Genomic DNA, 222,355 nt, shown 5'->3' with positions numbered 1-222,355 from the left:
AAGATTCTATTATGTTGCGGTTATAAATTACGTACGTCTACGAGATAACGCGTAAATTTCACAAGTGACAGACGGACAGACGTGCGCTGATAACAGTAATTAATGCAAGTTGTTATTGCATTTATTATCTATGGGGATTCACTGATCTTTTACTCTTAGTCACTAAGAGTTAAGTTTAATTTTGAATTCTTTTTTTTTCTCTTATGAGATATAATATTAAAATCGAAATATCTGGACCCAGCTAATTTCGTTTAGTATTTTTTTTTGCGCCGCGTTAGCGCAGCGGTTACAGTCATGGATTGTACCTGTTGCACTGGCGGTTGCGGGTTCGATCCCCGCACATGACAAACATTTGTATGGGCCATACAGGTGTTTGCCGTGGTCTGGGTGTTTGTGCAGTCCTAGTGGGTCTCCCCACCGTGCCTCGGAGAGCACGTTAAGCCGTCGGTCCCGGTTGTCATCATGTACACCTGATAGCGATCGTTACTCATAGTAGGGAATATATCCGCCAACCCGCATTGGAGCAGCTTGGTGGATTAAGCTCTGATCCTTCTCCTACATGCGGAAAGAGGCCTATGCCCAGTAGTGGGATATTACTGGCTGAAGCGATTTTTTTTTGATGTCATCGTATTTTTTTTTATAAACCTCATCTTGAAAATAAAAAATACAAAGGAAGAATTATTCAATTCGTTGGAAATCCGATTCGTTCGAAAATTATTTTTGTACAAGAAAGAAAAGCTTAAATGAAATCTCTCTATCGGTAAAAAAAAATAAGCTCAACTTACACACATCTGTTCCTAATGTAGGCAACGGACCAGTGATAAAACAATTTACAAATTTTTTGTTACTAGATACACAAAATATTAATAAATCCAGATGCAAGGCAGAAATTAAACCCCGAAGCGGAAAGCAGGATCACTATCAACTGCGCTCACCTATCATATACGAGTATGTATGTATATCTAGTTTCTTAATATAATAAAAATGCATTATAATATAACTTCCATTATATATGACAGGTAAACAATTAACTTATCTTGTATGCGAACTCTATTTTTGATCCCGCATTTGACACAGGCAACAACTACATAAGCGAACTGTAAGTTGGGTTAACAACAATAACACAAAGACACATACATGTACGTGGCTCTATAAATTTCATAAGTCATGCAATTAAACCTTAAAGCTTGACTCTACTCAGGATGAAATTTTGATTGACCTACGTTCCTTTTGACCGTAAAATTATGATCTTGATATGATCCGTAAAACATTAATACAAGTAACAGGTACGGATGCTAAAATGTAAAATATATACTAAAGGTACATTAATATTTGAAAAAGTATCATTACAGCCAGTACCTATACAGTCCACTGCTGGACATAGGCCTCCACAAGTTCGCGCCAAAAATGGCGTAAAAATTATGTGTGTTGCCCATAGTCACCACGCTGGGCAGGCGGGTTGGTGACCGCAGGGCTGGCTATGTTGCGTCGAAGATGCTGCTGCCAATCTTCGGCCTGTATATTTCAAAGCCAGCAGTTTGTGGTTATCCCGCCATCGGTCGGCTTTAACCTCTAATTTATTGATATTAAGGACAGATAATGTTACAAAAGTGTTTTATTCGCATATTTACAGCGAATTATAATCGAAATTATTGCCTATATTTTATCGACTATTGTTGTAGGTACAGAATTTTTTGTAAAATTGAATAAACGACATTACATCTAGAAATATTGTAATCGTGTGATTTTATCAAATCAATAAGTACGCTAAACGTCCATATTCGAAAACCCCAGTAGAATATTTTTCCTAAGCCAAGGGTCCAAAACATACCAAAGAAACTCAAACGCTCAGCGGTGCTGTAACCACTGAGTGGGTGTCGTAAGAGGCGACTAAGGGATAACAAGGTTCCACAACCACCTTGGAACTTAAGAAGCCGACCGATGGCGGGATAACTATCCAACTGCTGGTTTTGAAATACACAGGCTGAAGACGGGCAGCAGCGTCTTCGGTGCGACAAAGCCAGTACTGCGGTCACCAACCCGCCTGCCCAGCGTGGTGACTATGGGCAAAACACGTCAGTTCACGTTATTTTTGGCGTCAACTTGTGGAGGCCTATGTCCAGCAGTAGACTGTATAGGCTGTAATGATGATGATGATGAACCACTGAGCTAATTATTGTCAAATTGTTTTTACGGTAAGTATTTTTATTGATGGGTTTTCATCAATTTCTACGCTAAAAACAAACGGATAATAAGTTACTAGGATTAAAAAACACATATCAACGAATCAAACAAAAAGAGAACGTGACCAGTGATGAAATTACTAAAGTATACTTGTATTTCACATATTTTTCAAAAAGATGTACAACTTGTCATTGAGCTGTCAAAGAATTTCGTAATAATAGTGATTTACAAATTTTATTTCTAAAAATTACATTAGTAGATTATTAATTATTATTAAAAACATCACATATACCAAAAAAACTCAATAATTTATTACGGCCATTCTCCGATTAGCAAATTTTTCGTGTCCGGGCTTGTTTAAACCGTAATATCATCATATTCAATCATGCACTTTTTTATATATTTTAGATAGCATCCGTACCTAGCTGTAAAAAAAATATTGGCTTCTGTTTTAAGTAATTAAGACTAAATTAATTTAACTTATGTTCAAAAAATCTCTGTTCTCTAATTACCGTGGCGTGTCCGCACACCAACTTAATCTTAAAACTTGCTTGTAATTTTTATAGCGTATAGATTTACTTTGATCCATTCAACGTTTTAAACGATATTAAGCAGCGTCTATCGCATAACAAAATATCAACTTAATAGAACCAGTCTACAAATAATTATTATGAAGTAATCGTATGTCCAATGGAAACTTCTAATTACCGTAACATCTCCTGTTCTCGAGTGCACATCCCTAAATAAAAGTATTTGGCACATCACTACCGTACGCATCGCGTCTCCTCAGTGTGTACCGAGGTCCATCAGCAGTTGTATGACTCTCATGATAATGTACCGCCAATGAAGCACGTGACTATATAATTACCGTAGCCTTGGTTAAAAACTTTTCTAATTACCGTTGTTCTTATTTTAATATTAGATTTTTAAGATAGACCCAAGTTGATCATGTAAATGGAGACAGTACTTTGGCCTCGGTACGTTGTAATAAGCTAGAATTTGTATACATATAAAATTTATCGTTTTCAAATTACCGTATACTAATTGCCATATCCAACTGCTGGCTTTGAAATACACAGGCCAAAGACGGGCAGCAGCGTCTTCGGTGCGACAAAGCCAGTACTGCGGTCACCAACCCGCCTGCCCAGCGTGGTGACTATGGGCAAAACACATGAGTTCACGTTATTTTTGGCGTAAACTTGTGGAGGCCTATGTCCAGCAGTGGACTGTATAGGCTGTAATGATGATGATGAATTGCCATATGTTTATAATTACCGTTGTATGAAAAAGTAATACTTGTTTACCGCGGTTTTCGTAGATTATTATTATTATTGTCCATAAATGTCTATATTAAATGCTGACCATTCATCAAATTATTTAATTTATAGGATAGGAAAACCTAAAAAGACCAAAGAGGAAGTTAAAGAAAATAGAAGGCTTGCCGCGTGACAATGCCGAGAACGAATTAAAAATGCCCCTTTTTGTATTAGCAATAAAAAAAAAATAAAGGAGAAAGAAGGGTAGAATAAAAAAAAATTAAAAAATACTGCCTATCTGCGAAATGTCACCAAAAGCCGGAAGAAAACTCAAAAAAGAAGTAGAGAAAATTTCAGAGCTTACTATAAAAGACAAAAGGAAAAGGGAAAATTGAAAACAATCGAGGAAGAAGTGACCTTAGATATAGAGGTGCTTGATAACAATATAACAGATCCTCTTAAAACTTTGTCACACCACATCTCAATGATTTATCATACTCGCTGCGCTAAAAAGTATACTAAAAGAGTACAAAATTGTCCCGAAAATCCCAAATCAAAAAAAGAAGATAATCAGCAAGACGAAATTTTTCTGCAGTCGACTTCTTTTGAAAAAGAATTAGTTCCCTTGAAAAAGACACCAAATTTTAAACCTTCTTTAACCACATCAACGCCGCGTCCATCTAGTGCTCTGTCATCTTCTACTGAAAGTATGTTATTTTATTATTAATCAATAATGAGCATTTGACCGAAAATAAAGATATAAGTGTGAATATTACGGAACGAGCGTCTTCCTTGTGTTCAACACCAACTTCACCATCTTCACCATCTTCAAAGATTACTGTCGAGAAACCGATACGTAAAAAAAATCTCACTCTTATTGTTATTTAGAAGGCATGTATAGAAAACAAATAAAGAAATATCATATTTGAGACAAAACAATAGAGCTAAGAAGAGCAAAAGAAAAGTACAGGAAGCAAGCATTAAGACTGAAATATAAAACACGCTACATCCAAAACCAAAACAAAGTCATGATAAAGAAATAGACAAAACCAAACAAGACGTCCAAATTTTTGTAGAATAAGATGAGATCAGTCGCATTTGTCCTGGCAAGAGAGAATATATTTCAAGAAAAACGTGGCGTGAACTCATGTGTCTTGTCTTGTCTTGCCCATAGTCACTACGCTGGGCAGGCGGGTTGGAGACCGCAGGGCTGGCTTTGTTGCACCTAAGACGCTGCTGCCCGTCTTCGGCCTGTGTATTTCAAAACCAGTAGTTGGATGATTATCCCGCCATCGGTCGATACTTTCAAGTTCCAGGGTGGTAGTGGAACTGTGTAATCCCTTAGTCGCCTCTTACGATACTCACGGGAAGAGAGGGAGTGGCTATATTCTTACTGCCGTAACCACACAGCATATTTTCTAATTACCGTTACATTAAATATAAAAATTTTCTAATTACCATACCCATAATTTTTTTAACTCTCATTATCTAGAAAACCACAATTAACTGTTACATGCCAAAATAATTATTGAATTCGTATTTTTGATTTGTTTCATATTTTAATGTGTTTAAGTCAAATCAGTGAAAAATAAAAAACGTCACGGTAATTAGGCAAAGAACGCCGAATTGGAGAATGACCGATTAAAACAATAAATAAAAAAAAGTGCGTCACAGCAGAAGTGAAACTTCTAAAAAGTCGTCGAAAAGTAGGCAGCGTAGGTAAGCGCCATGCAAAACGCGTCGCTTTCGCGTTTTGAGCAGCGATGTATGAGATAGACATCTCATTCTCTCATAAACATTTACGTGATTCTTTTTTATCGTGACGCATGTTGCATTTTATTCAGTTTCAAATCACAATGATAGAAGAAGACTAAAGAAGTTTCACTTCTAAAATCGTAAACTAACTTGTGATAAAATATATTTGCAAACAAAACCGAATGTAGACCGCTAGTCGACAGAAGAAGGCGGTTAATGTCTGAAGATAAAATAAAAAGAAGAAATACAAGAGAAATGGTCGTAAAAGTCAGCGACAGCTGACAGAATGGAGCTAAAAATAAATTCTAAGCCTGAGGGCACACGTCCGTATACTTATTTCATTTTTAAATTATTTTAAGAGTATTATATAATTATTATAAGTACTGGTAAGCTATCCGCCAACCCGCATTGGAGCAGCTTGCTCTGACCCTATTTTTATTATTAATTGTATAATTGGCACCAAACAAATCTTCTTTAGGTATTATTATTCTAGAAGAATGCAATTCTATGAGTATAGTGCTATTTTATAAACCCATTATTTTTTAAAAGAAACTTGTACATATTTATTTGTTTTGCAATTTATAGCAGTAGTATGTACTTCAAACTTCAATTCTCTTTACCATTATTTTTGAAGAACAAATTCGTTTATTACGAATAAACAGAATAAATACTATCTTATAAGCATTTTGTCTTTTAATGTTATAAATATTTAATTAATATTGCAGATTACAATGGTCCGTAGACTTTTAAAATGTTAATCTAGACGTGTCACCTAGACAACACTAGTAGTATTTCTACCTCGTTATAAGTGAAAATAGTAGATTTACCATTATTATTATTAGCCAGCATATATATTATATTATTCCAGCTACACAAAAAAAAATTGTAACCTGTACTATAAACAAAAAATATTTCAACTATAAAATTCTAGCAATTTAATCCAAATTTTATTTTTTATTTATAATTTTGAGCTTTTAATTTTAATAATAACTTCAATCCGATTTTATATTATTCATGTGTTCACTCCCTTTTACACCGAAAGCGGTACGAATATCGTTTATGTATTCGCCGTAACCTGACTAAAGTCTGATCCGAAAATATACATAAAGGTTGCGATGGTGCATACGCTTCTTGCATATATACATGGATATATATTTACAAAAATATTCAAGGTTTTGAACTGTATGTGTTGATTTTTTTTATATTTAGAACTAGATCTCCCTCATGGCTTTACTCGCCATGATATTTTTGGCTACTGTTCCGTTACTTATAGTGATAATGCTAAGAGTTAAAGCCTATATAACTTTTGTCTACCTTATTATAAGTAAACTAAGACCACTTAAAGAAACTTATACAAAACAATTAAATTTATTTCGAATATTTTCTTTGTGTCTTATTTCCACGAGAGGTGACAAAAATTATATTAAATGATTGCTGACAATAATCATAATATTTAAACTGAGAACTATATTCTTATAGAATGTGTTATATTGATTTATAACTACATATTATAGTTTAATTTTATTAAAATTCTCATACGTAAAAAAATCACAATGTACAACAGAAATGAAATGTCAAAAAGTCTAGAAATATATTTTAGATTTATTTTTCATCAAAAAGTTGCATAATATTAATTAACATAAAAACTATTATTTAAATCTGTAATATGATAAATATGATGAAAATTTCGTTAAAGCTATCGCTAATAACTTTAATACAGATTTAATTTATTTACAAAAATACAAAAAATAAAAATGTTTCATTTAACTATATTACACGTAATAGTAGTAGTACCTACATAGAGTATTCATAATTGTTTTTGTACACCAAAGGAAAAAAAAACGACTTAAATTTACAAAAAAGGAGTCAAAAAAATAGTCAATTTATACGCTTTATTAAGCATAACCAAAAAATACTCGTACCAACTCGCTCAAATTTAAATGGGAACACATGACAAGCGTCAGCTTTCGATTAAAAAAATAATGATTAAAATAAATACACACATCAAAGGTTATGAGGTAACACACATATAAAAAAGTACATTCGAATTTAGACCCTTCTTCTTTTTTGAAGTTAAAATCAGGTCGTTAAAGTTACAACCCTGTTTAGTTCTAGTTGGTCAAAAATAAAGGAAGCAGCAATGCGTGCGGTCGCCCGCATTATGGTAACATAGGTTTGTGTAGGGGTGAGTTAGACCCCACACGATCAAATGTGGGATTCACAGCTTATCTATATACAGACTACAGATTAAACTAATGTAAATTTTCAATACATCTGGAATGAACAAGTGACATTGAAATAGTGAAGTAAAATAAAAAAAGGCAGATTAGGCATGAAGGATAAAATACATAAGTAGTTGTAAAAATATCTAGTAATTATATGATTTAAAAAATATTGTTTTATTTAAATTGTAAATTAATCTAATTTTTGTGACTTTTTTTATTATACGGGTTAAGTTAGGACATTGGTATTAAGAAATATAATTTCAACAAAAAAGATCAGCGCGTGATAGATATGATATTTTAATGTCATAATTAGGAAGACAAATCATACGGTATAGCGTTCAATGTGTTTGTTGATAGATATGTCAAAATATATGTCAAATATTAAAGCCATTTATATCAAGTTGTTTGTTAGGCTTTTATTTGTACCAATAACTGCCCGAGATTATTCTGCAAATGTCACATAGGGTGCATTTTAGAAGACATGAAGGTGAAAATAGTTAGTTTATAAATCTTCGTAGATTTTTTTATTACTATTACACAAGATTAGCAAATAATTTAAGGTCCGCTTGATGGTACGTGGATACCGTAATCTATGGACGCCTCTAACACCTGGAGCAGTGCAATCGCGTTTCCACCCACATGCCCACTCCAGGAGCTCTGACTTACTCCAGGAACACAATACAACTTGTGAGTAGTATTATTTAACTGATAAATGAAAAATTGTAAATCTACTGCATCGATTTAAATCATTTCAAAGAAGAAAAAAATTAATTTTTTTTTCAATGAAATTAAATATTCAGGCAATTCAATCTTCAAACCCGCTATTTGTAATTTCCGAGAAAAAAGCTCTATCACCACCGATCGGTTTGACACGTGCCAGATATATTTAACATGTTTTTATATTTTTAAACATATTTACAAAAAACAGATAAAATATAAAAAGTAGTTCCTCTACGGTGTCAGGTTGAGACTAAGGCCACCTGGATCCAGAACAATCTATAATTTAAAAAATAAATAGGTCGGCAAAAAAACGTATAGCTCACCTGATGGTAAGCGGTTATCATAGCGTATAAAATCCAGCAACACTAGAAGATTTTAGAAGCATCGCAACACTGCAGCATTTTTATTATTTTTTTGACCTTTTCAGAACATTATTCTATTATTGCCAGATATTTTTTTGTTGTGAAAAAGCTAATATTAAATTAAAAAATATAAAATAAATTTAATATAATTAATATAAAGACTGTCCCTACGTATAATATCGAAATTGAAAAAAGGCACTTTACATTTTTTACGCTGAATGATTTGTTAAGTATTGATATTGAGTATAAGCTCATGAAAAATGTGACTTTATGTGTATTTTATAGCATTTTCTTCTTTTTTTTTTTTCTTTGAAAATATACATAAAAAGTAGTTTTTTCATGCAATAAAAAAATAGAAAATTTTCAGTTTCAATACTGTACGTAGGGACAGTCGATAATATAATACAAAAAAATATGTTTATTTACGACCATTACATTAGAAACCTCTAAAACTATCAGTGTTCCTATCTCTATAATATTATGCATATACCTATTATAGATAGGGTAAAAGCCGGATAGTTGCCTCGATGGGATATACGCGTCAGTTTCGAATGTACTATGTTAAGATTGTTGATTGTGTTAGCTTTTCATCATAATTGGAAGTGCACCCCGAGTAGGACTTAATGCCACATAAGCCATTTGAATTGTCACTCAGGTTTTGTCCGTGTAAGCAAAAATCTTCCGCGTTGTAACTTTGACGAGCGTTCAAATTATATTGGTAAGTAAACTCTGTTGAATATTTTTATTACTGATTAAGATTTCAATAAATTTTGTGTTTGTTGGCATACATTCGGGCTTAAATTATATTGTTTGTAACATTTTGTTTTAAATAATTTTTATTTATTTCGCAAAAAGAAAAAGCAAGTATCCGTATCAAAAAGGATAGTTGCCCAATTGAATTCTTCGGATAGTTGCCCCTAGAACAACTCTTGGGGCAACTGTACGCATCTATAAGACTATAAGTTTTTATACGAGCAAAGACAGTTTTTTTTCTTGTTTTTTTTTTTTTGTTTTTTTTAACGCTAATTTATCTTAAGTAAAGCGAAATACAAATGCGATAAATGCTTAATATTTGAAATATTCCGAATTTATAGCGTATCCCTAACAAGAAGAACCTTAAGAAAATTGAACTCTAAAATGAAATCCTAGCAATCATCGATTCAAAGCTATAATATGATTAGCTGTATATATAAAAAAATATTAACGACTTATCTAATAGTATTTTTGAAAATTCGAGAAAAATACTTTTCCTCTATCCTCTCCTATCCTTGGAACTGAAAATTAAATAAGATTGGTAAAAAATATATAAGAGACATAAGAGAGGTATCTATTCTTTTATGTGGCAAGTATTCCCTGATTTATTTTTTACGTTATGCTACTATCCGCCACAGTAGGCAAGTATCCCTTTTTTAGAGGTCAAATAAAACAGAATTTACTCAAAACCAATATTATTAATAATAAAAAAACATGCTTTTATAGAAGATTAATGACCTACGGTTTGATATTATACACTTTGAACAATAAATAAATAAATAAATATCTTTAATAATAGAGCGTTTTCAAAAAGTGGGGCAACTATCCGGCTTTTACCCTATAAACCTTGCTCTGGAATCACTCTATTTACTAAAGAAAACCGCATCAAAATCTGTTGCGCAGTTTTAAAGATCTAAAGCTTACATACAGCGGGAAGCGACTTTGTTTTGTACTGTGTAGTGATATTCATTAATTCTAGTAGAAACTGCCTTAATCTTAAATATGGCAATTAATCTTTTTACACTATTTGTTAGTTGGCACTTGACAATCTCGTCTTCTAATTCAACCTAATATTAATTAATAAATAAAAATGTCTGATATATAGTAATCATTTAGTAATATTGTATTATAATACTATTATGTATATTTTTTCTTCCCTTGTCTGATTCTTTCAAACTTACTTGAATTATTTTACTTGAACATACTCGTTCACCAGAACCAACAGCCGAGTAGCAGCAGAATCTTTTCGTCCACACCAAAGATGTTTATTTATTATTTATTTATATGTTTATGACTTATCTTTCGAGGCGAAGAACCTCGTACTTTTTTTAATGTTTACATAAGAAACCTTTTTGGATCACTCTTTTCGTAAAACTCTAATCACGCATTCACCTGCTCACTTACCAACTCCAATTTAAGTGTGCGTAAAGAAGTTTGGTTAAAGAAAATGAAATTTTAGGAAATTATTTAATAAAATTAGCAAAAAAAAAAACAAAATTATTTATTACTTCTACAGCGTCTTTATTTACCTCCTTCCCACACTAAAGTAGGCTAATGTTATAAATGGTCCATATCCTCCGAGCATGCGTTTCCATTCAGTCAATTCCATTAACCCGTGATTAATCTTCTTTCTCTCTCGCCGTGGCATTGGCAATGCACGGCAATTACGTTGTGACTCGTGACTCCATGATGTAGATGATTCGCGGAACATTTAGTTGAAATAGTAGTTGTATATTATTTAAAGTAGCTACTATACATCTTTGCAAACGGAGTGAGATGTTCTCCGCCCCGCTGGACCGACGATCTACGTAAGATTGCCTGTGTAGGCTGGATGAGGATTGCGGAAAACCGAGATGTCCGGCGCAAACTTGGGGAGCCCTATGTCCAGCAGTGAAATGTAATAGGCTGGACTGAACTAAACTAAATCGTATTAAATTTTATGCAACATTTTACTGTGTATTTCATTTTAAACAAAAATATGTTCTACTTTTAATTAAAAGAAAAAATAAAATAAAACGTTATTAGTAATTAAATAATATGTAAAAATAACACGTATAATTATAGATCAGCGAAAAAACCACACTGCTTCTTCTAATTATGTGTATATAATATATTAAAATTTTAAAATTCGATTAGATACACAGTGTTTTGTTAGTTATTAAATTAATAATTAAATGTGATGATAAGAATCTTCTGAAAGAAAAAAAATTGTTATTTGAAATAAGTCACTATCCACAACTGTTTACGTTCTTAAAAACGCTTTAATTATTTAATATATGATAGAAACAGATATATTTATATATATGTATATATATATCTGTTTTTAATATCAAAGTTAAAGCTTTTTCACTTTCAATTAAAAATAGTTGACCTCCTTTTTAATATAAAACTTATCTTGGAAACCGGTAAACATATTCTAACTATATTTGCAGGATACTTGTATTGAAGATGTGTTTTTATATATATACATATATATTATTATAAAATTCAAATAATAAATGTATAGGACTTTTCCGGGGAAAGCGGTGATCTGCTCGCCCCACTCCTGCGCACCGGATGTGAACATTGTCCTTCGCTAGCCTTGGCTCGTTTATAGCAACAATTGTGCCAATCAGGGCTGACATACGGGCATCTTGTATTTACACCAGTACTATTATCTGTGTTTATTGAAATTAATATTTATATCACGGCCAACATAACATTACACTCTTACGTGTAACGTAATTTTAGTTTATATTTTTTTCAATATCAAATTATATATTTTTCAATATATAATATATATTTTTTTCAATATATTTATATTATGTCATTGGTTACTGCAATTTTATTAATTTAAAATAAAAGAATGAAATTACATACCAAAGAAAAAAACTAGCAATTCCTAAAGATAATAAGATATGGTATAAATAGAATCTATGCAATTCTTTTAGGTTAGTAACAGCGATAAACTTAAAAAAAAAAGTTATTTAAATTCAAATTTAACTTTAGGAGGGTTTTGCTTACATAAAAATAAAAGTAAACATGATAAGCTAACAACGAATGCTAATAAAGTGTCTCGTTACGTAAATCAGTGAATCAACGTCGAACATTACATGACCCAAATTTAAAAATTGACGTCAAGCGATAAAAAAAATCTCTTCTGACCTATTTCTGAAAATCGTTTGCATCCTCTCGTGAAAAATGAGAAATAAGGTCGAAGACCCGCTTTGACCAACCACTCGCGGAGTAATGAAAGGATTGAAGTATACACACACAATTAAAAATGATTTATTGCTGAGGGCGAATGACCCTATTTCTGATAGTGATGGCGTTTTATATCGAAAAATATATAATTTTAATTTTTATGATTTATATTTATATTTTTGTTAGTAAATATGTTATAAGCGTTAAGTAAACAAATTGTGATTAAAGTTAAATGTTCAAATATTTTTTTATGACATTAAAAGTTTTATATAATATTGCAATCGTCATATCCTCATAAATAATTTATACTGTTTCTCCAGACAGTCTGGCGTCGATAAGGCTAACTAACCTTAGGAGTAATGGCTAAATGATAACCAAATGATTACAAAATTAAGTCACTTACGACAAATGCGATATGTAAATTTAAGAGTTTCCTGTTTAAAAGTATTCACTATTTCTAGTTCCTATTCATAGTTACTCTTTCCTTTATTATAGTTATATATATATTTATTATAGTTATATTTCCTTTATTATATATCCTTTATTATATTCCTATATTATATATATTTCCTATATTATTTATAAGACTTCGTAAAAATTATTGGCATGAGTTATTAAGAACAAGATACTATAAATATATATGTTGCAGTCAGAACTCTTAACCAGTCAAAAGTACTATTGACTAGCGAAATCAGTCAAAAGTACTTTTGACTGGACAAGTTGGTCAAAAGTGGTTTTGACTGAAAATTATTGGTTATTAGTACTTTTGACTGCAAATTCGCGGTTAAAAATACTTTTGACTGACGCTCTCCGTCAAAAGTAGTTTTAACTGCAAAAAAGCGTCAGTCAAAAGCACTATTAACTCGTTAGATGTGAATAAATTTAGTCAAATGCTCCTGATAAACCATAATAAATTTATGCCCGCGATCTTCTTGCGACTGCATGTCAATCAGATCGACTTGGCAGCGGCTGTTCATTTCAGTGAGCAGGATCGGTTTCTAAACCTGACCCATCCTTTTCTTGCTTTTCTTCCTTTGGCATACTTCGCACATTGATAAATATATATTAATCATTTCTTTTGTAACATTAGCGTACTTTTTTGCCGTTTCATTCTTAAGTCTATCGCGACAACCATGCCCTATAGAAACATGAGCAGCATCAATAATGTCGTAGATTTCCTCAGCCGGCAAAAATATTTGACAGGTTCTGTGTTTATTACTAATTTTTTTATACCACAAACTTCAATGTGTTAAAGCATTGTAGTCTACTGTACTGTAATGGTGTTTCCTTTTCATTAAATTTCGCGTCTTCCACATCCATTGCAAAGTTTTCAAATTTTTCTTTTGTCATCACATTGAAATGACTATCTTTCATATCTTCCATCGCTAAAATTCTTTGCAAAAAGCCTTCTTTCTTTTCGTAGTCACTCATTTTTGTTCTAATATCAGCACGTTCTCCACTAATAATGAGTAATATAAAAGTTTATATTACCGTTTGTCGTTATTTTTATCGACCACCTTATATTTTTAAGAGTTTTGACTGATAGAACCAGTCAAAACCACTTTTGACGGAATCATTTAGTCAAAAGTACTTTTAACCAGCTCCATTGGGCAAAAGTACTTTTAACTGTTATTTTAGTCAAAAGTATTATTGACTAAAGCAAACGGTCAAAAGTACTTCTGACTGATTTTGCTAGTCAATAGTGCTTTTGACTGGTTAAGAGTTTTGACTGCAACATATACATTTAGTATTCAGGAGTGGAAAGTATAAAAAAAACAAAAACTTAACAATTATTTATTTAAAATCAAATTAAAGATAGCTAACAAAAATACCCTCACTTAGAATCTAATTATTTACAAAATAAATCACCAGATCGTTATACAAGATTGTACTTACAAATAATACGCCGATTTAGATCAAATTATCACTATTACACTACACAAGTCGCGTCGAACACCACCGGAGCCGAGAAGCAGAAAAACCCATTCCTAGAACGGCTATCGCTTTATACAGTGTGATGGTGGGAGGTCGGTAACACCCAACTATAGAGTCTTAATGGTGGGGGGTCGGTAACACCCAACTATAGAGTCTTGATGGTGGGGGGTCGGTAACACCTAACTCGGCCTCTCCTGACTATTCGTCGTCCTCGACGCGCCATCTTCGTCCCAGGTGAACGTCCGGAGCTGTAGATGGACCAGCCGCGTTGGCTTCGCTTGGCACCGACGGACCTTCCATGTCGACACCATCAGTGTCAGTCCCTTCGACACTGAGTGGAACCCTCTCAGAAACCAATGAAGGTTGCCGGTCTATTTCTAAAACGTTTTCTTCCTCCTCTGAAAACAACATTACACATTAATTAAGTTGCCCTTACTTAAGCAACAAGAGTTTGCATTCGATGTATTTACGAGGAAAAATTACAACTAGATACTTTGAGAGCTCTCATAAAACCCCAATACGTTACCACCAGCGTTTTCGTTTTTGTTCAAAGCTCGACATATTCGTATCAGCTGAATCTCACTTCCTGTGAACAAACTAAGTAGACGGAAGGCGTCCCTACCGTCTATTATGATTTTATAATCGACAGAGGCGTCTCACAGTAGGCATGTCCGAATAGCACAAAAACATGGACAGAGGCGTCTCACAGTAGGCATGTCCGAATAACACAAATACATGGACAGAGGCGTCTCACAGTAGGCATGTCCAGTCAGTACCAGAGAACAGAGGCGTCACACAGTAGGCATGTTCTAAAAACTACAATCTATCAGGACGGAGGCGTCTCACAGTAGGCGTATCCCGTAGATTCTACTAGCTAGCAAAAAAAAACTCACCTTCAAATAAGGCGGCGCACGACTCTGGACACCACTCTCCGTGCCAAGGCACCATATATTCGGCGGCTGCCTGTGTGGTCTTCCCGTAAGACCCACTTAACAACTTCAGCTGATATCGCCCACTAGGCAATGCCTTTATTACTCGATATGGGCCTCTCATTCCGGGATCCAATTTCCCAGAACTCTGTGAATACTTTATCACAAAGACTAAGTCATTTTCGTTGAAGCTACGTGGTGGCTGGCGGTTTCGGTTTACTTGTAGATCCTGATTTGTTTGGTTTTGCTGTAGGTGTTCACTAGCCCTGGCTCGACAGAGTTCTCTCCAACCATCTCGATTTTGCGACATCTCAACACATATGTCACGGATCAAGGAATTAATGACGGGTGTAGTAGCGTCGGTCCCAACTAGCAACATTAGTGGCGATGTCCTCGTAGTCTTTTGTCGGGTTATGTTGAGAATAAGTTGAAGCTTCCATAATTGCTCCGACCAACTTGCGTGTTTATGGTTAACTTCTATTCGGATCATATTTAAGACAGTCCTCACGTATCTCTCGACTTGCCCGTTGGCGTTATGCATTTCGGGCGTGATGTAATGAATTTCGCAACCGAATTGAGAAAGAAGACTGACAAAATCGGTAGATTCGAACATCCTCCCGCGATCGGTTACAAGGAGTTTTGGAACACCAAATAGAGAAACGGCATTAGTGAACGTACGGGTGAGTTCGACAGCATCTTGTCTATAAATAGCGTACAACAGGCAGTATTTGGTAAAAGAGTCAATCATTAATAAAATGAATTTAAACCCGTTTGACTCTGGTAAAGGACCCAAGACGTCAAGGTGTATTGTATGAAACGGGATGTCAGGTTTCTCAGGTCTCATGATGTTATAGGTTGGTGAGGGGCTCTCGGGATTCGTTTCATGGATACACACACCAAACAATGTTTTATATATTTGGCAATAAACTGGCGCATTGAAGGGAACCAAAAATGCTTTAATATCAAATCTAAGGTCTTTTCGGGGGAAATATGTTCGTGTTCGTCATGGAAGATCCTCAATAAACTCAATCGAAAACCCTTAGGGACAAAGCAAAGGAGTCGAGGTTTTTCGCCCGTGGGAGTGTAGCGATAGAACAGTAGGTCATTTTTGTGGATGTATCTCTGTGAGTCTAATTCACCATCTTGTAATTTTTGAATTAAGGTCTGGGTCTCATGATCCGCCGACTGGGCAATTTGTGCCCAATTACGGGGTTTAGAGATTTGGTGCACATTGGCAGAGATGGGGTTTCGGCTTAGATAGTCGGCATGCGCCATACGATTTCCTTTTCTATACTCGATAGTGAAAGTAAAATCTTGTAAATAGACCCACCATCTAGCGACTCGTGGAAGCAGGTCTTTTTTCTTCTCAGTGGCCCTAAGAGCATTGCAATCCGTAACAACTTTAAATTGCAAACCAACTAAATAATGGCGAAAATGTGCCAATGCTCTCACGACTGCTAATGTCTCCAACTGATAAGAATTATACTTGGCTTCCGCGCCCTGAGTTGTCTTACTAAAGTAACCCACTACATGTTTCTTACCGTCGGTATCTTTTTGTATCATTACAGCGCCGTAACCAATGCTACTTGCATCCGTGTGCACTTCAGTAGCCAAATTAGGGTCAAAAATTGACAAGACAGGAGAACTTGTTAAAATAGAAATAATTTCTTGTCGAACTCTTTCTTGGTCAGACCCCCAATGAAAAAGAACATCTTTTTTAAGTAAATTTGATATAAGAGAAACCCTTGTCGAGTAATTGGGGATATATCTCCTAAAATATCCGGCCAGACCCAGAAATTGCCTAACCTGTCTAACGTTAGAGGGAATTGGAGAATGAACAAGTGCTTTTATTTTAGAGGGACTCGGCTTAACTTGTCCCTGACTTATAATTCGCCCCAGATATTCAATTTCGGTAAACAAAAAAGAACATTTTCCCAAATTTATAGAAAACCCAGCTTCAGTCAGTGTCTTCAGGACATCTTTAAGTAACTTTAAGCCATCATTAATAGAATTACTCATCAATAAAACGTCATCGACATAGACAAGCACATTGCCAGCCTCAATGTGTTTTGAAAGAGTTTTATTGATGATTCGTTGGTATACTATCGGCGAATTTGTAAGGCCAAATGGCATACGAGTGTATTCGAAGTGGCCTTCCGGCGTCACAAAAGCGGTCTTATGTATTGACTCTTCATCGACCGGTATCTGATGGAAACCGGTGGCCATGTCTAAACTTGTAAAGTACTTAAAGTTACCCAGCCTGTCGATTTGATCGTCAATACGTGGTAAAGGGTATCGATCTCTAACCGTGAGTCTATTTAAGGCCCGATAATCGACACACATCCTGTCGCTTCCGTCTTTCTTTTTAACTAATATAATAGGGCTAGCATACTGTGATTTTGAATCGCGAATGATACCTTTACTCTTTAGATCTTTAACTATTTCTCTAACTTTTAGTTTTTCGGAATATGACAATCGGTAAGGACGGTAAGCAACAGGTGTGCTGTCGGTTAGTTCGATATGCATAGTTCCAGTAGTGACAATACTTGACGCGGTACCCGAAATCAAATAGTCAGAAAAGTCAGTGATTATCCCTAAAAGTAACTCGCGATCAACGCCCAGGAGGGGCGTTTTAATTTCTTCTGATTTTTGAGATGTTGTCGAGTGTATACAGTGCTCTAATGTTCGTGTTAAGTACTGTCTGTCCTTTGTCCTCACGTAAGTTATACCATCGCGATTAAGGATATCAGTACCTATTACGATGGGGGAGCTCATACAAGAACCCGGAACCACAACAAGGTCAGCCTCAATTGTAATCTCGTCAAACTCAATAGTCAGCGTTACATAACTATCAGATATGACTACCTTGTCGCTTATGCCTTTCAGAGTGCAACGAGTAGTCTTTCTTTCACACGAAAAATGTTTTAATACATCACTAGAAATTAGTGAGATGTTTAAAGCACCGCTATCAATAAGGATATCGATAGGAATACCCTGTACAACTGCAGTGGTCAAGTCAGAGTCTCTAGGTTGCCGAATTAACGACGGTTTCTCGCATAGATTTACGTTCCGAGTGTTACGAGAATTGGATCTTTCCTTTGTGAAACAAGCTGATTCTAAATGGCCCGGTTTTTTACAGAAGTTGCATACTACACTTGCGCCGTTAGTAATTGAATTATGTGCTGACGTTTGGGCCCGATTAGGCGCGAAACTCCCACTAGTAGACCTACACTCTTGAATTTTATGCCCTGTCCGCCCACACTTAAAGCATTTCACCTTATTATAATTATTAGGAGGTTTTCTGGGATGATGACGTTGATCATGCTTAATGTGAGCGGGCTTGACATAAATTGATAGAAAGTTAACCAGGTTATCACAATTTAACCCAGCGTTCGTTGCTGCGGCCCTCACCTGGACGTCTGTAATACCTCGTATGACAATCAGTACTCGTAATTCGTCACTAAGCCCCTTAACTATCTTAAGGCGTAATAAGGTTCTCCTAGCATACTCGGCATATGAACTATACTTATCAGAGTTTGTTTGCATAGTTTGATATAAAATGTTTGCGTAGTCTAACCTACGCGGACACAAGGACTTAAATTCCCGAAAAAAGTTAGTCCAGGTCCTGTCATGAGTCACCCATTCGTTCAGCCACGTGCGTGCATCACCCTTAAGACATACTGAAACCCGAGACAAACACTCTGCATCTCCCCAGTTGTTCGTTAGCATCGCCCTATCGACTTCTTCACACCATACCTCTATATCGTTTACCATAGGGTCAAAATTCGAGACAAAGTAGTTTTGGTTCCTAACGGTGCCTAGTGATTTAATTGCTTCCGTAAGAGCACGCGTCGAATCAGTTACGGCTGATTCGCATGGTAATGATAAGTGGTTGTTATCGTTCGTAGTACTGTTATTTGCTATGCTATCAGGCAGGTGGAAACTGGAAACTGCATTTGGATTTGAGGGTAGTAACGGATCATTTAAATCAATCGACTTTTCATGGGACGCTAAATCAGTTAGATTATTCTGCACTGGCGTTAACGTTTGCGTACCATCCCTAACTCCTGCCGTTCTATTTGTATCATGATCGCTTTCGAGCGTAGTTATTCGAGAAAGAATCGAATTCAAAGTGTGTTGCAGTTTGTCGCTTTCTCTATAGTACCTATGCGATGAATTGCCTCTAGAATAACGACGTGACCGAGATCTATCACGCGAGTGACGCCTGGGTGGCGAACGAGAAGGGGATCTATCTACATTGTATCGAGGCGCACGAATACGGGACCTACCGCGTCGATAAGAATGTGACTTAGGGTCGTCAGACTTATTTTTTGAATGTAAACGAGAACGCGGCCTATTTTCATCATGAGGCGAACAAGCAGGAGACCTATTTGATCGATAACAAGGCGTTCCAGGCTCGCCCGAACTGTCTATTGGATGCGAACGAGAGTGAGATGTGCGTCTATCTCGTCTACTATTGGCTTTGTGTCGACGCGACTTGTCACGCGAACTTGCTCCGATATCAGACATATCGAAAACGATTATAAAATCACAAATACGAAAAATAGCAACAAATAAATCTGTAAGATATGAAAGAGAAATGAACTGGTGTTTTATTTGTATAAGTGTGGGTACTTTTCAAAATTTACTTTATGATGTGGGCAAAATAAAGGTATAAATCCCACTTCTGAATTTAGTATTCAGGAGTGGAAAGTATAAAAAAAACAAAAACTTAACAATTATTTATTTAAAATCAAATTAAAGATAGCTAACAAAAATACCCTCACTTAGAATCTAATTATTTACAAAATAAATCACCAGATCGTTATACAAGATTGTACTTACAAATAATACGCCGATTTAGATCAAATTATCACTATTACACTACACAAGTCGCGTCGAACACCACCGGAGCCGAGAAGCAGAAAAACCCATTCCTAGAACGGCTATCGCTTTATACAGTGTGATGGTGGGGGGTCGGTAACACCCAACTATAGAGTCTTAATGGTGGGGGGTCGGTAACACCCAACTATAGAGTCTTGATGGTGGGGGGTCGGTAACACCTAACTATACATTTACTATTTTAATTTAAAATTTAAGTTACTACAGAATTGTAATTTGATAAATATCTTCTGAAACAGTTTCCTCGATTTTAATGACCGAAAACATTTTGTCAAAAATTTATGTCGATAGAGTTACATCGATTTATAGAACATCACTACTCAGCATCTCTGGTACTGACCGCGGGCATCCGCTCCTTCGTCGTGGGAATGAAATCGCATCCCTTGATCCACATTAACATATAAAGAAAATTGTTTGCGATTTTAGTACAATGATAAATTCCGAAAAACATTTTTATAATATCCAAAACATAATAAAAACTATTTAATAATATTATTAAACTTTCTAAAGTTCAAGAATGTACAAGGAGATACATGATAACTTCTTAAATTTACGATAAATTTAGTTTATACTTACGTCAAACTATTTCTTGGAAGAACGAATTATCTCTGCTCAATACTATGTTATCCTTAGCGGTGACTTTGAATTTTAGGCACACGATACCCAACTGCGACATGTATGAAATAATGTTCCCAAATTTTATATTAAGGACACAAGGTTCAAAATATCGTGTAAGACTTTTCGGCAAGTGCAAAGTAAAATAGCTGTATATGTATGTGCTTCACAATATTGTCCGTAATTGTTTAATCTAATCGACATTTCGGTGCGTTCGGTGACAGGTCATCGGTGGGCATCTTTATGATTGACTGTTTGAGGATCATTAATGTTTGACTTGGGTTAATTTAATACCAAGGAGTGTTTGCGAATATAGAAGATTTAATGGCACAGTAAACGCATCTGTAAACAGTTACCTCGGTCTCCTTGGTCATTTTCAAGTTTAAATTTAATCAGATATTTGATTATTTACGTAGTACTCATACCAACAACTTGCTTCTGTTGTTAGGCGAATAGTAAATTAGATAGTAATTATTCCTTTTTTAACCGACTTCAAAAGTTACCTACTCAATTCGACCGTGTATATATTTTTTATGTATGTTCAGGGATAACTCCGTCGTGTATGAACCGATTTTGATAATTCTTTTTTTGTTAGAAAGGAGATATCCTTAGTTTGGTACCATGATAAGAAAACCAGGATCTGATAGTGGGATCTCAAGGAAATCGAGGGAAACTTTCGAAAATCCGCATAACTTTTTACTGGGTGTACCGATTTTAATGATTTTGGTCACATTTAAATTTCGTCGAGATCTGATTACGACTTTTGGAGTAATCTTTGATAATGTATGTGTGTGTATTTACTTGACTATTTTTTTCGTCTACCTTTACTTTACTACTTGTCGATATAATTGAAGTCGGTTTTTCTTCGTTTGCTTGCAAACGCAATTATTGGTTTTTTAGAACATTAATCAATTCAGCATATTTCCTTGGAAATATATTTGATATAAGTTCGTTACTGTAGTACTGCGGTCACCAACCCGCCTGCCCAGCGTGGTGACTATGGGCAAAACACATGAGTTCACGTTATTTTTGGCGTAAACTTGTGGAGGCCTATGTCCAGCAGTGGACTGTATAGGCTGTAATGATGAAGTTCGTTATCACATATAACTTGTGATTCAACTATTCTTGATTGCCTTTTAATGTTCAATTTTCAAAAACTTGCATTTCATAAACACAATAATGTTAATTGGAAGTTAATCAATCATTGAACATTTTTTGGCAAAATGTCATCAAAAATCATAGTCATCTAAAGGATACCTTGTAAACAAATCAGAGTTCATATTGTCACAATGAAGTGTCGTTGTCGAGTTAGGGGGACAACGTTCTTGTGGTCATTCGAGGTCCGTGACCTTTGCCAAAATCTAGCGCTCCTACCGGCCTCCATTTATAAAGGATCGGCAGGACATCGTGATCGCTTCAATTATATATCCGATCTGTATGAGTTATTGTTGTGAGTTAGCGTTAGTAACAAAAAAGTTTATTCATATCGATATCGAAATTTTAAACATCTTTAATGTTCAGTCACTGACTAAATTTTAGTCTTTTTTTTGTTTGTAACTTTACAGAAGTATCGAGTCACTAAAAATTAGAATTTTTAATCAAATAAAGCTTAACTAACTTCACTCTGCTTCTTAAAAAAAAATACTCCATATAAATAAAGTTGTTTTAGTTAGTTATTCCAGGAATTGTTTGAATTCCAGGAAATTATATTTATTCTTAAGATACTTAAAGGATAAACATCACATGCAAATAAAAAAATATGCCCGCTTCAGCCTGCAAGGTTCCACTACTGGGCATAGGCTTCTTTCCCCATGTAGGAGAAGGATCAGAGCTTAATCCACCACGCTGCTCCAATGCGGGTTGGCGGATACATTCCCTACTATGAGTAACGATCGCTATCAGGTGTACATGATAACAAACGGGACCGACGGCTTAACGTGCTCTCCGAGGCACGGTGGGGAAACTCACAACTGCACAAATACCCAGACTACAGCAAACACCTGTATAGCCAATACATTTGTTTGTCATGTGCGGGGATCGAACCCACAACCGCCAGCGCAACAGGTACAATCCATGGCTGTTACCGTTGCGCCAACGCGGCGTCCGTAAAAAATATAGGTATATTCAAATAACGCTTCATTAAATTAAAGCCCTGTTTGCATTTTGTTTTCTATATCTTCGAGAACTGCTCTGCATTAAAAAAAAAAAAACTGATTGCACAGTAATTGACCGTTTCTGATGCTAAGCTCTGTTTTATAAAACTATACAGTATTCCAGTCCTACGTTTTTATTTATATAACTAAAAAAGGTCGAAGGATTGATTCAGGTAGAATTTTCTCACTCTCTTCTTAAATAGCGATAGTATTTTACAATCGCGAATTTAATATGGTGGGGAATGCCAAAGTCTAACGGAATGTACAGTAAAGGAGTAAGAATAAAAATCGGCACGGTGGGTGGGCATCTGAAGAAGAGAACGTTTAAGAGATCTGCATGGAGAATCATCACTGTGAGAGAAAGAAAAGCGGTCCCGTAGATACGAAGGAGAACAAGGATTAAAAAGAGTCTTAAAAAGGAAACAAAGCATTCTAAAATTTCAACGATGGCGTATAGGTAGCCATTGAAGCTGCTTACGAAAGTGACGTGGCAGTAATGTGGCAGGTTAAAACAAAGCTCTAATTTGTTAATAAATGTTTACCTACGTTACGGGTAAAAATTCAACCACAATACCAAACATTCACTGCTTAGAGAAATTCCTAAATGATTTGATTCTTCATTTCATTGCTTGCACCTGATTTATTTTTGTCTAAAATTGATAGCTGATAGGCTGCTGGATTTCTTACCACTATCCTGTGGATATAAGTTGTGCAATTTAGTGCAAAAAGTAATTTTTTTTACAAAATTAATGTCTTGAAATTTTGATTATCATACATATTTTATTGGCAAGCGCTTTGTACTACAAATAGTATCTACATATATAATACATAAATAAGGAAAGAGAGCTTATAATGTATCACGCTGATCTTCGAGGTCTTCTAGGTACGATACATCCTCTGATAACGATATTCTTATCCGTGTCAACAGACATTGAAGAAGATTGAAATGCTCATTACTAAATCACATCATAACATCACCATATTGTAATCGTATCGTTATATCGTAGAAGAGATATATAAAAATTTAAAAAAAAATCGTATTAATTAGACTAACTGCACAATTTCAAAATATCACACTACATATATTGCAATTACAAATTTTCTAAAATAGCAAAAAACGAGAACAACTGACCGAGGCACGGTGGAAAAATCCACAAGGACAACCAGACCGGGTATAAATATTTGTATAAGCACAAATATCCACTCCGAGCGGGCATCGAACCCGCGGCCGTCGGTTTTTAGGCGCCGTCAACTCGGCACACGCACAACTACACCAAAGCGGTCTTCAGCATTAGCCAGGCTGAAGCGAGCGAGAACAATTGTAAACATAAAAACACCCAGCTTAATATTAAACAATCTGCAATGATTAGGCTACCGATTGCTGATTGTCATATTTGCGATATATTTTTGTAATGGAAAATTCCGATATGTTTTGCTGAGTAATAAAAATTATTAATAAATAGAAACATTGTGTGTGATCGAAACAAATATGAAAATTCCATGTATCTATAATAAATATACTTTTTATCACTTGAAACGTACATTAAAAAAACTTTGTATGTATTTTTAAAATAATAACAAATCATTACCAGTATATCGCGAACAAACACCTGATAATAAATAATCTAGAACTTACATTTAATTTATGTACTACTACTGTGTAAAAGTAAAACTAGACAAGTTTGAATCAATATAGGGCGAGTACTTGTACTCGTTGCGTACACTTTTTTAAAAACTGTAGCAATTTTTATCATGTATCATATGCCATGCAAAACAATAATAAATGTCTTCATTTGAAATTATAAAAGTTTTAAATAAATTCAGAAACCTTAGCAAAAGCATAAAAACACTTTTTGTCTGAGTTCAGTGTGTAGATGGTCAGACGAAACAATTGTGGGTGAATCAAAAGATTAAAACAAATATAAAAAATGCAATGCATGACCTACCTTAAAAAGAATAAATGGAAGATCGAAAGTTGATGATTACTTCTTTCGAAGGAACTTTGATTTTGACTTTGACTCTCTCTTTCGCTTAACGTGTGTACCGCAGTATTTGTTTACAGCACGTCTGTTTTATACGTTGTAGCTGTACCAGTCAAACTCCCTTGGTAAAAAAAAACTATCGTCAAGATTGGTTTAAATATGGATTTCTATCCGCTTACCTTCGTCTTCTGGTGGCAAAATATTTGTCGAAACATATAATGGCGAATTTTTTGTCCATGATTACCTTAGCACATCCTTATTACATGATTATTATTACCTTATTATTTTTTGTCCTGATATACCTGAGTACGTAACCCTAATGCAGATAATTAATTGTAATATCCGTTAAATATGTTATTGTTTACACAGAATTAATTGTTATGTTCGAAAGATAAGTCTGTTTGTTGTGTTATATGCCTGTGTACGATGCGTTTATTGATTGCAACGTTTTTTCTATCTGCTTGTAAAAAAAAGTGTTGGAGCGATTAAAAATGGTTGATAAGTAAAGAAAAACACATCAAACGTTTTAAAAATTCTTACTGTACTATTTTAGACAAATGTGTATTCGACAACATTGAGAGGTAAATAATGTACATTCTAACAAATTAAGAGTCATATAATATTATGTAAAAATCTGGCACAGTATTTGATACCGAATTCCTTCTAAACAATTGACCGATTTTTTTTTGTATATTTTGGTGGGTCCGAGAATAGGTCTTGAGCTATTTTTATACCATTAGATGGTAAGAGCTGCCCAGCGTGGTGACTATGGGCAACACACATAAGTTCACGCCATTTTTGGCGCGAACTTGCGGAGACCAATGTCCACCAGTGGACTGCAATAGGCTGAAGTGAAGATGATGACGATGAGTCATGAGGTGATAAGGGTGTCCATATCCTATATCTATCAGTTATATTTGTTATAAAATAAGGAAACGTACAAAACCGGATCACATGATAAATCGTGTGCTTTAATCTATTATACAATAGGACAGAAGTATTCGTTTGTTTGACTATGATTGTCGCTCGAGTTACTAAGGGACCATTTATATACTAATTATATTTTATAACAAAGGTAGATTTATCACTAGCCAGTTGGCGCAGTTTGTAGTGACCCTGCTTTCTGTTCCGCGGGTTGTGGGTTCGATTCTTGCCTGAGTCTAGGTATTTATATATACTAGCTGCTATTTATGTATTACTAGCTGCTGCCCGCGACGTCGTCTGCGTGAACGCTATACAGCACCAAAAATACCTAAGATTATACCTTTTAAAATAACATTCATTTACCCGTTTCTTCTTTACATTTCATATCTACAGAAAAATCTCATAGATTGCGCTGCTTTGAAATTGTCTTGTCTACTTATATTCATTTAATTATGTTTATCGGCTTAGTTACTTATATTGCGTGATTTTTATTACACGTTGTTACAGAATGCGTTGAGGAAATAAAGGTTCACTGCTCGTTCCTGGTAAGTGATATATGCTAGTAGCATGATAATATGTAGCCTATATGTTGACCCGACTTCTTAATAATATTCGTGCCAATTTTGAAGTAAATCCATGCGGTACTTTTTGCGTTTATCCCGGACATACAAACAGACAAACAGACAAAAATTCTAAAAACTATATTTTTGGCTTCGGTATCGATTGCAGATCACACCCCTAGTATTCTTTTAAAAAAATATTCAATGTACAGATTTGACTTTCCCACCATTTTATTATATGTATTGATTCCCAAGTATATTTACAGAAAAAATATTTAGCTACATCAGCATGCTGTTACCTATAACACAAGCATTAACTTGCTTACTTTAGGAATAGACGACTGTATGTGAATGTTATAATGTAAAAAAAAAGATATTTATAATTAAACACCTTTAAGTTTTTGTATAAAATGGACATCTAAATAGGATAGCAAATGTCTATTATTTATTAAATTATAAAAATATGAGTAATAAACTGCTCCTTAACTTTATTACCCACAAATATTATTGGTATTGTATTCATAGCAGAATACGGGACTATTGTCTGTAATAAATAGTTTAGGATATGGGTTATAAAAGGATTTGTAACAAGTACCTAACCATATCCTAAACTATGGGTGATTTTAATACATTATAATTTATCGATAAATTAATTCGCCATTTCACACCCCTAAAAGTTTCAAGGTTGTCAAACAAAACAATTTAAAATTTTCTATAGGATGTACTCTTTTTATGATTTTGATGTGGGTCTTATCAGAAAAAATAACGATTTTTTTTGCCTAATTCACGTTCTTCTTTCTGCTAGATTCCTTCGTCCATAAACTACGTATTCGGGGGGGGGGGGGATAAGTTTGCATGCTACGCTGAGCTACGTAACGGGGGGAGGAGGTTAGCCTAAGGGGGCAGCCTAAGCGCCAGGCAGACTCTGGGATTCGTCAACGAAACAACAACATGAACACGAACAACAACACGAACAGTCGAAAGGGGAAACGCCGCTGGGGTTGGTAGAATAATTCGGATTCCTGCAACTCCGGCAATGGCGAGGGGAGTAAGCAAAGATGACGATTTTGGTGGATAGTCTGGCATTAGGCTGGGAGTTCCACACTCCCGTCGCTCCCCCGGGCAGCGGGGCTAGTGCGTAAATAGGATTTCTCCATCTTAAAAATAAAGATCATTATTCTAGAGTTTTCACAAGGACAAGGTATCATTATCATCATTTCAGCATATTACAGTCCACTACTGGACACTACAGGCCTACACAAGTTTGCGCCAAAAATGGAGTGAACTCATGTGTTTTGCACATAGTCATCACACTGGGCAGGCGGGTTGGTAACCACAGCTCTTTTTTTGCTATTTTATTTTATTTTATTAAAAACAAAAAGTGTTTGATTACAAAAAAAATATATATATCCAAATTAAAACTATATACCAATTACATGTTTTCCCAATTAAATTACAAAAGCTTGTTCACTTGATACACTTGTATTAAAATAATAAATGCCACCTAATTAGTTCAAGAGCCGTCAAACCAAGTTTCGTTAAAGTAGTTTTGAAAAGAAGTGTTGAAGAAGTAAAGAGATCAAGCTGAGTGGATGCCACTACACTGTTTAAACTTTTAGCGGCACGAATAAAGAAAGAGTTTTGTCTATAATTTGATGCGTACTGCCGAATGTCCAAACATAAAGGTTGCCTAGATGTTTTATAAGGCACCCTCAAATTAATCTTCGAGAGTAAATGTGGAGAATCTACACGGTTTTGAGCAATTTTGACTAGGAAGACAACGTCGGCAATTTGTCTCCGTTTCCGTAAGGGTAGTAAATGGTGTCTACCGCACCTTGCCTCATAATTGCAATCGTTGATACCCAGCCTGTACTGTAGATATTTCAAAAATCTACGCTGTATGGACGCAATCCTATCAATGTAGATATTATATCGTGGATTCCATACCTGTGAACAATACCCGAGAATACTACGCACCAAGGAACAATAAAGGACCTTAATTACCCTTATACTATTAAATTGGGAACTTGACCGAAAAACAAATCCCATAGTTTTATTACTCTTTTTACAGATCACGTCTATATGCCTATCGTATGTTAATTTAGGATCATGCATAATACCCAGATCACGGATCTCATTTACGCTGTGTCCCCTGATCTGTAAATTTATATAGAGTTTTCACGAATTTAAATTTGTGAGTGAAAGTCATACAGACACGTATACTTTGTAAGCACGCAATTTTTTTTCGTAAACTACCTTCAGTAATTAAATATTTATCAAAAAAAATTAAATGTAGATTGGAAGAGAGTGTTTTACTCTCCGAACGAACAGGCTCAAATTGAACCTTCATGAAAAATATTTTTTGATACTTTTGGTTTTCTCTCCTGTAAAATGATGATTTTCGACTTGTATCACTTGTCACAAGAGGCACAGAAATGTATTCCTGTTGCCGTATGGCGTCTCTAAACAATTATTCTATTAATCTAGTATACGTATAACTAGTTTTTAAAACGTAAATAATGTTTTTGGTCTATGTTTTATTAAAATATATTAACCTTTTTGCAATTCAAATTCGCTTCTTTAATATGTTAATTAATACATAACAGATTAATCAAAAATTCTGTATTACATTTTGTTATCTATATTATAAAGGTAATATTTAGTTCTACAAAAATACACTATAACTTTTTATAATTTTTTTATGTATTTAGACAATTAGCAATCTTGTTTTTTGTATGAATTTATTATCTCTCTAGTAATCAGGCTTAATAAATATGTTTATATATTTTTTTTATTCAGCGGCTAATAGTCAATTAGTTGACAAACTAAAAGCTCCAAGTTAGAAAAACAGAGTTGATAGAATATGTTTTTAGTGACAATTAGTTTTGATTGTTAAGACTAGTAAAGATTTTGAAAACGATCTCTCCCAGGTGTTAGGGTAGAAGAAATGGTCTACTGACGGCATAGGTGTTACAAGTTACAATAAAATGATAAATATTCAAGTAATGAAACATATACATACGTATATAAATATATATATATATATATATATTTATATAATAATATAATTATATAATATATAATATATATATATTATATATATATATATATATATATATATATATATATATATATATAATATATAATATATAATATATTATATAATAATATAATTTATAAGTATATATATATATATATACTTATAAATTATATTTAGAAATATTATTTGTTTATTGTTGAGTTTCAAGAGAATGCTTCCTTATTTTATTTTTTTTAAAGTTGCAAGTTTTTGTACACGTTTTATATTCAAGTGCAAGGTATTGGTATTGACAAAGGCGAGAGGCTTGAATTGTTAAAGATTTTTCATAAAATAAAGAGGAGTGGGAAGTAATTTGAAGAAGTGAATTATTGTGTGAAAGAAGACAGCGTGCATGGGAATCACTAAGTAATTCATTCCTTTAAATAGGACGGGGTAACAGGATTAAATCAAATAGAGTAAAGTAGGTTAAAAATATGAGTATTCCTGCGAAAGATAATTGGGAGCCACTTGAGTTTTTTGCGAAATTCGGAAATATGATCATATTTGCGTAGTCCAAATCTAAATGTTATAGATAAATTCTGAATGCGCTCAGGCTTATTAAGCTGCTCCTCTGTAATATCAAGATAGCAAGTGTCACCATAATCAAGAATTGGTAATAGGAGACTAGGTGCGAGAGCAATTTTAATAGAAATGGGTAGTAGGCCCGACAAAAGCGAACACCTTGCGACTAATTCCATATACCTGCGGACCACAAGAGAAATGTTGGTCGAAGATGACATCTAAATTTTTCATGTTATCGATATATGGAATGGTAAATTTATTAAGTGTAACAGAAGATACTTCAGATTTATCAATACTGCTGAACAGTTTGGAGCTTCCTATAATAACGACTTTCGTTTTGTTTAGGTATATAATTAAAAAAAGGTCGATTTAATGCGCAATACACACTGAGATAAGTTATGAACAGTGGAGTGAGAGTCAATCTTTCTTGCAACACTTTTTTTGTCTTCTGATTTGTTTATTTTTTCTACACAACTTAAAGAGAAGAGTTTTTACGCAATTATTTTGACAAATACTAAAATGAAAAGGGTTGCCTGGAAGATATGGTTAAGCTTAAAGACCCACTACCACAATTCGTAATTTTCATAAATATTTCTCGTTTATATTAACTTTGTGACGTAGAAAATTGCTATAAATGAATATAATTCTAATATAATTCTTGAACTTCTATTAATCACACTGCAACTTTTTTTATAAATTACTTGACAACTATTGTCCGCAACTTCTTACGTGTAAATTAAGAATTAGGTTTCTGTAGAGATTACAAAATTGATATCTTGATTACATCAATGTAAAACTTATAATATGTCTTAAATTAATGTAGGACTAATAAAAGAACTAATTTCGTATAACCGATAAAACAAAAGTAAATATTCAGTCCTTTTAAAAGTATCAAACTTTTTCTCCACTCTTAACAAGATGTAGCAATAAATAATATGATATAGATTTAAAAACGCATTGAAATTCGCATATCTTTTATTCAGCAAGTTCTTAACAAAAACCACATGACATACATACAATTATAATACAAAAACCGTACGGGGTATTTGTGTGGAATTCCTTAAAGATATAGTCTTTACGACCATCATAATAAGAGCCACAGGTACACAATAAACACTGAATGGGGGAGATTCAAAAAAATCCCACTCGCTTCTTAGGTCATTGGCGTTCGTCCTGTTAGGGTTCCTGGGGTATGAATGACCTTAGAACGCACTAACACAGAGATAGTGCGCGAGTGTTCTTTCGATCTTAGTGCGTGTGTACTTATGATTGACGTGTGTGTTAATTTCTATGTATGTGTTTGTTGTTGGCGTCACTGTGTCTAAAGATGAGTCCGTGACGACAAAAATAATTATTGAAATTAAAAAAGTTATTATTAATTAATATTGACGGTTAAATTACTATGAAATTTTGTGTGATTTTGGAGAGTGATTTTTTTGTGTTTCTGAGTATCGTGAAAGTGTTTTTTATGTAAAACTTATCAAAAATGTATACCGAGTATTTTTAAAAGTAATAAATGAAGTTAAAAGAATTCAATGATAGCTTATTTAGAATATTTTACCGTTAGAATTACCCAATTAAAAATATATGTATGTACTGTTACGTACAACGTAATCAATTTTATATAAACAAATTATAATTTTTTTTTAATTTATCACAAAGTTTAACATGGTTACACAGATAATAAAGCCACAAATTAAATACACGGTGGATTCTCGATAAAAACGTGATGTAAAAATAATTAAATCGCCTTATCAAGTATAAATACCTAATTACTGCACTTTTATTATCAAAAATACTTACGTTTAAATTTAAATAAAGCAACTCGATTTTAAAACATACATTAAAAATGTATGTAAAATGATTGAATCTTCTTGTGAGCTAACGTATGGGCTTGTTTCCGTTGTATGCATATCATGATTTAAAAAATCTTCATACATTACTGATATGTAATTTATATATTTAATAAGTAAAATGTAATTTTTATAGAATATATTTTCACAATTATTATAATCTGTGAAAAAAATCCCGTTTTTTTTAATTTTTAAACAGGAAAACAATTAACGACATACAGTCGCGTATATTGTATGTCTTAGTTTCTTTTTCTGTTATATTATTTACTTATGTGTTATACATACAATTACAGTTAAAAATAATTAATATTATTGTCAAATACTTATGTATGAATAGAACTAAAATATACTTTTATAGTTCTTAATTTAATTTTCTATAGTACAAATAAATATATAATAAATATATAGATGAATGTTTGTCTGTATGTCCTTTATAGAATCGTAAATAAAATCGTTGTGCATGAGCCCACAAAGGTTTCTGAGTTGGTGCAACAAAAAAAAGCGTAGCAACGCGCGCAGGGTACAACTAATATTTCAATATTAAAAAAAATGCTTGACATTATGTAAAGTAACCAATAGTAGTTAATTATTAAAATTAAAAAATAAATTTGTATGTACATATAGAGTAAATGTATGTATATTGCATAGTATATCTTAATATATATAAATCTCGTGTCACAATGTTTGTCCTAAACTACTTAACCGATTTTAGTCAAATTTGCACACCGTGTGCAGTTTGATCCAACTTAAAAGATAGGCTATATTTTATTTTGATATATTATGTTATTATTATATTTCAGAAAAAAATAAGGTGATACGAAGTTCGCCAGGTCAGCTAGTAATATATATAATAAGATGTAAAATTTAAAGTAAAATTCGGACTTAAGTTAACGAAATATAGCCGGTCGGTTACAATGTAAACGTGCACCTAACCCACGCCTTTTAGTTTTGAACAGAGTCAGTCCATCTCCCGAACGCAGTTGATCACTGGCGGTTATCAGGCGCGCGCGTTTCAAACCAATATGGAATCCGGGAAAGCCGATAGATATTTCGGCGCGAAAAAATATTCAAAATTTATATATCGAAGATACATATTATAATAATCTCTTTGAATTTTTTTGGTTTTAAAAAGAAAAAAAAAATCGTTTTCGGAATGAAAATTCAGTGAAACTATGTGTTTTTTTTTAAGTTTTCTTTGTTTTGTGGCTTAGGGTAGGTAATGTATACTAATGTAATATACTAGTTCATATTAAATTTTTTATTTTTTTTAGTTTGATAAATAACAATGTAATTTGGTAATAAAAGGACTTGGGATAAGCATAAATGCAATTCTCTCTTTAGTACATACCAAAACAGTTTATAATTCGGAATTAACAAGCTACTATATGTAACAAAAGTACGAACTTAGTATAATCGCATTCTTTCTTTGTTATTATTCGCGATAGTGACAAAGGAACCTAAAAACTTTTTATCTCAAGAAGAGTTCAATCTCGAAAATCCAAACATTTACATCGTATTTTTATTAATTTATTATTAAGAAAAACTAGCTTAAAACAATAAATTAGCAAAGAAAAATTAACCATATAATTATACTGTTTTTACGAAATATTTTTTTCATTTATTATTAAGAAAAACCAGTTAAAACAATAAATTAGCAAAAGAAGAATTAACTTATATTTACTGTTTTTACGATTTTTTTAAATAGTACTCATAACAAAATATATCTAAAACTTCTTTGGCTGCTACTACGTTAGTGTCTGTGCAAATGTATATTTCTCTGTGAATCATACAGCTCTTTAAGTAACAATCCAACAAGATATTAAGTCTCCTGAAAAATTTACTTAAAAATTGTATACCAAAATCTTAAATTAACCAACACAGTATCGTAATAGTTTAAAATGTTATCAGTCCCAAACGATATCTTCCACGTGAAATTTAATTAATATTACTTAGTATAGCCTATCTACATCCTGAGTACTAAAATTATAGTCATAGAACATTTTTAAAATGGCCTATGGGGTTGTAAATGTATAACAGGTAGGGTGTTGAAGAGAAAGGGTTTATATTTAAAATGAGTCTATATATAAAATATAAAAAATTATTGACATAAGTATTGTAAAAATATATGTTTAATAATTTAATACGATTATTAAATCGATAAAAGTGCATTGTAAAGTATTAAGTACATTTTTTTAAATTAAAACGAGAGCATGCAGTCTAAAAATAGACGCCAGTATTATCATGTTCGTTTCTAAAAATAATTTCTTTTAAGTACTTATCTTACAAACGGAAATGTTGTATTTTATATTTATACCTTTTTTGTAATTATATAAAATGTATGTATACATTAATATTACTTTTTTTCGGTAACAATAATAATTATAATTACATATTGCTAAATACAAAGATATTTTTTTATACTTGGAATATGTAAATGCATTATTTATTAATCATTTATATGTAATTGAATAATTATCGCCAACCCGCATTGGAGCGGCATGGCGAATTAAGTTCTGACCCTTCTCCTTCACGGGAAAAGAGGCCTATGCCCAGCCGTGGGATAATATAGGCTGAAATTTTTTTTAAAATATCATATTCGTTATAATGTAATAATAAATAGTATTTAAAATTTATTTCTAGTCATACAATTCCGTGTATGATTCTTTTACGCTACTAATTATTCAGGTCCGGTTTTACCAGTTATGGATACATTTTATCCTGCATATAAGTTACGAATAGACTTTAAAAACAAGAGGTAGTATAGGCCATCGAAAACCTCTATATAATAATAATAATAATTATAATATACTTTATTGCACATTACAAGCAATTATAGTAACAAATTATACAACCAGGCGAAATTGCTAAAAAGCAATCTCTTCCAGACAACCTGATATACTGGTGGCATTCCATGGTACAAAGAATAATATATTATAAACTTACATCTGTTGGCTATCATCATCCGTTAAATAGTGTTACATGCCCTCACTATGATATGATATTTCTCTAAACTTATGATAAAACTTGAGATTTTTTAAATATGTATTTTATATATTCTTTGGTTAGTATTTGAACCTAATAATAAAGTTTTCGTTACATGGTGATAAAATGTTTGTTAAACTATTTCTCGGCATATCTAAACCTTTTTAAAACCTTGTGTTGAAACTTTAAAAATTATACGATTTCGTGTCCCGAAGAGCTAGCTGAGCACAAGACAATATTTGACCGAGTCGAGAATTTTTATGTGATGCGTTGAGCGTTTTAATAGATTAATTGTTGAGTTTTCTGTCGATACTTTTCAGCTAAATACACCAAATTGATTTTATCTTTACATTTACTACAATTTATTAAAGAACATTTTATGTCATTTTACAATGACGATTTGAGTGCTTTTTAAGCTCACTTAAACAAAAAGATATTTTAACTTGTTTTCTTTTACTCTTACAATAACGTATGGAAAAGTAACTAATTTGTTATATACAGTTTTTTTTCTGTCTATATCGTAGTACAATAAAGGCTATATAATTTTTAACAAAAACAAACGACTTCAAAGTGGAAACTAAAAAGTAAACAAACGAAAAAAAAATCGACTTCAATTACATCGACAAGTAATACAACGTAGATCGACGAAAAAATAGTCAAGCAACTACGCGTTAGCAAAGATTACTTAAAAAGTAGTTATCAGATCTCGATAAAATTTATATGTGACCACATGATAAACATCAGCTTTCGATTAAATTAAAAATTATCAAAATCGGTACACCCAGTAAAAAGTTATTACGGATTTTCGAGAGTTTCCCTCGATTTCTCTGGGATCCCATCATCAGATCCTGGTTTCCTTATCATGGTACCAAATTTCCCTTTCCAACCCTTTCCAACAAAAAAAGAATTATCAAAATCGGTATATCCAGTAGAAAGTTATGCGGTATAATACAACATAGGTCGACGAAAAAAGCGTCAAGTAAAAACGCATTATTAGATATAACTCGAAAAGTAGTTGTTAGATCTCAAATAAATTTAAATGGGACCAATTGGCACACACCACCTTTCGATTAAAATAAAATTTGTCGAAATCGGTCTACCCGGTCAAAAGTTCTGATGTAACATACATAAAAAAAAAAAATACAGTCGAATTGAGAACCTCCTCCTTTTTTGGAAGTCGGTTAAAAATATGAAAAAATTAACAAACGCACTAGTCGCTAATACGGTTTTTGAAGGTTCTCCTCGATTTATCTGGGATGCCATCATCAGATCCTAGTTTCCTTATCACGGTACCACTGTTGGGTTATCTCCTTTCCAACAAAAAAGAATCATCAAAATCGGTTCATAAATGACGAAGTTACCCGCGAACACACATTAATATATATAATTATATACGGTCGAATTAAGAATCCTCCACCTTTTTCGAAGTCGGTAAAAATAAAAACGAATTTACGCAGTACATAAAGAAGCTAAAGACAAAAATTGAGAACATGTCAGGATTAGGCATACGAATTCAACTTATTATATATAATAACGTATCTAGGACATAAAACAAAAAATAAGTTATAAATATTAATATTTTGTTATAAACGATTCAGTCTGTAACATCCTACTGCTGGGCCTAGGACTTTAGGACTTTCTTTTCATGTAGGAGATAGATTGGAGCCGAATCCATCACGCTGTTCCGCTGCAGATATCCGGGCATATTTCCTTCTATGAGTAACGATCGCTATCAGGTAATGATAATAACCGGGACCGACAGCCTAACGTGCTCTCCGAAGCATGGTGGGGAGATCCACAAGGACATATATTATACATACATCCAAACCCAAAGAAAATTTGTACAAATACCTACAAATATCCATTACGAGCGGGTATACCCAACCGTCAGTGTTTGAGGCGCCTACACACATTACTACACCAGAGCGGTTGTTACATATTACTTACAAAAAATACTGTTACAATATTAATTCGTAATCACAAAATTGACAAGAAATAGTTTGTGATATTTCGTTTATTCGTGATATTACAAATAGCAAATATTTTCTCTTTTATCTATGTATTAATACGTAAGGCAAAAACGTTGTACCCCTTTTTACGAAAATTGCGCAGATCAAGTAGTATGAAATTTCGCACACTTATAGTTTATATAGAGTCCTATTCATGCTAGAGGTTGTCTGGAAGAGATCGCTCTTTGAGCGATAAGACCGCCTTTTGTACATGTCTATATTTTCTTTTTTGGTGTAAAATTTTTCCTCTGCTAGTGTATGATAAAGAGTATTTGTATTTTATTGTATTGTATTTGTATTCGTAATGCTAATTTTTTTTTAATTATGCATAAAAATACATTAAATCATTAAAAAAATATTACACACACATATATTTTATTGTACTGTTTTGTTTATCGTTATAGAAGCATAGTCTATGACAACAGAAGCTTAATCATGTTCAAACTATAATTTAAATTAATTATGTTCGAATTTCGACCACTGGCGACCATTAGTATTATTAATTTGGCTAAAACCCGAGCTTACTTACTATAAAAAATTGTTTACGTATATTATTACCTTAATTAAATATTCCATTTTCTATTATATCTTAATATAACATACGTTTAGGTTATTCATTTTTATTTATATAGATAAAATATACCAGGTACACTTGTTGATAAATAAGCTTAGCGGCAAACACTAATTTTTTTTGTAACATGTGTATGTTAAATATATTTATTTTTTGTTGTCGACTATCTCAAACTAATGACAGTACTTAGCAGATTAATAAAAAAAATCGTTTTCAATTTTTGGTTCTTTAATTTATATTGAGCGATAGCTTCATCAAACTGTGGATGAATTTTTATTATCCTTCTTCTAATGTACACCTTTTTTTTGTCACTACTGTTTGTTTATATTTTGGTGTACAATAAAGAATATATTATTATTATTATTATTATTATTATTATGTGACTGGATGTCACTCTACCCGCTTAATATATAATAGATACATATATATTATAATAAATACTTATATAAATAATAATAATAATTATTATTATTATAATCACTCATCATCACTTCAGCCTAATACAGTCCACTGCTGGACATAGGCCTCCACAAGTTCGCTGACGAAGAAGACTGCCCGTCTTCGGGCTGTGTATTTCAAAGCCAGCAGTTGGTTATCCCGCCATCGGTCGGCTTTTTAAGTTCCACGATGTTAGTGGAACTGTTTTATCCATTAGTCGCCTCTTACGGCACCCACGGGAAGAGAGGGGGTGGCTATATATTAACTGCCGTAACCACACAGTATATAGCTTGTAATAATATAATAATATATACTCTTTATTGTACACAACAACAATCAAAACAAGAACATATTACAAATAAAAAACAGTGTAAAAAGAGAAGTGACGAATAGTGTAGGACGATATCAATTATCGCGTAAAAAGACACATACGTATATAAAATAATTCATATTTATATAAATAAGTAAACAAGAGTGCTTCATGTAAATTATAGGAAATAATTCGATTCTCGAGGATAATTTAAATTTATTAACTCGTTTTAAGTTAGGCCAATTTCTTGCTAACAAATAGGAGTGGAATCTAGGAAAGTACAAAAACAAGCATACAAGCTATTACGCACCATACAAAAGATCACAGAAAAAAGGCACCTACTGCTCTCAACTCGTATCGTGTTCCTGTCGTGAGTGAGGTAGTCAGAGATCTTGGGAAAGGTCGGGGGTAGAGTCGGCAACGCGCTTGCAATGCTTCTGGTGTCGCAAGCGTCAAAGTTTACGAAGTTTGCTTTGCAGATGACTTTTTTGTTTTTTATTAGATTCTTCAAGCCGTTTCACCTGCATTGGTTTTTGATAATAATTCATAACTAACATTGATAATAGCCTGATATGGAAATAGTAAAACGGTTATGAATCTCGGAGTAACCATGGAAAAAAAAAGTCAACCTTGACTAATTATTTTTATAAATCTGTATTATGGTTCTGGAAATTTCCGTTAAACTCGCAATATTCTCACACGCAATCTCTACTTCCGCTCTTTATTGTAGTAATATAAGTATTTTTTTAAAGAATATACCATATTCCATCCATACGTAAATATCAGCAAATGAGTTTTTGGTACGAACAGCACCTTGGCAACGGCTTGGCCACTAAACGCAAATTGAAAAATAATCTTTACTTTAAGACTTTTTACAGCAAGCATAGGAACCTTTTTAGTTATCCTACTGAAGTATATTACAGTCAAGTGGTTATTTTCTTTTTGGGCTACGTTTTCAAATTCCGTACTTTTATTACCGAGTGGCAGTTTCTGTTGTTCACTCGTTTTCTACTGGGCATAAATCTTCTCTATAGATCTCTAATATATCTGTATTTCATAGCTTACAACGTAGCATTTCTACTCTACTCCCATAATAGGTTAAGCGGCCGATGGAGGAACTTGACTAATTCCTTGCCGATTGTCATACTGTTATAACAAAAAATTGACTTATGCTGGTCTTCGTTTATAATAGAACATTCAAGTTTTAAAATAATATATATTGACAAAGTTTAAGACAGAAAGAGAGACTGAATTAAGAGAAAGATGAAATATCTTTTCAATAAAGTTTTCTCAAATAAATTTGGTATATTTTGATTAGATTAAATAAGATGTTTCGGTATTCGACGATAAATATCTTGCAAAACGCAATGATATCAATTAAATTCTAGTACGAAATGAAAATATCCACAAAGGAATGTATGTAACATCGCGTAGAAGCGGAATGGCGTTTAGTATAGTCAATAGTGTTGTGAATAAATAATGTGTTTTAAACATCTGCTTGTGTAAAAAAATATATGTTATTTCGAGCAATAAGTGTGCGAAATTTATTACGCTATAATATTTGGCAAGGACGTTCCACTGAAAAAAAAAATGTACGTGTCACTACCGCATGACGACGCGTTGTGATGATTCTTTTTTTAATTGAAAAAAAAAAACTTACATGGATTGGGTCCAAAGAGGTCAGATATGAATTTACGAATTTTATCAACTTACGTTCTTGAATTAGGACGGCGTTTTTTTTTTAATAATAATATTTACCTTTTTTAGATTTGTCAACTTTTAAGTTAGTGCGTTTAAGAATTTAATTACTTTATAGTTACTAATAACAGCATTTGATTGTCAAAAAGAGATAATTAAATCACTATATATAATGCCGTTTTGTTATAAAAATCAATCGATGATTGATAACTATTCCTAAAATAAAATTAAAAAATATTGGTACAGTGACTAATACATTTAATTTTTCTCAGCTATTTAGGAATTTAATTAAAACACTTACTATACATATAAGAAAACGTGTATCTAGCATTTTGGTAAACACTGATTTTTGTTGATTTAAATTTTCAAGTTTTTTTACGTGGATTCAAATGTCCGGATTACCTTCGGAAACTTTTCCAGTCAATCATGTTTCCACTGTCGTATAAATAGGAAAATATTTAGGTACATATAGTATAGTTTTTGTTTGTTTATGTTTTTTTTTTTTTTTGTGTGCTGTGTGGCTACGGCACTAAAGAATTTAGCCAACCCTTCTCTTCCCGTGGGTGTCGTAAGAGGCGACTAAGGGATAACAAGGTTCCACAACCACCTTGGAACTTAAGAAGCCGACCGATGGCGGGATAACCATCCAACTGCTGGCTTTGAAATACACAGGCCGAAGACGGGCAGCAGCGTCTTCGGTGCGACAAAGCCAGTACTGCGGTCACCAACCCGCCTGCCCAGCGTGGTGACTATGGGCAAAACACATGAGTTCACGTTATTTTTGGCGTAAACTTGTGGAGGCCTATGTCCAGCAGTGGACTGTATAGGCTGTAATGATGATGATGAGTATAGTTTTTGTGAATACCGTTACCAATCTAAATCTAAAAGCAAGAACGTTGCTTTAATTACATTTCAAACTAATATAAGAAACATAATTGTGTTTGCTCGCAAACGAAAAAAAAAACCGACTTCAATTACATCGACAAGTAATACAACGTAGATCGACGAAAAAATAGTCAAGCAACTACGCGTTATCAAAGATTACTCAAAAAGTAGTTATCAGATCTCGATAAAATTTATATGTGACCACATGATAAACATCAGCTTTCGATTAAATTAAAAATTATCAAAATCGATACACCCAGTAAAAAGTTATTACGGATTTTCGAGAGTTTCCCTCGACTTCTCTGGGATCCCATCATCAGATCCTGGTTTTCTTATCACGGTACCAAACTAGGGATATCCCATTTCCAACAAAAAAAGAATTATCAAAATCGGTACATCCAGTAGAAAGTTATGCGGTATAATACAACGTAGGTCGACGAAAAAAGCGTCAAGTAAAAACGCATTATTAGATATAACTCGAAAAGTAGTTTTTAGATCTTAAATAAATTTAAATGGGACCAATTGGCACACACCACCTTTTGATTAAAACAAAATTTGTCGAAATCGGTCTACTCGGTCAAAAGTTCTGATGTAACATACATAAAAAAATACAGTCGAATTGAGAACCTCCTCCTTTTTTGGAAGTCGATTAAAAAGGAATATAGTATAATCCATGGGATTTGAACATTATTGGTTTAGTATCATTAAAGCTGACAATCAGCAAAAGAAGCACAGGGCTAAAGAAAACAGCGACCAAATGGAGTGGACTTAAAAGAGCTGGTGGATGGATGGATGGATGGAAGCTGACAATAAGAAATACCTTACATTCAGAAAGAATTATGATTGAAAGGTTTTATACAAGTTATAAAATGTATCACTTCGACTTACAACAGTCAGACCACGATATATTTGGTAACTAATCTGTAGAAAATGCCCAGGTAGGAATGATGATACTAAAACCTACATATAGTTAATCAATCCGGGAAAATAAACCACGATAACTATGTCGAAGATAAAACTTTTATATTTTCTATTACTATTCTTTCCCTTATTTTAATTCAAGATTTACTTAAATATATTACTGTTAAAATGATAAATTTTTCAGAAGAAGCAATAGGAAGTAAAGAAATTAACTTCTATTTTTCCTAAATTAATATCTTAAAATGTACCTGTATCTTACATTATTTTTTTAAAGACAGTCTTATTAAATTTTACGTAAAATTAAAGCTTCCTAACACGTAGAATGAAAGAAAGAAAAATAAAAAGAAAGATACTAAATACTGAATACAACTATATATCTTTTATCCAGACCCTAAATTAAACTGTTTGTATACATAATCTGACCAACTCTAAATACGCCGTGATGTCTAAAAAAATTGGATCTTATCAGTTATCATGTATTAAAAAGCTTCAATACTGTTGAATGATTTTCTTTTCTGTTATTTTTCTAGTGTTCCATTTTAGAGGGCAGAGAATATCATAAATAAACAAATGTGCTACTTATGTTTAAGGTATTTTTTTTAGATGTTTAAAATTAAATGGTATAATCGATTTTACTTCACACATTTATAATTATGTTTAGATCACTTGTTTTAATCAACTAAAATATCGCTTCAGCTAATTGCACCCCACGATGGACATATACCTAAGTTCGCGCCAAACATCTCGGTTCTCAGCAAACCACAATCAACTAAAATATAAATATAAAAAATTACATACACGAAGCTAAGCTAGCGAAGCTAAGCTAGCGAAGCTATACAAGCTTTTCTTATTTGCAACTGACTTGCAAAAATTACTAACATTTACATCTAAACAAAATCTCAAAACTTGACAATAGCTTAATCATTTTGTCTCGCCACGCTGACTCGCCAGCCAATCTTTTTTAAAACGTAACTGTGAAAAGATTACTGCATAAAATCGTATCTTACAGTGCTGTCGTTGTGTATCATTTCGCGATCCCTTATTAAAATCCACGAAAAAAAAATTGTCGAAACTATAAAGTAAAGATATCACAAAGAATTGAAATGACAAACGTAATGTAACCAACGTAAGTTGGTAAGTGTGACCAAAAACGAGATTTAAGAAAATCTTGCAACTTTCTTGAAACAATTCCCATTTTTAAAATGTTGCACTTATCGTGAAAAAAAAACTGTACAATGAAAACATGTCATTGACAATTTCAAACGTGTTAATGAGCTATGCTACTTAAGTTTGACCTGTCAATAGCATTTTAAAAGCGCTGCAAATCATACGCTTACTTAAATTTTATAAACTCTATAAACTTATAAATTAGTGAGTTTATAAGACTAAAAATAAAAACAAATTTTATTAAATGTCTACTGAAACTCTTAAAAAACAATTTCGCTACACATATAATGTATTAATATTAAATTGAATAGGGAGATGAAGAGGTACATAAATGTATTATCACATCTTAATTTACAGACACACATTTTCACATCTTTTTTAATCGTAAACTTTAATTTTGGTTAATCCAAGCGAATAACCGCTCATGTGTAGTGGTGGGAGAAGTCGCCTAAAAAATCGAAGGTTTGGGGGTAGGATTCCCTCTCGGGATGGATTATTTGTACAAATATTTCTTTCCGGTTAAGATGTCTGCACTAATGAGTCTCCCCACCGTGCCTCGGAGAGCACGTTAAGTCGTTGGTCCCGGTTGTTATCATAAATACTGATAGCGATAGTTACTCATAGTAGGAAACATATCTACCAATCTGCAGTGGTACAGCGTGGTGGATTAAACTCTGATCCTTCTCCTAAATGGGGAAAGAGGCCCAGCAGAGGGATGTTACGGGCTGAATGTTGGTTTTTTAAGCGATGGATGTCATATCCGTATGTAATGTAAAGAAACAGAAGATTTCTTCATAATATATAATTTGTAGTTAAATGCTATCATTTAAATATAAACATAGTATATCTGTAACTCAAAATGTGAGTTCAGATACAAAGCAAGCGACAGTACTCGTGATAATTTTTGTAGACAATAAAAACTCTTTAATCTGCAAAGTCAATGACCTTGCATTTATTAAAATACTAATAAATTATGTACTCTATCAAAGAATAACTTATAAAATACGTTATCAGTACTTAAAGGCGCAATATGCTAATGTTTAAACCAGACGCGCGTCATGATGTCACCCGATTACTCACAATAACGATAATTTTGCCCAATCCACGCATCCACACGTAGGTCATGTCCACCCGTAAATATTATGAGCTACTTAAAGAAAAATATGTATGAATTCATACAGTATATACATCATTACAATATTCATTATAAAAAAGACTTAAGGGCTACAGTAATCCGAACGATAAATTCGCAAATTGAGTGAAATATGCACCTAGCCTTTTAGTGGTTAGTAACCAAATAGTGCATGGCCTAAAAACGACGTCCCATTTCTGATATATGACACAAAGAGCTCGGTTAGTGAATGTAAATCACAATTATAGTATAGTTGAAATTAAGATTAATTCGTGAAACATTTATCATATAAGGATACAGTTGGCAACGTGTTATAATAATAATTTGTACAATTAAGATTATGTTCTCGAAATATATCTACTCTTCCCCTACTTGTGTCGGCTCTGAGTTATAAGCTAATGCTAATACTAATACTTGTTACTAATCAGGCAGCTTATTCTTACATTAACCGCACATCCGCATGATTATCAATAAATTAAATAGACATTGATATATAACACGGGCGGATTTTTTTAAAATTTCTCAAAAATAAATTTCGGATCATCTTCGATTCCAACGTAAACCAGACCGAATATTTTTCCAAACGCCTTCAGCAATTATAACAATAAACAAATTCAAACTTAATCCTAAACAGTCGACGATGGATTTGTAAACATGATGTCAAAATAGGATAAATATCTGTTAGTGAGCGTTTTTAAATAGTTTGCAAAAAAATTGCGCGATTACACCAAGGTGGGTGGTTCTGGCCTTCTGAATTAGATGAACGAACTCGGTATTTTTAAACATCTCTTCACACCTGCTCAGTTCGCGAACTCTTGTGATGGAACTTGATCGGATACAGCTGATTGTATAATACGGGATTACAAGGAATTGACATGCTAAACTCGGATTCACATCTCTCTCTTTGTCTTTATACTTCTTTTGTTTCTTTTTTGTTACATTTGTTTATTTGATGCTTATTTATTATTATTTTTTTAATCATTTACTTATTTAGTTTTGCCTTTAGACCCTAGAAATGAATAATACACATATACTTTAATAAACATATACTTTATTAAAAGTAATATTAAATTTGGTTTTAATTGTCACTACAATTCTGTTATTTGTTTCAGATTCATGGAGCCTGGCAGGACCGACATTGTGTTTTACATGACATTCACACATTTTTTTCTTATTTTATATAAAAAAAATTGCATGTTATAAAACCTCTTTGGTTGGTTGTAGTTTAATTATTTTATAGCATTCGCAAAATGCATGAAAGGCGATGAAAAACAGAACGTCGTTATAGTTTTTAGAGTGGCGGCTCTAATTATTATAGCTTCATGAATGTGCGATGTGTGTACAGTGCTTGCAATGTTATTAAATAAGGAAACTACTTCTGCAAATTATCGAGGTTAAACTTCGCATATTTAACAAAAGTTAGTTTTAAGAAAATACGTCTTCTTTTCATGTGATAGAAGTTACAATGATATGTTTATAGCTTATAAAATAGTAGGATAAACGTTGGGCATTTACGAACTTGACTATTAAACCAATTTCTACTGTAACGTGTTTAAAGTTTAGAATAAATATTTACTTATTATTATAATATTCTTTGAAATTACAGATACGAGGCGTCATAACCATTTCAAGGGTCTAAAAGTGATCAACTTTCGGTTCACCAGCAAAGTACTTCAAAACGAAGTAGACGAAGCAATCTTGAATCTCTACATTCAGGAATTGGAACCTAGACATAATGTTACCATAACTGACGATCATTTTACTATAAATCTTCAAGTGAATAGAGTAACTCGTAATAGTCAAGGAAACAAAGCGTCAGTACCTTACGCAGAGAGTTCGATAAAGTTGACGAAGAAAGACTTGAAGGTTGGCAAGTGGTTGAAGGTGAACGTGACCACGATGGTCGCGGAATTCTTCAGGTTGCCGAGGGAGAACCTAGCAATAGTAGTGAGAGTACAAGACTCGAAGAATAGGATGAGCTTGGTTGTGCCACATCCGAGTTCTGAAACAAATAATGCAGTGGTGAGTATGAAAAATCTCTTGAATTATGATTTGATACTTTTTTCATGCCATGAGGATGAAAAACATCACATGAAACAGTTAAAAAAGATAAGAGTGGAAAAACTGTAGTATCAAGATGAGCAAACGTTCTAAATTCTTTTCGAAGGTACCTACGAAGTGTTTAATCTCGTACTTGATGTTTTAAATAAGTTAAAAATGTTACCTTCAAACATCAGTCAGCAATTTTATTATAAAAGCAGTAACTAATTAGTCGTTGGAGCTTTCTGAGTCGTCGTAATATTTAATTATTTTTAATAATTACGGATGGTGTAATCTTCTCAAAGACACTATTTTTAGTGTGTTATTATGTCATGTGTTTATTAATTTCACTGTTTTTTAAAACGTCAACAAATATTATATGTACATTATGACTAATTATAAGAGCTGAGATAACCCAGAGTATATAGTATGTTTATCTTAAATGAAAGGCTACAAGTTCGTATCGCTTTTATTTATTTTAAAATTGTACATGGTATTTATATTTAGTAATTGAACAATTCATATAAATTTGGTTTTTTAGAGATCCATATTCACTACTCACTAGTGACATTTAGAGAATTATTATTACGATACAAAACCTTTTTATTGAAGAAAGTCTATAAAATGCCACATCACAGTTTACATATACTGTAACAAATCTTAATGTCAAATAATAAATATCAAAACTGAACGCGTTTAAGTATACGATCGAAAATGAAACGTCAATGTAATTTTTTTTGGACCTTGGAGTAGCAGTGCTAAAAATTTTTTAAATGAGATAACACCTCGCCTTATTGCCTCCACTGGTGACAAGAGGACTGGTGCATTTTTTGGCCAGAGAATCGGCATAGCGATTCAACGGGGAAATGCTGCCAGCATTCTTGGCACAATTCCACGCGGATATGATTTATACCAAAACTATCTGTAAATATTTAGTTCTTAAGTTGTGAATTGTAAATATGTATAATATTTTGTATAATTGGAGCTTTAGATAGATATTGTTCGTGAGCTTTAATTTTCCATGCATCTGTAATAAATTTCAATTTCAACCTAATGACATTGAAGAACACATAATATATTCACTTTTTGATGTTCGAATAATTTTTAATATCTCCCTCTTTATATCGAATTGACCTGTTAACAGGTCAATAACTGGGTCAATCGACGTGATCCAAAGATGATTGTTGTATTTATGTACCGTCAAGGAGAAAAGGCTAAAAATGAACATATTATACATGTTACGCAGTCAGTTTTGTTCGTTTTTATTTTTTATTATATTAATATTTCTACTATAGTAATAAAATAAAAAAACGAGCGTGCTTTAGACCACACGACTGAAGTTAAACTTTTTTAGCAATAGGCCTGCACTGTGTCTTAGATATACGAAACGATATTGTCTATGACAGAAAGAGAAATTGATAAAATGCAAGAAATTTGCATTTGATAAGAATTAACAACGTAGAGTTCTCAAGGGATTTTTTTACCAAGCAAGGATTCTCTCAAACAGTTCTTGGACCTAATGATCTTGCTGAAAAAGGAGAAAAATAAGAAAGTACAATAAGTAGTAGTATAAATATATAATTAAAATAGTAACTTAGAAATGAATAAACAACAAATTCCTATTTTTTATTGTTGGTGTATGTCTATGTCTCAGAGAGTACGTAAAACCATTGATCCAGTTTACTATAACAAATAACTACTAAAGATTGTTACTGTTGTTAAAGATTATCTGCAACCCCCCAGTGAAGCGAGATGAAATATAAAGCTCCAAACATTATCGTATCTAAAAGAAAAGACGTTTGCTCAGCAATAACTGAGGTAGGGCACAGCAGGTAATTTCCTGCTTAAAATAGGACCAGCTCCACTGGTACAGAAGATCACTGCTAAATAATACTGTTTTCAAGTAGTATTGTGTTCCTGTTGGCTAAGTAAGGTGATCAGATCTCTTGAAGGGGTGGGGGGGTGGCGATAGGGTCGGCAACGCACTTGCGACGCTTCTGGTGTTGTAGGCATCTATAAGCTATGATAATCGCTTACCATCAGGTGCGCCGTATGCTTGTTTGCCGACCTAGTTGTATACAAAAAAAGTAAGAATTATTACAGACTGTATCAGGTCAGTACAATTCTTGTAGTGCTAGACAGGCTGGATAAACAGCGGGGTTTTGATAACAGTTTATTGACTACACCTAAAATTGCGTAGGAATAAACACTAAAAGTTACTTTCAACATTATGTCATCACTTCATCATCATCATCATCATCACTTCAGCCTATCGCTGTCCACTGCTGGACATAGGCCTCCAAAAGTTCGTGCCAAAAATGGCGTGGACTCATGTGTTTTGCCCATAGTCACCACGCTGGGCAGGCGAGTTGGTGACCGCAGGGCCAGCATTGTCGCACCGAAGACGCTGCTGCCTGTCTTCGGCTTGTGTATTTCAAAGCCAGCAGTTGAATGGCTATCGCGCCATCGTAAGAGAGGGGGTGACTATATTCTTTAATGCCGTAACCACACAGCATACATTATGTCATACACATTTTAAATTTTTTTGTCATTGCACTTGGATAAAAATAAGATAGAATATCATACATTTTTTGGCTTGTATCATATTATTATTATGTATTGTTTATTGTTTTTTAATTTTTATGTACTTAATTGTTAAATTAGACCAAAATCGCTGTAACATTTAATAGTAATTTTAAGGCAATGTTTAAATAAAAAAATTAAAACAAGGAAGTTTGTATAAAAAATGAGACGTAAATGATTTGATAATAAATTTTAAGCAAAGACAATCAACGCAAAATGTTCTGCGATAACCTATTTAAGTATTATTATTGCTAATTGCATATGAATTAATGATAAATTCTGTTAAATTTCATTATTAGTAAAACTTTTCGTTACATGTGTAATGAATATTGAAATTGTTACAATATTCTGTTAAGAAATTTATTTGATTTATGTTTAAGTAGGTAATAAATTAAATATAACATAAATAATCTTATAATGTAAAATAATATATAAGCTGATATCTGCTGTGTAGTTACGACAGTAAAGAATATAGCCACCCCACCTCTTCCCGTGGGTGTCGTAATAGGTGACTAAGGGATAACACAGTTCCACTACCACCTTGGAACTTAAAAAGCCGACCGATGGCGGGATAGCCATTCAACTGCTGGCTTTGAAATACACAGGCCGTAGGCGGGCAGCAGCGTCTTCGGTGCGACAAAGCCAGCCCTGCGTTCACCAACGCGTCTGCCCAGCGTGGTGACTATGGGCAACACACATGAGTTAACGCCATTTTTGGCGCGAACTTGTAGAGACCTATGTCCAGCAGTGGACTGCGATAGGCTGAAGTGATGTTAGCTGATAGAAATGCTTATAATAAGAAAAATTAAAACATTTAATTAATCAAGCTATACATTCCTGTTTAACAACGTGAAAATGAAAACTCCAAGACTCCTTTTGCGTTTAGAGACTCCTATAAACGTCCTTGAAACTTAAAAAGCTAATCAAAATATTACATTATTGTACTTTTGTACAATCCTTTACTGGTTTTACACTTTAGTTTAATTGGGGTATCCTCAGGATATAATTGGGCCAATTAAAAAAGGGTTGTAGAATATCTATGTAGCGGCCTTGAAGTAATTATAGATGAATATGTAAACTTCTGCGTAGTCAAATTAAAAGTAAAATCAAAATAATCCATAATGTAATTCTCAAATTAATTTTAATGATTGTACATTGATTTCAGATGCCATATATAGAAGTAAGCCTAAGAGATAATTCGCACAAAAGAACTCGAAGGACAATAGGAATGGACTGCACGGAAAACACTAAGGAGGTTAGGTGTTGTCGGTATCCGCTCTCCGTTAATTTCGAGGAGTTTGGCTGGGACTGGATCATAGCTCCGAAGCAGTACGATGCCAACTACTGCAGCGGGGAATGCCCCTACAGTTTCCTGCAGAAGTATCCCCACACGCATTTAGTCCATTTAGCCGCTCCACAAGGAAGTGGAGGTCCGTGCTGTGCCCCTAGGAAGATGAGCAGCATATCAATGCTCTACTTTGACCACGATTTCAACATCATCTATGGAACAATACCGGGCATGGTCGTCGAGAGTTGCGGATGTTCGTAGCGACTGTCGACAGAAATGATACCTTGGACACTCAAAAATTCTAATCGTTTAGATGTTTCTTCCTTCGTATACTTGGGGCTAAGTTTAGTGTTCGTCTCTATTGTGATACATTCGGTTGAAGACTGTGGACTCTTGTGCTGCGTGCCGTGAGTGACTGTACGTTACCGTTGTAACGCCTAGTTTAAATTTCATTTTCACCTTTCAAATTTTTTAGGTAAAATTTCTTTTATTTTTAAAATTAATAATCTACTTATATAATGTCTTGAGTGTTTATGTATTCGTCTTGTTGATTGATTATTATTTATATTTTTTCTCTTACATCTATATTTAAGGATAAATTTAAAACGTACGCATTATATTTCACACACATCTCTGTATGTTTAACATTCTCTTTAAAATGAAATACATTTTGATCAATGTAATTTTCCGTTTTCACGTTATCTTCTAAAATGGCATTTATTTTCGAAATTAGATCTTAATGTTTAGAGCGTAAGATATTTTTTCATTTGTAAGTAGCAAAAAAATGTAACACAGGCACATTATTTGTTTTAATTCGAATTCAATGTGTTATTTATTTTAATTACATAAAAACCATCATTGATTGATAGTGCATTGAACTACGGAGCAACAATAGAAAATGTAAATCAGAACCGCACAATGGTTCTTTAGTAATCATTAAAGGAATCGCGGAAAGGTTTTTGAACTAACACAATAATCATTGTTTCATTTGCAATAAAAATTACTTTTTATTTTAATATACTTTCGACTGATTTACAGTTAGACTGTACAACTCTTGTTTTTACCTCTGTGCACAATTCACGATGTTTACCATCTTTTAAAACTGCCACCTTTTTAGTCAGGCGTAGTTAAAATAAGTGCCTAACAAATTTTAATGAAATCAAAATCTAATTATAAGTAGATAGTTTATATAATTCGATGTATTTCTAAATATACGTAGAAAATAACGTACTTGTGAAATTAAAATTCTCTCGACATCGTTTGGATCTCGTTCAAAATTATATTTTTATATAAAAGTGGTTTTCACTAGGTTTAGCGGGTGGTGCTTAAATGTATGTTTTATTTTTATTTTTCCAGTACCTACCCAATTAGATGTTTTAACGTATTATGTTGAAGGAATGAGAGATAGATGTTTTTAGGATTCGTTCGTAAGTTTTAGAAAAGGTCATTTTAATTTTTTTTTTCAAAATTAGATCTCATTTTGAGGCAGTCGTTCGTTTAGGTGCCTTGTAAAAGATCTCCGACTACTTTTGAGGATTTTGTGGATTGCGTTTATTGAATGTTTCTTTACAAACATTGTAGAGTTAAGTTTATCGTTCTGTATTTACCGTATCTTGATGGTTATTGTCAAAATTTAACTAACAAAACCTTGTCATAAGATTTATGGAATAAATTTTCAACTCATATACTGTATTTTTTTTTCTATTTATTCTTACAAACCTTTTATTACCTAACTTAAAATCCTTATTTGTAATAAACTTCGTTATTTTATTTCATGTAGTATCTATATAACATTTTCATTTTAATGAAGAAAGATTTATCATTCTAAATTAATTGTACACATTACATTAACATATTAAATCTGTTAAAAATCAAAATCAAAATTAACTTTATTCAAATAGACTTTAAAAGCACTTTCGAATCGTCATTTTACAAATAGAAGTTTTAAGGTAATTATTATTTTTAAATTGAAATCAAAGTAGGACTACAGATTCTCATTCAAATATTAGTTGAACGAGCAATGAAAAACAACAATCCGTTTACAGTCGTTCTCACAGAACAGCTGCTCTTTATTTATTTTTATAAACTTTAAATTATTTACACATTCTGTTTTTTTTCCTACTTTACATACTCAACGTTATTAAAATACAATCAAAACAAAAATATATAACAGAAATAGACAAAGACTCATGTACAATTACATTTAGTTAAGAAAGTGGGATTGATTGTTGGACTAGTATACCCAAATAGAAAAAATAAATGTCCCCACGTATTTTTTTTTTTATCATATTTCCTCTAAAAGTATTTCATAAATGTTGGCGAAGATAAGATATATAAATTATTGTTATAAGAAATATGCCAACAGTTTATTAAATACTTCAGTCTAAAATATATTGCTTAGTCGATCCAAAATATACACGAAATTAATGTTCACTTTTTTTCTTTCTATTATTGTACCTGTATCAATTCTAATTAAAACAATTCCTTATTTTATCGTTAATATAAAACAAGTTCATGGCATTACAACGAAATATTTCTAAACGAAACGGTACGATTATTTTAAGTAGTAACACTATGCTAATTTACAGAAAGTGCATAACATTAGGTGGTGTCAGTCTATAATAGGTTGGATGGATTTTGGAGTTCCATTTAAAAGAGGTAATGATGCTGCACGATTCAAGGAAAAAAAGCTTTATAAAATCAGCACTCAATATGGCAGTGTTATACATTTGTCGAACGCGTAAAAAACTTAAACTTAAAATTGAAACATCACAGATTTTTAAACCTAAATTAAAAATGCGATATTGAAAGAATGCCATGATCTCAAACGAATCTCCGATAGAAGTAGTAAGGTCACACAGGAAGTTATACAAATCTATTTCTAAACGCTAAGTATATACAAAATCGCTACGTATAGCGATACAAATGAAACATGGTCATAACACTGAAACTTGAGCCGTTATATTTAAAAAGGATCACAGTGGAAAAAGTGATAAACTTACGTTAAAATCTAACCATCTATAAATATAATATATATGTTATGTAAAGTCCACGTTATGGCAAGTTTCTACATAAACGCTATCACTCGATCGTGACACTAAAATTTCTATGTCTACGTTCTTAGAAAAATTCATTCGCTATGTCTGTACAATATCTGCAAGTCTTAAAAGTCATCGTAAACACTATCACTCAAACTTGAACGACACCGACCGGATTTAAACATCGACATTTAGAAACTGGGTTGCGATACAGTCCTAGGGTTTCCAGCCTGGGGCTGGTACACATCATAGGAATTGTGGGGCTCCAAGTGGCACACGACGTTATTCTCGCCATTGAGAACTGCTGCCAATGCCCTCATGTTATTTTCCTGAGGCTGATGATATGGATGCATTAATCTGCCGCTTTCGTACGCGTGCCTCGGGTCATAAGGCCTTTCCAAGGTTTCCCATTTTCCATATTTCCCATAATGCTCTTGTTCGTGGTGATGTCTATCTCCCGGGCTGTAAGAGATCAGAGGTCGATGATCTCCGAAAAATTTGGAGCTAGTCGATCCGTGGTGACCGGGATTTTGTCTGCAGTTGTCTGGACCTGAATTGTCGTCGGACATATCTGACATCAGCGTCTCGTTCCGTTCAATTTCTTCATAAACAGGATCGTCCTGGATCACTCTAAATTCTTCGGACCCCCGCCTGTATATCCTTCCTTGTTGGGAAGCGATTTCTGAGTACGTGTGATTCACATTCTGGCTGCCGTGGTGGTGGTGGTGTTTGCGTCGATTCTCTTCCTTGTAGTGCTTGCGAAAGATCATTTCCTGGCTGCCAGGGGACTGTTGAGACATAAAGACGTGTGGGTTCCTGAAGTCGTGGTTGTAGCTTCTAGTAGTCTGGTATCCCTGCGAGTGATGTAGGGGACTTTCCTCGTCCTTTATCACTTGCCTTGGAGAACCGGGAGCAAGTTGACCATCACATTCAGGGAAGGGATTGTGAATGTGACTTTGTTGAGCCATCTGTCGCGATAGAGTGTCGTGATGGGGTAGCGTCGAAGCGTTGACTGGATGATGTTTAGAAGAAGTGTTCTGTGGAATAAAACATATATAAACTATGTGCATCAATTGGTTTTAATGACACATTGAACATTTAATTCAGTAATATGTCCAAGAATGAAACAAGCCACAACTAGTTAAACATCAAAAAAAAGGCTAAAGACAGCTCAAATTTTTGTAACTAACAAAAACAGAGACTTGGGGGTTTCATTTTTACTACTCTGTAACTACGAGTACGATCTAAGTTAAGTGTTTATCAAATAGTTTTTTATTTTTTATTTTCCGATACTTACACGTATCTGTCGTTATTGAGTGATAGGATAAATTATAGCAACATTTTAAGTTCCGTCAGATCGACCTCGTTTTGAATTGGAATTGATTTATTTTATAAGCAGAGTGTGCTCTGATACTATTAACTTAAATTAGCTATCACGAGTGAATAACTAATATATTAGGTTAAGTTACTAATTTAAGGATTAACAAATGAAGCGAAAGATTTTCAGACGTCAATTGTTTGAGTATTTATTTTGTCGATTTGACGGATGCATAGAGAGTGTAGTTTTATGATGGTTATTAGAAGGAGGTGGGATGGGCTACTGAATTTGTGCGTGTCAAGGTGAATCATGCAATGCACGCTATGTTAGGTTCCATGCAGTTAGGTTACACTTAAGTAAGATCTCTTCAATCCATAAACCATCACCTGGAAGATTATCATACATAAATAAAAATATAATCAATACAATATTCATAAAAAATAAAATAAAATAAATTTAATGTACTGTCTAAAATAACCTTAGAATATTAAATGTTTAAATAACCTTAGAATAGTAAATGTTTATCTTTTGGTTAACAAATAAAGAAACAAGTACAAGAAATGTACCACAAGTACTAATAACGTTTCTTAAAACATTAGCTACAAGTTTTTCCGACCTTATAAGAAATCAACTATCACAAAATTAAAAATCAGGAATAACAACTTCGAACTCAGATAGACTACGATTGTAGTCGTAATAAAGATAACCAACATTTTTGGATACTCCGAGATCTTACCAAAGCTATGAAACTAATCGAACATCACTCTAGCAGTGTCGCCCTCCCCTCACCTTCCAAACATTGCCCGTGTTCGGCATGAGCGTCCACTCGTTCGCGCCAATCGAAGCCGCCATTTTGTTCGAGTAACAAGATGGCGACCGCGACCGAACATTCTGGTAATCGTTCGGTACTTCGATATTGTTTCTGTAGCTATGCATCGAGGCGATGCTATGCGAATGAGATGAGCTATGAGGTATGTTTTGAGGTGTGGGCGCCCGAGCGATCCTCGAGTCTTCGTTCGGTACGTATATAGGCGCGGTCGGACGCAGGTTCCACCGCGACGCCTCAGGTTGTAAGTTGTAACTCTGTTTGTATAGTTGGAAAGATAGCATATATTCATCTACATATATTACACATAATACATAATAATACCATAACATATATCGATCATTCGAGGCCTTATTGGATAGTAATGGAAGATCTGAAAGAGAAGTTTAACTAAGAGTAAATACAGATTATATGTTTTATAGATAGCTTCCGAATTCAAGGTCATACGCATTGCGGTCTAGAGATAGGATTTTTGTAACTAAAATTTCGACTGAATGGATAGAGTATTTTAATTTTAATAAATTTTGAATATTAAAATACTTGAAACCCATTTAGCGGATGCACTATGTATCTAAAACCACCACACCACTAATTGTTAATCGTCATAGATGTTAGTGTTAGACATCTGAAAGCGTTAGTTGCGGTTAAGAATTTTTAAAAATAAAGTAAAACATTTCGACTTACCGTGGACACGTCGAGCGAATTCTTTTATCGAATATTTTATCGCTCGGAAAAAAATAGTTTGTTAGTGACACAATAAATACAAAATAGAAAACGTTAAATAAAAAAAAAATAAAACAAAAAAAAATATTGAGCTGTCTTTGATTTTAGTCACAATTGAAAGCCAATGTGGTGTATTTGGTGGTTTATTTTTTTTAACTTAAATTTTCATTTTGATAATCCTATCTCTATTACGGAATACGTACGAACCTTGCTGAACATTTTGTCGGTATCCTTGAGGGTATCTGCCGCTGCCTGCGTTTAATGGGTTCCGTAGATGCGACATGGGGGCCGGAGGCTCTCTTTCAGGAATATTGTGAGCGAAATTAGCCCCTGTTGCGTTGAGAGTGGGACCAAAGTTGGTAGAAGGGCCAAAGTTTTGGTTATCCTGAGAATTCCTACGATTTCTATGAGAATGATAGCTGTGAGCAGCGGCAGCGGCGGCGAGAGTTGCAACAGAGGCATTGTTGATAACATTATTATTGTTGTGATTGTTGTTGTTGACAACAACATTGAGATTGTTAATAACAAGATTGTTTGTTGTCGACGCAGACATTGACGTGCTCGCTGAGTTCTGTTGTGAGAATATTATAATATAGATTTTATTTAATTTAAATTTATATATCAGTTAAGTTAAATATATACTTAAATAAAGCTATTGACTGTTACGACTTCCACCGCGTTAATCATGTTGCTATATTATGTATACAAGAAGCTTGTGTTGTGTGTATGTAATCTATTACATGTGTAACACAATAAACTAAATGTTTAATAGTGAAAGTATAGAAATTTAGTTCCACATAATCAAAATATTTTTGATAGTTATCAAAATTAAAAAAAAAAAAAAAAAAACTCTAAAAGTTGATTACAGTTATAAGACATTTAAAACCTACTTTTTTTTTAAATAAATATTATAGTAAATAATAATCTTGTTAAAATATACTATGGAAGGATTTTTTTACGCAGGTAGAGGGTATTAATATTAATTCTTTATCCAAGTAATTTAAATTTACAACCAAACATTTAGAATTTATAGCTTTGGTTGTAGATTGAGGTTTTAAACCTGAATTTTAGCACCCTTTTCAACATTTACAACTATGATAAATACCAACATAAAACTGAACATTCTTATAATAAAAATTACACTATAATTAAGTCCCTCTAATTATTGTGATATCGCGTAACGGCAGATCACGTGACAAGAGTGGCTGTAGCTTTGAGAAAAGGAAAGGAGAGGAGAAGACCTCTCTTCTCTTACTCTCCTCAGAGGGGAGAGGAGGAGAGAAGAGAAGAGATGAGAGGAGAGGGCAAGAGTAGAATAGAAGAGAGGAGGAAAGGAGAGAAGAGGGGAGGTGAGTAGAGGAGTGCGTGCTGCGTACCGTGACGTCTCTCGGGTCGACGACGTCGTCGGGCTCGTGCTGGTAGCGGCGGCTCTTGACGGAGCCCTGGCGCGTGTCGGCGGGCGCGGCGGGCGCGCAGCACGCCAGCCAGGGGTGGCGCGCGCACAGGCGCCGCGCCTCCTTCTGGAACTGACCGCACTCGCTTACTACGTGGCACGCGTGTACCACTTGTGCTTCGCCACGACACACGGACCGGTTTGATACTTTCTAGAATCTCATACGCTAATTGTCACGTGTCTACGAGCCAGTCAGGTACCATATTCCTTACAGGAAAAAACCAAAAAATTGATTTTTCAATGACAAAAAGCTTGTCTTTTGGACCATAGTGAGTGTTGTTTAAATCAGACTATACCCTATAAAACAGAACCCTGAATCATTAATAAAGTAATTTAAGTCAACAATCTTATATTTAAAAATACTTACGATTTCATTTCGCAAACAGTGAAATATGAATATGAAGAGTCCTTGCAGCGAGTTTAAAATGGTGAACGCATAGGCCACGCCCACCGACTGCTCGTTCAAGTACAAAAGACCGAAAGTCCACGTAAGCCCCAGTAAAACGGCTAGCACGACAGAACTGTTGAGCCATACTCTGGGAATATACAAAAAATAACGTTAACGAATGGAAATTCTCGAATGGTCGCGATTAACAAACAACTATATTGTATGATCTGTTTTTTTTACCTATCTAGAAAGTAAGAACGAATTAATCTTTAACAGGAATAAAGTAGAACAAATGTATATGTTTTATAATGTAATATCCCTTTTTTAGATCTCTTTTTTTTTATTAAAAAACTAGCTGACCCATCAAACGTTGTTTTGCCATTTATATTATTAACCCCTTAATCCCCCCCACACTCCCTTGTAACTTAGGGGTATGAAAAAGAGATGTTGTTCGATTCTCAGACCTACCCAATATGCACACAAAAAATTCATGAGAATCGGTCAAGCCGTTTCGGAGGAGTTTAATTACAAACACCGCGACAAGAATTTTATATATTAGAAGATATGACCAACTTAATCGAATATTATTTATTATTAATTCGCCGTTCAGACCGTTGGTATTACTTTGAGTGAAAAAAAATGATTGTGTTAGTGAAGATACCTTATTTTGTACAGTTTATTATTTTCCTTCGCCTTGATAGAAACAGTTGAGTGGCGGCACATCATGTAGATCACCATACTCAAAAATACCCAATTGAACTGAAAATAGAAAAGCTCACATAAAATAGTTGTCGTGTGAAAATAGAACAAGAGGTACAAAATTTACAAATTTAATTTAAAAATTTAATTTTGAAACATATATAGGTAAATAATAAAATTATGCTGCTCGAAATATATTTTTTTATATACAACTAGGTCGGCGTACGGGTGATGATAAGCGATATACCTGATGGTAAGCGATTACTGTAGACGCCTGCAATGCCTGCGCCTGCTGATCCTACCCCCAAATCCCTCCCAGGAGCTTTGGTCACCCTACTGACCTCAGGAACACAACACTGCTCCACCACGAAAGTGAGCACGAACAGGTCGGTGGTGAGCCAGCAGTGGCGTCAAGCACACACTCACCCCCAGCACGACGGCGGCGGGCACCACGAAGGTGAGCACGAACAGGTGGTCGGTGGTGAGCCAGCAGTGGCGCGCGGTGCCGTAGCCGGCGGGGAAGGCGGCGGCGGACGCCAGCACCAGCAGCGCGGGCGCCGCGTACGCGCCGGCGCAGTACCAGCGCGCGCGCGGCCGCTCCGGCTCGAACACCTCCTTCAGCATCGCGTACAGCTGGAACCCTGCGGGCGGCGGAGGCGGCACTCGCTTCAGATTCGACGTATCGATATTACTCATTCACACTGACTATATTCTTATATTTGACGTCTGTACTGATGCAATGTGTGTGCCGCGTCGACGGCACCTAAACACCGGCATCGATTCCCACTCGGAGTTGATATTTGTATATTGTGTCTACAAATATTTATTACCGGTCTGGTTGTCTGTCATTGTGGGTCTTCCCACCGTCCCTTAGAGCACATTAAGCTGTCAGTCCGGGTTGTTATCATATACACCTGGTAACGATCCATACTCACCATTAGGGATTTCTCAGTAGGGAATAACATCTGTTAAGTGGAGTAGCGTGGTGGATTAAGCTCTGATCCTTCTCCTACACGGATAAAGAGACCTATGCCCAGTTGTTACAGGCTTAATCGTATATTACACGACATTACTTATGAAGATTCAGAATATTCTAATGATTACGATATTATTTATATACACTGGGAGTAAGATACTTATGTACACTGGGTGTTTTGTATGAATGTTGCCATTAATTATTATTCTAACTAGAGACTACCACTGTTTTAAATAGGGTACGTTCAATTTTAATGTCTTATTTGGTTTTGCACATTAGAAACCATTCTCACCTTAATTGAATATAATAAAATAATATGTTGATAGTACTGAAAAGAACAATGTACCTTCTAAAAACATCCAAGCGAAGGCAGCCAAGAAGAAGTAGTGCAACAGACCAGCGACGACACCGCACATGATTTGGTTCTGGGTTTTATCGATTCCAGCCATGAATATGATTTCTGCGATTAACAAGCACACGCACAAGTTCTTGTGTATGAGAACGCGATCCGACTGAAATTGAAAATATAAAATCGATTAAAAATTAAGTAGTAATAATATTTTTTGTTGGCATTATAAATAGCACTTTGCGTTGTCTTTAAATTTACTCAAATTGTACCAAAACAACTTCAAAGAAAAATCAACAACTAAATATACCTTCATATTCCTAAAGCACTGGAAAACAAGAATGGATGCCAGTAGCGCAACCGCGGATATCGCACAGCCAATCATAGTCAGCCAACGTAACGCCATCTCGTGGGTTGCGCCGATAGACACGCCGTGTACGTCCATTAGTATGGCGAAGTTAGTGAGGTGGGAACACGCGCAACCCGTGTGAGTTAGATTTGACCACTCAACTTGGCAACCTTCTGGTGACCAGCCACTGAAAAATTGGTATTAGTGTGTAAGATTTCATTATATATTTTCAGGTTCTTAATTAATCAAATATTCAGATTATATATATTATTAAAATGTTTGCAAGGTTTTTATGTTTATTGTACAGAATATCGATCATTTTTAATTGGTAGAACTAAGAAAGATACTAGAAGAAAATATTAAATACTCGTAAGGAGGCTAAGCAATGTATGGACACTACTTAAAAAATAAATAAAAATTAGTAAAAACGTTACGTCCGAAAACTTACTGCAATGTATAATCCCAGAAAACACACGCTGGGTTGGTAACATTTTCAGTCTTTAAATGTTTCATAGTAAGATGCACCATTTGAGATAATTGTATGTGTCTGCCATTTCCAAGACTTGCTGAAATAACCTGAAAGAGAAAAATACTAGTTTATTAATTAAATAAAACAAGAGTTGCAACTACCGTGTTTTTCTGTTCTGGAAACAAATTTAGGGGATTTTTAATGCCCCAAAAGATATCCGTAAACTGTTAAAAATTGATTTATTATCAACACTCCCTAATTAAAAAAATAATTGTTAAGTTCTATTTAAGCAGAATTAAAAAGAATGTATGGATATGTGTAAAGCGAACACATAATGTGAAATGTTTGCTAAGGGAAATAATATAGAGAGACAAATTCTTAACAAAATTCTTCAGAAAATTTGTAACAAGGAATTCGGTTGAAAAAATTCCTGAATTTTTGCGCTTTACTGTCAATAACTTACTCAAAATTATTCTTAAAATATTTAATTTTGTCGCTTACCTTGGAATTTAGAACTCGTGTGACGTTTTTCTTTTCTTTTTCAGAGTTGATACTAGTTGATGTTCCAGAATCGGTGGTATAGGCAGCAAACTCAGGGTTCTTTCCAAATGTCGGCGGAAGTATTTCTTCCAAACGATCAAAAGCGAAGAAGACTATCCGCACGAGATCAACTGAATGATTTTCTGAAAAGAAGAAAGAAACATATTTTATATTTCAGAAAAAATAAGCGATATTTAGACTGCTTATATCAATAGAATTAATAATATTATCTTCTATAAGAATGTTAGTTTTGAATATATAAAGCATTAGAAGTTTTTTTCATATAATTTAAACTAATTTTGCTGTGTTGCTATGACAGTATAGACTATAGCCACCCCCTCTCTTCCGTGGGTGTCGTAAGAGGCGTCTAAGTTATAACACAGTTCCACTAGCACTATGGAACTGTTAAAGCCGACCGATGGCGAGTTAACCACCTAACTGCTGGCTTTCAAATACACAGGCCGAAGACAGATAGTCGCGTCTTCGGTGCAACAAAGCCAACCCTCCAGTCACTAACCCGCCTGCCCAGCGTGGTAACTATGGGCGAAACACATGAGTAAGCGCCAAAAATTTTGGCCCTTAGTTCTCCGTATCCCCACTATTCTCGGTTACGGCAGCGGTTGCGGTAATAGTGGGGCGGGAGGTACTGAAAACTCTGTATTACGGGAGGCTGCCAACTAACACTACACCTGACGACGTTTGATGGACACAATCTACGCCTTGATCATCACGTTAGCGAACTTAAACTAAGAGACATTAAGTGAAACAAACTATCTGAAGTCCGAAGAGAGGGCGAGGACACGATGATCCTGACACCGGGCACTTGTCTACTTCCGTGAAGGTGATAGATGGGCTTTTCTAAGGTGGCGTCGGTTTTCTGGTCTATAAGAGTCTCACTAGCAATGTTGTGGAAGTCAGTATTGTATCGACCCAGGTACCGTACCGTGTACTTAAACTAACTAACAGGTACTCCCGAAAAGTGATACAGGTATATCCACCGTGGTCTTAAGCACACTCGTTTTTTTATTCAAAATTAAATATAATTATTTAAAGAAAACTTACCTAGTAACGCTGCTTTTGGTATAGTGATGGTATCCTCAGAGGCTTTCCACTGTTCCTGCGCTATCACTGACGGAAAAGTTTCATCTTCGACGTTCTTTATATCAAGAACTCGCACAGAAAGACCTAAAATTAATTTTTCAACTTATATAGACTATTCTCTATCTATATATAACTAAATGCCTATACGAATATATAATAACAACATAGAATATTATGTAAGTTACGAATATCGAGAAAATATAATGTTACTGAAATGTAATGATGAGAATAGCGAGGCAATAATCCAAACTATTGAAATACTGTTAACGATGAACAAATATTAGGTGATTCTTTTCTCCAAAATACTTAATAGTTTTGGAGTACAATTTATAAGGCTTAAATGTCCACTTACAGATGTTTTTGACGATCTGCAAAAACGTCTTTTCCTTAGTAACAGCGTCGGCTAATAAAAAGGCATTTTCTTCTAATTGAGTTAAAAGGGCGCTCGCGACTCGGTTTTGAGCATCTGCGCTTAAATCGGACCAAGACGCACGTTGACTTTCTTCAAGTAGATTAGAGCCTATAAATATAAGTGTAATATTAGTATCGTTAAAACAAAAATAATAAGGTAAAACTCCATTTTCCTGCTATTGCTGAAGGTAAATTTAATTTTTTTTAAGTGACTTGCTACTAATATATTTACATTATTTTAGTAATTAAGGACAAATATATATTATACATATTTACAATTCACAACTTAAGAAATAAATATTCAGATATAGTCATGGTACAAATCATGTCCGCGTGGAATGATTCCAAAAAATGTATTAAAATTAAAATTATATTTTATTAAATAAGGGTTTTAGTATTTTTGGGTCAAAAACAAAAATATATAATTGTGTATGCTAGCAAACGAACGCGAACTTGGGGAGGCCTATGTCCAGCAGTGGACTGCATTGGGCTGAACTGAGTAACTAATTGAGCAAACAAAAATAGTCGACTTCAATTATATCGACAAGTTAACGTAAGTAGACGAACAAAATTAACAAACGCACTAGTCACCACTACGGTTTTCGAAGGTTAACCTCGATTTCTCTGAGAGGTAATTATCAGACTCAGTTTTACTTATCATGGTACCATGCTTGGAATATCTCCTTTCCAACACAAAAATAGTCATCAAAATTGGCTCACGAATGACGAAGTTATCCGCGAACACACATTAAATAAAATATATAATCATATATGGTGGAATTAAGAAACCTACTCCTTTTTTGAAGTCGGTTAAAAATATAAATATATGTAAGTTAGTGTTTAAAGTAAATAATATAGATTTTACAAAATAAAAAAATCCTTTTGGATTATTAAACATTTAGCGGACCGATCTCTAAGCCCTTTTCTTAATAGTAATAAGGTATTTTTCTCCAACATTAGAACATTGACAGATATTACAATACCGCAGAGATATCTCTTCAAAAAGTTGGATTATAGATGGACGAACGTGATATTTTATTCTACAATCATACCAGTCTTAATAACACCAAGTAGCATATCAGTGACGATTGCTTCCTTCTGCCTCGGGTCTAGATTCGGGTCGGTTGTTTGAATATTTTGTGACATCCTCTGCGCTAGTTTCTTCATAATGCTAGTAGTTGTCATCATATCACCACCGTACAGGGTCTTTGATGATGTAACCTTGAATAAAATTTGGATAATTTGTAATATACATATTTTATTTTCTAGCTTCTGCCCGCGACTTCGTCCGCGTGGAACTGTTAAAAGAGAACAATTCTGTGATACATGATTTTGGCGAAATTGTTACAGTTTACGCAGCGCACGCAGCCGAAGCGCCCAAAAGGAAAAACACCCCGATTTTGAAACATTCTTTATTGGTGCTCCGCCCCTAACGGTCTCAGCGTAATGTGATATAGCTTATAGCCTTCCTCGTTATCTAACACTGAAAGATTTATTTAAATCAGACCGGTAGTTCCTGAGATTAGCGCGTTCAAACAAACAAACAAAAAACAAATTCTATAAGCTTTATAATATTAGTTAAGATTTATTATCTTATTACGACTTAAAATTCGATATAATACTAATGATGACTTATACGATAGACTTTGTCCTAAAAAGTCCAAAAAATTCTTAGAAGCAATAAAAAATGAGATTTCTGACTTTCTTGGTGACTTTTAATTTCTTAATAGCTAAACATGCAAAAAAAAACAAACTAAACCTTTAATAAGAGAATCAATGACAACGAAAAGACATCTCATTTCGTTTTTACGTAGGCGTATATTGAAATAATCAAACCAAAATACCTGTGCTAAATCGTTGCTGATACTGAGCAAGGATTCCCCTTCTCGGACCCTCGCTTCTAAACTATTAAGCCACACTGATCTACATTCACTAAGGTCTGGAGTAGCACCATGCCATTCAGGAGTCGAATCCGCTGTGACAATATTAGTATGTTAGTAAACAATTTTTAAACAAAAAAAAAAAATCAACACAGCTCCACTACCCCCTTGGAACTTAAAAAGCCGACCGATGGCGGGATAACCATCGAACATCTAACTGTTGGCTTTGAAATACAGAAACCGAAGACGGGCAGCAGCGTCTTCAGTGCGACAAAGCCAGCCCTGAGGTCACCAGCCCACCTACCCAGCGTGGTGACAATGGGCAATACACATGAGTTCACGCCATTTTTGGCGCGAACTTGAGGCCTAAGTCCAGCAGTGGACTGCGATAGGCTGATGTGTGTGTGTGTAAACAATTTTTAATTCAGGCTAATTTGGTAATAAGGAATTAGGACTCCCGAAATATTTACAACTGTAAGAAAACCAAATGAAATATTTATTGCTATTTGAATCTCATACACAATTTTATACTTACAGTATATCATGTCTGCATTGGTAATGAGATTGTTTACTTGTGTATCTGCCATACTCGCGGTACCACGGTAGTCAATGACATGTTCAGGAGAATCCCCATCACGACCTAATTTATTACAATAATCATAAGATTAGTTTTAGTTTAATTCCTTGACAAATTCTTTATCACCAATAAATACCTGTTTTTGTTTTCTACATCGTAAGAACAATAAATACCTTTTAGTAAAGCTTCTGATCCTATCCTTCTAATTAGTTGCATTTGTCTGTCATTGGGTTGATCCAAACCAAGATCGTAAAAGTTTTCACCAGACTGTAGACCTGAACTTCGACGTCTAGGACGTTCTTCTTCCGCATGTTGATGGTTTGTTAGAGTACATCTGAAAACAGAAGGTACGTTTAAGATATTGTAATTCAAAGACTCATCAAAAAATCTATACATAAAAGTTTAATTACTGGAGTAATTACTAAGCAACCTTTAATTTTGTAGAACCATAAAGCTACTTCGAAATTCGACAAAAGAATATGGATGGAAAATAAAAAAAGCTTTTTATACCAAACAATTTGGGTAATATAAAAACTTCAGGTACTTACTTCCATCTGGCCAAACCAGTAGCACCACCTGGGCAAGGTTGGACAGCGTAAGTTCCTGCCAAAGTCCAGTTCCAGTGGAGACCCCGAGCATTGATTTGAGGACAGTAGGCTCTTCTGCCTAATGAAGGTGTCGCACTTGTTGCTGAAAATAATGTATAGCTTGAGTATCTTACAAATTACAGCGATCAGTATCTTAGAAAAAGGATAAGCTACTTACAAAATGACTTATCGAAATCATCTGTAACATCAGGATCTGGCCTGTTTTCTTTAGGAAGCATATGGACCGGTGACGTTGGATCTGAATCTTCATCTTTAGGAACCCAGTGAAGTAGAGTTTCATCAGTAACAGCAGCTGTAAATATCAAAATCAAAAATATATTTATTTAAATAGACTTCAAAACCTTCGAATCGTCATTTTACAAATTAAAATTTTAATAATTTTTAAAAGTGAAGCAATCAGCGGTTCGTAATGCAGAATCTGCAGAGAAGAACTGGCAGGAAACTCCACAGTTACTCTTTAAATATATATATATATATGAAATGCAGCGCAGCGTGACTAAGTCTATACATCTTTGTGTGGATGGATGTACCAATTGCTGTTGTATATACATTTTAATTGCTGTGTAGTTACAGAATTAAAGAATATAGCCACCCCCTCTCATCCTGTGGGTGTCGTAAGAGGCGACTAAGGGATAACACAGTTCGACTACCACCTTGGAACTTAACAAGCCGACCGATGGCGGGATAACCATCCGTCTACTGGCTTTGAAATACACAGGCCGAAGACGGAGAGCAGCGTCTTTGGTGCGACAAAGCCAGCCCTGCGGTTACCAACCCACCTGTCCAGCGTGGTGACTATAGGCAAAACACATGAGTTCACGCCATGTTTGGGTCGAACTTGTGGAAGACTATATCCAGTAGTGGACTGCGATAGGCTGATGTGATAATACATTTTAATATTAATGTATTTTTCTCGATGTAATATTCATTGACATTAAACTTTGTTTGCCTTTGCCTAAAAAAACATAAGAGTCGCTATTCTTAGATTTGTTATTTTTATGTTCTTGGTGTGTAAGTATGTCCTGTTTTATTATAATACACTCACATGCTTCTTCTTCTTTTTCTTTGGGTTTGTCCATCTTAGGAGGTTCTGGCTCAGCGGCTTTTGGTGTTTCATCTTTGATTTCTGGTACTTTATCTAAAGTGCTTTGTGGTGGTTCCTTTTCGGATGATGAATCTGGTTGTCGAGTTGTTGTTTTCTATGTAACAAAAAAATAAAAACAAAATTTTAGCCATCAATAATTTTTGGGTTTAATTACACACCAACTAAACAAATACTTAACTGATGGATTTTTAATATCTACGAATAATTAATTGGCTAGAGCGCCGACACGATCAGTCGGAGACGCGGGTTCGAACCCCGCTGGAGCGGTCAATTTTTGATATGATATTAAAAAATGATGGATTTTTATTCCATTTTGTTTTTACAAATACGGTTTATTTATAATCATGAATATTTAAAAACTCTACAGGTCAGTTTTTTAAAATTCTTAAATGTATATTTTACCTTAGTGCCAATATTTCCTAGCTGTACTTCGGGTGGCAAAGTGATATGAGGTCGGAATGTAGGAGGCGTGATCACAGTTGGCTTTTTCTTCTCCTGTTGCGTCAGCACTGGACTTTTCGGTATCGGCGGTGCGGTGGATCTCCAGACAGTCGGCTGGGAGGTTATTAGCCAGGGCGGTGAAGGCCTTGTTGTTGTACTAGTTGTTGAAGCTATAAACAGATTTTTTTATGTGATAATTGTATCGAATTTTAAGGGCTTCGTAATTCTCATAACAATGCCTTATATATATGATTGGTAATGAAAAATGAGGAAATATAAAAAGTTTTCTTACTTTAATGTAATTGATTTTAGTCAAGTTACAAACAAAAAATACTATCTTAAATATTTAGTCTTGTCAAGCAATGAATAATTCACAATATCTCACCTGGTACACACTGGTAGTGCGCTTCTAAATATTTAAGCGTGTTCGGACAAGGGTCACCGAACATGTTTGTACTGGCTAATATACTGCAGTTTTGGTGCATGCTACATCTGTAAACAAACATATTGAGTTTAGTTATAGTTTACTAATATAGTAAAGACAAACAATATGTCTGCCTGTTTGTTCAAATTTACTTAATACTAAGATCTCCGTACCGATACAAATAGAAACTCTTTTTATTTTACAATGCTATAAATAATCACACTACGGACATACAAGAACTGTATAAGCAAACATAATTAAAGAAAAGCTTAAGTACATAATGTCCAAAAATTTGGTACAATATTTCTAGTGTACATAATTTAGCGGTCGGTAAAGCTGTAAATAAAACAGAAGCTAGACATAATCTGAATTACAAATAACAGTATTACGTACCGAACGATTTATTTTCACGAGCAAATAATTTTGTAATTTGGAAATAAACTATCAACGGCATAATTACAGGGCGCGTCATTTATCAACAATCAATTTAGGCGTCGTTTACACGAGTGAGGGGTATTTTATTGGCAATCTGTCGGGTAACGTGATAAAGTCGGGAGAATATTTAATTTTCGCCGTCACCGACGCTGGGATAATCATTGACTTGCCGTTATACGATTTGTTCTTTATCGACTTTATAAAAATGGGTTACACTGACACGTGTCGGGTATTATGGGAGTTTTATTTCTTTAAAAGTATGATAGAGAACCAATCAAGTTTCAGGTTTATCGAACCTTCTCCTTACCTTCACCCGAATTGAGTCAACACACAATTGGAAAATATGAAAGCACAGTACAAGTAAACTACATAGTATGTACTCAGAGAATGAAAACTTAGTCAACAAATGAAATCAAGATTTGAATAGAACTTTTAGTAACAACGCTTGATTGTTATATTTATAATTATAAACTTTTTAAAACATCGCCCTTCATGCCCATTTATTAAATTTACTCCATAATATTAAGCAAGGTTTTCAAATATATTACAAATATACATCATTTTCTATGACAGCTGAGGACATCATAAGGTTAAGTTAGTTTAGAATTAGTTTGTAGCTGAATTATAAATTTTAGGCCTTCTTCTTTTTTAGACCTTGTTCATATAAAATGAATATAAGTTTGCACTAATATGATGATAAATGAAAATAAAATAAATAAGTAAACGCTTCACACTCAACGGCCCCCAGTAGGATTTTCTTCTGTGTCGGAGGTCCGGAAATACAAACAATACACAAACACAAACGCCCAGACCACGATAAACATCTATATGGCAAATACAAATGTCTGTCGTGAGCGGGGATCGAACCCGTGACCGCCAGGGCAACAGACAATGCTGTGATCGCCAACGCGTCGTCAAACAATATAAACAGTTTCTACGCTTGCTTTTCAGTGCTTACATCAAAATCAACTCATTCAACTTTTGCAAATTATTGAAATGGTATGTTTTAATTTTGGATAGCGTTTGTTATCCCCCATGTAACAATTATACAATTTTCCGTTAAATTTAAACATTTTAGACTTTACAATGACTATTTTTATAATGAAAAAAAAAAAAAAAGTTTTTTGTGTACTGTTGTGTAATATGTATTTTGTATTATAAAATTTGCTAAACACAATTTTTTGTTTTGTTTACTTAGTTAAATACAACTTATTTGATTTTTTATGTTCGTCACATAAATTGATATTTTACGAGAGGCAGACATTCGGTTAATACGAATAAGTGATAATTTCCGATAGCAAAGTATTTCAATATTCTATTACTTTTCTCATAGTTTTCCTCAAAATTTTATCTATATTATTTTTCATTCTTAATTTTTTTTTTCACGTAAGCTATCTACAGGTAACACCAAAATAATAATACAATCCATAAAAATAGAATATTTAAAAAATAAAATAAAAATGTTTATTAAGTTTTTATTACAAAAATCACAGAATCAATCGTTCTATGTACCTTATTATTTGTCTGTGGTCATAATAAAGCCACATCTACACAATGTAGCCAACAATTCCATTACCGCAATAATACCAACGTTACAAATTAAACCGCGATATAGACATTTAATCCCAATATAGTTACAAGCGTTATTTTAGCTAAAATTGCAATTTGAATAAGGTTGCGTTCACAGTTAATTTCGGTATTAAATTTGTATTTCGTAACTGATTAGTTCGCGTTTTCAATTATGCTACATATTATTACAAATTATTCATTTGCATTAAGGTAATTTAGAAAATCATAATTTTTAAGATAAACAAACCTGACGTATGGTTAATAATTGATTTTAATTCTTTTTTGTTTCATGAGGTGTATATTATTTTCTTTTTTTTAGTTTATAATTGTATGTTTCTAAAGTTATAATTATTTTAGAAGGTGTAACAATTATTTTCGCTTCATTCTCTTCATATCCTTTGCCCAAAGATAATCTGGAAGAACTACCTTTTTAGCGATAAGAGCACGAGCGATCTTTTGATTTTAAATTTTTCAGTAAAGAATATTTGTAGTAAATTTGGTATGTGTTGTTTTATATAATTTCGAAATAGCGAGATAAACATCGCCCATTAGTTGCGTAGGAATCATTTTACTTGCTTCAATAATTACTCGCTATGCAAGCTTGTTTGAGCTTGTTTGAGTGTCCCAGCTGTCAGTATCAATTATGACCGCTAGAGCGAGAAAGCTGGAGAAACTAGCAACCCACTTTCAAATGCTATTAATATTGAGAAGTAGCTCCTGCTATGTATAGTGCTGTGGTAGCGATAGCTAGATTTTAATGAAACATAAATTCAACAAATTGTATGTCAGTGTGAACGTAGGTTTAGTTGTGAATGTTCTATGCTGATCGTTTTCAGTACAAGACATACAAATATGTAGTTATATTTATTGATGAATTGATCCAATTCACTTTCTCCATGCAAAACGGCTTCATCCATCACGCTTTTCTTATGTGGCAGTCTAGTCATAGAACAATGGAAATATTCACAAGTGTAAAATTATTAGACGAGAGAGACAAAATCTACTAAATGGACTTCGCTTCGCTTCAGCCTGTAATATCCCACTACTGGGCATTGGCCTCTTTCGCGACGTAGAAGAAGGTTCAGAGCTTAGTCCACCACTCTTCTCCAATACTGGTTGGCGGATATATTTCCTACTATGAGTAACGATCGTTATCGGGTATCTATGATATCAATGATCGACAGCTTTACGTGCTCTCTGAGGCAAGATGAGGAAACCAACAAGGACAGACCGAAACCAGACCAGAAAGAAATGTTTGTAGCAATAAAAATATCCACCTCCAAGCGGTAATCGAACCCGAAACTACCGTTGTTAAGATGCCTACATGTACCACTACAGCAAAGCGGTCAGTCAAATGTTATAATCAATGAATAATAACAAATAAATATGAAAAGAATCGATACAAAGGCATCGATAAAAGAACAATACGCGAAACAGACCAAAGGACTATCGGATTTTTGATTAACTACGTGAGATTTATATTAGATCGGAATAGATGATATCTATCTATTGTTCCAGTATTACATTCTTATATGAAATGCAGGAATGGTATTTTTTGTGTGTGTTTTCCTATGCTTTGTTTCGATGCTTGTTAGACTGGTGAATATTAACAGCTACTGCTTGTAATTTTTTTTTATAGAACTAGGTCGGCGTACGTCTCACCTGATGGTGAGCGATTACCGTAGCTTTTAGACGACTGCCTGTAACAGAAGAAGCATCGCAAACCCCATTCCCACCGAACCCCCGATCACTTCAGGAACTCTGGTCACCTCACGCGCCACAGAAAAGCGACTCTTCTTGAAGGCAGTATTATGTAGCTGTGATCGCGTGTTTGATGTGTTAAGTCGCGGTACTTCCCCAGTCGGGCTGGTCGAGATTTTGAGCAGGTTTCCTGCTGTGCCCAACTTCAGTTCGATTTTTAAACATTATCCCATCATATTTTCTACATATCTTGGATTAACTTTTAATTGAATTAAATATTAAAACAAATATATAAATTGATAAATATAATAAAAACCTTTTTAATATTAAGTCGGTAACAAAGAAACTCTTTAGCGTAAGTGCTATAGATAAACACATATTATATAGTGAAAGAGGTGGCCTTGTACGAACGCATTGCCTCATTTTCACTATATCTATATACGAGTATAGATAGTCTCGTTTTAACAACTCTTTTTTTTTTCAAAAAAATATTTATCGGAAAGGTATAAAACATTCTATCACAATGTAAGCGAACATTACGGATGTAATAATCGCATACGAATTTTTAAAAGTCAAATTGTTCGATCTTACCTGCTGTGTAAAACCCGTAAACTCCTCGTGCTCATGCAGTTGACACTCCAGTCTGTGTTGCCGTGGTCGTTGCAGATCGTTATGGAGAACCTGCCGTAGTTCGCCCTGATGAGGTGAATGACTGAACCCTCACTGCAGCCGATCTTGAGGGTCTTCCCTTCGCAAGCATACGCTGTTTCGTATCTTGGTTCTGAAAAAGTTATTTAATTAATTAGATTTTTTTCGTCTTAAGTTTTATTGAGGGGAAGTAATATAATTATACAGTGGAATCATTTGTGGTGACAAACGATTGATAAATATTCGATTTTATGCTTTATATTCCTAATGTGTCATTGTTGATAATTTTAAAAGGCTTTACCTAAGCAATATTAACGCTTTGCGTTCAGTAAATTAGTTATAAGACAGACATATAGATATTAAAAATTTTGGTTAGCATAAAAAGTACAATAATAAACTGATGTGAAATATATGAAAAGATTTTGTTTTTTATAATGCAGTAATATATAAAGAATTTGAAAATTTCTCGCTTATCTTCAATTGTTTCCAATTGTTATTTTTAACCATTACAATAATGTAAAAATGTTTTGGTAGCGTTTGTAAGTATAGGTATATCATCAATCAATTTATCTTGGAACCGGCGGAAAAATTCTTTTTGCGGTCAGCGAATTCAACAGCACAAATAGCCTAGTACCTAGCTACGTTTTCCGAAAACAAGCTGCCGCGGCATAGCCATTCATTCCTGCGAACGTTCGCTCCAGAAAAATAGCGCATTGAAAACATCGCACCAAAAATAAATCCAATTAAACGGATCCGGCATTGTTCATCGGATCGTTACGTCCAGAAACCATTTACCAATTCAAAGGCAAACACCCAATGAAAGACAAAACGAAAAAAAAAATGTCGACTCAACGTTTCATAATCAATTTCTCGACGATTCATCAGCACGAACAAACAAGGACGTCGAACAATATTTTCAAAACTAGAACGCTATACATCGACGTCACTTCTCTTGAATTAGTTTTTAAACGGGAAATTTAAGATGCAATGGATGAGTTCCTAAGAAGATTTATCGTTTTAACTTCATAGCGGGTTAGGTGTGCATATTCTGGATAGGATATAATAAATCTGGGCAAATTAATGACGGCTCCGACAGATCGTTTAAGCCATTTTTGCTACGTCATACGGCAAAATGAGGGACCCGAACAATACATAATATACTGCAGTGAATCTTATAATAGGGTTGCTTCTGATCTAAATTAGAAAAGTGTCGATAAACTTAAGAGTGTAAGTTCCGTTCGAAGTATAATTTCCTTTTATATACGACGTATAGCGGCGTAAAAATGTAGTTATTAGTCTCAAGCTTATAAGTAAATTAACGTTGCGATGAAATAGCGATAAGGCGAACAATAAATTACGTTAAGTTTAAAACATTAGTATAACACGGGTGTAATCAAAGTTCCCCTAGACGTAAGCTATTTTTTCAACTACTCAAGTAAATGTAAGCACTAATAGTGATGAACATTATCGAGTATCGATTAATAGGTATTTAAATATTATTTACGATTTTATCGTTCTACGGATCAATGTTATTTTATATAACATTAATAGCTTCAATTATGAGAAACATTCTCAACATAGATTTCGTGAAAATGGAAATGGATAAATAATATTCTACGTCTATTGCGTTGTCACGAAAATTAGATACAATTAAATGGCTTCCGTTGTGGACGGAGACAAATATAATTATAGTGTAGGTGACGAATTGAATTATTAACAAAACGATTGTTTGAACTAATAATAGCATGCTTCTATTTCCACGACATTTACATTTGTAGTACTTATTTATTGACGATTTACTCTGTGTGTCTTACTGACTTTCTATTTGTATTTTGTTTTTAGTATTCTTCGAGTTTTATTTAAAATATTTACTTATTGGTTATTTGTAAGAAACGTGCACTAATAATTTATATTGTTGTTTGGCCTTCTTTAAGATAAGCCTATATAACACTCTCTAATTCTGTACGTTGAATATATTCTTAATAAATAGAAATATATTTAACACACGCACAGTCATCTGTTCCTTAAATTTAATGCTTGTGTTATATGTAACAGCTGACTGTTCGAATTCCCACATATATAAATACAAATATTACACCTAGACTCAGGCGGAAATCGAACCCGTACCCGCGGAACAGACAGCAGTCAAATATTAACATAAATGTTGTATTAGAAAAAAAAGAGTGTGTGCTTTATACCACACGTGTATGAGGCCTTCATGCACAAAGGTCTGTACTGTGTCTTCGACATACGAAACGTGACTGGCTATGAGAGAAAGAGAGAAAGAAAATGTGTGCTCGCACCTCTATCTCTTACTCCGTTTGCCTCACACGTTTCGTAACGCTCTCGTCGCGCATTCACCAGCTTACTACCTAAGTCAAGCGTGGGTAAAAAAGTTTTACTTAAAAAAAAAAAAAGAGTGTGCTTTAGACCACACGACTGAAGTGAAACCTACGAAACGTAACCCTCTCTCTTTCTATCTTCACTAACTTATATCTTCCTCTCAACTACCGTTCGCCTCGCCCGATCACACTTTTATTTGTATTACAAATTTATCGAACATCGATAAAATATTAACATTTAAATCGACAATGGATTCACAAGCCTAACACTAACATCGTACACGCGAAACTGCAGTTTGTATCGATATAAATGATAAGATCGATACGCGAAACTATTTTAAACCTTACGAAAATAACAAAACAGTATCTGGGCGAAATCTCAAGTCACCCACCCACGAACACACAAGACCCCCACGAAATAGGGGTGAAATAAATATGATTTATAGCAAATGTCCAGTACTTCGTTGTTACCTGTTATGAAGGGTCGAAAACAATTTATGAGATTCACAAAAGGGGATAATTATTTTGGTGTTTATGGTAAGTGGTCGGGAATTTTTCTATTTAAAATTTCATAAAGGATGGAAATTTAGAATTTAGTTAAAAGTTGAATATATGATGTACAAAGGTGTTGGAACATAATACTGTTTTAATAGTTATTTATTCTTTATGATTTCGACATATAAAACTCATTTTAACTTAAGTTTTTAAATCTTTTAAAATACAAAGGTTGACAACTTAATGCTTGTCTTTTATACAGCACTAGCGGTGCCTGATACTTCGTTCACGTGGAATTTAACAAAAACGTTATTGTTCAGCTCGCAGTTATAAAATAAATAAATTTCTAAAATAAAAGTAGCCTAAGTTACTCCTTATTACATCAGATAACTGCCAATGAAAGTCACAGGACTTTCACAATAGGTCCAGCCGTTTCAGAGATTAGCCGGAACAATCAGACAGATAGACGTACGATAGATAGTACGTGTACATACATCTTTATGCATTTGGTAAAAAGCGGTTATTCTGATATTACAAACAGACACTTCAATTTTATTTATTTGTATAGATTAACTTATGTACTAATACACATATTCCATACTATTTCTTTTCAAATATCTCTCAAAGAGACAATCGTAAACAAAACTCTAGAACAGCAAGTAGGGGTTACAGCCAACAGTGTGTGTGTGTTTGTGTGCTTATTTTTTATGTTAAAACGGACTTATTTTGACATTAGGTTCACACGCAAATAGGTGATTTGTGGTGTGTACCTATCATACATCTAGGTGTACTGAACTATTTTATTATTGTTATATCAAAATATTCCTAAAAAATACAGAACTATAATGTTGGAAAAAAAGAAATAAATGGAATTAGCAATGGGTCGAAGTAAGTACATATATGACTATTATGTCTGAATTTTGACAGACAATATTTTTGTTTATTTAATTTTTTAGTATGATGAAGTATGTTCAATATGATTAGAGCTTATAATTAGAGCAGCCAATAATCTTAAATAATATCATAATAATAAAACTTATTACGGAAAAGAAGTACATAAAAATCTACAATATTTATCAGTAAGAATAGAAAAAGAAAACGCAAATAAAATACTTAAACATTAGATTAAAATAATAGAAGAAAGCAAACAAAAAATAATCAACTAGGGTCATTGCGCCTGTTCGCGTCCACTTAGTGCAGTTGGCAAGTTTAAAGAAGAAAATAAAAATGTTCCCGCACTAATTTCTATGAAAAATTTATTTACTGTGTTCATTATATAGTCTATTTAAAGATTAATTTTCAGTTTTGTTCGAAACGTCTTGTTATTATTTTATTTAAATACAAACTTCAGAATTAGGCGATTTACCCAGTTTGCGTCCATAAAATCCAATTTGCGTCCACCCGCTGGACCACTTCGCGTCCACCAGCTTAGAAAAGGAATAAAGAGGTGATATTTTTATGATAATGTAAAGAGAGATTGGATTTTAATAATTTATTTATTGAAGAATTATAGTTATTTAAAAATCAACATATTAACATTAATAAATCACTATAAAGTAAACAAAACACCTATTTATTCTTCTAAAAATTGATAGAACTTAAAATTAAAAAACAAATTAGGTACTCATGTATTTAGTAAGTAAATAGTAATTCCACCTATAAAATTCAACAATTATCTGTTCTGTGAATTTTAAAGGAATGTAAGCAATCTAAAGGATCAGCCTGCAATTACAATCACAGCAGCCTTTCGCAGTCGACTACTGGACATAGGCCTCGACAAGTTCACTCCTGTGTTTTGCCCATAGTCACAACGCTGGGCAGACGGGTTGGTGACCGCAGGGCTGGCATTGTCGTACTGAAGATGCTGCTGCCCGTCTTCGGCCTGTGTATTTCAAAGCCAGCAGTTGGATGGTTATCCCGCCATCGGTCGGCTTTATGAGTTCCAAGGTGGTAGTGGAACTATGTTATCCCTTAGTCGCCTCTTACGACACCCACGGGAAGAGAGGGGGTGGCTATAATCTTTGATGCCGTAAGCAGACAGCACCACAAAGATCAGCCTTGATTAATAATTATGGAAAAAAAATACGAGGTGGACACATATCTACATTCGCATTAAATATTAATAATACCGTTATGTTTTCTTCTTCGTTACTTGGTTTTATTTGATACTAGCTAGCTCGGTTCTGCCGTGGGGTACTGCAAATAAGCTCGGTCGCCGCTTTCGTTGTAGATACCTATCGGGTACGCTCAAATCTATCCACTGCAGTAACCCTGGATTATTGATAACATCGCGGAATAATTTTAAAATATAAGTTACCAGAGCCAGCTCTCTCCTAGTCTCCAACTTGTTGTATCCAACCATGCCCAATACAAACAATGTTGGATACATCAAGGGATACAAGGGATACACGCCATTAAGCCTAAGGTAAAGAAACCTGGTAAATTTATTTTGAATACGTTCCAGCATGAGACTGTATTTGACTTCATGTGGAGACCATACTACCGCATTATACTCAAGCTGACTTCTTATTAGGGCATCATACAGTAAAGAGATTGCTTATTTTGGTATATGTACCGTGTATAAATCAATATGCATTTAGTAAAAAGCTGTTACTTTAATATTATAAACAGACACTCCAATTTTATTTATTTGTGTAGATAAGTTTTGTACCCTCTTGGTCTGCACCCACTGATTTTGTCCAATATCGGAATAGCATATTTTTTGCATAGGTGCTTGTCTTACCGATTTCCTCTTCTCTTGAATGTCATGCAAAACTTCCCTTAAATCTTCCTCTGTGTATGTTCTTTTTTTCTTCTTCTTATCTGCAAAGAACTCATTTTAAACAGAAAAAAAATAAGAAAGAAATTACTAATTTCATTCAAAGTAGAATAGGTATTAAACTTGTAGTTATTAGTTTTATGTATTAAACTTATAGAATTAATTTAAGAAATGGACGCGATTTAGTTTTATTATTCATCCCTTTAGGTATAGTTTGCGTCCATTGCGGACGCAAAGTGGAAGTTTTATAAATTCGGTGTAGTAGTTCGCGTCCACCTTATTTTAACTGTTAACTATAAAAAAAATAAGCAAAATCATAATTATTATAATTCCTTTTATCATAACCAACGCCTAGAAACAGCTATGTATTCAAAACAGACATAAAATAATAAAAGACTTACCTTCAAACGAACCGCTGCCCAATATTTTTTTCTCATTATTTCGTGCCTTCGCGCTGTCTTGTTGAACAGCCCTCACTAACTATTTTTTTTAACCAGGATTGCTTGGACGCACAGAACTTTTGTCTATGCGTGCATGCCTCTTATACATTGAGGTATTGCCGGTAATTACTTTTCGACTTATTGGTGTCTTAGTATACTTAATTTCGAGACTTTTGAAAGTGAGATCCGTAAAATGGACGCGAATTGGGCGGTGGACGCGAACAGGCGCAATGACCCTATTAAAAAATTAAATGATATTTTAAGCATGGAAAGTTTACTCACAACAAAAAATTTTTTTTTAGTTAAAAAAAAGAGTGTGCTTTAGACACGACTAGAGTACAACTTCTTTAGCTCCATCTAACTTATATCTCTCTCTCAACATCCGTTCGCTTCGCCTGTTCACACTTTTCGTAACGAAGTTTTACTTCAAAAAGTCAAAATAAATTTCAATTAGAAAATTAATCCACACAACTTATCATCTTTTTTTAATATTTCGGGGTTCAACCCAGTCTTTACTACTAATCGGTACAGCGTTCGAGATATGTTTTATTAATCCACCGAGAGCACTTTCGCACACGTAAAATTGTAATTACATTCGCTTTTAAACAATTCCTTCAAACGACATAGCCACCCCACGTCTAAAACACATCTCTTAACTAATATAGACTTCATGTCATTATAATAAAGTGCAAAATCGCATGTACGAAATGCAATAAGATAATAAGCCCCTATCATGAAAACTCGTTAGCGAATACACGGTATTGTCATTTGATATTCGACCGTGTTACGGTGCGGACGTATATGAGTGCGGTTGTTCGAAAATAAATGCTATGCTGTTGTTATATGGTTTATATTTTACTATTTCGTTATGTAATAGACTTAAATGTACCAAATGTGAAATGCTGAATTTAAAATATGAATGTCTATCCAATTAGATATATGATATTAAGTAATGGGGTATAGAATTTTTTTAAACAGCCGTCGGTTTTAAGCTTTACATATCTAAATAGGTATATGTAAGATTCAAAATAACGAAATACTGAATAAAATAATTGAATCTAATCATTTATCTATTTGGCAAACCGTCTTTTACGCAAACTACATAAATACACAAATATTAATAATCTGTGGTATACAGAATACAAATTATTATCATTGTGGCAAATACCACAAAGATTTTAATGGTCGTGTGATATGGACAGCTAAACTTTTTGATGTAAAAATATTTTAACACAATATATCCACCTTTTTTATTTATTATTACCATACAAGTATATACAAAAAATATATTACAAATTCACAAAATACCAATTAACAAATAAATATGACGACACCTATCCTAAGAATAGATTTAAATTAGTCAAAGACCTATAATTACAAGTAAATCAATAAGTATTGAAAAAAAAAAATGTTAAGACAATCATAACAAATGAATAACAAAAACACCATATTTTCGTAAATTCAACAAAAACAGCTAAGCAAGATCTTGGCTCTAGAAAAATTTATTTTACGTCATCAATATTTAATCCCATAAAGTAACGTTTTCTTATAAAAAAAGGCAAATTGCTTATAAACTATCTATAATGCCCCATCGATCTACGTCACAGCCATAAATTATAACGCTAAGCCCTATCTCCGTAAAGTGGCAAATTGAAAAAGAGTTTTTATAGTGTATTTATGGCTTTCCCTCAGGATCCGTGTCACTTGATGTCAGGGAAAGATTTTTCTATACAATTTTCTTCAGGTGTAGAATTCGTCTTACGTATATTGGTCCTTTCCGATATGGGATGTGTTCGTATTATGGAATTGATTTTTATAGGCCAAGTAGAAAATTGTTTTTTTAATTTATAAAATTTGGATGGTAAAAGTTGATATATGGTATGTTGCTGTTAGCGGTTACACTAAGTATATATATCACAAGCACGATGCTTACTTCCTTCTTACTGTCAACACAGCGCTATCTCAGGAGCTCTGACTACTGACTTATAAAAAATAATAGTAGGTACCCTCCAGTATTACAAAATAGGGTTGTCACTAAGTCGCATTCAGTAACAAGTCTAATTTAGTAAGTTTTCGGGTATGACAAATTTAATTTTATTCGTAACTTCATTAGCATAAATTCTACACGTTTAACAGAACAGCAGTAGAATTTGTATTTAAATAATTGACCATTTTCAACATCAAACATGTCCTTAAACAATTTAGTTTACATAGGGTTTACAAATTTGTATCTTTTTGTCTAATTTTGTGACCTCTTGTCCCTTGTAATAAATTTGTTAAAATAAAAATGTTATGTATATATTTTTAAATAGTTGAAAAGTTAGTTAGACGCGCTAGTCTCGGATTCTACTAGTCTGAGTTAAAAGGAGCGAAAAATCATTTTTGCAGACACATATGTAACCATCAATTAGTGATAAACTAATAAGAACGGAAACAACGTAAGCTGTGGATAACGCCATTGGTTGTGCAATTACATACATTACACAGTTAAAGTACTGTTTTGAAAATTTTATTGTGGAATTGTTTGTTGTAAATAAATAAAAACATGCAGAAAAACACGACTATGTTTTGATGTCTAATTAATTTATTTTTAATTATGATAATCTTATATACGTGATTTTTTTATAACTTTTATTAAAAGATTTTAATCAAAATTTTACTAACGGTTTTAATACATATAACTTTATAGCCTATCAAATTCTCAGTTACTTAGAATTTACAATAGTATGCTACAATGTCGTTTTAAACCATTAGAAGTTATTACGTTTCCCACTTACATTACCCGCTATAAAGACAACCATTAACAAAACGCACATATACATACAAACACATACATATACTTGTACATAAACAATATAGCTAGAAAGCATACAAAGACAACCTATTAAAATAATCAAATTTTCGTTATTTTTTCAAAATTCTGTGGTCATAATTTTATACAAAGACACAAGAGACCATTAACGAAACGCAAATACACATTTAATCATAATTATATAAACACGTAATACACACAACGACGAGTATATGCATATTATAACAAGTAAACACACATACAAACGTTCACTAAAACTTCAAATAAAATTCGAAATTTCCGTTACTTTTCAAAATCGATACGTCTTCAGAATGTAGCTTTAAGCTCCAAGGAGTTACACATTATCTGTGAAGAATCGGCACAACTATCCAGACGTCAGGGGAACCTCAGTCGAAATTCAAACGATTCGGACCGGCAGTAAATCGGGTCCGGTTCGATACGTTGAGCCGAACTGACGTTTCACCGCAGCCGGTCGATATAGAATCTGATTTTACATACGTAATTATCTGTAAAGCCAAGTTCGTAACATTCACGTTTCTTTTAAGTGAGGCATTCGTTTTTTACAAGTACCCACATTCTTTTATACAATCAGAATTCAGCCTGTAACATCCCACTGTTGGGCATAGACTTCTTTCTCCATGAAGGAGAAGTATCGGAGCTTAATCCACCACGCTGCCCTACTGCGGTCTGGTTAGTATATTCCGTAATAATATATATATATAAACATATATGTGTGTGTGTGTATGTGTGTGTGGGTGTGTATTATAGGTCACTATCAGGTGTATATGATAACAACCGGGACCGACAGCTTAATCTGCTCCCCGAGGCAAGGTGGAGAGACTCACAAGGATAGATATCCAAACCGGAAAGGGATATTTGTACAAATAGGCCGGTTTTCACACACGTTTTGTGGTTTCACACGCGTATATCGCACATGCACCACTTCACCAGAGCAGTTCACTTTGTATAAGTGATAGATAAATAATTTTAAGGTTATTATCAAAAAGTTTTAAATTGTTAAACTCTATTAGAGTTATTATTCTAAAATTGTATAAACGATAAAAGTCTATAGGTCGTAACGTTTACTTTAACGTCAATTTAAAATTTATATAGGGTGTTCGAATTCTAACTGCGTTTCTTCAAATGGGGGTTTTTGTAGGTGTAATAGATCAAGTTCCGCCTAAAAAACATCCTAGCCCACTTTTTAATTTCACTTTGTTTAAATAGACGAGCTACATTTATAGACTTCACATGATACCTTTCGCAATTTTTTTATTTATATTCTGCCCAAGCACGGCTATAAATATGTAAAAAAAATATATGCGAAAAAGAAATGGTTTCCATGTGCGGTTTTTTAGTTGTATGAGGCACTTTGTATTATTATTTGACTTAATAGACGTTTATTAGGGCCAAGATAAATAGTATAGGACGTTTATGCAGAAGTACGTTGCCAGATTATCTGGTATACCTATTAATAGACAATTTAAAAAAGGGCTAGGATTTTTTTTCACACAGAACGTGATCTATAATACCTACAGAAGAATACCTTTAATGGAACGCAATTCGGAATCATACATCTTATATAGCAATAATAAAAAAAGAAAATTATGTGGTGTCATGGGACCAGGTAGGAACGAAGTTCCTTCGGATAGTATAGATGCAACACAATTCGAAAAAAAATGTTGAATTTTATATATATTTTCTAGTTCTTGATTTTTTTAAATTTTTTTGATTGGTTTTTAATTAAGTACATAAAAGTATTTAGAAATATTAGTATTTTAGAAAATAATAAATACCGTAAAATAAAATAAATCAAAGAAAATAATAAGAATTCAAACTATTAAGTGAAATAAAAAAAACATATGTCTATATTTATTTTTGTCGACAGTATAAAATTATAAATAATTTTTAAAAAGTTTACTTGTAATATTTTAGTTTTACAAACGTCACATTATACAGTCGTGTGACTGATATTACGTCACTTCCGTTATATATTTTTCTTACGGTTTTAGTATCACATTATTTCAGTTCGGTCGCCTAGCCAAATGTCAAGCCTGCCGTAAGGAACTTCGTTCCAAAAAACTAATAACTTATTTGTAATTTTTTAGCAGAAGGCACATTCCGAGCTGTACAACTCTTTAATATCAAAATTTCTGTAAAATATTGTGAAATAACGAATTCAAAATTTTTGAAAAACTACTCATAAGAAAAACGTAATGTTTGAATTTTAATTGTTATAAGATTATTCACACATACTCAAATGTATTTCTATGTGATATGTGTGATAGTGTGCGAGTGAAGCACTAGTGTTCATTGTATAATCCTGTTAAGTGCGAAATGTGCTAAGCTTTATTACAAACTTGACCTGCGTTGTTTCATCCACATCTGCCTCTCTTCTACGGATCATAATGTGATATTTTATAGCCTTCCTTTGTAAAAATGCCATACTTTTTTTTAATTTGTCTAATATTTTTTTTTATTACAGAATAAAATGCAACATTTCCTATTTTTATAAAACGTTAGCACTTTAGTTCCAGCAAACGGCTATCGTGCTACTGATTAACGATACAATCCCCAACCATAAATATAATTTTACATGGACTGCTAGATATTCTGACTTGATGCGTATGTACTTGAACCTAAATTTGACATATGAACTAAGTACACTAATTCTAAACTTTATAATTCCTTGTTCTAAAATCCACCAAACCGTCCCAGAATAGGAAATTCAAACAAAAGGAAAAAATCCAATTAAACTTACAATATTTACTCTGTGACACTGTAGAAGTTTTAAAAGAATTTCCTTCAGAACTGGTTTATTATCAAGGGAGTGAAAACACGCGATTCAGTCATTAATTGAAAAGACAAAGCGTTAGGATGCAGTGCGGTTTTAATAAAACTAGGTCATTGGTATTTGAAATAAAGAAAAGCGTTGTTTAAACATGTCAAATCTATTAAATAGCCTCTATATATTTTATTAAAAATGTATAACTTCGTAGCTGTTACAAGTCTTAATCCATTACCTTAATCATTCATTGTTAATGACATCCATCAATAAGGGTAGTTAAAACAATTAATCATTTATAATGTTTAACGATCTACTTTGCTTAAGGTCTTAATAGAAGTAAAATACAATTGGATATACGTACCAAATTATAAATTTATTTTCTGCCGATAAATATAACTACGAGTATGCTAATGTCTAGGCTATTGCCATAGTTGCCTGACAAGCCTTACTTTTATTACACGAGTAATGTAAAAAATTACAGTTCTAACCGTATTTGGATAGTTCCGGAATTATATTACCTTATTGCTGACCTTTGCCAGTAGGAAAAAAAGTTTGCTATTGTTGTATATTATGAGAGAGGATTTGCTAACGCAAGAATCTGTTACTGTAAGCTTTATTTACCCCGCATCACTCTTGCTGAGCTTGATCGGCCCCTTCCCGGTCTTTATCATCTAGCTCTATGTAGAACGCGACAGTATCACGTTAGAAGACTACAGCCTCCTATGTCAGTATATCATTTCACAAATTATTGTTGCAATGGAACAGATATCCCGATGACCAGATTATGGTGCAAGGTTTGCCATCCAACGTTCCACATTGGACGTAATTCTAGCACGTGCTGGACAGTATCTTGTTTTGTCCCAAAATGATAACAAATCGTAGTTGCTTTCTGTTTTATTTGACACAGGTAGAAACTGCGCCATTACATCATTACTTAAAGCCTCAACTTCCCATACTAGATATATCTCTAGCGGTGCAGTATCCAATTCTACCCTAAAATGGTGACAATTTGTCACGATTTTAGACATAATTCAACACAGGTGTTGTGGCCTCTACACAACCTTTCATTTCAGTAATCCATGATCAAAATACAAAAGCCGTTCCTTTAAAAACTATTCACTCAAAAATATTCAAGATATTATTTATGTATTCTTATAAACAAATAGACGATTTTACGCATGCTTGAACATATTCAGATATCTGACGTGCGGAGGAGGGTTTACCTTTGATTGTCCAATGAGATTATAACGGTCCAGTGATTTTGTATCGCTAAATGAGACATACAGTACATAGCTGTCATTTATCTATAATAATATTGTGAAGAGGGATAATTTGTTACTCGATGGTGAACTCAAAAACTACTAAATCGGTTTTAAAATACTTATAAGTTTATAACATAGGCTATAAAAGATATCACTATCTCTGTGGTTGAGTTTTAAGTAACTCTAAAGGTTAGCCTACATGCGTTTGAGGTCATAGTATTTTTTTTTTTTTGGCAAGTACGAAATCTTATAGGTAGGTACTAGGATAATAAATCTAGAGTTTAAATGAAATTAGTTTTAAGTATTTTATTTATTTATTTTATTTATTTATTTATTTACAGAAGAAAAAAAGATACAATTTATGTGATAAACAGTGCAGCAAAAACAATGAATAGGTAGTTTAACAGTGCACTGTGTTTCTAAAGTAATAATACTAAAGTACATACTATATTATTTACTAACATAAAAATATGATATAGAGCTATATAAATATAGATTATTATACATGTGAATATAATTGGAAAGAAAAAAAATAACATTAAGTGGTTAAAAAAAAAAAAAAAAGTAATAATCATAATAAAAAAAAAAATGCGGTCATGTCAATCTGTCTCTTTAAGTTGTTCTAAAAAGAATTTTTTAAATATGTTTTTATAGTTATTTTTTTGAATTTTTTTTTTAAATTCGATGGCAGATTATTTATTAGGAAAGGAATAATATATTCAAGCGTACGTTTTCCATAAAAATTACTATGCCTAGGTATTTTTAATGTGTGATTTGTAATATTTCTTGTTAGTTTATAGTGACTCATTTTTATTTGAATGTTTGAATTAAAATATTGTTCTATTAATAATGTATATTTTATTTTAGTGTGTATTGGCATTACTTTGCAGTAGTTAAATAATTTCAATGCGTTGTTTTTGTATTTATTTCTTATGTATATGGGTACGATTGTTTTTAAGATTCGTAATTGGAGATGATAGATTCTATCGAGATGTGATTTAAATGTAAGACCGTAGGTGCTTAGTCCATAAGATATAATAGATTCACCTAAAGATTTATAAAACATTAATAGTATTGAGAATGGAATTTTGGGTTTAATTATGGTTAATTTGGCTAAAAGGGCACGTAATTTGTCACAGACATTGTTTATATGTTCTTTCCAATTGAGGTTAGTATCTATAGTAATACCAAGGTAACGCTGAGTTTTAACAAAGTCAATGTGGTTACAGTTGCAGATACCAGTATATGAATTATGAAAACATTGATGGCTATGTGCAGTGATTTGTATGTCCCCAGAGAATCTATTTTGCGTTGAGCTTATATAGATGGCTTTTGTTTTTTCTCTATTTATTACTAGGCCAACATCATGGGACCATTTTGAAAGTTGGTCAAAATCATATTGAATTTTTTTAATTGCTTGTTTTATATCATGATGGGCCGACAGAAGACATGTATCATCCGCATATTGATACATTTCACAGGTTTTTACAACATTTTTAAGATCGTTAACATATGTTAAGTAATGAAGGGGTCCTAAAACTGAACCCTGTGCAGTTCCTTCTGTTATTGCTATTTCGTCACTGAGGGTATCAGTAATTTTAACGCGATATGTTCTATTTGAAAGATAATTATAACACCAATTTAGAAGTGGGCCCCTGATTCCGTTATTTTCTAATTTTTCAAGAAGAATGTTATGTTGTAGAGTATCAAATGCTTTGCTATAATCTATAAATATTACTAAAATGTGCTTTTTATCGTTCAAGTGTTTATTTACAGAATTTGAAAATATTGATAAAAGTTGTGTAGTACTTTTTTTTGGCTGAAAACCGAATTGATTACTATATAATATGTTATTTTTATTATAGAAATTTTGAATTTGTTGATGAATGTATTTTTCCGTTATTTTATCAATTATTGGTAAAATAGTTACAAGTCTATAATTATCATATGAGTCAAAGTTTCCTTTTTTTATTATAGGTCTTACAGTACCTGTTTTTAAATCTTTAGGGTACATTCCTGACATGACACTACCGTTTATAAATTTCACAAGAATTGGAGTTAATTTTTCACATAGTTCTACGATATCAACTCCGCGAATATTATCTATCCCGGGTGCTTTTTTAGTATTGAGTGATTTTATTATTTTAGATATATTACAATTGTCGGCTTTAATGAATCTACATGTAACATCAATTGAATTTTTATAAATATTTTTGTCAAGTAACGGTACTTGACATTTATTTAATATATTTTTAACGTTATTATTAAAAGATTTTGCGAAATTATTACAAATATCTTTGATCGAGGCATGTTTTTTATCGAAGGCGTGCAGTATAAATTCATCTAAAGATTTTTTTATCCTACCGGTAAGTGTATTTAACAATTGCCATAGTTTTCTGGGGTCATTTTTATTTTTAATAATTTCATTTTTATAGTATTTATTTTTAAAGTGATTTATTTTATAATTAGCATAATTTCTTGCTTTTTTATACTCAATTCTTAATATCATATTATTAACATCTTTTTTCCATTTTCTATATAATTTATCTCTAAATTTACATGCTTTGATTACACTTTCATTTATCCAATTATTATGAGTACGCTTCGGATTGGTGTTTAATTTTATTTCGACTTTTGATATATCATAACAATCATTAATTCTTTTATTAAGTTGTGTGTAGATTTCTAACTGGCATTTTATATTTTCAATCGCTTTCCAATTAATATTTTTTAAAAGGCTTTTTAGGCGGTCGTTTTTAATAATAATTTTATTTTTTATTCTATTGTCGTGTATGGGTATTGTACTAAGGCACGTCATTGCAATTATTCTATGGTCGGAAAGTACAGTGTCAAGTGCTGTTGTTAAAATGTCTAGTGTGCGTGATTTAACATATATGTGGTCAATGCAAGATTTACTAATTTTATTACGAGATATTTCTATCCGTGTGTAATCTGAGATCCCACACACTAGGCCTAAGTTAGACATCATATTATTATAACTATGTTTAATAGGACTGTCTAATTTTAAATCAATATTGACATCACCTATTAAAAACAGTTCGTGTTTACAGTCTATATTCTTAACAAGTTTTTCTAGTTCATTAATAAATAAACATTTACTATTGTTCGGTGGACGGTAGATTGCACACAGTTTTGCAGAATAATTATTTGGTTTTTTTATAGACGCTAAAATACATTCAAAACTATTAGTTATTGGCTTATTGACAGTCGCTTTAAGATTTTTATTAATATATATAATAATTCCACCTCCTTTACGCGCTTTACGCAATGCTGTGTGCATTGTATAACCGTCTAAGTTAAACATATTACTTATGGAGTCCGAAATATTTGCTTCAGTTATAACTATAATATCTAAAACTATATTACATTGTTTTACTATTTGTTCTAAGGCTGAAAAATTTTTGATCATTGATCTTATATTGACATGAATACATGACAAAGTTATATTATTTTTAGTTGATAAACAATCTAGAAAGTCATTCAAATTTGAACAATTAAATATTTCAGTTACTTCATTATTAATTTCATCCATTATTATGTAAATTTATAATAATTAGTACAGTTATATTAAAATTATAATAATTATAATAAATAATAATAATAATTAAAAAAAAAATAATAATTTTAAATTATCAAATAAGCTTATTTATATCTTCTAATGTCCTCAAAATTATTGGTTGGCTGTCGTTGTTTTTTCTAACACGGATAACTCCTTTTTTGCACCATATGAATTTGTATGTCTCCTTTAATTTATCTTTAGCATTCCATAAAAGATTTTTATTATAGGGTGTAAGGGACTCTTTCATAAATACTGTTTTATTAGAGGATATTTTATGTTCATTGGCTACAAGCTCTTTTAATAGTATTTTGGTAGATTTTGATGCACTTATCCATTTCTGTGTTGTTTCCGCATTTCTCATTTTAAGTTGTACTGTTCCAGGGAAATCGTTTTGTTTTGTTTTTCTTTTTAGATTTATGTGAATAATATCATTGCAAGGCATTTTTAGTTTTGTTGCTATATTTTCAACAATAACCTTTGTTTCCTCTATCTCACTATTTGGTATATTAAAAATTTCTAACTGATCATTTAGTTTATTTTGTTCTGTTTCTTGTTGAATCTGCTCTAAGGCTCTAATTCTATTTTCTAAATTAGAGTTTTTATTTAATAATTCTATATTTTTTTTTTTAATTCTTGAATTGTTTGTTTACAGAAATCGATATTTTCCACTATTTCGTCCATTTTGTCACTTTGATATTGTAACGTTTTAATAAAATCTTTCATTTCTCTTTGTATAGATTTTTCTATTTCTTTTGTTAATTCTTTTACTATGTATTTCATATTCATTGCTAGGCTTGGTGAATCACGAGGTAATTCATCGTTGTTCATATCATCATCATAATTGGGTGTAAAGAATGAACTTCGTCTTAGTGAGGAATTATGGCAATCTTGACATGTCCATTCCAGATTCTCTGTTGTGCGTAGTGCGGTAATCTGCTTATTCGTTAAATCTGAACATGTAGTGTTACTGTGTACCATTTTGCCACATTTGTTACATTCTAGTTTTGGACTTCGTTTGGTAATATTTTTAGCGCATTTATCACACTTATTCATGTTATTTAGTCACCGAATTTATACTCTCACAAGTCAAATAAATATAATATTATTATAATATACAAGAATTAATAATATTTAAATTAAAATATAAAATCAATAAAAATAAATTGACATTTACTTGACAACTTTCTTTTTCTTGATTGTTGAAGTCTGTTTGTTATGTTTCGAAAATAAAAAAGGAATACCTCATACTTTGTTTGAAATAAATAACAAAATTACAGTGTGATAAAACGGAGGTTTCAACCTTGGCTGTGTACATGTGATTTTTTTATTACTAAAATAAGTTGTCAAAAAAACTAGCTCCCATAAGGAAATACGACGTATACCTAACAATGAGGGGTCGTAGCGGAAGAGAACCCTTAGGGGTTTTTTAACAGTTTTCGGGTGATATATGCACCCCCGGTCACGTCTCATATGAAGTAGCTTCCTAAGCGTTTTCATTTTTCTTTTTTTATAGCCGAGATGGACTCTTGACCGTCGCCCTTTTTTTGTTTAATTAAGAAAAATTATAACATGGTAATGTTTTGTAAAATTATTCGTTATGTAAAAAAGAAAATTATATTTCCATAAACGCGTCATAGACGCGTCGTTTGCTTTTTGTTTGAATATAAACGTTGGAAGGGTTTCCTAAAAGTTTCGTATTTTTTAAATTTATACAATTTACCTGTTTCAAACAATAGGCCGCATTAAAAGTTTTTATTGTACAATGCTTTCTTAAAATAATAAGAGGAAGCAGTTATTTTTATTATAATTACGTATATAAATAAACATTTCTGTCTTCCCTTCCTTATTTTACGCCGACATCTTCTGGTATAATTTTATTTCAAATTTGTATATTCAAAGTATAAATGTTTAAACTGTCGTTCAAGCTTTCAGTTGTTTTGGCTTTCCTAATTAAATTTTAATCACCTTTATCAATCAATATATTAGTAATAGGCATCAATCATTGTGATCTTCAAGTTTACAGTTTTATGAATCTAGAAACTAAGATTTTAAAATAACTACACTATCCCATTTAACTATAACACGATTGCCGAAAAAACATAAACATAGAATTGAAAAAATCATCAATATATTAGTATATGATTAATGTTGATGTGTCTTCCATTCTACCACTTTTTAACCCTAATGACGATAATTTTATTTTAATTAACCTAACAAAAGAATATATTTGGCCATTTCTATCCTATTTGACTATACCTACTAATATATCAAAACAAAATTTCAATCGTGAAATTTTTGTGATATGCATTTATGGATGCCTCTCATCCCAAACTACGAACAGGAATCTAATCTCTAGAGCTTTCTCCACACTAATATAACGTTACAAATGATTTACTCAGTGCACGCGTGAAGGGGAGGTGAGAATTGCAAGGGCCTGCCAAATAAGATTTTTTTCCTCAATCCGGGGAGCTCGGGGCGACTTGCATCCGGTTGTACAATTTAGGGGTGTTCACTATTTAGTGGTATCTTGAAAAGGTCTATTGATGTGTTTCTGATAGCAACGGTATATCGTATGTTTATTCATAACATTGGAACTATTTTTCTTTACATTAATTCTCCTATATTTTGATAATAAAATCATTTATTACTTATCTAAAAAGACAGCAACAATAAAATTTTCAAATTTATTCAGTGATTAGTGAAAACAGTTCATTCTTTAAAAAATGTTAAAAAAATTTAAGATTTAAAATATGTAGTTAGTATTATTAATCTATAAATTTCAGGTATATATTACCTAGGCATAATTCGTTACTGTTTATTTACTATAGATGTATATTTCCTGTGATACATAATTAATTGTCCCCTTAACATCCTGATATTAGCAAATAGCGTATGCCCAAGCAAGAAGTCGGCATTATATACTTATCACACTCAACTAATGTATTTATATTTAATAAATAAATGAACTTATCTATACCTAAACACCATAACTGATACAGTATACAGCATAATTCTATTTTTTCGCTCTTATTTCAGTAACGCGAGATACCCACTTCACGCCCCACACTAGAGGAGTTGAATTATTTTTTAAGTGTTAAAGGTTTGTGGGGTTCTGCAGCTATAAATACATCCGGTTTGTGTGTGTGTGTGTGTGTGTGTGTGTCTGTATTTAGTTTTCGAGTAGTTTTTCCTTTAGTATATTCGTTCTGTTGGGGGATTTTCATGAGTATGGGAAAGTTATGTCTTATTTTATATCGATTAGTTTCTGTAGTAAAATTGTTCTGTAACTTTAGTATGTTTTTTTTAACTTATAAATTTATTAAAAAAATACTGAGAAATAAATACGGTCTTTAGATAACTGTATACAATTTTAAATGGATTTATAAATATAAAACAAAACGAAACATTATTGACTTTTCCTAATAATATGTTTTATTTAATTAAAGAGTAGGAATGACAGAATTAGTAAAAGCAACTTCAAAACGTAACAACTGTACCATTCAACATATTAATAAAACAAATGATTCCCTATTAGTGCATACTTTTTCAATGCCTCACACTCTTCTATGATTTATTTATTTATATGTCACTAGGTCGGCAAACAAGCGTACGGCTCACCTGATGGTAAGCGATTACCGTAGCTTATAGACACCTGCAACACCAGAAGCATCGCAAGCGAGTTGCCGACCCAATCCCCAATCCCCCCAGGAGCTCTGGTCACCTTACTCACCAACAGGAACACAATACTGCTTGAAAACAGTATTATTTTGCTGTGATCTACATAATTATGCACTCTTTGCAGATTAATTGTCTGCACGTTTAATTATTTTCTCGCAAACGATGAAAAATCCGACTTCAACTACATCGATAAGTAACATAAAGTAGGTAGACGAAAAATTAATCAAGTAAATGCGCATTATAACAGATTACTCAAAAGCAGTTAAAGGATCTCGATCAAATTTAAATGGAACCACATGACAAGCACCACCATTCGAATAAAAAAGAATAATCGAAATTGGTCCACCCAGTATAAAGTTTTAAGGTAACATACATTAAAAGAAATATAATCGTATTGAGAACGTCCTTCTTTTTTGGAAGTCGGCTAAAATGTATGTGTCCTCGTAAAAGATCTGTGGTCACCAGTTTGCATGTCATTTTGAACTAGTTGACATTAGTATATCTATAGTTCTAGTCTCTTTAACACTGGACTTACTGAGCTTAGTTGAGTATTTTTGGGAAATCAGTTCAGAAATTTAACTCTCAATTATAATATAATAATAAAAGAGTTACTTTAAGTTTGCGGAAATAGTATATTTAATGTCTTGGGAATATCTTTACTCTTTAAATAAGTATTGACATTTTTTATTCCATTTTATTTACTTCTATACTCTATTACAAAAATGGTCAAATTTAAAAAATAACAGTATTGAGAACTCATATAATTACAAATTATTCTTGATGATTTCTCTTAAATTGTCTCTACAAAATAACAAATTCCAAATTGAGATTCTTAAGCTATAAATATAAATCTTACTTTGTAAAAAAGTCTTTAAGCAAAAAAAAAAACAATATTTTTTTATCAAAAAAATCAAAGGCTTCACTCACATACTACTTACAAACCACAAGATACCTGAACACGAAATCAGCTCAAAACTCGAACCCTAAATCAGGATTTATTAAAAAATAAACATGTTTTGTCACTCGTTCGCAGCTGTATCGGATATCGTGCGGTTGTAACAGGAGACCGTGAATTGAACCGGATTCGTGCGGTTAGTACCGGTGCTGTCTCGTGTAAAACGAGACAGTTTAAAATACAAATAGATACATGGGTACGCTAATTTGATTATAGTGATGGCGTAAGATGACCACTACTAATCTTACTATTATTACAAATATGATAATTTTTAAAGATATTTGTTGCACAATCATGATTGAATAGTTTAAATAGATCTAGATGAACTTTGGTGATGTTTGGTTGTTTGGAATATCCTTATACACAATAGCACTTTGGAAGTCTAATACTATCATTTTCTTTAGAATCAAATTTAGACGTTCTTTTTGAACTGCTACTCTTAAGTCTTAATGCCTATAGCTAAATATTATTACTCAAAGTATACCACTTAAACACACGTTTTTACACACACTAAAGGTCAACTACTATATTATATAACTTATTGATTTATTTTTAATATTTCGGAAAATAAAAGACTAAAACCAATATTGCTAATTAAGTATTAGTTACTTAAACAATATAAATATTTTTTTAATTAAAATATTTTAACCTTTTTAATAAGATCTGCTTAGTTTAAAAACTACGAAACATTTAAAAAATTGATTGAACTTTGTAGAAAATAAATCTAACATTTATCATTACGAGAAACATATTTAAAATAATGGTCGCATTCTTAAAACAACTAGACTGCATAAACGATTGTCATGGCAGAAGGCTTTGTGCCATCAAACGACAGATCCGAGTGTCTAAACGATCATTACTATACCCGGGATTCACCGGGATTGCGGCGGAACAAACATTGAAACGGTCATTATCCACCTTCTTCTAAGATAGTGAACTTAAATTACGGGATAACATTATCCTGATAGTTTTATTTTTGCTAAGCCATTAAGCCAATAATATTTTATGGACAGCTACAACTTTCTGATACGCCACGATTCACGAATTTTCATAGTAGGCAATATTACACAAATCGTTCATAGTGAAAACTTATGAAAAAAAAAAAACTAAAAAAGGTTCTTTCACTGATCACACCCAACGCGTAATATAGTGGTAACCATTAAAACGTAAACGAGTTCCTTCCACTATAAACAACCCACCGCCATTATAATTATAGCGAACGAAATTTCTCTTATCACGCTAATATTTCACTAGAGGCTGGCATTACGTATAACCTCGTGAAAAATATTAAAAAAAAACACCTAAACAAATTACCTTACTCTACCTCGATTAAGTGATCATTACAAGAGCAAATACCGTTTATAATGGTTCGGGGACACGGCGACGCCGAAAAATATAAAGAGCGCAGGAAATTACGTGTGCGGTTAAAAAAATAACGTCGAAAATTGCAGGAAGATTTGACGTGACATGTTGCCATCTTGGTAAGCGTTACAGAATTGAAACGAAATGTCAATGGGGTCACGTATTTCTATTTTCTTAAACAAATCCTGATTTGAATCGTTTATATTTCCTTTTTTTCTGCTAAGTTTTCTTTATTTTCTCACTATAGACTACGTGGGACTAAACCAAAATTTCAGTTAGGTAAAGTTTCCCTTAACACGGATTTTAATTACATTACTACAAAGGAATTTACCATACGAACTCTATACATACTTAATCTTCAATTTCTAAAAACTAGTGGCCCAATGGTAGAAATTCGACTATGATTTAAGCACATACTTTATTAACAATAAAGTTTTTAAAAGATTAGGTTTAAATTTAAAAAAAAATATTAGTATTCCGCACACCTTCTCTATATAAACTATAAGTGTGCGAAATTTCATACTCCCCCGTCCAAGCAATTTTCGTAAAAAGGGGGACAAAATTTTTATTTCACGTATTAATATATAGATAAATCAATTTTATTTCTACTAATGTTTAATCAAAATACAACTAAACTTTTTTTATAATTTTTTATACATCCAACCTCTTTGATTGTCACCTGACAAAATAAGACACCAAAAAAGTATTTTATGTGTAAAAAAAAAAGAATAGCTTTCGTTGTCACTCATCACGTAATGTGTGAAATAATATTTCGTAGGGCGCCCGAGGCTGAGAGGTAGGGTACAACAATCCAGCGATCGGGTAATTCAATTCAAGGTACCCTCGGGACAAGAAAGTATAGGTAGGACTGCTTTTATGTATGACTCGTAAACTTTTACAAAAAAAAAGATTTTTTTATTATATTGTTTTATTGACTTGTGAGTAAACAAAATAATGTCAATCAAAACCAAATCAGTAGCTAATACGTGAGAGTACGTAAGTTTACTTGCGTCTTAATAGGCAAAATTATTTCTAAATGTTGTTTTTTATGATTTATTACGAAGAAACACTTTGCGAAGTCGTATTAGTTAAATACTATTATACACAAAGTTTTAATTTTTTTTTTTGTTGGAACCGCGAACAGACAATTCCATATTATACTGTTTTTTAACGAGGGAGAATTATGCCCACTATTGGGCAAAGATTTCTTTTACTCTAAATTAGAGTTTAATCTGCCATGTTTTTTTAATGTAGATTGGTTGCAGATTTAAATCAAATTTTGTTTCAAAACATAGGGATTTCCTAGGAATTATTAAAGTTTTTCTAAGAAAAAGTTCTTAACACTTATACTTTAGCGATGTCAACCGTATTTGATCTCACAACCTGTTACTGTCTGACACTTTAATACTAAAAATTAAAATAAAAAAGCTAAGTCTAAAACAAAGAAGATCATTGTGTCAAATGTCAATAAAATGCGATGTTCCATTAGCGACCAGAGACTAAAGACTAGACTCGTCAACAGTCAGATAAGGCGTTCATTTTGAACAAATGCGAAAAATTCCCCTCTAGTACAAAAATTTAAAGTACAATTCCTCGGAATGATTGCGAGATTAGCTTGTCCTTTCGAATCGGATCGGAATACGGACTGGGAGATATATCCGAGCTGGCACAAAAGAATTGGCGCGATATCGCGCGCTGTCATGTGTCGGCCATCTTGGTTCACACCGAACGTTTGAAAATCGAACACTCTCGGGACGTAAGCTTGATTCGACGTTCTATATTCGATTAAGAATTAAACAATACTTTTATCCAGATATGATTAAGGCGGTTTTTTTAATCTTTATGTGCCAGTAATGATTGTGTGAAGATTATTAAAGGGAAGACTCGATGAAGCCTGTCAAATTCTCCTATCGGCTTTTTTCGCGACGTATGTGCGGCCTAGTTGCATGGTATGACCTATGCAGACATAATCCTGAGCAACTTCTAGAAGGGTACCATTAACCGATATACCGGTCTCGGTATGACTCGGTTGTAAGACATAATATAGTAAAAATATATTATACTACTATAACTATTTACATTATTTTAATGATTAAAAAATAATTGTATATATTCTAAGCTACTATAATTAGCTGAAAAACTATTATTAACAAATATCTAAGTAAAAAAGCACTCAAAGAAACACATTTCAGATGTTAAGTGGAAATATCAATTAAAATAGAATTAGGGAACGCTTTTGTTTACAATATTGTAATAACATACTTGAAGTGAATTAATTAATTTCTATTTATTATTTGATTTTAAGTTTTATTATTATTATTTTATATTTTGATAAATACAGATGATTAATAATGAAATAAATATTGCCAAAAGAAAAAAATACGCTAATAAAAATATATAGTTGGGTATACCATGTTCAACTGAATAGGAAAACATACTCGACTACATAATCGACTTCATGAATCCACTATCATAAATATATATTTTTTTGTGGAAAAAAAAAACGACTTCAATTACATCGACAAGTAACACCTACTACATAAGTAGACGTAAAAAATTGACAAACGTACTAGTCACCACTACGATTTTTAAAGGTTCACCTCGATTTCTCTGAGATGTCATCATGATCATCAAATCCTGGTTTCCTTATCATGGTACCACCCTTGAGATATCTCTTTTCTAACAAAAAAAGAATCATCAAAATCGGTTCATAAGCGACGAAGTTATCCGCGAACAGACATAAAAAAATATACGGTCGAATTGAGAAACCAACTCCTTATTGAAGTTGGTTAGAAAAAGGATAGGCTAAATTACATAATACTCTATATAGTTTAACAGTTAACGCATCTAATTTAAGGCCTACATACAGTTAAACACTAAAAACAAAATCACCAATAGAAATCTACACGACTCAAAATAGGCTATATTACATCACGCTAACTATTTATAGTTACAATAATAGAGATATTAATTAAAAATTACAATAGCAAAGTAAAATAAAAAAAACCTAATCAGTGTCAAAACAACATTCCCGCGTCGTGTTCTCTATCGCGTGACAACAGATAATAAAAACACGTATTTGATATAGAGTGTATCCAGTACGTCTCTATCTGAACATGAAACACGCTGTATATGACCCTTTTATAGAGCCAGCTATATGTTTTAAGTTCGAAAGATAAATTATACTATTTTAGACATATGTAGCGATTTTTTTTTTAAATATATCAAACATCGACCGTTCCAGTGGGAATCGAACCCACGCTACCACACCACGGTCGCTTAGAACCGAATATAAAATCATATCAATAATTTTGATCGAACGGGTACATCGTTCCATAGCTTAATTGGCTAGAGCACCGACACGGTCAGTCGGAGATGCAGGTTCGATCCCGCTGGAACGGTCGATTTTTGCTATGATATTAAAAAATGTTTAGAATTCCCTAATGTGTGGGGAGTAACACAAAAATAAAGTCATATGTAGAGATTTTTACAATGAATTTTGATTTTGGATTGTTAGGATTAGGTTAGGTTAGAACCTTTAGTTACCTTGATGAAATAAAGTATATTAGCTCTTTAATTTGGTTTTACCCATTAAATCTTGACAATACATATAAGATATAATTTTGTTCTTATCTATCATCCTTTCTGCCGCAAAAATTCCCTAAAACAAGCATAATTAAATTTCTACAATTAAAACTAAAGAGCACAAAAATTAATCAAAAAAAAGTATGTAACAACTTAAAACTAATAACTAATATTACAAATGTGTAAGTCAGGATGTTTGTTTGTTAAACTTCAATGCAAAGACGACTGAATGGGTTGTAATGAAACTTGATGTTAAAAATCAAGAATAAAGGCTTAGTTTGATTCTAGTATTTATAAAGTTTCTTAATACAACTGCAAGGCAAAAGTAATACTTGTAAACATTTTTTTTACATTCGGTAAATTTAGCTAAGAGACACAACAGAGAAGATCTCTGTAAGTTTGCTTCATTTTCGGCCGAAAACTAAACTTCAATTTATATATAAAAAAATGTGAAAGCCATAAGTCATAACACCTCCGTCAAAGTCATACACACACACACACTACATTCCTATAAGCCAAAAGCAAAACAAAATCATAAATAAAAAAGTTAAAATCTAAATTAATTACACGAACGATATAATCTGTGTTAAAAATATTTCACAGATTATATATAATAATATACTTCGTGACCGTTCCCATTTATTTCGACTTATAAAACGTATATTTTCTGTTAGTAAAATTCAAAATCCACCGACTCCGACTGATGACTACTGTTATTGGATTTTTACGTAAATTTCTCTTTTGTTGAGCTCATTTGCCGGATTATGGATGCTAATGTCCGAGGGGCCCGATCTGCGATAAGCGTTTAGAGATTTCTGGACGTTAAAATCGTGTCAAAATATATTTTTGGTGGCAATTGCTGCAGTTTATTACCGGATTCTATTACGTAACAATTTTATTAAGTCCAATCATTACACGCCAGTTGGATATAAATATGACAGCCAAAATGGTCGTTAAAAAAAGTATACATATTGATTCGAAATTCAAAATTTTTGTTTACAGTTATAATAACTTATTATTATCTGTGCAAAAAACAGTTTCCCGCCAAATGATGAATCCACGCGCGTTGTAGTCACGATCGCCATTACCGTGAGTCCTGCACACGTTCTTTAGTGTGAAAATGGGATATAATTTTGGAGAAATAATCAAAAACCGGCTCGCGTGCCCGATGGGCATTAGCGAAGCCCTACCCACAGCGAGCATGTTAATGTTGCAAGCTACATAACGCAGTACGTAATGAGCCGAGGAAAATTGTGTTGCCATAAAAATAATTGTATTTCAGCCCTTGTACGTCACTCGATTAGCTTGAGACTACATTAAGGTTTTTGTTTGGGTTTTCTATGGACTCAACCCCTGGTGTACCTGAGGTTGGAAATATATTCGGCTTTTGAAAATATTCGGCGTTATTCTGTACATTAAATCGGAGAATGGTACTGGAGTCCATTACTTTTATTTATTTACATAAAATTAATCAGTACGGATTTACCATTTACATTAATTAACATTTCAAAAAACATTAATTAATCATAATAATAAGCATAAAAACAAACCAAGGAAAAAAATAAAAAAAAATAGTAATAATATTAAATTTAAATTCAGTCAAAACTAAACAAAAATATAAACAGAAAAAAAAAACAAAAAAAAAAAAAAATTGATTTCAAAGTTTGGTTAATTTGTATATTCACTAAAAGAAATAATAAGATAAACTATTACAATTTTATTTTATTACCCAACTCAATTTTTTTTTTATATTATTTCACAAAATTAGAACATTTATGGAGTTACATTTCTAAACTGAAAAAAAAGAACAAACGTCAAACAATCGTGTGAATCGAATTACTTACCGCAACATTTACTTTTTTTTTATTTAACGAAAAAAAAAAAACTTAAGGTATCGTTACTTTCAGATTTCATATTAAGAACAGTTCGGAAATCGTAAATATCGGTAACTCGTACGAATTTCCGAACGTTCGACATTCGATTTATGTGTTTGATATAACTGACTTTTATGTTCTACGGTACTGAACGTTCTGAAACTTTGTTTACTTAAGGCGGGTCCTCACTGGCATGTTGTTGCGTAAAAGTTTTTTTTTGCGAATCAAGGAGTACCGATAAGCCAGTAATTTAGAAATTATTAAGATGAACCTTTATAAGTAATTAAAGAGTAATGAGGAGGTTAAATATGCCAGTCTTAGTAAGGAAATTACTAGTTACACTGATGAGGATCAATACGAATGTATTAGGAAATTAATGGTTATAGTAATTGCATATTTATATGGGGTAAGGAGTATTGGTATATGGTTTTTAAATCTAATGAGAAACCGAATTTGGAGTTTTGTCATAAATTATTGTTGTGGAGGCTCATTGCGAACATAACTTACATAAATTGTGCTAAGCCTACAATACCTTGCTATTGACGTTTCACGATAACCTAATCTGATTTAAAAAAAATCTATTCTATTCTAACCCTAGACCTAAAACTTCGTGAACACACTAAAACATCTTCATCTAAATCATCAAGTCTGTACCCAGCTTAAGGTTATTTACGTAATCTTTCATCGTTGTACTTGATCTCGTTTACGGCCTTGTAATTTCGTCTTAAATCCTAACTTCATTGTATCTGTGATACTAAATGTATGGAGTCTGTTTTTAGTTTGATTTTAAACAGGTAGTGTATTGACCTTTTAGTTGATATTGTTTTTCTTTGAATAAATATTGTAAGGGAAAAAACTATTTGCAATACTTCTATGCTATTGTTATAAAGAGGATATATTTGTATTTTTAAATGTTTGTAATGGATAAATTCACTTCAGCCTATCGCAGTCCACTGATAGACATAGGCCTCTACAAGTTAGCCTCAAAAATGGCGTGCACTTATGTGTGTTGCTCATAGTCACCACGCTGGGCAGGCTGGTTGGTGACCGCAGGGCTGGCTTTGTCGCACCGAAGACGCTGCTGCCCATCTTCGGTCTGTGTATTTCAAAGCCAGTAGTTGAATGACTATCCCGCCACCGGTCGGCTTTATAAGTTCCAAGGTGGTAGTGGAACTGTGTTATCCCTTAGTCGCCTCTTACGACAACCACGGGAAGAGAGGGGCGGGGGCTATATTCTTTGCTGCCGTAGGACAGCTTATAGGATAAACTAAAAAACTACTAAGCCGATTTTAAAAATTGCTTCACCGAGAGAATGCTACATTATCACATAGGCTATATTTTAAGGGGGAAAATCAGAATAGCAAAAATTGTGTTATCAATGCGAGCAACGCTGCGAGGTGAAAGTCTGTCACAAAACTTCGTAATTTGTTTAGTTGACTAGTAAGCAAAACAATTTCAAAATATATTTATTATCAGACAGACACCAAAAATTATTATGACTACTGCCAGTTAGCGCAGTTTGCTTTCTACTGCTACTTTCTACTCTATGGGTTCGATTCCCGCGACTAAACTATAACTGGGAGTATTGTATGTATTTGTTCTATAAGTGTTATTTATTTTTATTTATAAAAACTTTGTAGCTAAATCAGTCAGCTGTCACCTATAACACTAACTTTAAGTTAAAAACGTGTGTACTGTATGTTATAGACATAAAAAAATTTGGTCAGTTACTATGTTTTTAAGTGGTCACATTTATATAAAACCTGAAATACATATCGCACTCTTTCATTGATAAATTGATATTAATGAAAACTGTATTACAGAAGAACTTCAATTAGATTTTTTTTGGAAATTTTAATTTGTCCGACAATAAATTAACTTGAACATCTTAAAAATAACTCAAAATGTATTGGTGTTAGAGAAATTTGTAATAAGTGCTTTATATTACAATCTTACGAAAGATATTATTTAATGAAACGTTTTTTATGTGTAACCACATTAGAAAAATTTTCATACCGTTACTATAATAAAGATGTAAATATTAATACTACTTATTACTACTACTTTTAACTACAATAACCTTTATTCCTAGTTGTAAAATATTGTGTTGTGATTAGTAATTTTATTCGAAGAAATTTATTTATATACTAGATGTGCTCGCGACTTCGTCCGCGTGATATTTAACAAAATAGTTATTGTTCAGTTCGCAGAGTTATAAAATGAAATAAAAATATTAAATAAAAGTAGCTTAAGTTACTCCTTATTACATCAGCTATCTGCCAGTCAAAGTCCCGTGAAAATCGGTCCAGCAAGAACAAACAAACAAACAGAAAGAAAGACAGACAGACAGACAGACAGATGGATAGACAGACAGACAAAAATTATAAAAAGTGTTATTTTGGTATATGTACCGTGTTATACATACAAATAAATTTACTAAAGCGCGGTTATTTTAATACTACAAACAGACAGTTCCATTTTATTTATTTGTATAGATTAAGTACATTTTAAAAATAGGGACAGTAAAAAAATAATTTTTATTTGTACCAGACACACATACACTCTATCAAAAATACAAAACAATACTATGTAAATTTCAATATTATTATTTTTATATTATGTATCGATACAACATAAAACATAGTCAATATCAATATTATATAATTAACAAACTCAGCTACAATTTCAACCCTGCATGTAACTTATGCGAGGCCTCAACAACCCCGCCAGAATTTGCAATAACCGTAATAAATTACTATCCAATCCAACTTGGTCTAATAAGACGCCGGATTTCACTGTTCCGTTTCGACCAGGATTTCATAGAATGTAAGATAGTCATTAATTTAATTGAGTTTGGTCACAGTTTAAGGAATTAATTGAAATAATGTCTTTCGTACGAAGGTCGACGGTAAATCTAAGAAATCAAACTAGATTTGATTGTAGTGGATGAATTTCGAAGTTTACTATATTTTACGGCTTGTTAAATTTGGGATTGCTTAATACTTCGGTTAACATATTTTAAGGAATATTGAGCAGTATTTGATTTAGTAATGAGGTAATGAAATTATCATTATCATAATTACTGAGACGAGAAACTTTTATTTACAAATATGTTAGGTATTCCTTTTTATTATTACCTACGAAAACAAATCAACGCGTATTTTTTAGAAACTTCCATTTAAATGTAAAAATTTTCTTTTCAAAAATTATTTTAGCTGTATTTGAAACTACTCGCTTAAATTGAGAATGCGTTTTAAGGATAAATTATTGTTGTGCATGATAATAAATATTAAAGTCAATGAGAACACTCCGTAGTGCATAATTTTGCTTCCACGATAAAAACCCTGGCACCTGTCAACCATCTGTGCTCACAAAACAAAGAAAGAGAAACACCCGAAGTACAATTACGCAGAAATTATTCACGAAAAATTCTATCAGACGAAAAAAATTATAACCCTAAAAACCATTACCACACATACTGCGGTGCATTGAAGCAAAGTGAAGTGGGGGGACTCGAGTGCGGGGACGGGGACTCAGACAGAGGGGGCATAATCCCGTAATTATCGGCTTAACGGTACACGACATTAGCAGGTGGGAACTGCTAGCGTTCAGGGCTCAGGTGTACCCCGAGTAGGTATTTTAGTGTTACACGACTGATAATTGATTTATGAAGGATTTGCTATAATAGGGTTAGGTAAAAAAAATAAAGGGTGTTAAGAGTTAAAAGCCGAGTATTTACAAGAGCAACGCTTTCTGATTAGGGAAGTACGGTTTGTTGATTTCTTTTGTTATTTTTCAAAGCGTTTCCTTAATGAATTTAGCTTTAATTTGCAAACCTTTATTTTAAGAGTATTTTCCTTAGGCTAACGCAGTTTTAGAGCGATTTCAACATTGTTAATTACTTCTTCAAAAAGGGATATTATAGCCAACAAAAACAGTCTAACCAAACATTCTGCAACTACCCTCGGTGGCTACTGTTTGTGTTTCATAATCGGGACCTGTGATTTATCCGACGGCTTCGAGCCGGCTTTTCAAACTTTGCCTTAACCCGCTTTGTAACCTGCCCCGCTTTGTCTATTGTTTTGATATTGTTAACGGACTCCTGAGCGAATAGATGGCGATTAAAAACAAACTGAAATGTTGAATTGCGTCTTCTAACGCGAAACTGAAACAGTAATTTCGTCTGGGAACCAACGGTTCGTAAATTATTTTACCTTAGAATTTCGGATAACTATCACAGTCCCCTGACTGTATTTTATAGTAAAGTGAGTCTTTGGAAGTATATAGGGGCTCGCTTCAAAACTATTATTGAGCACTATCTGCGTAGTATCTATACGTAACTTTATTGCAACATCAATATCTAAATATAACAAATCAAACGACGATTTGGTGTAATAGTTACTGATTGTTGAACTAGCAGTCTCCGGTTTAATTTTCATTTATAATAAAAGTGTTCAATTACGTTAGACAAAAAAAAAACCGACTTCAATTACGTTAGACGAAAAAATAGTCAAGTACGCGTAAAATACGCGTTAAAAAAGATTACTCAAAAAGTCGTAATCGGATCTCAAAGAAATTTAAAATTGACCACATGATAAACACTAGCTTTCGAATAAATTAAAAATCATCAATATCGATATAACCAGTACAAAGTTATGCGGTATAATAGAACTCAGGTCGACGACAGAAAAGGCAAGTAAAAACGCATTATTAGATATAACTCGAAAAGTAGTAGTTAGATATCAAATTAATTTAAATGGGACCAAATAACACGAATCACCTTTCGATTCAAATTTTTTTATCGAAATCGGTCCACCCAGTCAAAAGTTCTGACGTAACATACATTAAAAAATACAATCGAATTGACAACCTCCTCTTTTTTTGGAAGTCGGTTAAAAATATTTCTAAAGATCATACAGATGTTAAAGGGTCTAGTATGGTGTGTTCTATGTATTTGTATTTCGTAAATAAATAAATGATATGTTTAATATTTGAATAACATTAAAATTATATTGATTATTTTATTATTTACTAGCTTCTGCCCGCGATTTCGTCCGCGTGGAATAGTTGATTTGGGCTAACTGGGGAAACTCTCAAAAAGAAAAGAAAAACCGATTTTAAAACATTCTTCATTGGTGCTCCGCTCCTATAGGTCTTAGCGTGTAGATATATAGCCTATATCCTTCCTCGATAAATGAATTATCTAACACTGTAAGAATATTTTTAAATCGGAACAGTAGTTCCTGAGATTAGTGCGTTCAAGCAAACAAACAAACAAACTCTTCAGCTTTATAATATTAGTATAGATATACATTAAATATATTTTCACATTCTTATATAATACTATTACATTATTTTAATGAATTTTCCGAATAATATCAGGAGAAAACCGTAACTTTAATAGTAATATTGAATTATTAAAGTCAAAAAAATGTGATATAAGAATTTCATATACATTAGGACTGAAACAATATCGTCTGACTGCTAAAAATATATTAATCCTAGCTTATCAATACCAATTCAACCGAATCATTACTGAACGCATAGCTTAAAACGTTTCTCGTGTACGTATTGGATAACATAAGGTCTATCGAATTTTAATACCGGATTTGCCTACTCTATGGTAATATTAATCTATACATTATGCACGCGATTCTGTGCCTTAAAACATTTTTATTAAGGACGTTATTGCCGCGAGAACGTTGATTGGTTTATGTGGGTAGTAGCTGTCTTTTAGTTGGTATATAAAAGGATCTGAATTTTATATTGCGTTTTCCGTTTCATCAATTAGCGTGCAAGAAATTGGTTGTCTTATTATTGATTTTATAATGAAGGTATTTTTACGACTTGCTGTCGTATTCTTCTATTTCTATCGTATTACATTTATTATGCGAGTTTTGTTTGGAAAACTTTTAAGTAATATGTAATTGGAAAATTACACTTAGAGTCTTATGATTACCCACTAATATTAGTAGAATACCCAACTTATCAAAACAAATATCACGAAGTTATGGATTGATTACATTTCTATTATTGTAAAATGATTTAAATAATAGAATCGCTCTCTGACTATATATATATTAAAAAAAAAAAAAAAAAAAAAACGTAAAATACGAACAAACGTCTAATACTCAAGGGTTTCTAGTAGAGCGAAGAACCTGTGTCAAGTTTCAGAAACAAAACAAACATAAACGCCTAACCCACCAATATCTGTATGCCCCATACAAACATTTGTCATGTGGTGGCCGACATCGCGCCCGATAGTACAAGCCTTTGACTACGATGCTAAACCTTCATCAAATATTATTTTAATTTCAACATTAGTATAGTTTTACAAATTAGATCACAAATTTCAGAACTATAAGTAATACAAAATGCTAGACATATATACAAATGTAATACAACTTAACTTGAATTTTATAATAAAAGTCGAAACAGAAATTGGTGGTGTTTGTCTACATGTTACACGATATTTTCGGTAATTCTAAACCGATTTTAATATATATTTTTTAGTGAAGGAAATAGATGTCACGGATGACAACTTATATATATATTCCATATGCTTCGTAATTATTTAATTTTAGTCAAACTAATTTTAGATGAATGATTTTAAAAGAAGAAAGTTTGCGACACTGATTTGATTATTAAACTACGTCCACGTGAAATTTAACAAAAAAGTTATTGTTCAGTTCGCAAAGTTAAAAAATAAATAAATTTCTAAAATAAAAGTCGCCTAAGCCTCCTCATTACATCAGCTATCTGCTAGTGAAAGGCCCGTCAAAATCGTTTCAGAGATTAGCCGGAACAAACAGACAGACTGGCAGGCAGGCAGGCAGACAGACAGACAGACAGTCAGTCAGACAGAGACACAAAAATTGTAAAAAATGTTATTTTCGTATATATACCGTGTATACATCCATATGCATTTAGTAAAGAGCGGTTATTTTAATATTACAAACAGACACTTCAATTTTATTTATTTGAATAGATATTTCTTTAAATTATTTTTTAAATATAATTAATAATTTTTTGAATTAAATTTATTTCATTCATCACAATTTCAAGTTTAATTAGTATACAAAAATAGCTAATATCGTGCTTATTATAATATAATTATATAATTAAAAAGAAGTGGAAATGTATTCGCAATCGTGTAATTAATACTTTACCAGCAAACTTTTCCATAGAGTCTACTAATTATAAACTTTTAATTACAGCAATCGAGGCATACCTGTAACAAAAAAAAAAAAATATAGTATTCAATTATTAAAATAGCCTTAAAACAATTATTAAAGGGTACTTAATGACCCATATTACAGAATAATATTACAACAACAACAAAATATGATAGCAAATAATACAAATAAAAATAAACAATATGAAAATTAATCAAATTACTTACATTTCAAGTTAAATCTGACAAAAAAATTATCTCATTGAAGTAGCATTTATCATTTGATTAGTCTGTGTAATAATGTAAATGTACACAGCTAGCTAGCATCGAATTGAAATGTCGATTCTGATTTTGAAAGGCCGCAAGAAACTTATTAGATAGGTAAAAAAAAACATACAATGAGGTATATAACTTCATATTTTTAAATTTAAAACATAAAATCTAACTAGTGTGTTACGTGAACTTATATTTTTAAATACTAATTAAAAATTCTTGTCCGTCCGCACGTATGCGGTTTTCGCAAAACGGATGCAATTAAATTATTTATTCCTTTATGCTTTTAGCACAAAATTCATGAGACTTCGGATAAATGAATTTCAAAATGAAACTGAAAAATAATAAAAATGTTATTCGTACCACTTTCACTTCATTTATCATTGTAATTAACAAATAACATTTCTATGTCCATAATTCAAAAGCTCTTAGTAACATCATTTGTCATAAACTAAACACGCCCTGAATTCTTCTTAAAACATTAATTCTATAAATATACTAATAATTTCAAATTGCCTATTTTTTTCATGATAAATGAAAGTCCATTTAAATGTTACTCCACAATATTATCAAGTTTTCACAAATTTTTATAAGCCGTAGTTTTAAATAATTTGTTGATTATTTTAATATTAAATCAAAATCAAAAAATGCCTTATTCAAATGGGCCTATTTGAGAGAGCACTTTCGAACCGTCATTTTACAAATTAAAACTTTAAAAATAAATTATTATTTTTATAAAAGTAAAGCTGATTCTTTGCTCCGCGTGATGTTATTTTATATAGCCTATCGTCTTCCTCAACAACTGGACTACCCACAACTATAACAGTTTTTAAATTCGAAACTGAATTTTCTGTGGTTAACACGTTCATCCAAAAAAAAAAAAAATTTCAGTTCATATTTGTATAGACTAATATAAGTTATAGATGAGTTTTAATATTTTTTTTTATTTTGCTGTTAAAAAGCATCTTAAGATAATCGTTATTTATTATTTTCCGGTTAGAAAACCTTTTTTAATTCACTGTAAAGTATAACAAAGTTACAGAACGCTCTTTGTACGAGTTTTCCTAGAAAGAATGGCGTGAAAATATTTTCCCTTCTTACTTTAGTGTTAGTTTTGGTTTAAAATGCAAATGGATTAAACACTTAGCCATTTATTCTAAATTACGACACCGAATTAAATATGTATTTACCATATTATAAAACTTTTTAATATTTTTTGAAGTAAAACTAATATAATATCAATAATTTGAGTTGTTTATATGAGACTAAGTGATTCTTACAGTTTTACTTGCAATGTGTTGATACTTTCGAGTATCAAACGATACGGCTTTGTTCCCAGTAGTTATAAAGTGACATTTTATAGCCTGTAAAGCTTAAGAATCTCAAGGATGGACATTGAAAAACCTTCTGTGGGATTTTAGAGAGATGTATGTATGGGGAGTCCAGCAACACACAATACACATAGGCACACAAACGCCCAGACCGTAGCAAATCTGTATGACCTATGCAATCATACACTGTAGTCACGGTTCGAATCAACAACCGCCAGAGTAACATCCAGTGCTGTTCCAAGGCGTCGTCAAAATATTACGAAAAATATATATCAGGTTTTTTTTTATATGCAACTCCCAAAAACTTTTAAAACTATGAAAGCATAGGTACGCTTACACTTAAAAATATAAACTACGCTTCAATTACGATATGTTTAAAATGTCCTAATGGATTTCAGGCCCTTTTTTGATGGATGGTGTAATGAAAAAAATGCTTAGAACAGTTCTGATAGCTTTTAACGAAATTGGTGTGTTCGATCCGCTTACTCGGCTTGTGTTCACGCCTAAACTGGGTTCGCCGACTATCGAAATGAATTTCAGCTGTTTTTGTTCGTTAAGCGATTTAAGGGCTTTTATTTTGTATCTGTAAGATTACTCTGTTTAAAAAATTACATCTTGATTTGATGTTTGAAATGTTGTTTTACGAGTAATACTTACTCGGTTATTTTATTTTCAGTGTTAATTATATTGTATTTTTTGTTGTTATTGTTAATATTTATAATTTATAATATACCCGAAAATAATCAAAAGGTTTTTTAATAATTTATTTCAAAAATTTACAACATTAATATTAATATTTATTTACAGATAATTTTGGTATACTCAAACTAATATTGATGTAAGTATATTTACGTCAAAAATAACACAGTTTATGTTTAAAATATATACATTTTTATTTACGTACAAGCGTAAAAATAAAGACCCTCTTTTCAAGCGATTTGACCTAAATTTCACGACAAGCTTACAAGGATAGCTAGGTTACAATATTTCACAGGCCACCTGACGCCCCAGGTTTGATGCCCGGGTGAAACAGAGCGGCTAATCATTCCGTCCTGTTCATCCGTAAACAACTGTATTACGTCACGCGTGATATAGGTGATTTTGATTAGGGTAGCTACAGACTTGAGACTTTAATATATTTTGGTACTTTAAAAATATTGTTACTGAAAGATATACGGAAAAGAATTTACTAAAACGTCCCTTATTTTATAGAATTTTAAGTTTAAATCCTTACTGTTTTGGTACTAACTTTTGTTGGATCTTCATAAACATTTCATGACAAATAAAACATTATATTTAGTTACCTTTTTACAAAAATTATTAAATTCGTAATTCAAACCTGTTATTTCTCTTTTCCTTTAGTGTTTATTTTGCGAAAGAAGCCACATGTTCAATCTAGTAGTAGTCATTGTGGTAAATTAGTCTTATTACATTTTCAAAATTATTTCTGAGGATGATATTTATTCTGTGTGGTTACGGCATCAAAGAATATAGCCACCCCCTCTCTTCCCGTGGGTGTCGTAAAAGGCGACTAAGGTGGGTAAGGCTTAGGTAACACACTTCTACTTTAGAACTTAAAAAGCAACCGATGGCAGAACAACCATTCAACAGCTGGCTTTGAAACAGGCCGAAGACGGGCAGCAGCGTCTTCGGTGCGACAAAGCCAGCCCAGCGGTCACCAGCCCGCCTGCCCAGCGTGGTGACTATAGGCAAAACACATGAGTTCACGCCATTTTTGGCGTGAACTTGTGGAGGCCTACGTCCAGTAGTGGACTGCGAAAGGCTGATGTGATGATGATGATGATGATGATGATATTTAAAAAATGCATTAAGTTATTTTATAATTTAAATTTAGAAGAATACATAATGAAATGTATCTTTGTACATTATAAACTTCGTAAGTCGTCTGTTCAATTTAACTAGTCTAGTATAAAAACACTTTTTCTACATAATTACGATATTTCGTGAAAGCTTGTAACTTTTTATAATATTTCTCGGAAAGGTATTAACAATTTTTCATCTATTTCCAACACGTTATCAACATATTAGGAATATCATTATAAGTGTGAAGAAAAGCGGCGGTATCAATGAGATAAATGACTCCCATACTTATACGTATTTTGTTACATATTTTATACACAAAGTTCGTATTTTAACGTGTCTGCTCCGGCAGGTGTGAGTTCGATACCCGCCCCCAGGTCTAGTTGTTCTATTTGTAATACTCACATATTTATTTATATCGACAAAAACATGTACACAGGAATTAAGTCGCCTATCTTTGGAACATATCTAGTTATATTTAGTGTTAAGAATATCTATTTACTTACTTACGTCTTTCTTTTCTGACGTAGTCTTGTCTAACGACAAACTTGTCTGACGTCTGTATATCCCTTAAAAGGCTTATAAGCTTATGCGTTTTGGTGCATAATTCAAGTGATACGTAAACGGATTCGTAATTGATACGAATGTAACGTGACATCAGACGGAATTCGAATGAAATTGCTTTTATTAATTAGGTGACATAAACTGTTTCATAATTTTCCTTGTAAATTTTTAGGTCAATGATTATAATATAAATAACTACGTTTAAGATACAGTTACATCTATATTTAAGACAGATAAGTTAGCCACTTGATATAATTATGTAGTTAATGTAACAAATATATTAAAGTAAATAAATACATTATTATATAAAATTTACGCCCACACTCCAGAATCGAATTGCCAATTGCACCTATTTTTTTTTTTTAATTTTATAAAATATAATTTTTGACTACTTGTACATAATATAAAACTAAGAAATCGAATTTAATGCAATTGAAGAAATTCAATGAAGAATGTCAATTATTCAATGAATTAAAAATAATAATACTCGCTTCCGTCTTATCATATTAAGAGCTCACATAATAAATTTCTGACTACCTACGCCAATATTCAAATAAAAACGGTACTTCACAATAAAAGTGTATTATTATATTTATGTATGTAATATGTATGTATATAGAGTTGGTATACGAGAAAATTTAAACGCTGTTATTTTTTCTTCAGCTGTCACGCTCAGAGTCGATGGGCGTCAAAAACGATAAAGATCGGGAGATAAAATCTAACAGTCACTGATTCATATTAGCATAAAAATAGCTTCAAGTATCAAGACGGTAGCGTCGATTTACATATAACAGATATTTGAATGTTGACTGGAAGTGACGTGTGTCTTGACATATCGGGCGATCTATTTTTTGGTCAGTGAAGTAGGTTCAAATTTTTAACTGTTAAATTGTTATTATATATGCAAATGATATCTTATGATATATATATATTTTTTTATCCAAAGAGATATTTTTTTTATGTAACATCAATGAAATGGAAAGTTATTTAAACAAATATGTTGTTTTATTAGCTTAGTTAGCTGTCTTAAAAAAATTAAACACATGAAATCTTTTTATAACAATTTTTTTGACATCCCAATAGTGCGTAATTTTTTTACCGAGTCGGTTAAGAATTTTTAATACCATTTCCAATTTCTAATCTATGTTCTTCAAAAACGTCAAGACAGTAGCGGTGATTTCCATAAACATGTAGTTTCGGTTCATACATCATTGTAGGGTCCAGATGACTGATGATAATGTAGCCAATGATATACTGGAGTTGACTGTAGTTTCGTATGACATATGGCTGTGTAGGTAGAACTAAATTTCTTTTTTGTTTCTAATTTCTAATGAATGATTGAAAATGTTACGTTCAGATGTTTTATCATAATAAAATTGTAATAACTAATAAAAATGGATAAATTTTGATAGCATAAAGAAAATAGTATGTCATTGTTAAAAATTGATTAAAAAATATGCACTTTAATATTACAAAAAAAGTTGGTTTTTTTTTTCAAATAAATTAAATAAATAGTAAGTATTTAAAATAATTCTCATCTACGAGAAAACCCTTGGAAACAGTTATATCCGTCGTAAAATCTTCACGTTCTAGAATAGAATAGAATAGTTACAATAAGCAGTTGTGGGTTATAAAGTTTTTATTATCCGGATGAAAGATACTACACTACCGTCGTCTCGTTTATGACCGTCTGTATAATATTCGAGTTTAATTTGTGACGTAATTCTTGTGATTGGAATACATAATATACATATATACTCTGTACAAAGTAGAATTTCCCTAATAGGGAGCTGGTTAATTTCTTGCCCAGAGAATTTTAGTGGCCGGCTGGCTCTTAACTCGATTAATTAAATGACAAAAAAAAAACAAATGAAAATATAACTCCGAGATAGATAGCTCGCTGAATATAGCGTACTTCTTATACATATTCGTCATAGATATTTGACAACTGTTTACTCTGCTCCAACATACTTAATTCGAGATTTAATAAGCAATTAACCAAATGCTTAAGAAAATTCTATCATTAAAGCTATAAGCATTTGCTAATGACACTAATAGTCAAAATTAATTATACAACAATAGCGCGATGAATTACCTGAACCTATTACTCGAGAAGAAATAGACCAAAGTTAGCACAATACTGATTGAGGGAATGCGAATGGCGTAGAAATTTATGGCCCCCGAACAAAAGCTCGGGAACGCCTCCGTCTCACTGAAAGCCTTAATTTCCTGAAGGCAAAGATTTCGCACTCGCTCAATGTTATTGAAACACTGAGATGGGAATTTAGGGAGATAGTCGAGACCTTGATACAACGAATTTCGACTCCTAATTTCGGACGATCTAATTTTTCAATTGTGCGTAAAATATGCCTTCCTTTCAAAGATTATCTTAATGAAAGTATTGTTTTATTCCTTTATTTTTCGTATTTGATATTTTGGCATTCAGTATAACGAAATATACATATTTTATAGTTCATACTAGCTGTGCCCGCGACTTCGTCTGCGTGGAATTTAACAAAATAGTTTTTATTCAGTTCGCAGAGTTATAAAATTAATACATTTCTAAAATAAAACTAGTCTAAGTTACTCCTTATTACATCAGCTATCTGTCAGTGAAAGTCCCGTCAAAATCACTGCAGCCGTTTCAGAGATTAGCCGGAACAAACAGACAGACAAACATTATGAACAATTCTATTTTAGTATATGTACCATGTATACGCATTTATCTATATGCATTTAGTAAAAAGCGGTTATTTTAATATTACAAATACACATTCTTATTTTACTAATTTGTATAGATTAAATAAATCAATAACAAATATCGCCATTGCCAACTTCCATTTTAACAAAATGTTGTAAAAGTGCAATAAAGATTATATCTAAATATATGTAACACAAATAAATTAGGCTTAGTTATGTACAATTGGCAGATTTATCGCGAATAAGTAAGAATTCAAACAAGTTATAGATGTCGACTCACCATCCACATAATATGTGCGATTGTCACCAATAAATCCAACAATTGGATAAATGTAAATACTGCAAAGTTTTCTACAAGACTAACCGTCTTAATGCTGAGCGAAGACCACTTCTTCCTATATAACAGATCTATTGGAACGTAATCGACCACGCTGTTCCACTAGGAACTGGTAATAACATATACCCACACATATACCCATGTATGTATATACATGGGTATATATGAATAGTATGTGTAAATTAAAGAACAGTCAATTTTTGAAATATATATTTTTTAAACGTTTCCTTTTAAGAGTTTCGGTGTAGTATCTGAGGTTAGCCTTAACAGTAACGGTTGAAGGTTAATTTTATCATCCCCGAGTAGATATTTTCATTTATCACAAGAAGCTATGAATCCTGATTGTAACCATAGACATCTAATAGTGCTCGTACTGAAAGAAAAAAGGTTATCGCCCTGCAGTGGATAGTTGGTGTTTCATGTCACGTTAAATTAGAGATATTAATGGTTATTTCAATATACACCATAAAGTATTTCTTGCTTACCGACAGTAATCAATCACCTCTTCCAGTCGTTTCATTAGCTTTAACGAACAAATTGCATCTCCAGTCAATTAATCCTAAATTGACTGAACCCGAACGACGGTCAACGACCTTAATAAGGACAAAAAATTAAGGAATTTTCATCATGCGACTTAAGAACCCATTTTGAGTTCGATCTTTTTAAAATTTAACAATGTGGTTATATTTCTATCACTTCCAGCTATTTTTCTTTCTAGTTTTTTCTTAACGTCAAAAAAAAGTACGTGGTATGGAAATTATTTATCAAACATCAGATCCATTTCTAAACAAAAAATGCCTCAAAAACAAATAAAATTAAATATTTTTTGCTACTTTTGATACATCTATTGTCATAATCACGTCCTAAAATTTTATACGATATGACTGCTAAATATGTAATACAATATATAACAGGAAATGTCTAAAACATATTAGTTTTTCCTGAGAATCCTATTCATAATTGCAATATTTCCATCCCGATTCTTAATCAATTTATTTATTTATTTATTTAATTTATTTATTTTTTACAAAAATCCACAGCTACATTTTATGTTTCTTAAACCAATACAGAGTATCCAAACAAAAGCCATTTTCGGATTTTACATTATTTAAATTACACAGTTAAGGTAGACAAAGTTGAGTTGAGGTAGTAAAACACAGTTACAATAAAAATGAGAAATATATAAAATGTAAAATATCCATGGTCAATAAAGTGAGTGATCAAGATGTGTATTTGTAATTTTGTGAGTGTGTATACCTGTGTATTTGTGTGTAAGTGGATGTGGGTATGGATAAGTGACTGTGTAGATTATTCATACGTGCTAGCAAGTTTCTCTATTACAGCCCTTTTAAAGGAACTTCTAGATGTGGAGAAAAGGTCAATCTCAGAAAACAACTTGTTATACTGTCGTAGCAGTCGACATCTTATTGTATTCCTGCTATAGTTTGAGCCACAAAGGGGAACATGAAAGAGATTCGTGTGCCTGGTACGTCTGCTAGGAGTATAAAACTGTAACATATCTGATGTTAACTGAATGCAATTAATAGAATTAGAAATAATAAAAACTTGTCAAGCACCATTGGTGCCGTTACATAACATTTTCTATGTTCAAATATATTTTCCGAATTAAAAAATATCCTCTTTTATATCCGCAATATATCCTTTTAACTTAGACTGCGTTCGAGTCGAATTTCACGGCAATCTACCAAACGGCTAAGGCGTAAAAACAAAACAAACAAACAGATGCTTTCGCAATTATAACATAACAAAAACGTACACTTTTCATTATTGGAATTTAATAATTTAATAAAAGAAAACACGGGTTTAGTTATATAATACTATAGATGAAGGTTATATAAGCTTTTTACGCTAAACTGTGCTAATCTTTCTAAGCTTTTTAAAGTTATGTAGTGCTTCGATCATTAGCTAAAGTTTTCAGGTAGACGTTCTAATCTAAAGTTTTAAATACCCTCTTTATCTATAGGACCATCTGCAGCAGTGATTTATTGGAGCGAGGAAAGGACGGGGACACTTCAGGAGCTTAAGATTTACTGCAACTAAAGTTGTACGGTCCTAGTGCTAGCGTGTTTAAGAGATATCTAAGCAAATAGTATAGATAGGAAAAATATTCTTTATGAAAGATTCTGAAATTGCTGAATTAATTATAATATTTTTTACTAAACCCATAGGTACATGTTACAAAATTAAGAAGTAATAACTCCATTGAACATCGTGTTATAACTTACAGTAGCAGAACAGTAGCTGTCAAAGTCAATACTGGAGAAATATTATTAAAAGCTTTTTATTTCAACCTTAAACTACATATATATGGCTTAATAACTGAGGTCACAGCAGGAAATTTCCTGTTCAAAATATGGAGCAGCCCGACTGGGGTAGTACTGGGGTAGACCTTTTTTTTTTTTTTTTTTTTTCTTTATTTAAGGAGTTTTAGTCCATAAGGACTACGCCACTCCATAGGAACATCACAAATTTGCATGCATTAAATTAATGAGGTCGTCGTCGCATACCAATATTTACAATTTTGTACAACAGTTTAGCCGGTTTTGAGAGAGGATACGCCAAAATTGAATTACAACCTCCAAGTTCTTTAAAATTTTGAGTTATTTGCAGAATATCATTTCTAATATCCTCATTTCGGACACATTCCACCATAATGTGAACTGCATCTTCAATGATGCCGCATTCGGTACACAGCGGAGATGGTACCTTTTTCATCAAATAAGCAAACTTATTAAGTGGAATGTGACCGGAACGGAGTCTAAATGCTGTGGTTAACGTTTTCCTACTGAGCTTACATTCATCAAACCATGGTATTCTCCACGGATCAATCTGCATAGTCCTATACCATATGCCCTTCTCCACTGATCGCTCATCAAAATAAACTTTCCACATGTCATAACAGTATATTTTAATTAGATGTAAACAGTCAGTGAAGAAAGGCATATCGTTTACACTATCACCATCAGTACCTGCTTGTTTTGCCAGTATGTCTACTTCCTCATTTCCAGATAATCCAATATGAGAAGGAATCCATTGTAGAATTATCTCCTTTGAGTGAGAGGTTAAATCTTCAATGGATTTTATGATATCGTAAGCTATCGATGTACCTCTTAAATAAGAGAAACACCGAGCCACGTGTTGAAGAGCACTTTTGGAATCAGTTAAAATGACAAATTTTGTACAATTTATTAATTTAATATAAGATAGTGCCCTAGAAATAGCTATAAGCTCTAGATGAGTAACAGACATACTGTGACAAATTTTAAATTTAAAGCCTTTATTGATTTGTGGATCAAAGAATGCGGCACCACTATTTGACATTATATCTTTTGACCCGTCTGTGAAAACTTTATAATAATTACAATAGTTACTTTCCAAAAATGCAGAACAATTACGTTGCAGAGACGAAATTTCGTATGTTCTTTTGGGTTGAGATATGCTATCTATTTCACATCTAAACAGACTTTTGAAGTTATACCTACTAATCCAATAATCTAAAGAATACATTCCCAAGCATTTCCTTTGATCCATAGCTAAATTTTTAAATTTTGAGTGTATATCTACGATAACTGGGGCTTTTTTACGTCTCCAATAACTATGTGAACTAAGAGAATATAGATCATTGATAACATTAATTGTGTTATTATTATATAGGGAAATAGATTTTAACCAAAATTTACCGGCAAGGAAAACTCTTCGAATATGTAGGGGCTGTATACAAAGTTCACTCTCCATCACGTGGATGGGAGTACTTTTAATAAAGCCACCGATTACACGTAAGGATTCATTTTGAATCTTATCTAAACTAAACAATTTTGATTTACAGGCATTACCGTATAGAAAACAACCATAGTCTAATCTGCTTCTTAAAATTGAAATATATAATCGTCTTAAATGTTTAGGGTGAACGCCCCAACCTGAACCGGACAGTACTTTAAGTAAATTCAAAATCTTATGCGCCTTTTGATATAAATCATTTATATGTTTGGTCCATTTCAAAGACTGATCTAACCACATACCTAAGTACTTTACGTTAGATACTTCCTGTAATGGACTATTATCTATCCTCAAACTAACATGATTTCTATTGACACCCCTTTTAAATATACACATTTGACTTTTAGAAGAAGAAACACTTAATCCTAAATTGTGTAATGAATTTATCAAGTAGTCTAAAGAACTTTGAAGAGAACTACAGGCATCTTCTATATTTTTTCCCGAAACATACAAAGCAAAGTCATCAGCGTACTGAGAAACAAAAACATTTTTAATTGATTTACAAATATTGAATGTAGCAACATTAAATAACAGTGGTGATAATGGATCTCCTTGAGCTAAGCCCTGTCCTGTGCGTCGACTTATTAATCCTTCTACGTGTCTAATTTTTAAGTTTCTAAAAGTAAGAAAGTTCCAAAGATAACTGCATAATTTTGATCCACAACCAATTTTATCAAGTATTGTAAGTAGTACGTTAATATTTACGTTATTGTACGCGTTATCGATATCCACAAAGCAAGCCAGAGTTGATAAGCCCTTTGTGAAACCAGACTGAACTCTCGAAACTAAACGAGTTAAACTATCTACACTTGATTTAGATTTTCTAAAACCAACATTATCTACTGAAAATAAGTCATTTTTTTCAAAAAACCAATCTAGCCGCCTGTTTAAGATTAAGTGGAATATTTTACAGATACAAGAAATTAAACTAATGGGGCGTAAAGATGAAGTGAGCGTTATATCTCGACCAGGTTTGGGAATCGTTACAACACATATATCTTGCCACTGAGATGGGCAGAAACCTGTCGATAAACAGTTGTTGAATAAAGAAAGTAAGATGTTTTTTCCTATAGGCGGTAAATTTTTAATCATTGAAAAAGATATCTCATCACATCCTGGAGCCGAATCTCGAGATTTAATGCAAGCATCTAATTCGTGAAGTAGAATGGGAGATTCTAATTTAACATTAGAAGAAGTAAAAGTAGGTTTAGGTGGAACTACAAATGCAGGGCATAAATTTACTAAAAAAGATTCGCTTTTCTCTTTATCTAGATAAGAAGTTTGCGCTCTGTTTCCTTTCATCCATTTCATCTTCTTCCATATTTCACTTGCGGCTGAGGCGTGATCCAAGGAATCGCAAAATCTATGCCAACTATCCCTTGATGCTTTTTTAATCATTTTTCGAGAAATTTGGACGCATTCATTTAATTTAGCTAAATTAGAAGGAGTTGGGTTTTTTCTGAAAATTGATAGGGCTAATCTTCGTTTGGCGACAGAATGAGACAGATTGAGTGACCAATATGGTTTTGGTGTAAATTTAGAAACAGGATTTAGATTAATTTTTTTAAAAGGGATAAACTCATTTGCAGCCTTATTAATATTATCAAGAAAACTATCGTATACTAACTGAGGTTCTCGATGTGTATTAAAATTAGAAAAGGATTGTTCTAAATATGCTGTGAATGATTTCCAGTCGGCTAATTTAAAATTACGTTTCCGCATAAAACTAGGAGTATAAGGGGAAGCAGTAGAAATAATAATTATTAAGTGGTCGCTTCCAAGTGTTTCATTGGTTATCTTCCAGTTAAAAAAACATGCTATATCCGATGTTACCACTGAAATATCTGGCGAGCTTTGTTGAACAGTACCACCCACCAGCTTTACTCGTGTGTGACTGCCATCGTTTAATGATAATAAATTATATTCACTGATGGAATCATAGATTTGAGAGCCTCTGGCATTAGTTGTGTGAGACCAAGTAAAGTGATGCGCATTATAGTCTCCTAAAATTAAAGTTTTAGAATTAAATTTTGAAAATAATAAGTCCCAGTCCTGACGGCAAGTACGCACCCACTGAGGACAGTACACAGCGATTAAATTCTGAATATTTTTACAATTAAATATCTTGACATATAAAATCTGAATATCTGTATTTGGATGATTAAAGTGACATAACTGAGCTTGTACAGATTTATGCATAACAATACAAACCCCGCCATAGCCATCAACTCGATCAGCCCTAAAAATCCTATAATTGTTGATTTTAAAAGGAATATCTGAATTCAACCAGGTCTCACTGATCACAGATATATGAATTTTATATTGAATTAACAATTGTTCTAACTCTAACCGTTTAGGTTCGATGCTCTGCGCATTCCATTGCATAATATTAATTGTAATATTTTCCTTAACATTATTATAACTAGACATTATTGGGATTTAAAAATGATTCAAATAATTTATTAAACAAAGACATATCCGAAAATCTATGCATTATTGTTGACACTCCCCATTCTACAAACATACAAATAATTGTTTTAACTTTCTCGATACAACTACACCTTTTAGAAAATATAATATTTTTTATTTTGTTAATTAATTCTTGAAACGACTCACTCCTTGAATTCGACGTTGACTGAGGCTCAGAGTCCGATTGTTTATTAATTTCCTCTTCAACTGTGTTGTACCTATCTCGCGTGTTTATGTATAACTCCGCACCACTAGGTTTAGCTCGGTGACGCCGCGGACGCAGTGACGGCCAGACCTCAGTACGGGGTCGTGCGCCGTTGAGCGTAGACGTTTCGTTCTCCGCCAAGGTACATGCGTCAGGTTTCGATGAAATTGAAAAATCACTGTCCGATGAAATCTGCTCTGATGAACTACGTTTCTTCCTTTTATTATTGGTCTCGTTATCTTTATTAGCTCTGTTATTATTTTCTAAAATGTTCGTGTAAATATTATGATTAGTTTCTTTATTTCCGTTATATGACAAAGATACACGATTTGAACTAGGTGAAAATGGAGCTACGTACATAGTTAATGCTCGACGATATGTACAGTTGAATTCCGACATTAAGGCTCTAATCTTCTTTTCTTTTACGTATACCGGACAGAATTTGGCTAAAGATATATGATTTTCCCGACAGTTCACACATTTAAAAGTAGTTGTTTCACAATTAGCATGATTTTTTCCACACTTAGGGCAGATAACTTTAATTGATGGGCAGAACTTTACTACATGACCGAACCGCCAGCACCGCGAGCATTGAGTAACAGGGAAGACAAAGGGTTCAACTCTTACTCTTAAATTATGTATGGTGATATATTCCGGTCTTGAACTCCCCAAAAAACACAAACGTACTGTTTCGCTCGGTAACCACCCAGATTCTGACGTATTTCTTCTTGATAATCTTTTTACAGAGAGTATTTTACAACCATTACTGCTTTTTATGGATTCTATAAGCTCTTCATCTGACAGCTCAGGTTCTATATCCCGTATAACTCCATACGATGACTGTACCTCCCATGTCTTGTATACTTTCCAGCCATTCTCTTTAACACTATGACAATTTATTAATTTTTCTGCATCTCTTAAATTTACAAATCGAACCAATACCTTAAAGGCATTAATATACTTTACATAGTTTATACCAATAATTTTTTCTTTATCAAAAAATTTTGCTAGTGAAAATTGTTTAGGCAACTTCTCAGAACTGGTGATACAAATATCAAATTTCTCAATTTTTCTTCTTTTTTCTGATCTCGATAAAGTCCAATCGCCGTCTATATTACCATCACCCTCATCCGTATTGTGTAAGTTCTTGTCATTATTAATTAAGTGGGTTTCACCCTGTGTGTAGTCTTCTTCCTCCATATCTTGCATAATTATATTAATATCTTCAAGTTCATTATCTTGAATCGCACCTTCACTCATACTCCATAAGGTTCTATTTTCGACACTAGCCGAGTGCGCTCAAGGGCGCCTTTGTTTACTTAAAGAAATATATAATACAATGATCTAATGCGTGCACGTGTTATTGACTCGAGACTGAATCGACAACCTGGGGTAGACCTTAGAAAAGATCACAGCTAAATAACACCGTTTTCAAGCAGTGTTATGTTCCTGTGGTTAGTAAGGTGACAAAGATCCAAGGGTAACTGGGGATGGGATCGGCAACGCGCTCTCGATGCATCTGGTGTTGCAGACATCTAGAGGTTACGGTGACCGCTTATCATCAGGTGAGCCGTACGCTCGTTTGCCGATCTATAGTAATAACTAGATGACACATATATTAACACATATTTTAAAAATGGGAACACTCGAATTAAAAACAAAAGTTTTTTTTTTAATATTTGAAACAATTTTCTGCAAATGTTTTAAGCCTGACTGAATATCAAAGCAGCCTTTTAAATATATACACGCTGTCACTACTCCGTACCTTTATCTCAATCTGGAATTAAACAATTAGTTTGCTAGAGTTAAATAGCCGTAGCACTAAAAATCTTTAAAGTCAGAGAAAAATGTCTCATTCAGTGTAGTGACACACTAATTAGAGGAAGCACTTTTATTACTATGTCTCATTTTATACTGATTAATCCACCACGCTGCTCCTAGAATGCTGGTTGGCGTAACCTACCCTACTATGAGTAACGATCGCTATCAGGTGTACATGATAAAACCAAGGCCGACGGCTTAACGTGCTTTCCGAAGCACGGTGGGGAAACCCACAAGGATTGCACAAACACCCAGACTACGGCAAACATCTGTATGCCGTGTAACCGATTCACATTTAAAGAAAAAATATTTTATTTTTTAGTCTATAGAAATTTATTATTTTTGTTCTATGAGATTAAGATTACACCTATATACGTGTATATATTTATTAAGGATAAGTTTAATAAATAAATGTAGGTCTCAGTAAAATGTTTATGTAAAGATCTGCGCTTTAATGTAACTGTTTTCGGTCATATTCATTTACAATCGCTATTAACATATTAAGACTATTAAAAAAAAGTAAAACAGGAAGTAAACGATTTTTTTTTTGTTTTTTTTTTTATAATTTATAAATAAAGTTTTCCTCATTTGTTTATAATATATTCAAGACTTACCGGATAGTAGAAAATATTATTGTTTTATTATAGGTATATAGGCTATATTTTGAGAAATTTTATATAAAATGGAGCCTCACTAAACCTGTTCTATAAGAATAGTAAGCTCAACGCAGCTGAGGCAACGGGATTTGTAAAAGTACGTATTGATTACATTAAAATGGAACATTTATCCCTCCTACATAAAATAAAGAAGCAATAGCCAGCATATAACATCCAACACTTATGTAAACCCCATATGAGTTATAACTACGCGTCCCGGTGGGCAATTATGACGAGTGTCCATTGACCTGTACGGACTATGCCTCGTTTGCTTTGTCCCAGTACTGGGGCAAGTGATTATTACTCACCAGCTAAAAATAATCTTCAAAGAGCGATACTTCAAAGGCCCTTTAAGTAATAGGTGTATCATGTTGTCTAAATGCTTTTAATTTATGCAAATATATTAAAATCTATACTTTTTCACGAATATTTTTGAATTCTTGTGTAAGGTAAAATTGTTGTTATGTATTTAAAGCGCTTTCTTAAAACAGCGATGCGGCGCATAAGTGCTATGCGATATAATGCGACCAACACTTGAAAAAAGGTTATATAACGTAAATGTTATTTGCAAAAGCCTAGAACAACTCATAAAGTATGTATTTATAATGACTATTATGGGTTTTACACTCACGTACGTAATATCTAAAACTTAATAGCTATAATACATAAATACATACCAATTAAAAACAACAAAAAAATAAACACCCTAATCAGACACACACACATTAAAAACAAAAACCATAAAATATTCCTAAAATCGGAGACAGTCAGATTTTTCACACTAATTTAACTCGAGTTCATTAAGCAACTAACTAAATCAAGTTGAAGCGCTCAAAATCTGAGCCAGATAACTGTTTTAAACGGTCTAAAATTTATACCTCTTATTTGTGTTTGTCGTGTGTGATATATAGCAGTTCGTGGGAGCTGTAATAGGTCCCCATATATTACCGGCACCCTGTCGTAGCTTCAAGACGTGAACACAGCTAGATCATACGCTTCTTGTGATGTTTACTTTCGGTAAAAACTGTACTATATATTATAGTATGTTATTAATAGCTGTTCCGTTTTGTTTAAATATTTAATGATATAACAAAAAATGGAATTTCAGTCTTCGTTAAAATCATTGAAGATATAATAAACTAGCGACCTCTGTCCATCCGTATTTTTTACACGATAAGTGATCACCAACATATAATATTCTAAATGACTTTTCCGAAACAAGCTACATCTTGTAGTATAAGTATTATTCCGATCGGTTTAGTAGTTTTCGCAGTATCACCGAACAAAAAAAAAACCGGTTCTCCATTTATTAGTATATGTCTATCTATCTAGATTATAATATATGGTAAGGAAAATTTCGAAATCATTGATAGCGACAAACGAAGACATCCGAACTATTAGGAACTGAATACGGAGTATTATACGAACAAATGAAACTATATGTATGTAATAAGTTTTAAAACGATGTCACTGTAAACATGTAGTAACAAATAATCGATTAATATAAGTTTATTTATAAAAGCCATTTTGGATTGTCACTTAATTTACAAAATTATATAGTAGTCTATGATATAAGGTATCTTTTCTCGGAATATATAAAAATATATTATACTAAGAAGTAAAAAAGGAAACTTTGTTAGCATATTTAAAAATAAGGATTTTGTATGTAATATTATATTATTAATAGATAAGCCTACACTTATCTCGTACATATCTTCAATATATATGTATACATAGATCTCAAATACATACTATTTAAATAAATAGATTAAATCTACATAAAAGTGTACAAATAACAACAACGAATGTAAAATACACTTTTATATGGAAAGGCTAGGCTATATTTAACTCGTAACATTGTTTTAGAAAACTGGCAGGTTAGACCAATTTTTGAAATGAACCTTATCACTAGTATATAAAGTATATTGTTATTTGTAATAAGTATTCTATCATAATACAGGTTGATTATGATCCGATAACGAATTTAATGCTTCACTACCAAGAATAGCTACCACTTTAATAGTCTAGATTTCTAGACTTAATCTGTTTTCCTAGAAATTGTTTCTTGATTTTTTTATAGTTTTAGTTTTATGACATTGCAGTAGTAGTTCAGACCGGGTTATTGTCTTGAGTTTAAATTTGTTTTAATTTTGTAGACATGTTTCTATATCTTCAACAAAAGTGATTTTAAAAGATTCGGCGAAATCTGAAGTTTTGTTAAAACCGTCTAAGTTTAAATTATCAATTACATACATTTAATAAGAAATAATAACAAAATTTTAAGCTTACTGTATTTCAAATTATTGATAACATATCATATTTTTTTTTATGAAATACATAAATAATAATAATAATATTCTTTATTGCACACCATTAAAAGATACAAACAAAAGTAGTACAATTAGAGGAAGATGTTATCGCTTAAAGAGCCATTTCTTCCAGACAACCTTTGGGTATAGGACAGGGCATAGAAAAGCGATTAGGAAGTGTACAAATAAGTATTATAGAAATTCGAATAATACAATGTAGTACTTCAATGACCAGAATAAGTATCTAAAAGTTACATAGAACAAAGCTCATTGCAGAGTCAGATATCGAATATTTTTCATTATACCTCAAAAACATACAAGATCTTAACATCAATGTAAAATATACTGAAATTGTATTTTGTTTTTCGCGTTTATAAAAATTACGTTTGAAGTATTCCTCAACAAACGTTATTTAATACACATTTTAAAAACAGAGTCGATTTCCAATAAATAGTAAAACATTTGTAAGAACTAAACGTAATAACGGTCTCAGAAACCTTTTATATTTCACTCACTCATTGATTTTTCTAGAAACTTCGAAGCAGTAACGGTTTTAGTAGTAATAAAATAGATATATTCCGTGAAATAGTTAAAAGTAGTTGAATGTTGTTTTACTTTGTATATGTAACATTGCATTGACATACTTTTTTATAAATGACTGTGTTCTGTGATTTAAAATGATTTCGCTAAGAAATATGAGAAATTTTGTAAGCATTAATGACAAAATTAAAAACAATGTTAAAAATAAAGAGAAAAATGTAATGAAAAGGAGAATGAATGGGAAATGATGATAAAACGAACGAAAAAAAAAAATTAGCTCCATACTTTCAAATGATTTTAAATCATAAAAAACTATACATAGCAATAACCTACATTCAACGATCCTCATTATTTTATTCGCATGATATTTTCTTTTGTTCTATGAAAACACAGCCTTTTCACTTTCATAATTTTATACTGATTTAAAATAACACACAAATTTCAAATATATTTTAGTGTAACATATCTGTGCAAAATTTCATTAAAATCGGTCAAGTAGATTCCCTTGTCACGATGTTTATCTGGGCTATTCTCCGAACATATTTATATAAGTATAATTCATTGAGAAATTTACTAGAAAGGCACGTGTTCCCCCCTGCGGGAGCCTTCAGCCGCTTTAATTGGAGGGTCCCGGATCTGCAGGCAACAGGATCCCTCCAGCGACAGGCTGGCCTCGGCGAAAAGACCAGACTTCTCCTCCATGGGACTGTCCGGCTCACCTCTGAACAATCCCGACGACGCCATGTCTAGCAGGACCGGGTTCCCATCCCGGCCCGACATGGGTTACGTTTTAAAATATCTATCCTTTTTTAATTAAAAGGTTTACCCATGAAAAAAAAAAAAAGAAAAAAGAAACAAACGACTTAATATATATTTAAATCATGATAAGGAATCAGTAGTCTCAACAATGTTATAAATTATAATTTTATTGGGGTGACACGGAAAATACATTCAACTAAATAATTATTTCGAACATATAGTGTACCTACAGCAAATACAGCAAAGCCAACTTTTCTTCATAAGACACTTAATTTATATGCAAGTTAATTTTATGTATTAAATAATAACTAGTGGTCACCCAGTGGTCGAAATTCGACCATAATTTAAACTATAAGTTTGAACATTGTTAAGGTTTTATTGTCAAAGACTATATACTTCTATAATATTAAACAATAGAGTATATATGCGTGTGTGTGTACACGGTAGTGTGTATAATTTTTTTAAAATTGATTTAATGTATTTTTTATGCATAATTATAAAAAAAAAAATAGAATTCTGGACTCCTCTATATAATCTATAAGTGTACGAATTTTCATACTACTCCGTCCTCACAATTTTCGTAAAAAGGGGTACAAAGTTTTTGCTTCAAGTATATTATAGAAGATTATTAAAGATCTAAAAAATAAAGGTACAAATCTAAGTACAGAGAAGTTAAGTTTTTGTTGCGGTAAAAAGAGGTTTAGTGTAAAACTGTCCCATTTTAAAGTTCTGTCACAGAAGCAATAAATTAGGAACTTAAATTAAAGCCTTATCTACTTGAAACAACTTGAGCTTAACTGGTATGATTATTTTACACCAAGTAATGTAACAAAAATGTAGTCACAATAATTATTGATATTAAAAATTTAAAATACTATTTATTATATTTTTCTATCAATTTAATCTCACGGTCTGAAAAGCATTTAAATTTTTTTCTTTCTTTTTAGACGAACCACGTATTTTTCTATTAACATCAAGATATAAATCTTGAAACTCTTTACCGAAAAGTTAGTCAAAACAATTGAACCTTGGAGTAACAATGTAGGCAAATTCATAAGAGACAGCAAGCAATACATCTTTTAGCTTCAACTGGTGATAGAGCTTTACTTTACATGTTAGCATTCTTACTACCATATTATGTCTCTAAGTCAAACACGTTCATAATTGGTTATGCGAAGGACGAGCCGTGTCGGAAAAATAAAACAAAAGGTAACCAAATGGCAATGACATGTTCTAACACTAAGACATTGCAAATCCATTTAAAACTACTTAGAAATACATAACATTAAATTAAAAAAAAAAAAAAAAAAAAAAAAAAAACCAAACAACACTTCAAACTTAAAATGCCGGTACATTCAGTACATTTGCAAGCGAATCGAAGTATTCATTTCTTTGCATCCTTATAATCATTCAAGCAAATTACTGCATCTAATTAAAAGCCTTCTCGCTTGTACCACAGATGTATCCCTCTAACAGATGACGGGACGGAAATATAGTTGTCCAAGGAGACAAGAACCCTGACAACACATTCGTCTTGCCTCTTCTCCCAGTGATATGGGCGTTGAAAGGGACGGGGAAGCTCAAGATACTCTGATCGCGGTGTCTTTGATTATCAGCGCGGATCCGTATCGAGTCGGGTCGATATTTTGTATCAATTAAATATAGCCGCCTAAGTGGTTTTTGAACATATGTATTTGATAATTACATTAAAATGTTTTTAATTAATTTATTGGAAATGTTTATCGTTGTTTTAGTTCTCCTGGACTGTAAACGAAAGTAAATATTATACCACATAGAACGATTAGGATTTAATAAAGCTTACAGAGTGACGGATGTACAAATAGGAATTCTTCAGGTCACATTATATTTACTGTTTTCCTTCGTTTGCTGTCAAATTTGACCTTTTAGAGAAGATATGTTAAACTTATGAACTTCATCACAAAAAATAATACCTACCTAATTATTAGCAAAATGAAAAAAAAATAAATAAAAAATTTAAGCAATAATAAGCTCGTTATATTTCCCAGTATAAAAAATGAGTAGAAAAATTCGATCAAGAGTATAAAGAAAGTTAAATTATTATTATTGGAAATAGTATTAGGTAAAATTGGATTTTATTTAGAACCCGCCATTTTGTTATAAAATATTGGAAACCTTCGCGAAATGTCGGACGCACACATGGTTTAAATGTCGTGATATTTCTAGTAAGGTCCCCAGGCGAATAACCTAAATTAAATCCCATTTGAGCTCTGGTGAGCAAATACTTACAACATATGCGTAATTTTGACTATTTCTTATTTAAAAATAATATAATATATAAATATTTTTAAAAATATGTAATTAAGTTACTTTTATTGTGTAAGTCAATAATAAGTAGTAGTCGTGAGTAGTCATTTTGTTATAATAATGACCATGATTTCGGCCATAACAATAAACTTTCTTCATGTGTTCTCCAAGTTACGTGACATTAATGCAGACATTTAATATTCTCTCTCATAATATGCTCTTTTCGTACCTTTGAGAACCGTTAAATATGTTGAAGATAGAATAACATAAGTTTCGTTTGATTTCATTAAATATATTTTATATTTTTACATTCATACACACAAACACATGACATACTTACACATAAACGGCACACACTTTTAACAATAAGCAGACGACGCGAAAGAAACTCAAGTAAGTATATATTAGAAATTCTGTTTTTTGAACGTAGCACTCGCGTCACAAGCCTGCCGAAAATATAATGAGTAAACTTTTCCAATTATTATAGTTGTTGATAGCAGGAAAGAGGAGTAACAAAGTTGGCCTCATCGAAGTCCGTTTTGACTTTTTCAACTTGTACTTATCGCGAAAACATCGAAGAAAATATCAAGATTACGTTGGAACGATATATCTTTGTTCGATTACAGATAAGTTACAATTGCTAAAAATAACGTTTCTATTTTAAGTTAAAAAAAGATTTTATATTATAACGACAGTTTCTCTAGACAAAAAAAAAAAAAAAAAAAATGGAGTTTTGATGGTTTTTTTATACTTAGTAAATGTAAAGGTAGCATTCTCGAGGGATTAGCATTCCTTATTCCTTTATTTTATTTCTTTATTCATCCCTATAATTACATTACGAACTGTTACTTACTAAATTCAAATCGGTACGGATATTATCCCACAACAATTTAAAAGTTATCGCGTTTCACAACCAAAAATTAGAGTTAATTTGCATTTGCACTACATTAACTGTACAAGATGGCTCCCCAAAACCTTTCCCCGCGCTAGTTTGACAACTGAAATTAGTACAAATTTCCTAAGCGGCTGGATTCCCGTCACAATTTATATTTCGAATATTTTCAATTTAATTTAAAAGTGTCGAAAGGGACAAAAGATACTAAATGAATTTAATTTCCTTCGCGAGCACAGATAAAATAGGCATTCGGTGAATGGAACAGAGTAAAAATTGGAATGGAGTCTATTTTGCGGATGCCACAGACTATGTACAAATGGTTGATTGTTAAGAAAAACACACGGGGCGCAGTGGTCGGGGCTTGTAATACAATTAATATCAATTTGCGAGTTCAAGGGGGCTCACATTTTGTTGTCGAAGCGTCAGCTTAATTTAATAGAATTTATTTGTGTGAACGTTCATTTTTAAAAGGTTTATTTTTTAACTGAATATATTCAATGAATTTGTCATTGGGACGAAAACGCCATTTAAGTCGTGTTTATTTGTTTTTATATCATTTGATAGTGTACGTTAAGTATAGGAAAAGATATTAAAATAAAATTACATCTATTAAAAAAATAAGCAATGGAAATATAAACACCAACAACCTGACAGTAATTTCATATTAAACGACAAACAAAAATTCACACCTTTGCAATATGAAAACAGAAAAATGAAAATACCGAGGCCCATCATGAAGAAATAATTAACAAAACATACAGAAATGAACCGAGAAGAAGTGCGCCGACGAAATCTAATTATTTTTGCCGCCATGACAGCGAGCTTCCCGCGCTTTGGCGCGTCCAAAATGGCGGCCGAATATGGCCGCTGAATCGAGCGAGCGGTGTCAACAGGGCGATATTATGAAGCGAGGACACAACCGCCGACAGACGCTAAGCCTTCGAGCCTTCTCTTATTTATATTTAGACAAGAAATGTAGCGTCAGGAAATTAATTTTCATTTTTTTTTGCGGGAATATTGTTTAGTGACGATGCTTTCTGGTTTGACGGTATTTTTTACATAAAATGTTTTAATATTAAGCGTTTTATGAAATCGTGAAAAATGTTTAATAAGAGTCGGTATTTGTAATATGAATTGTCAAATTTATTTCTGACAACAGAGTACAAAGTTTGAACATTAATATTTAATTCCATAAGTTATAAAAAAAAACGAGATATAAAATTGAGATATTTATTTGACACCAACAATCACCTCAGGACCCTATCGAGCAGCTAAATATACAGGTAGCTGAGAGTCATTGAATGCGTCACCGAGTCAGCCATATAAATATGTATGAGCGTCAGAACCGATCGCTGTAAATGTGCCAACTTTACACGGGTGACTTTATAATATATTGCGTTGAATAAATAATTAATTTTAAATTAATAAATATAGTCTAGACTATAAAACAAAACCTTTATCTAATCTATAAAAATATTTGAATAAATGATTTAACTTTAACGTTTAATAGTCACTTATAACTGCAATAAGAATATTGCTTTGAATAAATTCGTTATAATAAAGTAAAAGAAACATTTTTCATCAAACTCGAAAGCGATTCCTACTTCGGATCTGAACCAAATAAATGTTAAATGGACAGAATACTAATGTTATGGCATTAACCTGTAAAGAAACAAATACCCTGTTTTGGATCTCAGTTTTCCTGAACGTTAACAAATATTTAGTTCGTGTTCAGTTTACAAACGAGTACCATTTGAAGTCTAGGTTTGAAACATCTCACTTTTGACGGTTTGAATTTTTTTCTTTTTGTTTTTTCGGTACGATTCAATTTGCAAATTTTTGTGTGAGTCCATTTCTTTTTTAAATTTTTAGAATAAAATGAGGTGATGTAGATATATATTTTATAGGTTATAAATATTTTCCTACGCTATTATATATAAACGAATATTTTTTTTCTAGGAAAAAACTAAGACTTTTTGTGTAAACACGACCGTCAATATTATTGTCAAATAATTGACAAATAAATCAACTAATCATCGCGACGTGATTAAAGTTATTGTAAATAGCTAGCTTGTAATAACTTAAACTTAAGTGGTAAGTAAAACAGATATATTAACTTAATTTCAAAAGCACTATTAGTTCCTTTAATTTCAAAAGTACTATTAGTTTTATTAAGTATAGTAGTAGTAAATAATCGAAAACGCAAACACACTTAAAAAAATATGAATTAAATGAAACCGACATGATAAATGATTTTAATCCCAAAGAGGTATAGGGCAAACAAAATTAATAATGCTTCCGATACCACCACTTAAACCAAGGTGTAAACGCTGGGTAATGCACTAATGAAAGGACGGGGTCACTCGATAGTCGAGAGGGGTGGAATAAAACGTCCATTAGTAGAATGCATTTTATACCAAAGACTAATTATAGAGGGCGATGGCGTAGATTTAAGGGAACCGTTGTGAATTACTTTTACGTGTGTCAAATGTTGGGCGTGATCACAAGTGTTACAGGAAATTTTGCTTTTGGAAATAGTAAATAATGGTGCAGTAGAAATAAAGTTCCATCTAATTCATTTACTAGATATTTAGGTTATTCGTTTAGTAAGTCGAATATGTTTGAAATTCTGGTGCATAAATTAATAAAAAATTTGACGAATTCCCATCGCAGGTAAATCTACGAATAATAGATCATTTTTGGAAATTTTATAACTATAATTATATGTAGACATTCACATTTTTTTTACATTTTAACCTAGACATTTTTTAGTTATTGCTTACGAGAATTTGCCACAAGTGTTTGAAAAAATAGATGATAAGATTACAGCTGATTTATACGATAAAATAAATTTTTTTCGCACGATTATAGATAAAGAATGCCAATGATCTTATAATTCTGTAATAAATTAGAAAAAATTTACCTAAGCTTGTAAGAAATTAGCCATTTCATATTAAAATAACTACTACTGTTCGTGTTTAAAGGAAAATTCTTGGGTCGTAGATCAACCAAGCGGTTAAAAAGATTTTTCTTTCAGTTTATGAAGTTAAACTAACAATTTAATATAAACTCGGTCACAAACACTGTCTAAAATGTTTACCACACGTTTAAGTTTTAATCAGGACAGGGTCCATATCCAAACTTATTTAATAATACCGTCCTAACTCGAATAGTGTTCATTTCGAGCAATCAAATTAACGTCAACTCCCTCTTGACTTATGACCCTAAGGTCTTATAGACGTGTGAAACTTGTATCCCTCAGCAAGTAAAGCCTAAGTTAACTTAAAGTAGTTTTATATTTACACCGTGAATGACAATGTACGTTATGACTATCTAAAATTTTTCAAATCTAGAAACTAATAACATATAAATAAAAAGAAATAATATTCTGCGTTCCGATGTTGCGATCTTGTAAGATAATTCTAGTAAACAGAGTTATGTAAGTACTTACATATTAAATAGCAAAATTATTAGTAAAAATATGATGAGTTAAATTTCTTCGTAATGAAAAATGGTAATAAGCTAGTAGTAGATCACATGTAAGATTAAATTATAAAAACATTATTCACAAAGATGACTAAAGATATACTAATAAAATTATTATCTCTCCGTCTAAACATCCTTTGACTGCCAATACATAAGTTCACGTAAATTGAACATAAAACGACAAATTATATTGTACCTATTTATATTTTAGTGCCTTGTTATTTCGTCTCTTATTGATATCGATAAATTCTGAAACTATTGAATTGTGAACTGAACTTTAACGGTCTATAAATATTCCATTGTTGAGAAAGTCACTTCTTAATGTTGAAGAAGAATTAGAGATTAATACGACGTAAACGTGTTAAGATAGAAGGAAGTTATTTAAAAACGTCAGCTTGCCTTGGTAATGCGAAAACACAAGGCCATCGATAATTTCTGTATAGAAATTTTACAACGGCCTACACAAATCCCGAGAGACGTGAAAATAATTACACGGGAATTCTATTAGCAGATCCAAATATGCCTATCAAAGTAAAGGTCACTTACCAATGGGCCTAAATACACAGAAGCTTATTCAATTACACTTGTGAACAATCGAGGTTTACCTTATAGGGAATAGTTTTGATGTTGCTTTTATTGTAAATGGGATAAGTGTTGGAAAATTAGATGCTTTAAATTTCTATGGCTCTGTTGATAAACAGACAGATTTTTATTAGAACATTTGAGCTTTTCTATTAGTATGTGATCTTCAATTTCTAGTAAAAACAACTCGTAAAATTATATCAGTCTGTAATGAAATGACTATTTGAGGTGTAAAAACTTTAACAAGCTCAAGAATATCTCAATCACTTTTTACGCCTTAAACACATAAGAAAGTGTATCAAATTAATATTAACATTGCTTAAACCATTGTTGTAACTTTTTAAAAGTCAATAAAATCTAAAATGAAATTACAATGTTGTTCCAATCTTATGCATATATAAACTGATAAAACTTTTACTTTCTGATTCTCTAACAAGAAAATACATCAAATATATCAAAACCATAATAAAACTTAGGTACATAAGGAGTACTTTATCTTAAAAACAATCTGATCAGCGAACTAGTAATGAGGCTTCTATAGAGGGCATGAGATCTGTCCCGGGCTTGATTAATGAATATCCACCCTATCAGATTGTTACAAACGGGGTTCGAACTCCCACTCAACGTCGGTTTTCAAATTTCCTTAATTATAAGGCATCGTTTTGACACCCTAGTTTCGGATTGGGTTCGTTAACGACAAGTGTGATTTTGATTTGAGTTAAATAAACCAATGGTATTTGTGTGTTACTATATATATCTTATTCAGGTATATTAAATGACAATAAAATAAGAAAAGAGAAGTAAATTTCACTAGACTTCGTTTGCTGTTTCATCTGCGTTTGGGTTTGGTTCATGTTAAACTATTTTAAGTGGTTTCTAACTATTTTAATTATTATTAATTGTAAACTATTTTAAGTTGTACTGTGTACTGTGTGGCTACGGTACTAAAGAATATAGCCACCCCCTCTCTTCCCGTGGGTGTCGTAAGAGGCGACTAAGGGATAACACAGTTCCGCTACCACCTTGGAACTTAAAAAGCCGACCGGTGGCGGGATAACCATCTAACTGCTGGCTTTGAAATACACAGGCCGAAGACGGGCAGCAGCGTCTTCGGTGCGACAAAGCCAGTACTCTGCGGTCACCAACCCGCCTGCCCAGCGTAGTGACTATGGGTAAAACAAATGAGTTCACGTTATTTTTGGCGTAAACTAGTGGACTGTATAGGCTGTAATGATGAAGTGGTTTCTGTCCAAATTTTTGAGTCAACTTAAACTTTGTTACAAATTAGTGAGAGAAACAGTTTAATTACAAATAAAATATTACGACAGAACATATCCCAAAAGTTTCAAAATCATGGGACTATCCGCAAAAACTATTGCAATCACAGTTACAATCGCCGAAATCCGTCTGATTTATGTGTCTACGCAGTTTTACAAAGCTCGCTAATGTGATCATAACCTGTAATCAAAGTTTTGCGACTTGTATATTTGCGCACTAGAATGCATTTTATACTAAAGACTAACTATAGAGGGCGATGGCGAAGATTAAAGGGTAACGAATTATTTTTACGTGTATTAAATGTTGAGCGTGATCACAAGTGTTACAGGTAATTTTACTTATATGAGTAGTAAATAATGGTGCAACAGCAATAAAGTTCCATCTAATTCATTTACTAGATATTTAGGTATTAGTCGGATTTGATTGAAATTCTGATGCATAAATACAATAATACTACTTTCAAGCAGGAATTCCCAATTTCCCACAGTCATCCCTCTGTTCACCTTACTCACCAACAGGAACACAACACTGCTTGAAAACAGTATTATTTAGCTGTTATCTTCTGTAAGGTCGAGGTACTATCGAAGTATATTTTAATCACGCAATTTCTTGCTGTATTCTACCTCAGCTAAATAAATTTAAAAAAAAAATGTGTGTCTTGTACATGTAAGCGCCATCAATGCATTTTGTATTTATGTGAGCCTTGTTCACGTGTGCGTTTAGAACACAGTGTGTACACAGTTTTTTAGTGAGTCCTAAAATTCGAATTTCGAAATAATTGTTTCTAATGATGCCAATGTCGTTAGCTACTCTCAATTATGCCCCTAATATTTAATTATTATTTAATATAAGTTTTAATTTACATTTAATATTACTTACTATATTATATTTAATTATAATTAATTGTAAAACATTATATATTTTTCATAATTTGAAATTTAGAAGGTGAAATATCATAAGTATTAATTCAAAGATAGGTATATATTAAATAAATGAACTAATTTTACCAGATACTTCTTCTAAGAATTGTAACCAATTTAATTAGATTCGAAGGTATGCTTGCTCATTAATGTAGTGTAAATTATAAAAAAAAAAAAAAATAAGTTTGTTCCTAATTATTACACACGATTTAACTTTCAAATGGCGTAGTCCAGTTGCTAGTTTTGAAAATTATCTTTCAATTTAGTTTAAATGTACTTAATTTTATTAAAATATTTTATTCTTAGATCATACCTTACTCGTGACCCAAATGTGTAATGTAGTAAATGATAACGTACCTGGAAAAGAGAATTTTTTTTTAGTAAAATATAAAAACAAGAAGTTTTTAAGAAAATATACGTGTGTAAAAAAATAAATGTAATTATGTTAAGTGCAAGAGATCTTTGGAGAATAAATTTTAAAAAATAAACTACAATGTTTTGAAAAACAATACATTAAAATTACTTAAGATAAATTTTAATATAAACATCTTTTTAGTATGAATTTTAACTGTAAATTTTAAGTTAATATGTGAAAAATATTATTTAAAGTAAATTTAAATAAAATTATTCTTCTTCTTAAAATGGCTTTCAATAGTGCCAAATGAGCACAGATGATTTCGCCAATGTCACGTAGAATGGAGAATACACGAAGGACATTGATCAGTGCGTTCGAGATTACAGCCTTCGTTAATATATTTAAAAAGTATATAGGAAATAGTAGTAATTAGTATGAAAAAATAAATAAAATATAATAAAATTATTACTAAAATGACAAATCTTGAATTGTATTGATAAATATTTTAAAGTTTACTCTCAAAGACCATCGGACCAGGTAAAAACTTTAAAAACACATACATACATGACAACACTACAGCCAATCTGAACGACAAAAAAAACACCCTGGCTATACAAAGAAACAACTAAAATCAAATCAAAATGGCTGCGTTTTCCCGCGCACGGACGGTAGTGTCGAATATTTTATATACACCTAAATACCCCTTGAAAATCTGTGTTTGTATCCGGTGATACTCGTATGTACTCAGGATTTTCTGGGTTATTTTCTTCAAAATTCGTTAGACTTTAGCCACGCCTCTTGAATAATTAAATTGTAGTAAATTAGTACTTTGTGTTTCTATTGAAAAGTTGAATAAAGCTTTTCAGACACGTCTATGGCGTTCTTAATATGTATACTAAAATTATAAAGCTGAAAAGTTTATTTATTTGTTTGTTTACGTTTAATAGTCCATTTACCTATAGGCTATAGGCTATATAAAATCATTCTACGACCAACTGGAGCTGAGATTTCATAAATGTTCCGAAAACGGGATGAAAATATTCTTTTTTGAGAGTTTCCGTTGCGTAGGCTGCGCAAACGGTTAAAGCTACTTAAAAACTACGTAATACAATTGATTGCAATTAAAAGTTCTAAACAGAGACAAAAAAGTCTTCGACAGCATATGTCTATCTCTTTATGGTGATCAAGTTTGTTCTAAAATAATTAGTCAGTCTTCAAGAAGTCAGGAAAACACAGCGTGTGTTGTACAGATGCTTGTACACTGACTCTGATAGCCGATAAGCTGTGTGACTACGGCAATAAAGAATATAGCCAACCCTTCTCTTCCCGTGGATGTCGTTTGAGGCGACTAGGGATAACACAGTTTCACTACTACCTTGGAACTTATAAAGCCGACCGATGGCGGGATAACCACCCAACTGCTGGCTTTGAAATACACAGACCGAAGACGGGCAACAGTGTCTTTGGTGCGACAAAGCCAGCCCTGCCGTCACCAACATGTCTGCCCAGCGTGGTGACTATGGGCAACACACATGAGTTCACGCCATTTTTTGGCGCAAACTTGTGGAGGCCTATATGTCCAACATTGGACTGCGATAGGCTGTAGTGATGATGTGAGTGAGTGACTCCGATAGATGGCGTTTAAGATTGAATATTAAAATTCAGAATCTTAAATATAGACAATAGATGACGATAGGTATACTCAGCAGATATCCTTGTGGGTCTCCACCTCCTCCTCCTCACCTAGGAAAGCAAGTTAAGCTGTCTATACCGATTGTTATCATAGAAAACCAATAGCTATCGTTACGGAGCTGCGTGCTGGGAGCTCTGATCATTCTCCTACATGGAAAAAAGGCCTAAAGGCCCAGCAATGGGATTTTACAGGCTGATAAAACAAATATAACTGTATATATAGTACATGTATATTGTCATATATTAATTCAAGATATACCACTCGTATACCACCCACATCGTGCCCGCATTCTACCACCGGTGTTAACCACAATATAAGTTTTACTCTTAGCGGTCTCGGGTTACGATACTTGTTGCAGTTTTTTGCAACCGTAACGGCTAAATAACGTTTTTAAACGAAAGTCTCAATCAAGGTTTTTTGTATCGTACTTTTGATTCTTTGACCGATTGTAAAAAATAGTTATATATTTTTAACTTTAATAAAATTCCTGTATTTTGTTTTGGGACTTTAAAAGAGTAATTTCTTTTAGGAGCGATAATGTTAATAATGAGAATTGATGGAATGTGATAATGGATTACTTTGTACTTACAAACAATGTAAGTTTTAGCAAAATCTGTACTCAAGTTATCTATGTACAAACTATAAATTTAGTACCAAATTATTCTTCACGTTTGTATACCCTTTGAATTTACCACCATTCCCTCGCTTTTAAACGTGTAAATAAATATCTTATAACATACAGACACGTTCGTCTGTTCCTACGGTAAGCAACTTAATGCTTATGTTAAATAATAAATATATATAAAAACATCATACATATATAAATAAATAGATAGAATAATTACACCGAGACTCAGGCGCGAATCGAACCCGCAACCCGCGAAGCAAAAAGCACACACCAACACAGACTAGTCACACACGCTACATACGCTTTTATAACTTACGTGTAATACAAATATTTGTTGTACTAATGTTTTACAGCCTATGCTATTACTGGTTAAGGTTAAATGAACCACTCTGATAGTATATGAATTATTAAAGCCGACTTAGAAATTTGATAATTATTGAATTTTGGGCATGTAACAAAAATAAATCATCCCTTATAAAAATAAATAACATGATACAGAAAATTGATCATACTGCGAAAACTAGCTTTCGAGGAATCAGCGAAAACAAAAAAAAAAGAGAAATTAATTCGTTGAAAAGCAAATAAAACTCGTTTTAAAAGAAAAATCTTTTAAAGTGAACTCAATCGCGAGAGCAAAACAAAAACTCCGTTAGATTAATATCAGGAAAAGTCGTGGAAAATGGGATTGCATTTTTATATCTTCATTACACATATTGAATTTCCAGTAACTGTTGACTTGAAGGGCTTTCCGAGTCGGTTTGCATGTGTTTAATTTGATGTAAAACAATGATTTTTACAACTTCGTTTTTCGTACCGTCTTCTTATCAAAATTTCTTCATTATTTTTTATACATTTACGAGATATAGCCAACTTAACGTATATTTGATTTAACTTGCCTAGTTATACGAAATATTTTATAAGTAGTATACATTACACAATGTATAAGTAGGTACTAGTATCCGAACTAGACCGAGACTCGGTTTTGTGGGTACTAGTTCCTACTGACTTAAGTAACGTGGTTAAATACAATTAATTATTATTAATAAATATTGACACTTTTAACAGATTTTTAAATTTGCGTTACAAAAATTTTATTTTTTATTTTTTATATATATTCATCATTTTAAATCTACACAGCGAATTAAAATGATAAATAATCAATATTTTTTGTTCCTCAGTATAATATTATGTGTGTATAAAATGTATTTAAATCCAAAATACAATTATAAACAGGTCTGTATGAATCGATCTTCAATAACGTTAATACGTTATTTACGATTTCGTGATGAAATATACGATAAGGGGATAAGAATTAATCCAGTTTTAATATTCTTTCTACAACCCTCAATTATTCAACAATAAAACTTAGGACTCAAAATTTTTATTACAAATTATTTACAACAAGAATAAAGATTAAATTTAAATCGATTCTTTAATTAAAAAAAAAAATGTAATATACATTTTAAATAGCTTTTAAAAAGGTATTATTGAAAATTAGTAAAAAATTAGTTATGGCCAATTACACAGAAGAAAGAAACAATAAAACAGACCCTTTTATTTGTAAAGTCACACAACATTATTAATGACTGAAAGAGACATCTTTATATAAAATAAACATTACGGTATGCTTCGCCGCGTAATAAATATGATTTCGCGTAAGAGAGATGTGTCGAAGTCAGAGATCCGTTTTCTGTTCACCGGAAATGGTTCGATGTATCGTGTGCCATAAATCCTTTATATCTTTAAATGGTTCCACGTAAACGCAATGAAAATTATGAAATATGTATATGAATTTACACCAGCATTTAGTCTGCAGACTCATGTAAGGATACAGCTTTTATATGAAGGATAGGTAGAAGGGATCACCCTATAAAAATAAGATATTTTGATTCATGAAGTATTTAGGTTTTACTTAATTAAACCAATAAAACTACTTCTCAAAAGTTGTAATGTAATGTACAAAAAATATTAAATAATATATGTATCTGCTGGTTGGTTTGTAAATTCTATACTTCAGTTAACTTCTTCAGAACTACAGTTTCGATCGAAAAAACAAAAACAAATATAATTATATTGCCTTTTAATTTTAATATATTGCCTTTTATATTGTTTGTTACATTTTTACACGTCAATACCATACCATATAATAAGATTTACTAGACGAAAATTATAAATAAAACAGTTACTAATGGCTTATATATGTATAAATAATATATATAATAATACACTAACAATAATCTACCATTTATAACGAACACATTGTTCCCATAACCTAAAGCACATTAGGTGCGTTTAATATCTAATTATTCCATGACAATTTCGCCTTTTAGCGACAATTTATTTTGAACTTTATTTCTAAAGGAATAAGAATCATTTCATCCGCTGGTATTATTCCAGATTTTCGCTTAACGTAGCAATTTGAAACGCATATGGCCTGAAGATTAGTGTCACATGTGTTCATATCGCATTTACTAAACATTCGAATCGTATTGCAGGGTCATTTGAGGTATATTGTTAAGGAAATTCTTACAAATGACTATTTATAAATTAATAAAGGCTAAGGTTTATAACGCAGAACTATTACGTATTTATTTGAGATATACTAGCTATTAAGTACTTCATATGTACTTAAAGGTTTGCACATTATTGTAAAATAATCAAAATAACTAATCGAAACAAGAATTTATTCAATTCAACGTCATTTTAATGTCTTCTTCCTTAAAATGTTCGTAACTATACAATAGACAAATTTCACGGATATAATAGCTAAAAAGATAACTGAATTATATTCCTTATTCTTACTAAGAAAGGTAGGAAAACATTGTGAAAATGGCGACTAATTTCATGAAGTTAGTTTTTTAATTGTAATTGTTCTTTATTTTTTTATTTGATATCAAAACTCTTTCTCCACGTAGGAGAAGGATTGGAACTTAATCAACCACGCTGCTCTACTGCGGGTTGGCGGTACTATGAGTACTTGACGATCGCTATCGGGTATTTATGATAACAACCGGGACCGACCGCTTAGCGTGCTCTCCGAGGCACGGTGGGGCGACCCACAAAGACAGACATCCAAACCAGAAAGGAATATTTATACAAATACAACTATCCATCCCGTTCAGGAGTCGAACCCACAAACCGTCGGTGTTTTAGGCGACTACTCGCACCCCTACACCAGAGCGGTTGTGTCGAATTAGTTGATAGTCAATATTAAGCGCTCTCGCTGAACATGTGACATCTTCAACCTATTTACCATTTGTTGGTATGTCGATTTTAGGTACTTAGCACTATATATGTGACGAGTGACAGATGTCTGGCCTAGTTGCATAATTATTAAACATACTTACAACATACTAGTACATTCTGTAAAATCTGTACTTACAGACGAAGAGCAGATTAATTTGTGATGTCATAAGGGTTTGCCTTTTATATTGTTGGGTACAAAAACCCAAAGAAGCTAGTTGTTTAGATAATAATTTAAAGACAAATTAAATAGCAATGGTAGGGAATTTAGTCTTACAAATCCAAAGATAAATATATTATACATAGATGATAGGGATTAAGGAATATACATAACTAGAAACTAATATATTACACAAACAGTCAGGTCTGTAACAGCGTTGTGGTTTATTAGTGAGCGTGGCTGTAATTTACTGCAAATGTGTAGATGTGTGGGTTGGATTAATTATGTTATAATACTAGTCGACCTGTCCGGATTTAACTGTATATGATAACAAAAACTTAAATAGATTATGATTTTCTTTTATATTCTGCTGTCGGCCATGCATCTTCAAAAACTTTTCGAAAAACATTTATTCGAAACTCCAGTGAAGTATAAGCATGACGAGCAACCACGTTCAATAAAATATTAGAAAAAATAGTTAATACTCGATTTTAAATATATATTACTAGCTGTGCCCGCGGCTTCGCCCGCGTTGAAATCAATGTGTCACAAAGTTTTCCCGGCAAACTTTGAGTGAAACTCTCATCAAAATTGGCTTAGCCGTTCCGTAAACTTTCCTCTTGAACCGCATGAAAACCCGTTCAGTAGGTTTTGAGGGATTTGATTTTAGTTGATCATATACACTTTTGGAGACTTTGTTTTATAATACACTAACTGTTGACCGCGACTACGTACGCGTGGTTAGGAAGATATTCATTACTATTAAGATTTTTAACGCAAATTATTTTTTTATTTAAGTCACTTGAAATGCTTATCACACTGAGTAACTTTTTAAAAGGCACAATTTAGTATAATTTCATAGTTGTATTTATAAAACCTCTCTATACACCATATTCTTAGTTTTATTTTCAGACTGCAATATAAATGATCTATTAGGCGAACTTATAGCTGCTGTATATGTTTCATACAAACTATCAACCCCAATTAAGCCCCCTTAGCCGTGAAATATCGCAACATTCGTTCTTAGCGGACGTCTACTAACTATAATCTACCTCCCTGCCAAATTTCATCTTTGTCCATCCTGAATAGATGGACACTCCAGCGGTTTTTGAGTTCTCTTGATGAGTGAGTCAGTGACCTTTCTTCTTTTTTTTCATCCGGTCTTAGTGGATGTTTAAAACCTATAAGGAACCTACCTGCCAAATTTCAAGTTTGTAACTGTTATAGTTCGGAGATTTAGCGATGAGTGAGTCAACCTACCATCCCCCGTTTTAACCCAAAAAGGGAGTTGATTTTTAAAGATACATTATTTGGACACCTGCTCACCATTTATAGAGCAAACATTTTAAATTTCAAGTCTCTTACTTCTTAAACATAGGACTTTCATACAAACTTCCAACCCCCGTTTTACCCCCTTGGGGTCGAGTTTCGTAAAATTCATTCTCAGCGGATGTTTACGCCCTATAAGGAGCCTACCTGCTAAATTTCAAGTTTTTGGGTGTTATAGTTTCGGAGGTTTCGTGTTCAGTGAGTCAACCTACGATCCCCCACTTTAACCCCAAAAGGGAGTTGATTTTTAAAGATACATTATTTGGACACCTTTTCATCATCTATAGAGCATACATTTTAAATTTCAAGTCTCTTACTTCAAAAACTTTCAGACAAACTTCCAACCCCCGTTTTATCCCCTCAGGGGTCGAAATGTCTACGCTCTATAAGAAACCTACCTGCCAAAATTCAATTTTGTAGCTGTTATAGTTTCGGAGATTTCGTGATGAGTGAGTCAACCTACCATCCCCCGTTTTAACACCAAAAAGGAGTTGATTTCTAAATATACATTATTTGGACACCTTTTCATCATCTATAGAGCATACATTTTAAATTTCAAGTCTCTTACTTCTAAAACAGGACATTCATACAAACTTCTAACCCCCGTTTTATCCTTTTAGGCGTCGAGTTTCGTAAAATCCATTCTTAGCGGTAGTTTAGGCCCTATAAAGAGCCTAACTGCTAAATTTCAAGTTTGTAGGTGTTATAGTTTCGAAGGTTTCGTGATCAGTGAGTCAACCTACCATCCCCCGTTTTAACCCAAAAAGGGAGTTGATTTTTAAGGATACATTATTTGGACACCTTCTCCCCATTTATAGAGCATACATTTTAAATTTAAAGTCTCATACTTCTAAAACATAGGACTTTCATACAAATTTCCAACCCCCGTTTTACCCCCTTAGGGTTCGAGTTTCGTAAAATTCGTTCTTAACAAATGTCTAAGCTCTATAAAGAGCTTATCTGCCAAATTTCAAGTTTGTAGGTGTTATAGTTTCGGAGATTTCGTGATGAGTGAGTAAACCTACCATCCCCCGTTTTAACACCAAAAGGGCGTTGATTTCTAAAGATACATTATTTGGACACCTTCTCATCATCTATAAGGCATAGGTACATTTTAAATTTCAAGTCTCTTACTTCAAAAACATAGGACTTTCATACAAACTTCCAGCCCCCGTTTTACCCCCTTAGGGGTCGAGTTTCGTAAAATCCGTTCTTAACGGATGCCTACGTCTTATAAGGAGCCTACCTGCCAAATTTCAAGTTTGTAGGTGTTATAGTTTCGGAGATTTCGTGATGAGTGACCTTTCGCGTTTATATATATTATAGATATATATTTATCAACAAATGAATGCTAAAAACAAAAGCTATTCAAAATGTAATTAAAGTCACAAAGATGTTCGAATCATTTCAAAAATAATGTCAATTAAAAGACGATATTTAAATCGTTATTTTATAAAGTTACATTAGGATTTTTGTACACAGAATAACACACACAACAGAACACAGAATATACTCGTAGGTCATATAAAAACAAAACTAAAAACGAAAAAAATTCAATAGTCACTTGAAATGCCTCGGAGGTAGACTGTGATAACCCGGAAATTACATCAAATAAAGAATGTCACTTACGAAATATAAAAAAAAAATGTGAATGTGTGACACTAATGTACTTCTGTATCTGATGTGTATGACTTTGTAAGGAAATTAAATAGCATATGTAAACATACGTAGACTTGTGAACGTTTTTAGTGAGAGATGTCAAATATTACGAAGAGATGTCGAAAAATAAACATTTCTTTTGTTATAAGTTCTAAGTCTAGAACTGCTGACATTGGCAAAATCATTTGTGCTATTTTGGAATGCATTTATACTTTATGATTTTATAAGCTTTGCCTTCTACTTTGTCCGTATGGAATTTAACAAAATAATTCTGGTTCAGTTAGCAGAGTTTTAAAAAATAAATCCAAAATAAATGTAGCCTAAGTTACTTCTTATTAAATCAGCTATTTGACAGTGTAAGTCCCGTCAAAATCGGTTCAGACGATTCAGAGATTAGCCGGAACAAACAGATAGACAAAAACTATAAAAAAAAATATTTTGGTATATGAAGCACATGAATTTAGTTTAAAGCGGTTATTTTAATATCACAAACACACACTCCAATTTTATTTCTTTGTATAGATGTATAGATATAGATTTAGACGAAAGCATTCAGGATAGCGTAAAAATTGCAGTCTTACCTGGTCGATAACAATTGGTTGAGGAACTAATCCCTTATTATTTCTAGGGTTCCGCCCTGAATTAAGTATGTAAAAAGTATTTTGAACTAAACTTTTAAGTATGAAGCTATTGATAGATAGATATCGTTAAACGACTATAATCAGCTAACAAACGTATGATGTAAAGTATGATAACAACACATCTCACCAGAAGTTCCAGTTATCACATTCACTACAGGAACATAACATTCACATAGATTTGTTAAAATCTCAAATCTCACCTGTATATTTTGCGATCGACCGTCTATTATCGACATAAAAATTATTTAAGATTCATTATAGTCACACATAAAATTCAGAACAATAGAAATGAGAGCTAAACTAATTAATAAAAATAATCAACCATTTTTTGTCAATCGGCACAATCAATTAATCGTATTTTTTTCGTTAACAATTATTTTCCGCTTGCTTTGTTTGATTAATAACGGAATGAATGCTTGTCGTAGTCGTCGTTTCTATGACATCTATTGTTTTTAAAAATTTATAACGGTTTTTCTATTTGACAAATATCGTTAAAATTTAAAAGCAGTAAAAATTAAATAAAGAATTGAATAACAAAACAATGAAAGCAGTATGAAAGAAGACGCCAGAAAATTCATCAATAATAGTATGGAATAGCATACACCAGTTTTATTAAGAAGATATCAGTTACTTAATAGGTACATCTAAATCAAGACGTTATTTAAAGCAGATAACAAAAGGAACTCCCTTCGTTAAATTAGCCGATACGTACTTTAATCGTAAATGCAAATTTAGAAAGAAAAAAGAAAAGAATCAGAATGAGGGATAAAAATCTTTAGATGTACTTATTTATACAATTACTAAGACTAGGGGAAAGATAAAAGGTTTGTGACACAGCATTGATTCGATTTGGTATTCACATTCGAATTTACATTTTATAATATATTTTTCAATTGCACAGAATCTAGTCAACCTGAAATTTCATTGAAACTCGCAGAAAGTCTAAATTCAAAAATGTTGTAACGATAATTGAAAAAATAAAAGTAAGCAACATTTTCACTTATACAAAAATGGATTTCGAACTTGAAATTGTTTTTGTTTGAAAGCTGAATTTAAAGGTATCTTATTTACATATAAAGTACACTTTACAACATTTAAGCTAAAAATTTCTAAACAAACGATCACGTACACAATAAACAAGCTAGAAATATTAATAGTAATTTCTACATGAACTAATTTGGCCAAAGTGAAGTATTGATCGATGTATGGTTAATAAGCCGATTGAAATAAGTCCTAGGTCTGTTACCGATACCAGTGGTCGAATTTGAACGTGCATGCTATCAATCATACCCAATGTCTCCCACGATTTATCTTCCAACCCGTATATTAAAAGGAAAACGAATTTACAACCTTCCACTCACGCAAGCTTTCGAAGAATTTCAGACGAAAATACATCGTACAATGTTTTCTCAAATACCAAAATAGCTTGAGCATTTAGAAGGGTTTTATATTGTTCAGAGAAAAACCTGCTGGCTCGTGCGCGAATAATTCATGTTATGATACTACGGTGGAAAAAATGTTGGTTTTTGTTATGTTTATTAAGGTTTTTTTGCGGATTAGTTGACGTTGAATTGTCAGTAGATTGTGTACGAGGAAATCTGTTAACAAAGACGTGACTTGGTAATTCTGGGATATTGTTAGAAAATCTCGGCAAAATTTAGTTTGCCTCTATGTCCTACGACACGAAACTAAAACGTAACTTCTTGAGTTACGCTCGTGTTTTTCAGTTTTAACAAGTTGAAAATGGAAGTTATAAGTAATGTTGAAGGCTCTGCTAACAAGGGATAATTTTAAATGACATTCCCTCATTTTATGCTCACGCTGACAAGAAAATTGCATAAGTTCTCTCGTCTGCTTTATTACAAATATACGATAACAGTTAAATTGTATTTGCTTTACATTATCATATAAAGGGCACATACTGCGATATTCTTTATAATAGTATACTCATTACAAAAGTAAAATATAGCGATTTTTTGCCTTTATTTCCGTGGATACTAAAATATTCGCAGACATTAAAAATAAACGAATATCTAAAACCAGTAAAACAAAACAATAATCTGTTTTATTCATTTATGCGCTCCCGTACCATTTCCGTTAAGGGATAGACGCAAAAACGAAACAATGGAAATCTAAATTGAACTCTGGTCCGTGACAGCGTGGCCACAGTTCAGAGGCATTTATTGGACTATCAATCAAATTCGTCTGCACTCAACATTCATCTTCCCCTTAAATTGTAGGGGGTCGGTTGTCATTTATTTGATTCCAGTAATCGAGATGATTGCACGACAGCGCAGATTATCAATACAGACGTTTTATTTCTATTGCGTTTATAAATAAAATTTCTTGTTGACTTTCGCTGGGTAAAATTTCATTTTAATTTCTAATGTGCTGACAGTAAACAAAAAAAAAAAAAACAAACTAAATTTGAGAGTTTGTGTATTTTAGTTTAAAAGCAGTCGATATATTTATAATGATATGTAATGTAACTTAAGTGGTGGATGAAACAATAGCAGACAGAGAACGCATTTTTCAGCAGATTTAATATGAATATGACGTGAAGGCATTTTGTTTGTGTCATAAAATTGGAACCATATCGATTGATACGCATTCGCAATTCAATTTCGAAACGAATGGGACATAGAATTATTCATGTTGAATCGATTACAGCGAAAGGTCTTCGGCCACACGATTGTATTTCGAAATCGATTTCTATAATACTTCCAAAACAACTAGAACTAAATATATAATTTATAATATTCCTTTATTTAGTTATGTTTATTAAAGCTCCGTGGAATTTAATATTTTACCGAACAATAAACGAATCATGAAACGTGCAATATATATTCTACTTTAGCGGTAATATTTTTTATGGTTGCATCAAGAGAATATTAAACATAATTTCACGATAAAAACCCGAAGTAGGATATATGCAAATAAGGATTTGCAATCCTTTATCAAACGAGTATGAATTCATATACTATTCCAGAGGTAGGTTTAACATTTCAACTGCACTGTTAGATGCAACCCGCATACTTAATGATCACTTTGCATATGATTATTGTGTATTACTCGGATGCTAAGATGGCAAGCGGTTCAAGGTACGGTACCTCTTGACAAACTTAAGTTTAGTGGCAAATAATGCGGTTGAACATCAACTAAATTTTGGTAAAATGTGCAACGGTAAACTAACTCTATTAATTTCGAATCCATATTTCATTATTATTTGTACCAGCCAAATACGACTTCTAGTGTGGCTGATTTAAAAAAAAAAAAACCGTATTACATTACCCTCGAAAGCATTACGAAATTGTTTGAATATGAGCGAAATTCTGAACGAAAACAGTCTGTTAAAGAATAGAAAACATTAGGAAATAAATATATCGTTTATATTCTGACAATAAACACATTAGTGTCGTCGGTATTAATGTGGCGCGTCGTAACATGACTTAGTACCCGTTTGTATACGCGACGGTGCCTATAAACCTGTCTTGGATCTAAATTCTGCTTACATTCAAATACAAGGCGGACGATCGTGCCTTGCATTTTCTGAGAATTTCGAATTTACTGTTGTAACTATTCAGTTACATCTCCTTGTTAAAAGTTTGAGTTGCAATTTTCATTTTTAAAATTAATGCTCTGTTAACATAGTTGGCAGTGACTACTTTTAACTCGGAGATCGTGGATTCGATTCCTACTCCAAGTCTGGGTGTAATATTTATACAAGTACCTACAAACTCAATAAAAAATATTATGAATATATCAATCGGATGTTAACTAAAACGGGCATTAAGTTGTAACCTTAGCAACAGACGATTGTGTGTATAAGAAATACATTTATTTCTTTATTTGCTTGTATTAAGACATTTATTGTAAGGCGATTCTTAATTGAATCAGTATTACGAAGCTGTGATAGAAAGCAATAGTTCTCGCTTCCTCAACTTTGACTATATCCGAAGTGCAGACAATTCATTTTTCAAACCGGCTGTGGTCGGAGTTGCGACTTAGGAACTTTTCGCTAACTCGCTCTAAAGTTTTGATATTCGCATCCGTTCGACCGATCCCGTCTCGGTTATATTCCATAATTCCAACGTGGTTTGTACTTGTAACTTCATGTATCTTTATGACTTTACCGAATTTCGTAACAGTTTCGATGTAACCCATATTTTGTGGTGTTTTATTTATTGACTCCAATATTTTTACATACGAATAGGAAAGTTGTTTTCGTTATAAATAAGTCCATCAAATAATGATTATAGGTAGTATTTTTAACTAAAATCTTCACGTCGATGATTTATTTTTTGATTGGGTCGAAATTTATTTAGCAAAGTCATATATTGATATTAACACCCCCCCCCCCCTATAACTTAGGGGTATGAAAAATAGATGTTGGCCGATTATCAGACCTACCCGATATGCCCACAAAATTTTATTAAAATCGGTCGAGCCGTTTCGGAGGAGTTCAATGTTTAACACCATGACACGAGAATTTTATACATTAGAAGATTACACATTTTTCGAATTTGTTGTGAATTGATAATGATATGACTAGTATTCCAATATATAATACCGATAGAAGTAAAATAAATAACACGGAGAATAATTTACCGTCATTTAAGTTGTTCCTGGATCATATATTTACGTATACCTATGTATATTTCTCGAATGTTTCGTATCAGACTAGCTGTGCCCCGCGGTTACACACGCATTAATTTGAAAAAAATAGCCTATAGCCTTCCTCGATAAATGGACTATCTAACACTGAAAGAATTTTTCAAATTGGACCAATAGTTCCTGAGGTTAGCGTTTTCAAACAAACAAACAAATTATTCAGCTTTATAATATTAGTATTGATAATTGTATTTTATATAAGTATTTTTATGAAACCATATACTATTATTTATAATTTGGTTAAATGCTTTTATGTTACTACTACAGAACATAAATTAAATTACTATGTAAAAACTATTGAATTTTGATGTGTATATAATTTAGTTGAACTAATATAATCATTGCGGTTTTAGATAACCAATCAGTATTGATGAATTATAAACAAAATTTTGTGTATAAATTTGTAATAAATCTTTACATATTAAAACATAAAAAATTACACTGTTACAAATTCATTCATTGCACTATAATACAATAAAGTAACGAGGAATTAAGTTGATTCATTTTTTGGCTTCCATGGAATTAAAATAACAATAAAATAACGTACCTTACAAGTAAAACTTGAACATTAAACTGAAGTGCATGTCAGTATTACCATGCTAATCTACGTAAGATGGATCCAAAAAGTTTTCAAGTCAGCGTATGATAATGTGATTACCAGAGTCGTCGCCGTCATCTCGACATGTTCTCGTCTCGATATCGCTGCAGACTGTAATTTAATCCCAGGGAATGAATTTCAAGACCGCAATGGCGAAGGAAGTCGGTGGGGTAAGCAACATCTAGCGGTTAAGAGCGTCTCACAGGGAGATATTTTAGAGCACACATTGTTCCTCTTTTATGAAAACTCTTTGTACGGAAGTTGATTGTGCAATTAGGCTGTAATGAGGTTTTTTAACTTACCACACAGCTTAAAAGGGTGCTATTAGCTAGTCTTTTTTTGTTGTTATATGTACGTTTTTATCATAGGCAACGACGCCTTTTCTGCGAAATTTAACATCATTAGATTCAACTATACGCTCTGTCAGACTAATTATTTTGATAAGATCACAAGAAATATAATATAGTGAACAGAAGCCGCTTATTGTTGAATATTTTATATATAACCTGTTATTGGCGTTAGTTATTTTTTGTGTATCAACGATATGTTGTCAGTTTTTTGTTACATTTTACAGTTTAATAATTTTTATATACGCTACTTAATGATTGTGTTCATTTATAAATGTCATAACGTATTTTTAAACATAAATGATACGTGAAAAATATAAATATTTTGCTCCAGATTTTGAGATAGTTATATCCTGATTTTTTTACTCTAATAATAATAATAATAATAAATACTCTTTATTGTACACCGCAAAGAAACATTACAAAAAAATTGATACATGCAAAGAATGATGTACAAAGGCGGTCTTATCGCTAAGAGCGATTTTTGCCACACAACCTTTGGGCATGGGACATAGCGCAGAAAAAGAGAAGCGGTAGGGAAGTGTACAAACAGTTGATAAAGAATTGGCATATAGTTATCAAGCCATATGATATTAAAAGAAGTAAATATACATACATATATACACAATATACATACACATACATATATGTAAATAAATATATACATATATTCTACATAAATAAAATACTACATAATATAGGCATATATTTATGGAGATGATAATGAAATTTATGAGGTATGTAGTGGCAATAGATGCGCCTTTAGATATTTTTTAAAACAAGCAAGAGATTGAGCTTTTCTTATACAGAGAGAGAGAGAGAGAAAGAGAGTCCCAAAGTTACAGCTTTAACATAAAAGGAGTTTGAATAAAAGGGGGGTAGTATGGGAAGGAGTTTTGAGGAGTTTTGAGCTCTATCTCATTCATTCATTAAATTATGAAACATAGTTATTATCGTGTATTTATTGTAGGCTCAATATAATTATGGAAACATAAGTTTAATCGCAAGAAATAGCTCGCCTATCAGAGTCATCACAAAATTGTTATAATGGGTTACGAAATCAAATTTGAGCTTCCCCGGAACACCGCCCGAGTTCACCGCGTATGACAGCCGAAAATGAATTCATTTTGTTATTTTATTAAGTACATTACGAACATTATATGCGTCCTTTGAAGATCACACGTCTAATTACTCTATAGTAATTAATTTACGCTCTGCTGATTTCTGTAGTAGCTTGGTACGTGAATTCGAGTGTATAACATCTGTTACTTGTTCGGTTTATACTTTGTCCTAATTTTTGTATGACAGTATAAAAGACAATGTCTGTCTGACCAGTTAATTACAATTACATATAAATTCTCATAAAACCATGTAATAAGATGAGCGAACGAGGTGTTAGAAATTTAAAATATTTTCCGGTTTAGGACCAGCGCTGCACACATATGGTACGCTTTGTTGAATAATGGAATAAGTTCCAGCGAATATTCTCATACGATTTTGAATTTAGCTCGGGCTATATTAGATTTAGGTAAACAGAAATAGTATTTATTACAAACACTGTTCAACTAGGGGAACATAATTTTAGGGTTCGTTACTTTTTGCTCGACATCGCTGAATAAAGCCGAATAATATACTTATATTTTCCGGGTATTATTAAAAGCTTTAGGTGCTTAAGTATTTTACTTATCTCTTGGAAATATCTCATTACGTAATATTTTTTTTTTTGCTGTGCGAAATAGAAAACCTAGTAATTATCATTCACAAATAATAAAAGTAATACATGATGTTGTTCTCTGCGGTCATTAATAGAAATAATCAAAAGAATTGTTTGTTCAAAATATTTACAGATTCAACTTATTTCAAATATTATTATTTATGTTCATCCTAGCCTTAAGAGGTAAACAGGTACTCGTACGGCTATACAAGGTATCATCAGGTATCATGACAATATATCCTTACATAGATCATTAAGCACCACGTAACGACGCATTATAGCGGAATAATACGTAAAATATGGTAATATTATTACGGAAACTTGATATGATGACACATTATATAATTTTTTTCTTATCACAGTGCGAGTTTTTTTTCTTTGTATGAATAATGGAATCTAGAAAAGTATTCAATCGATTGAGATATAAATTACGTAATTACAAAGACAAATCTGCCAAGAGCGGGAATTGAACCCGAACTGCCGCTTTTAAATTAAATCAAAATAAGAAAAGAGGCTATTTCTCAATTGTGGGACGTTTAAGGTTTCATTTAGTAACAGTTCAGTATAATTATACAATATATACTTTATTCATCCATTCATTAGTTATGGATCAATGGCTTCCAATAGTGTCAAAAGTCCGTTTATATCATAGGCTATAAAACATCACGTTAACTTATAAAAGCGGAAACATAATCATTTGTATCAAAGCGCGTGCATCGATTAGTACGAAATAAACTTACAGTTATAAAGTCCTATATTTCGATGCCGAAAAGACATTCCCTTCACAGGTGACTTAATAAAGTACTCTCAGACCGCGACAAAGATAAACTTTACCCAGAAGCCGAAGATATTCGGTGCCGGTTGAAATTCCGAACTGATACAATAAAGGGAACTTCACTAAAGTTGTATCATTACATTTTCATTTCAAACAAACATAGATTGGGGTTAAAATTTAAATTCTTAACGATATACTTTTAATTCGAAAATTTATATCTTTTTTTTTAATTTGTTTAAATTAGGTTTTATTTCAGAGATTTGTATTTTTTAAAATGACATCAAAAATATTAATTAAATACAAAAAATAATTCTCATTCTCTAGCCGTACACATCAAGAATGTACTAGCGAATCGCTTAGTGCGTATATATGATTATATTATATATTATATATGCATTTAAAAGCAGATAGTACGAAACATCACAAAACAATCACTGACAGAAAAGTATTTCGCTTAAATAACCATTACATGAACACCAATGAGAAGTTAAGCTTTGTAATTAGGTATTGCAGTTACATGGAATATATATTTTATGTCATCTAGGATTTAAGGTAATTAGTAAATATAAAAACAAATAAATGTCTTCAAAATGCTTCATTGAATTTCTTAAATATCTAAGCACTAAGAGTAACAGCGGTGACGAATGCGATAACCATTTTAATAACATCATAAAATAATACATTAAAACCTTTGACAAATAAATACTCAGATAATAAAACGTTACGGCAACATCTTCAATCTAAATATTATACCAAAGTCTGACTTACACATGTTCGGGTTTAGAATATTTCATCCCATTTCATATATCAAGGTTTCGACTTTACCGGTCTTTTAAAACACAACTTATTTACTGTCCTTTCGCATGGAAATCATGTTTCAGTGTGGAATGTAGCGCATATTCACATAATTCTTGAATAAATATTCTTGTCGCTTACCGCACGGAGTTACAACTTTGTCTTTATGTAATTAAATATGTGAATTTCATTTTATGCTTAGCTGTACCTTGATTTTAGTTCTTAGGTATTTTATTATTTGTTTTATTTATATTTTTATATGTTAGCGTGTATGAAACATTTCACGTTAACTCGTTAATGGTAAAATGAATAGATTGTCCTGATAAATAAAGATAAATCACTAAATGTTATTACGGTGCTACGTTTTTATTAAAAACGACCGGCACATATTTAAAATATGTATTTTTTTATCAGAGAAGCAATAAATCGTCGGTAACTGTATATTGTCGCGTAAATAAATAATATCGTTCGAGTATAGACATATGCACTAAATAAATAAATCAATAACGATAGTGCGTCGGTCATTCACTAAAAATTTTTTTTATCAATATACTTAAATATACGATCAACCATTTTATCTCAACCATGGTCAAGGACTGAAGTCCTTTCGTGACCCTAATAAACCGCGATAAAATCCGAAAAAGTTGTTTTATTATAATGAATGAAATTGGCGTAACAATTAGAAAACAACACATATAAGATTTTTCAAAACAAACATTCATCTTATTGAAGACAAGTTCCTAATTCAAAAACTTCGATTTAAAACATTCGAATTATCTAAAAAACATTAACGATAAATTATTTGCACTGAATCTAACAACTAAACAATGTCTAGAATAAGTTTTATTTCCATAAAATACTCCCAATAGAATGTTGGCTAATATCTCAAGGAACAAACAAGAACAAGTTTCTAAATCAGCGTAACCATGCCCAGAACTTTACCGGACTAATCCGGTTTCTATTCCAGTTTGCTCCGGTTGTAATCCAGTCCGGAGCACACCATAGTGGTTTTAAACGGTTTTAGCTGGCCCACATTATATTGTATTAGTCTTAGGCTTTATCATAAGTTTTAATTAAGATTTTAAAAAATTATATAAACTTAACTATAACTAATATAAACCGACTACTAACATAGATATAAGTTTTTTTCTACTACACAATTTCGTGGGAGCAATTTTTATTTATTTGCTTCTATTATAATAAAGAATTTATAATATATAAAAACCACATAAAAAGTAATAATTGCTTCATAAGCATAAATCGAATTACTTCATTAAAAATCAGATATTTTTAATTTACTATAAAGTAGATAAAACTGAACTAAGGTAATACCGTGCTTTTAGTAAAAATAAGATTATCCATAATAAATAACGTAGCTACTTAGTTTCGAACTGGCAAAGTTTGTATTGCAAGCATTCATTTAAAGTTCATAGTAGCCACGAGATCCAAATTATAAGCGAGTAGTTACAGTTTCTGGGCTATCTTCTGGAATTTCGACTGTGATAAATTAAACTGTTCTGACAGTTGATGTTTATACAATACACTTGAGTTTAAGTTTGGATTCTGATAAAATATAGTTTGTTGAATGTACTGCTTAAATTCCCATGTTGTTTGTTGCTTTAGATGAGTTTGCATTGTGCATTTGACGAGCAAATGCACAACAACACAATTTTGTTGATGTTGTTCCGTTTACATTCTTTTCGTTTAAGATATATTTTACATAACATTAAAATAAAAATAAAATTAGAAGTAAGCGAATATTTGCTTTAACATTTTTAGAAAATTTAATCTATACTCATATTATAATTATGAAGAATTTGTTTGTTTGCTTGAACGCGCTAATCTTAAGAACTACTGGTCCGATTCGAAAAATCCTTCAGTGTTAGATAGCCCATTTATCGAGGAAGGCTATAGGCTATATAATATTTTAGTACCTCTTCTTTTTTAAATTAAGGTGGATGAAACCGCGGGGCACATCTTGTTCTTAATTTGCATACGTAACCTAGACCAAGTCACATGTTGAATTTGGGACACTTATTTTTCTGTGGTTTATCTCAACTTTAAATATCATTGAGAAAGTACAAATATGAAACAACGAGCTTCAATAGCTATCTGTAGGAACTGGTTTTAAGGCTCAGCCAATTATAGCGTCTTAGCACCACAGGTGCACTGCGTCTATGGCAAGAGTTAATTACCATCATTATATGCCAATGATTATTGGACATTTATTTAAAATCTTCATAATTAAAGAGCAAACTGAGCTTAAAAGTGTATGAATGCATAAAATAGCTCCTATTACTAAACAGGTTTTGATGTCTTAAAGAGGTTTATACTGAAAAAGATTAGGAATATTAATATAATCTAGTAAAATAAAGAAAAATCTTCTGTTCTTGTAAATGTCACACAGCTGGGCTAAAGTAAATTTTGCTGTGAAACAAATCTATTTTGTATTAATATCAATGAATAAAACAAAATTTTTAAACAAAAACTATTTTAAAATCCAAGAAATTTTATTATAACTGAATATTAAACTGAGATATTTTGCACTCAGCGCATATTTTACGATGTCGCGTATAATTTGGACTTTTATGTCCACGCGAAGTTTGACTATCTGAAAGAAGTTAGTTTTATTCGACTGCCATTGAAAGAACCAAAAATGTTTGGTCATAAACGAAAATTGAATTGTCGAAATTTTCTCCTTGAAAATTTTACTATTTCCGTCCTTAAAAAAATTTCTAGTGAAAGTGTCTCATTTATCTGATATCATTTAAACGTATGTATGTGATATCTTAGCTAATAACAAAGTATAGCAGATTAATAAAATAGAAAAACTTGAAACCGAATAAACAAGAAAACTTTACTTGAAACAGATTTGTCAAATATAATTTATTCAGCAAACAAATTTTGATTAAAAAATTTCTCTCAAAGATCACAAAAATGAAATACAGACAAAATATACCCTCAAAAGTTTTGCTGACCAAAAACAAAATTGGTATTAGTAATAAAATTGTTACCGTAATGTTACTTTAATCGTACACAAAGTTACCAGATTTACGTTTTTATAACAACATTATTGCGAATTAATAAAGCGTAGCGGAAACGTCAAGACAAACACGTTATTGAATGCTAAACAAAAATAATAATAGTTTTAAGTTCCCATCAGCGTCTGACTTGAAACATAAGATAATGATCGTAGTCTGATTGTAGGCAGTGCGTGTGTAAATTATACGGTATGAACCAATTAGTTCGCTGTTTCTGCGCTACGACGTAAACTTGTCGAGATTATAGTTTCAAATTTAATAGCACCCATTTGAGACGGTATCGTGTAAAGGTTATCTCGTGCTATGTGAATTGATGTTATATCGGCTTAAGAACAACGTTGAGGAATTTTAGAGATTAAGTAAACTTACTTACGTGGTACTATTTTGGTTAACGAACTTTTCTTTAATATATCTATGTCATAAAATATTTTTTTATGGATCAAGTGATTAAATTATAAATATCTCCAGTAAAATATTTAATGAATTTATATATATTAGCTGTGTGCTAGCTAGGCTTAGTTTTTTATTAATTATTCACACTACGCATTTTATGACTATATTATTAGGATACTATAATCATTAAAGTTATATAAATTAAATATTTAAGGATTCTGTAGTAATTTGGAAAAGTCAATTAATTCACTACGAGTGTAGAAGGTATTGATTTAATATTTTTATTACTATCCGTCACATGAACGTTGTTAATTACTATTGTCTGGCTAATAAATAATGCCACAATGTGACTTGACAAAATCAAGGCTATTAAAACAGTCGGCACTGTTTCATATTAGCGTAAAGTATTGTCTTCATACGACAAACGACTACGTATCATTAATACACAGAAAGTATATTTTTCTATTAATAGAATAAAAAAGGGGTTTCATCTTTAAAATTTAGATTTAATTTTTCGGCCACTTGTCACACGACGAGACCCCTCTTAATATGCCTTTTAAAACACTTTAAAGAAGAACTAGAAAATACAGCGAAATTTTATCCAACAATTCTACAATTGCAGTGAAACACTTTTATTAAGCTCCATACGTAACTGTCACAACAAAGTAAACGATGGCCGCACAGCATCCGAGATGCCGGAGTTATATCCAAGAGAAATTCGGTGAAATCGTGAACAGCTATGTTGGAAGCCTTTAGCCGAGGATACGGTGTAAATTTTAAAACGGCGTTAAGTTTTATGTCTCCCGAAGAACACCATACATGTTGTAAAAAGTAACCTTCGAAAATATTGCTTCTAGCGGTTTTAAACTTGAAAACATCACGTATTGCATAGAGTAAATTGTGCGAAGAAATTCGCTGGAACGTTTGCTATTTTTGCAAAGGAAGCAAGTTTAGTGTTAACATTCTATCGCTAAATAGGATTACTATTTTCTTTCATTGTCAGCTGAACAGAAAAATATTGTGTACATAAAGGAGCTCAAACAAAATAAAATTTACCACGATCCGTAAATTGATAAGTAAAACAAAACACGGCGATAAATAAAGAAGCATTAACACCCAAGAAATAAATATAAGAAGCGAAAACTTAAAGAGACATTCTAATGCTAAAAGGCGTTTTACAGGGAAATATTATTCCCTCGTCGGAACCGTGAATCGTGTACGTGCTGCTATTCCAACAAAATCAATAGGCCAGACATTTGAGCCCAAACGAGCTTTAAAACTCGCGGCCGAAATAAAAATATCAAGTTAACTTTTGACGACAGGACAACAATTTTTTTTTTTTTTAATATATAATTACTAGCCGAGCCGTGCCCACTTCGTTAGACGTATTTTTGTGTTGCAAATACCTATATAGTAAAGTTTTCATCTCGCTCGTATTTCTCCGACTTGATTTACATATACTAAAATATTTCACTGAATTTTTTATTTAATAACAATAAAATATAGCCTATATCACTCCTGAAGAGTGTAACTTTCTGTTAGTGAAAGAATTTTCATGATCGAATCAGTATCTGCGAAGATTACCCCTTACAAACAAACAAAGTTAGAAACTTTACCTCTTTATAATATTAGTACATATAGATTGTATATCTGTTAAAAAAATAAATAGAATGGTAGAAAATTTTAATATCGAAATCTACTGCATCCCTCGATTTTTAGTACACAAACTAATACCAATGCTTAACGAAGTCTAGACAGTATTTCCTACTTTGGAATACCATCGATCATATCATATAAACGTGATAGATGAAGCAAAACTCCTGTTCATATTGATTTGTGAGAAATATCATACGAACATTTTCTTTACCTTTAGGTACCATATTTATTAAGCACAATCCTTGTTTTTTTATTTATTTTTTATATAAATCAATACATATAATAAGAATGTAACAGATTTCGTCGCTGTCTGTACATGGAATGTATATAAGAATTTTTTTTATTGGGACCTTTATCAATGCAAGTAGCACCCAAAACAATGATTGTTAGAGTTTTTGTCTGTTTTTCCGTTTATCTGTGCGTTTGTGAACGCTAATCTCAGAAACGGCTTATCTGATTTAGATCTGGTTTTCACTAATATATTATGGTCAGCTTCACTTAACATTTAGTGTTTCTTTCATATCAATCGATTCATACACAAAAAAGTTATGCCAATTTAAAGAATCACGTTGAACATATAAATACCCAAAACGTGGACGAAGTCGCATGCAGATAGTTATTAATAAAAACCACGTCATATCTTCCAACAAAACTAGACAAACGAAGAATTACAATAATCAATTCAAAGAGTAATAATTATAGAAATTTTAGAAACTGTTTTGCATTTACAAACTAACTGTTTTAACATTATAACATCCCATTTTTGGGCAAATCTTGAAACAAGAGAGCAAGGAAAACAAAAGCGTCTATAACTAAACATAACAAAACGAACGTACCATAATAAGAATACATCTGTACCCCATGATAACTCAAGTTCGAATATAGCGTCTTCAAAATAGACCATAATTTTATCACTCACTGATCTTCGTTTCGAGTCGAGGTAAATCCAATATTGGCGAATATAGACTTGAATTTCTAGCTTGATTCTTCGCTAATATAATAATCTTGTGTTTCTTAGAACTGTATCGGAATTGAATTTGCTCTTCCGAATATTGTTTATCGCTTCTAAATTTACGATATCGAATTGGTTTGAATTTTGACGACGTTCGTGTGAAAATATAATGAACATATTCAATAGAACAATTACTTAATACTAACTATAACTTATCACATAGCTATTATATATTAATGAATCAATTATATAAATTGGTATAATCAATCGAATATAATAATATTATAATATTTGACGACACAATTTCGGCGGTTGCATTGGCGATCGCAAATTCGATGACTATTCATTGCAGACATTTGTATTGGCCATGTAGATCTTTGTCGAGTACTGGGCCTCTGTGCTTGTGTTTTGTGTGTGTTTCCGGACCCTCAACACAGAGGAAAATTCTACTGGGGCCGTTGATTGTGAAGCGTTTATTTATTTACTATATAAGACTAGACTACGATCGCAAATCCGATTCTTATGTTTGAACATATATTGGTTTTATTTTAGGTATGTCCTTGTAGGTCACACCATCATGCCTCGGATATTATGTAAAGTCCCAGTAATCATATAAACTTACTAGCAATTGTTACTCTGAGTTTGTGAATCATCCACCAACTTAATACAGCAGTGTGGTGGATCAAAACTTCAACCGTTATCCTATATAGAGAAGAGGCTTTTAACTGAGGTAGGACACAGCAGGAATTTCCTGCTCAAAATATGCAGAAGCCTGACTGGGGAAGTACCTCGAGCTTACAGAAGATCACAGCTAAATAATACTGTTTGCAAGCAGTATTGTGTTCCTTTTGGTGAGTAAGGTGACCAGAGCTCCTGGGGGGGATTGGGGGTTTGGGTCGGCAACGTGCTTGCGATGCTTCTGGTGTTGCAGGCGTCTATAAGCTACGGTAATCTCTTACCATCAGGTGCGCCGTACGCTTGTTTGCCGACCTAGTGATATAAAAAAAGGCTTTAAAAATTGAACGTTAGCCGACTGATTAATTTCAGTTCACGATATAACCCGAAAATAATGACAATAGTTTACAAAACTAAAGTCATGTAAACAATATGTATCATTGCAAACTGATAGCAATATTAAGGGCAGAAGTTGAACCCTCATTGCTGTATTTAAAATTATGACGTTCTGCATATTACAGCAATCAATTGTTACGTATCAGGTGGACAGTTTTAAAATTTTCACAATTAAAAAGTCATTATTTTTTATTTACTATCGTATATATTAAGTAATTATTCACAAAATTGTATATACATTTCTGGTACACATCGGAAGCTGTATATAAGTATATTTTATTAACACAAATATTACCAAAATTGACTAACAATAAAAATATGTGGAAATTTTAATTAACTACTCGTCCAAATTTCGAATGAAGAGGTTACTCAATTCGACCGTATATATATACTCGAATCGGTTCGGGGATAACTCCGTCGTTTATGAACCGATTTTGATAATTCTTTTTTTGTTGGAAAGGAGATATTCCTAGTTTGGTACCGTGATAAGGAAACCAGGATCTGATGTTGAGATCCCAGAGAAATCGAGGGAAACCCTCGAAAATCCGCATAGCTTTTTACTGGGTGTACCGATTTTGATTATTTTAATTTTAATCGAAAGCCGATGTTTATAATGTGGTCACATTAAAATTTCATCGAGATCTGATTACAACTTTTGGAGTAATCTTTGATAATGCGTATTTACTTGACTATTTTTCCGTCTACCTACGTTGTATTACTTGTCGATATAATTAATGTCGGTTTTTCTTCGTTTGCCTGCAAACACAATTATTGTATTAGTTATTTATATAAAAGAAAATTTTAAAAAAAATCCTTTTCACGAAAACAATATAACGGTACGATGTTTGCTCAGCTACATTATAAAACATTATAAGCCCATTTACATCGACTTACCCACGCGAGCATGTTAACAAGCTGTCATTTCCAACCGACCAATAATATTTGTTAATTTATAAAATACATTATACAACAAAGACCTATTTAAAATTTTAACTAACCGTTTTGAGCACGTGTTATTTTAATCTTACTCGCGTGAGTATGTTAACAAGTGCGCTCAGTCATTTCCAATCTGATTAACGTTCTGTGATCGCGTGTTTTCATGGCAAATTAAACAGACGGACGAACGGTAGCTATATATACGTAATGTATTTAGTTCCACTGTAAAACGGGCTGAATTAATAATTTCAGTACGTAGATCGGAGGGATGTTACGAAAAGTTAGGTTTCATTTGTTTGATATTTTTTGTTTAAAAAAGAATGGGGGTATTTAAAATTATTTCAAATTGTTGTTGTGATATTTGTTTGATATTTGGACATTTGCGGATACTCTTTTTTATTTTAACTCATAGCGTAAAGCTGGAGAAGTGAGAAATAAATTTTTAAATTGATTCCTAACTTAAAGAATTTCCCCAATCCCAGAAACAGACCCTTGAACATTATTCCATTAATGTATGATATGACCTCTAGATAAGTAATAAAAATTGTAGAGCATAGAATATTAGACATATACTCGTAAATAATTATATCATGCACAAAAATGTCTATTTTATAATAAATACCATATTACTAATACAAAGTAACATTCTATCTGAGCCCTTTATATGAATTTCTTAAATCTGATCGAAATTGTATCTATACTAATATTGTAAAGCTGAAGAGTTTGTTTGTTTGCTTGAACGCACTAATCTCAGGAACTACTGGTCCGATTTGAAAAATACTTTCAGATAAGAGTCGTGTTAGACAACCCATTGTTTATCGAGGAAGGCACTAGGCTATATAATATTTACTGCCTCTTTTTTTAAATTAACGTAGGCGAAATTGCAGGGCACATCTAGTGTACTCATATAAGTAAAAGTAAGTGTGAATCACATATAAATACCGCTAACTCATACACGTTTACCGCGAAATTTGTCAAAGTAAATATTGATCGGGGCCATACAAATAATTAAGAATAAATTCGGAAACAAGTAATCGATTGCGGTAAATCCTCTAGAGGTTGTTCGACCGGCTCAGAGAAAAAGTTATAGACAAATATACTTGATAGTTTTGTACGGAAGGTGGAAAGGCTGGACACTAAAACATTTTTTTTTCCTTTCCTTATCTTGTGTCCTAATATATGTATCACTATCCCTTCATATCTCCAAGGAAAATAACAAAATAATAAATGCTTTACGCACAAAAGCCCACATTACAATATATATATTGTTTTCGGAAACTAACAACTCATACACAAATGTCCACCAAGCAAAATATATGTATAAATGTCCATTTATCTATTTAAAAAAGAAGAAAATGATGGCAATATATATAATATAGGTCTTATCGCTATTGAGACTTCTTCGATACAACTTTAGGGTTCGAAAATTATGTTTAATGGAAAGGAATTACGAAATTAGGTATAAGATCCGTATTTCTTAACCGAATTCTAAAAAAGGAGGTTCTCAATCCGACTGTATTTTTTAATGTGTGTTAGGTAGCTCAGAACTTGTTATGGATGAAACGAATACGGTGATTTTTTTTTAAATCGAAAGGTAGTGCCTTCCATATGATATCATTCAAAACAATTATTTGCTACATAGAAAAATAGATATTTAGATATCCTTTATGTTATATATGTTACTTGAACAGTCGTTCAATGTCAACGATTGTTATTAGGTTATTACATATTAATTTTTATGTATAAGAAACACCAGCTCAAGCATTCACCTATATACCCTCAACGAAGTAAATTACCTTGGCAATCATTTTTTTTCTTAATAACTACGTCTCAGTAATGCTTTGACACGTTGACAAGCGGTAGCGGGTAAGTTGTTTAAATTAACAACTAATATATAGGATCACGATTACGATTCAGCCTGTAAGATTGGAGGTTAAACCACCACGCTGCTCCACGGGTTGGCGGATATATTGCCTACTATCAGTAACGATCGCTATCAACTATTTATGTTAATAACTGAGACCGACCACTCAACGTGTTCTCCGAGGCACGGTGGAGAGACCCACAGACATCCAAACCGGAAAGAAATATTTGTACAAATACAAAAATATCCATCCCGAACGAGAATCGAACCCACAAACCGACAGTGTTTAGGCGCCTACACGCACCACTATACCAGAACGGTTACTACTAATACATACACTAAAAACCTAATGTGAAAAAGATGTTTGAAATTACTGTTGACTGATTGAATTTTTTTGTTTGCCATCCGAAATAAGTATCTATTTGTTATTTCTTGTGTACATAAAAACTATTATAAGCTTTAAGTCCTATTTGAAAGATTATTTTTTCGTTATAAAGCCTAAGTATGGGAGGCTGTAAAACATCATAGTACTCGCAGTAACAAAGAAGCAGTAATTAAGTAATAGTTCCTATATACCGCTAGGATGCGACGATACCGCTAACAAGCGAACGATCCACTCGATTTTAAGCGTTTAACATAGTCTATGAACGCCTGCAAAGCGAACTGTATTTCTAGCGCGTTGTGGTCCTTAACCTCGGTGTCAATACAGTGCATCTCTAGGACCTCTGCTATTTTACTAACCGCAGGAACATAGCACTACTTGAGGCTGTGATTTATTCTAAGCAAGGCGATATTTCCGCAGTCGGCTTGTTCCTAATTTTGATAAATGAATTTCCTGCTGTGCCCTACAAGCAATTGCAATTGCAAATAAATACCATAGAAAAAAGCTAGTAAATACATTAGTTTGAAAAATAAACTAGCTACCAGTAGAGTTGAACAAAACCGCTACAGCTCGTAATACACTCAACCTTTCATAGTTTCTAATTTTATTCTTGAACTTTTATTATTAATGTGCATTTAGCGTGCCGCTGTGGCACGGTTACACCGAGATTACATACAAAGTAACATAAATACGTAGTGTGAATATATATCATAAACTTATGCAGCATTGAATGGAAATTGCTTTTCATGAAAATATTTCAACTGGAAAGAAAACAAGCTTACGATGGCTGTTTAAACTATTTTGTTCGGTGTTTTCGAAGAATGTTCTAACTTTGACACGGGTTTTTGATTATAAATGTTTACACACAGGACAAAACTTACGTAAATTAAATGTTTTCTTTTAATGATCTCTTTGATTACAAATAAAAACCGAACAAATGTAACTAATCACGTTTTAAAACAACAAAAGGATGCTGATACCATTAAACTCCTCAAATTTTTTACTTTAATTGATAAAAAATCAATTATGCATAATAGAGGTTTTCAGACGACATCGGAACTTTCGACTTCAAAGCCTTATTACCAAGTGTTAATCTGAATCAATTCCTTCGCCTTTAATTGCATCCCACGATGATTCTAACGTGGCTTCAGGCGACAGATAATACAAAATACAAATTTTAATTGCTCTTCTCCCCTCTTTTATCTAAAGATGAACCATTGTTCAGACTATGTTGGAGACGATTTGGCGGTAACGGATTTCTTATATAATAGAAAATAATTTAAAACTAAGATTTTAATGCTGAATGTAAAATAATGTTTTTTTCATAGCTTTGTATACTAAATATTGATCTTAATTTGCGACTACACGCCTCACATGGTTTTGTTCTCGGTGACATTGAGACTACCATTTCGCTACTAAAGTACGATAAAAATTTATTTTACACTGCGCACTATTTCTGAATAAAGTAACTTTTTAAGTGAAAAAATTATTCAAATCCGTTCAGTTGTTTCACAATAAAATTATTATCTTGCAGTAACAAGATTCCTTCTTATAATATTAAAATACCGATATTATCCCTTGTTTCTTTTAAATATAAATTAAAGAAACACTTGCTTTCACTAGCTAATGTGTAATCATCTGTATAGAATATGTATGTATTTATGTATATATGTATTGTGGTGAGTATGTATATGTTTATGTATATGTCCAAGTGTATTTTTATATTTTGTTATGTATCTTTATATGTATTTGTTAGTATGTAGCATGTTATATTTTTAAATATATGTATATGTATAAATTTATCAAATTTGTTATCATTTTTTATGTTGTTTTTTATTTCCTTAAGTAAATACTTCTTGCACTGTTTGCCTCGCTATACAAAGCATTTACTTCATGACCATGGGTTGACTGGAAGAAATCTCTTTCAGAGATAAGTCCACCTTTGCCATAAACCTTATTATTATGTTATTTTTACATGTATTTTATGAGTGCAATAAAGTATATAATATATTAAAATGCTAAAAAATATTTTTATATTATATTACTTGTTGCTTTAACAAATAATTCTGTTGTAAATGAAAATGTTAAATAAAAATAGCTGTAAATAATATAATAATTATATAGTAATTAGTTGTGAACAAATCGCCTCCGCTACCGCTTGTGTAATATGTACTCGTCCTAATGATGACGAAATTGTCTTATTTGCTTGTAAATTGGTGTCTGCAAGCTATGAGATATGATTTGAAAGCAATTGTAATGGATGGTGCTTTTGTACCGAATATTGCCTTTCAATATTGAACCTATCTATCAATATACAAAAGAATTATGATTATGATTGATTTTAACGTCTTCTATACTATTAGTTTTAATTTATATACGTAAGGTTTATCGTTAAATATATCTGTTAATATCATATATATAACATATAATTATATATTTAAAATATTTGTTTATGATGTAACATACAATTTAAAATCGGTGGTCAATGGTGTAAAAAGTTTGGAGAGAATTTATTCAATTATAAAAAAATTAAAAAGTGCTGAAAGCTTAATAAAGTCGAAAAGTTCGAAGTGGCTATAGCTAAATAGAACAGAAAATAAAATAGCAGCAAATGCACCAGCCACATCAAAAGACGGCAAACAACATAATCTTCTTGTTATACATTATATATCAAGCTTACAACAATAAATCTATCAAACAGACAAAGCACACAAAATAGAAAGAGACCTAATGATGTATAGATCAGCCCAATCCAATTTAAAGACACGATTCAAAGCACAGTCGAAATGAAAATTTAAAAAAAGAACTATCATGTTACTCATATTTCAAAACTATACAAAGGATTCGTACCGATGTAAATGAAATATGCAAGCTTAGATTATACCTAGTTGAAGCTGGCGCGGAACGTAATAAAGGAGACAAATATTTAAAAAAAAAACAGCAAAATGAAATATGGATATAATTTAAAATATAACCATTAATCTGGTTCGTATACGCGACTGTCACGAGAAGTATCGCCGACAAAACAAACAACGAAAAATCGATTTTTAAAAAGTACACGTATTTTTGACATGATAAATTGTGTGGCAATTTTTTATTTGGGTAGATGAGAATGTATGTAATGGTAAGTTACTATCGCTAACAGACGTGCCTGTAGTAAAAATATTCGTAGGAAATTAAACCTACGTAAAACTTATTAATGTTATTAGGAATTAAATAATTTTACAGGTAGGAAGGATATATGTTGATTAAGCTCTGACTCTTCTCCTACACGGAAAAAGAGACTTCGAGCAGTGGGATGTTACAAGCTGAATTAGTCAATATATAGATAAGAATATATAATAAGGTCCTAAACTAAATTCTTCAACATCTTCCGTTAATCAAAAAAAAAAAAGGTATTTGGTTTAATTAAAAAAATACTCATCCACTTTTTAAAATAAAGACAAAGACGATATATTAGCCAAATATATTTGTAAGTTTTTCATCAGCTATGGTATGCCATATAAAGTAGCTAGTTACATAAAAGAAATAATCTACACCAACTTTACATCAAAGACTTTCAGTTGGATAAACAGTTTTCCCATGGAGATTCTCCGTTCCCTAATCTGCGAGAAATCATAGAAAAAAAAGAGTTAGAAGAAAAGTTGTGCGGTAATAACTCTGCCAAGTGTGTGTTGATTAAATCTAAATCAGTATGTAAATATTATCATTAATTCATTTGGAAAGAAAATTGGAATGTCAGTACTAGTAGAATTAAAAATAACTAAACTAAAATGTGGAGCCGATCAAACAGTAGCAAAATACAGTTAGGAACATTACTAAAAAAATAAAGATTAAAAAGATACTATTTCAAGTCAAGTAAAATAAGATAAAGTCATCTAGATATCGTTGGAATCCAAATTAACGTAACATATCGTTTAAATTGCTATAATTCTGTATTTATTTATGGTAATTACAATATAAACAACGTTTAATGGAAACATTTAAGGTTCAAAACTCTTAAACAAAAAATTTAGGATCAAATCGTTTGAACGAACTTCGAGTCGACGGAATAAATTAAAACTTTTTCGTTTTCAAGACCCATTTTTATACTGTCCCTACTCCGAATTAAACTGCCTTATTAATAGATCGGAGATACGCTTTGTCTTTTCGTACGCGTCTCACGGATTTAATAGAAAATTTAAACAAGCCGCGGTTCTCTCTGATTAAAACGAGTACATTTCACCCGGATGGCAAATTAAAATCTTAGAACGCGTGGTTGGCGCGTGATACATTGCTAGGTGGGACAGACAACGACTTAATTAGGTTGCCGGTTTCAGTACCCGCTGAAGTTAAATTCAGACATTCGGGAGCGTTGCGAGTGCTGTAGCGGAATATTTTTACGAGCTTTTTAAATTTTCAATTACGCGCAGACCGAAGTTTGATAGCAACGTTTCTAGTGCCCCTCGTATTTATGGTACAAACTAGCACTGCAGAACAATTGGATCTATCTGTATTCTATCTTTTGTTAACCAAATTTTCCCGAGTAATTTGACCTACAACTGAAGTAATCCTTAAAACAGCGTATAATTTAGAGTTCCAATTAGCTAATTTCGTTTGTGTGATATAACAATTATACTTTAGTACCTACATTCGTAACCCTCGTGCAGTGTGTCGCGCGCGACAGCGTTATCAGATTACAAGTATCTCACGTCGTTAAAATGAAATTCTTGTGGCGTCATCGTCAATTTCAACAATTTGGAGGATTACTCGACACTTGATTTATGATGTAACGAACGTTAAATTAATAACAATGATTATATATTTTCGTATGCTTATATCTTTAAATGTTTACGTTTAATGTAAAGTTCTTACTACTTACGGTGATTGTTTGAACAATGTATAGGAAGATCTTTTCTTACCTGGAACAAAATAATATTTATTTATTAGTACAACATAAAAATCAAGTCAACTACAGCTATTCTGTTCAAAATTCACAAGATATTTCATTTAAAATATTTTAAATCTAATTTTCTCAGTGATTCGTAAGGCAATCATCGACTATAATTACTTAATATTATAATTTAAGTAATAGAATCCATACTCACTTAAAATTATTATTTTACTATATTTGAAACTATTAAAAAGACATTAAAGAAAGCCTTATAGACTATCGATATAATAAACGATCTTTATACTTTTCTAAGAAAAAGTATCCATATTTTTCGCAGTGTTTTTTCTGTTTTGGCTGAAACGCCTCGGGTCACGCGTAAAACACTCTCAATTCAGCCCACTTTAATGATCGTAAATCAGCAAGTAAGGGAGAAATGGCGCGATATTTTTACTGTATTACTATGTATGGCACATAAGGGATTTAATACATTCATATGGAAAACGATGAGAAGCAAACGGTCGGCGGAACGACCTGTAAAAGACTAGATTACGTAACGTTCGAAACGTTTTAAAGAATTCTCTTTGTTGGCGAAATTATTCAATAAAATTTTTGGGATGGTACCAAAAATAAGGAATTTGTTATATTCTCTATTTAAATAAAAAATTCTTATACTGTGAGGCTACGGTACTAAATAATATAGCCACCCCCTCTCTTCCCGTAGGAGTCGTAAGAGACGACTAAGGGATAACACAGTTCCGCTACCACCTTGGAACTTTAAAAACCGACCGGTGGCGGGATAACCATCGAACTGCTGGCTTTGAAATACACAGGCCGAAGACGGGTAGCAGCGTCTTCGGTGCGACAAAGCGAGCCCTGCGGTCACCAACTCGCCTGCCTAGCGTGATGACTATGGGCTTTTGCCCATAGTCATCACATGAGTTCACGCCATTTTTGACGTGAACTTGTGGAGGCCTATGTCCAGCAGTGGACTGTATAGGCTGTAGTAATGAAATAAAAATTTTGAAATGTAATTTTGAGATATAAACTCGAAACTAACACGCTATTGTAATAGAATACGAAATATAATTTCCTAACATACATACGTACCAGAAAAAACACATTAATTAATTATTATCGCTTTACAATGAAATAAAGTTCGAATATATAATGGTAGCAGATATCTAGAATAAATTATTAGAATCCTATATCCAGACGCGAATTAAATTATCAGACTTTAGTCGACAATCGGACTTCCTAACTTCGACCCACACTCTTGTCACGTAGTGTCTGCAGACAATTGTTTATTAATTATCATTCCAAGAGTCCTCCTATCCACTTTATTATAATGGAAATCTGAACTTCGAAACATTTTACAAACTTTGCTCGATCTATATTCATATATTACATTTTAGTTCCCATAATTTAAACCGACCTTAGTTTCGCGGAGCTAAAAAAATTATTCGATTCTTTGACAAATATTTGACAAATATAGCGACGAGTCGAAAATAGTCGAAACGAGAAGAAAAAGAAACCATGAAGAAGATGAGACAAACTTTTTTCTGCCTTGTAATTTTTGTTAGAAATAGCATAAAATGTATGGAGCATTTTTTGTAAAGCATAAAAAGAGCTAATCAGAGAAGTGCAGGACATATTTTCGTAGTCTGTAAATATTTTACAAACCAAATGTTTTCTGTTGAAAAGAAGTATGCGAATATCCTAATCCATCAACCAGTTCCAGTGTTAAATATGTGCCTAGGCAGCTTTTCCATTGTTTTCTTTTACTGTCGAATATATATTCAAAATTAAGTACAACATTTTTGACTGATGTAAAGCTAATCAACGTACTATGCGCAAAAAAAATAGTATTTATATAAGAGGTAGATATTGTAAAAACATACTTTCGTTTAAATTCTAATTATGTAAAAAAAAATCATTCAAGTTGTACGTAACATTGTTGATTAGATGTTACTAATGCATTAAGGACCATTTTGTTTGCAATAAATGATTACTGTCATTAAAAGGTTTTGACTTTAATTACTTTACTTGGCTAAATATTTACTTCGAAACAATGTTTACTTTCCAACAAATTTTAAAAGTAATGTAAGTAATTATTTTCACAATCGGTATCTTCTACCTTATTCAAAATATTAATCCATTTTCAGGATTGGAGCGTCTCTGGGGTCTCGGAAAAGCCCAATTTAATTCATTATGTACCTAAAAGATTACTTACGGATAATTAAGCAAAACTTTTAAAATTTGTCGACACAATCAAATTAAAATTACGTATAAAATAATTTGAGCTATCTGTCGGTGTATAAAATTATTTAAGATGGAACATTTATAATTTTATTGGTTTTGTACGCGGATTCTCAAATATTTATGCTATAAAAACTGAAAATAAATTAAGTTAATTGTAAGAATATTTCTTTGTAATAAAGCGTTCGCATTCGTGAGCTGAACGACTGAAACCAACGCAAGTGACATTACAGACGAACTCTTGAAGAATCTAAACAAATCGAATGATTAAAATTGTTAAAATGACTCGCCCGTTGGTGCAGTTTGTAGTAGTTCTACTTTCTGTCCGCAGGTTGCGGGTTCGATTCCCGCCTGCGTCTGAGTGTAATATTTGTATTTATGTATTACTTCTATGTATATTTATTACACACAGTACAGTCGGCTGCTACCTGTAACACAAGCGTTAAGTTGCTTAGATAAGAACAGACGAACGTGTGTGTATGTTATAGGATATTTATTTACTATTATTTTTTTTAAAAATAATAAAATCAAAACATTAAATAAATTTTAATTTATTCTAAAATTTTAATTTAATTTGAAATTGAAATTTTGAATTTGAAAATTAATTAAAATTGTATTTCGAATAAATGTGTACTTAGTTACGCGTATAATAAATCTTAAAGCTTTATTTGTTTATTTTGTTTGACGATTTTACGATAATTCTTTTTTACAAAAGTGTTAACTACTATAAAATATCTTCCGATGTAACAAATAACTCTGATAACTTTTCCGTAACATCTAGTTTTCTAAATAAAATATATATGAATAACTAAAAATACACAACGTTATATACTAATGGGCCACTAAATAAACGAGCAACACATAAAGTACATAGAACAAGACGATATGTAAGCCATAATAAACATTTTATTTAATAGTGACTTACAAAGACATGGACAAATAGCTAGTGTAGTTTCCGCATGAATCTTTTATAAATCAACTGGTCTAAGGCACAAGAGCCGTTGAGAAGCAAATTGCTCTAGAAATGGAATAGACGACGGGAGAAAGATTAATTTGATTACGTTTAAATGTTAAATTTTGCCGCTAATGTTTTGTTATAAGTATAATTTTTATCAAGGCAGGCTTAAAACCATCTAGCTAGAGCATGAGTATTAGCTTTACGTATACCACTGTCTGTATAAATAGTAAATATAAACATGACGTTGCAAAAATTCAGGATTAAATGATTTTTTCAGATTTTTAATTGGTTTCTGTTTTATCTTTGTATTTTTATTGTTTGCAAATTTTTATTGGTTAATCGTTTACAAAAGATTAAATTTGGTAACTTAGGTTTGTTACAGCACAGAATTATTTTTGTAAAACAGAAGTTAACAAACGTACCAAAAATTTTGTATGTTCAGCTATTGTTTTTAATAAGTATTAATATTATTAGTAATAATTAAATTTTACAAATTCTCTTTTATCTTGTCGGGCAAAATATTCGGCTATAAATACAGTTACAGATACTGAGATTAAGCAGATACGAACGAAATGGATAGTAGATTTAGCATGAAATTTAATGATGGAAAGTTAAGGGTTGAGTTATTTTCCGGAAATTAAAACAGCGATGGTTACATCCATTACACCGATTGGTTCCGTGTCACTCGTAACTTGCAAACAGACGTTAAAGGAAAAGACGGGTACTTAAATATTTAGTGTATTGCCCGGAACGTCGGGTGCGGTTGACAGTGATTGCTATTAGAATTTATAGAAAAACTATTCTAATGCTTTTCAGTTGCATTTGTTGTTTCACAACTTCGCACGAAGCCTCGGTGTTGTTTAATTTTTAATAAAGCTTATTTTTAAATATCGACTTTGTGTCTGTATATGTATTTAAAATAGTTTTATTTTTCAAAGTCTAAGAGATCTTTTCTTTAACGATATTTACTGGATTATATGTTTTATTTTAAACACATTAAAATTATGAATAACTTAATTATATCATTTATAAAGCAGATGTCATTCGAAATTCACGATTTTTTTTTTATTGTCAGCAACGTCGCCATTTTGTTTGGCGTGAAATTAATTCAAAATGGCGGTCGTAAAACCGCGTGGTTACGCGTAGCGATGTGCTTAATGAGAGACGATTAAAACTGCTTCAGAATGTCGATAGAAATGCAAATTTTTTTGTACAGATTAATTTTATCTACGGTCATTTGTGAGCTTTGTAATTACGAAAAATACAAAACATAAACATGACGCCTCCTTCTTATTGCTGTCATTAACTTGTTGTTTTTATTTATTTATATATTTCATTGTAGGGTAATTGCCATAAAATATAGTATTCTGATGAGTAGTAGAAAAAGTTAAGTAAGACATTGAAGATTGTTCTAGGTTCTGCTATTTGACATCTTCAAGAATAAAAAAATATATATATTGTAATAAGGATTCATTAACTTTGTTATTGTATATTGTATATTGTTTAATTTTGAATTTTTTATATTATATATATATATATATATATATATATATATATATATATATATATATATATATATTTTATATTATACATTTATACATTTCCTTATTTTGCATCGTTACATCTAAACTAGGCATAGCCTGTATCTTAGATGTAAGTCTCCTTCGTTACATATTTAAAGCAAAAATTTACATTACATGCTCATCACAAGTACATTATTTGTAATAATATTCTAACAAAATATAACAATAATTAATGTGAGAATAGAGTAACAATTACATTGTGTTCAACCTAAAATGTATAGTTTGACAACTACAACTATAAACTTATTCACGATATACTATATATACTATTACTACGATACAAGATGTTTGTTTTTCCCGCTTTGATTTAATAATTTTCGAATGACTGAATGATACATTACAACTACTAATTCATTACTCATTCTAACTCAACCAAATTCGTGTAAAAATCCAAATAAGTTCAACTTCCAACGTTATTTTTTAAATAAAAATATTTAAATAATAATCAATGCAGATGAAATGTGGTAATCAATCAAGCGGACGAATAAAATCGCCACCATAAAACAATAACGCATTACAAGCCGATACTTTCCAATCAAGATAATTAACATAAGTATCATCAGATGGTACATTTAGTACGATAAATCTTCCGAACCGTTACTTCGGACGTATTAAATTAAATAAACTCATAATAGGTATTAAAATTGGAATAAAAATGAAAAGAGCCGCTGTAACGTAAATCTCTGGCTGTGTGGGTGAAAGATTGATAGCTCTATATGTAGAGGTAATATTTATATTTCGACACAGAATATATGGGTTTGGAAATGTTATCATTTATAATCGAGTCACAGAGTTTATTAGAGTTCCAGTTTCTTTAAATTACTTTTTTTTATATAGTAATGAAAACAATATTAAACGCAATATTCAATTATAAATAGCACTTTCAACAGTGTTTGATACTTAGTCTGCATTAATTTATTAAAAAGTTAACAGTTTCAAAATTAAGAAGTTTATTTATATGTGTGTGTCAAATGTAATAATTTATCTTACATGTGTAAAATTTCTACTGCGACATATAACATGACTTAACTCACACATATAGAAGTTAATTGAGCACACACACATACACAAAACATTGTACAAAATCTAACAAACAATCTATTAATCTGTTTTTGCAATCAAACTCTGTCAATTCGAACATAATTTACAAAGCAAGTTTTATCATTTACTTTTTCGTAATAATTTAAACAAAAAGATGATGTATTGTAGCTGGAGACATCATTAGTACGATGTCATATGTATTCCGATCACATTCAAAGCGTCTATTGAATAAGTTAGATTGAACGCACGTTATGAAAATTTTCTTTATAATTCTGATGTGTTGAATTCTTTCACTTTTTTTTTAAAGTTATTTTCATTAATAATACTTGGTTATTATAGAACAAAGTACGATGTTTTATAGCCTATACATTTAATAAACAAACTCTGTACTATAAGTAGGACATAATCGTATTTTTAAAAACGTAATGATTAATTTACATAGCTTTCGATCGACTGCACTAAACAGAAGATTATTTTCCATTATTGTCAGGACAAGGTTTTTGTAAAAGAAATTAAGAAATGATATATTCACGAAAAAAAAAGTATGACAGTACAAAGTTAGGTCAGCTAATTTATAATATTATAAAGGTACTCCCGTGACCATGGTTGTTGTCAAGTATCCGAAACGTCAGTCACGTAAAAAAGCTAATAAACCGCGATAAAATCCGAAAAAAGTTATTGCATTATAATTATAAAATTAAATTAATGAATGCTAACAATATTTAATCTGTGACATAATTTCAATTGATCTGACAATGTGCGGCGGATCTTAACAGTTTCGAGTCGCATTAAGCCATCGCCCTCCGCCTATAAATTAAATTCCACACTAATGAGTTATGATTATGACGTACTTTAAAGAGTGTATTAATTTAAACGACCGGGTGGTCTCTGATTTATCAATGTTTTTACTGTCGTGTTTCATAAGACGCTAGAACTAACAATTATTATTTGTGACAATTTGTGTCTATGCTAATGATTCATTCAGCCTGTAACATCCCACTGTTGGGCATAGGCTTTTCTATCTATACAGGAGAAGGATCGGAGCTTGAGCCAGTCTGTACTTACTCGTATATCCACAGCCTATTCGTTTCAAAAAAATATTGACTCAGCTGCCTCTTAGGCACGACTCTTGACTAATTTAATCTTAGTAATTTAGAACGGCTGATGAAATGGCTCACTTCAACTGATCAATTTAAACATGTCGTTCTAATATATTAATAATATATTTATTTAAAAAGGTCTCCAATATATGTATACAGGAATTTGGTGTATAACTATTAAAGCTTTGTAATACATACAATAAAGGATAATGCATCATTCGTTGTAATAATGAGACCGACAGTAAAATAGGTATATTGATTGATAGATCTCTGTCAATTTTAAGAATTATCTATCTATTTGTTATATTGACGATGGATTGCTGCAGTTGTCATAGCAATTTAGTATCATACATATACCATTCCATGCGGACATGATTCGTATCATAACTATCTGTATATTTGTAATATTTAGTTCTTAAGTTGTGAATTGTAAATATGTTATAAAATTAAAATTATTCTTCACGATTAATTTTTTTAGAGATGTTTTAGATAGAGATGATTAGATGTCGCTCAGAACGAATATAAAATCATCATATCGAAAATTTCGATCTAGCATACATCTAGGGTACATCATTCGATAGCTTAATTGGCTAGAGCCGACACGGTCAATCGGAGGTACAGGTTCGATCCCCGTTGGAACGGTCGATTTTTGATATGATATTAAAAAATGTTTAGATGTTTTAGATGTTAGTACTACAAACGGATGTTAGTCGATGTCTGAGGTTTTTTTTATTTTGTAATTTGTATTCTTACTAACCAATGACCGCTGAATTGAGGCATTTATTTTATTTATTGTGAATATTTTACATTAGGTAGCAAGTTTATTGAGGAAAATTATAGGGGAAACATTGAGTTGTTTATAATGGCTTATAACGTAATTACGCGTGATAATCAAAAATATACCGATATATTGTAGTTTATAGGTATATCAAATTAAATTTATTAATAAACATCGAAAGAAGTTGTTTACTATTGTTTGTAACAAAATGGTGCCATCATTGAAAGTTGCTGGTCAAAACTTTATAATGAATAAAATAAAAAAAATATGTTATATCATCATCATCATCATCATCAGCTCACGGACGCCCACTGCTGGGCATAAATATATACATAGTAATAATACATAGATAAATAAATACAAATATTACACCCAGACTCTGGCGGGAATCGAACCCGTTACTCGCGGAGCAGAAAGTGGGGTCACTGCAAACTGCGCCAACGAGTTAGTAGGTAATGATCATATTTTGGTGTTACTTTTTTATGTCATACCAATGATATCATTCTTTTTAATGAAGTCTTAATAAAATTATAAGTTTATGACAACCACAAATGAAACATCGTTGAAATCGCAGAATATAAAAATTGATTGCATTTGTACAGGAAAAATACTCGCCCTCTTTTACGAGTAGATTGCAGTTTGAGAATTCAACAAACGCTTTGGGTTCAATAACAGGCCAGCGAAAGTTCTCGAAAAGACATCTGGACTAAAAGCCAAAACATGTATTGGCTATTTTGATAGGCTTTCCCAACTTCGGCCCTTTGTAAGTTACTTGTTTCCGCTTACTTAGACCCTATTAAAATCAATTGTACTGTTGTGTTATTATATGTCTATTCATCAGCTGGAACAATTATTGTATTCTTAAAGTGAAAAAAGGAGGACATTTTCAATTGTACGATGTAATTTTTTGTGTGGTTACCTCATAACATTATACTGATTTTTTGACTGAAAATAAAGAATGAATGAAACACGTTTATTTGGGATATCGCACGAATCGCAGAACATTTTTATACAAAAAGATAAATACAAATAAATAGAAACAATAATAAATAATAAGTAAATACAATTAATTAAAAAAAAACTAAATAAAATATAAGAACAGTACTGTAGAGTCCAAAAAAAAAAAATAATATCATAAAAAGTCAGATACTTGTCATGTTCCACATTGAGCAAGACCTGATGATGAGTTTCTGAGTTATAACGTGTATTATATTTTTATCATGTGTATTAAACTATACGTATCGATGCAAGTTGAAGTCGTTTTTTTTTTAGAATCAACACGATTTTTTGATTCAATGTTATTTAAACCAAAAATCTACTTATATATCGAAATATCTTGAATATGTATCTTGAAATTATATCATTTATATAACTCTTACTTTAACACAAAATCATATGATAAGACTAATGACCACAAGCCTAGTTTTCGACAAAGCAACGTTATTACAATGCCTAAGTGCCTTAGCATTTAGGGTATTCAAAGGATCCATTATTTTCGTACCAACGCGTCCTAGCCCTACGCAGTGTAGATTAATGATACATTAGAGAACTCTTGATATTTTCGCGAATAAACATTCTTTTCTTAAGCTACTTAGTTGCTATGTACATGACTAGCCCGTTGGTGCCGTTTGTAGTGACTCTTCCTTCTGTTCCGCGGGTTGCGGTTTCGATTCCCGCCAGTCTGGCTGTAATATTTGTATTTATTTATATATGTATGATTTCTATGTATATATTAACAAAACTGACAACGCATTGGCTCAACGGAAACAGCACTGATTTGTGGCTGTTGCGCTAGCGGTTGCGGGTTCGATTTTCGCACATGACAAACATTTGCCGTGGTCTGGGTGTTTATCCAGTCCTTGTGGGTCTCCTTACTGTGCCTCGGAGAGCATGTTAAGCTGTTGGTCCCGGTTGTTATGGTATACATATACCTGATGGTGATCGTTACTCATAGTAGGGAATATATCCGCCAACCCGCATTGGAGCAGCGTGGTGATTAAGCTCCTTCTCCCACATAGAGAAAGAGGCTTGTAGTGGATATTAAAGGTAGGTATATAGAGCAGGTTATTGCAGGCTTCAACATGGCGTCACTTTTTACATTTAATTTAGTGAGGTGTTAATTGTAAATAATTGTTTTACATTTATTAAATAATATGTTTATAGTTGTTAGTTTGTGTTTGTTCAGAAAATTAACCTTTAGTCTGTTATTTAGTTAAAAACGGATTGTTTTTAAAAATACGAAATTTTATTATGAATAAAATCATTGCTTAGCCCGATGGTAAATTATTACATATTAACTACCACTAGCAACAGCACTAGCTGACCCAGTAAAAGTTGTTTTGCCATATATATTATTAATCCCCCCCCCCTCGTAACTTAGGTGTATGAAAAATAGATGTCGTTTGATTCTCAGACCTACCCGATATGCACACAAAATTTCATGAGAATCGGTCAAGCCGTTTCGGAGGCGTTTAACTACAAACACCGCGACACGAGAATTTTATATATTAGATTAATAATATTCCACACCCACTATTCGATCGGAAGTATTCGAATAAAAATTACCATAATAACACTCGATGGTATGTCAAGCTATTCACTAATCCTTTTGTAGTAAAACTTCATTAGTACAGACTTATGATATTAATGAAAACGTCGCGTAAATCTTTAGAAAAGGCGGACCGTTTCATATGATATGTTATCTAATTAGGTATAAAGAAATTATGTTTTAAATTAGAATAATCGAATTATTTGTGTCAATTTAATAGGAGATATGCCCTTTTATGTGTGAAACTAATTTTTAGAATTTCACATGCAAAAGGTGTTACAAAAAGTGTTGTTAAATTGATTTCTTTTGGCTGTAGATATAAGAAAGTGTTAAAGATTGCTATGACACTAATAAAATCAAATATCGAGTATAAACCCCCATTGGACGGTTTTCAAGAGTTTTTTCTCTAGTTGATTTCTCGCTTCAGCCTGTAATATCCCACTGCTGGGCATAGGCCCCTTTGCCCATGTAGGAGAAGGATCAGAGCTTAATCCACCACGCTGCTCCAATGCGGGTTGGCGGGTATATTTCCTACTATGAGTAACGCTCGCGATCGGGTGTACATGATAACAACCAGGACCAACGACTTAGCGTGCTAAAACGCATTGAGTTCCAAATACCTAAATAAAGACAATTTCACTTATTATATAATTACTAGCTGACCTCGCAAGCGTTGTTATTCCATGTATGTTATTAACCCCCTTAACTCCCCCCCCCCTCCATAACTAGGGGTATGAAAAATACATGTTGGCCGATTCTCAGACCTACCCGATATGCACACAAAATTTCATAAACATCGGTTCAGCCGTTTCGGAGGAGTATAGTAACTAGCATTGTGACACGAGAATTTTATATATAATAAGATATACCTAGTAGTACATTGATGACTTAAAATAAAAGATTAAATACAAATAATAATATTCATCTTACTATAGCAATCAATAAACAAATATTTAGACATTTGCAGACAAACATCTTCGACGCCATTTGGTCAAACATAAATATTAACAATAGCTCTGTTTTTTGAATAATCTATATTTCAACTTAATTAAGTACCTACACCTAGAATTATAACACTTCGTGGGAACTTACAGACGGTGCTGACTGTGCACAAAACAAATTTAAACCTCACAATGAACCGAGCGAATTGCCCACGGAAAGAATTATTCTGACACATGAACCTTAGTAGCTTGATATAGGGGTGAGTTTTGAATAACACGGTCGATGCTGGCCTTAAGGTTTTGTGCTTTGTAAACGATAATTCGTGCATTATTATAAGACAAGTGAACAATGGAATTAAATAAAGATGAACTGTATTGCAATTATAAGACTGTGTTTATATTTACGTTTTTATAAAGAAAACAAAATGTGTACTGTTACTACTTATTTTATTTATTTAGTTAACTGCTCCCTCGGATATTTTGAATTAAAGTAACAATATTGTAACATAAGCAATATGTAAACTTACAGTCAACTTCTGTTAGTAGAGAAGTTATTTATTTATCTAACACTTCTACCAGATGAAACTCCAAATATGTCAGTGAAGCTTATGAAGTAGCTTGAATTAAGAAAATTAATGGTTGGTGTTTTGTTTTTATACGCCGTCATCATTCACAGCGGTCCATTACCCCTTCAGTCATAGAAACACCAGTTAGTTGTTTTTTATCTAACTACCAAAATATACACTAGAAATAACTTATATGGCAAAACGATGTTTGCCGGATCAGCTAGTGCATTTTATAAAATCATATTTGCAATAAAATATTCTTAAAATAGGCTAAAATTTCACATAAAAATATCAAACGCTTATACAATCCTCATAATTGTAATGGACAACTTGACAGTTAAGTTAATAAATAAAAGCGGGGACTGATAGGCTAAGTTTAGATCTAGAAATAATAATATTTTTTAAAAACTGTAATACAAACTTTAAAGAGATATACTGAAGACAATAATAGTTACTATACTTCTTTTAAGCCAGTAATAGATTCAAGAATTGTGTATTATTAAATGAAGTTACAACTCTTTGACTTATAAAAGTATTCATTTAGCTAAAATCTTCAAAATAAAAACGAGATAAATTAATGGGTAATGCTAATCCCAAAACGACGAATCGAGACGCGGGATTGAAAAGAAACTTAACTCACAAAACCATCCGCGAACACAGGACTCGTGCCTCGAATAAAAGGCGAATGAAAGAGTTTGACTAAACTGTTTTTGAGAACTCCCCAAGAATAGCTCAATTCTATCTTTCATTGTACACTGCAAAAGCTAGTATGATATTTTATAGCCTATAACCATCTTCATAGACAACATTCTGCAAAGAATCTTTCCAAGTCGAACTGATAGTTTTCAGTTATTATATTCAAACAGGCAAACAACATTAAAAACTTATTTGAACTGCAAGAGAAATAAAATTAGAAATTTATATGTTTACCAAGACAATAATATGTGTCAAAAGTTTAGTGATATTTTAGTATACCACATCCATGATCACAATTTTATAGTTTCACAACTCGTTAAATTTATAATATTAAGTAATACTTAAATATCATTCTAATAACTGTAAAATTTATCAATTTATTATCTCGTTAAAAATAATCCATCATTTAATAAATCAAATAAAATATATTACGACTAATCTTAAAAACCAATAAGCAAACTATATATATACAATATATAATTATGTATTTATATGTTTACAGAAACTTTATTCTCATAAAGAATAATGATAAATTCAATTACATGAGAAATTTAACTATATAAACAATTTGTAATTTATAACATTAGTATAACTGCGAGTGCTAAAGAAAAAATAAATACAAAAGAGAAAATAAAACTGTGGGTAGAAAACTAACACTCAGTTTACACAGCGATTGAATGCGTGGAATATATATGGATCAAACACCGACCAGTTTCAATTTCCTAATATTGGGAAAAGCTAAAATAGTAGTCTGAAGAAATAATACTATTATATAACTTCACCCTAATCATTTACCAATTAAAACTTGGTTATCAAATTTCCGATGTCCGAATAGTTAATTGAAATCCAACTTTATATTGATTGTAATAAAATCCATATTCCGAAAAATTTATCTAACATTGTCATCACTTTTGTTTCCTATTACGAACATGCACCTTCGATCTACTGTCCCTCTTTTATCAATGGATTAGAATAATAGGGAAAAAGGGATGGAATATTTGGGATATCCTTTTTAAGGATAGCAGGGTTCTCATATAGGATTGTCCCGTGAGGGTCGTTCTCAGTTCGGCTGGAAACATTTGGTCAAGATAGGGCCAAGTTGATTGTAACATGTTCGCTATAGATTAAGTTACGTTTTGTAGAATTATATAAATTGGTTTGGAGTATTTTTGTCCGTAGGTGCACATGTGTATTGGTACCAGCAATTTTGTTTTTCACCCTCTTTTATGGCTAGTGCTATTTTATGATGAGGATGATGATGTGCCGCAAGTCTAAATTGTTACACAAAAAAATTTAAAGTGAAATTTTGACACGTGTTGGCGCAACGGCCACAGCACTGGTTTGTAGCTGTTGCGCTGGCGGTTGCGAGTTCGATGCCCACAAATGACTAACATTTGTATTAGCCATACAAATGTTTGCCGTGGTCTGGATGTTAGTGCTGTACGACGAAAAACGAAGTCTGTGCGGGCAGCTAGTACAGAAATAAATAAACAGAAAAATGAAAACAAACTATTATAAGAGTAACAAAATTTGTTGTGAATTGTTTTTGTCAGTAAAGATATCATAAAAGTAAAGCGTCTCTTCCACCTTTTTGATCTCGACAGACTCTAATACGCGTTGTTGAATTACTCCCTCGTGTATAACCTGCGTCTTGTTTACAAACTGTAATGTTCTGAAAGCAAATATTCCTGGTCAGAACTTCTCTTTTTACTGTGAAGGTTGTTAACGGATAAAAATCTCTAAAAAAAAAACAACGATGACTTCTCCCTCAGGGGTGATAGCTATAAGCACTGTCCGGTGTTGAATTAACGCTTGTATGGAAAAGTTAAATATATTTTTATTGTTTACAAATTCAAATGCATTCTGGTTTTGTTCAAGTTCGGAGAAGAGCGGAATATAACTATTTGTCACTTTGTATAATTCGTGTATAGGAAAAGGTTAGTTCTGAAACTAATTGAAAGGATAGAAAACGTTGTAGTGATTCTTGAAGCGATGAAGAACTTAAAGTCCAAGTGGAAACACTAAGAGTGCTTGTATAATTATAAGAATAGTCGTAGTTTGAATGATGTAGATTATTATAAATCGACTTAAAAATTTAGTAAATTTTCTTTTTATACTTTCATGAAATACCTAACTCAATAACTATTATAATTACTAAAACCATTACTATCTTGCAGTTCAAAAAGTAGGCAAAGCGTTTTCTGAATTTACATTTTAGGATATGAACCGATAATGTAATTAATGACTTATCTCGTAAGAACTTTTAATTAAATTTAAACCTTTTTCGCCATTTTTTAACTTTGTTAAATAGACGTTAGATATAAAGCAAAAATGTAATATTCTACAACAATACTGACCGTCAAAAACCTTTGTCTGCACCTTTATCACACAACCCTTCTTATACCCATTGTCCTACATCATACTTTTATAAGCAATAATTTTCACCTCCAGAGGAAATTCAATTTTATACGTGACAAAATAAAGCACAAATTCTTTTACACCATAAAGGTCATTACTGGCAATTTTCAATTACGTCCACCTGAAGAGGCTGTACGCTGTTGTCATCTTTAAAATTATACCTCCTTAGTTCTCTAGATATTTTAAGAGCAAAATGGAAGCTTAAAGAAACTTAGCTTCCCTTTCAAAGACAAAGTAAGAAAATCTATAAGTTATGCCGCATTGTTTCCTGGGGGACAATGGGTATAGTAAACTTGTCGATGATATAATGCAGCAAATTTACATAGTCATGTACCGTCGGTGGCCATGACGTGTAATTAAAATACGTATCACATTATAAGCACTCGATTATTCCTTTAAAGGGAAATATGGAAGATATAATAGATACTAATAAATTTTTCTACCATACTTATAGTACAATTGGTCATAATTTGCATTAAAATATTAATAAAGCGATTACTATTGAAAGTTTAGATATTATACCAAAAACAAAAATGCCATTATACTATTTACAAAATCGAAAAAGTTGGTTATTCTAGAACTATTTAGATACTTTTAAAATTATCTCTTAAATGAACAGTGTTAAGTATCTGTACAGTCAGAAGTTAAATTAGCGACAAAAATTAATTAAAATTAAAGCTTCAATAAAGGCTAATAATATAGAGGATGGAAATAAATCCGGGAAAAAACAATGGTTACCAACTGGCAATGAGCAATCGTTCCTTTTTGCGATTCGACCCATGAAACGTGCATTGTCAAATCGAACTATTGTCGCATAAATAGATCTGAATAAAAACTACATCGACGGAAAAAGAACCGGGTCAGCGGAACTATAAAACCGGCGTTTCCATCACGTTTTCATACTACACTTCTGTATTATCACTAAAAATGTATATGGTTGAAGTGATACACACTTTTTTTATGTTTGCTGAAAAAGTCTATAACGAAATTGCTACTTCATCAATTTTATATTACTGGAGAAGTACGTAAAGTAAACGGGTAAAATTCAGAAGTATGTTTAAAACTAAAATTGGTCAAATAGAATGTAAGCGATCTTAATCGCGTCACTTGTTATTAGAGTATTATAATTAATTCCGCGGATACATCTCATAAAGGTTGAGTAACTTCCTCGTTACTTGATATCAATTCTTAGTTCATTCTTTTCAAAGATATTCGTCATAATGGAACATTGGCAATATGCCAACTTTAATTATGAAAATTGAACCTTGTGGTATTCCTCTATTTGGCATTTCTGAACGTAATTTTGATACGAAATGAGGATTTTACTGCGTTTAATATAAGAATAATTTATGCATGATGCCGATATATCTTCCGAAATTGAAATTCTTTTTTTGTTATTTCATCCGGAGTTCTTGAAATATATTAACAGTGAATGTAGGAACTATAAATTCTGTCCTATTCCGGTTCAGTCGTTTCAATGTAGTTATTAGTCAGGGTTGATGCATTTAGTCGCTACTTTTTAGGCTTTTTAGAATCTAATTTTACGATATCAAACCTTCTGTAGATTCGGCCCCTCTCGCGTTCATTAACGCTGATTGCAATTCTCATTTTATGAAAGTCGGAACATTTCCACCATCCCATTTAGATGACACCTGGATAATATTATGTGAGTATGTATATCTATTTTGTAAATTTGATATCTTCTCTTTCATTTTTGTTTTCTTTTAGATTTTCATCAAATGAACCTGATGATGGTTTATCTGTGAATATTTCGTGGAATTAAAGTAAATAAGAGAGCGCAAAACCATCTCACATTTAAATTGTATTTAACAATTCTGTCGAAAGTTTACGTATTTATTATTTTAATATGAATAAAATATTGACAAATAAAATAGAGCCAGGTATACAAACATTTTTATGTTTTACTTTTATAGTTTTAGTTTTGTTGTTCAACGCACTTTAGTTCAGCTTTTTCATGTGTATATATTTTATAATATTAATTCAAGTCATAAATACTACTAGTTTTGATTTAACAGTAATCTTTGGAAGAGTACGGTAGTGATGAAGATTAATATCTATTACACTTTTGCTCCAGTGATATTTGTGTCGATAAAACTTGCTATAAATCCAAACAATTCGATTATAACAGAAGCACTTTTCGTCCAAAAACGTCGACACACGCTATAATTTAATTAAGGGACATTTACAAAATGGAAACTTGCCGGCGATAGTTGCGTCGCTTTGTAAATAGGAGCTATGTTTTTTCTAACCAGATAACGGATAAACAAGAAAAATGGTCGTCTAAATGAAGACAAAGGGAATCCACGTGAAATGTATAAAGCTAGGTTGGAGACAGAATTATATTTGATAACTCAACTGAATTTTCATCATAACTTTTTCATATTGTAAGCGTAGGATTCATAAAGGATTTTATAAGTGAAATTTACTTTGCTATACTTCTAGTGCAAAACCTAGTTTCGTGATGTTGTCCCGAATGAAGTCTTTGTTTTAAAACCTCTTGAATGCAAATAGCTAATGCAAGTTTTTAAATAACATCGAGAGTTTTGGATTCCGTACTGATATTGGTTTTTGTTTCACTTCGTCTATATTTTATTTTCAGACATTGTATGTCCCGGATTTAAAATTCCTTTTTGGGGCAACATTGTTTTCGTTCACAACGATACAACTTTTCCTAAAATAATTTTCATGATTAGCTAAGACATTTTCACGTGCAACTATTTTTATGTATTTATGTGAATTGGGACACGGTATAGAATTTCACATAGCTAACAAATAAAGATTTTAGCATTAATACCTTTACATATCTAAAAACTAAATGACTAAGAATACATTCAAGTTTCAATTTATCACCTAGAGATGGCGTTGAATGTATGAATGAATTGAAAGTTAGATTACACAATTTAAATTCCCCCTTCATGCAAAATAGGGACGGAAAGATGAGGTCTGAGGGGGAGGTGTAGAATACATTATACTTAGGAAAGGGGAGGGGGGAAGGTTGAAATATTTACCTCGCGGGAGTTTGGAAGTGTGTTCGACGGAGCGAAGCGAAATCTTAATGGATTATGGTATGATTGGACCTCTCGGTTTACCTGAGGATATTTTGCACGTTTTTTTTTTCTTTTCAATTCGCGGTAGATTGGTTTCTATAAAGGATTAAACGGTTCGCATCGCTCCGGGAGTGTTTTCCAGATCGCAAGCAATTAGGAAATGTAACAATTTAATTTTTTCAACCAGACTGCAGCTAATCTAATTTCTTTTTTTTTCATATATCGGCAAAGCTTTGCAATCGCTCGATTAGCAGATTGTTTCATGTTATGAAAGGATTGGGTAGATGTTTTCTATTTATTCCATAATCTGCAAACGATTAGCTGATTGGCTTATCCGAGGATTACATTATTTTTAAGCCGTTCGGAAAAAAAATCAGAATTCATATTTGTTATTTCTGTTTCCTGAACGTTTCCATTGCGAGTTTTAATGTTATTGTCTGATTGATTAATGTTTGCTATTGTTTTGAACGAATATTTTGCTTGTTACATTGTTTTGAACGAATATTTTGCTTGCTATATGTTACATTCAAAAAGCTATAAAAATTTAGTATTCATGCTTTTTTAATGTGTGGATTCTATTACACCCAATATAGTGATTGAATGTAGTTTGAGTCCAAATTAGTCTTTGACTAGTTTTTACTATACCCTGTGGTTTGTGTAATTTTTTTTTTCAAACTATTTCCATAAATATCTTAGAACATACCACAGGTTTTACATGTAAAATCTAGGAATTACGGAAACTATGAGCTTTTATAATAATATATACGTAACTAAGTTATAGTCAGTTACCATTTCCGCTACACACAGTTTCATCTTAGTTTGAAGGCTACAGTGTTTTCTTGACAGGTGATGTTATATAACGCGTCCGGTATTGTTATTCAGAACTTGTCAGGTTTTGGTCTCAATGATTTACAAGGTCTGTGACTTTGTTTATTATATATTAGAAAATATGTACCTCCTGTTTTGAATATATAATGATTATTATTTCGTATTAAATTATTGGTACATTTCGTCCACTGTATTGGACTTGATTTTAATTATGGAAAAATCATTAAAATTCATTAGTTTTCAAGCGCAATTATGCATTAATAATAAAACGAATGGGATTTTTGGCGCAAACTTGGCCTATATCTAGAATAGATAGGTTATAGCAATAAAGCAAATTATCTAAACATACAATTAGTCCAAGTTTTTTTGAACTTAAACTAGAATACTATTTTAGGATTTTAAAACAAATATATCATATTCTACAAACAAGTACAACCCAGTTTTTTAGGAACCTATTGATGTGTGAAGAATATGTTTCAAAAGATGAAAGATCTGGTTCTGTTAATAACAAAATAATCAAAGTGTTAATCAAGTTAAATTTAGCACAACAACTATAGTGTGAATCCATTTAACTTGAACATGTTAATACGCCTTTCACCAGAATGACTAAACTTGTACAACGTCTTTATAACTATGCTAAATGTATTAACACTGATGGTTCTGCGATAAAAGATTTTTAAAATGGCATCGAAATAGCATCCTCATAATACTATTTAGTTTAAAAGTCTGTTTATATGTGTTCTAATTTTAAAAATGTATTTTGACTACATTAAGTTATGATATAGATTATAAACATCAAGCTTATACTCCAAGAAATGTGATAAAGATCTATTAAAACTATAAATATTTATATAAAAATATACGAAATAAATATATCATATCTCTAACATTATTTATATAACATATATTATTATAAGAGAGTTGTATGGGTTTAAAATATGTAATACTGTTTTACGAAGTCATTTGTAAGTTCTCAGATATTTGAGTCGAGTACAAAATGGCTTTTGAGTCTAACGAAGTATATCAAGAATACGATTTAAACCTGTCTAAGTGGTGGGTGAGTTCTGTGTTGTGGTTTTGGTTTTAAGCCTTGAAGGTTATATGATACGAAATATGAATACAAAAAAGAAACGGAGACTTTGTTAGTATCTAAAACTTAATTTCTTGATTTTGGGCATTAAATTAAACATAGTAAAAAATTTAATAAAGAAAATATTAAAATATTGTCTTCATTGAGACTTTGTGACAAGTTGACAGTAAATTTGAATCACTTGAGCTTCAATGTCACAATAAAATAATAAAAATATTAAAATTTAGAATCTTTAACGACTTATTAAACAAACAAATAGAAATAAACTAGGCATCAAATTTTACCGATGAAAAAATTTCAAGGTGATTCATAAGTCAGCAAAGTTAAAAGGAATTTTAAAACTAATCAATATGTGTGCTTCTTTAATATATTTGCGTATTTTACATGACTAACTATTTTTTTTGCGGTTTAAGGTTTTTTTCCTTATGTTTTGTTAACCTCTTTTTGTGACTAAGCGTCAATTCAGTAATTTACACATACACGAATTGTAGTCATAATATTTTCTGTAATAACTGTTTTAAATAACAACGATTATTTTTTACCTAACTTTATGTGAAATATAATGTATTACAATCTAGTAGGTACAGTACACCTATGGGGTGTCGTGGTTGTATGCTCAAGTGATTCCATGGCAACCCATTTTGGTTCGCTGGTGGTGACAGGTTATAGAAAGTATTTAAGGCCTACCAAACTGACGTGGAGGTCTGATACCGGCTGAGAGTTCAACAAATAACCACTACAATTTGCATATATGCATTTTTCATCAACAAAGAAACGGCACGGTAAGTAGGAGGCAGTTTGTACAGTAAGTAACAGTTTGTGTATGTAATTGTTTAAATATAAATTAATCTTACCTGAACTTCGCGCCTCTGCCTGTAGTCTCGTATCCACAAAAACGAATACTAACAAGAGACACAACATTGTTTTAAGTCTACAGCACCGTCCCCTATCCGATCTACCACTAAACCTCATTTTATTGCTTTCACTAAAAGTTGTTAAATCAAAACTAACATTATTGTCTAAGCGATAAATACTATTATTGCTAACTTTATCTTTCTCAAAGACATTTCTTCTAAAGCCTTTCGTACTAGTTTCTATAATTCCTCCTCTGTCTTCTAGAAGGGATTTCAGGTCTAGAAGACTTTTTTTCTTGGTGTTCACGACCCTTTCTAAAGGTTCCGAAAGCCGTTCTGATTTCCCAATCATAGTTGGTGTTTTATTGATGATATTATTTTTATTAAAATTTAATGTTTTTTGTATCGTCAAATTGTCGCATCATCTTGTTTGGGCATCTGTAACAAACAAAAAATAGGTTAATTAAATACAAAGAATTGGCACTTAAAGCATAATTGTTAAATCTGTATTGAAATGTTCTTTTACTATCATTTTTATACCATATTACGAAAAATCACCTTTTCCAAAAAACGTTGTACAGTTGTCTGTTCTTATCCGTAAATTGATGGATCTGTAGATTTGAATAAAATAAAAATATTTGCGTTGTCTAGTACATCAAAGAAGGTAGAAGAAAGTATTTGGATTGGATTTTTGATTTGATTGACAATTTTAATTTTTATTATGAATTTCTAGATAATTTTGACCTGTCGCAAAATTGACTCGTTTCTCGATTACCAATTTTGTCTAATCCTAATTATTATATAATACAGTTCTATTGCAATAAAACGAAAATAAAAATAAATTATCTCAACCTAAACAAATAATGTATTCAAATAAATGCATATAATCCAATTATTACATGTAAATTATTTACTAGCTTAAAAACGTTAATTTTTTACTTTAAAATACACATCAAATTTTAATGCTTTAATTTCTCGGAAGAGATCAAATTAACCGAATAAACTGCAAAGCCAGATATTATCATAAAAATGAAAATTATTGGTAACATTATATTTTCGAAGAATCTATTACAAATTTCATAATGGTCTTTTTATTTAAATGAGCTAATCTGGGAATCTACCGATCTAAGAAAGTATAGAGGTAGATTAGTAAACAAATAAATATGATTGATTACACACGCATTGTCTTCATTATAGGTAACAAATGATAGGGTTTTTTTTCCTGTGCATGGCATGATTATAGGCTTATCTTGGTATGCATAATCGTAACCGCCAAGGGTTAATTTAACAAAAATAAATAGGTTTATTTGTGCTACTTTAGTTGATACTATTAATAATCATCCACCAAACTGAAATAACTAATTCATAATAACAATAAGTTGTAATCAAAGATACCAAATGATGAAGATGTTAGCCTCTTGATGAAGACATTCTCCTCTTACAACCATAGAGCCAATCTCTTATCAAAGGTTAACAAATTAAAATAGAAAATTGATTTATCTATTAAAAGGAAAATACGGGTAATATAACACGCTAAAGACGATTTTGCCAATCTGATATGCAATTCTTTACTTCATTTTATGTGTTAGTAAGAGAGAGAGGGGGGACACCTGAAGGAGATAAGACTGAACGAGATGACGAGTTCTTGTTCTTATGCTAACGATCGTTCAGAACGCTAACGAGCTTACGAAGCTTGTTATTTTTGATCGATTGGTTGCGAATGACCGAATGTTTTTAAATGTGTTGAATGTTTGAATGAATGATTAACGTGAATTTGCCCTTGTTTTGGATTCGTTTTTATAATAATTTAATTTATATTGTTGTTAATAGTTTTACCACCATCGTTGCACATAAAATAAGTAATTTTTACTGCGAAATTTCAAATAACATGATTTTAATATTTTATATATATTTTAGAATTAAATTATCTTATTATTATCGAATGACTATGTTTTCCTGGTAACTAAACTAACTTTCTAACTAAACTTTCATTTAAAAAATCATAATTAATTATGCAATTACAACTAAAAATTTTAACATTTTGAAATAACGAAATTACAATTATGGTAAATACTATTATAAGAAAATAATAATAATAAATATTTTTCAATTCAAACAACATTTTAGTCAAAAAATGCAACAAAAACGCCACGTTTGGAACGGAGTTTCGGACTCAGGTGCAGATCGTACAGCATCATTAATCTTCGGCTTTTATCCCACTACATTAGTTCTATGGGATGGACGCTTCTTGCTTTGTTTACACTCTGTCTATGTATCACAAGTATAATTGATGTACATATGTGACATTTTTACGAAAATGTAATCAAGGACTATCAAGATTTGTAAAAGTAAAATATTAAGATCATTAGTATTATTTTTAACATATAACCATCATCAAAGGATACTACTTATAATTGTGTTTGCTAGCAAATGAAAAAAGCGACTTTAATTACATCGACAAGTAATACAACGTAAGTAGACGAAAAAAATAACAAACGAACTAGTCGCCACTACGATTTTCGAAGGTTTCCCTTAATTTCTTTGGGATGCCAACATCAGATCCTGGTTTTCTTATCAAGGTACATAGACGTCGAAACTATCCTCGAACACGCATAAAAAAATATATATACATATACGGTCGGATTGAGAAACCTCCTCCTTTTTTGAAGTCGGATAAAAACGATTTAATTTATTTTACTACTTGCTTCTTTAGTATGAGTCGTATTGTCATGTTTTGTAGCCTTATAACTTTTTTTTTGATAAATAAACATCGAAAAGCAAAAAAGAAATTTCGATATCAGTCTAAAATGTTATGATATAATGCACTTTAATACTCTTTTCATTTTTTTGATATAATATTACAATGTATTAATCAAAACACTAATTTTCAATATAAACGTTACAAAAAAACTAAACACAGGGTAAATGATGTTTCTATTAAGCACTTCGAAGCTAAGCCCACGCCCCAGGTGCAGCCAGAACTGCATCATTTATCTCCAACTTCATCCGTATTTGTTTTAGAGAATTGAAATACATACCATACAGATACGGTACGTATTTCACCGAACTTAATATGTATTTATTTAGACAAAAAATATTCTTTATATCATGGTGATAAAATATCCCATATAGGTTAAAAAAAATCATGTTTTGTAATATTGATGCTTCATTATATTAGTTGTATCGTTGTTTTATATAGTTACTAGCTGCCCGGATTTTTATTTATATAGATATTTTTTTTTTATTAAAACATTCCGTGGGCCTTAAAGAACATTGAAAAAACAAATTAACCGAATTGGTCGAGCCATTCTCGAGTTATGCGCTTAGCAAGATTCATTTTTATTTATATAAGTCTTTCTCTTTAGGCTATCCAACTGTAAAATAATTTTTAATTTGAACTCGTAGTTCCTAATATAAAGCGTTGAACCAAACTTACTCTTTAGTTTTCTATTATTATTATGGAACTATATATTCAGGTTTAACCATGGTAATAATATTAATATATTTTGTTATTATGTAATAGTGCAAGTATTGCAATACATCTATTGACCGCAGTTTTAATGTTTTAGGACAAATACGTCTCCCTAATAAACACATTAAATAAATAAGGTTGGAGATATGCCTGTAAGATATACCTATAAGATAAGACCCTTATATTTATATGACGTAACATTTATCTGTCCACGATAAAAAGGCCATAACTGAAAATTGTGAAAACTCCCCGGGGAGGAGTTACGAGTTGCGAGTAGTTTCATTTGAAGTTGCGAGAGTAACCTTTCGCAGGTGTCATGAATTATTGTGCCATAGCCGAAGCTTCATTGCTCGTGAAGATGTACCATTATATGAGAATAGTTTTCGGAATGTAAGAACAGATACTCGACGATAGATTTTGATGTTTATTGCGTTTATCGTGTACGATGTGCTTTATTACTTTTTAAACTACTTTTAGATGATCTAGAATAAACGTATTTTATTAAACTTTATTATTGTTTTATATTTTATATGTATGATATGATATCGTGTCAAGATACGTGGATGAGGAGCTAGACATCCGTTGCAAAAGCGAGGCCTCCAAGCACGTTGGATGACTTTGACGACCGAATTGTGTTGTTAGACCTACGTTAAATAATATTTTATTTTTATTCAAGTACTAGAAAATTTTGAACGTTGAAATACACAGACTGAAGACGGGCAGCAGTGTCTTCGGTGCAGCAAAGCCAGCCTTGCGGTCACCAACTCGCCTGCCCAGCGTTGTGACTATGGGCAAAACACATGATTTCACGCCATTTTTGGCGCGAACTTCCCCAATAAGAAAAAAGGCCAGGCTCAACCAGATCATGTATCTGGACCGGATCAGTATAGAATGAGACATGCCAGATCCGGCAAGCTCTATCAGGACCAGGTCTGGTCCAGACAAGGACAGCCTGATGTAAAATATAATCAAGTATGACAAGGCATACTGGATTAGGACCCGGTTCGGTCTAGATCAGGATAGCCTGATATAAAATATAATCAAGTATGGTAAGGCATACTGGATCAGGATCCGGTCCGGTCCAGATCAGGATAGCCTGAAAGAAATTACGCGAACTGAGCGTGAATCACGCTATCAATGTTTTTAAGCGCACTTACTATATATATATAGTTATCAAGACAGTCTAGGAGGGTGTCCATTTCTACACAGTGGAGCAGTCGTAAGTAGTAGGAAGTAGTTAATTATTAGAAGTTTAATTAATAATAATAATTAATTAATAATATAAAAATGAATAAAAATAATTGATATTTAAAGTAAAAACATAAATAAATAATACACTGGAAAAAATAAACGGAAATAAATATCATTTCATCATCAAATAATAATTATTTTAAGTAACATATTTATAATATTAATTCGCTTTTTTTTATTAAACAATTTTTTCAAGAATATACATTCGTGTTTTTTAAAAGGACCTGACCGAACCGGCTGATCAGGATGAGGTGAGATTTCCTGGTCTGGCCCCGATCAGGAAATCTCATCTCATCCTGATCAGGTCCAGACAATCTTCTGCGTTACATACCTTATCGGGTCCAGATCAGGCATGCCTGGTCCGATCCTTCTAAGGAACACAAAAAAATTTCTACTCGGGTTGTGGAGGCCTATGTCCAGCAGTGGACTATATTAGGCTGAAGTGATGATGAGAAAATATCTCAACAAAGCGTTATTGTAACTCAGTATTAAAAGTATACATTTTATTATTTTACATAATAAAATGTCTAGTACGTAACCAACAACCTGTTATCATACCTGATAGTAATCGTTACTCATAGTGGGGAACAAATCCGCCTATCCGCGAAAGAGCAGTTTGATGGATTAAGCTCAAACCCTTCTCCTACATGGATGAAGAGGGCTATGCACAGCAGTGGAATGTTACAGGCTGAATCGATTAAAAATAAAATGTATCTATACCAATTATTATAAAGCTGAAACGTTTGTTTGATTATTTCTTTAAGCATTCGTATTTCAGGAACTTCTGGTTCGAAATATTTTTTTTTGTGTTGGATAGTCCATTTACTAACTAAGGCTATATATAGGCTATTTTTTCTCAAATTAATGCGTGTTAAACCTCGGGTTACAGCTAGTAGGATGATAAACTTGTAACGAGCTTTATATTAAATTATTTTTTAACAGATAATTATAACATATTATATTATATTATTATTTATTATATCTATATCGCTTGTGAAGGCAAATACACTTATACAAACAATATAACTTACTTATTTACCTTGAATAAGTAAATATTCAATATATAATTTTATCTTTGATTTCACCGTAAAGTAGTTAATAACTTATGTAAATAATATAAAGGTGATACTTGTTTATGTAATAGTTTTATTTATGGTTGTTACCATTTAATGAAATTTTAATTATATTTGAAATATAATACGATTATACAGACTACGAATATAATCCATCAAAATTTACTTGATACAATATTTCAAAATAATAAAAATACATTTTTATAAATCTAAATTCAGATTTATCATCAAAATAATAAAGCAATACACCGATATATTTTATATTTTTAAAACCACAACATCAACATTAACAAAGGGTCATTAAACTCATAGTAAAAAATCGTAATATATTTCGTAATTTCGCTGGATTTTCATCCCCTTAAGTAAATTAAATTATAATTTAACTGCTGACATACGAAGGGGGAGTTAGAAATATAAACAGTAATTTATCCTTGCTACTTGCAGGTCCATTCTTCTAGATCTAGGGAGCGCAGGTGCAGTCGTGACGTATTGTTTGTTTTATCTTTTACTTGTAAATTTTATATTTTTGAACATTTTCACTAGAATGTTTTTACTTAGAGGCTAAACGTCAGCTTAGTGCAGATTTATTTATTTTTGTCTTAAATTGTATGCATTTATTTAACCAAGTTATTTCGCGTCTTAGCTTACTTTCAATATTAGTGAAAAGTATGTATTTTTGTGCAATTTCTACATTTGATTGTACTATATTATAAAAAGCTTAAATCATATTGAGTGTAAAGGCTACCTAACGCCATATCAACTAAGTAGTATTACATCTATTCATTTAAAAATGAATGTTTCTCTGTAGCTACTTTATAGAATCGTAAACTATGAATTTGATCATGTCATGATGGTCAGCAAAGTGTTGTGCATGACAAAGGTTTCTGAGTTGGTACGACAAAAAAAAGCGCAGCAATGCGCGTGGTACAGCTAGTTATCAATAAACAAAAAGTTGTATATCTTTAAAACAAAAGAAATTTTTATGTAATTTGTAAATTATAATTTATCCAAAAAAATCGTCTTTGATACACAAGAACATATTAAATACACATTCATTTTGGTCATGTCATGTTTTTGACGCGAAATAAATAAAGCAAATCCTAATAAAAGAAGAACATTAAGAGATTTATCAACTACAATTTTATTATCTTATAGTTGTATATTTGTGAAAGGTTATTTGATAAATAATTCATTCCTTATTTATTTCTAATGTTAAAACTATCGAAACAAGAGAAATGAATAAATTTTCTACTAAATGAATAATTCAGTGTAGGTTTTCTCTGCAAATAGGCAAAAACAAGTACTAAGGGTTTTTATCGAGAGTTAGGTCTTACACTTACGTGAGACGGGAACCGGCGTTAATCTTTAAAAGGAACGTTGGCTCTGAACTAAATTTAGACATGGCTTGAACTACTCCGTGCATTCTTGCTACATTTCTATTGAATAGTATAGAATACTAGATGCGTGGTTTTACTTATGTAATATCGTCGATATTTCGTTGATTATTTGACATTTTTATTTATTTATTTACTCTTTATTGTACACCACAATATACAAATACAAAATAATAATACAGACAACTTAAGAATGTGTAGTACAAGAGGCGGTCTTATGGCTAGTTAGCCATTTCTTCCAGACAACCCGAAATAGGATTGAATACTATTTATTTGAGGATCGGGTAGGTGGTGCAGTTATATTGTAATAAACTTACATACAAATATCTACACATTAATACTTACAAGCAATACATATATATACATTTGATTAATATAATAAAATAAACTAATAAATATAACAACAGTATCTCATAGCAGTTACAATCTATTTCGCCATAAATAAAAAATAATAAAAATTAATAAATAAATAAATTTAATTGGAATCGCTCTCAGTATTAAGGTAATGTATTTTAACTAATCTTTTGAACGATGGGAGTGATTTGGCTTCTTTATTTTATAAGTAATAAATGTATCATTTACATAGTTTCGATGCTTTCAACGAAAAAAATAAATAATTTGTTGCTATTTTAAACGCTTAATATAAAAATTAGATCTACATACATATATAGTCGCACTTTTATATTATTGGCAAATCATAAAGTTATAACTTGCTATTCTAAAGTCGACTAATATACTTATAGAATTTCTTTTATAGAATACTATCGGGGAAGGCGAAATTTGTAACGCCATATTTTTTATTCTTGTGCATAAATGGATTTCTTTAGTTTCGTTTTACAAAAACTTTGTCAGGACAATCGATAATATACACATTTTATATTGATATAATACACACACACACACACACACACACACACACACACACATATGTATATATATATTAGACAGATATAAATCAATTAATAGTAACAGCAACAATGCTTCCAGAATGTAACTACTAAATATTTTCCAAATACCTTTAATGTCTTCTAACTTACTTTTGTCGACATTACATTTCCTATTAAGGAGTTGTTTTACCTTGTATGGTAATGCATCGCGCATATATAAAATAGTTAAAAAAGTGAGTGCCATCTGATGGTGTAACTGACCATTAAATACTAAGCATATTTTCTTAGTTCTTCTTGTAATAAAGCCTTGCCTTATATATAAACAGGTTATGACATGCCATAAAAACAAAAATAATTATATTTAATTTAATACGTATTACAAATGCTGCATTTAGCAACTAAAACAGATTAGATTAGCAGTCATAATTTTAAGAGAGAGGTAATTCTTTGGTTCCTGAAAGTTTATTTAAGTTAAATATGTAGCAGACAATTCGGATACACGACTTTGTGTTTGTATTATTTGTATGAATTGTGTTTGGTCCCAGAAGTATACACAACACACAAGCACAAAACACTCAGCACATGACCACTAAACCAGCTCGTCGTAAAAAAATCACTTCTACCAAAATGCTTTGTTTGTTTTTAATATTATAATTACGTTAAGTATTCAGTCCCGGTTGTTATCGTGTACACCTTATAGCGATCATTACTCATAGTAGAGCATATATCCGCCACCCCACATTTGAAGGAGAAATACAGCGTGGTGGATTAAGCTCTGATCCTTCTCCTACATTAGTAATGAGGCCTAAGCTCAGCAGTGGGATAGTACAGGCTAAAGCGATTACGGTTACAATTCCTTTTTAATGTTTATCTATCACGATACAAATAAAATTTAATAATCAAATTCGAAGAAATTCTATTTAAACTCTCGACAATTTTCCAAAGATCTCGTCTCGAACGACAGGTTCAAATACTTGAGGTTGGGAGGAATTTTAATTATAAATTGCTACGTATAATAAATCTAAGAAGACTGTTTTAAAATTTGTTATCACTAAAGAGTACAGTTTCTATATTATTTCTAAAAAGGTCAATTATTATCAAACAAACGACAAGGTGTTTCTGTAAAAAGCTAGCCATATAATTTTTTGAATAGCCCGTTGGCGCAATATATAGTGAGTTAAAACTTGTCATTTGTTTAATATTTTTATACCTCTTACATCACAAGATTGAATCTACGTTAAAATTCTAGATATTCATTTGAGCTTGAAAAGTTTGAATTCAGATCAAAGCATGTATAAATAGCTTTTTTCAACAGGTCAATTTGAACACGTCGTTCTAATTTTCTGTACTTTAATTGACCCAGAAGTATGGCTAATTGTAAGTAAATGAAAGCGATGACTATTTTCTTAAATATACTACAGTACGGAATGTATTAAACGAATCATTATTTAGTAACAAGACACACTAGAGAGTCCTTGAACACAATTTGGCAAATGCTGACGGTAAATCGCTTTCAAGTTGAGTGCATGAATTTTCATACACGAAGTACACTACAGTTTCCTTGTTAAGGACACTTTGGATTGTTACTGCGGTATCTTAATATTTCGGCTGAAAAAGCTTGGATCACGAGTTACAGCGCCATGTTTTATAGCCAGTGAAGTTCTTCAAATGGGCTCTGTATTCATAATAGACTCGTGAATACCAAAATTATCACCATCAAAGAAACAACTAATCGTACCGGTTTGTGTTATTAATTTAAACGTTTATTTAAAAGATGTTTGATTCGAAAAGGTTATCTTAAACAAGTAAAGGCAGAATTACATACTATAGGCTCTATAAACACATATACATATGTATGTATCTTCATAATACCTTTATTCAAAAGAATTGATACTGTTTCCACAGGACATCAAAATGGAAAAGCAAAAAAAATAATAATAACATAGTCCCGTGCCAATTAACTGGCCAATTAGCAACATTTATTACGATATTATAATTATATAATTGTTACAAAACAATCATAATAAATAATTTCCATTGTAAACAATGTGTCCTCATAAAATAATAAAACGACAAACAAAAGAAAATCCATTTCAATTTAATATCAATATTTATTTATTCAAATGTTTCCAATGAACATATAAAAGTAATGTGAAAATATTTATTTTGTCGACCGATAGATCATGTTGATATGAAATTAATTTTATGTCACGAAATGTTATTGCAGAGCACTGTATGTTAGCGTCACGTAAACAAAATAGTCTAAGATCCAAACAAGACATGATCTTCACCCATCCGCTTAATGAATAAAATTGAATTAATTATCTTCTTTGGTGTGTTAAAGATAAATCGCAAAAGGGCTGGCTGGAAAATTTCTGGTCACACTATATTATATTCAGCAACTGTAATTCAAAGCAGACTTAGCAGGCAACCCTGTCTCATCGTATTTGCAATAAAACAGCGCTCATTTGATGTAAGATTTATTTAAACATGTGGGTAAAAGTTACTTGTATCAATATATAAATTAATATACCTGTTTAGCGAATTGAAAAGAAAAATTTAAAATATAAATTCTTGACATCTATCAAAAAGTATATATTTTTAAATATAAAAACAAAATGAGTTTTGATTATTATGCTGATATAAAAAGTTTTTATATACGTGTGGATACGCCACACCTGCTAAACAAGTAGTTATGTCAGGAAAATAATAGACATGGCAACGTTTATTTCAGGCTTCATACTGTTGGTAGGTATTAAATTTATTCTTTGTACTCGTAGGTGCATTTTAATTTTTTTTAATTTTAAATGAAATATAGACCATATTATAAGGCCAGTAATTTTAATCAACTCTTTCGCGATTATTTTTCTACTCTACTAAAACTAGCTGAACCCGCAAGCGCTAGCAACCCCCTTAAAACTTCGGGGTATGAAAAATAGATGTTGTTCGATTCTTAGACCTACCCAATATGCACACAAAATTTCATGACAATCGGTCAAGCCGTTTCGGAGAATTTTATATATTAGATAACTATATATATAAAAAAAATCATCAATTAAGCAGATGGGTGAAATTCGTCTCTAGTTCGGATCTCCTACTAAATTGTATAATCCGCAAACAAGGCGTAATTAACGTTATCAAATCTCTAGAGTAAGTTCTCATTTTATTCTTTTATTTTGTGATATTTAAAGATGGATCGTTAAAGATGACTATTCTAGTAAACGCACACGAAATATAGTCTTATTAGTTTGTAGTGGCCCTGCTTTCTGCTCCAAGGGTTGCGGGTTCGATTCCCGCCTGAGTCTGGGTGTAATATTTGTATTTCATTACAGCCTATACAGTCCACTGCTAGACATAGGCCTCCACAAGTTTACGTCAAAAATAACGTGAACGCATGTGTTTTGCCCATAGTCACCACGCTGGGCAGGCGGGTTGGTGACCGCAGTACTGGCTTTGTCGCACCAAAGACGCTGCTGCCCGTCTTCGGCCTGTGTATTTCAAAGCCAGCAGTTGGATGGTTATCCCGCCATCGGTCGGCTTCTTAATTTCCAAGATGGTTATGGAACCTTGCTATCCCTTAGTCGCCTCTTACGACACCCACGGGAAGAGAGGGGGTGGCTAAATTCTTTAGTGCCGTATCCACACAGCACTATTGTATACACAGCACTATATTTATATATGTAATATTTCTATGTATCTTTATCAAAAAAAAAAGTATTTAGCTATATCAGCCTGCTGTTACCTATAACACTAGCATTAAGTTGCTAACCATAGGAACAGACGAGCGAGTGTCTATGTTATGAGATATTTATATTATTATGATGACAATTCTTACTACTTAACAACCAAAAATTTATGTTGTTCGTAAACAGGTACATACATACATAATAAAAAAAGTTATCAATTTACATTTCATAAACATAATACAATGAAAATATAACGGTTACAAATATACTATTGAAATATAGTTCAAAAAGTTAAAAAATTTAAGTAGTACCAACATTCAGAAATACGGTTTCAGAAAAGTTAGATAAGCATTAAATTCATATAATTACTTTCAAATTACACCCGGGAAGCCGAAACGACTTTGGACATTAGCTAAGAAAAGTAATAAGATTTGATGGAACCAAGGCCGGAACATCCAGACGATTCTAGCCTTTCTTTATTATCTTTGTTAAGATATTATAATAGTTTTAACTAGATAAGAATATTTTTTTATTATAATAAATCTATTATATGTATATATACATTAAATTACCAAAAATATTTATAACTGTGTTTGCTCGCAAACGAAAAAAAAACCGACTTCAATTACATCGACAAGTAATACAACGTAGATCGACGAAAAAATAGTCAAGTAAATACGCGTTATCAAAGATTACTCAAAAAGTAGTAATCAGATCTCAATAAAATTTAAATGTGACTACATGATAAACATCAGCTTTCGATGAAATTAAAAATTATCAAAATCGGTACACCCAGTAAAAAGTTATGCGGATTTTCGAGTTTCCCTCGATTTCTCTTTCACCATCAGATCCTGGTTTCCTTATCATGGTACCACACTAGAGATATCTCCTTTCCAAAAAAAAAGAATAATCAAAATCGGTACATCCAGTAAAAAGTTATGCGGTATAATACAACGTAGGTCGACGAAAAAAGCGTCAAGTAAAAACGCATTATTAGATATATCGAAAAGTAGTTGATACACATTTCACGATTTCTATAATTATTATTATATAATCGTAACAAGTTTAAATCAACGTCCATATTTATTGTTATTAATCTAAAGTTGCCTATAGTGATGATAGCATGATTCTAACATTAAAATTATAATTCTGAATATTTCAAACTTTTTATTTAAAAATATCGAATTTTAAACTACCCTCATATCACTAGATTTCGCGTCACACAACTCCAGTTCAAACTACCGATAATTTGACACGGCTCCAATAAGCGAGCAAATAAAATAGATCGAATTATTCTAGAACTCTGCCACCTTAAGGTTTATCTACGAGAAATGAATACGGATACTGCAGATTCAATATTTTCCTTGCAGAACCACAGCGTAAAGTTTCACGACGAGATATTACAGAGATAAAAACTAGAATTTATGCTCCTGCATCACACTTAACCGACGTTACGCTAAAATTTTAGAACGGCAACACACGGTTACGTAATTTGTGTTTACACGTCGCGGTGACTTAAGTTACAACGCATAGTAGTATATATACTGTTTAAATTTTGTTATGAACGATAAATTTTAAAAATGAAAATATTTTTCAAAAATAACATTAATATATTCAGAGAAAATTATAGAACATTCTTTTTTGATGAATAAATCGATGAACGCCGGCTGCACTAAAAAGGATGACTCATTGTCCCGTTACGCTCATTGTACGCTTGCGCCGCGCCTATCTCTCTTCCATTCGATTGGCCTATGCGTCCGTGGAGATGTTTTGTTATGAGGTTGTCATCTTAAACTATCGTCCTTAAACCAACTTTACATACAACCAATTTTTTTTTTAATTTGAAGTAAATCTTCTTTACGTACGCTTGACTTAGCTGAGCTTAGCTTGAGTAAGCTGGTGAATACGAGACGAGAGCGTTACGAAAAATGTTATCGGGCGACGCGAAAGAGCAAGAGAGAGAAGTGCAAGGACGCATTTTCTTTCCTTTTTTCTCTCATAGCCAACTGGCTTTTCGTATATCGAAGACACAATACAGGCCTATTGTGCCGAAGTTTTACTTCAGTCGTGTGGTCCAAAGCACATTCGTTTTGAAGTAAAACTTCTTTAACACGCTTGACTTGAGGAGTGAGCTGGTGAATGCGTGACAAGAGCGTTACGAAAAGTGTGATCGAGCGAGGCGATCAGAAGTTGAGAGGAAAATATAAGTTAGTGAAGATTGTAAGATGATTGACTCCTTTAAGATAGAAAGAGAGAGTTACGTTTCGTATATTACTGTAGGGGCTACTAACGGAGATTTACTTCAGTCGTGTGGTCACACTCGTCTTTTTATTTATTTATTTACAAAACCAACAGTATACCAGTGTATTATACATACAATTTTTTGTATCAGATAGCATACAACATATAATATAGCTAATAACAGTTTTGCCTATAAGGATAATTTTGTTTATTCTTTATCTAATTATGATTACTCAGGAGACCTAAACTACGGCAAAGTATATAAGTAAGAGTATAAGTAGTTTAAAATAAAGTTTAATATTTACACGTATTAAAAGGTAAACTTAGACTTTATACGAATAAAGAGTATCATTGTATATTTATGAAAATATAAGCGTAAAAGAAATTCTATTAAAAAACAAAAACTTTCTTAAGTTGTGCATTTAAAATATGTGTAATTTGAAATTTTGAAATGAACTTAAATATAATCCAATTATAATTTAAAATTGCAAACTATACACGCCAATTCACAAGTGTCAGTACGAAAGATCGCTTCGTATCCACCAAAAGCAACGTAAAATAAAAGCATGTTGTTTTGTAAAAAGTAGATTGCTGTGACATGGAGAAATGTTCCTGTACACCTGGGTACCAACCAGATAGAACAATGGAAGCCAACGTTCCCGGTCATTTGTAGATGTCCGCCGGGATTATAGAAATGTTTGACTAATATTTTATAGTTTACACTTTTGTTTTTGTGCGGTTTTGGGTACGGCTTGTTTTATTTATGTTTACAATTTATAATCTTATTAACTTTTTTTTGCAAATTTTAATTTCATCAACAATAAGTTGTTAATCGATGTCATCACTTTTTTGTGTATACCTGTCTTCTCCATTCTACGTGATATTAGCGAAATCATTTGTGCTTCTTTGGCACTGTTGGAACACGTTAATCTGAATGAATGAATGAACTTTTTCGTTCTTTTGGAAATGTGCAGTAAATAATACAATCGCATGTTTATGTATGCCAAGGTTTTAAATACGTGCTTTGTTAGTAATGTGGATAGTTTTGATGACTTGACGTTCTGAATGTACTCTTGATATTTTACATTTCGAAATACTTAATAGAATAAATTATAATTAATACTTAGCCATTAAAAAAGTTAAACCAACAAAATGAAATATTTAAAAAATCAAAGAATACAAATATAAAATTTAAAAGCGATGGAACTTAGGGGATTTATTATGGTTATTAAAATCAACATCCATCAAAACATTTTTCACGCTACCATAAAAGATTTAGATGGATACATTCCGGCTGGGATATCCGACTCATTTAAATATGTATAAAGCTATAAACAACCGGTATTATTTTTAGGGTTCGTAACTTTGGTCGGGTATTAGGAGATGTGTATGGATTGAGATCGTTCGGTTGCGAAATCTTATTGTGATATCGAACCTTTTTTTGTTTTTCTCGAAACTGTTTACAAGGAAAATGTTTAAGTGGAAAAGTGAAGGGTTTTCATAGATATTTTACTTTCATAAACTTGCTATTATTGTCTCTAACAAAATTGTGTGCCTTTATTTTTTGCTGATACAAATCTGATGACGGGGAAAAATTAGGAAATTGTTTTTTTACTTAGTTAAATAATTTGTAATCGTAATAACTTTTAGTAATATAACTAAGATTGCTGGACGAGGATTGCAGAAAAACCGGATGTTTGGCGCGAGCTTGGGGAGGCCTATGTTCAATGATATGAATATTACTAAGAATCTTTAAAATTAATGATTAATTGCAAACGATAAATTTTATAACTTCACGAATTCCGCATTTCATAATCTATATTATTCAAAAGTAGACTATCGGTATTATTGGTTTGAATGTAGAATTGTTTTAATGATCGCAAAGAAAAAAATAATAATTTGAAACTAACCACATTCGTAGTTTTATTTGTCATTATCAAATATCCTTCAATGACTCACTGATGCACGTTTCAATTCCAGGTAAAATATGATTGTTTAACAAACATTGGCAAAACAGGTTCTTGTTTGTCATGTTGGCAAACATACGATATTGGTTTCGGTGAGACGTGGATTATATTAGGACCCTGGATTTCAATATTTGGTTTACATGCTGAATTTAATAAATATATTTGATTAAATCTAAGGCTAGTTTCACCGCTACAGTGTTTATCTAGCACATAAGTTACTGATAGGTTTTATCAGGAAGAGGTAAATAAAATCCTTAGGACACGTTTTACCTCAATTATTTAATCTGCAGCTTTTCAGCGGATTCAAATACAGTGCAGTTTCATGATAGCAATGTTAAAAAAATATGTTATAAACCTTTATCTGGTGGATACCGTTAGATAAGATAGTTTTATCAAAAACCAATGAAACAAGTCCTGATTTAATGAGCATTTAGCTTAAAGGTTTCATTAAAAATGCTAATAGTAATGAATAGAAGTTGGCTACAATACACAAATTTATACATAATTTAATTTTTTTTTATTTTTATATTAAGCTATTTAACTTTTTAGATATCGTAGTGCACTATTGTATGACCAATAATACTTAATTATTTTCATATTAAAATACAAAATTTAATCAATCAAGCTGTTTTGTACGTAGCAACTATGTCTCAATTGTTACTATACTTGCAAGATTACCCTTTCCTTAACGTTCAAGCAACCTTATGAGGATTAGTTAAGATTCCTATCTTGCACATGACTTACTCGAGTTAAAAATATTACGAATTGAATATTCAGAAATGCAATTTTGAATTAAGAAAATACAATTGTTTAAGATCGTATTTCAGCGTCCACTAAGAAATATTATTCGTAACAGCGGCCATATTTAAGCGCGCTTAGGGCCTGTTGCACTAGTTGTGGATAAAGTTAATCTTGCAGATAACTTACGAATAGCGTTACACGATAGACCACAATAGACCTGTTTACCATCAATTAAGAAACTACAACTCTTAAATTTAATATTTCAAATAGTATGTCATAAATATAGCGGAATTCGATGCTTAAAAAGAATAATATATCTTATTCTTTTATCCGTTGGATACCGTCCAAACAGCGTTAACGGCAACCGGTGGAACGGGCCCTGAAATGATTTTTTATTTATTTATGCGTGAACATTTGTGCTGTAAATAGGCTTTTAAAATGCAAACTCAATTTGAACTGTATTTCTTTTATATCTCACTTATAGTAAGTAATATTTTATTTATACTTATTGTTTATGATACTATAATTTTAAGATTAATTTGCATGCGTTAATTTGGTTACATGTTTTTGATTTTTTTCGTACACATCGTGTAGCAAAATAACGATCACTTTTCGTACAACAACAAAAAAATGAATTTAATTGACATCGACAAGAAATAAAATGAAAATATTGTTAATGTAGGTAATCGAAGAATAGTCAAAAAAAAAATACGCATTATTAGAGATAGCTCAAAAACGACTCGTCAGATAACGTTCAAATTATTATATTTATTATTTATTTATATTAAATTATATACATTTGTCTGTTATACATGAGTTCACGCCATTTTTGGTGCGAACTTGTGGAGGCCTGTGTCCAGCAGTGGACTGCAATAGGTTAGTGAGTCTGTTACACTTGTTTTTTTTTGGAGCAACGAAGCGTTAGTCTGTTACATTTTTTTAACTGGCATAGGCGTCATTCTCAGAAGGATCAGAGCTTACCACGCTTCCCTTATTCCCTCCCTACTATGAGTAACCATCGCTATTTGCTGTATATGATAACAACCGGGACCGACAGCCTCCGAGGCAAGGTGTGGCACAAGCACACACACGGCACAAGGACATACAATCAGACCGGTAATAAATATTTGTATGAACAAAAATATCCACTCCGAGCGGGAATCAAACCCGTGACGTTGGATTCAAAAATGTTTTCTTTTATGTATATTTATAGTTTATAATTATTTATTTTTATACATAATAACTTTAGGGCTATTAGGATGAACAGTAGTTTAAAAAACATTTTTACAGCAGCCACCAGCAAAAAATTTGTTCCAAAAAAATTTAAAATTTTACATCACGAAGTTCATCCCCGTGGACTTTCATCATAATTAAACAACACTTTTAGACAACTCGTAAACAAAAGGTAAAAAAAAAACAACTTGTTGGGCAAAGGCTAAGTAAACATCGCATTTAGAGCGCTAAAAACAAAACGAACACTGACGACGTTATACCTAATTTAAAAAAAAGAACAACATTGTCTATGTTTATACTGAAATGAAAAGCAAAAATAACACTCTCGTCTCATCCCTGTAACCTCGCGGAATAACGTAACGACAGCCCTAACACGACAATTCCATTCACACAGGGCTGTCACTCATTAGCATATGTACATAAAGAGAGTCGCTCATTGGCCGAGGGCATCCGCCATGTTTGAATTGCAGACATTTTGTGACGCCATTTTTATTAATTAAAAACTCGTTTTTTTTTTCTACACAATTGTTTTCAAAGTTACCTCGATGTTTGAGCGGATTTGATGTTACAATTTTGCGAGAATGTTTTTAATCGCCGTTGGTTGCTTCGTAAGGAGGTCGCGATGTTTGCTCCCAGTAAGCTGTTCATTGTAAATTAGGTTAACGAATTTTATATTTTATAATAAAAGTACCTACTTGCTTGAGTAGCCCTTAAATTTAACTTTTACAAATGCTTACTAACATATTTTATAGGGTTTGAATTTGCTATCCATTTTCGTGCTCCAATTTTAAAAGCTTAATTTTTTTATCTAAGGCATTGCAGGATATATCCTGCTCAAAATATGGAGTAACCCGTCTATGGGAGTAACGTAGTTGTTTGTTTCTTTGATAAGTAAGGTGACCAGAGCTCCTAGGGAGGATCAGGGGTAGGGTCGGCAACGCATTTGCGACGCTCCTAGTGTTCCAGGCGTCTATAGGCTGCGGTAAACGAGTACAATTATGTGTTGTAGCTTGTTTAAAAAATTATAATTATAGTACATAAATAAACAAACATCTCACACTCAACGAGCCCTGCTAGGATATACTCCTGTTTCGGGGATCCGGAACCACGGTCACCACGCTGTGCAGGCGGGTTGGTGACCGCAGCTTTTAGCTAGCCAATAAATTATAACTTCTTACGTGCGCACATAAGTACACACACGCTTTTTTAAATTTAAAAAATAACAACTATTAAAAATCATTAATCCAAATTCATTTGACGTATTGAATGTAGGTTCATACACATCCTAAAATTAAACTAAATCTGAAGTGAAACGTAAATTCAACTAAATGAAGTATTCTAGATTCGTTCTGTATCCGCAGGTCTTAGCCGAGAAAGCTTCTTCCAAGTAAATAAAAATACGAATATATTGAATACCCGAGGGATGGCCAATAACTCCTGACTCGAAGATTTACGTATGGTAATGTTCAATTTATGTTATCGATGTCGATTTTTTTTGAATCATTCTGTATTCATATCTGTATGAAAACAATATTTTGACGCTATTTAGTAGAATACAAATTTACTTTATAAATGATCTGACTTTACGAAAATGTGGCTATTATATTTCGTCATCCGTTGACCTTTATTGTATTCTTATTTCTATTTTCAAATCAAAATCTTTGACAGTAACCGTTGTAATCTTTAACACATACACTAAATATTGTGACACCAATTTCATTCCCTCTATTTTACAATTTTCTATCGATAAATATTCTAATGCACATCCCTTAAGGCATAGAATGATTGCGTTGCCTCGGCACTCGCCTTGGGACAGTAAGTAGATTCTACTACAGGTAACATTAATACGTGTCCTTATTACAATCGAATAGAGTCGAAAGTGCAACTGAACACTTCTTTGTGGCCACAAGTAAAGCACAATGCTTTTCCTCTCGACTTTATCTAAAATTTCCGATTTAAAATTCTAAATTTTTTGGTTGAATTTGCGTTGTACGTATCGAGTATGCTTAGATCTATTTACCTAGTTCCACATTTTATGTGTTGTTTTGTAATTATTTTATATTTTTTTATCATTCTCCAACGATAAAAAAAATACTCAAATTTATCGTTATCAAATAATAGTGGTTAATTATTGAAATGGTAAACCTTTAGTTTAATTTGCGGTTTTTTTTGTTTTGTTTTGCAATTTCTACATATTTTGTAATCATTAGCAACCATTTGAGAATCGTTATAGCACTAAAGTATAAGTAATTATATAGTTATGATTAAGCAAAAATGTGTAGTTTTATTATTAATTACGAATTATCAAAGTCTAAAACAGTTCATTATGATCGTCATTTTTATTCTCAATTGTAACGAACATCAAGTGAAATCATCAACGGTCTGACAAATTAAAATCCATATGATTCAAAATACATTTTTGTAAACTGTCGTTTAAATTAAAAGAAAAGTTTACAGTAACACCTAACCTTTGGGTACGTAATCAGATGTAATATCCTAAACAAGGGGCTCGGTTCCACCCGGATCCGGTATTAAGCATGGATTACCCGATAAGACGTATACAAACTTATGATAATTCGGTCCTTTTTACCATACCCGTATATAACCCTTATCAACATATACATAAGGACCGTAATCCCGTTTGAACTATTTCGCTCACCGTACGTATGATAATATGATATCGAAAAGTTTTACAGGTAGCAGTTTTGTTTTCGTGAAACGATTTCATTTGTGCTTGATATATAGCGAAAGTTGGGAGATAAAAGCATCTCCTTATTTTTGTAATGTCCAGTTTTTGTTGAAGTTGGTTAAATTAATTAATTTATTTTTTAAATGTTATGATATTAACAAAACATGTGAATATTTCGTTTGTTTCTAAGGGTCACCCGCGACCACTCAACGTCACTGTCATTGTTCTATTAGTGGTTTTAGGCTATAAAACATCAAGACACGGATAACAAAAATGCATTAACCACACAGTTTACTGACACATATCAAAAATCAACGCGTTAAAAATTAAATTGAATTAATTTAAAAGCCTTCCAAATGTTAGTTATAGCTGTTTCTAATAATATATTTTCCAATTACTTATAAAATGTAGAAATTATATTAATTTAAATAAGTTTTATTGGTTTTGAGGTAGTAAAATATGAATTCTCATTGACCTTACAATTTGCATAGCGTTTCATCTCATTCCTTCCAAAGTCGTATTAAATAGAATAGAAAAAAATAAAACATATATTAATAATTAATTATATATTTTTATGAGTAGTAAAGTCTAATGAGATTAATAAAATTTTACTATCAATAAATTCGTTGTGTACTTAAAAATCATAAAATATGACGAATATTACTTTACGTTAATCTACCTCTAACTAGTTTATACCAGATATGACCGGTTACAATATTTATTGTTATCTAGAATTCCGATCAAAATGGCGTCTCATAGATTTACGGTCAATCGTATGTATATCCCCTGAGTCGCAGCTTGAGGATTACTTTGATACTTTAGGGATTATGGAACACAAAGATGGATGAACGGGTTTTGAGTGATAGATTCAGTTTCCCGTTGCACTGACATTTATTGCTTATAGAATATCTATTTTGTTCAACCGTAACGTATTAGCATAATGATAGTTGTAAACAGAATTAGTTCATTTACCTTTTCCTTATTTAGATGTAATCTATACTATATTATGGAGAGCACATATTTAATTTTTTTTATTTGTAAGGGGTAAACTCAAAAAGTACTGGACCGATTTACAAAATTCTGAATGCTAGGTTATCACTAAGTGACGTCGGGTTTATTTTAAACACCCATGCAAGCGAAGATGTAGTCGTAAAGGTAGTATATAATATAAAAATACATTGACTTCATATTGCGATGTTTTATGTATCGACAAAGTGGTCATGTAATAGTAAAACCAAAAAAAAACCTTTGGCTTATATTTAGCACATTTTTTATTATTTGAATCTTTAATTGTTGTCATAAAAAAGTTTTTACGAAAAGACAGATGCGTATCATATCCTACCATAATACCTATATATCCTACCATATATATCCTACCATATTGTGTCATTACAAAATTCGTGTAAAACGTAAAATTCCCCTACTATAATATTACTTAAAATACAGCTTCAGAAACTATATAATTTCCTTTGATTCTATGCTTCACCCTTGACCTATCATTTGTTATTATTAACCATAACTCACGATAAGATTGGAAATGTTTAAACGACTTTCAATATTGGACTAATTTGTACTTTAACTCTTTTGAACAAGGTTTAATATTCTTTGTAGATTTTGGTTCAATAAGACATTTTAGGGGATCGTAGCTTTGTTGGCGGTCTAATTTAATGCTAACAAAATGTTAGTATTGCGTGATACAAGCTACTTTTGCGGTTTTGCATATATTATCCATTGGTATGCGTAATGCTTGTTTCTGGGTCTGTGAAGTGAAATATTTCTGTCAGTGCAAATCAACTCGGTTGAGTTGTAATGAAATATTGTGTTTCCCTTTGATGTGGTGTTAATGAGTTCTCAAGGTAATGTAGTGTAAAATTAAAAAGTATTGTATTATATTCATTTATTAATGTACTAGCTCAGAGACTTCTTGCATCTTCACTAGAATCGAGTAACCAACTATATTTGATGAGATTTCATATCTTTTAAATGTCAACAGACTCGCGGATGGATATGTTCCATACTATGATTAACGATATACGATAACCGGGACCGACGGCTTAACGTGCTCTCCGAGGCACGGTGGGGAGACCTACAAGGACATACATCCAAACCGGATAGAAATATTTGTACAAATACAAATATCCATCCCGAATGATAATCGAACCCGCAAACCGTCGGTGTTTTAGGCGACCACTCGCAACACTACACCACAACGGTTTGTTTTAATCAAACTTTTTTTTTAGATTTCTAATAAGATATAATAAAAATATGTTTGTTAATTTTAATTCTTTGGAATTCATACTCTTGTGATTATTAATATTAATTTTACATAGAAAAATAGTCACATATAATATTATTTTTAGAAATATATAAAAATATAAGTATATAAGATTCCTTTATCCCAAAATATTATAGAAGAAAAAGATAATTTTCATCTATTAAATATTCGGACGGAGGTATAAGCTGCGTACATTTACTGTAACGACTGAAATTAAATTACCTATTGTATTCCCAAAAATACCTAATCCAGGGATAAAATTGTCCTTTCTTCGTAACTAATATCCATAATCATCAACTACCCAAGGTGGCGGTTGTGCTACACATCATGAGAGGTAGCGATTTTTAATACTTAATCCAATATCATGTCTCGTTTTTATTCGCGTTGAATTTAGATAATTAAAAATGTTCTCCATTATTATTATTATTACTTTGCGATGAGACAAACATAAATTAAAATAAATTATATTTAGTGATAAAGCTAAATGATTTATTTTATAGGATTGATACTTCGGAGACTTCACATTTTAATAAAAAATTGAAATGTACGAAAATATAAAAATAAATAGAAAAACAGCCTAGAAAACTTTACCTAACTGAAAATGTCATAATTATTTTACAAAATATTTGACTGACTTTAATGGCTTTACAATAATATCATCATTATACAATATATTCGTTGTGAAATAGCATATCGCGTGTGTTGTATATTTGTAATGCATATAACCTATGCATATTTGTAATTAAATTTGTATAAAATAACTTCTACACTTATTCTAGTATTTTATTTTTATCACATATAAGCTTAAGACTTAGACCACCAAAAAGAATTTACATACGGGATTTACTTAGTCCTTCCGTTGTTACTAAGTTCAGTCATATCGGAGTAGGACACACTATTTGTGTTGAAATTAACTTTAAATTACTTTACACTATGCTCCCGTGAGCTTCCAAATAGTTTCTAGTTTAAGGTTTTTTGTTTCTATAAGTACTCATAAAAGAGATAAAAAAATAACGTGAATAAAACTAATTTAATATTACGTTAACTTGTTCGTCTGTAATTGGTTTTATTAATGTTTTTACTGTGCGAAAAATCGGTTAATTGCAATAAATTTTCGATCAAATTTACATGGTACCACGAGACAAGCGATTAAAATAAAAATCATCAAAATCGGTACACCCAGTGAAAAGTTATGCGGCGAATACATCGTAAGTCGACGAAAAAATAGTCAAGTCAATACGCATTATTTGATATATCTCAACAAGTACGTGTTAAATCTCAACTAAATATTAAATAAGACCACATGACTCAAACCACCTTTCGACTACCTTTTTTCTTTTCTACCTTTTTTTTTCGGAAGTCCGTTAAAAAGTTTGATTGATAAAATCGACAAATCCCTATGATCTATTACCTATCTATCTACCTTGCTAGCCAGTTATGTTAGTGAAATTATACTAAAATTTTTATGCATTTAAAAGCACATAATAGGCTTGAAAAAGTACAAAAATGTTAGTTAAGATAGCGTATAAGCTAAATTGTACACAGAACGTAAAATGTACATACAGACTAACAGAGAAGCTTAAACTTTTTAAAGTCAAGTCATACAAAGTCTGTGCTCGTTGACCAAATAATATCTTAAAATATACTGTTATGACCACTCGGTCTAGTACTTTAAAATAAGCAATTAAATTAAATACTGTTTTAGTCTATAAAATTAATAGTATCATAAATTGTATGCACCTTTATATGCAATAAAATATATTGGTATGTATTTGTATTTAGTAAGAAATTTTGATACTACGGGGCCTTACCATTATTGTCATTTCAATTCTTGGTCACGGTTTGGTTAAAAGTGTTCAGAGTGAGCGTGAACGTTTAAAACTTTTAAAATACTAGTATTCCACCCCGGTTTCGTATTTAACAAAAATTTCAAAGTGAATTTCATCCCCTTATTTTTTTGTATATGTAATATCATTATCATCATCATCATCATTTCAACCCATTACAGTTCACTGCTGGACTTAGGCCTCCACAAATTCGCGCCAAAAATGGAGTGAACTCGTGTGTTTGCCTATAGTCACAACGCTGGGCAGGCGGGTTGGTGACCGTAGGGCTGGCTTTGTCGCGCTGAAGACGCTGCTGCCTGTCTTCGACCTGTGTATTTTAAAGCCAGCGGTTGGATGGTTATCGCGCCATCGGTCGGCTTTTTAAGTTTTAAGGTGGTAGTGGAACTGTGTTATCCATTAGTCGCCTTTTACGACACCCACAGGAAGAGGGGGGGTGGCTATATTCTTAATGTCGTAACCACACAGAATAGATATGTAATATAGTCACCATTTATATCAACCCGCGGATAATGTAGCTTAAAAACAGTAAAAGAATTTTTCAAATCGTTTCAGTAGCTTCGGATCCTACAAATAAACAAACATCAAATCTTTCCTCTTTGTTGTAATATTAGTATCGATGAATGAGACTGAATAATTTTTTTGTTCATATAGTAGGATTTTTGTCAAAGAAATTAATATAAAAAAAAAATAAGAAAACTTTTCATAATTATAACTTAATCAAGCCTTAGTTAGTACACAAGTACTTAAGACTGAGAACCGTGACGAATTTTATCTTATTTCGTAGGCGATCAAATATTACGAAAAACAAATTTCACGAAAGAGAAAAAAGCGTTTCAACACCTAATAACTTTGTAACGAATTTCTTAAGTTAATCTCGGATTAGAAAACCTGATTTTATGTACTTTACTGATGCAATCGGATTTAAAGACTCTTTTTTGTGTTAATTTGGTTAATTCTTTAAAATCTATATAAATAAAAACAAGTCGCCAAGATATATGTACGCGTATAGTTTCCGAACGTCCCCATCTAATTGAATAGTTCTTTTTTGTGTTTATTATTGTCAGAATAAGATTTATTTAAAATACAATTAAAAACACTAATACGTTTACGATCAAATATTTATGTACCAAGTTCACTAGAGCAGCTAATTGATTACATAATTTGAATGCAAAATCGTATTAATCATATTAAAGTAATGCCAAAATAAATCCTAAAACCGGGACCGTATTTCTGTCTACAGTGCAAAGAGAAATGTGGCCTAAATCTTAGGTAAGGGAGATAAGACCTAGGTCAGCTAGCATTTAGACATTAACTTGAGATGTAATCAGCATCCTTGGGTAAGGTTTTATGCGAATAATAAATTGTATGAGAGATATGTTTAAAAAAAACTGTGTTAAATTTTTTATTATTTAGTGTATATTTAAAAAAATGTCTAGCGATGAATAATGGAGTCCTTTCATTAAAAAATATTTCAGTAATCTTTAAATTGTAGGTATTTTGTAGTGAGGTTTATAATCTCAATCAATTTGATTTAGAGCTTTTATTACGGAAAAAGGTTATTTCATTATTAAATTTTAGTGATCATGAAATTAAAGGTTGATATCATTTTGAAATACACTGGTAAACGTCAATTTTATTTTTGCAAATATTCGAAAGTTGAAAATTGTCGTGAATATTATGAAAACAAAAACCGGAGTGGGTTTCGATGGTGCAATTCGACTGTATTTTAATGTAACGATTATATATAAAGTAACGATTTATAAGTCATCAGACTTTTTTTTAATTCAAATTCAAAAAAAAAAAAAAAAAATGTTCAAATGCTGGTGCTTGCGGTCTGGCCGCATCTTAATTTGATCGAGATCTGATGACTGGGTAATAAACAACAATGTGTATTTGACTTATCATTTTGTTTTTTTGTAGGTGGAAATTGAAGTTGGTAATTATCGTCTCCAATCAATCAATTTTATTCAATGCATAGTATATAGTATAGAACTACACGTACTGTATGGGTAAACGTTACGCTTCTGTTAGGTAAGAGCCAGTTTAATTATAGGCAGTGTTTCAAAGTCGGTACCACATTGGTTATATAAGGGAAGGCTAACGTCTCTTAGATCCAATCTGTCTGTAGGCATGGGCATTAGGTCTAGAGACAACAGATAGCAAGTGACTTGTTATTAGTTCGTTTTCGTTACGAAATTTCAGGAATTTATTTTTAAAAGAGATCATCTCCATGTTGAAATTTTTCGAACGAAAATTTCAAGTTGTTTCTACTCTGGGTTTATTTAGGAATTTCAAAATTTTCTTAAAAATAAATATATAAAAAAATATAACCAGATGTAGCCAGGTAATTCATCCTCAACGAGCTATCCTTATTATTCTGACTTAAAGCTCGCGTTTTCTTTTACCTGTAACAAAAATATAAAAAATTTAATATTAATATTCAAATTTTATTATTCTGTACTAGTTTCTATACAATTTATATGGCGGCATAAAAGAAAATTTTATTCTATACTTTTATTTTTCTATGCGCTATCATGACATACTTACACGGTAGTTAGTACCTATCAGTGAAGCATGCGCATGTTAAAATATGTGCATGAACGACGATCCTTTTTCATATATATTCATCACCAATTTCTATAATCGATACAAACTTACCGACATGTAAGAACCCGCCTTGTATCCACAGCCCTAATTACCTACATGTAATTGAATGTCACTTGTGCCCCATATGAATCGTTAATTAAAAACAAAATGCAAACAGCGCAACACATCAAAGGACAAATAATTATAAATAAGTAATAACGTACATTGAACAAATATTGACAAGGGTTTTGAATTCACGGTGCAGCGGTGATTACAGTTTTTCTTTCTTTTTGTAAACATGATATCAAAATGGGTGAGCGAAGCGCATCAGGTTTAGCTAAAAATATATTGCAACGAAAGTAGCTTTAAAAAAATGTTCAAAATTATAATTTAATTATAAAGTTTTTTTTTCTTTTTGTTATTAAATTTAGGGACTTTTGTCCTACACAGGCACGCCACTCCCGTAATTATACAGATAATAATAATTATCAAAATAGAGCCATGCCAGACTGTACTAAAGGTACAGGGGATTTTCTCCCATATAGGATATGATAGCTATTAACAAGAGAACTTAACCCTTATTTTACCTGAATTTAGTTCATGAATTCGAAGTGGCAGCCCAAAAATAAACAAGCGATAGTTCGGTACTAAACACGCTTTTTTTCTTTCTTTCTAATGGGTTATTTCGGTAGGTGTACACTAATTATAAACAATGCAAAACCAAACCAATGAAAGCCATAAAGCGAATAAGGAAAATATGTAAACTGTTAATATATGTAGATAGCTTAAATAAAACTTCCTTCATTTAATTAAACCTTTAGTATTAAACATATTAAAATTACTTAAAAAGGTAATTTTATTAAAAAAAAACCTGAAAATAACTTCAAGTTTCAAAGTCAACGATGTAAGTCTAGGGTCTCCTTTGTAATACACAGCGGTATCCGGAGTCTGAACGTAAGTTATTGTTTCTGAAATGTCTCAAGTTTCTAAAGAAATTACTTGTTAGCGAATTTATTGCACGGGAAGAAATAAGAAATAAAAAAAGGTTATTAAAATCCGGCTCGTGCCTTATTCGCCGGTAATAATCCCAATGCACTATCATTAAATTCATGAGGCCTTTAATCCAAAAAGAAATCCACCAGAATCCGAAATCGAGGGTCTTTTGAAGAACTTCAAAGTTAAATAACCCCACGTAAGGTCGAATCCACATACCATCGATAATACATTGAACTTAACAACCCCAAAAATAAAACACACATTCGTAAAGCAACATCCACAATCCTAGAAACAAATGTTCAGCCGTGCAATTTAGACTGTATTTCCGGCAACACGAGTTACATTTTAAGTTAACAAATATTTAAATTTATTCATTGAACAATACAATCAAAAATGAACTTTAAAAATGTCCGATTTAGGTGCGGATTGTAACGGTGTACGTGCCCAGCTCCGCCAGGGGTGCTCAACCGCGTCGCGATTTTTCAACGCGGCCCGCTGAATGACGTCTGTATATTTTACTAGTTAAGTGACAGATGGATAAGGGCTGCAAACTATTTATTGTGCCATTACAGTTTGGTTGCCAAATGCCGTTGTGAGAGCTTGGGGTTGACAGTTGAAAATTGCGCTCTTAACCAAACGACCAGTGCTTTGTGTTGCAGATTATTATGCTATTGTATAAATGTGTATCTATTTGAAAAGTTATCGGGCCCCGTTATTGCCATTTTATTTGTTACGTATTGACGGCCAATAAAACGGACCGAAAGGCAATTTGTTTTTATTGTCTCAGCCCTGGTATAAATTTCAATCTATTTATGATGGTTATAAATAAAAAATGTTGCTTCTGTATAGATGGGAAGTAAAGTTTGATTTTCGAAATTTTTGTGACTCATATCGCTGAAAGTAGGTCACGGTTATTTCTGTAAAGCTATTAACTCATAGAAGCAATATCATGTATTGTCATGACTGTCATAGACTCGACTCACATATAATGTCACAGACTATGTCATTTTACTCGTGTCAGTGAAACACTTAAAAGTTATTAAGGGTATGTTAAAATAAAGAATCTTTATTTCGGAGGCATAGCTGTGTGGTTACGGCAGTAAAGAATATAGCCACCCCCTCTCTTCCCGTGGGTTTCGTAAGACGCAACTAAGAGATAACACAGTTCCACTATCACCTTGGAACTTAAAAAGCCGACCGATGGCAGGGTAACCATTCTACTGCGACAAAGCCAGCCTAGCAGTCACCAACCCGCTTGCCCAGTGTGGTAACTATTGGCAACACACATGAATTCACGTCATTTTTGGTGCGAACTTGTGGAGGCCTATATCCAGCAGTGAACTGCGATAGGTTGAAGTGATTGAAGTGATTATTACAGGTTTACAAATAAAGGCGACCTGTTTGTTCAATATCTATAGATATTATTATTGAAAAGATTCGTGGCCTTTGACAAGTAATCGAAGAATTTAATTTTACATATACTAGCAAATAAATCTTCTTATATGTGTAAACATTCCGAATCTTTAATATCGTGATATTAAAGATTGTAAGTACGCTGTTTGTTTTATTTAGATCCCTGTCCCTCTATTTATATGACTACTTGACCTTCAATATTAACCTTAATTTACTGAAATATACAACCTTAACAACAAATACAGCATTATATAAAATCACCAGATACATCAAGGATACATCAACTAAATCATAGAATAGAAGAAGTAGAAAAAGAAGAACTAGAATGAAGAGATTACAAACTCGTCAATTTATCCATATAAGAAAAATATAAAAATATATAACATATCATTAAACAGTAGAGCACTTGTTCCCCTTCCGAGAGACTATTGACTCATCGCCAGTTATCCTGAACTGACACGATAGTTAAGTGCTGGTTACGGCGCCTATAAATTTAACACCATTTAATAAATGTCACCTCACCATGCGGGTATGTCATATTTCATGTATATCCGTTTATTAAAATCCTGTAATGTGATAAAGTTGTTCGATATTTATATTTCAAGATAACTCGATATTATTTAAGAAGAATCCCTATTAAACATATATTATAGTTATCTGCGAGTTATTCCACACAAATAAATAATATTAATTAACTAGCGACTCGTCCCGGCTTCGCACGGGTGCATTGCTGATACGACATACATGATCTATATTAAATGCACAATGTTTTTAAGGTACTTAATGGGATAAGGATTAAATGCTGTTTTACTTAAAATCGCTTCCTAAATAAGCCATTATTTCACGTAAAAAGTAAAGGATAAGAAAGGGTTATTGTGGGTTACCCCTAAGAGATAGAAATATACCATTACGGACTATTTTGTAGACCTTTTTAAGGGTTACAATACTGTACTACATTATTTTGATCTATCTTGTAGGACTTTACCCAACTTTTGCAATGTAAGCGCAAAAAATGTGTTTATTTACGACATCACATTAGAAATCCCTAAAATTATCAATGTTTCTCTACTGTATTATGCATGTATAAATCGCTCTATCTATTCACTATAAATCAAAATCCGTTACGTAGTTTTAAAGAACTAAGCACATATAGGAACAGACAGACCGCGGGAAGCGACTTTGTTTCATACTGTGTGATGATCTTCTTAATTATCCCCCCCCCCCCCCCCCCGTTTTATCTGAAACTTAATCATTCAAACTCCAATCTATCTATTATTTGATATCGCTACTCATATGTTAAATCAATGAAATTCAAAGTGCAATATGTCTCAAAACTAAAATTCATCGCAATTGAATCAATATCTCAAATGAAGTGCTATACAATCCAATAGTAAAAATTATCTTTTTTTTTCTTCAGAAAGAACTATTATGAAGTCAGAACTTAAAGATTTACTCAAATAATAACGTTTAATCTACAGACTTACAGCTCAGCAAAGTATATAGATAAATATCTTGTATAAATATGTTAACTTATATAAGAACGCTAATAACGCCCTTTCATTTATAAAACACTCAATATAAACAGCGCTATTCTTAGCGAAAGCGAACTTATGAATATTCAATTAAAATGACAACGTGAATAAGTAGTAACTTAAAGACCGCTGAAATGTTACTTGAACTAAGTTATATTTAAATTCACAAGCACTGTAGTACTATAATTAAAACATTAAAAATATAGTAAAAACTACAGTAAAAATATTTGAGTGAATATAAGAAAATCTATTGAATTTGAAGATCGCCTGAAAGTAATTCCAGTAAAATGTCAAATCTTTGGACGACATAATAATTTGTTTACTACAAATATTCAAACAGAGTCAAAAAATAAATCAAAGCAAAATACCCTCTCATCCCTGTCTATTCAAACAACGGTAAGCAAATTTCCCCTTTTGTAAACTAGAGTCAATGCACACTTGGAAAGGAAACGTATTACTTAAGAATCACTTGGG

The 222,355-nt window shown here is 32.1% G+C and overlaps 2 protein-coding genes across 2 annotated transcripts; one reads left to right on the top strand and one right to left on the bottom strand.

The window, feature by feature from the left end:
• Positions 1-42,908: 42,908 nt before the first annotated feature.
• Positions 42,909-50,221, top strand: LOC123666367 (growth/differentiation factor 8-like). The gene is made up of 3 exons (XM_045600461.1): positions 42,909-42,922; positions 45,619-46,027; positions 49,794-50,221. Exons 1-3 carry the CDS (start codon positions 42,909-42,911, stop codon positions 50,175-50,177), a joined length of 807 nt encoding a protein of 268 aa, XP_045456417.1. The 3' UTR covers positions 50,178-50,221.
• A 2,924-nt stretch (positions 50,222-53,145) lies between these two features.
• LOC123666489 (latrophilin Cirl) lies at positions 53,146-190,650 on the bottom strand. Its single transcript, XM_045600578.1, has 23 exons — positions 190,599-190,650; positions 71,885-72,074; positions 67,550-67,656; positions 67,126-67,334; positions 66,664-66,817; positions 65,776-65,910; positions 65,559-65,700; positions 65,184-65,344; positions 64,969-65,073; positions 64,398-64,528; positions 63,606-63,774; positions 62,495-62,662; positions 62,104-62,226; positions 61,003-61,184; positions 60,481-60,608; positions 59,994-60,219; positions 59,684-59,849; positions 58,788-59,002; positions 58,324-58,421; positions 57,642-57,810; positions 57,198-57,347; positions 55,062-55,355; positions 53,146-53,991 (listed from the first exon to the last, which is right to left on the bottom strand). The coding sequence occupies exons 2-23, from the start codon at positions 71,917-71,919 to the stop codon at positions 53,146-53,148; spliced, it is 4,113 nt and encodes a 1,370-aa protein (XP_045456534.1). The 5' UTR covers positions 71,920-72,074; positions 190,599-190,650.
• Between the last annotated feature and the right edge of the window lie 31,705 nt (positions 190,651-222,355).

This window comes from Melitaea cinxia, chromosome 26 (genome assembly GCF_905220565.1).
Source record: "Melitaea cinxia chromosome 26, ilMelCinx1.1, whole genome shotgun sequence".
Taxonomy (NCBI): domain Eukaryota; kingdom Metazoa; phylum Arthropoda; class Insecta; order Lepidoptera; family Nymphalidae; genus Melitaea; species Melitaea cinxia.
This window is presented reverse-complemented; position numbering and strand designations above follow the sequence as displayed.

What these genes read in the sequence shown, in the direction of transcription:
- LOC123666367 (XM_045600461.1), top strand. An exon ending in CTGAAACAAATAATGCAGTG is followed by an intron (nt 46,028 to 49,793) that starts GTGAGTATGAAA and finishes CATTGATTTCAG; the next exon opens with ATGCCATATATAGAAGTAAG.
- LOC123666489 (XM_045600578.1), bottom strand. Translation starts at nt 71,919, where the DNA reads ATGAGCACGAGGAGTTTACGGGTTTTACACAGCAG. An exon ending in TTCTGGGATTATACATTGCA is followed by an intron (nt 60,220 to 60,480) that starts GTAAGTTTTCGG and finishes CCAATTTTTCAG; the next exon opens with TGGCTGGTCACCAGAAGGTT. An exon ending in AATAAACTGTACAAAATAAG is followed by an intron (nt 57,811 to 58,323) that starts GTATCTTCACTA and finishes GTATATTCCCAG; the next exon opens with AGTATGGCTCAACAGTTCTG.